At 36.3% G+C, this 281,751-nt stretch overlaps 1 protein-coding gene across 2 annotated transcripts; it reads right to left on the bottom strand.

The window, feature by feature from the left end:
* Positions 1-84,181: 84,181 nt before the first annotated feature.
* On the bottom strand, positions 84,182-219,141 carry Cad86C (Cadherin 86C). 2 transcript variants are annotated; one of them, XM_089731857.1, is made up of 15 exons: positions 218,911-219,141; positions 173,140-173,233; positions 107,541-107,728; positions 105,790-106,034; positions 103,976-104,059; positions 101,681-101,806; positions 100,372-100,636; positions 92,156-92,348; positions 91,107-91,350; positions 89,792-90,377; positions 89,363-89,711; positions 88,465-88,645; positions 88,137-88,267; positions 87,227-87,550; positions 84,182-87,088 (listed from the first exon to the last, which is right to left on the bottom strand). In XM_089731857.1, exons 2-15 carry the CDS (start codon positions 173,178-173,180, stop codon positions 84,622-84,624), a joined length of 5,424 nt encoding a protein of 1,807 aa, XP_089587983.1. In that variant the 5' UTR covers positions 173,181-173,233; positions 218,911-219,141; the 3' UTR covers positions 84,182-84,621. The 2 variants fall into 2 exon arrangements, with proteins under 2 accessions (XP_089587983.1, XP_089587984.1); XM_089731858.1 differs by having other exon boundaries at positions 218,873-219,005.
* Positions 219,142-281,751: the final 62,610 nt, after the last annotated feature.

Here is a 281,751-nt window from a genome sequence, read left to right as displayed (position 1 = left end):
CCGATGCATCAGAAGAAAGATATGGAAGCTATGTGTCTTCTTTCGTCCCGTGTTATACCGATATGGCGATCGAGTCTATCGATCGTTCCAACTTTCTAGACGATTGATTAAATACTGAGGGGGATCTGCATATGTGTGAGTTGAATGTAATGAAAGCTTTTTTCGTCTGTTGGCGGTTCAACTATGAATGTATTATATCTAGGTATATCTACATTTCAGAGATACTACCTACAAAAGACATTCATTGGAATCGTATCTACTGAAAATTAATTGCATGTTAAATCCATATCCATTCAGTATCTTCACAATTTACATATATTTCAATGATACTAGTGGTCCCTGTATAGTCGAAATCCTACTATAATTATTGAAATTATAAGTTTGGACATTGTAACGGTTCTATTGTCAAAGACTATTTATTATACTTCTACAACCACAGATTTCGCCCAGAGTACACTACAGAAAAATAGTATTAAAGACAAATAATATTAATCTATTCTCAATTTGACCATAGACTTTCAAAAATGACAAAAGTTTGACAATAAACGAATAGTATTTAAGTGAGTGTCAAGAGCGCGGAGGGCCCAATCTCGGCGGTCCGTGCTGGAGTCATGGTCCAGACGGCTGGCCGATCCTTCGACTGGTCGTAGGACCGTCGAGGCGATTCGCTCGGTTCTTGTGAATTGAGTGAATCGTGACAGAGGACGCCTCACTTTCCGGCTCACGCAGGTGCTCACTGGGCATGGTTGCTTCGGTGAGTTCCTGCACCGGATCGGAGCTGAGCCGACGGCAGAGTGCCACCATTGTGGTTGCGACTTGGACACGGCGGAGCACACGCTCGTCGCCTGCCCCGCATGGGAGGGGTGGCGCCGTGTCCTCGTCGCAAAAATAGGAAACGACTTGTCGTTGCCGAGTGTTGTGGCATCGATGCTCGGCGACGACGAGTCGTGGAAGGCGATGCTCGACTTCTGCGAGTGCACCATCTCGCAGAAGGAGGCGGCGGGGCGCGTGAGAGACACGCAAGCCCGCCGCCGTCGAGCGGGGGCCAGGGAGGCGGATCTCGCCCAAGCCCTGGCCCTCTAAATGTTTCGGGTCCCCTTCATATGTCGGTCTGGGGACAGGCGAAGGGGGCCTAAGAAGACGACGTGCAAGCTGCTCTGCACGCGTTTTACGCAAGAGCATCCGGGTGATGGAAGGCCGGCTATCCTCGACCCACGCTGGTTCTGACCCAGCGGGGTATTCCGTAGGATAGACCATTCTAACCGGCGCCATCTAGGCGGGCTCCGGATAGCCTGCCGACCGAGAGGGCTGGTGGTCGTGGCGCCGACGACCACTGGTCCAGCGTCCCGAGGGGGAGGATGATGGGAGAGATGTGCTCCGCACTAAACGCTTCACTTTCCCCCCTTTGCCTTTTCATGGGTTCTGTCTCATGCGAGGTTCGGACGCGGGTTGTTGAGCGACAGGAGGTTTTAGTCAGTTCGACTCCGACATGCCCCGCCTTCCATCCCCAGGGGAGGGCGGAAGTCCAGCGATTTCCTCCTGACCAAAAAAAAAAAAATGTGAGTGTCAAATACATGGTAGTTTGTGTTGTTTCTTTTATTTATTTAATGTATTTTTTAGGCATAATTAAAAAAAATATTAGCATTCTGCGCTCTTTCTCTACATTCTCTATAAGTGTGGGAAATTTCATACTCCTCCGTCCGCGCAATTTATTAATAAATATAAAATTAAAAAAGGGTACAAAGTTTCTGCTTCACGTATTAATATATAGATAATCAAAGTTTAATAATATAGTTTTTAATTTCAACAAGTCTTTAAAAATATTTGGACGCTTGTTCTGATTAACTATCTACACAAAAACAAGGTAAACCTTTTTGTAAGTCGAAATTTTATTATCATGCTGTTTCTGTCATTTTGTGCATCAATAAAACTTCAAAACCAAAACCATCGTTTGGGAACAACATTATCATAGTCATTTCAATTTACGTTCACCAGTCTTTAAAAATAGAACAAAATCGCTTTCTGTTCTTACAGACCCGTGGCATGTGTTCACGGGAAGTCACAAGCAGACCGTTAGGATTATGCATCAATCGTTAAGTCAAAAAAATAAAAAGATTTTATTTATTTCCCATAGAATTCAACAACTTTTTCTCAGTAAGGATGTAAAGAATAACCATTGTGGACGTATTATTGAATGATACCAGAGCGCTCCCCGCAACGCAATGATCTCTGTTTTAAATTGAGTCACAAGTTCAAAGTTTATGTGTTAGCATTTAAAAATCATTTATCGATACGGGACATGTGATTCGCGGCTATAAGTAGAAAGAATGATTTCACTAAACTGCGTTCATAATAAACCCTTGTCCATCAAATATGTTTTGATTTTATTTTACACGTGTTTTTTTGCATAAAAATGTAATCCCGAGGTGACTGAAAAATCATTAATCAGCCAATAATTCGGGCTCCTTTTAAAAACATCCAGGGAATCAAAATATTGTGATATAGAGCTTATTGTGGATACGCCCCTCAATTTGTTTTTAAATATAAATCGTGAGTGTAAACTTTAGATTATAAAATAATTTTTAATGAAGTAAGATAAATCAAACGTTTTTTAAAATTATGGAATAACATGTAGCTTTACGCCATGATCACAACAGGAGAATTTGTGAAATAATGTTGTGATTTATTACATGAAATTACAATAATTCATTATTTTTCTTGAATTCATAAACATATTATTTCAGTAACCGCGATCTTAAATCTCAGAATTTCATTATTTTGACATTGTTGTTAGTTTGAGCATCATGTTAACTCTATTATTATTAAAATACAATCTAATGTTAGTCATCATTAAGGGCGTAAATTGAAAACGATTTAGGGGTTTCCTTAATTGCTGAGGTATTGAAAAGTAACATATTTTTAAAACGTATCGGGAAAATTGATAATTTTAGTAAAAGTATTGAAATTTGGACAAGACAGTAACTTTCAAAAACTTAGAATACATTCCATTTATATATATATATTCCTTACTATAGTGATGGAACCTCAGATTTAACTTAAAGATAGGCAAATAATCAAACCCGCAAAAACTTATAATTTGCGTCATAACATGGTCTTGTGCCGCCGTGCGGATAGGTGCTGACACCCTGCGTATTTCTATGCCATATATTACGTCATGTTGTCTTTAAGCTTAACATATAGCACTTAGTGGATTATAAATTCGATCAATCTTCTATGGAGTAAATTCAGAATACAAGCTATAATGCAGCATATCCATCCTAAGGTCCTTCACTAGGCATTGCATAAAATGTATAGCATTAATTTCTGCAAAATAACAAACTAAAATGAATCCACGTTAACATTTCTCAAACGTTTTTTGACATAATGATGATAAAAATATGATGTTGAGCTCCCCTCCGGATATCCGGTGGATATTGTGTTATCCGGGCGTCACAATAAGAACCTCGTGATGAATTTGTACCGGGAAATACCACTTGATTGATAATGTAAAGTGTTTGGTCGGAAAAATAGTAGAGAAGAGACTCCAGTTTAAGAACATCTTATGTGCAGATTATCAAAATTGATGTGGTATATTCAGAGATAAACATCCGTTGCTACTTGGAATTTCAGATTGTTGAAAATTCGAAAAGTTTCGACATATGATGTTTTAAATGGGTAGACATCTATCATTCACAGCCACTAGAATAGTTCACGTTGCGATTGTTCTTTTGAGAAATGAGTTTATTGATACAATTGTTTTTTTTCCTACTTAAGCTGATGGTTTTGAGGGGCCATATCAGCGTTACCGGGCGAGTAGGTGAGATGACGGGGCTCAAACCCGACGTTGTTGCTAACACGAACCCTAGCAAGAGCCGTGCTTCGCAGAATCTACCACCGGATCGGAAACGCGACCTACTGAGAAGATCCGGCGAGAAACTCAGGGGGCTGATGCTTAGGTTAGGTTGCACGTCGAACTCTTTGCCGAGTTCGACGAGTTCGGTTACCGGGGTCCCTACTCCCTCTGATGAAACCGAAAGGACGTGTCTAGGGCGTCGACGGCGACCGGTTCCTGCTTCATCAAGATTCGGGGAGTTGTCAGTGGCGGCAACGATAAGCAATTATCATGACCCCCTTAACTACTGCACCACCGAGACAGTAATAAGTTTACTAAATTATTTATTTTGTTAGATGAAGTGGACAAGAGCTACTCTTAACTTGTTAGGTCTCCTTTGGAGGCGCTCGGGCAGCTGTTATCAAATCCCACCCATCCTGGCTGAGCTTCTGCTCGCCCACCTGTCCTGGTGAAAATGGAGAGGCCTCCGGGCCACTAGTAATCCCTCATTTATAAAAAAAAAAGTTAAGTGCCTTAACTGCAATGTGAAATGTGTAATGAACAGGCTTGTTTGCTCTTTGCCTGGGTGATTATTAACTATATCTATATTAATATATAAATCTAAAGTGATTTTTACGGATGTTCCGTTGTAACTACTGAACCATGCATCCGATTGACTTGAAACTTGGTATCCATGTAGAAAGTACATCTACTTAATGGATAGGCTAATATTTATATGAGTGTTGGACTCCCTAACAATAATGACAATAAATAAGAATGTTAATTTTAAAAGCCCATCGAAGCGGGCGAGTTGTATATTATATATTTAATCATACATAATATACTCGTTTAAGTATGTTTACCAGTCTTTGTTACGCATAACACAGGGAATAATAAATTGGCATCGGAAGACCGTGCGTGATTTGTTACCAGCTATTATTATTCTACTATATTTATTAATTATTATTATTTCTTTTGGTACGAGGAATGTCTTTTTCAGTTTATACTTTTGTGATTCGAGTGAAATAAAATGCTGTTACTGCATGCATTTAGGTATACTGCATCGATTCTGTCTGAGCCTCATAATAAGGATGAAAAAACGCGTTATCGTTCGTTGAAATATTGTGAATATTCACGAAACTTTGATTTATTGTTTTACTAATTACATAATATCACTAATCAATAACACAAGAACAACGGTCTAATAATCAATTAATTTATAAGTGGTTCAGCGAATACATCACCCAATCTGAGTTTACAATTAATTCTATTTACCAATTAGACTTGGTATTTACATAATTAATTTTCTTTATTCCTCTATAAAACGTTAATTTTTTTACGAATAGTATAACGTCCACAGATTTGATAGACAGCCAGTGCCGGTCAAAGAAATAAAACCAAAACAAACACGAAATTTTTCGTAAAATCTAGAGGCAATTTATGCAGCGTAAATCATAGGGCGGCTTGCATAATGATATAATAAAATAGGGCCCGATACTTTGTTTATTGTTTTGATGAATCAGCCTTTTCGACCCCTCGGCGTGCAGGCAACGGAAGGGAATGCACCCGCATGTGCCTCTCAAGAAAAATACGGAAAAAATCTTAGAGATTTCTTTCTCGTGGAGGGCAAGATCGATTTGGTGTACCGTTAAATACCAGGTGATTCGTCACTAGAGCTATGTATCGGGAAGTTAGAAAAATACTCTGTTTGATGTTATTTTGAAGTCTTCGAAATTAAGTTAGGAATTTGATTTTAATAAGAACTAGTGGTCCTCCGGTAGTTGGAATTCGACTATAATTAATTGAAATTATATGTTTGTACACTAATATTATATAATTCTATTGTCAAAGACTATTATACTTCTATAGTCACAGATTTCGCCAAGACTACACTCTAAACAAATATTAATAAAGACAAACAATATTTAATCTATTCTCAATTTGGACACAGACTATAAACAATAAGAAAAATTTGACAATAAACAAATAGTATGCACGCGTGCGTGTGTCAAATACATGGTAGTGTGTGTAATGTTTTTTTAATGATTTTTTATGCATAATTTAAAAGAATATTAACATTCTGCACTCCTTCTCTATATTTTTTATAAGTGTGGGAAATTTCATACTTCTTAGTCCGCGCAATTTTCGTAAAAAGGGATACAAAGTTTTTCTTTCACGTATTAATTTAAAGATGTCGAATGAAAGAAAGGGCTATTATGATAATCAGAAATCATACGTATTTTTTGGAGAATGGGAAAAATATTAGTCAGTGCAATTAAGCTTCGATTTAAACTAAAGTGAGTTGCGATGAATGGTATATATGGCTACGCAGGGCTATGCGCAGCAGCTTTCTTTGAGTATTTTACCAGGATAATACGTATGCCTATCAGCGTTTACTGGTAGGGCGTATTGTGAACCCAACCTGGCAGTTACCATTGTGAAAAACGATTATGTATTTTAATGTAAAGGGTATACGTTTCAGTATGGATGTTACGCAATAAAATTGAAACTTCGAACTCATGAGCGGGATATGGGGTCGAAACAATCACCGTTCCCGCTAAGCATCAGTCATGAATCCACACCTTCTAAACTATAGTACGGGACTCGTAACCTCAAAAGCATTAAAATAATATGTAGTTACCCTATTCTTCAGACCGGAACAAACTCTGCTTTGTGGCTGAATTAACCAGAACTGCGATATCGACCCGTGCAGACTCCCGTCAAGCCCTATTACTAGTGAATTGAAGATCTATTATCCCACTACTTTATAATGAAATAGGATGCAACAGCCCTTTACTAGTTTGTTATTTACTTATGGTAGGACATCTTGTGAGTCTGCACGGGTTGATACCTCCACCCCGCCTATTGCTGCCGTGAAGCAGTAATGCGTTTCGGTTTGAAGGGTGGGGCAGCCGTTGTAACTATACTGAGATCTTAGAACTTATATCTCAAGGTGGGTGGCGCGTTTACGTTGTAGATGTCTATGGGCTCCAGTAACCACTTAACATCAGGTGGGCTACGAGCTCGTCCACCCATATAAGCAATAAAAAAAATGTTTTTATTAGCTAAGTAACGTTTATTTAAAGAATTACAGCAAATGTAACAGGCCGAATAAAATGGGTCAGTTACCAAAATAAAGATTTACATGGCTCTTGGTTGAATATAATACCAAATTAAAAAGTAAGCCATATTTTTTGCAGTAACACTAAACAGCGTGCGATAAAAGAAAAACAAAAGGAAATCTGAAACACGAATGAACATATCCAAACCGCGTTCAAAGAATTTCTTTTCAGCACTATCAAGTCGACAATTGTCATTGTCGGCAAAAGTCGGCATTTCGTAAACATTTCTTTGAAGTTAAAGGTAATTAGCAGAACTTTGAACTTGACACAAGTGTATGAAGCAAATCACACGTATACTTCGACTTCTAGTTCTAGAATGTACTTCGTGCTTCAATGTTCTCGGTGTTCACTCTTTAATTTTTTTTCAAGGAACGTGTCAAACGAGCGTTTCACTGTAGTTATAGGTTTAGTTGTGTCTATAGCATTGTCGAATTCTATGAGCAATCTCCAATCTCTATATATAAAAATGAATTGCTGTTCGTTAATCTCGCTAAAACTCGAGAACGGCCGCACCGATTTGGCTAATTTTGGTCTTGAATTATTTGTGGAAGTCCAGGGAAGGTTTAAAAGGTGAAGAAAATATAAAAAAGCTCGGAATTGTATAAAAACAAACAATTTTGTTTTTCCTTTGATGTGTCCCCTTGATGTGTCTTTTATTTATCGATTGAGGCACTACGAAGTCTGCCGGGTCAGCTAGTATTTAATATAATTTAAGTACGTCATGGGGTCATTTGCTATTCATGCGAAGAAAACGAGCAATCGAGAAATCTTCACATTGTTATTATTAATCTATCCAAACATATAAATATATGCAGTTGAATTTATCTATTTACCCAATTGCACGTTTGAAGTGCGACCCTTAATTAATTTTAAAACAGCATTGTGTTATAGTTAATATATTTTAAAATTCATCCATTATAGTGCGAATAATGTTTGAGTAAAATAGACTTAAAGACTAGGTAGAAAGGAAAGTAGCCTATTGTTAGCGGCTACTTAAAAATTCACGTAAACAAATCGATCTCGCTGAAATATTAACAAAACGATCGTTCTCGCAAACGAACCGTACAAATTGCCAACTATTTGCAGATCGTTTACTTTAGCAGTTGATCGAATTCGCGTTTGTTTGGTCACAGCGCGATTAAGTCTCTGAATTTTTTATATTGCGTCGTCGTCGAATGTTTTCGGATCGTTTTCGGAATTTCACCTGATTGTCATCTGAATAATGTATGGAAACGGTGAGCTGGTAGTTGGCGGGAACGATTTTTCAATTACATCACAATACGCGTTGCTTTGTTTACGTTTGTATGACAAAAACGTTTTCACTAAAAACTGATTTGATTCGGTTTTTGTTTTTGTGTTATTTTCATAGTGTCATGTCCTATGGCATTTTGCTATGGGGCAACGCTGCCGATGTCGAAACGATTTTCATCCTGCAGAAGAGGGCTATTCGTGCTATTTATAATATGCACCCGAGGGAATCCTTGAGGGACAAGTTTAAGGAAATCATAATTCTAACTTTAGCGTCCCAATACATTTTTGAAAATTTATTGTACGTGCGTAAAACCATTGTAGAATTCCCCAGTCTGCGATTTGCACAATATGAACACTAGGAACAAACATAGGCTTGCGTTGCCGGCGGCTCGAATTAAGAAAATAAGCAACTCTTTCAGGGGACTGGGTGTACAACTTTTCAACAAGATCGCACAAAACGTTCAACTACTACCAGTTCATAGATTTAAGAAAATTGTCAAGGAACGTTTGTGCAACAAGGCATATTATAAAGTTAAGGATTTTTTACTAGATGGCACTACGTGGGAATGAGGCGTTCGCTCCTGGCCTTTTCATTTTTCATTATTATTATTTATTTGAATTGTATTTTTTTGACTTGTTTTTTCGTATAATTTAAAAATGTTTTCTTATTAAAAAAAAAAAGAAAATATTTGAGAAAATCCAAATCAAATCAAATCAAAAATTTTTTATTCAACATAAATGAAAGTACATACTTGTTGAACGTCAAAAGAACTACCGCCAATTCACAAGAACTAGCCTCCGTCCTGAGAAGAATTGGCAAGAAACTCAGCGGGCATGTCTTTTTTTTTTTTTTAAATAAGAAGTTATTTTTTATTAGTTTTTTAATATTAGATTTTTTTTTAAATATGAATTTTTTACAATGAGTATTATAACGTAACAATTACTACAATATTGAAATGCCCGGAGCGAGGAACTCATTCCCACTTTGTGCAATCTTCTAGATAATCATTGACTTTATAGTAAGCTTTATTGCACAGATGTTCTTTAATAGTTTTCTTAAACCTATGTATATGTAGGTTCTGAACATCTTGTGGGATTTTGTTGTACAGACGCACAGACAAACACCCGAATGAATTTCGTATCTTATGTAACCTACTCGTCGGCACAACAAGCTTGTGTTTGTTCCTAGTATTTCTATTATGTATGTCCGACTTTTTAGGAAACTCCTCAATATGTTTACGAACATACATCAAATTTTCAAAAATGTACTGGGATGGCATAGTGAGAACTTTAATTTCTTTAAATTTCTCCCTCAGGGATTCCCTTGAGTGCATGTTATAAATAGCACGTATAGCTCTTTTCTGCAGAATAAATATCATTTCTACATCGGCCGCATTGCCCCATAGCAAAATGCCATAGGACATGACACTGTGGAAGTAACTAAAGTAAACTAAACGAGCCGTGTCCGCGTTTGTTAACATTCTTATTTTTTTTACTGCGTATGCTGCAGACCTGAGCTTACTCGCCCATTTATGAATATGAGGTCCCCACCGCAGTTTGGAGTCCACTGTTATACCAAGAAATACGGTTGACTCAACAAGCTCCAATGATTCGTCAGAAACAATTACATCACTATCCACTTGTCTCACATTTAAAGATGGTTTAATACATTTTAAAGTAAATTTAATACATTTAGTTTTCTTACTATTCAATAATAGGTTATTGATACGGAACCAATGAACCAAAAAAAAAAAGCCCACTGAGTTTGTTTCGCCGGTTCTTCTCAGGACTGTGGCTTTTTTTGGAACCGGTGGTAGAGTTAACATTTTCTTTTACATTTTGACATTCAACAAGTGTGTTTTTGATGACATCCAAGTTGAAATAAATGATTTTGAATTTGAATTTGAATTTGAATTTGTTAACTTTTTTAGTTCGTGTCATTGAAATTTAAATAAAGCTGCTTTCAGACTACGTCGTAATATAATAGCATATATTATGTAGCTCATAGCACAACAATATCGCGCACCATACATTGTTAAGGACACGTTCACAATGTACTGTACTATACTATATATTATTGGCTTAGTATACGACTTACTTACTATTTTATACTATATGGCACTATAGTATAGCAAATCTGAAAACATTTTGAACAAATTATGTGATCGATGAAGAAAAGTCATGATTTAAACACTTAGTGATATCCAACCTAACACTTTATTCACCTAAACTATAATTACGAGAATATAATTATATTACTACAGTTTTCCACAATAAATCTCATAGGATGTTTCGTATAGCTTATATACTATCTCTTACAATAAGCAGGCAATCTAATAAAATTCAGGACCTAACGAAAAATCGTAAAAAAAAATCGTCAGAGATAATTAACAGTCCCACCCCGCAATGTCCGTCCGACCGATCTATTTCAGGGGGTCGCCTCAAACGAAACTGTCGCCACAAAGTGTTGACTGCCGATAAATGAGAGCTCGTTTTTTGCCGTCGAACTAAAGGTTTTTACCTCGAGAGCGGCGATAATATCGGGAACGCCACGCCGCCGTCCGTAATGTCCGCGTGGATTATTGCAATATAAATTGTCCACAGTTGCCCATTCGATTGGGTAGGGCTGCGTGAATCGGTTTCATTTTTTGAGTAAATATAATGGATACATAAAAATACATTTTTTTAATGCTTAGATGGGTGGACGAGCTCACAGCTCACCTGGTGTTAAGTGGTTACTGGAGCCCATAGACATCTACAATGTAAATGCGCCACCCACCTTAAAAATGTCAATGCCATTGATTACGCAAGTGTTGGGACCTTCTTTAGTTGTTCTATTGATTATAAGTCAAAGTAACCTAATAAAAATTAATTTACAACTTTGAAGTATTAACTGCCGGATAAGTTTACTGTAGTTTTAGCAGAAGAAACGCTTTGAATATAGTATTGATGATTTTATTAGTGAACATTAAATCTCTATCCTAAAACATAAAAAGAACAGACTTAGATCATAACAGTTCACATCCCTAACGATCTGGAATTTTCCGCATTTGGCCAGTCACTCCCCAAAGGACCATTTAACGATATTAGGGCTTTATTTTTTATAGTTCGGAACAAAAAGAGCTCAAACGATATATTTTACGAAGTGGCCGCTTCACCATTTCTGTTTGTCATATTCACTTTAACGGACCAGTGGTTTGTTTCGGAAAATTGTGAAAATACCCCACGCTCTTGGAATATTTAGTGTTCATTATTTGAATTCTGTTTTTTCTTTCACAGTATTTTAGGTTTAAGAACATAACTGTATTGTTACATTATTAATATGTATAAAGATAGACTGGTGGAAATGGCTACCATCCGTACTCGAAGTGTGGTTTTGCAGTGGGCTGGAAACGTTTTAAATGAAAATATCTATAAATATATATTTTAGTGTCTATAAAAGTGATTTAATAGTTTTCATAAACATTCAAATTTCGTCACCAATTGATCATCGTTTTACACGAATACAATTTATATTGAGGCAATGCAATCGTAGTAAAAGTAAAAACCACAAGATTGCAGATATATCTGCGATCTGAATTTAGTAATGAAGCATTCTCTAAAATCAAACCCGCAAAATTATAATTTGCGTAATTACTGGTGGTAGAACCTCTTGTGAGTCCGCACGAATAAGTATCACCATCCCGCCTATTTCAGCCATGAAGCAGTAATGCGTTCGGTTTGAAGGGTGGGGTAGCCGTTGTGACTATACTGAGACCTTCGAACTTATATCTCAAGATGGGTGGCGCATTTACGTTGTAGATGTCTATGGGCTCCGGTAACCATTTAACACCAGGTGAGATGTGAGCTCGTCTAGCCATCTAAGCAATAAAAAAATATGGAGCTGGTCAGAAAACCAGCTCTTGAATAATGCAGAGCACTGATGATTATCTATCTATGTATTATCAGCCAGCACTGATGGACATAGGCTTCCTCCAAGGTTCATTTTTTTTTTTATATAATATTTACTAACAAACACGCCACGTTAACTGGTCCCGTGATAAGTTCGTAAAGAACTTGTGTTACAGGTACCAGGTAACGGAAATAAATGTAAGATTTTTTATTATACACATACATATATTTAATATACATCCATAACCCTGGAAAAGACATTTATATTTACCATACAAATATCTTCCCTTGGCGGGATTCGAACCCGCGACCCCCTTGTGTAGTGACCATGTCACTTACCACTACACCAGAAGGCCGTTGAATTTAGCAATCCAGGGCAGCCCGCATCCAGCAGAAGAGAGCTTTAGCAGGTCCGTCTATGAATAGCAGTGGCGTAAGCTGGGGCGAGTATGTTGACCTTAGAAGCTATATGTGTATTCCAAAAAAATCTCAGTTTTATTTTGTTTAATTGTACCGATCTCGTCACCTAAATTCCACTGAAACACCTGTCATCAGAATAGAGCTCATTTCTATTATCCGGAATTGCTATAGACACCTATAGTTTTAGCGCCATGACAAAACCTTCTCAAAATGTGGTTTGAAAAATGACCTTAGCGGTAGATATGGTGAGGTTCCGGCTATTTCCGCTAACGATTAACTATCATGACTACCATACATCACATGGGCTTAGAGTTCACGTGCCTTCGATGGTCAAGCCGCGTAGAAAATTTATTCAAACGAACAAAAGTAAACTGAAAAATGAAAAGCAGAATTTTTCCACAGAATGCTTCCAAGGCAGATACTCAGTCAGGTGATACCAAAAGTTGCAACAAAGGGCACCGCGTAAAAAATCCCATTGTTATCGAGGGTATAATTTATTAGGGGTCCCGGCTCAGCGTAGCCTTTTTTTATATATCATCGCATTATCCCCACTACGAGAGTTACAACTTCTTAAAGGAAATCAGGGGAAATTAATATAGGCGCTTAAAACTGTCCGGTGCAGCCTGACTTTGTGCTGTGATAAATGTGATCTTTTTTTTTACCTTTACTATGTAATAACACCTTTATTGAAAGTTTTACTTTTGATTGTCGGAAAGTTGAGGTAAAAAGGTTTTTTTTTTACTAAATGTGGTAGTGTTAAGTGGCGGTCACAATACTATTTTTAGGAATACAGCAATTTGCATCGTTTATTCTATGGGGTGTGCTCTGAGGAGATGACTTCGTGATCTCCAACAGCACAATGCGTTTTCAGGAATCGTATTTGTCACTTACCGTTCTGTTCTGTAGTGAAGTTTTCCTTAGTTTCTCATGAGCGCTATGATGTTTTTCTTCAAACGAAGTCTGAGATGAGTCCCCAGCAGTAGATTGGCTGTGCCCCTGACTTTGCTATACACGAGCGATTGTAACCATTCACAGATAGGCCATAATAATATGCTCGTATGTCTACAGAGACAATAAAAAATAAAAACAAATTTAGCCTTCTTATGTTAGTGTGTGATTAGCCCTCTGCATGTATTCTCGTTTATTTTATAATAAAGTAAAATAAATCTTTGAATATAGACGAAAATAAGTAAAAAATAATGAAAAATAAATTCGTATTATATAAAAAAATCCCAACACCTTAAATTACAAACGACGAACAAATACTCAAAATGAACAAATTGAAAAAAAAAGCAAACAAAAGCCCCGTGTTGAGGACATCCCACGTTGTTCATCCGTTTACGATTAAAATGTGTCCCTAATATTTTTATCTCTCCACATAAATACCCGGTAATGAGAGACCCGAAATTCTCGGGACGTTTTAGAAAATTTATTCAAGTCTCCATTCGTTCGAGTGTGCACAATTTTGATACAAAAATAATCTGCGTTTAATATTAAAATCCATATTAAATCATGCGAATATTTGTATTAAAGCAGTTTGTTTTTTGATACACGGCTTCGAGATCTTGGTTTTTCTGTAGTATTTCGATATTCGTTGTAGAATATCGTTGATTTGACGTTGCTTAATAGAATTTTATAGAGGTGTAAAATTAAGTTGAGTTTAATTTAAATAAACGAACCGTGAATTTCTTTGGTAGAACGAGTAGTATGTTTATTTACTACTACTGACTACTAACTTAAATAAATTTTTGCTTACTATTCTCCTGTCACACATTTTTTTTTTTTTTTTTTTTTTCCTACCTATGCTGATAGCCTTGAGAGGCTATTTCAGCTTCGCCCTAACGTTAGTAGGTGAGCTCGCGGGGCTCAACCGGAGAGTTGCTAACACTGACCCTAGCAAGAGCAGTGCTTCGCAGAATCTACCACCGGATCGGAAACGCGACCCACTGAGAAGATCCGGCGAGAAACTCAGTGGGCTGTGTCTATGGGTTAGTTCGCTCGTCGAACCCTTCGTCGCAAGCGACGGGTTCGACGAGGACGGTGACCGGTGCTTGTGGTGCCTAAAAGCACCATTAATGGATCAGGAGGATCCGTAATGACGTGCTTTGGGCGACGTCGACGGTTTACCATTCGGTCTACTGGGTCGGGTATGTAATTTCCAGCGGCTACGATGAGAGGGTTCTCATGTCGTGCCGCCTTCTCAAAATGGCGCAGCGATGCCGACTGTAGATACTTACTAAGGGAGTCGAGCTCCAGGTCGTCGTGGAGATCCACATTCCTAAGGAACCAAGGCGCTCCGACGGCTATCCTGCAGAATCGTGATTGAATAACCTGAAGGGATTTCAAGTTGGTGCGGGCTGCGTGAGCGAACACTACGCTTGCATACGTCATGACGGGGCGTATACAAGTTTTGTAGAGAGTTACCTTATTACGGAGGGACAGTTTGCTTCGACTACAAAGCATTGGATAGAGTCGTCCTAGAATAAACGCGGCGCGGTCGCGTACCGTTTTTATATGGGGACGGAATGTCATCCCTCTGTCGAGGGTGACGCCTAGATATTTGACCTTCGAGACCCACGGAATGGGCTGGCCAAAGAGAGTGATGGGACTAACGGCGGAGGTGTTTGCGCGCCTACTACGGAGTGGGATGCTCGAAGTGATGTTCGGAGGGCGACCCCTTTTGAAGAGCACCGCTGCGCTTTTCGTGGGGTTGATGTCTATTCGCCACTTCCGGAACCACTGTCCCAGGGTGGCTACTGCGATCTGGAGTCGCCGATGAAGCAGCGACATCTTCCTACACGAGTAGTAGATAGCCGTGTCATCGGCGAAGAGCGCTAGATGGGTCTCCGGAGACCGGGGTATATCATTGATATACAAACTAAATAATAACGGGGAGAGCGCGGAGCCTTGCGGGACTCCGGCGGTCAGTTGACGGGGACGAGAACGAGTTCCCTCTACTCGATATCGAAACGAACGGTTCGACAAGAAGTCTCGTATGATGAGCACGAGTCTGTCTGGCACTCCCATGTTGTACAGTTTATAAATTAAACCGTTGTGCCAGACTTTGTCGAACGCCTTCGCGATGTCGAAGAAGAGGGCGCCGGTCGGGATTTGTTTACGCCTATTTAGTCCTATCAGAATGTGCTCCGTGAGGCGGTGCACTTGTTGTACGCACGAGTGTTTAGAGCGGAATCCGAACTGTTCGTCAATGAGAATTTTGTTCGCGGTAACAAAATCCCAGAGGCGTTTCCTAAGGAGCCGTTCGTAAATTTTTCCTATCGTCGAGAGGAGACTAATCGGACGGTAACTAGAAGTTTCGTTTGTCGGTTTGCCCGGCTTATGTATACCGATAACGTCCGCTTCTTTCCACACCGCGGGAAAGATGCAGTGCGTCATAGCGGCATTTAAAATTGTAGCCAACATTGCTATCAGTTGGACTGGCAAAAATTTTAGCGCGCGGTTGTGGATGCCGTCGGAGCCGGGTGCCTTCCTAGGTTGTAGGTTGTGGATCGCGTCTCTAACTTCGTCAGTGGTAATGGGGGGTAACGCGTCCGAGGGCGGCAGGGAAGCTCTGCGCTCGACCTCCCTGTCGACTAACTCGGTGTGTTCGGGGTCCGCGTGTTGAGTGCTGGTGGTGCACTGCTCTTGCAGTGCATCGGCCAGCAGCTCAGCCTTGTCATCGTCATCGAATGCCGGTGGTTGGCCTGAAGGGCGTACGAGGGGAGGCATAGTAGCGGTAGTTTCGGATTTGAGAGTCCTAGCTAGTCGCCAGTATGCTTGGTGGGAGGGCGCGAGTTGTTCTAAATAACTATGCCAATTATCGTTACGCGCGTCGCTTAAGCGGGAGTGGACTTCGCGTTGTAGACGACGCATCCGAATCCGGTTTGAATGCGTGGGAAGACGATCGTAGGCCCGGATTGCCGCGTTCCTAACTCTTAAGAGATTCCTAAGATCGGGGGACAGTCTGATGCGGTGGAAGCTGTCCTCCACATCGACTTCTTTAGAAGATCTAATAATCGCGGAAGATATGTGATCGGTGATGATGTTTATGGATTCGACGGTGTCCTCGGGGGATAGATTCGAATCCGGGCCGTAAGGGAGGATTGGCGGAGCGGTGTCGGCTAGGCACGTGCCCAGCTTATTCCAATCCACCATGGTCCTCGTAACAGTGACTGGGTTGTGGGGGCGACCGAGCTGCATAACGACAGGTCGGTGGTCTGAGTCGAGCTCTGACATTGCTTCGATGGAACGCAAGCGCAGAGTTACGTTCCTAAGCAATGCCAGGTCTATAGTGCTCGGACGGAGCGCGATGTTATACGGATAACATGTTGGAGTTGGGGGACCGACTATTTCAAAGGTGAGGTCGTCTATAAACGCGTCGAGACGCCTACCGTTAACGTTAGTACGATGGCAGTTCCACCTAGTGTGGTGGCAATTTAAATCGCCTGCCAGGATGACGGTGTCTCCCATGCCGAACAGTGACTCGATGTCACTGCTCAGAAGGGGCTTGTCCGGGGGGAGATAGACGGATGCGATGACGATCGGCTGGTGTCCCGTCAGCGAGATATGGCACACTGACGCCTCGATATGTGAGAGCGAGGGAGTATCGAGAGGGACAACGTGCAGGGCCCGCCTATAGTAAATGGCAGTCCCGCCTTTGGAGGCGGTGAGTCTGTCATTCCTAACCATGACGTAATTCGCGACTTTCGGGTCGCGACGCGAGGGCTTCAGACAGGTTTCCTGCACTAATAGAATATCTACAAGATTATCGCGGAGGAATTCGAAAATTTGATCGCGTTGCCGCGCGAGTCCGTTAGCATTGTAGAATGCTAACGTAAGGGAATACGGTTTTTCTCTACCTTTTTGCGCCATTGGTTACCGGTAAAGATTTTATAACGTACGCGACACGGACTCGTAAACGTCCATGTGATCGAAAGCGGCCGCGAGCCGCTGTTCGGGGGTTACCGACCTACGGATAGCGTCAGCGAACGATCGCAGGCGGTCGAAGTTGACCGCGGTGACGAAGTCACGCACGAGCGCGAAGTCGTTGGCGGCAGAGGGTTGCGGGGGACGGAACGCGGGCGCGGGGCGAGGTGCGAGCAGGGGCTGGGGCGCGGGGCGTGTCACGAGCGGGGGCGGGGGTGCGGTTTCCGTTCCCGCCTTCGTATACGGCAGCGGTTTTTTCCACGCCGACACCGTGGGAACTGCAGCCGGCACGAAGGCGGGTTTCGGCACTGAAGGCGCCGAAGTCTTTGGGCCGACGGTTCGGGGGGCTGGTTGGGTCGGACGTTTTCGCGGAGCCCTAGGACATCCACGGTAGTTCGCGGGGTGCCCTTGCTTAAGGCATAGGACACAGCTTGGAGGTTCGGTCGCGGTTTCCCTATCTCTAGCGCAATCTAACGTAGCGTGATCGCCGAGGCATTTCACGCAGCGGGGGCGCGCGTGGCAATTACGCGCCGAGTGGCCATAGAGTTGGCACCTGTAGCACTGCCCGGGAGTGCCACGCTTGTGGGGGGCTTCGATCGAGATCCCGGATAGGCCGCAAATTGTCGTGAGACATGCGATCTTCTTTTTGGCCTCCGGGGTGGGTTCTAACGCCACGAGTATCATATTATAGGGCTGTTTGCCCCGCCCGCTGTGCATCCGGTGCACACTAACTATCGGGAGGGCCTGAGCGGTCAGATCCTCCTTGATGTAGTCTATTTCTAGCTCCTTAGGGACTCCGCGTATTACTACGCGGAGCTCGCGGTCCTCCTGAAGAGCATAGGTGTGGAAACCTATGTTCTCCTTTCGGAGGTATGCTGAGAGGGCCCTATGGTCGCCCGGCGTTGCGACCTTGATCTGAATCCCATGCGCGACGTTACGCGCATGGGTGTAGTTAATTTTATTTGCCTGAAGGGCCTGGGACACGCGATTCCACGCTGTCTTCTCTTGAAGTATCAGCGGGGGCGGGGCAGCTACTTTGGGAGCGGGCGCGGGCTTGGGACGCGGCGGTGGGGTTACGCGGCGCGCGGAGTCCGACTCCGGTGTAACTACTACTTTCGGTCGAGAGGCGGACGCGGATTTCGTCTGTTTTGTCGTGGAGTTCCGGGACTCCACGGCGCGAGTACGCTTCTTTCCACGTGTCACTGTTTGGAAACCATCCGAGGTTCCGGGCTGAGGGCTGGATGCGGATTCAAAGTCCATCTCCGATTCCGTATCGGAGCCTGAACTTGAGACTACGGAGGTCGCGACGGACGATACGAGCGATGACGTAATCGACGCGGGCGCGGGGGTGGGGGTAGCTTTAGGCGCTACGTGAGCCGCATCGTGGGAACGTGCGCTCGAACTTGACGCGGCGGCGGGGGGCGCGCGGCGTGCCTCCGAGGCACGGTTGAGAAACGCGGCGACGGACGCGGGGGGAGAGGGATTGCCACGAGAGGCCCTATAGCTGAGATACTCGGCCCTAATTGACGGGTACCTATCCCGGAGGAACCCGACAATGTCCCTAGCACTATCACTGTCGCACACAAAATCTTCGCTCATCTTCGGTCTTCTTGCCCGGGGGGGGCGGCCCCGGGACTTTTGTTGAACTCGCCGAAAGGCGAGGCCCCGGATAGGATTTGTAACCCCCCTGTGCTGCAGGACAGCAAGGAGCAGGGGGGGGGAATGCCTATGCCGTGAAAACGGCAATCGGCGGGGAAAAGGAAAGGAACCCGCTCGGGCTGTATAGTGCTACAGCAGGCAGAATCGCGAGCGGGGGTCTAGTCTTGAAAAAGACTGTTGTTTTTGGGAAGGGTTAGGAAATCGCTAGCCTGTGAGTGCCACAGGAAGCTGAACGTAGCGATTGGTTTTGCCTTGAAAAAGGCAGTTGGTAAGGGTGGGTTCGCGGTTACAAAACTTTAGCGCACAAAAATGGACCTCGATACGCAGATCGCAAGCGACCAACGGATCGGCACGTCCGCACTACTGAATTGTACGCACGATGTATTCACGGTCACTACACTGTCGAGCACAACTGTGAGTTCAGAGACGCAGCTCGCAAGCGGGCCACGGATCGGAAAGCACGTCCGCGCACGACCGAGTCGTGAGCGAGAATGGGGGTGTCACACAAAAGTGTCGTTTGCTATTTCTATGACCATGCGGCAAATTCCAACCGCATAGCAATTTGGTTTTACGTGGTTGCTACCAATGCTATTGGGATTAATTTTGAACTAATTAAATCTGTGATCTTTTTAATGTTTCCCATCACTTCTGGCTATGATTCAGAATTATTAAACAAAGAATTGAACCAAAAATAAACTATTAAAAAGCAATTTATTTATCCTTATTGTTTAAACCTTTACAATGCATATCTACTTTATCAAAATATCCATTTTGGCCTTGCTTCTCGAACTCAGCAGATATTCTTACCCAGGAAATGGGCCCTTTTTCTTGCAGCAATTTCCGATTGCATGCCAAAGGGAAATTACTTGTTGGGTTACCTTATATTGGTTTTAACTATAGAGCCACGTAACTCTGAGTGTTTTACTTTGGACTTTTCGTATAAATGAAGTTTTCTGATGTGTCTTTTAATGTTTCTGATGTGTCTAATTATAAATTTACAGACAATTTTAGTTATATATTTTTTAATACAAATAAAATAATAATAAATTAAAAGGCAACTATTCAAGGGAATTCCAATATAAATGTGCTGGAAATAAACAAGCCTTAAATTTATGAAATTAACTAATACAAATCTTCGATTATCGATCAATATTTTATCAAACATTGATACTTAGGTAATCCGATTAAAACCGGTTTACCTAAGTAAGGCGTTTCTTCTCTAGAATTACATTTTCCCATTTAAATGTTCATTGTCTGTTTCTAAAATTTCGGTCATGGTTTTTCGCGCGAAAACTGCGTGAGGTCGCTAATGGAGGTGCTACTTGATAGCGGCTGAAGAGTCTTGATTTACGACACCCTGGTTACACGCCGTGAATAATATAATGTACAATTTATGGGCTCCAGAACTTAGTAGGGACTTTATCTTGCTCCGGACCTAGGAAGGTTTATTTTATTTAAACAAAGAGAAAATAAGGTATTCCAGTCTTACTCAAAATTGTATTAACCTTACAGGGCAATTAATTAATAAGAGATGTGATTGAATATTAGGCCGATTCTAAACTGGAAGAATTTTTGAACCAATCAATGACAAAAATCGAATAAAGTTTCGAACAAATTCAATCGAACAAGAACAAAGGATTTAGTTTTAAACTTTGCGTCAATCAAGCCTGCACACAAACAAAAGCAATCAATACGTCTCGTCACTATTTGCTTAAAAGAAGTCTCAATCAAACTTAAACATAGCTGCCGTATTGTTTACGACCCTGCCAATCAACAGGCTCGCTAACAAAACCAATCAACTTGGTCTCGCTTCTATTTGCTTAAAAGAGTTTCGGTTTTCCTTTTAGTTTTTCATTGTCCGACCCTATCGCCCGTCACCCGCTCCACGGATATATTTGATTAAAAAATAACGTCGTCAGAAAGCGGCCGTGTGCGCCGAACACAGCGGACATAAAAGGAGTAAAACGCTCCTTGCGTGGGCCGGCTTAGCCACCATTGTCGTCATGTTCACGCCATTCGTCTATTGATATTACAAAACACAACTATTGATATTCAGGACTTATTTTAATCTATAATTTAGTAGTTTGTTACTGGTGGTAGGACCTCTTGTGAGTCCGCGCGGGTCGGTACCACCACCCTGCCTATTTCGGCCGTGAAGCAGTAATGCGTTTCGGTTTGAAGGGTGGGTCAGCCGTTGTAACTATACTTGAGATCTTAGAACTTATATCTCAAGGTGGGTGACGCATTTACGTTGTAGATGTCTATGGGGTCCAGTAACCACTTAATACCAGGTGGGCTGTGAGCAATAAAAAATAAAAAACTACTACATGACATTTTTTGTTTGTTATCAAAAAGAATGTATTGAGTTAAAGACTGCATTGAGTAGGAGATACAATAATTTATTTTCAACCTCTCATTGTTGCGAAATTTAACCTATAATATTTCCACCATATGCCCACCCATCTAAGCAACAAAAAAAAGAGAGCAGTATTATAAGTTCCATTCATTTGTTCAAAACGAAATTGCATTATAATGCTTAATTAAATATGCGCTAATGCCAAAGGCGACGGCTGATCTAAATATCTGTATCATTATCAATCGTCGTATCAGTTTTGTATTATAGTTTAGCTATTTTTGTGGACGGAAAGTATCGTTTTAAATGAACTGTGAAATTTTCGTGATTGTTCTTCCTTGATTTGGGCTGGAAGTTTTTTTTAATTCCTAGAATTTCAAATACGCCTCGATCATTGGCCCCTCTCGTGGATCCGTCTGTGTTTGGCTTCCCAGTGTATTATTAATTGCCCACTTTTTAGTGCGCTGGGTAGATTTTGACAAAGCTTCGCACTCAAATAGTGGTCTATAGAACAATAGAAACCGATTAAGGTCTTCGTTTATCGCCGTTTAGTCTGTTCCAAATTGAAATGGATGACTGCTAATGATTTTATAGAGAAAAATCTTCTATTTTTATTCTTTATCCATTTTAATAGAGTATTTATTTATTTTGTTTTTGTATTTGTTTAGGAACATCAGTTATGTATGTACTCTAATATATAGTTATTTTCATTACACTGTTTACGTAATATGTACAGTTCCATGAAAGATCAATACAATATTCCCAAGTCATAAAATAGTGCTGACTTTTTCTGTCAATGTAAGAGATAGCAATCTACCAATTTATTTATCTATTTCCTTAGAAGAAAACAGATAAATAACAAGTAATTGTTTGGCGAGGTATCAGGAGCGAGTTAGTAGACAATTAAAAGGAGTTCCGCTACAATTTATGTGTTTACGATCCATGAACATCTAGTAAGAGGGTTCGGAATCTGTGTTAGAAGATTTGTGCTTTCTTTCCTGAGTCTGTAGAAAACTTCAAGTTTGTTTAAACAAGTTTGTTTAACATAGTGAGAGACATTTTTAATTTTTTTAACTTAGATTAGAACACTTTTAGAGGTAGTAGGACGAGAGTAGACATATTCTAAATAAAAAATAAATAAAAAAATACTAAGTGTAAATATTATTATGTCACTAAATATATCTGTACTTACCGACGGCTGTTAAGTTAGGAAAAACGCCTTAAATATTACTACATATATTAATTTTTTTAAGCGCGTTGTAAATGCTTTAGACATAATGCTTTAAATATAATATAGCTGTGTCTAATTAATTACCTCACATTGTGACGCAACGCATGCATTGTGACAAATCGTCTTAGGCTTCATTTTGCTGTCTCACTTCCACATGTCCCGAAATCTTTAAACATAAGCAAGACAGAATACTTTTTAAATCAACTGTTTGCGGATCTCACATTTAAACGGTGAACTCTCCAGGACGGCTTTATGATAACGATCACAATAAAATACGAAAGTTTGTTCTTACACGTTTGTACTAAACGTTTTATATGTGTTGTGAATACGGCGCCGGTTTTCTTCTGACTTAGTTTACTGATGTAATTTTAATGTAAAAAAATAACCTTGTGATTGATTTTTATGTTTAAAGTTATATGCGGATTGGTTTTGAGTAGTTTCGTGTTTGATTTTAGCATCTGCCACTCAAATATTTTTTTATTGTTACAATAATCAGCCGCTTAGCAGATATGCGGAGGAAAAATGGCTATTCAATATTGTTTGTACGGTAGAAAATGGGAAGAGCGAGTTAGCATTTAAATGCATTTTCCCAAAAATATATTTAGCATTACATTCACGAAGAAAACTCTGTTATCTGCGAAGCAAAATAGGCGACTGGCGAGATTTCTTAAACTGTAATAGAGAAAGTTTAGATACCGGAGTTTTATCGGCCTTTCGCCCTCGGGGTTCAATTAAAAGTCCAATGAGGAGACTGCACTTGACAATTATCGTAATAAGACAACAATTTCGGCTCCTTCCAAGTTTGTTCTGCTTTTAACATTATTTTCGCGAATTTGTTTTGTTTGTTCAATTGCTCTGAACAGTTTCTGGGTTTTTTATAGTAATTTTGGTTACGGTTACTGGCCACAAAAAAAAAAGAGTTAAGTGAGAAAAATAAAAAGACCCAAAATCATAGGAAAAGAATTCCTACAAATTCGAATTAATCTGCATAATAATACTATTCATTTTCTAAAACACGACACATACAATTGAGTCACGCTACGTCACGTTACGATCGTATGCCAAAAATACGGACTGAAATATGGAAAACTCTTGGATGTTTGTCTCTAGCGGTCAATAACCTATAAGATGCTAGTTTTTCTTCTCCTACAAACATTACAGGCTCTGTAAAAAAAATATTCTTAATACTTAAACTAAGTATACTTCAGATGAACAACAATGTACAATTAGGTATGTCATCTTAATCGTTAACACTGAGAACATCTGTGTCACAAAAGTAAGCAGATGAAGTACACAATGGGCTTACTAGTTTTTTATCTTGTTTAATCGAATATCACAACACGAATACAGCTGGGTGATTACATTGAAACATGTGGTTAAAGCACCAATAGCACTGACGCCGCATCTGAAGCACAGATAAACAAATTGCAGACAACAAATCCGCAGCACAGATAAACAAATTGCAGCACAGATAAACAAATCCACAGCACAGATTAACAAATCCCACAGCACAGATAAACAAATGATGGTATGTGCACGTGCTGTATCTATCATCATCATCGTTATCGGCTCTTTAGTATCTACTGCTGAGCGTGGGCGTCCCCTTTTATGCCATAATTCTCGATCGCCCCCACTCTCATCCATGTCTGTCCTACCCTCCTCACTATGTCATCCATCCATCATGCCATAGGTCTTCCAGCACCTCTACGACCTAACCTCGGTCACCATACTCAGTCCTACTGGATTTATTGTCATTTCACCTTGATTCCTTTTCTCCGTCTTATCCCACTAGGTGGGGTCCGCACAGCAAATTTTTCTATTCCATTCTCTTCTATCAGCCGTCATGTACTCATTTACTTCTCTCTCTCTCACACTCATATGGTCATTCACACACACCATCCATGTCTTCTTCGGTCGACCACTTCCCCCTCTACCTTGCACTACCCTTTTGCATACTTCTCTTAGTCACATGCATCTTCTCTCTACAAACCACATGTCCCTACCGCGCTAACCGTCCGCTCTTTAATTCACACTTCCTCTAATATACTTATTCCTTATCTTGTCCTTCTTCACCTTGCTTATTATCTAGCCCAGTTTCATTACAGATCTGCTACTCTCTTACCAATATTTGTAATCTATGTTTAGCATCTAATCTCGGTATTACGGACAATCTATCAGATGGATGCCTACAGCTACCTGAACTACTACATATAGGTATATAACTTGCAAAATTACAACGAATTTACCAAATTAACTCATCATAAAATACACGATCTTCATTATGGAACACGTGTATAAGCACCTCTTCCAGATTCGCAATTTAACATTATGTTGCCAATATTCACAGGTTTTTTTTTTTTTTTTTATCAGGAGGAAATCGCCTGACTCCCACCCTCCACTGGGGATGGAGGGTGGGGCATGTCGGAGTCGAACCGACTAAAACCTCCTGTCGCTCAACAACCAACGTCCAACCCTCGCATGAGACAGAACTCATGAAAAGGCAAGGGGAGGAGAGTGAAGCGTTTAGTGCGGAGCACATCTCTCCCATCACCCTCCCCCTCGGGACGCCGGGCCAGCGATCGTCGGCGCCACGACCACCAGCTCTCTCGGTCGGCAGGCTGTCCGAAGCCCGCCTAGAATGTTCACAGTTAGCAGCTTTCTAGCCTTACTAATTAAAACCTTATTTTTTAAAATGGGCAACAGTTGCCCCTAACTAAAACACTGCTCAATAATAAAATGAAAACAGTACAAAACATTATTTTATAAGTGTTTCGAATAGATTATTGCATCGTATCGCTGCACTAACGTCTCCTTGGAGAATGTATTAATGGCATTTGTAATGACACTTTTAATTATTTTAATCGTTGTTTCTGAACTAAAGTCGTTAATTCATTAAAAAGAACTAACTGCGGTTTGTTTGTCGCCTTTAGGGTTCCGTAGATAAGTGACGAAAACGTAACCCTTGTAATTTCGTTTCCCTATCACTGTTTTTTTAATTGCCTTATAGACGACAAGCATACCGCCCATCCGATGGTGAGTAGTCACTGTAGCTCATGGACATCAGCAATGCCAGGGGCACAGTCAGGTCGCTCCTTACTGCGTCATGCGGAGACGAAATACACGAAATTTCTATATTTTAAGAATGTCTCTTTGTCCTCGTCACTACATCTTTTTCATTATTATCGGTATAATTTTGTTTACACGCAATAAGTAGTTCAATTTTAATCGTGTGTCTCCGATACTATTTTGAGGCGCTGTTTATAAGCCTTTTAATCAGCATGCAGCATTTTGAGAACATAGAACTGACTTCCTTTTGTCGTTAAATTTCCCAAAGCAACTTTTGAAATATTAAATTTTAGACACCGACAAATCAAATCTCATGCATACTCACATATTGCTTGTAATAGTCCTTAATCACCGCACTCTTTTTGTTTTAAGCTAAATTAAATTGAGTAAATATAGGGAAAACTAAACTAATTAGTTGCTGAGTTCAACACTCAAAGTAATAGACAAGATTTACTTTAATTGATTACGTAAATCTTTTTTTTCGTAGAGTATATATTTTTATCCGCTGACAGTTGGAGGTAATATAATACGGCTGCAGGAGTTTTAAAAAATATGTATTTATAAAATTTTATTTCGTTCGTTCGTAATCTTAAAATAAAACGGGCGTTACTAACGTAACGGATAACGCGCAACGGTCTCGGAATAGCAAACGACCGACGTTGTAACGAAAAAATATTATTTTTAGCTTTCCGCGGAGGCGATGGCCTGGAACAGAGCCAGACGTTGCCAGAAGTTTAACACCTAAATCTTATTATTTTCGGTAATGTAATACGATGTGAAGACGAAAATACACGAGAAAGTTCTAGAAATATATTGTATAAGCAATTGTTTTGCTATGAATGTTGAAAACTTTACATGATTCGTCTGATTTACGAAAATAAGGTATTTTTAGGCTTAATATATTATTTTATAGCGATAAGCCAGAGCATTGATAAATGTGTGTATTTCATTGGGCACGACACGAAAATCCTCTCATCGTGGCCACCGGTAACTACCGATCCGACCGGTAATACCGATCCTGCGGACAGAATGGAAAGCAGTCGACGTCGCCTAAAACACGTCATCTCGGATCCCCCCGATCCACTAACAGTGCTTTTAGGTACCTCACCTATTCTGTGAAGCACGACTCTTCGTTCTCAGGGTTCGTGTTAGCAACGTCGTCAGGTTTGAGCCCCGTGAGCTCACTTACTAGTAAAGGTTACGCTGAAATAGCCTTTCGAGGCTATCAGCATAAGTAGGAAATAAAATTTAAAATGCTTTTTTTTCATTTCACACCACATTTGGCAAATCTTCCGATCGAACTCAATACTTTAAAAAATATTATATAACAACTTTATATGTGCAGCTACTTTTTAATGCACTAGTATTAAATTGTTAGCGGAGCTCATAGACATTATGAATATGGCAACCCACCTTCAGACACGAGATTGAAGTCACATTTGTGTCATTTAACATCTGTCCTTACTTTCAATGTTACGATTTATTTAATTAAAACTACTTTTACTAAACCGCAAGTTTACTGTTTTCATTTTATTATTTCCGACGTTATCATGGTCACGGATGATTACGATGTTATTCATCGGCATTTGATTATTATTATGATAACTAACGTTTATTTTTCTATATTTCTTACCTTTTTTTTACACAGAAAGAGCTAATAGTATTATGAAGTCTGGCAGCTATAACCATAGAATATTAAGCAGTAAAAGTAGTTTTAATAACATAGATCAAAGCACCTCCATATTAGAATCTTTTCTGTTTTTTTTTTATTATTATTTTTCCATTGCATAGCTGGGTGGACGAACTTACAGCCCACCTGGTGTTAAGTGGTCGCCGGAGCTCATAGACATCTACAACGTTAATGCTGCCACCCACCTTGAGATATGAGTTCTAACGTCTCAGTATAGTTACAACGGCTGCCCCACCCTCGGATCTAAACGTACGTTACCAACTGACAATTTTGGAACATCTATTTCATGAGATCGTTATGTTTCAGCAAACGTGTCCCGCCGTTACATCGTACGTGCTAAGTGGCTGAGCTTTTTCTCGGAACCTCTCCCAGTTACTTTGTTATCCTCGTACTTTTACATGTTTAATCGTTCCCGAGGGACGGTAGGAGACGAGACTGCGTAATTGGCATCTGGCATACTGAGGTATGCCGGGTGAAAATGTTTGATATTTTCGGACCTGATAAGTACGTGGCTACGATAAAGCGCAAAATTATTGGTTTTTTTTTAAGTTAAGTTTATTTTTGGGCGTTACCTTGAAAGTGTCATCTGTATACCGTCTGTATATTCATAGTTGTACAGGAGCAGATAATATTTATTTTTCCTTATCTGCTAAGTCCTTCATGAAGGTGTCGCCTTGATATCGCATGGAGTGTAAGATCTAAATGAACACCTGTTCGATAAATATTACTTCACAAAAGACTATTTCTTGTAAAATGATGATTTCGCTGATTTCGCTTTTTCTAACACCTTGAATTGATTTATCGAGAATACGAAAATGCAGTGAAACAAGATGCCAATATGATGAAGACTATAGACGTCAAGACTCTTTTTTTTTTTTTTCTGAGTCCAAAGAAACGTAAATATCATTAAATAATTTTACAAAATTTAACACTGGTTAGAAACTTATTAGAGTGTTGACGAACAAGATCTTATAAGAGTAATAAACTAACTAAGCTGCGAAAATTATTATTACAATCGCACACGATTAGGAAAACATAAGGGACATCATACAAACAAACGTTAATTTTACGTATTGAACGCTTTGAATTGATTAAACATTGAATGCATAAAATAGTGCTACGATAAAGTATTGAATTTATGTGCTTGTCTCTGCGATGAAGTAGCGCTTTGCATTTAATATTTTGCATTGAAGGATATTTTTCTGTTACAGAAATTTTTAAAACGAAATCTTCCCTAAATTTTTCGCGCTACATTTAACAGAAAAATAATTAGTCGAAATTAAGAGTCGCTACCTGCCAAATGCATCCCCAAATCTTAATAAACGACAGTCTTAAAATGTTTATTTTCTTTTTGTAGTTTGTCTTTCGAAGTTTGTCGTGTATGAAAGCTGCGTTTTCATTACAAATAACAGAAATTTTGTATATATCCATAAAATCTGATTAAACTTCCATTACTTTAGTCACCTATTTTGTATTTTAAATATTTTTCTTCTATTTATACATACACCTTTATTTACTAAGCGTATTGATTTTATCAATATAATATGTTATTCTTTGAGTTCTGAAGCTAATATAAATTCACTATCCAAGCATGTTATAGCTTCATTTCAAAATTTTCTAATATTGTTTTATTTCTTGCCTTTATGTATATATGTATGTAGTGTTTGCGAACAAAAATGAAATGTCAATGATAGTAACATTCTTGCTCTTTTATGTTCCAGACAATTCTGACGCCGTAAAAATTAAAATCCTCACTTCGCGACACCCCCAGCTAATTCGCAATTGTGTGACTGACTGAATAAAAGAGTGACTACGCAAGCGAGAATCAAAATGTATTTATTCTTGAGCCGTATAAAAAGTCAATATGAGAGGCAATAAAAGAGGATGTCGAGAGAAATAATAAAAGATAACCTCTGTACGAGTGAATAGAACGAGCCCTCCTGAAGTGTTTGCGTAGTGGATAAGAAGCGATCTTGGAACACCTCCCTCGGATTCGATCTTGATGAATTCATGTTCAATTTTAATACAATGCAAGTGTTAATAACGCCCTTAAGTTGTATGTCAAATTAATGCATTGTGAAAAAAATGTTGTCATGTTTGTTTTGTTAAGTTACATTACTGTAATAGGCAGTAGTTTCTGTTTAGAAATGTTGTTCCACTTCTTCACCAGGTCGAACATATATAAATATAAATCATTAAAAAATACAGAGTTTTAACCTACAATTTCTGATAAACACATCTTAAATCTTCATGCTGCATTAAAGAAAGAAAAATCTATACACATATGGATATTCCTGTCTAAGAACTGTGGCGATTATTACAATTCTAATAAACAGCTCAGGGTTGACCAGCTCTGTTGCGGCATCATGAGCGTCTTCCCAATTACTTTTTGATATTAAAAGTGAATCTATTAGACGTATACCGTAACTTTGCCTTCGTTGACGATGAGACGTTGTGTTTTCCCATCATAAAAAGTTCTGGTCTATAAGCTCCCAATCGAATTTTTGGCGCGTTACATCACGAATAAGCAAATACTGTTATATTTATTATAGCATGTATACAAGGTATTGTTGGGGTAATGTTGTTTACTATCACAAGTATCCTGCGTTATCCAGGCTATAAGCCTTCGATCAATAATAGTATTGATCGAAGCTATAAGCTATCTTTGTGCGAAATTTCAACTCAGTTGAGTCGTTTTTGCTTTATGGTTGAGTAGCAAACATCCAAAGACACATATCTTTAGATTTATAATGTTAGTATGGATAAGAACAGGGATTACTGTGCGACAAAATCGGTGAACATTTGCCAATTAATCTTAAAGGATTGTCACCTCAGTTCATTTCGTAATCACTGTCTGCGAAAACAATGTCTCGAGACAAATGACAACAAAGTAGCGTTTCGTAGACGCGACATGTGTCCCTTATTAACCTTCTACTTTACGGAGGTTCATTTCTAATTCAGGCTTGTTCTCTTGCGACATTAAGTCGTTATGGAACCCTTAAGCCCACGGTATCAGGGTTGCTCTATGTATATATTTTTTTTAATGAATTTGTTTTTTCATCCTTTCACTAAATTTTAAGTTTTAGCGCGAAGGACAAAGCAATATTTAATGTGTTATTATTTCAATTGATTCAAAATATGAACAAGAATTTAGAGCTGGTTAGAACTTTTTAGAAATTTTTATTTGTATTCATAAAAAATTTTACAAATAAATGTGTGCTTCAATGAATTTTAGATTTTAGAAAATACGAAAACCAACAAATTATTATATTGAAAATCTTAGTCTATACAAAAATGAATTGCTGTTCGTTAGTCTCGCTAAAACTCGAGAACGGCTGGACGGATTTGGCTAATTTTGGTCTTGAATTATAATTATTTGTGGAAGTCCAGAGAAGGTTTAAAAAGTAGATAAATATGAAAATACTCGGAATTAAATAAAAATAACAATTTTATTTTTCCTTTAATGTGTCCCCCGTAGGGCGGATTCCTTTTGTATGTTTTAAGTTTATGTTTTATAGATTGAGGCACTACGAAGTCTGCCGGGTCAGCTAGTGTAAATTAAAAATCTTGTTAAATTTGACAACAGTATTAACTACTTTTGAATGTTGATATCTGTTAAGTGGCAACCCTATATAGTATCGCTGTTGTAACTTCATTTCTGTAAGTCCCGTTTCATGAGTAGATTACAAGTAATTAATTTATAAGAATATGGCTGCAAGGTACGCCTGCGGAATTAAAGGTGTTATGATCTGAGGGGCTTAGATTGGTTTTGTTTCCAGTTAAGTTTCTTTGTTGTTTTGTCTGCAATTTTAAAGAGTTAATGAATGACAATGATGAAAAATTTAATTCAAAGATGTGGTAATCATAATTATAATTTCAACTCAAAATTTAGTCTAATTGTTATTGTAAATTGTAATGCTTTTTTCTTCTAGAAGTGCTGAGGAGTTAACGCCTCAATTGGTATTACTGTAGTCTTTTCTTCTTCTTGCTTCGGTTTCCTTAATACTGAGGGTCGTGACCACCTCCTCGCAACAAGAGTTTATTCCGGATCATTCCACGCCATTTGCCTCTATCTGCCGCCGAGGGTAGAGCATCGTGAACTGTGGTGTTGAGGGTAGTGCGGATCTGGTCAGTCAGTGTGGTCTGGCTGCCAAATTGGAATGAATGCTTCGCGACTGAAATAGGCAGACTGGCGGCTACCTAGCCGACCACTGCTTTCACATGATTCTACTTAATTAGCTAATTATTTTAGTACGTTTTACATTTTCAGACGTAAAATATAACATAAGATAATGAGATAATATATACATATAGATCGTCAAATTTACAAATATACAATTTTACGACTTATACACATGACATCTTATTTGCTTTCATTTACATATAAAGTTATTAAATTTAAATACTGTTCTACTCAAAACCCCCTTATAATATTATATTATTTACTTCTCATTATAATAATTATATTCAAATATTTAAATATGCATCTTGTTAAATTTCGATGTAGTCTATAGTGTCGAAATTTAATAAAAGTAATTATTAGATTTTACTTTAAAAATAAAATTCGAAGGGTTAATGACCTTAACCACCCACTACTAAGTTCGTATTAGGATCATGGTCATGTCAATATGCTTATGAAGGATATATTATTATGTAATTGATGAGTGCGCATAATAAATATCACAAAAGAAAGTCCTAGCTTAGGAAATTCGAAATTCGAAATCATTATTTATTTTAAAGAAATTTAGAAAAAAAAAACAATTAATAGAGAAAAACAAACAAAGTCTTGTCATCTAGAGACAACCCGTTTCACGATACCCAAACACAACCGCGGGTACGCAAGCTGTTACTTTTAATGCGTTATTCAGTTTAGAATTAATGATTTTATTCCCGACAATTACCACTGATTGCGGGAGTTAACAATTCTTGGAAAGTATAACTTTTAATCAAAATTGTTTAGGGCTGTTTTAGATTTTATTGTTGTCTTATCTCGTAATTTGCATAAGGGTCTCCGAGTCTGAAATTGTTTCATACAATTTTGTTATGCTCTTTATCTTATTAAGCTTTTTGAAAATATATCTAAATGTCGTTGCATGATGCATTACTTCTATTGATTACTTTTGAATTGAAAAAATGTGGACACTACATCAATTGTAATTCTATTTAAAATTTTCTAAATGTATGAGACAGTGTTAAAAACCAGAATTCAGTCCTTTCATGATTCCCAATGATATCGTAGATGCAATGTTTTTGAAATCGAAATTATTTCCCAGATTGTTAAATAATATACTTTTTATTTATTTATTCCATAGATGGGTGAACGAGCTCACTGCCCACCATGGGTCACTGGAGCCCATAAACATCTACAACATAAATGCAACCACCCACTTTGAGATATGAGTTGTAAGGTCTCAGTATAGGTACAACGCAACGGCTGCCCCACCCTTCAAACCGATACGCATTGCTGCTTCACAGCAGAACTAAGAAGGTTGGTGGTACCTACCCTTGCGGACTCACAAGAGGTCCTGCCACCAGTAAAGTAATACTATCAACTCGTGGAAGCTTCAAAGATTTGTATGGCATAACAGATATTGCGATAACTTCATTTGGATCAACAATCATCACGTTGCGATTGAATTATATACATTTTATAAATACATACCAAACAGCTTTTTTATTGTAAGCGCGGTCACCGACTGAAATTCAAAGGGGTCTTCTGCAATTGCGTATGTGGATATTGTAAGGTATAACTGTAAACTAATTTGTTCACGGGCTTCCTTGGTTGGACGTGTGCCCCAATTCTCTGGACGACCGCTCTTCTTTATCACTCAATAACTCTTTGGAGACGAAGGTGATCGTGGAACACACTGAGGATGTAGGATATGTAAATAGAATTTGTGGATGCGGGGTCATTAAACTTCCAAATTAATTCTTTTATTTTATACAGCAATTTTTTATGTAGTTATTATTTTCACATTATCACACTAATGTTCACATAATTCTAAATGAAATGATCCTAAATAGGATTTATAGGTTTGTAGTTTTTGAGAGAGTTCTCATTTAGATTAATCAAAATAATAATTGCAAATACAACTTCTTACCTCATGGCGGAAGCCAAGGTTCATATTGTTATGTTTATGTTATTTTTTAGTTAACATTTTATTTATTAACAAAAAGTCAAATCAAAATAATTTAACATAACTCAACCCACACAGTAGAACAGATCTTCCAACGCGCTTGAAGGAGGCACAGTCCCCAAGATACTGGCTACGTTGCCTCGTTGGACAGCCAGACTCACTCTCTGTGCAAAGTACCAGCCAGCCTTAGCATCATGTGTAACCTCCTTCAAGCGTTTGGAGATTTCTATTTGTTATGTTCTTGTTTATGTTATATGTGTGGAAATTCCGGTGTCCGTATTGAGACAAAATTGGACTATGAGCTCTTTAACCCATAAATGCAGTAATAAAGATAATATAAAAATCAAAAAAACTGTGAATTTTCAAAAATTTCTGTAATAAAGATCTTTTTCATATGTATTACGGACAAGTTTAGTGTAGATACTTAAATCAATCAGTACAGTTTTGACATGTTTGCGAGAAATGTCAGGTATCGAGCAAGATCACCCTCAGCGGCAATACAAAGTAGTTATGCAAACACACGATATTGGTACGTCGAATTCGTGATACGTAAGAAAAACAAAAGTCACATTTATATAAATACACGTTCGAACACAACGTGTTTTGACGTGAGCTGTGATGAGAAATATCAATGAGCATACTTTGTTACGATATTGTTTTCGATTTCTTTGTTTTCATTGTTACGCTGGCGTGTTTTAAGTAGTTTTTTTCGAACTAGAGATATTAGTTATTCATTAAGCCTTTTTGAACGAATTGTATAATAAAACTAACAATAACAGTAATAAAACTAACAATTGTCAGTTATGTACATCTATGAATAGGAAACAGTTTTAGCTCCCCTAAACATTATCGATGTTATTGGATGTCCGAAGATGGACGGTAATATCCGCGAAGAAAAGGTCTGCGTTATAAAACGCACTTGCGCGCATAATATACGTTTTATTAATAAAAAAAGCTTCCGAAAATCACCCATAAATAGCGCTAACGGCTACTAGTGAGCTGGCGATTTTTTTCCCGATACATTTGTTTGACAAATCCCCCAGGAATATGCGACACTATCCCCTGTATTATCTGCTCGAGCTTGAGGGATGGCAGGTCATTGTCGAGGTGATGAAGGCGGTATCGTGAGCTGTCTAAAGGTACCTCTAAATCATGACCAGGTACTGTTGACTGAAGAGGGGCTAAAACAAATAGTGCGGATTTGTATTATTTATACGCGAGGATTTCAAATGCGGAATTAGAATAGTTTCATGCGTGACTTTCAGAGTTTATTTACATAATACTTCGTTTGTTTAGTTCCGTGAGATTTCACGAACATTAATGATTCTCATTTCAAACAACAATGAAAAAGGCACTTATCTTAAACACAATTGAGCGATCAGTATGCAAAGCTAGCGTTGTGTATTAAGCCGATTTCGAGGAGGAAGCGTTAAAAGAAAATTTATTGCATTGAAAAGTCGTACGCAATTAATAAGACATTTGAAGTTGCGTGAAAATGTAATTTAGATTGTTTTCCGTCGGCGAGGGGTCTGCCGGTTTCCTGTCTTTACGAAATCGAGGAATACTCACAAAGGAGGATTATTTATATATGGGTGCTTTATATTAGCGTCTTAAAGGAAACCAGGGGAGCATAATAAAAAAAGAATCAGCATCAATGTCTTAAAGAGCCTTCGTACGCGCGATAGCGAAGAGCGCCCGCCGCAAAATGGCAGTCCACACTCGAATAAATTATACCACCCCAACGGAATACTTCGATTCTTCGATTCTTTTGATACGAGTTCCATTTTAAAGCCGCGTCGCCTTTATTAGTGTAAGCCAGAGACGATTATCTTAAGCCGTCGTTACATATTCAAATTGGAGTCATTTCGTTTTGTTGAAATTGACGCGAAATAAAACGAAGCCTTTCATTGCATTTTCCGTTTTAGAGTGGTGGTAACTAGTAATGACACTTATAAGTGACATTAAAGTTGTTGTCGATGTGTGAAAAAAAAATTGTGTTCAAAAATCATTACATTAGGATAGACCTTTAGTAGCAATCGGATTGGTGTTTTAGTATTTTTATTTTCGTATTGTCCTTCGAGTGGGAGTTGCAAGTTATCTTGTTATTTAAAAATAAATTCACGCAGCTGAAGGAATTAGTTAGTAGGCCGTTTAGGACCTTACGGCGAGTAATCACATACAGGGGTTTTGAAACGGCGCGAAAACGTATCATTTGTTATAAACAAATATTAAATTGAAACAAACAGAAGTATTAGCCTAGATGAATTGCTTAAAAGTGTCTACTAAAATAATATTCCTTTTTTTTTAGTACCAACAACAACTGTACAAAATTCATTACCGACGGATTAATGGTAAAAAATGCAAATGCACAGCCGAAGAATATTTGTTTTTAAAAAAACCAGACTAAAATATAAATAAAATGAAAATGTTTTACCAACAGTTACTCCATTACCCAATAATGTCTTTTGTGTATTAAATAGATAGCAGTTGAGCAAATTAAATGAAGCTTATATGGTTTTTTCCATTTGACTGCCTTTTGGTCGAGTCCGAAAAACATAATTTTTGCGTGTCCAACCAAAGATTAACATTTAGATACCGCAGCGGTCTCTTTGTTCGCTACGGATACGTCTTTCCTCCCTTATCCCAAAATTGAATTATATCTGGGGATGAATTTTGCACAAAAATTATCAACAGTCAGAATTCTAAGCAGGGTTTTTTTTTGTTCATTACCTTAGTTGATGTCACTAATGTATAAATAAATAATAAATAAATATTTGCTAACAATCACGCCACGTTAACTGGTCCCGTGATAAGTTCGTAAAGAACTTATATTACAGGTACCAGATAACGGATATAAATGTAAGATTTTTATTATACACACACATATATTTAATATACATCCATAACTCTGGAAAAGACATTTATATTAAAATTTATCATACAAATATCTTCCCTTGGCGGGATTCGAACCCGCGACCCCCTTGTGTAGTGACCATGTCACTTACCACTACACCAGACGTGTGTATAAATGAAACTTAAAGTGATCTGTTCTGTGTGAGTCGTAGACACAATTACAACTGCTTTTACGGTTTAATCTCACTTTTATTATTGTCTTTATATTATTATTTTTAGACCTTTCGAATACTATATAGTTTTTGTGGTCACAAAAAAAAAAAGTTTTTAATTTATTACCGAATTCACATAATAATAAATTGATTATTCATATGAAATTTAGGACGGTATTTTATGAGAATTTGAAAAGGACATTCATATTTATGAGTTGCTTTTTTAAGTTTAATAAGGGTAATTTTGCCCGAGCAAATGACGAGATTAAAAGTGAGCGCCAACTAAACCGCCGCTTGGAAGGAGAATTGTTCAAATAGATATTTTGAATAATAAAATGAGAGCGTTTCCCAACAAATTATTATGAGTAGCACAAGCATGAGTCAATAGCCTGCCGGGATGGTCAATATTGGATTAGCAACCAAAAGGAGCTGAAAAGCAACGTATACAAAAACCTTTTACAGCGGCTACAGTACTGGAAAAATATTTATAAAATGTTAGGTAAGCGTGGAGTGAGCTTCTTTAATGTTTGCGTTACGCAACATTTTTTTCTTTTTCGTTACTAGTGATATTAATAAACATATCAGTCGAATTACATTGATCCTTCGTATTGTATCACGAACATATGGCAATGATTGTTATGTTTATTTTTGTACAATCACAATTTCAGATCACATCTAGCTTTGTTTACCTGTTGCCAATACATTAATTGAAATTTCAATTTTAACTATAATTTACGTTTTGGCAGGAATGCAAAAGCAAAGTCTAAGAAATTTGTTAAGAATTAAATCAGGAACTGATTACATATAAAAAACTAGCGTCATAATTGATTTTTCCGGTTTTTCGTAAGTTTTGACTACATACTGATACTGATTATTTAATTTTTTTCGTCAGGTAACGCCAAAAATAGGTCATCGTTGATTATTTTTAAATCTATAAAAATAGATATTTTTCGATCAACAGAATACACAAATTGTCTAAAATTTAGTGGCATTCGATAGTCGTTAAGAAACAATAATTTTGTAAGAGAAAAGGTAATTCTCCATACAATCTAACATCAGACGAAGCGAAACGGCAATAGTGCGGAAGGGTTGAGGATACCGGACCATTGTTTATACAAAGTATAGAATAATATAATCAGAAGTGAAGAAATAGGAATCCGACGAAAAATCAACAGAGCCAGCCGAAAATTTGCTTAGGCCAGCGGAATAAGTGGTCTGATAAACCGAGACTGGGGTTGGTCCGAGCATTGTCTGCTTCGGAGAGGAGATTATGCCGAGACGAGACTGCATTAATATGTGGGCTCAAATAATTAATTCAATGCGGTAATTGAATAATTCTTATTAATTTCATGGTGAAATGAAAAAATTAATATACGATTTTTTATTGCTTGGATGGGTGGACGAGCTCACAGCCCACCTGGTGTTATGTGGTTACTGGAGCCCATAGACATCTACAACGTAAATGCGCCACCCATCTTGAGTTATAAGTTCTAAGGTCTCAGTATAGTTACAACGGCTGCCCCACCCTTCAAACCGAAACGCATTACTGCTTCACGGCAGAAATAAGCAAGGCGGTGGTACCTACCCGTCCGGACTCACAAGAGGTCCTACCACCAGTAATAAATTGTTTTAATAGAAATTTTAACAGCGTATCATTGACATAAAAAAGATATATTTTCTTCGTTTTCCGTCGTTAATGAATTGAAGCCTTCTATCACCAGTGGTAAGCCAAGTGGCGAGTGTAAGTTTTTTAACCCACCTGCTTATTTCGCAAATGCGTCGTACCAGAAATATGCATATTTATGCATTTGCTGGTTTGAAATGTAAGACGACCATAATATCAATAGAATCTTACATACATTTCGCATGCAGTGGCGGCATCCGTGTTGTTGTTTACCTTGTTACTTGTTCCATTGGCCCATCTAATATCTATATGAATTTTAATAATAATGATAGACTAGAAAAATAATGAAAGACGTGTGTAACTCAGAACGTATTTACTGTTAGATTAATAAAAAATAATGTTACGTAATAAATATTTTACCCAAGTCATTTGGTTGATTTCATAAAATCAGCAATTTACCTTTTCTCATTTCAAAGAGCAGCTGCCGCCGGCCTTATTAAGACGCACCTGTCAATCTTCTACAAAGAACAATTTTTATTCCTACCCTCCTCATCTCAAGTGTTGGTATTGCGCCGTCATTCCGATTCGTATTTCGCTAAAATATTTATTTAGGATCCGACCTATAGAACAATTCGAATTTTTATCAATTGAAAAAGTTGATTGGTTTGAAAACAAAAATCTCATTACTCGTAGAAATTTGAACCTTAATGACATAAAGTTTGTGTTCATGCGTTTATTTTGGAAATCAACAGTACAAATAGTATTGTATTAATTATTAGGTAGGACAAGAACAAAGCAAGCGGATACTTGTTTGTCGTGATAAAAGTTCAATTCCAAATTAATGAATATTGATTCAGAGATTTTTCTTCTTAGATACCAAAGGAATACGTTTGAAAATAAATTGCATTGGCTACAAATCTTAGCTGTATACATCAAGACACCACTCCGCATAGATAATAGGCGTCCAATCCTAAGCAAACAAATTCAGAATTGCGTGCTCTCTCTCCACCGGGGACCACACTTCGATTGTCGATTTCGCCCACTACATTAATTCGGGGTGTTCATTAAAAATGCCATCAAGTCGGCCGTTAACGAAGTGGTGCGCAATTAAAGTCGCCGCTGACGTCACACCCTCCTCAAGTGCTCTCCGACGACCTCTTTGAACTAAAAGGACACCTTGAGACGAATTGAAAAATTGACGCCCGATCGATGAATTTATGAATATGCTTATTGGTATTTACATTTACGAAATAATTCAGTTGTCATTATGATTTATTTGAATTTTTGTGTGTCATGTAGGTCATATGGCTTCTATAAATTGGCTCTTCCTTGAGCTTTTACTAATGTTTTTCTAAACATTAAAAATGCTGTTATTCATCGGGCTTATACCACGGTAAGCTGTTTGGCTTAGTCTAGTCATTATAATAGTCGTTATAATGTAGATAGCCGCTAAAATTAAAAATAAAATTATAGGATCAGCTTTCCTTTGCCTGTTTCTGTTCTTAACCATTTGTGGGTCAGGAGTTCGCTAGTCCCATATACGCTAGAAAAAAAAAAATTAAATTACACCAGAAATTATTGGTATTTAAAATTTATCCGAAAATTTTATCTTCTATTTTGTATTTCTGTTTCTCCAAAATTGATCCCATTAGAGGCTTAGCTTCATCATTAACGTGTCAAAATCTTATTATTGTCACCCGCATAAGAACATTAAGGGGCTCGAGATAAAACAGGCCCCCATTAGCGAATTCTCGACCGAAAAAATCCTTCGATAGTATCGGGCCTGTCGAGGTGGCAACGGCAATCTAATTTTTTTAACACGCACTCAATCACAAGAGAAATGAGCTTAGAAAACGTCAGACATTAAAGATCACTTCACACTATCGTAATAAACTTTGCCACAATGTATTTCCTTTTCAAGGCAAAATATATAGCCTATATGTATAGGTATATACGAGTATTCTGCTTTGCAAATTTTATTTTTGTTTTTCAACCTAGACGTGTTATAAAAACATGAACAAAAGTATCAGTTTTGATAATTTTTAGGACATAGCTGTGAACTTTTTAAATGATTGAAAACAATACACTGTGACCACGATACTTTTAAACTTCGATTTCGAACTTCGATTTATATTAAGCCAAAAAATATTGCTAACAGACTAAAATCTTCTGAAAACATTTTTAGCGTTTTGCTTTTGTATGTAAGAGCCTTATGTTCCTCTTCTGCGTGCACGGCTAATTTTCGATAACAAACCTTATGCTCTGTGCCGTAAGGTTCTTTTAAGCGGGTTTTTCCTACTAATCGCTTTGATCGAACTTTGACACCGGTCGGATTTGTATCGAATGAATAAGATTTATGTGTTTCATAACTTATCGACTCAGTCGTTGGAGTATCAGTGTCAGTCAAGAATAGTGGCAATGGCGTAAAAGTATTCGTAGAGATATTGTTCTTATATAATATGCAAGGATATGTTTGAAAAAGTAGTTCAAATATATGTAAGATAAATAGTTTCTAATAGTTTCTTAATTTAGTTAGAGCTTAGTTTCCATAATATATTTCATACTATTTTGTTTCGAATAATTAAGATGTTAAATAAAATATTTAACAATCACAGAAGATGTGGAAAACTGGAGTCGTTTCGAATGAATAAACTTCCTGATGTTTGCCAAATTACTTGATACATAGTTCAGCGGTAGGCAGCGGCTTGGCTCTGCCCCTGGCATTGCTGAAGTCCATGGGCGACGGTAACCACTCACCATCAGGTGGGCCGTATGCTCGTCTGCCTACAAGGGCAATAAAAAAAAATCATTTACACACCGTCCAGAATTATACTTCCTACTAGCTTTTGTCCGCGACTTCGTTCGCTAGGAATAATTACTTTGGCGCATATCTACAAATAGCGTGAGCTCTCAAAAGGGAAAAAATACCCCGATTTTGAAACATGTTTTATTGGAGCTCCACTTGGTTCTATTGGTCTTAGCGTGATGTTATATAGCCTATAGCCTTCCTCAATAAATGAGCTATCTAATACTGAAATAATTTTTCAAATCGGTCCAGTAGTTCCTGAGAGTAGCGCGTTCAAACAAACAAATTCTTCAGCTTTATAATATTAAGTATAGATTGAGTCTTTATCTAGCGTTAATTTCTTTAAAGTTCCTCTCAACTGTATGCAAATAGAAAAGCGTTTACAAAAGCAGTTAATAACATTCATACTGCAAATTTTTTTCTCAATCCGTTTGAGTATAAAGTGTTTCGTGAGGCGTGTAGCTGGGGTGGCGGCACCGCGGATTCCGAAGGTGTCTCAATCAGCATAAAACAAAAGAAATCAATAGTGTCCCCTCGCGAACGTGGCTGACAAAGAGCAAAGATTTCTTTTCACAATTAACCACCCAACGGGTGTCGGGAGATGATAAACCGTACCAGTTTTGGGGATAACTGACGATTCGTATTGATTTTTTTTTGCATCGCATTTTTTGGCCTACATTTATTTCAATGGCACTTTGACTGGTCAAATATATATTTTTATCTACATATTCGTTTATAAATGAATCTCAAAATAAGTAAATAAATCTAAGGTTATTTTAGAGAACTCATCTCATATATGTATAGTATTTAATTTTCCAATTTTTTATGAAATTCAGAAGTGTTGGTCACTGGCCATTAAATACCTAATGGAAATGTAATTGCTTATTCGCTGGTAGTCTAAGTGGCTATTCTAGCTATTTTTCCAATGCCCATGTATACGTATATGTAGAGCCCATTACCACCTCACGTTCATACATCCCTTGCTAATAATAGCTTTATGGTCTAATAATAAAAAACCAAATCGTGTGATTTTACATAAATATCCACCGTCATCGGTTCTTTCTTTTAATTCAACAGCCAGAAAGAGTAAACTTAAACTCCGTATTTCATAGAGACGCAATGGACAGTACGTGTCGATGAATATTTAGTCGGATTTCAAAACAAAACCATACGATGCCTCCCATCTCGTTGTTTGCACGGATCAAACGTCGTAATTGAAATGAAATCGGCTAAGCAAATTGTATTCAACTGCAGGATTTATTCGCCGGTTGTCTAGGAGTCTGCTTTCATCTCTTAATACTGTTTTAATATTTAATAATCCGGCGGTAACGAGATCGGCCCGTGCTCAGTTGTTAGAAAAGTTTAAATTGGCGGACCGCGCCGCTTGTACGTGTATAAATGGACTGTGGATGTCCAGACTAAAAAATGTACAAAAGATTGTACTGATAGTTTTGAAAGCTAATACGCACTCAGCCCAGACTGTTAAAATATGTATCTATTTTCAAAACTAGAGAATATTTTATTGCTAAATTTCTTTTTCTACATAGCGATATTATGTTATCGAATTAAACTAATTGGTACAAAGCTATGTATTCCAATTTATTTCGGAGTTTAGAGATTATCGTACCCCGCGTTCTAAAGTTGACCGTTTTGGGTCAAACAAATTTGACGACAGATTATTATAACTGTGCGTTAGTCCCTCGTGTTTGTCTTTTCTCTAATGGAGCGATATGTCCTGCATACATTGCGTTAATTAATTATAATATTAAGGATAAACGTTGGTGGTTAATCTCATTTACCGTGTCGCTTTGTTATTTGTTCCGCTCAATTGATATTCTCCACGAAATAACCCATTTATTTTAGGAAAGTGAAATCTGTAAAATGATTGAAATAAGTAAATAATCCTGTATGGGTATGGTTTGTTATTTTATGATTACCGACTACTGAGATAGACGTTACCTTTCGAAACTCAGCTCGTATATTTTTGATAATAGTGGGACAGATAGAAAGATTGCGTTCATAAAGGCCGATTTGGAAACATAGAGAAACGTTTAAAAAACAATCAACCGAAAACATCGACGTTTTTGATTAGGAACCCAGAAGCAGACAGAGGTCAGCAATAAAGCGACCTTCGTCAACGCTGCGTCACGTCCGACCACGAACCGCGACGATGGCCTGCGTGCCCTCGTTTTGCTCACGCCGCGATTTTATTGACTCCTGCGGTTTATGTGCGCCTGGTGACATTTCGTTTAATCGAAAGTAAAAACGAGCTTGTCTTGGTTAGAATCTAGAATCATCATAATGAAATATCAATCTAATTTGCTATTTTTAAAAATAGTGTTGAATTGAAGTTGAATTACGAAAGTATGCCAAACGAGAAAATGAGCAACTCACCCGTTTTTAATGGTCTTGTATAGGAAGCAACTGGTGTCAATAATGGAGAACTCAACTCGCGAATCTCCGGCCAGCCTTAGTTAAACGCTCGTCTCTGCTTCCACTATACGAGAACCCTCAACCTCATATGGTACAACAGTCGGTCTCTTAGCTACAATCCAGCCAATCTGGTCAGTATGATATCCATGGTACTGACCAGACCAGACTTGGGGTAAGGTCTGGACCTTACCCCGAGCGACTCCTGCTTTTTCCACAGTAAAAAGTCATTAGAAGAGTTTGTTGGCTCCCCCCTTACAGCTCATTTCTTCAAGAAGGGCCTTGGAACAGAACCACTGCGCTGGCAGAACTGCATTGATACCATGGGTGCATATTTTAATTGATAGTAATATTTTATTCACAACTAGCTGACCCGGTAGACTTTGTAGTGCCTCAATCGATAAATACAAAAAAAAAGAATCCGTCCGACGGGGGACACATCAAAGGATTTTTTTTTAAATGTAATTCCGAGCATTTTCATATTTATCTATCTTTTAAACCTTCTCTGGACTTCCACAAATAATCCAAGACCAAAATTAGCCAAATCGGTGCAGCCGTTCTCGAGTTTTAGCGAGACTAACGAACAGCAATTCATTTTTATATTTATAGATCGACAAAATAACATAAAATTTGTGTTTATTAAACGGCAAATTCATAGGTAATAATGAACGATAAAAAATATATAGTATATATGGGTAATAAGGTCAAACGAACTCTAGGGTCCCTCTCTATTTCATCAAAAATTTATCTAATATGTGAATACGAACTCGGCACGCAGGGACACCCTAATAAAAACAAGAGATTGAAGACAAATTGACCATTTCTAAAACGTCGGAGACTAGGTGTTATAAATACCTTTCATATGTCAAAGTCATTTGCATCTGGACTCTGGCTATTGAGACGCGAGGGGAGTTGCTCAGAAATACTAATTGTTTAATGTTTATCAATTGCAAGTTCAGCGGGAAAAATGTAAAAGAAATTTAGATTTATATAGTATTTTGCTCGATTTTAACGTGTTGTTATTATTATAACCGTTACACCTTAATCTCGTGTTTTGTTTATATTACTCGAACGAAGGTCTTTCTTCGAAAAAGTGTAACAATGAAAAACGTCGACAAATAACAAATAATAAAATAGTAATAAATTATGTTAAAGTATAAATAGTATAGCAAACAATATATCAAGTAGTGGATATTTGTAAATTTTCCAAATAAAAAATAATAAATAGACCACCATCTTAAATCCTATAGCAAGATTGACGAAAAGTGCGAAATTTTTCGATCAGTAACAATTGGTGTTGCTAGGAATTATTCATACGGATGTTATGTTAAGGATTATTCTTAGTAAATTTTCGACAAATACTAATCCTCCTTAAGACACTTTTTTGGGAAAACGATCTAAATAAAACAATTAGGACCTAACATGATTAAAAATAGCAGACACAACAAGGGTGTAGAGTTGTCACATTCCCTCAACGCTCCCTTTGTGACAGCCCATAAAACGCAAATTTGGCAATAAAAAGGACACCCCGACAAAACACACTTCCTGGACACTGACTAAACACAATACGCTATTCACACTGGATTATTGTATATTTGAACCACTCGAAATATTTAAGAAACGCATTAATGAATCTTACTGATTTGCTTTTGGAATTCTGACTCTATTCCGGGTATTCTTTAGATTATTTTTTAAACGGTGCACGGTAAGATTCGTTTAACAATGAGGCTCTAATTAGCTGTCAAGGCTGTAGACTCCAGGCCGACGACGTGAGTCCGATTGTCTGTCCTAGAAATACGAATTATTCAGATGTCTCCCCTGATTTCTTTCGTTTTATTTCGGAAACGTCTGCATTGGATATCATATAGATTGTTTTGTTCTATTGTTTGACACATCTCTTCTTCCATTATTTTCAGTTGATGTGAAAAATACTTGTATTTGTATTTACAGTCAATTACTGTGTTTTTTCGTATGTTGATATATTATTAATTTCACCAAATCCAAGTGTTATAATCATAGATTGATGTCATCATCACAGAATGGTGTATTGAAGATAATATTGATGCATTCGTCATTATGGTGTAATCAAAGTGTGTGTAGTACAGTATAGCATATAGTGTTTTATTTGTGTTTGCCATTTAAACCATTGAATTAACATAAGAATAAGTTTTTTAGTAAAGTAATTTTGGAAACCAGTATTCTATTTTCCTGGATGCACTTTTCATATTCAATTATGTTGTCCCAAAGCATTAAGATAACATCTGCATCTTCAAAATGAACTATGGAACTCATTCTTATATGTTCATCATCCCTTTTGTTGCTTACCTTGGAATATGAAATCTCAGACATATTGATGTATAGGGTAACAGTACAATAAAATTCATGTATAGCTATAATACCTTTAAGAGCAAATTATTGGTTCGCGGCAGACTTGGTCAAGGTAGCATTTGCCTCTGCGATCAAAGAAAAAGTCCTACCTACCTTTTTACTGGTGGTAAAACGTCTTGTGAGTTCGCACGGGTAGGTACCACCACCCTGCCTATTTCTTTCCGTGAAGCAGTAATGCGTTTCAGATTAAAGGGTGGGCCAGCCGTTGTACTGTTAAAAGTGAGACCTTACAACTCATTTCTCTAGATTGGTGGCGGCATTTACGCTGTAGATGTCTATGGGCTACGGCAACTACTTAACATAAGGTGGGCTCTGAGCTAGTCTACTAAAAAAAAGAGTGTAATTCTTCTTTTTCTCACTCGTTTGCAGTCTTGGCAGAGTGGTCGAGGTCATCATTTCATCAGGCATCTGCCAAAGTGTACAAATATAATTGAAACAAAAATATTTGACGAGACTTCTCATGTTCCTCAGAAAATCCATTGAAATCTCAGTGAATTCCCATCATTTCATTAAGACATTATTTCACTTCATTTCATCCAATACAACTTAATTTCACTTTCCATATAACAGACATGACTTAAGCTTTATACAATAAAATATGTATGTATGTGTATTTATTTACCAAATGAAGATTTCGCTTAGGATCTAATCTAATAAATAAAATATTACAGTACCGTTGTTGCAAAGTTGATTTATTTAAGCATCGTATTTACAGGAAATAAATCACTAACAGCACAAATTACGTTAACGCATTCAAAAACAATTACGAGGGTGCTATTTGGGCCGCTGCCTAATTGATATGAGATTTGCAAGTGTTTCTAATTGTGTTGAAATTTCCCAAATCCAAAACGATCAGTCACAGAACTATAATTTTAATTAAATCATAAATCTGCCAAAAGGCTATAATCGTTCAGAAATTAGTTATAAAATTGCAGGTGATTATTAATCAATGTAACACTTACTTGATGCATTACGTGTCCATTAAGTTTTCTGATATTTAGCGCCGAGTGCGCAAGGCTGGTTGTCTTCAAGCTATATAGTACTATTGTTATAGGCACGACATTTACTTTGCTCATGCTAGTATTTTTTTATGCTTACTAATGTCCGTGATATAGTAGAATAGTCAGGACGAGGACACAGACTGACCGGGGCATATCGTAATAGTTAACTTGATGGAATGAGGTAGATAATACGATCTCTGGAAACGTATAATGCACTATATATTAACATCTTGTAAGAAGTAACATAAAGGCGTGTAATTATATTTAAATTTATTAAAGAGAAAAAAAATATATTCAAAATTTAAATTACGTATATAACTTACGAAAATCAGTTTTCCTGATCCCTTTAATGGTATTTCTTCTAAAACAATATACACAATTGGAAAGTACTTATGTTACAGATATACATATCTTCATAACGATTTAATTTTCGGTTTTGATTTATCCAGTAAGGCGTACTCCATGTGAATTTCGTTCCTTTACAAAAAGGTACGTTTTCATTAGCGACATCGGCTGACATATTTGTCATAACCTGCTCGAGTCCCCTGTATCTCGAGTGTCCTTTTTCACACATTTTTAATTTGGGTTGTTCTAATATTTTTTTATTTCGTTTTGTGAAAAGCGCACGTAATTGCCCAAAGTGTCGTTGAAAGAATGTCTGAACCTTGAAAAGGGTTCAGTTTTACACAAACTCTGCGGTTATATTTTTTGTATTGCGTATTGAAATTGATATATAAGCAATGAATTTATTGTAGTTGCTTTTATAAGATATACCACAATAGTAGTAAACCTTTAGTGGAACTAGTGCTGATCAAAAGAAGACTATATAGATCTCAATCTATCCACAATTTGATGCCAATTACTGTTTTTCTTCTCGATCAACATGTAGCTAAACGATTTATCTAATCTATCTATCTAATATTCGCTGTTCTGTATTATCCATTTACTACATATAATGACGTATGTATATATGTATATATAAATGAATTGCTGTTCGTTAGTCTCGCTAAAACTCGAGAACGGCTGGACCGATTTGGCTAATTTTGGTCTTAAATTATTTGTGGAAGTCCAGATAAGGTTTAAAAGGTAGATAAATATGAAAATGCTCGGAATTAAATAAAAATATTAATTTTGTTTTTCCTTTGATGTGTCCCCCATCGGACGGATTCCTTTTTTTTGTTTTATCGATTGAGGCACTATGAAGTCTGCCGGGTCAGCTAGTACTATAATAAAATCTTATTTGTCTTAAAGAAGATTAGTAGACTCTGTTTCTCGTATTATTAAACTTCATTAAGCTTGATGAAGTTTTTTTGAGAATAATTGAAGTGTAAAATTGTACAAGCAGTAAACATCTCATTAACTTAACGATGCACGTATAAAATATATCCCGTAGACTGCGAGCCTTCAACGAGATTGCTTCCAACGATGCATAAATATCTATTAAGCGGTACATAGATTAATATTTTTATACAAAAGTCTGAGAACAAATGGGGATGTTAACAAACAAGGGTTGTGACGAGGTGGATACTAAATTGATGTTATGTATTTTTCTTTTATGAAATAAAGTGTTTTATGAGCGAATGTTCAATAAACAGTTTGTGTTATTTTGTTTTCGGGTTTTAAATAAATATCTGTATAGATTTATTATTTATATGGAGACTGTACAGATGAAATAAAAAGGAATGGTAAAAACAAGGTCAGCTATAAACAAGCTTGGGTAATATTTGACAGAATAAATAAGAAAAAAAGAAGATATCAAGACTAGATTGTACATAAATTTGGTTCTGCTTGTATTCCAATATGCCATAGAAGCCTGGACTCTGTGCGATAATGATAAAAACGCACAGACGTACTTGAGGTGTGGCTCTGGAAGTAAATGTTTAAAATATCACAGGTTAAATTTCGCACAATTTTAATGAGAAGCTGAAAATAAATTATTATATCTCCTATTCAATGCACTCTTTAACTCAATACATTCTTTGGATTTACATTACGGAGTGGGCATCTTTCTTTTTGATAACAAACAAAAAATGTCATGTAATACGTAAAAAAAGGAGTCTAGAACTAGCAATGTCAGCAATTTTGATCGAATTTCAATTATTTGGAAAACACCAATAAATCTTTGTACACACATATTATTATCTACTTCTCTTGATTGAATGATTCATGGATGCAGAGTCTTAGCCGTTGGGGTTACAAGCTTGAAATTTTCGAAGGTAAAATTTTGATGGCTTTTATGTTGTGCGTATTCACACAGATACCCTGTTACCGTACGACTGATTACCGTTACGATGGACCGACCAAATAAAGGCAGCTCTAAGCGGTCCCGTCGAGTGCACAAGAGAGGCCGCGGTATACGAGGAATGGCGACATCTTGTGAAACCTCCGCTCGAACTGATGACCACGACTACTCTGCCAAGACTGCAAACGACTAAGAAGAATTCACACAGGTAGAACTGATGGCGATTTCATAATTAACAAACTAAAATAGGAGATGAGCTGTAGTATTAAAGCTCGTAATTGTTTTTAGTAAATAAGAAGAACAAATTTTCATATTGCGATTTCTGCTTAGAAATAAAAGAATATGCAAATCAGCGAATGAAACAAAACTCTAAGAGAGTTAAAGAGTTAAATTGAACATCAAAGCTTCATACATAAAGCTTACTGAAATTATTTAAAACAATTGACATCAAATTACGTTATTGTATTTTCAGCAAAATATTCTGATTCAAGCGTAAGAGGCCCACCCTGGGTTGCTAGAGGTTGTTTGTAGTTAATTTTAGTTATATTCTATTCAAACTAGTAAAAATAGTAGTGCAAAACTAAAACTAATTCTAAAAAGGGAAATAAAATAGACTTATGGACAATTTTAAATTCACATTTTATGACCACCCTCAAGGGTGAGGGTAGGTGTTAAATGATATAGATCCGAAGGTCCAATGTCAGACAATAGGTAGAATTCATACGAGGTAGGTAAACAGTTGTGAATGCAAACAGCCTAATTATAAGCTCGGCAAGATGGCGGAGCTTCCGCCTTACGAATGTACTTTTAACTCAGCTTTTCACGGTTCTTTGAATTTAATAAATTGACTTCGTAAATTTTCCATTTAAAATATTTTTAAACAACTTGAGATGGTTAGAAGCAAGCGAGTTTATTAATGTGTAGGTGTTTTTTTTTTGGGAACTTTTCAAAGTGGTTGTGTTCAAATGAAGGTTTCGATTTAATTTTAGCAATGTAACATATGATTACCAATAATTAAGGCTTAGAAATTGACGTAAAAACTTTTGAAACTAAATTTTATAATTTCCTTTTCTCAGAAACCGTTACAATTTTTAAAGCAACTGAATTGTTCACGTGTTTCTACATTCACTGAGATTGCTTAAGAAATACGTTTTAATTCTCAAAGTTGTATAAGTAAAAGAAACTGCAATTACCAGACAATTTAATTGCCGGTGCGTATTCTAATCTCCTTTATATCGATAAAATTAAACTTTCCGTTCGTAGCGTGTCAAGATCGATAAATCGAAAACGTGGTACATCTTTATCGTTAAGAAGGTAAATACGAGCTGCCTCTCCAAACTTAAGCTGCGCTCCTAACTTAATGGCGTTTCATTATATCGTTAGATAGGCTTAGGTGGTCGGTTTGGTGAGTTATGGTTATTTGAATTGTACGAAACAAAATAAATTTAGCGAACGTGCTCTATACCGTTCTGCTCTTTGCATTTTTGAGTGCTTATTTCGAGGCCGGATAAAAGTTTTCGTTATTTATGGGCCGCGTCTAAGATTTAATGTGAAGTCAAACGGCGATAATGCGTATCCAGACTGAATATTTTTCCGAGTTCCGTGTTTGTTGTTTAAGATTTCAAATTTAAATGAAGTCTTTTATTTGGGGTGCGTTGAGGCATGCGTGTTTTATTCGTTGCTCAAATCTTTTGTTGCTTTTGCTTTTGTAAAATGAAAAAAAGTTTTAATAAAATTTCAATAGGATAAAATATGCGATAAATATTAAATACTGTTATGAATATGATTATTCAAATTTAAGACTTCAGTAAGCTTTTCAGATCCGGCCTTTTACCTTAACTAAACCTTAATCTCTATACTTATATATAAAAATGAATTGCTGTTCGTTAATCTCGCTAAAACTTGAGAACGGCTTGACCGATTTGGATAATTTTGGTCTTGAATTATTCGTGGAAGTCCAGGGAAGGTTTAAAAGATGAGAAAATATAAAAAAGCTCGCAATTATATAAAAAACAAACAATTTTGTTTTTCCTTTGATGAGTCCCCTTTATGTGTCTTTTATTTATCGATTGAAGCACTACGAAGTCTGCTGGGTCAGCTAGTCTATATCTATACTAATATTATAAAGAGGAAAGATTTGTTTGTTTGTTTGTTTCGAATAGGCTCCGAAACTACTGGACCGATTTGAAAAATTCTTTCTCCATTAGAAGCCGACATTGTCCCTGATGAACATAGGCTACTTTTTTAAAAAAAAAAATTTTTTTTTTATTTTGGTTTCATGTGTGTTTTAATGTTTCCGAAGCGAAGCGAGGGCGGGTCGCTAGTAAACTAATAAAATTAACTAATAAAACTAACTTTACCTTCCATTCATTGGTGGTTAAGAATATTACAAACCTGCCAGAATGGGTGTCACCATTTTTTCTATTGATAGTGTTCATGATATCAAGTCAAAGTTTTCCGTTTGAAGGATAGGAGAGCCACTATTACAATGCAATAGATAACTCATGTCTTCATATCTTTAGTCTGCGAATTTGTCTGCCTATATTTATAAAGCAATAAAGAAAGTCGTCGTGGCCTAAAGGATAAGACGTCCTGTGTAGCGATGCGCCGGTGTTCGAATCCTGTCCACGGTGAAGGAATTACATCGTGTAATATAAATGAAACCCGTAATATTATAATTTGCGTAATTACTGGTGGTAGGACCTCTTGGGAGTCCGCACGGGTGAGTACCACCATCCTGCGGTTTGAAGGGTAAGCCGGTGTACTATACTGAGATCTTAGAACTCATATCTCAAGATGGACGGCGGCATTTACGCTGTAGATGTCTATGGGCTCCGGTAACCACCTAACACCAGGTGGGCCGTGAGCTCGACCACCCATCTATGCAAAAAAAAAGAGAAAAAAAAAGGAAACATCTGGTTATTCTAATTTCACTAAAACATTTAAATGCTCATGACAATAACAAGGCCCATTTCCCGAGTCCGGTCGTGATGTAACATTGCTTTATTGTCCATAAACGTTCCACATCCTTTCGTATGTATATTCGCGTAACTATCACTATTTCCCCTAGTCGGATATTCTATCCGGTTACGCGACTCATTTGCCTTAATGCGCGGTTAGCACGGATTGACAGCTGTGCCTTATTTGTGTTCGAATTGTAAATCGAATGCATTACGTAAATTGTCAGTTACGTTAAATATTTTGAAATTACCATCATCTCGTTTTTACCATCGCACCACCCGCTACCGGAGTACATCCATACTATCTTTAGCCATTGCGTTCATCCACATTGCGCTTCCAGAGATATTTTTTTGCCACGTACCATCCGGCTTTGAAATGAGCTCCCCTCTACGGTGTTTCCCAAGCGCTATTATATATTATCCTTCTTTAAACGAGGCTCGTGGAGAATACTTAACGGTAGGCAGTGGCCTGGCTCTGCCCCAGGCATTGCTGAAGTCCATGGGCGAAGGTAATCACTCACCATCAGGTGGGCCGTATGCTCGCAGCCTACACGAGCAAAAAAAATTTTTTTACATTCCTAAAATAGGCTATTCGAAAATTTTCCTCTTTTCGCTTCCCATCGTGTTTTGAGAGTTTAGGCATTTTTTTTGTTTGAATATCCGTCATTAGCTTAGAGAGAGAGAGAGAATACACTTTATTGCACACCAAAACACAATTTGCATTCAAAATACAATCAAAAAAAGCAGATACATTTGTACAATAGGTTAATATTTAATATTATTATATAGTTTAATATTATTAATAATTTTCCTTCAATCAGGCTCTTTAGTTTATTAAAAAACTGTTTAAAAAAGATCGTATTTGTGAAGATCGTGATTTCTGTTAGACTCAGGCTACATTCAACTCAACCTGAATTAAAAAATGTTTTACTATAGATTTTGATAATATTTAACGGTAGTCCGTAGACTCATTTATAAACTAATATCTCCACATTAATATAGCTACGAAACCGAGTTAAGCCGGTCCGTGTAACCTAGATTTATTAAAGGATAATAACGTCATAACCGGCAACAGTCGAGAACAAGACATGTTAGGGTGGGGTCCGCCATGTACGGAAGAGGCCGGATTAGTACGCAGTAAAATTTGTTAAAGAGAATTTCAGATGCGGGTGCCTCGCGGGTAGCTACCCGTGCCAGATTACTCGGAGCTGTAAGTAATATCGTAATCACCCCGAAAGTGTTTTATTCAAATGTTAAAACGCGGGGCGCGGTAGTCCAAAGTTATTTGGTGGATAAGAACATGTATTTGGAACATCGGACGGGCCAGCGCGGGACCTCAACTATCTTCCACTCGCAGACACGAGCACTATAATCCCCGATAAAGCCCGCACATTTACATTCAATTCTAATTTCGGGACCACTCCTACTCAGTTCTGATTGCATAGTTGTATATGTTGATTAAAATGCCTTTTACATGTTTAGCTGCCGCAGTCAGTCATGTTGGATAAACGTTGGAAACCTTGATGTTTTTAATGTCTCAAACTGTAATGGACTTTTGCTCTTCTTTAAAAACAAAGTAAATTTGATTTTAGGCAATAAATTGAATTATGCTGAATTTACAGTGCTGCTACTGACCTTTTTATTAATATATCCCAGATATTACTTGCTATATTTATAAAGCTATAATAGTGGTTATTATTAAAGGATTATATATTAAAGGTGAATAAGATCGAATTTACAAATATTTTAAGTTTGTTCGTTGTTTCTTAGAAGATTTCCTTCGAACAACAAATAAAGAATACAAAACGAATTTATATGAAAAGTTTTGTGTTTTAAATGTAATTGGACTTTGAAAGCTGTCTGTATCACCTAACGTAGACGGTAGTAGGAAATAATTTAAGTAAAATTTAATAAAAAAAAACCTTATAGTTCGGGTCTACTTTGATTTCTTAAGTGAATCACTCTATCTGTGAAAATGCTTAAATGTATGTAAATAAAACAAACTCGTTTGATTTAGCTTCAGGGACTCTTCAAAAAAGTACACTGAAAAAGTCCCAAAATACCCACTATTTTACTGAGACTGTAATATATCTATCTCATTTTGTTTCATTGAATTCCATCCCATTTGATTAAAGTTTCAAATTAATCAACTTCACATCATTTTTTTATGTTATAACAGAATATAAGACTTGGCTTAAAGGTCTTTTTACCGGGCGTAAAATTTTCAAAAAAATGCTTAATTCTCAATTTCTAGAAAACAGTCCCTAAAACAACCCAAGGAGGTACGTGTACATAAAATTAAATAATTCAAAGACCAAAGGAACTTAATCGAGTTTGTTCAGGATAAAACAAAGAGAGAAAAACTTTTTAAATTGAGTGTCCGCGAAGTGTTGGCGACATGTTGATCTTTTCAACTCGTGCATTGGGTACCTGCGTCCCAAGTTAATATTTTCTTTGCAGAATATCTACTTTACGTGAACTTTGGAATAGAGTGGTACGGTTTTATTTACATTACACGTCGGAATATTTACCTTGAGTTATATATGTATATATACATTTTTTCCTTGTTGTGTGTGTGTGTGTGTTTTTAAGTTTTTCTTTTCTTCTAGGAGAGGAGCCCATTCCATAGCCGGATGGTACATGGCAAAAAAGACCTCTGGAAACGCACTGTGGATGACTGCAGTGGCTCCAGGTAGTATGTATAATATTAATTACATTAGTTTTTTATGTTTTCCCTAGATTTTACTCTCATTTTCAAATTACAGGTAATTTATATCTAAAGTAATATTGAACTGGCCAAGAAAGTAACAAAATTTATGCAAAGACAAGGAAAGAAAACAAACGGAAGCTGAGGAGATAAAGTGCATAGTTTTCCATGGCTGATGGAATTAGGCAGAACGCAAAAGGATCCGGGAATTATGGACGTCTACACCACAAGTTGTGTCTTAAATTATATGTATAATAAACAGTTTACCTACCACATGACTCTCTACTCTACCTTGGTTGAGTGGTAGAGAATGCCTTAGGCATGAAGTTCGCATCTGTAATTTTGTGCAAAAAGTTGATTAAATAAATAAATACTCGATTGAAATCTAGTGATTTAAATAGCTTGTCCTTTTTACAATAAATGAGTTTGGTATTTCAATAACATCAATCATAAATAAAAAAAAGAAAACTCGGAATGACAACAGTATCGAAACTTTTTTACTATCGTCTGATATTTCCATTACACCTATGATAAAATGTTACGACTCCGCACGGGGAAGCGTTTCGATATTTTGTATGTATTTTATTTGGAAACTTCTCCTATATCGATACTACATTACTACCAGAAAGGCAATCTCAAACCCTATTCGATTTGTCGATAAAAATATTTCGTGCTCCGCAAAAAAAAAAAACGAACCAACTTTCTAAAATATCAACAATTAAATTAATTGATTAGCTTAAGATTTTGCCCAGAAACAAGCCTCGGGAAAAGCAAAGTAGCAAAGATTTATTTTACTTTTCAGTGCAATTAACGAAGAAAGTGAAAAATCTTTGGAAACTTCGCGAGCGCTGGGGCTATAGAGTTTTATTCCCTTTCTTTAAATTGAGCAAATTTTTCTTAGGACAACTTTTGATTTCGACCCCTTTTTTTGGGCGCTCAAGTATTTGTGATGATACGTTGGATGCTATCGCTTTGATCAGTTACAAAAGTCTGAACTAGTGCTGATTTCAAGATAGTTTATGATTGATTGATTAATTAATTATTTTATCACTGAAATTGTAATAAAAATAACACAAAGGTCACTCTTCTATCATCACTATTCTATGTATATCTAACTATAAATAATCTATCGCTAAGCGCAGCCACTAGCAGTCTCTGTGATCTGTTGGGTATAACCTATAGGAGTAGCTATCATTGAATAGGAAAATTCCAGTAAAACTCTCAATCGCGTTAACAACATTTACAAAACAAGCTTCTATTAATTAAAACTTCCGTACACCAACATTCTGACAGTCGAGCAATAATACTAGTGTGATGGAAGATCTTCATTGTTGTCCCTAAATATCTAATAATGACATCTTTTTGAGTAATATATTATTATAATCGATACAATTTGATAATTATAATTTCAAAATATCCATATGTAGAATAAAGAAATCACAAAAATCCAATGAACTTGGCCCAATACTACGAAATACTATAATTTGTATGTAAAATATGTTCGTATGAAAGTTAGAAAGCTCAGTGTAAATTTCACTTTTAGTTAAAAAACTTTGGTAGCCCTTTACAATGAAATCACAATATAACGGGAGCCGTGGTAAATACAATTAGGTTAATTAATGAATTAAGACCCACCGAGTTTCTTTATCTTGTTATTAATTTGTCTAAGGCGAGCGTAGACGTCTTACAAATGAGACTAAAGCAAATATTTGCAAGCCTCCAAACGAAAGGATTTACTTAGCTTAATGGAATAATGAAACTTTTCGAGTGGTATTGTCATGAATATGAATTCAGAGGTATGTTGCTATTACTTATGTGTGCACTGTACATACATAATAAATGTATGGAAATGTCAAGTCAATGACAGATTAATATTGCTTTATTTTTTAAAGGGATTTTATGACCTGGTAACTAAGACCTTTAGGTCATGTCTTATTTCAATTTATATTCTCATTTTTATGAAATTGTAATGTATGTATGTAATGAAATGAAATGAGATGAGATGATATGGGATGAAATATAATCTCAGTAAAATGGAGATCATTTACTGAGATTTTTTCAATGGACTTTTTGGAGTTTCATTTTCCCACATTTGTGCACTTTTACAGATATTGAACAGTTAAAAAACCACCGTTATTACACATTTAAACCTGAAGATACACTAAATAGAAAAAATAAAACAAATCACACAACTTCACTCTTCGCGTTCCCGCCAAAAAGTCCGATAAATATTGCACTTGAAGCCGAACCGCGTTATAATAGAACAACAATCAGGATGTCTCATACTGATCACAGATTTTTTTAGAATTTACATAACATAGCATGTGTTTGTTAATCGTTACGACATATTTTATGATACTACTGATCCCGCAGTAGTCGAAATTCGACTATAATTAATTGAAATTGTAAATTTCAACATTATTATGGTCCTATTGTTACAGATTTCGCCAAGACTACACTATAAACAAATACTCGTAATATTAAAGATAAAAAATACTAACCTATACTCATTTTGACTACAGACTTCAAGCAATAACAAAAGTTTGACAATAAACAAAGAGTATATGTGTGTGTGTGTCAAATACATGGTAGTGTGTGTAATGTTTTCTTTATTGATTTAATGTATTTTTTATGCATTATTTAAAAAAAATATTAGCATTGTGCACTTCTTCTCTATATTCTGTATAAGTGTGGAAAATTTCATACTCCTCTGTCCGCGCAATTTTCGTAAAAAGGGATACAAAGTTTTTGCTTCACGTATTGATTTTATGATATGAAGTCGTTTAATGAATATTCGAATAGCCTGACGAATGTTAATGTTCAAACATAGTCGGTGTAAAAATAATGTAAGCTGACTGTTTTATTTACAGGTGTATTTGGAATATTGAAAATTTATGGTACAAGTTTTTTTTTAAAGTCTTCGTATTATTTCAGATGCGGGGGTTATTTATAAAAGGGGGTACGGGCTTGGGACTTCTTCGAGCTACATCACTAATTCCTCGTCATCATAATATTAAAAGGTAGTAAGAGTAGAACATACATTATTACTCTATTTTCGATATAGCAATCTCACGTTCCAAGGAGCAGTGTTGTTGACGCCATAATGTTCAGAGAAGAAGAAGCAGTCTCCAGATATATTAAAACTCACTAAATACAGGTAAACTTCCTACAGCACGGTAGATAGGTTCCTACAAAGTTCCGTGTTGTGTGAAACCGTGTTATATGACACTAGAAACCAGTAGGTACAAAAAGGAGAGTAATTTTTCTGAAAGTAACATCTCAACTATGCGTGTATGTATTTTTTTACCTGTTACACTTAGCATACATAAATAAGGAGTAAATTTTGAGTTATTCCATATATTTTATTAGTTATTATTTTATTAGAGCTATTTGTTAGGACTTCTTGTGAGACCGCACCACCGCTCTGCCTATTTCTGCCGTAAAGCAGTAATGCGTTTGGGTTTGAAGTTTGAAGCCGTTGTACTGTCAAAAGTGAAACCTACGTTACGACCCTACGTCATGTCTCAAGGTGGGTGGTGGCATTTATATTGTAGATGTCTATGGGCTCCGGTAACCACTTAACATCAGGTTGGCCGTGGACTCGTCCACCCATCAAAGCCTTAAAAAAAGTGTGTCTTCATGATGCATAATGTAATTTTCTAAATAATTTTAAATAAAAATCTCGTTATCATGTTGAAAAAGTATCGTGTTATGAAAGGGTTTTTGTGAAATTTTCTTTTCGTATTAGAGTGGAACCGTGTTATAAAATAGTGTGTTATAGGAGGGTTACCTGTACATATTTGAGACAAGAATAACTTTATTCTATACAAGGAAACTTCTATCAATCATGATCTCTTATGAGAACATTATACATACGACATCTTAGGAGACGTTTACAAATGCTCATAAAGAAAACAGCATTAATCAGGGTCAGGAAACAGTATGATTTGAATATAAAGCGAGTATGAGGTGTGAGGCGAGGCGTGTGAGCCCGTCATTATTCATAAACGAAAGAGACCCACTTGGAGCGAAGACGTGATCTGGAGACTCAATGGCATCTCTTATCGGGGTACAGGCATTTATACTTAGACTTATGTGGATCGTTTTTCAGCTTAAGGTGGAGTTTACTCATTGTTAGTTTTCATAGATAACTAACGTAATATGTCAGATGTCAATAGTGAAATGTCACGCAAGCATACGTCCAGAGAAATATGTTTTCAATAATTTTTTGTCCTAAAAATTATTGTCACGTGAATTTTATCTTTCTAATATGAATTTTGGGACTCATTTTACATCCATTACTTTTTTATTTTTTTTTCCATTTCATTACTTTATTACTTTTTTGTACAATGAAATAAAGTTATTTCTGCTTAGTAAAAACATTATTTCGGTCTCTGGCTGTGAAAGATTACATCACAGACATTACATGATTTTGTTAGTCAAACACCTATTCAGTGTTCCAATTAAAACTCAAACTTTTTGATTGAATATTCAACTCAAATAAAAAAAAAAAAAAAACGAAATTGGATTTGAACAATAAATTCGTAAAAAGGGTAACCCTAACAACCGGATTAGGAAGGAGGAGTAGGTGACAATTGAAACGTAAAACTGGACCGTACTGAATTTAAATATACGATGTTCCACTACACTGGGCACTGACAAACTTATTTATACGACAGTAAAAATCATTGATATACTGAGCATATCGTACTGATATTGTACATGTGTAGCTTTTGAAGCAATTTATTAAGACTTTTATAATATACTAGACTTTCAAATGCTTACATTCTCCATTCCATTGGAGCTTACGATTTCAGTCTTCCGTGACCACAAAAACTTTAAAAGCATTCGAAGCATCGGAAATAATAAATGACAATAAAAAAACCCGTCAATGTAGTTTTAAGGATTTCTTAATTATTAATTTAATTGAAACTGAAATTTAATGAGTTAAACAAATATTAAGGAAATGTGAATTAGTAGATAAAATTTTCACGATCGTAGAGCAGGAATCTAATGTACGTACATCAAATATGAACTCATTGAAATTCCGCGCGTGTTTAGTGTATCCCGGAATCAGTGCGGTGGTAAAAATCAAATTGAGTGGCCGATAAACACCCGGCGTTCGGGGCTCCGCCAAATTTTTGATTACACCGAAAAAGTGTTACTTATTCTCAAATAAAATATACCGCGAGGAAAAAATTCGCTGATGTCGATATTGTTATGGCGGGTTTATGTCGAAAATTGGGGGTACGGTTATTGCATGTCATTAGGAATTATGGGCTTCCGTGGTACGGCGGAGAAAAATTTGTCGGAGGTGAGGTGACGCTCACAGTTTTCCCCGATAATGTAATTATTGGAAATTTATTCTGTATCTTTTAAGTGGTCGACAATTTTTTTGATCGTTCTATATTGCTTGTGATGTTTGGGTATATTATCCATTTATATAATAATAAACAAATCATTTTATGATTTAAATCCGGATACGGTTTTTTTTTCTCAAAATTATCGTTAAGTTTGGTTACTTCTTCACTTTAACTATGCACGTTTACTTATGGTTTTTTATTCGTTATGTAATTTTAATTAATAATGTATTTTTCTTATCGTTTAAAACTTTCGTTGTCTATATAGATACATGGGTAGCATTAGTGAAATAAGTAACTATCAATACTTCATACATTATTTCTGTGAATCACAGGTAAGACCCAACTAACGGTAATTGATTATTGACGCCTGGCTACAACCAAGACGCAAAATCAGGCCACGTTCTACGTTAAAACATTCTGCGTTAAAACGTTAAAATCACCCCTAAGTAATGATTTCATTTCCTCTGTCGTATCACTCTTGTCAGTGCGGTCGTGGTCGTCATTCAGTATCATTGCTGTGGGCAGACGTTATGCGCCTCACGAGCAATCGCCACTTCTCTAGGTTTGTGGTGAATTTGGTACACTCGAGCAAACAACCGCCAAGTGCCATGCCGGCTTGACTTGGTCGGTCCAATGTATGGGAAACCTTCCACGCAGTATGGCGCCTTCTACTTTGCCCTGAACGACAAGCCGCTTTATGGAGTCATTTTTAGTAATGATACTATTCTATAATATAGTACCTACAGACTATTTATTTTATTGCATAGGTGAATGGACGAGCTCACAGCCCACCTGGTGTTAAGTGGTTACTGGAGCCCATAGACATCTACGACGTAAATGCGCCACCCACCTTGAGATATAAGTTCTAAGGTCTTAGTATAGTTACAACGGCTGCCCCATCCTTCAAACCGAAACGCATTACTGCTTCACGGCAGAAACAGGCGGAGTGGTGGTACCTACCCGCGCGGATTCACAAGAGGTCCTACCACCAGTAAAAGTTTCCTCTTATTTATTTTAAACTTGCTTTAATACGCTAACTCGCATTATTACAAAAATAAATTCTGTCCCTCGGAAATAGTCAGTACAATTTTGAATATCTGCAAACTAGCCTGCGACTATGGTCATATTAAATAAGGCAGACGGGAATAATAAGGCACTCGAACATAGAAATCTAATTGATATGAAAATTTCGAATCTATATATTATTTTATAGTACTCATTATATCAGGCTAGCATATATTTCATTTTAAAGTAGATTAATGTTTATTCAAAACTTTTGTAATACTCTACTTATAACGACTACGGAAACTTAAAATACATTCGAAGTATTCGCAACAAACAACTCAAAAATTATGCCGCGTACGTGCTCTCATGTCCCATAAACCTTCTTCCGTACTTATTTCATATAGTTACGGGCCCATAAAGCATAAAAGGCATTCAAATGTGATGTTATTTTGCCGCCAACACGGGGTAATTTATTTTCGTGCGATTCATAATTTTCTTTTATTCACTTTATGTTGATTTTCGTACGAGTAAGTGCGTACTCGGTAACGATAATATTATTTCAACAGCCCCATGCATCACCGCTCTCCTGCGCTCACTGTTTTATTTCTTTGTTAAGTTTTGTTGTTATTACGCACGTGTAGTGTTTTGCCTCGGCATTCCGTCGTCTATAATTAAATAACTGAGCAATAATAAGGGTTTGTGTTCAGTCGAGTCTTACTTAGAAGGTACTTAGAATATATAATTTAATTTCAAACTCAGCTAACTTTAGAATAGTTGAAATATAATTTTATTAAAATAAATACGCTCTACAAAATTTGTAGTTCATTATTTTTTTAAGTATAATAATAACGCTTTTGAAGATCTTAGAATTACTCCCAGATTTTTTTTTAGCGCATATAAACATGTCAATTCAGATTTGCGTTGCAATTACGATTTACGATTTGCTTGCACATAAGCGCACGTTCTCGCTAATTAAAATCTCTGATTGTCTGTCTTTATATATGTTACTATGACTAAAAATATATTATTTTTGTTTCGGTGTAAAATAAAACACATTATACGGTATTTAACAAGTTTATTTGTAGACAAATTTAAAACCTGGCAACTTAATTACAAACTCGGAATTCGAACACGATCTTCTATTTTCGAAAACATTCGACCCAGTATATTATTAACTGAGCGGGTTTCTTCGAAACACGAAGCAGGTGATGTGTGTAATGGCACGCGATTTTCACGTGCGCTTTCCTCGCTTCCAGCCGGTCGGGACTCGGGATATTTTATGCACCACTGAACGCATTCCGCTGACCGAATTAGTACGGTCAACTGATTCCAGTGTTACGGGCAATCAGATCCACAAACATCCCCTTGATTTGTCTTTGTTTAACGCTATCACAACGGTGTTATCGTCTTTTGTTCTATTTACGCTTATTCCGGTCAAGGTAAGATAACGGATTGAATATCTTGACAAGCGTAAACCGTATCAAGCTGTTTTGTAGTAATGCCGGTTAATATGGAAATTCTTATTAGTTATCGATTAGTTGCTTGATGTAACCGTGATCCAACTGAAATCAAACTTTAACCTCATCTCTTGATAGGCGGCCTTCGCCTCCAGGTTCTAGGGTTCGGGTAATCTCTTAACGCTAAGTGGATCCTGAGCTTGTTTAACTATAATTGCAATGACACACACACACACACACACGCGCGCGCGCACGCGCGCACACACACGCGCACACACACACTCACACGTACGTACTATATTCTTACAGATCGCTCTTCCTGGTTAATTTACTTTACCTGGTGACCTTTTTTTTTTAGCGCTGGGGACTACATTTACGGATACCCGGTCGAGGGGGGTAAGAGACCGGATTATGTCGGACTCCGGCGCCCGGCGATACAAGCCACCAGTGGTTAGGACTCCAGAGTGAGAAACCTTCTCACAATGCGTGCAGTATCGAGGATAACTGCTTTCTGTATTAGGCCCTTAACCCAGCTGGATAACGAAAGTTTCTTAAAATGTTGATCGAAACTTTTCGCTATCAAGCCGTGTACCGATACAACTATTGGAACAATGATGGTTGAATCAACATGCCACATGGCGGTAGTCTCGTGGGCCAGGTCTAAATATTTTATTAATTTGTCCTTTTCTGCCTTCACGAGGTTCTCGTCATGAGGAATGGTGACATCAACCAACACTGCTCGACGCGCAGATCGATCTATTATCACAATATCAGGTTTATTGGCAACAATATACCTATCCGTGATAATAGATCGGTCCCAGTCGAGCGTAACATGACCATTATCAAGAACTGGTTGAGGTTGGTATTGGTAATAAGGTACAGCAGAATCAAGAAAACCATATTTCAGAGCAAGTTGTTGATGGATAATCCTAGCCACTTGGTTATGTCTATGCAAGTACTCGCCGTTAGCAAACCGAGAACAGCCAGAAACAATATGTCTAATAGACTCTCCCGGACGGTGGCATGCCCGACAAATGTCGACCGTCCCATCCTTTAGTATATATTTCCGGTAGTTGTTCGTCATTTCATTTATTATTATTATTAATGAAAAATACAAATTCTCATGTACAATAAAATTTAATAGAATTGAAAACGTTAGGGCATTAACAAAACGATTGTTTTCATATTTCCGTGGTCAAACATTAGAAGAAAGAATATATTCTAAAAAAATTTTTTATTTCTAATTGTACTCCGTGATTAAAAAAGCAAATACCTTTTTTTCCGTTCGAGGAATTTGAAAGCTTGCCAATTTCAGAATAGTCTAAATAAAAATATTGTCGTAGCTAAAACTAAAACTTCTTAAGAATTCCTATGAGTTCCGTTTCTTTAAGTGTGTAGTATCAAAGTTGCGTGTACGTGACTGATGTGGCGGCACGTGTAATGACGTCAAATTTGCAAGTTCGCCGTTTACCCGCACCTGTGTCCACCATCTGCTTATAATATTCGGCTTAGCATGTTCGAATCCATTTGAGCGAGTTCGAGATGTGTGTTTTTTAAAACATGTTGCCATATATAAAAAATGTTGTCCATATCCATAATCTATGTATTTGAAAAAATCGTTTTCTTTGCTTTTGCACGAGTCGGAGATATTTTTAAAACTACTATTACGGTTTAATCTCACGTTTTTTTTCTTGTTTTTATTTTATTTTCGTCGAAGACGACTGCGTCATCTTTGGGACAATGAAAACTGCGAGGTAAAACGCTAGATTAAGTAAGAGTAATATTCATTATATTTGAATTCGTTTTTGACGTGCGAATGTCTTATAAATCGATGAAAACCCGGCTGCACGCACGAAAAAGTGTCAAGCGACAGGGAGGCACGATCAGCCCAAGAGTTGGCTTGTGACACATTTATTTCTCTTCCTGCTACCGGAGCCCATAGAGTTCAACAACGTAAATGCCGCCAATCTCAAACTTAGCACAACGGTTGCTTCAGTCTTCAAACCGAAAAGCATTTTTTTATTGCTTAGATGCGTGGACGAGCTCACAGCCCACCTGGTGTTAAGTGGTTATTGGAACCCATAGACATCTACAACGTAAATGCGCCACCCACCTTGAGATATAAGTTCTAAGGTCTCGAGTATAGTTACAACAGCTGCCCCACCATTCAAACCGAAACGCATTACTGCTTCACGGCAGAAATATGGTGGTACCTGCCCGTGCGGACTCACAACACCATCAGTTCTTGATATGCGGTGTCTTAAAAGCTTTTTATTAATTAATAGATTCTGTCATATTCAGTTCAGTTTACCAGTAAATAAAATTCATTCCAAAAATGTTCATTAAAGTGTTTTCCATTATAGTAATGTACTTGCTTTTAAAGTCCTTTATTGAATAATCAATAAAAAGAAATATATAAAAAAAATGCACTAACACCCGAACTAGATACTCACCTAGGCTCGAAATTTACTAATTCATTTCAACGTTTTGGTCAACTTTTCTAAAACAGAATTGGATCGAGATAAATATTTTTAATATGTATGTTTTTTATATGAGTACTTTTCAAAGTAACATAGTTTTTAAAATTGAATTTAACACATTCTGATCGTACGCGAAATTTATTTGTTTATTGAAAAACTTCAACTTCATGTATTTGACGCACACACGCATGCCTACTACTCGTATTTATTGTCAAACTTTTGTTCTTGACGTCTGTTTTCAAATTGAGAATAGATTAAATATTGTTTGTCTTTGTTAATATTTTTTATAGTGTAGTCTTGGCGAAATTTGTGATTATAGAAGTATAAAATACAATCTTAATAGTGCACAAACTTACAATTCCAATTAATTATAGTCGAATTTCGACTACTGCGGGATCTCTAGTAATGATTAATTTGTATTTCTTCATCGGCTTTTCGCCACGACCACGAAAAAGACGTTTCATTCGCTTATCGCTTGCCCAAACGTGTCGTTTCAATACATCAAATGTCACACACATCAATTTCTCGCCTCTGGAATGGAAACAAAGAAATGCGCGGTCATCAGTCCTGCTGACCGTTTCGTTGATAGTTTTCCCATAAATGACCACCTAGGGGTGGCAATAAAACCGCCCACTATCAGACTTTTCCGATACACTGGCTATTCGGTCGCTGCCGACACAGCTTACAATTATCTAAATGGCTATCTACATTCTTACCCCCTTACATTTTATTATTACCGGTCAATTTATCGGATATCCCGTACGTTGTTCGAAAATCTCTGTGTATCCTGCGAATCATGTTTGCCTGGTAGATTTGCCGATAATACTCGAAACTGCCCAAGAAATAAAACAGGGGATTTTCGGTGTTACAAGTTCCGCACAGTTTTCTGGTGATCGTATCTGAGAAAACGTGTATTTACCGCAAGGAAAAGTTTTATTGTTGATGTTTGACTTTGAAATTAGCAAAATAATTTACAGTGCTGACTGAAGAGATAATAATTATCAATGATGAACATGACATAGTTTCTAGGATTAGAGCTCATATATTGGCCAATTTTAAACCATATGTTTAATTATCCAGGGTTATTGCGTGATTTCATTTGCAGCACAATAATAAGGAACATTTAATTCTTTTAATCAAATTTTAATCCACCATGATACTAATAAATTTAGCTGTATCAGTAATAGATAGTAGCTCTATAGTGAGGGTTCCATTCTAAGACACAATGGGTGGTGATTTTAAATAAAGCCACCCCCGATTGACAAACGGACCCTCTCGCCTTGTGGTCTGTAGTTAATGTGCCGGACATTCAGAATTCAGACGTTTGTGAGATTTTCATAGAATAAACGATATTGAGACAGGTCAATTTAATTTATTTTTACAAGGTGCCTTAAAATAAATTGATAGATCAGTCTCTCTCACTCTTTTTGGCTACTGACATACGATGTTTTAATGATGAAAATTTTTATTCATTTATTATATTTATATTTTAAGATAGATGAGGTATTTCTGGTTTAATAGGTTTGCCCGAATAATTAAATTAGTAGAACGGTGCATAGATTCTATCACTTTGCAGCTGGGATGGGCAGAATAGATACCCAAACGTGGGCAGCAAGAACTTATAAGCTCATTTATGTATAGCTTTTAATTTTATTAGTAAACCATTTCAGTAATCATTATAACGGTTTTGCAACTACGAAAAATTATTTTAACAGAATCTCGCTAATGCTTCATTCTTTAATACCTAAATATAATTAAAAAACCAATTCAATGTTGTTTTTTATTAGATAGAATAATTTGGACCTATCTTGTAGCAAGATATTGAATATTATTTAATTTATTATAAAATTGGGAATAGTTCACTTCTATAAGTTCGTATTCTCAGGCAATAAATATTCGAAGACCTCTGCGGATTGCTGACGCACTAACCTTCTCTTCCTTACATTGTCTCCGATGCTGACCGGAACGAGACAAAAGAATCTATATCGTCGCTACCCTGAACAATGACCAGCTATTTGTATTGAGAATTATCTTGATTCTCATTCTGATTTTATTGGAAACTTCATTTCAAAATTAGAGTACTTGAGTTTGGTATTTAAAAAGTTTGATAGCGTATCAATACCCAGAGGCATTAGACTTTTTTCTTACCTAGTCACTGGTAGCCTCGATGGGATATTCCTTTTTCACCGGTTTGTTATGTGAGAATTTGCTAATACTTGCCTTACCTGAGCAGTGATTAGTTGAATCTACCACTGGGTAGGAATTGCGACAGTAAGATGATCCAATAAGAAACTCCTTAGAACTGTATCAAATAATAACATTATAAAATTGAATCAATATTGCATTATACATAGTAGATGGAAAAAAAACCCTTATTTTACCAAATACCGACCTCTGACATAAGAAAGACCATAACCATACAAGAATAATACGGAAATTAAAAACTATTTTCCTTAAAAACAATGCACCCCATTAAACTGGCCACAATCAAGAGGCTAAATAAGCAGATGACAGTGCCCGGGAGGGTGCACTAATGTCCCTCTTAGCACTTTAATAGTGTAAGTCCCGACGGTCAGTGTGGACGGGCCAGAGGCGTTCCGGGAGCATTAACGACGTCCCGACACCTCCCCTTGTTTGTAACCGCAAATTAGTCCACCGAGCAATAAGAAAACGTAATCGTGCATTGTACGTTTTACTTTCTTTGACACCTATACAAATAAAAACTTAGTGACTCAAGCAACGTATTGCTGTGTTGACGAAGACACTAAAGTTTCTTTATAAGCTGGTTTTATCAGTACTTTTGTATGTATTACATTTACGACATATACATTTAGATAAATGCTTGAGAAACGTACTCATTGCCAGTGCTATGGTACAGATGTAAGATTAAAGAGGGAACCAAACTTGTTGATAATGTTATCTGCATGTTACTTATTCATATAGGTGGGCCTAGAAATACGGTTATTATAGAGAATAAAATACTTAATACTAAATTTCTATCTAATCAGGTGCACTTACTGATTTTGTTAATTTATATTTAGACTAGACTAGTTGATCGTGGTTAGCCACCGCCTTATCTATTAACTCCGATAACCATGTAACATTGGGTGAGCTATGAGCTTGAATGTCCATTTCAGCTAATTAAAAAGGTTCATATATGTACAAATTCAATTGTTGAATAAACAAATCCTTTCGTTTTTGTCTTGATATAGTAAACGTAAGCTGAGGGTACGTGAAACACACAATTAACATTAGCTACCTTCGCCAAACATCAAGACACTGGCTGTAATACAATGTTTGCCTTTGCCTCCCGATGAATCTTAATCTTCCTGACTCAGGTTACCCTTTGCCCGTATGTGTATAACTTAATCGGCATCCCTTTGCCTCCCTTCAACTCGCCTTTAATTGTTTGCTCTCGATATTGTTGGTCGTGTATTATATTCGCTCTCAATGCCTCTATTATGTTGTTATTAATCTATTTGCAGTGTAGAATTTTATCTGATGTGTTACTTATCATATAAAGTTAATAAATAATTAAAATATTGACTAGATTTACTCGCAAAAAATACGAAAACTAATTTAGGAATATACCTACTCGTCCTTTTGATCAAAACCTCATACTTATATTAACGCAATAACGAAAAAAAATATTTTACGTTCCAATCTTATGTTTATGAGTAATTTTTACCAAAAAAAAAACAGTAAAAAATTATTTTGTAATGAACTAAATATTGATGTATTATTATGTCAGTATGATATTAAGCTATTTGAAAATTTTAAATGGTAAATAAAATTTTCATTGGATTGTGTGTTTGGTGAGCGAACGCGAAAAACAAAACAACGATTCTCAAGACGCCCGTCTTTTTATTGCTTATCAAGGGTTGCTGATGGCACGAGGAGGTGTTCTCATTACCGGAGACCCTCCCACGTGTTCAATTGTCGTGACAAATCGCACTCATAAACTCACATGTACTTCCTTAATATCTGGAGAGCGAGTTTCCTCTTACTTTTTGCTGTAATTAAACGAACAACTCAACATTCTTCTTGTAAAATTAACTCGCTTTAACGGTTATTTATGCCATGAATGATTGCGTATAGACAAAAAGCAGATATTGTAACATCGCTTCGTTGTCCAATTTAGAACATTCACAGGTTTTTCTAGTCATCGAAATTTCCAGAAACCGTTTAAAATACAATTAAAAAAAGCAAACCGTACTGTCTCAGTTTCGTCGTCGACCGAAAACAAACAGGCCACTCGTTCCGTATGTTTTCCTTTAATTAGCATTTCACTGTTGTCTTATTCGCTCGGTTCGTTACATTACCATATGTAAAAATGATACGAAACTCCGGTACCATCTAATGTAAGCGCGCAATGTGTCGATTTGCAGGAAACACCCTCCCATATGCGAAAATTATACGGTAGCAGAACGCATTAATTTGCCATATTAATTTGGCCGTAAAACTCTGCTCGCGACAAGGCAACGGGGAATTCTGGAAGTTTCCCGTCCCAAGCGGCCGCTTGTTCACACAATTGCTTGTTCAACATTGGCTTTATGAGTCTACAACCATTCAAGGAAATACCTCTGAGATGCGGCGTGTTGTGTTATTGCTAATAACGGTGTAGTAAAACCCTTTCGGTGGAACGCTGTTACGATATTAATTTTTAATTTAACGTTTGAAATGTTTCCGAAATCCGATGCCACCGTTTATGTTTAAGAAATAAGTAGGTACTCACGGTCCTTACCTTCAAATAATTATTGAGGTAAAGTCTTCGATCAATTATTGATCGAAGGCTAAAAGTACGTTTATTAGTTAGGTAGGTTTTTTAAAACTAAATTGAACTTTTTGAATTGAATTGAGATTGTTAGTCGAGATCTTCGTTAGACATTCAGAAAATGTTTTAAATCAGTCTAATATAGCGAGAAACGTTTCAAATTCTGGAGATTGATTGAAAATAAAAATGTGCAAATAACCGCTACTTATCCGATCCTTCTTCCGAATCCGGTGAAGCGATTCATCATTGCCGACAGCTGGTGGTCGAGATCATTTTTAACTACATTGTCGATGTGTCCATCAGGATTCAGAGCGAGGGTCGCTCCTTAGGGAGGGACTGGTCAATCCAAACTTAATTTATTATAGCATTAAGTTTTGGTTTGAAGCTGTTTCGACGTCTGTTGGAGATTGTAGATTTATTTAAAATAACATAACATTATGCTTTTGTTATAGTGACCGTTTCTTATCTGATACTCGCTGACTGTGTCTGAATGGTTGGTTTGTTGTTTGCGGTCTATTTAGTTTCTTTTTAACAAGGGCATTGAAAAAAATCAATGCCAGTCGGAAGTAACTAGTAACCAACTGGAAGGCAAAGGTGTTCCATGGGTAGTGCTCTGAGGAATTGTTTGAGATGATCCCCTCATCTCCGTTTTATCATCGCACCTCCTGCCATCGGAACAGAGCTTATCCATATTATCTGAAACCACTGCGTTCATCGACAGTGCGTTTCGAGAGGTATTTTTTGCCACGTACCATCCGGCTATAGAATGAGCTTCCCTCCACGGTGTTTCCCGAGCGCTATGACATGTCCTTCTTCAAACGAGGCTTGTGGAGAGTATTAAGCGGTAGGCAGCGGCTTGGCTCTGCCCCTGGCATTGCTGAAGTCCATGGGTGACGGCAACCACTCACCATCAGGTGGGCCGTATGCTCGTCTGCCTAGAAGGGCAATAAAAAAAAAATGTGTTACACCATACGGCCCAATCTTTTACAAAGATTTTTTTTTATATGAAAAATGGTAATAAGAAGTGAAATGAAATGAGATGAGATGAGATAATATGGAATGAAATATAATTTCAGTAAAACGGTGGTCATCTACTGAGATTTTTTCAGTGGACTTTTTGGAGGATCCCGAGAAGTTATGTCCAACGGCTTTGTTTTATTTTCCCACATTTGTGTACTTTCACAGATACTAAACAGTTAATAAGCCACCGTTATTACACATTTAAACCTGAAGAAACACTAAATAGACAAAATAAAACAAATCACACAACTTCACTCCAAGCGTTCCCGCCAAAAAGTCTCACTGCCAATCAACGGTCGTCTTCGTTCCTTTGTTTTTTTTAGTCTAGAAAAGTCACACTCTGTCAAGTCTCTGTCTGTCTTAGTCTATGTCTAGTCATTGTAGGTTATATATACTGTCAAAGAGGTGGCATGTCACGACAGTATCGTCCAAACAAAAACAGTACCTACATATAAATTAAGTAATGCATTTCAGCATTCCTTTGATGTGACAGGATCGATAAATGAAACAATATCAAATATTACAGTAATAATGGTATAAGGTCATTAGACCTAGTTTTATAAAAAATGCGGTTATAGGAATTCCTATGTAGGTAAGTAGGTTCTTTGTATTTTTCTGCGTATTTCTAATTAATAATTGCAATTTGAAATATTGATTTCGAGATAAAACATACCTCATTTAAATCACTAGGCGAATTAAACAAATTGGTTCTTAAATGTATTTATAGATTTTGCAATATGTTACATCATAACTCATCTCTGGTACCTATCGAAGCGATACCTAAGCCTCGCGATAAGCGTATTCTCATGACTTGCATATCGAATCTACGCGAACTATAACATCGCTAGGGTTGACTAAATTAAAATTGTTTAAAGTTTGATTTTTAAGCTATAATTATTATTTTTTTGCTTAGATGGGTGTACGAGCTCACAGTCCACCTGGTGTTAAGTGGTTACTGGAGCCCATAGACATCCACAACGTAAATGCGCCACCCACCTTGAAATATAAGTTCTAAGGTCTCAGTATAGTTACAACATAATAAAACGTCCGGTGCATTCGGGTTGAGCGATGCACCGATGTTCGAATGTCAGGCGGGTACCAATTTTTCAAATGAAATACGTACCTACTCAACAAATGTTCACGATTGACTTCCACGGTGAAGGAATAACATCGTGTAATAAAAATGAAACCCGCAAAATTATAATTTGTGTAATTACTAGTGGTAAGACGGCTTGTGAGTTCGCTCAGGTAGGTACCACCAGCCTGCCTATTTCTGCCGTGAAGCAGTAATGCGTTTCGGTTTGAAGGGCGGGGCAGCTGTTGTACTGTTAAAGGTGAGACCTTAGAACACATTTCAGGATGGGTGGCGGCATTTACGTTTTAGATGTTTATGGGCTCCGGTAACCACTTAACACCAGGTGGGCCGGGTGTTCGTCCACCCATATAAGCAATAAAAAATAAATAAATAAATAATCTTTCAAACTTAAAAGTAAAAATATGTTTGTGGGATAAAAAAAAATTACTAAAATGTCATCCCTAAGTGTGAGGGAGCGCGACCACGCGTGATTCTTCCATCGACATGTTTATCGCTTTAATATAAAATAAAGGGTATCTACACGAGAATAGATGAAAAAGTTTCAAATGTGATTTGGTGACGGGAAATTGAGATTTTGGTGCTAAAACCTTTTTAAGTTTGTCCTATTGACTTTTTTTATTGCCTTTGTAGGCAGACGAGCGTACGGCCCACCTGATAGTAAGTGGTTACCGTCGCCCATGGACTTCAGCAATGCCAGGAGCAGAGCCAAGCCGCTGCCTACCGCTTAATACTCTCCACAAGCCTCGTTTGAAGAAAGACATATTGTAGCGCTCGGGAAACACCGTGGAGGAAAGCTCATTCCATAGCCGGATGGTACGTGGCAAAAAAGACCTCTGGAAACGCACTGTGGATGACCGCAATGGCTCTAGATAGTATGGATGAACTCTATTCCGGTAGCGGGCGGTGCGATGGTAAAAACGAGACGTTGGTATCATCTCGAACAATTCCTCAGAGCACTCCCCATGGAACATGCGGTACAAAACTTGACTTCCCTGATTTTGTAGTTACATAAATGCAAATATCTCGATAGCAAAAACTTTGTGCTACTAACCTGTAATTTTTGTGTACACTTTAGTAGGTATGAAATAATAGCAAACTTTTGTGTTATACATACAAATATCGAACAATACGTAACGCAAATAATACGTACGAAATATTCAGGCCACGACAACACACATAAGGGGTGAATTCTGAATAATTTTATTTGTTTATAATTTTAATAACTCCCTACGCTCACCGTATATTACGCTATGGCCGTTGTCGAGAGTGGGGCGTGCATACATTTTTCACTTCGCGGGACACAATAAGGAATATTGTCACTTTAGAATTCGGCGTGCCATGAGTATAAGGGGCGATATTTTATAAATTATCATGGATTTTCTCCAGTATGCCATGTAAGGTTACAAAATATGCTGTATCTACACGATTTGCTTCGCTCGGAAATTGTACTAAATGTTTTCGGCTGCTTCTAGCATCTTATTTTAATCATAGTGAGAATGCCAACGGGAAAAAACAATCCGTGTTGCAAGTCTTGATCATACATGCGTATATGTTTATTGAATGAGGATCTTATGACTTCTATTATTGATCAAGAAATTTAATTGTAACCCACTAACGTAAAATTAAGGTTTGATTTAAAAAAAAGTCGATACAAAAATCGATATTGTTTCATGTTATTTTTGCTAATCATTTCAGCATGGTTACAATCGGTACAAAAATTTTAAAAATTATTCTGACACACCGAATATTCTCGATTGCCACCTCTCGCAGCGAGACTCCGTGTGGCGCGTCGCAAGTCAACGTTCGAGATTTGAATTCCAAATTCGAACTCGCGGTTATTTCGATTCACCTTTGTTTTTCTTGACATTGTTTATCTTCGTTCTTTTTATTTTGTTATCGAAGGCAGCCAGAAAGTCTTTAAGTTTTGTTTATTCTACCCATTTCTTTTTTGAAAACATTTTTATCTGTTACCTACACATTTGAAAATAATAGAAAACGAAAAGAGTATTACAAACAAACGCAACATAAAAAATAAATATAATAATATAAACTAGAGGTCCCGCAGTAGTCGAAATTCGACTATAATTAATTGGAATTTTAAGTTTGTACACTATTATGATTGCATTTTATACTTCTCTAATCACAAATTTCGCCAAGGCTACACTATAAAAAAATATTAATAAAGGCAAACAATATTTAATCTATTCTCAATTTGACTACTGACGTCAAGAACAAATTTTGACAATAAATAGTATGCATGCGTGTGTGCGTCAAATACATGGTATGTAGTGTGTGTAATGTTTTCTTTATTTATTTAATGTCTTTCTTCATGTTCTATCTTTTATGCATTATTTAAAAAAAATATTAGCATTGTGCACTTCCTGTCTATATTTTCTATAACTGTGGAAAATTTCATACTCCTTCGTCCGCGCAATTTTCGTAAAAAGGGATACAAAGTTTTTGCTTCACGTATTAATATATAGATTTACCAAACTTTTTCTTAATTTAAAGTTCAGACACAATTCCTTTTAAGAATTTCAATGAACTAACACTCACATTGACTTTCAAAACAATAAACACTTTTCAACAAAATCCCACAGGAAAACCTTTACCACTTGATCCCTTAGTACTAGGAGCGCAGAAGTAGTAAGCGGTCACCCCTGTTGTCTTAGTAAGCACTAAGCGCAGGTCAGGTAAACACCCATAATGGATTCCGCCCAACGCGGTAAATTATCATTTTCCCGGATATTGAATATATTAAGGCAATATTGCCTCAACATGCAAAATAGGTAATGTATTTGTGTAATTGTCTATCCGATAAATCTAAGGATCAACGAACAGTTACGGTATAACGAACTTAGTCGAGCAGTGTGAGAGATATTTAAACTGGTAAACACAAATTTGTAATATTTATAATTAATAACTTAAAGAAAATTTTTGAAGACATGCGCTCAGATTAAAATGACTAGTTAGCTGCTGATAATTAAAGTATCATCAAGACATTAGTTACGAAGATAATTTTAATTTTGAAATAAACTAGTGGTCCCCGGTAGTCGAAATTCGACTATAATTAATTGAAATTATAAGTTTGTACACTATTATGATTCTATTGTCAAATACTTCTTTAATCACATATCTCGCCAAGACCACACTATAGACAAATATTAATAAAGACAAAACAATATTTAATCTATTCTCAATTCGACCACAGCTGACAGACTGCAATTAATTAAGAAAAGTTTCACAATAAACAAGTAGTATGCATGCGTGTGTGTGTCAAATGCATGGTAGTGTGTGTAATGTTTCTTTTAAATTGATTTAATGTATTTTTTATGCATAATTAAAAAAAAAAAATTAGCATTCTGGACTCGTTCTCTATATCCTGTATAAGTGTGGAAAATTCAATACTCCTCCGTCCGCGCAATTTTCGTAAAAAGGGGTACAAAGTTTTTTATTATTCTTATTATTAATACTTTATTTCAGATTTTTTTTAACCATATCATTTGCTTCACGTAATATTATATCGATAAGGAATGCGATATAAAAATTTCGAAACTTATAACTTTTTTGTTTAATTTCTTACTGAGTTCTACATTGGAAAACAATATAAATTTCATTCAGGTAGGTTCGCACCTCAAGGTAATTAACCACAAAAGGAACGTAATTAGTTTGGAAATCAAAGCGAAAGTAAGCCGGAGACGTCCAAGCAATAATGGAGGAGGAGATGAACCAGACCGGCCGGGCCTTGAATATTAATCGACTGAGGGAAATGGATTAAAAATTCCATGTCCCCGAGACGTTGCCGGCACGATCTCTTGTGTAAAAACAACTTTTTTAAACATTCCGATTCTGATTTACATTCTTTTTTACCGTTCCCCTGTGAATAATTTAATGAAACTCAAGAAACATGGCTTCGTTTGCGTAAGGAAATTTTCTTTGTTAACAAAACATAAGATGCAAATAAGTTTCGCTTGAAACACAACATACAATATCAATACAACATAGGAAGAAAAAAAACTTCGGATTCCTTCGCCCGAATGAGTTGAAAGGGCATCACGCTCAACGTAACGAAATTTAACGGATATTAAAAAGTTTAACTCGTTCCGGAGTTAATATTGACGGGCGTAGCAGATGGGCACAAAAGGGTTTCTTCAAAAGAATTCAAAACGGTGACAAAAAGGCGTTAAGAATCGCGGCAGAAGGGGTGAAGTAACTTATGCGGCGAGGAAAGAGCCCCAAGAATTAACAAAAATAAAAGGTGACGGCCTCGAAGATGTTTACGGTCCGAGGAGGGGGGGGGGGAACCTTAATTAAAGGCTTTTGGGCTTTCCGCGATGCAATTTGCCTAAAAGACAAGAATTATTTTTATTGAAGTCATCACTAATTTCGGAGAAGGGACCGTGAATCGTTCCATTGTTGTGGACAAATGGCGGTCTAATTGCGTGGTTTTAGATCCATTATCAATGGTAAATCATTATAATATATACTTAACGGTCATTTTTATCTACTGAAGTAAAAATAAATAAATATTTACTAACGATCACGCCACGTTAACTGGTCCCGTGATAAGTTCGTAAAGAACTTGTGTTACAGGTACCAGATAACGGGAATAAATGTAAGATTTTTATTATACACATACATATATTTAATATACATCCATAACCCTGGAAAAGACATTTATATTTATCATACAAATATCTTCCCTTGGCGGGATTCGAACCCGCGACCCCCTTATGTAGTAACCATGTCACTTACCACTACACCAGACGGCCGTTTAATGGAAAAAAAAGTGGAATCGATTGCGTACCTTTCGATTACGTAGTGCTGTATCAAGTATTCATGACATCCTTAAAATGCGGTCCAAATAAAGTTTGTAATGAAATTAAAAAAACTCTCTTCTAAATTAAATCTAAACAGTATACACAGATGGACACTATATTTAATCTCTGCAAAGTACTACAATTATATTTTTGTATTAATCTATACCTAGTCTTGCCATAAATACTGAGACAAAGGAAAAAAAAAATCGATTGCAAATAACATTTATTTAACAGTGTGTTAGTTTAATACATAAATATAAAACAATTTAAAGTATAAAAAGCTAATTCGAAGTGGTTTCCATTGGCTGCAATACAGTCCTTTAAACGTTGAGGCCAGTTATCAATAGAAGCACGCACTCTTTCCATGGGAAGATTTTTCACTGCCAATCGTACGGATTGTTTTAGGGACTCCAAATTATCATGGCATTTAGAGCAAGCCGTACTCTCTAAAGCTGACCATAAATCATAATCCAGCAGATTATGATCGGGACTAGACGACGGCCAGTCTTCAGCTCTGATGAAGTCCGAAACGTTCGTTTCCAACCAAGACTGCGTAGACCGAGCTTTATGACCTGGCGCCGAGTCTTGCTGGAAGGACCATTCCTGATTATTGAACATGGTGTTGTTAAGGGGCTTCACTACCTTCTCAAGAATGGTATCTTGATACACTTGTGCTATCTTCATCTCCCGGGATAAAATCTTTTGCTTTCGGACAGGATTTCTTCGAATTCCTTCCCTTATTGCTTTGACCACCTTTTTCGTACGAACACTACGTGGACGGACAGATCTTTTTCTGTCACAAACAGAGGAGGTCTCATTGCACCTATTAATAGTCCGGTACACAAAGATTTTACTAATACCAAGCGTATGGAGAGTTTTAAAAATTGCATTTGGCTCCATACCTACTTTGTGTAATGCAATCACAGCGATTCGGTTCTCTTTATCACCCCACTCCATTTTAATATCGCAAAATATTGTACAATGTATTGGCGCCAAAATGAGAACTCAATGAGCAATCATATAAAAATGACAGATTCCACATTCAAATGTAATATTTTGTTTATTTTTAATTGTAACAGTATTTATGGCCAGACTAAGTATATTTGGCAGTGTTATAGAAAGTGCTACTACACAAACTACACGTATTTTATTTCAAACATCAAGCTATTCAATCCACAGTCCTAATTAACAATTTTACAACAATTTAAATTCAATATACTCTATGACGTTAAAAATCGCAGGTAAATCAACCTAAAAATAATTAAATCCTGGTGGTAGTGCCTCTTATGAGTCCGCGCGGGAAGGTACCACCACCCTGCCTATTTCTGCCGTGAAGTAGTAATGCGATTCGGTTTGAAGGATGGGGCAGCCCTTGTAACTAACTATACTTGAGACCTTAGAAATTATATCTCAAGGTGGATGGCGCATTTACTTTGTAGATGTCTATAGGCTCCAGTAACCACTTAACACCAGGTGGGCTGTGAGCTCGTCCACCCATCTAAGCAATAAAAAAAAAACCTCTTTAGTGTGAAGGTGATTGGACGGTACGAGCTTTAGTTATGTATACGAAGCAAGGAGAGCTGGTGGAAGGAAGGAGTTACATATTTATACCATTTCATTAATATCTGCATAGAATATTCAGATGAGGTCACTTCAAAATGTATGTATAATCTGAATTTAAAAAAAAAAAGAAACAAAAAAAAAAAGAAAAAACATCAGCACCGTCTGTTTGGTTTTCACGAATCTAATAGATTCCCTAATTAAGTTTCACGATTTTCTTAAACAAAATTTAAGTAGTATTAATTATCTTTGTTCTTAATAAAAGTCTCAAACTCGGCTTGAAAAAATCAGAGTGGAGACAGTTGTTCAATCCGAGACACGAACCGGGGTGGCGAGACTAAAAATTAAAATCATAAGAAAATAATTAAAGCCCGTAAGGGGATTTATTGGACAGAGGCGATGTGATTAATTGGTTTCTTTCTAGCGAAAATTTTCGGAAAAAGCAATAAGTGTCAATTTTAGTCGCAGCGTAATTCATTGGAGAAATTAATGAATTACGATTTCTTCTAATGAATGTTTTTTTTTTTTGGCTTTAAAAATACATTATCGCAATTCCATCATCAAGTCGGAAATCCACACAGTATTTAATTTAAAAAGGTTGCTTTGCTTAGGTTCGTAGGGAACGCTTTGGTGTCATCAGTATACGCCATATACGCGCGTGTAATTTCAGCATTATCTATTAATTATTATATGTTTTATTTTTCCCCGGTAATCGAAATTTGACTATAATTAATTGAAATTATAAGTTGGTTCACTGTGATTATAAAAGTAGTCTATAATCACATGTGAGTGGGGCAGCCGTTTTAACTATACTGAGACTTTAGAACTTATATCTCAAGGTGGGCGGCGCAGTTGCGTTGTAAATGTCTATGGGCTCCAGTAATCCCTTAACACCAGGTGGACTGTGAGCTCGTCCACCCATCTAAGCAAAAAAAAAGATGTTACAGAATGACTTTTCAGCACTTTCGTCCGACACACGATCATCGCCCAAGGTAAAACCCGAGAAAGGTTTTTTTTTTTATTGCCCTTGTAGGCAGACGAGCATACGGCTCGCCTGATGGTGAGTGGTTACCGTCGCCCATGGACTTCAGCAATGCCAGGGGCAGAGCCAAGCCGCTGCCTACCGCTTAATACTCTCCACAAGCCTCGTTTGAAGAAGGACATGTTATAGCGCTCGGGAAACACCGTGGAGGGGAGCTCATTCCATAGCCGGATGGTATGTGGCAAAAAAGACCTCTGGAAACGCACTGTGGATGACCGCAGTGGCTCCAGGTAGTATGGATGAACTCTACTCCGGTGGCGCGCGGTGCGATGGTAAAAACTAGATGTCGGTATCATCTCGAACAATTCCTCAGAGCACTCCCCATGGAACATACGGTAAAAATACAGAGGGAACCGAAGTCCCTCCGCAGACCCAGAGGTTCCAAACGATCCGTGAGAATGGTAGGATGAGTTCCACGGTATATACCACAAGCAGACACGTAGCTCTCCTCGAGAACGCCTTGCCGACGCAGTCGTTAATTCGATCAGCGATGACTCTCCGTCAGCCGTCACGGCAGCTCATCAGGTCGCTCCAGTAGGTGCTGTTTGTGTCCCGGAATATCCCGTTGTTGGCTATGACCCTGACGTTGCTAATCTTCACAGCGGACGGTGATCACTTACCGTCAAGGGAGTCGTATCGTAAACAAATAATGTGAATACTCCCTCTCTGTACGAGAAAATTTTAGACAAAAAAAAAACCCTGTATACAATCATTGGCATTGGCATTGCTGAAGTCTATGGGTGACGGTAACCACTCACCATCAGGTAGGCCGTGTGCTCGTGTCTGCCTAAAAGCACCATAGAAATTAAAAAAAATCATAAAATACACAATCTCTAAACATTTATCTTGAAATAAAACAGATCAGAAATAACATAATTGAATTCGCCTCAAAATAAATCTTCAAGATATTAAAACATTTCAGAACAAATGGCGCCAATTTAATAATTCAGTAACAGCAATCAGTCCTAATTTGGACGGCACCACGGGCTGTAGTGGGGTTAAACTTGACCATTAATAAATCGCAATGATACTTCAGAGTTAACCCTCTCCGGCGGGGAATAATAAGAGATATTAGACGCCATTCTATTTCACATCGGTGAAATCAAATCTGAGGAAGCAACGATAAGCTTGCCAGAAAATTTGTTTCCTTTTCAATTAACATCAGAGCGTTTGTATATATTACCTTACAAGTATATAATTGTTTTCCTCCCGCAGATTGGTATAGGTCAATAATAACCAGCTGATATTAGCAGAAAGCAATGTTTGCTTTTTTTGGGATGAAAGGATATCTGGTGGTCTTTCCAGATTTTCCAAGAAGAGTGGGTGAGCTCCAGCCTTCAGCTAGGACGGTAAGGGCTGCTAAAAACTGCCTGAACGTCCTTAGAAGAAGCTCAAGGGCAGCTGCTTGGCGAGTACAGCTACTACCCGATCAGAATCGTGATCTGAAAAGATCCGGAGAGAAACTCAACGGATTGAACCTATGATCAATGTTTCACGAAGATCCCTTCGGAGTTCAATGAGTAAGATATATAAATATAAAATGTGAATAGAGTCATAGACCAGCACGGAAATATGGACTATTTTATATATTATTATTTTTATCTTTAAAAAGGGAATGTATGATTACTTTACGACAGAAACTAACATGAAACTATAATCTGACAACACTAGTACGACCTGAAGTTGAAATACCTGAAGACTTAAAGGTCATAGTTACCAGGTCATAAAATCCCTTAAAAAAATAAATAATGAAATACCTGAAAGAATTGGGATCTTATTGTCTATGTATTATATTATGCTGTGGTGGAGATTGTGCCCTCATAATTCAACGTACAATAAAATGGACATTAGAACCGTTACACACTTAAAAACGCATAAAATATCGCTCGCCCTAACCTTTTTAATGGCTACAGCTCGCCCCCGGGAAAACAAGGAAAGAGAAAAAACTTTGAAAAAAAAGTAGTGTTATACTTGGTGATATTTATTATTATAAAACAGATCTTAGGGAGAATTTCGCCGTCGGCGAGCGTCGCACGATTACTGGGACCGACCACGGAATTTATGGTCAAACTTTGGCGCGAAGGCGACGGCGCGAGTTTTTATTATGATCAGTTCAGTGGACCGTGAAAGCAAGTTGCCACGGGGAACCGTAATTTCCATACCTCATGTCTGTTTCTGTCTCCCTGGTACTTTCTTAATAAAAGTTGCAGTAGTTCATTCAGATAATTTATAAAAGAAAATTCATTTCAAAGTTAGCTTGGCTTGAGTTCACTCACTCAGCTTGTATACGATTTCATATTTGATTTTATTTTTGTAAAAGTAGTTCTTTTCATTAATTATTACCAAAAACGAGTCGTCGAGTGAACATACCGAATCTAGGTAATTTAGCGCAGAAATAACAAGAGAAAAAATACTCCTATGAACTGAGAAAACTTAAAGTAAGACATGAAAAATGAGAATGTGAAAAGAAATAATTTTCCGCGCGACTCGCGTTTGCAAATGGGTGGAATGAAAAACTGTTCATGCGAATGATTAAGCGAACGAAATGAAACAATGTTTAAAATTATTATTTGCATAACAATGTCAATAATGTTGATGTTATTTCTAAAAGATTACGAACTCTGCAATTTAATGTCAAAGTTGTTCAAATGTGTGACAATTAACCTCAACCTTACCAAAAACAATTCACATAGTATAATTTCTAACACCTAATGAATAAAATCATAGATACAGTTTTAAGTAGCACCGGTCGCCGTCCTCGTCGAAAAGTTCGAAGTGCGAACTAACCCATAGACACAACCCAATGAGTTTCTCGCCGAATCTTCTCAGAATCTTCTTACTGGTGGTAGGACCTCTTGTGAGTCCGCGCGGGTACGTACCCCCACCCTGCCTATTTCTGCCGTGCAGCAGTAATGCGTTTCGTTTTGAAGTAGCCGTCGTAACTATGCTTGAGACCTTAGAACTCATATCTCTGGGTGGCGTATTTACGTTGTAGATGTCTATGTGTATGTTATCAAATTCGATCAGATCAAGCCCGTGAGATCTCCTACCCGTCCGCGCGTAACTTCAATAGCCCTTACCAGCGAATAGGTAGGAAGAAAAAGTTTTGACGGAAAAGATATAAAGGATAAGACGCCCAGTACATTCGTATCGAGGAATGCGACTGTGCCGGTGATCAAATCCCGCAGGCGGGTACCAATTTTCCTAATGAAATAAATGTGCTAAATGTTCAGTAACAACTTCCACGATGAGAAAATAATACCACGTAATAGAAATTAATTCCGAAAAATTAAAAATTTACGTAATCACTTTCCATAGGGCGTATTGTGAGTCCGCACAGGTAGATACCACCACCCTGCCTATTTCTGCCGTGATTTCTGCAGTAGTATTTCGGTTTGAAGGCTAAGACAACCGTTGGTCCATAAAAATGAGAATCAGAATTTATGTATCAAGGTAGATGGCAGCATTTATTTTGTTACCACAATTGGGCCGTGGGCACGTCCGCCCATTTAAGGAAGAAGAAAAATGTTTTGAGTTGCCGTTTTTTACCATGTGATAGATATGATTTAACTTTCAAGATAATTATTCCCATTGTAACAAGACAAATAAAAAATGTACCAACTACAAAAAAAGAACAAACGGACTCAATCTCAGGTGTATTTATTAAAAGATGAAAGTAAACTTTTTTATTAAATTGTGTTCTTTTCTAAATTTTACCATTGGTGGTCTAGTGGTCTATATATAGAAATATATAGAAATAAGCAGAAATGTAAAACAACTGTGCATTAATTTCATTTCAAAACAAGAAATACTTCTTTTGATCATGCCTTAAATTCATGAAGATATAACTAAAACGTTCCAAACAAGCACACATACACTTTGCAAACTAAAAATAAATTAATTTATTTTTGGTCTGAAAAGTTTCAAGGTGTTTAACGCCACCTATTGAACGCTTAAAAAGGCTTTATACTGACATCTAGCGATGAGTAGATGAAGCAACATTGACACAGACAAATTATTTACGATCTCCTTTTGCTTATGCGATCTTAGTACCTGTAAAAGTATTAGGAAGGAACCGCGAGATTTTCCACTCGGAAACCGCACGCACACACGCTGCCTCGTCGCCACTTCACTGCCCAAACACAAAACACGTCGCGAAAGTGTATTTTATTTTATTTGTTTGAAATATTACTTCATAAATGAGGTTATTTAATCTTATCTATATTTTTGCACTTGCGCGCTCCTCGGTGACCTCGTATGATTGTTGGAAGATTATAAAGGTTTTTTTTTTTTTAAAACAAATGGTTTTTATCAAGAAGGTCACTTCATTTGAATCACAATTTTTATGAGACCCACTCAACCCTTGTTCCTTTTAAATTATCTTTTATTAAGTAAAAATTAACTAGCTGCAATTGTCGGTTTTATTTCGTATTTTTTTTAAAATTCGTAATGGTGTTATTGAATTCAACAAGCTTGGTTAACATTTTTTATTCTTTGTCTTGCGGTCTTATTCTTAACGACATATTGCCGGTTATAATGACCATTATAAGAATATTGTCAAAAAGTGGTATTGACACTTTCAGGGTTATAATAACATTCATTTTGGATTTCAATCAACATATCCTTTACTATCAGTTTATTATGAATAAGAGCGTAACTAAACTTAAAATGCTGTAGTACAAATATTCATAACGCTTTGTTTTTTTAGTAAACCAAGTCGAATGAAAATTCTATCGCATTATGTACTAAATACCAATAAAACATTTTGCCATTTTAAATAAGTATATATAATTTCATGTTTTGTAACAAATAATCAAACGACTGTGTCAGTGTTCACTAGGAGAGATAAAAAAATATTTACAAAAATTATGTTGTTGTTACAAATATATTAAAACGACAATATCTTTAACATATAAATATTACTATGGTAATCTTATTACAATAACAATCATATTTACACAAAGAAACGATTATTACTTATATGGACAGTCAGGTTAAACAGAATTCACAAAAATATTACCCTAATTAAAAATATTTATGTAATAATACTATTTACATTTTAAGAGTTTGTTATCATTATTTAGCTAAAAATACTGGACGGAATGGAATGTATTCGTTTCTCTCAGTTTTAGATAAGCTTAGTAACAATAAGGCACTAATCACATTTGGTAGGATCATATATAAAATATAAATCAATTATTCTTCAGTAAGACGTGGAGCTGCTATCTGGTCGTAGTTGTTTATTGTTGGTTTGAACATCGTCATAGGCTATAGTAAAAACGCTTTTTTTCTCAGTGATGGGTAGTCTTTTGAAATTACCAGCGTGTTGAACTAATGTGTTCATTGCGATCCCGGAGTCATTGTCGTCCAAGGCAGTAATATTTCTTGGCTGGAGATCCAAATCTCCTCCAATGTTAACTTTAGATACATGTACTTCGGAAGAAATTTTTCGATCTTCGTCATAGTTCGTAGATATTGAAATACTGTGAGTTAACGCACTTTCTGCAATGTCTTGGTTAATCACCTTCGTTTTGACGTCGTCTTGATTCACGTATATCGGCTGTTCTATAGATTGTCTTGGAGGTAATATTGGAACGTTGTGTTGTCCGAAGTATTTTGGAATGTGTGTTTGTTGAACATGACACAGTGGATTCTGGTTTTCGTATTGACGTTCATATCTGTGTTCGGAATGTTGTAAGAGTGGGTGCGCATCTGGAAGCGGACCTTCAGGCACAGGAGTCACCTTACCTTCTTTTAAGATTCGCGGATGAATGAATTCACTTTCTTTTCCTTTGGAGTTTTTTTTTAGCTCTGCGTTGTCACTGTGGGTTTCTTTGCTTAAAATTTTTCCGTACCTACCAGAACGATCTTTTTCATCTTGGTCAGTCTTAATTTTAGATATTCTTTTTGGTTTGTTCGGTATTACTTTTTCAGGGGCAGTGGCTTTGGATGTGGCGCTGGACTTTTTTCCGTACCATTGCATATAGCGAGGTAAACTTTTTTGTGAAGTTTTGCTGTCGGATGTTTTACTTGTTTCTTCCACTGCTTTCTTTTTGTCATTTATAGCAGACTCATTGCTATTTGTAGTTTTTCTCTGTGACGACGATTCACGAAGTTCTGGTGTTTTAATTCTTGCCGAGAGCTCTGCTTCTTCGCGAGCTTCGGTCGATGAACCTTGTCTTGAAAAAACTTTGTTTCTTTCATCTTTAGAGGCAGAACTGCTTCTACTTTTATTGTTTTCCTCGGGACTGAGTGAAAGTTTGAGCTTTGAACTACCAGTATCATCTTCATGCTGCGCTGCCTGTCTTTGCAATCGCAGACGTTTTTCGCTTAAATCCGAATCGATTTTCTCATCCAACGAGTCTGAAATTTCCATCAAAACTTCTTTTCGTAAATTCGGTTTTTTATCAATATCAGAGATTTTGATTTGTGTAGAACAAACTGTTTCATTTTTCGAGGTTGTTATAAAGCTTTTGGTAACGTCACCGTAATTTTTAATGTGTTCTTCTCTTTCATTAGTTTTACTTATTTTAACGAATTTCTCACTTTCTAATGACGGAGATATTTCACTTTCTTCGTAAATCGGCGTTTTAATTTTTCTCCTTAAATCATAGATTCGTATACTTCGCCTCGGGTCTTTATGTCGTAGCTTTTTTTTAGGTTTTTTTCTTTTAACCCAAGCTATACTTTTAGGATCATCTTGTAATGCTATCTGTGACTCATCTTCACTGTAGGAATCGTTGTCACTTCTAGCTTTTCGCCTGGTTGATTGTAGGAGTTGTGGTTCAGTTTGCGTTCCAATATGACATTCAGTTTGGGTTGCCATTACGGAGTGGCCCGGTAAGCTCTGAGTTTCTAATTTATTTTCAACTTGCGAAGCAGTTTCATGATTTTGTAAAATTCTTTCGCGTTCGATTAAAATTTGATGTAACAGTTCATTTTGCTTTCGAAGCGATGACTCTAGGAGCTCTTGATGAATTGTTGATTTGTTTTGCATTTGAAGTAGAGCTGACTGGAAATAATTATCTTTTGGGACCGCGCCAGGGACATCAGGAGGTATGTTTGAATAGTCATGAAAGTGATGAGTAACCTCAGCTGCTCCCGAAACATGACCGATACTTTTGGCATCTCTTCCCATAGACACATTATCTAAATCCGTTACCTTTTCCATTCTTTCTCTCATGTTTTTTGCTTCCTCGCCTTGTTCTCTAATGAATCTTTCTAATAGTAAATTTTTACCACTATCTACCACAACATATTGAGTGTGAGGTATTAACGTAACGGGTCTTTGTTGATGACCTGGTAAATTAACATATGTTTCTTCTTCATTTTTGCCTCTAGTCACTAAACGAAGAATTTCAGTGTTACCTTTTTTGATAAAATATTGATCTCGACCCATGGAGGATTGAGCATGTGCTTTGTCTTGGAAACTTTGCTTTTGTTTTTCATTTTTTTCTCTTTCTTCACCATCTTTAAGATAAACGTCGACTTCAGAACCTCTATCTATTTCATGCCTACGCATTGAATCGTTATCTTGATCCCTTCTGTTGTGATGTAAAGTAGCAATTCTATCGTAGCCATTTTCTAGATCATCTATATACTCTTTGTGTTTATTTGTAAAAGCTTGTTCGATCTGCATCTCTTTTGTGTAGATAATGTTTGGTCCCTCTCTGAAATATCAATAAAACTTATTTTAACATGTTGTCACATTGTCGTTATAAAAATATTTAAAAAAATAATAATAGAAAGATGCTCGCGGGATTAGTTAGCCTAAAATTGGCTTTGTTTTCATGAATTATTTTAATTACCTCATACGAAACGATTGCTGTCCGTCGTATTTGTAATCATTGTCAGCTGCAGCGTGAACAAATTCTTGACGTATATCACCACCAGGAGTCGAAGACGGCTTAGACGGTCCTTTTGCACGATAATTTCTTTTATTGAATTTCCATTGTGTTGGTTTAGTCCTCAAGTCTGCTTGTTCTGCACTCCACGCTTCCCTCTTTCTCCATTCTGTTGCTTGAATTGATTTATTCTCTATGTTTTGGTTCTTGTTTTCCCTCCCAAGTCCCTTGTCCCGGACCACTAAACGCACGTCGTCTTCTGTGGAGTTGACACGTATCACTCTTTTCCTAGAATTTATTAATGGATATCTATGTACCTATCTTTGTTATGATACGTATATATATTGATTGTATTTTTTTTGGTGTACCAAAAGCAATCAAAGTGCAATTTAATATTATTACTACGCTACTGTTAGTATTCAGTTATTCTTATTTAATAACTAATTTTCATGAAAAGTAACATCACTACGGAATTCAAAATCTACTTTTTTGTGATATATCTAATGTTATTGATGATCATATCATGATGATGATATCATTGATGATCACATTAGGCCAAGATAAAATGATAATATTTAACTGATTACCTAATAAACTGTGACAAAGCTGTGCTGTGGTATTAGTTGGTGCTTAGTCTGTTAATAAAAATAAATTGTGTTAGTTGAAAATAGTCAGCAAAACGTTCAAACGAAATTGCAGGTAGAGCCAGAACACCTACACCAATAATTTTCCGCGCTTTAAAAATTTAGAAAGTTTCATAAATTCTTTACAATATTTTAATTCCAAAGGACCTAATGTTGAAAATATGCAGCTACAAAGTGCGATAATTTATAAGCTTGCATACTTTGAAATAGTTAATCAATAGTATATTTACCTAGGAGGCATATAAAGTGGGCATCCTTCACAAATGCAGCAGCATATTAATAGTAATAGTACCAGAGCTACTAGTATAGCTAAAAGTATCAAGAGCCAGAAAAGTAGGCGGCTCTCTGCTTTGTATATACTCTGAAAGAAAAAATAACATTAACAATGACACAGGAAACAGATATTTAAGAAACAAAACTAGGAAAATCACCTAACTTCTAACATATTTGGAAACGTGGTGATACTGATTACAGGACATAGTGTAGCCTGAAGTACCACGACTCCGTTATTTCCAATTAGCCCAAAAGATAAAATAAAAAAATATATTTTTTTCTTACCGAATCTGCACTATCATCGGATGCTTGGCTATTTTCATTATTACTTCCTGTATTGGTAATACCGTTACTAGAACCAGTGCCAGTTGTGTATATTGTCATATTTTTCGCTAACTGCTCTTGGAGTTTTGCTACATTGATTGCAGTACTTCCGGTTGTATGTACTATGGCCACCACTTCACTTCTGGAATTTTTTAACGTATCGTTAGCAATAGCAATTAATAGTTGTATAATGAGGTCAGAGGATTCTAAATTAATAACATACTGTTTGCCTATAAAATCAGAATAAGCGGATACGCGACCCTGGCCACATCTACTTATAGATGCTACCGCATACCCTTATCACATACATAGGTCGTAGCAGTACACTCTATTTTGGTTTTAAAGGTAAAATGGCCGGATTATAATACTGTTAATTAAGTAAATATAAGTTAAATTGTAAGCATTTTTCACAACTAAGTTGCATTTTCATTAAAAGAAAAAGGACTCGGTTGCGGACCCAAACCTCGCCTCTCGAAGGAGACGATGTCATTTACTTTATGTTGTTAACGTGAATGAACCATAAACAAGTTGATCAAGACTTAATATTTTCATAATAATAAAATTAATTTTTCTTAAGATACAATATTTGTACTGGTGGTAGGACATCTTGTGAGTCCGCGCGGGTAGGTACAACCACTCTGCCTATTTCTGCCGTGTAGCAGTAATGCGTTTCGGTTTGAAGGGTGGGGCAGCCGTTGTAACTATACTTGAGACCTTTGAACTTATATCTTAAGGTGGGTGGCGCATTTACGTCGTAGATGTCTATGGGCTCCAGTAACCACTTAAAACCAGGCGAGCTGTGAGCTCATCCACCCATCTAAGCAATAAAAAAAAATATTAAAAAAGAAACTGTACGTACTTCTCTTGAGATTCTCGGCCGCTTAAATCTGTAGCAGCACCATCGCCTCCTGTATATGGTTTGATATCGATGATCGTGACTTTTCCTCCGGACAGCGTACTTAGAACCTCTTCTAATTTTTTTCTATCCGGATCAGCCCCGGGTACTATAAATGACATTGTCCTTGTTTTGCTTTCCGGAGGATAGATTTTCACCAAAGTCGAAGAGAATAATCTCGGAACTCCGAGGTCGTAAGCTCGCACATTCAGAACGTAAACGTCGCTCTCCTGTTGAGAGTCTGCTTGACGTCTTCTTCTATTTACATTTTGTTTCTTTGTTCTTTTTAGTTTTTGCAGTAAGTACAGTTCACCTGTTTAATAAATTAAAATTTGAATTTATAGTAATTTAAAAAGCATTCAACACTTAATACAATAATAACTAATTGTTTACCTGTTTCTTCATTGAGAGCAAACTGACCGTTGAGGTTTCCATTAATGATTTCGTATCTTACTACATTATTTGGTGGCTCAGCGTCTTTATCTATAGCCTTGACGAACGCTTGAGACGTAAAGTTGTTCAAAGTCGGTGATAAGACAAACTCGTACAGCGATCTTTCGAATTCTGGTGGGTTATCGTTTACATCTAATAACTTAATAATTAATGGCACAGTAACTCTTAAACCTACTCCGTCATTGTCTCTAGCCTCTACTAAAAAATGCAAATCTGGCATTGCTTCTCTATCGAAGCCATGATTGTTCGTCGCAACGGTGATCAACCCAGACAAAGGGTCCAAATGTAGCGACGTGTTCAAGTACCCTAATATGGCAGTGAATTGGATCTTTCCAAAAACTCCCGTGTCCACATCGTCCGCCGCTACTTGGACAACCCTAGTTCCCGCAGTAACATTCTCAGGCAGTTCCACGTCGTAAGACTGTGCCAAGAATACGGGCGGATTATCGTTTACGTCATTTAAGTAAACCGTTACATTGGCTGTCGCCGATAAATTTGTGGCTGGACCCAATTCTTGAGCCGTGATCTGAAACGATAATATTGACCAGTGATGAATATTACATCTATACTAATATATAAATCTACAGTGGTTTTTAGGGATGTTCCGTTATAACTACAGTGAACCATGCATCCGATTGACTTGAAACTTGGCATCTTTGATCTTAATGGATAGGCTAATATTTATATGAGTGTTGGACTCCTTAATAATAATGACAATAAATAATTTATATATTAATACACGAAGCAAAAACTTTGTACCCCTTTTTACGCAAATTGCGCGGACGGAGGAGTATAAAATTTCGCACACCTATAGAGGATATAGAGAAGGACTGCAGAATCCTAATATTTTTTTAAAATTATGTACTAATAATACATTAATCCAATAAAAAAAACATTACACACACTACCATGTATTTGACACACACATATATATATACCCTTTATTTACTGTCAAACTTTTGTCACTGCATTTGCTGCACAGACTTTGCTGTGGTCAAATTGAGAATAGATTAATATTGTTTATCTTTATTAATATTTGTGTAGTCTTGGCGAAATCTGTGATTATAGAAGTATGATAGTCTTTGACAATAGAACATTAATAATGTTCAAACTTATAATTTAAATTAATTATAGTCAAATTTCGACTACAGAGGGACCACTAGTAATGTTAATTTTAAATGTCCAGCGAAGCGGGCGAGTACGGCCAGTAGTTTAAAAATTTTGATGTAACGTTGTAAAAACAACCTTAGCCTACCTGAAATATGACAGATTTTCGTGCTTCATAGTCCAGCATTGTATTGTCTCGTACTTTGATGAGGAATTGCGCGTGTCTCTCTGCAACGGTCGGTGATATTTCGAAGGTCCCATTATTGCCGACGAGAGATAGTGCGAAGACACCATTCTTACCGGCATCGTTGTCGTTAACTTGCGGAATGTAGGGGTCGTTGAATACAAGTGCCGTTCCCTGGGGTGCGTTCTCATCCAGGTAAGTTATATAACTGGAATTTAAAAAAAAAAAATCATTTTGAAACAACCAAGAAATAACAATGGTGGTAGGATATCTTGTGAGTCCACGCGGGTAGGTACCACCGCCCTGCGTATTTCTGCCGTGAAGCAGTAATGCGTTTCGGTTTGAAGGGTGGGGCAGCCGTTGTAACTATACTGAGACCTTTTTTTTTTTTTTTTTTAACGCTGGGGAATCCATTTACGGATACTCGGTCGAGGGGGGTAACGGACCGGGTTATGTCGGACTCCGGCGCCTCCGACCTAGAGATATATCAAGGTGGGTGGCGGCATTTGCGTTGTAGATGGGCTCCGGTAACCACTTAACATCAGGTGGGCCGTGAGCTCGAGCAACCATCAAGGCAATAAACAAAATAAAAAAACCGAGTAGTAGCCTAACAGATAAACCGCGCAATGTCTATGCACGATATATACGATCGTATGTGGTTTGATTATAAAGCAAGTATGAAGTTTCTCTGCGATTGGTACTTAATTCGTCATGTACAAACTTAAAACATGCTTTGGTTTATTGCGAATCTCCAAGTATTGATCCTGTTCAGTATTGTCGTGAATCCATTGTATTGCATTAGGTATAGTCATTATTTCAATGGTTATGTGACTTTATTCCTATTTGTCAAGGTTTTGAACAGCATTCACATAGTTGATTCAAAGAGCTATTGTTACCATTTACCATTAGGACAACAATAAGCACGTCGTAATATAAGCACAGCAACAAAAAAATTAACTCAATTTCAATTACAAATTAATAAGATAGCAATGGAATCAAATGAAGTGACTTACAATTGATTTTCAAAGTACGGAGGAGAATTATCTCGTTCAGGTAGAATGAAGGCAAGCTGTACAGTGGAAGACATCGCTTCGGGCTCCTCTCGAGACAGCCTTACTTCTTCGGCGACCACTGTTAATAAGATTGGTGCACCGGCATGAGAAATCGCCGCTATCTCCTCAATTGGGCGTTCAAGAGTCACTTCGCCTGGAAAGGAAAAATATAAATACATTTTTATATCGGTGTCTGATAAAAATTCCTTATTTATTTCTACATTGAGTTTAAAGGATAGGATAGCTATTATGCTATATATACAATTGAGACTTAGAATTCATGTCTTGAGGCTGGTGATGGCATTCACCAGGACCACGAAATAAATCCGAAATTGATTTATTCTTCTTTCAAGGAGCAACAAGAAAACGTGTCGCCGCGATTTATTTTTCGAAGAGAGAACCTTTATATGCTTTTTAAAATAATAATATATTTCTTACGAAATGAAACTTTGTTTTAGAAATAGGTGTACATTTTAGCGACATCTGTGGTCGAAATTCGATAGCTGCTAATAAATTTTAGTATTTAGCTTAATTCACATATTATGGTACGGACAGTCAGTTATACAAAAAAGCGCAAGATGGCGCTGAAATAAAGTATCAAACGCTTCGTGTGATTTCATAATTTTTATTATTACTAAACCCTGCTACCAAATATTTTTAATGTGGTCGTAAAGCTACACAAAACTCACGTATGATTAAAAGTTTTAATAATCCGTTTAGACTTCCGAAAGAAACCTTTTGAAGCGTTAATTTTTTAAAATAGAACTGAGCATACCTACTCCTTTTATTATTAAATTTATTTTTTTATTTTTTATTATTGGATATATATTTTATTATCAGATTAGAGTTAGAGAGTAGATTAGATACCTAATACTATTAATATATTTTCAAACAGATCCTGAAGAGAATAAGACGATGAAATTAAAATATATTAACATTCTATACCTAATTCATCTCTACATACCTACATACATACATAGATCGCAATTTATAAAATTTGAAAGAAAATCGATATGACAGTTTTTTTATTATATTTAACAAATAGTTTTATTCTTTGACCACCATTGCAATTTTAAAGTTTCAGCGTCGTTGCCGGCGCCATGATCATGGGTAGACTGAAGAGTGATATTTTTAAGTGTATTGATCTATGGTGAAGACTGTAGGTAGGATATTTGGAGCAGAAAAATGTCCCTACGCCCTTTCTAATCCGCTTTCCAGACCTCGAATTATATCCTCACGATACCGTCAGTTTTTTTTTTAGAACAATTTGTAGGCATATTTTATTTAGTAAGCATCCAAACATCAATCAATAACATCAAAAATACTTTATACAACCCGTCTAATAAAAGTATGTATGAACTTTTGAATTTAACATTTTAGTTTATCTCCTAGTTGATGACTAGGACCACATAAGTTGATGACTTTTTAATTCACATCACTATTTTTATCTTTCCATTTTATTGTGATATATTTTATTGCGAGTAGGGATAAAAATATCTAGCAACCCGTTCCACGTTTGTTTTTGAATGTTATAAGTTTTTTGTTACTCATGTTTGAAAATTAGCAAAAGTTAGTCAACACAACACCAACATTTTTAAACAATGTTCAAATCGGAAACAAACCAAATCTCCGTTCATGTCTCGGTGTTATAGAATGGTTTATTATGCATAATTTCAGAGGAAATATTCGTCTCGACACACGAGTAATTAGCATACAAAAGTATTGTTCCGATTAACATATTGTGAATGAATAAAGATCTCAACTGTCATCTATGAACATTATATAAGCTGCGTTCTCATAAATAATACATTTCTTTATGACTAGTGAGTAGAGGGGCCGATGAAGTAACCATAGAAAAATTGATATGCCTGTCGTCATCTGCCTTGGTACATTCACGACTACCTTTTGAAGTGAAAACTTATTTAGTACCATTTGTGTTAATTACTGGTGGTGGGGTATCCTGTGAGCTCGCACGGGTAGGTACCACCAGCCTGCCCATTTATGCCGTGAAGCAGTAATGCGTTTTGATTTTTAGAGTGGTACTGTAAAAACTGGGACTTCGAACTTATGTCTCAAGGTGGGTGGCGGCATTTACGTTAAAACTTAAAACTATAATTTAATTGTTTTGTGAAAACACTGGTGATTTCACATTTTTTGCTATCTCGTACGCTGGGAGTAACCACTAATATTAATAAATAAGTAGTAGTTGTATTGACTCGTCTGCCCATACAATCTCAGTGATTATAAGCTTTAAAATAGAAAAACAAATCGATCTGCTTTCAATATTTCTGTTAAATTACATAAATTAAATTAAATCTAAATTAAATTTCACACATTTTTCTGTATTAAGTAGTTATTTATGTCCTTTGCTAAGATCTTAATAGATCCACCATGTAAATATGTAACGTGGAGTATTTTCTATATTAGTACAAGTCTAGAATATTATTTTAAGGTTAGTTTTATTTTTTTATTTTTTTATTGCTTAGATGGATGGACGAGCTCACAGCCCACCTGATGTTAAGTGGTTACTGGAACCCATAGACATCTACAACGTAAATGCGCCACTCATCTCGAGATATAAGTTCTAAGGTCTCAATATAGTTACAACGACTACCCCACCCTTCGAACCGAAACGCATTACTGCTTCACGGCGGAAATAGGCGGGGTTGGTACCTACCCGTGCGGACTCCCAAGAGGTCCTACCACCAGTGATTAGTTGTCTAATTAGACAGCCCATTACTTGACGAGTTAAATAATGTTCACTAAGTATTTTAATTTAAACACGCACTAGAGTAAATTAAAAAAAAAAGTAATTTAAAACATGAAGTAAGTAGTGACGATGCTCAAAAGTCGTATTTAAATGTTTGCAAATAATATAATTTGTCTTTTCTTACAAGCAAATAAAATTGAATTTTTTGCAATAAAATTAGTTAAGGCTTGAAATTATGATAAATACATACACATGTATGTATATGAAACGAACTGGAATACACGTGTAGTCTTGATTTAGATTTCTTTGTTCCCCTAGTACATGTCTGAATATTCTTAGTATTAGTTTAAATAGCTAAGAAAGTTCTGGAATAGGCAAGAGGCTAAAGTAAGATAACAATCTAGGGAACGACCTTTTTCTTTGTTTCACATCAATCTTAATTCATTTGTTTTTAAAATACTGTTGTTATGAGGCAAAGCTACTAAAATTTGACAAAGGTATTATAGAATTGGATTACGGCAATTTTATGAGTTAAGAAATGATTATGATTGAAGACTTATTGACGATATGAATTTCACGACACCCCGACAACTATATAAATTGGCAGGAATAGCTTTTTAATGTATTTTACGGAGTTTTACGGCCTTTAACTAAGAAATTAATGGGATAACACGCCCCCGTAAGACCCACGCTTCGATATAATGGGCATTTCTCTGAGGTCTTTATTTGCGTTATCTTAGATAATCTAATTATTGTAGTATCGCGTGGGAGGTATACGTAGGAATATTTTCCAAATCTGTATGGAGTTTAGATAAGTTTAAGTTCACCATTAAATTGTTTTATTATGAATGTGTTTCTAATTGTTAATGTTTTAGGAGACCTTCTCACAAGATTTTCAAATCTCAATTTAGATTATGAAGCTATATATTGAATGAGTATTGACCTATACTAACACACTAGAAAATATTATCAATTAATCGAATAAGAGTATTCGTGTATTGACTTTATAAGGAGAATTCTACTTAATTTTTTAAATCTACGCCAATGATTACTCCGATAATGTTAAATACTATGAGAGCTTCGTTTGTTTAATATGTGAACATGGCTACTAGAGTAGGTATCTATGTTAAATATACTTGGAAATCTGTTCGTTCGGGATATACGTATTTACTCTTGACTTGTATGTATAAATTTCTGACACTCATAAGTCAGTAGGTATCAGCTTGGTACTGAACATGAAAAGCTTGAATAATACTATGATTGAATATTTTGTGCATGATACTTTGTTATTAAAAAAAATCAATCAAATACCATTACCGTAAAAGATTAACAATGCAGAAAATTAACATTTCAAAGAAAAGTTTAAAAATTCCGAAACAGAGGGAAACTAGTTTCCAATATCAAAGGAAGTCCCTTTGTTGAACACGAGTTCACAAACAAAGACGCCGCAGCGCCCGGTAAGGCCTAATGAGCTATTATAGCTCTGGTCAGGAGAACGCTAGCTTGTATTAAAGCTGTTAGTGTCTGTACCGCTGTTTGTAGCTTTGTTAGAATATCGTTAGAGCATTCCTATAGCTCCATAAATGTTTAATTTGAACTCGTAACAAGGGACGCGTCAGAGATCGTGCTTAGATTTTAAACTAAGTACATCTGAGACAATAAAGTATATTTTAGCTTTAGGAGTCTAATCTGTGAAACTATAGCAATAGAAAGCAAAGTCAAGCTTCATGACCTGGTTATACTATTAAATGTGATCTGAAGTTTTTTTTATTTATTGCATAGATGGGTGGACGTGCTCACAGCCCACCTGATGTTAAGTCTTTACTGGAGCCCATAGACATCTACGACGTAAATGCGCCACCCAGCTTGAGATATAAGTTCTAAGGTCTCAAGTAAAGTTACAACGGCTGCCCTACCCTTCAAACCGAAACTCATTACTGCTTCACGGCAGAAATAGGCTAGGCGGTGGTACCTATCCGCGCGGACTCACAAGAGGTCCTACCACCAGTAATTACGCAAATTATGATTTTCCGAGTTTCACCTTTATTACACGATGTTATTCCTTCACCGTGGAAGTCAATCGTGAACATTTGCTGAGTACGTATTTCATTAGAAAAATTGGTACCCGCCTGAGATTCGAACACCGGTGCATCGCTCAACACGAATGCACCGAACGTCTTATCTTTTAGGCCACGACGACTATTTAACTCAAATTAATTGTAAAAAATATCTAAACACCATTTTGTATTTCTGCGGTGGTCCTATTCTAGGATATGACGTATTGTACTTACATTAATCGGATAAAGTGCTAAGAGGTGAGAAAATGCAAATTTAAAAATCATACATATATATTTGAACAATATCAATTTAATTCAATTGTGTTTCGATATTCAAATACACAATTTCTGTTTCCAATATACAGAATGTTTAAAAATTACATAATTTAATTTATTAATACAAATTCGTTACCTACGATGTAGATTTAATAAATAAATTTACGGGCCAGTTTTCTCGGGTTATCACAATCGAGACCAGCCGCTAAGTGTTCAACGAAATTAATACTACAGCGGACATGTTAATTGTCTAGCGAAATGACAAAAGTTTCACCGCTAAAGTTGTAGCTGTTAAATTCAAAGTTCAATCGAAAATTGCTACCAACAAAATCTGATAGTGTTTTGTTGTACGTGGCGCACGCAAGCTATAAACCTTTAAATAGGGCTGTCAATGATTAGCAGTCGAGACTACTACAAGTTTGTCAACGATACTACAAGAAAGGGTTAACTTGTAAAAATACCATAGGAGAAACAAATATTATAGTGCAGGGGCTTCTAAACTTTGGGAATGCCCACTTTGAGAATAAATTATTTTTAGCCCCAGCATTTTTTCACGTACTTAAAAACTAATATACGAGAACTCAGTCGATGTCTAAGAGTCCCCTTAGATGAAATTCCAAATCGTCTTCCAAGTTTCTACACAATGGCTCTTTTTTTCTGGGTCTCTTACCGCTCCCCTTTAGGCTTGCAGTACCCACAAGGGGGCGTTATCGCTTACTTTGGGAAAGGCTGCTATAGTGTATTGTGTACAAACCAAAATCTTAGCTGTCTCACATGATGTTAGATCCAAATAAATTATATATTAGCTTGAAGTGTGGATAAACTTGAAAAGTTTCAATTCAACATATCTAAAGGTGGGTTTAATTTAATTTAGGACACAAACCAGTAATTTTTTTATTCACAAAAAATAGCGTCCTTATACTCTGGTGCTTAGTCAACGAAGAGTAGGGCGAGTGTGCGGGTGAGCGATAAGTAAGTAGGATATACCACGGAAGCGAGACGTCGGAACTACGTAGCGATGGTATCAAACAAAAAATATATAGCTCTGACCTACTGTTGACCACGAGTATTCCGTGGAGTGGAAAAAGCAATTAAACACAAAATGTAGGGTAGGTATAAATCAGGAAAGGAAATTGGCTCGGTTTTTTTTGTGTGTACGTAGTTTTAATTTACAAAACTGGTGATAAGGTTCGTATGTTAATCATAAGTGTCACCAGCGAGACTGATGAATTGATTTGAATGTTTTCCAGAGAGTAATAGAAATAAGGTCTCATTCTAACCAAAACATGGTGTTTATTTTGAAATTAAACGAAATCATTACTAGAGACTGGCTCGGCGATGCAGTAGTTAGTAGCAGTTTATTTATTATGATTTTTCTTTTTGAGCTTCGTAAATTTGGCAAAGTTTATTAAGAAACTAGGGATTATGCTAGGGTCTCACTTGGAGCTGGAACTCTAAGTTTGTTACCGTAAAGCACACAACAGACTTTATGTGACCCAAAAGTTTTCGCAACGTTGTCTGTTTTAGGATAGTTAACACATTAATTATCCCTTGGAGAACTTGATGCGGTATTTATATAAATTTTGATACTTTACCAGCTCTCTGGTTTGAAATAGTTTGATGTAAAAACAGCTCAAATAATTTCCTGAAGATTTTCGTTCAATCGTAGTCCTCGGTATATTGACGCAAGCTATACAAAATGTATTAGTAGAAGACTCAGAACCATTTACGTGCTTTTTGGTTAAATGCTCACTGCATTTATAATATGGAGTAAAGTGAATATTCCAGATTTTTTACTGGTAGGTAGGACCTCTTGTGAGTCCGCACGGGTAGGTACCACCGCCCCGCCTATTTCTGCCGTGAAGCAGTAATGCGTTTCGGTTTGAAGGGTGGGGCAGCCGTTGTGACTATACTGAGACCTTAGAACTATATCTCAAGGTGTGTGGCGCATTTACATTGTAGATGTCTATGGGCTCCAGTAACCACTTAACACCAGGTGGGCTGTGAGCTCGTTCACACATCTAATCAATAAAAAATAAAAATCAAATTTTACGGCTGGCACCAACGTTTCTTTGTTTGTACGTGCCCAAAATGATTTTCACAATGTAGGAATCGTAAAGTAAAAACGTAATTAGCTAGGTAAGGTTTAATAATGCTATTATATTCCGTTACGCCTATGAAATGGTGATTTTGACTTAATTAAGGTCGCCGGTATTATTTATGTTTTGAGATTATTTCAGGATATATTAATATATATCATATAAGACCTGGCTTCGGCTTTTTTGAAAAATTATTTCAGAGAATATATAGAGTAGACAAGGCTGTATGGGCTTAGATCCCCTTGCCTTTCCTAACAAGGAAAAATTGTACCAAAAAAAAAAAAAAACTATGGGTTTCAATGGCCGTTGAAAACCAAGTGAATCAAGAGATCTTTCAGTGTTATTGAATTTAGAATCCAAGTTAAACAGTTTATATCAAATGAATACTATTCCGAAGTACACGATAAAATTGAACAAGATTAATTATTGTTTGCAATCCCTTTAACCCCAGCGGGAAGGTGTTTCTTATAAATTATAAAAGCAATTCCTGGAACTTGACCAATCGTAAATAACGAATGTCAAGGTATGGAACAAGAGTCATTATAAAGTCGCTGACCCTGCGATTTGCACCTAAATGTAGTTTTACGGAGAAATTCTGCTAGAACTGAAAATACTCTTTGCTATCTAGTCAGTAGTTTTATGTCTTCTTTAAAAGATAGTCATTTCTCTTTGACTATTCACCGCAAGGTCATCATTGAAATTTACTATACGCACCAGCATTAATGTAATAATTACGCAGTCGTAAATATAATAGTTTAATGCATAATTAAGGTAGCAGCTCTTTAAAAACCGAGAAAGCTAGGACTATTAATATCATTTAAATTATAAAATGTAACAAATAATTACTGTGCTATTTAGTTTAATTTAAAAACGTTAATAATATAGTGATACGAGATGTGTCTGAATCCAAATTAAATTTTTAATTATTTTTTTAGTCGATCTACTTCATCACGAGAATTTATGAGATCACCACGAGAAAAGTCTAGAACAAATTTAACTGTTTTTTTCATTCGTAAAATGTCTTTAATTAAATACCTGAAGTTTCATTGATGTTAAAGAATGGAGTAAATGGGTTCCCTTCAGACACTAAGCCGTATCTGATCTGCCTAGGCGCACCCTTGTCTCCATCTTCAGCTCGAACTTTGACTATCATATCACCCGGACCAACTTGTTTGGGTAAATGTGTTATTGGAGGTGCTGAAGTAAATACTGGCGGCATATCTTGTACATCTTGAACTACGACGACTACTTCTAGGCCGGCAATATTCCGCGTGTCCTTCCCCACTTCGATGTATGGGTCCTGATGGAAGAGACATGGTTGAATTAAAAATGTTCGAATCATGTTTATAATACGTGAAATGCCACTTATAAGGTAGTCAATCGAAATGAGTTATGAAAAACTTTGCGTTTTTTAGGCTTTTTTATTGCTTAGATGGATGGACGATTTCACGGCCCACCTGATGTTAAGTGGTTATCGGACATCTACAACGTAAATGCCACCACCCACCTTGAGACGTGAGTTCTTAGGTCTCACTTTTAACAGTACAACGGCTGCGCCGCCCTTCAAACCGAAACGCATTACTGCATCAAGGCAGAAATAGGCAGGGTGGTGGTACGTACCGTGCGGACTGATAAGACGCCTTACCACCAGTAAATATATACGAAAATGTCGAAAATATGGCCTAGCGATGGTAAGTATATACCATCACTCATGATCATCCGCAATGCCAGGGGTATAGCCAAGCCGCTAAATTGTTATTATAAAAGCATTTCTTTTGTAGGTAAGATTGATTTAAATTTTTCGAATTCTTTAGTTAGAAAGAAAACAAAGTAATATATTAAAAGAAAACTTAAAATCCACCAATCTTGGATAATTGAAATTGCTAGTATTGAGTAACTAACAACAAGGGAATCATATTTTGGTTCAAACAGTGTTTGACATGGGCTTGGCAAACTGCCCTTCAGGAAATTAATAGATTCAACATGCTGTTGATGTTAATAAATAGATATATTATTATGATTATTTTTATTCATATTGTTATTTTCTTTAAATTTTGTGTTCGAAGTTTCCGTAACAAAATTGAAATTGCCTTAACGAATAAATTAAAACATTGAATGTTATTTTTATAATCTTAGTTTGAGATTTCGTGAAAAACAGTTCAGTTAGCTACAAAGACAAAATTAAATGTCGTTCGATAAAATCCAATTAAGATCGTTTTGAGTGTATTTTGCAAGCACGATCGCAGTTCATTCCGATACATGTTAAACTAGGGTGTTTCGACTCTGGCATAATTAGTCCTAATTATGCAAATAAGTTCAATTAATTTGAATAAACACAGCGTACCACGGCCAGTAGTGTCAAATGGTACATCGATTGCGCTTCGAAGTCGAGCGGTCCAATCAGAAATATCGTTCCCTCGGTGTTTTCTGTTGAAACTCTGCGTTGGCGTATGGCGAATAAAGGCGAACCCTGCGAAAAAAATAAAACTCGACGCTTAGTTTAAATTTGTTGAATTGTTCTTGTTGTTTTAAAGAGCACACTAAATCAAATGAGGGAAAGCTTTATTTTTAATTTAGTTTAAATGACCTTTATGATACGTACCGTTTTTTTTTTTTATCCTACCTATGCTGATAGCCTTGGGAGGCTATTTCAGCTTCTCCTTGATGTGTAGGTGAGCTCACGGGCCTCAAGCCGGGATTGTTGCTAACACTGGCCCTAGCAAGAGCAGTGCTTCGCAGAATCTACCACCGGATCGGAAACGCGACCCACTGAGAAGATCCGGCGAGAAACTCAGTGCTCTGTGTCTATGGGTTAATTTACTCCTCGAGCCCTTCGTCGCAAGCGACGGTTTCGACGAGGACGATGACCGGTGCTTGAGGTACCTAAAAGCGCCGTTAATGGATCGGGACGATCCGTAATGACGTGTTTAGGGCGACGTCGACTGTTTACCATTCTCTTCACAGGATCGGGTATGCGTACCGTCATAGCGACTGTATTGCTATTTATTCTTATTTGCTTGAGTAAAATATTGTATCTTATTAAAATTGTCACGATTCGATAAACCCGCAATCTCGGCGATACAGATTAAACGAATTTATATGTAATTGCTAAGAAAATAAAATCTAGTTAAATCCAAAAATATCATGTTAAATTATGAGAATAAAATAAATGATGTGCTAAAAAGACATGAATATTTGTATAAAAAAGTGAAACATGAACTCCATTAGCGTGTTAGTCCATGGCCTTGGGACGCAATCAGCCTACTCTCCGGTTACTACAGGACTTTTAACGCCTCAAGTCTAATGTACAATAATGGCGTATTTAAAACTCGAAGCCTTTTTGGATTTGTTTCGCTTTTAATCGCTATAGTTCCGACGGAAAAATCAGGAATTCTCTATTGCTTAGCGGCTACCATAGACAGCTGTCATAGATCTTTAATTCTGGCTACTTTATCTGAAGGATAAATACTATAAAGATAAGGAGTAAATTCTGCTTTGTACGAATTTCAATATTTTTTGAGTTTGTTTTCTCTTAAATAATGTCGACGGTGGAAATATTTCGTAAACTCATATCAGTTTGATATATATTTTTTTTAAATTAAACTCTGACATAGTCGTCTTTGGGTCCCGTGATCTGCACTTTAGAAAGAAGATAGAAATTGACATTTGTAGTATTAATTACCAAAATCTTAATAATTGGACACAGCGCAGACGATTCATTTATATATATATATTACATACAATTTATGTATAGGCCTGCGTGTTAAAATTTTCATTATAGCAGATATTAAAGTAAATATATTTTAATTTTTGTATTTTCAAATATGTTAACTCATTAAGTGGTAAGTAATAAAAACCAGTTATTTTCATTTCACTAGACTGACACAAGAACTCAATAATTAACATGCATTGGAAAGCAAAATTCGCTTTAACTCAATACTATACTTGATTATTGTAATTTACAGTTCATTACGCATCCCGCCTTCCCTTAACAGCCTATTTTCTCTATAATACACAACTTCCTTTATCCGCGAGAAGCCATGTAAAATTACTTTTCCCGTGTTAGGGTTGCATCGCCGTGAAAATGATAAGCCATTAACGCACAGACAAAACTTCATTATGTGGTTGCGATGAAACTCGCGCCAAACAAGCGGCGGCGTTTGAAAATATCATTAGGTGACCCTAAGCGTGGTTCATACTTCACGCATCTCATCTAAAACCACTTTATGAAGTTAATTTAATTATCTCACTTGGTTTCTTAAATGTATTTTATTAAATTTAGTGGAATGTTTAAGGATTCAGTTGTGGTCACATATAATACTGATAATTATACGTTTACAGCTGTTAATTAAATTTCAATGGATCGTGACAATATAACGTAATATCAATTATAATGAGTTTAATAACAAAAATCTCCCTTTTCAGATTCTGCATTATATTTTATAAATTAAATTTATGATAAAAAACGGTTCAGCATAAATTGAGAGCCTGTTCTAAAATATTTGACACTTAATGATTTTATTTTTGCGTTTCTTGACATAATGTAGGTGAAATATGAATTGATTTTTAATATTAATTGATACCATGCAGGTATGTAGTCTAAGGTAACACGCGATTAAAATGCAAATTAATTGCTCACCCAGAGCTCCAATTCCAAAGGTTTTGGTGACAGGGGGTTCTTCCTGGCAATAACAATCTCGAGTTCTGTACCACGTTTCGCATCCTGCAAACAAAAATGGTTTTTAAAGGGAAATGCTATATGGGGTAAATTATGAACTTTGAAGTTTTATAGATTAGACGACTAGTGACGCGATATGTGTAGTCTTTGGAAATAGCGTGTTCTAGAATGTTAAAAACAGGACGATTAATCTTCTTCTTCTATATAAAAATGAATTGCTGTTCGTTAGTCTCGCTAAAACTCGAGAACGGCTGGACCGATTTGGCTAATTTTGGTCTTGAATTATTTGTCGGAGTCCAGAGAAGGTTCAAAAGGTAGGTAAATATGAAAATGCTCGGAATTAAATAAAGTTAAGGTATTTTATTTATCGATTGAGGCACTAGTCTAACGGGTCAGCTAGTGCTTAATAAAATCGCATAATGTGCTTTAATAGACGTAATTTAACTGCAAAATTGAAATTATTTTTAATCATGTCTACAACTCGCCTAAATGCTTATACTATTTAGCACGACTTAGAAGTAGTGACGAATATTAACTGGTCTAGAAAAAAAAACGCGCTATCTCCAGCAAAGACGAAAAGCTTTTAAAATATTCGCGATAATATCAAGCTAGTAACGTTAAAAGTCATAATTAAAATGAAGAAAAAAAAACAGTAAACATAACAGTTCTTTCACAACACTAATCATAAATAACAACAAATTTTTCTGATCCCATTTTTGGATAACGATCACATGCAGATGTCATTTGAGTGCCCCATGAAATGCATAAGTTGTCCGACGATGACTGTCATCAAGAAAATATGAATCGAATTATAGTTTTAACGATGCCGGATGCAATTTATCTGTTCAAGTGTGAGTTAAACTGGTTTTTTCCATGTAGCTCTAGTTGCATAATGTAAATGCTACGGTTTATTTAGTATAAGCGTGTTTTTTTTTTATGTGCCCACATAGTTGAAAGAGCTTACAGTTCTGCTGCTGTTAAAAGTTATCAGAGCCCATGGACAATCACAACACGAATCACATCACCGACCTTATTACATGAGTTCGAAGACTCATTTCTATAAAATCGTGTATTAAAATCAAATCCGCAAAAATTATAACTACCATATTACTGGTGATAGGACGTATTGTAAGTTCCCACGGGTAGACACCAGCATCCTGCCTATTTCGGCAACGAAGCAGTCATTCATTCCAGCTTAGAGTATTTAGGGTATAATTATTGGAGTCCATTAAACAATTCATAGCGAATGTCGGCACCCACTTGACACACTAGCTGGATGTTTGACTTGTATTTACTAACAGCTTTTCAAACCAGAGGTTATTTTGCTGTTCTAATACTGGTTCGGACTCATCAGAAATAACGTAATACATTTTGCAGATTTCATTTTAATTAACGATGTTATTCCTTGATCGTAGCAGACGTATACGTGTATTCTGATAATAAAGTGATATAGGTGATAAAGTGTCAACTGTCTATTTTAACAGCAGGCAGCGGCTTGGATCTGCCCCTGGCATTGCTAAAGTCCATGGGCGACGGTAACCACTCACTATCAGATGGGCCGTATGCTCGTCTGCCTAAAAGGACAATAAAAAAAAAAAAACAAGATATCCGGAATAGTCACTTTTCCGAATATGGAATGAATGAGATGAATTTTGCCAGTAAAAACTTTTACCGTTTCGTTTTTAATTAGCTAGAAAATATAGTTGTTACCGTTACGCACTATTAGATACTATAGTGTATAAATTTTAAAAGAATAATTTGTTTTCAAATTTCACCTCAGGTACTAGCACTATGCTGGGTTGATGAGGGAAAATCGTGTCCCTTGGTGTTGTCGCATTAGTGCCGGTTATGGAACAGGCGATGCGATTGCTTCGTCCTCTGGTATTTCTGACCGACAACCTGAAGTCCACGTAGCGTCCTGGCTCCAATCTCCGGAGGAGGATCACGTTGGCTTGGCACACGGAGTTGTAACGAGTGCAAGGGAGCGTCTCGACGCCGATGTCTAAACGACCCATTTGACCTAGACATAAATGTTTACCATTAAAATATTTTACGTTTAAATATCAATCAATGTTCGGACGACTTCAATCACACCTTTCTATTACTGATGGTAGGACGTCTTGTCAGTCCGCACGGGTAGGCACCACCGCCCTGCCTATTTCTGCCGTGAAGCAGTAATGCGTTTCGGTTTGAAGGGTGGGGCAGCCGTTGTAAATATACTGAGACCTTAAAACTTATATCTCAAGGTTGGTGGCGGCATTTACGTTGTAGATGTCTATGGGCTCCGGTAATGTTTTTTTTTAATTGCCCATTTTAGGCAGACGAGCATACGGCCCACCTGATGGTGAGTAGTTACCGTCGCCCATGGACTTGAGCAATGCCAGGGGCAGAGCCAAGCCGCTGCCTACCGATCACTTAACACCAGGTGCGGCGCAGTAAGCTCGTCCATCCATCTATGCAATAAAAAAATATTCTTATTCGTTTTTCCTCATTTATCTAGTCGGCCTTGTTCTTTACTAATTCATTCTGAATATAAAGGATTTCGGAAAATAATTCGCAACATAGAACAAAATTGATTTTCAAATAATTGAGTTATTTAATATTTCACGCGATCGACAGTAGCTTATAAAATTGAATGATGTCTGAGAAAATCATGCGTTAAATTGCGTAATAATAAAGCAATTGGCGTTCAATATTATCGGGTTGGATTATAATGTTTATGTTTAGAGATGCTGTTAATTTTCTCACCGGATAAACCTGCTGCGGAATTAAATGAGCAGCGCAGCACACTGTGATTTGTTTCTGATGCACCGCAACGTGCATTTACGACTTTAGTGCACATCAAACATTAGATTCATTTCGGAAATAAGGAATCTGAGCTCAAGTACAATGAGAAAGTTTACTCATAGATTTAATGTTTGTTTTCTAATTTGCGGGAAAATAAGAACTATTTCAAATATGTTTTTAAAATTTGAGAAATTTTTGATTTTTTTTTTTTTTTTTTCTCAATCTGGTATTTGCATGATATTAGAACTAAAGCGAACAAATGGCATATTTTATGTAAATCGATTAGAAAATGAAATAGTTAATAAATTTGCCATCTCTAGGTCATAAACAGAATTAATTTAGTAATGCGTTTCGGTTTGAAGGGTGGGGCAGCCGTTGTAACTTTACTGAGGCCTTAGAACTTATATCTCAATGTGGGTGGCGCATTTACGTGGTATTTGTCTATAGGCTCCAGTAACCACTTAACACTAGGTGGGCTGTGAGCTCGTCCACCCATCTACGCAGTAAAAACAAAAATGTTATTACCGCGATAGGCTTTTCAAATTTGCCACACTCATTACTCCACCGAGAAGAATCGGTGAGGAGCACAGGGCTAGCCCCTTTTCAATTACCAATAGCTTTTCTTCAACAAGTATTGATTGACTATAATATTACAATAATAAAAACGATTAACATATTTATATTGCGCATAAAAAAAATTCAAAATCTTTTCTCTGTCGAATGCTCCTTTGAAACTTACCAATGAGCTCGAAATGCAACGGATAATCAAAATCAGGATCGGAGGCCCTGACGCGGTAAATGACTGAGCCGACGGCCGCGTCTGCTGGTACCAGCACTAGCCGCATGAGAGTGCTTGGATCGAACACAGGCTCGCCAGCATGGACACTCCAAGCGAACACCACTACCAGTGCTAAAGCGAACGTCATCCTGGAACAACGAAATTAACATATAGATTGTATTATTTTTATTAGTTTACTAGCTGACCCGGCAGACTTCTTAGTGCCTCAATCGATAAATAAAAGACCTAAATTTTTGTATAAAATAAACTTAAAATAAACAAAAGGAATCCGTCCGACGGGGGACACATCAAAGGAAAAACAAAATTGTTTTAATTTCGTGCATTTTCATATTTATCTACCTTTTGAACCTTCTCTGGACTTCCACAAATAATTCAAAGCCAAAATTAGTAGAATCGGTCCAGCCGTTATCGAGTTTTAGCGAGACTAACGAACAGCAATTCATTTATATATATATATATATATATATAGGTTTTGTAAACAATTTTTTTTATTGCATAGTTGGGTAGACGAGCTTACAGGCCACTTGGACTTAAGTGGTTACTGGAGCTCATAGACATCTACGACGTAAATGCGCCACCCACCTTGAGATATAAGTTCTAAGGTCTCTAACTACTTGATTACTTGAATTACTTGATATTAAAAGTATATTCTGTGTATTTTGAATATATATGTACAACCAGCTAGCGCAATTTTTTTGCCTGTTAATAGAATAAATGTAAAAATTCCCAACGTACGATATAAATTAAACTCTAGACGAAGCGTATTGTTTTTGTTTTCCCTTGATTCGAAAGTATATATACCTATTATAAGAATATATTACTGATGTATTTATTTCTAATGTGAAAATAATCGACAAAACGTTTGGTATCTAAACCACTATTTGACTATCAAGCTTTCTATGATTTTAAAGTTATTGTAATATATTTTTGACCCTTAAAAAAATCGAAATCTTTACAAGCAGGCAAACGAATTAATCGATATAAAGTTACTGTTAAAACATTATTCAAATAAATGTATTCGAATTTCGTGTAATGCCTCTGCATTGTTTTCGAAATCAACGGTTTTTGGAGCCATTGTGCCTATTCGAAAGAAATCCTGTAATTAAGTTTAACGATTCAAATTGGTCTGAATGTTTCAAAGAAACAAAAGATACGTTTGCCAGGAAGAATATTCTGTAGCGAAATTGTTTCGATGGAGCTTATTTCATTAATTTAAGAGAACCATTCTTGCCAGAGAAAATAATTCGCGTATTTTTCGGTTTGTTTGTCCTCACTCGTAACGTGTTTGAGTGACATATAATTTGGTTAAGGTCGAGGTAAACCTTGAAATACAGGTGCTCATCAAGGTAAGTGAATTTCTCCAATAATGCAAAAATGGAATTAAGGGTTAATATACAAATGTGGTTAATTAATTACTCAATGCAAAATACGTATGAAATTTGAAATTTATAACGAAACAAATTATATTATCAAATTAATATAGAATAGGATCATAGAATCAAATTAATTTATCATGTTATTTCTTTGTAACATGAGAGAGAGGCAATGACCACGGAATCTGGGTTCGATTTCTGGTCGATGTATCTTTGTAATAGATGCTTACTATTTGCTTGAGACTTGCTATTTTGTGTTATGTAGATTTCCAGTTGGGTTTCCAGTTACCCTGGAGAAAATCCTAAATACTAACAGTTGAATGCGTAGTGTTATAAAAAACTGATCTTTACCGTAACAGTTAAATAATGAAGATTACTTGGTGCGTGCGGTAAGCGTCAAACCGCAAAAGGGAAAACTGTTATGAAATCTATGAAACTCACTGTCGCTTCTGCGTAACGACCGGGAAACGACTATTTATGGTTTTAGTGGTAAAACAGAAATGTAATCAATTGGGGTTTCACATCACGAAAATTCAAATAAATATATACATATATATACAGGTTGTCCCAGAAGAAATGGATAATCCTAAAACACCTCATAGTAGAGCTATTGGGAAATGAAAAAATAAAATAAAAAACATATTTCTTTGGTTGTACCCAAATTAAAAATAAAGAAAAGATACCAAATTTCATGATTAAACTTTAAGTTCAGATTAACTTTTACAAAAAAATACACTAGCTACTCATACGATTTCCAGCATATTTCTTATACAGTCCGTGTAGAATTTTATTTTGTGTCCCCAATAGCTCTGCTATGAGGTGTTTCAGGATTATCCGTTCTTTCTGGGACACCCTGTATACTGTATATAAATATATATATTAATATACTTAAAAAATCTAAATGTAGTTTTATAGCGCGGGTTAACTTAGTATTCATTACTTCGACTTAGTAACTTTTATTTTTTATTGCTTAGATGTGTGGACGAGCTCACAGCCCACCTGGTGTTAAGTGGTTACTGGAGCCCATAGAAATCTACAACGTAAATGCGCCACCCACCTTGAGATATAAGTTCTAAGGTCTCAGTATAGTTACAACGGCTGCCCCACCCTTCAAACCGAAACGCATTACTGCTTCACGGCAGAAATAGGCCGGGCGGTGGTACCTATCCGCGCGGACTCACAAGAGGTCCTACCACCAGTAAACTACTGCTTGCTTGCTTGCTTTAAATGAGTAGATAGACACCTGGTATTAAATAGTCAACTATGGGTATAGACACTTGAATACCGTCACTCATTTTGACACACATAACATGAGGTAGGTCGTATGCGTAGACAAGGACAGTAAATAAAAAGATTGTCTTTACATAGGGTTGATTTTTGTTCCAAAATGTTTTCACTTCGTCGATGGCGTTCATCAAATAACAATATTATATATTTGTATACAAATTCAAATAACATCAGGCGCTATCCGCGAAACTTTTCCAACATCTAATTATCGCGACTGATTATTTTCTAGCCTGCTGTGTTAAATATAAACACAGGGTTAGTTGAAATGCGCGCTGTAACAAGACTCGAATTGCAAACTAGACTAAATCCGTTCTCGGCGTGTCCTGTGTACAGCCTTATCTACTTCGGTGCAGTTGTATCAAACAAGTTCACTAGTGCTTTAGTGCTTTAGAACTTTCGTATTAACACGACCTTTGTTTTTAAGTGATCGTCATTATTTAATATAATAATTTGAATCCATGCTAGTGACAATCTTCAAAAATTAATTCTTAACTCTATAAAAAAAAATGTATCTTATGATTACAACCTAATTGAAAATTATTTGAATATTTTTTTTAAAATACAAGATGCTCAATTAATGAAATTAAAAAAAAAGACAGTTCACTTAAAAACAGTGGACAAGGCAAAACAAATTAACATCAATTACATAAACACGAACAAATAGACTGAACTTAAACAATTAATATTGTTGGAAAGGCACTTAGTTTGACCTATACTTATTGCTTGTCATTAAGACACTGTTTAAGTAATAACCCTTGAAATTGAAGACAGAGTTGAGAAACGAATTTGTTAGAATTCTGTGTAGTTTAGTACCAAGATACTGTGACCTCGTGTATGCACCAAAAGTAATGGTAAATTATTTGTCCACGGCCAACACTCGACGCTGCAGACTCTAAATCTTGTTGCGTGCGAATCTATAAACTACATGATAATTCCAGCCATCGACAGAACTAAACACAACATTATTTTCACAGCACATTTCTGCTCACGTCTCTATGTATTCCGTTAAGAACGCAATTTTATGAGCAGCATTGAACTAATTTATTGGAGCTTAATAAATTATAATAATCCTCAGTAATACGATAATCTAGATCCGTTCATCGCAATTTTACCATATTATTGTTTGCCGCGTCAGTTACGTGAGAGTACTTTTTCTTCGACAGAAAAGCAATTACTGCCATTCGATAATACAGAAAAGCGCAAGAACTTAATTAAGGGACTATTATCTCTTGGTTCGAGGATTTGGGCACTTAAATCATTCGAGGCCTGTACGTTTATTCGCGTGAGTTTTATGTCCATTTTGTTATATGCAAATATTATTGAATAGCGTTAGTTCGTGAAGATATACATTATTATTCGTCTCCGCCAACCACGAAATGTTATTAAATCTATACTAATATATAAATCTACAGTGGTTTTTACGGATGTTCCGTTATAACTACTGAGCCGTGCATCCGATTGACTTGAAACCTGGTATCCATGTAGAAAATACATGTACTTAATGGATAGGCTAATATTTATATGAGTGTTAGATTCCTTAATAATAATAATAATGACCATAAATAGTAATGTTTATTTTAAATGCCCAGTAAAGCGGGCGAGTACGGCTAGCTCATAATATATCTCGTGACATTAAAAGTCGAAACAAATGTCACGAATGCGACGATAGTGTAACATTTGTCATTATTATTTATGAGTTTGGCTTAAGGAAGCGAGCTCGATCTCGGAGTGTAGAACAGTCTGGGGCAGGCTTAGATAAGCGGCAAAAATGGCGAGCGCACGATGTCACCGCTGGCGACCCCGACCGCACGTAATAAACTCTGGTCGGCTTTGGTCACGGTTACCATTATCATAACTAAGCATATGTGTTCAACAGACGTGAGCGTGAGACGTGAGCATATGTGTTCGACCGACGTGAGCTACGTCTCTTCAACTGAATTCTAAAGGATCCATTTTTTTTTATATGTGTTATTTATTTATCTCACATAATGTTCATAATATGTTATATCAGTGTGATGTTCATTTAATCACAAAATAAATGCAACTAAATTCTATAATTTAATTTCATTAATTTTAATTGGGAATATCTAATGGTCAATGCATATACAGTCAGTACATATACATACAGAAGAGATAAAGTCAATTTATATATATTTATAATTTTTTATTGCCCTTGTAGGCAGTCGAGCATATGGCCCATCTGATGGTGAGTGGATACATTCGCTCATGGACGTCAGCATTGCAGCAGGGGCAGACCCAGGCCGCTGACTACCGAATACATATTATAATTGTCTCTCTTATACAAAAATAATATTGTTAGCTTTTTAATCAAGGAGGAATATACTTGGTTTTCTAAATTTTTAATTTATTGATAGCACCAATACGGGCTGCAAAAAATCTTTTGAAATAGAAACTAGAAAAATGTACTGAAACTGTTTTGTCTTATAGTATTATAGATATAGATATTTTTAATATAGCCAATACTTGCGCGAAAAATATATTATATATAATATATAAAACAAATTTAAGAAATATTATTATTATTAGAGAAACAGAAATGATAATATAAACTGAGACTACTTTCAAAAATAAATATTAATTTTAATTGAAAATTAAAATTGTAAAAACTTCACACGTAACAACGCGCTGACATCAAAGTACCTGCTCGAAAATTGTAGCTACTACAATAAATAACAATAAATAAATAAGTAAATAGTTACCAACAATCACGCCACGTTAACTGGTCCCGTGCTAAGTTCGTAAGAACTTGTGTTACAGGTACCAGATAACGGAAATAAATGTAGGATTTTTATTATACACATATATATATGTCGGCGCAAATATGACTATTTACCTACTGATCATCAACTAATTACTCTGTGATAAGAAATTGATGTTAAACAGTCCCTTTTATTGTAATTTCAATACTTTAAAATCTTGTAAACACGGTCACGTGTTTAATACTTGTCAACACGCTGACGTGTAAAGTCCTATAAATACGGCCGTGCTGTCTAGCGTTTATTCATTCGTGTCCGAGCCGTAGTACAGTACGGATCTCTCTGAACGTTGTCACGCTTCTCGTGAAATATACGCAGTTATTGTGAAGTTCTGGTGAAGTTTTGTTTTGGAAGCCCAAACATGAGTCATCGTCGAGAACTTAATGACCGTGACGTCAGCAATGGTGACGTCACACTTTTTAAAAACATTCCTTCGGCGTTTCTCCTCCGACATCAGAAGCGGGATCACACGCCGCCTCCGCTCAGCAACAACCTGGTGACCAGATAACCGTATCGGCGGAAGAAGACTACCCCCCAGCAACAGCCGATGAGCCTATACATCTACTTCACAAATCAGCATGGTCGAGCAACAAAATCAACACTCAAAGATAAGTTTTTATTTTTGATTACTAAAGTTCCACCACATAAGTACCACAGTGTACGCCTCGGCAAAAGTACCACAGTGTACGCCCACTACATAAGTACCACAGTGTACGCCCACTACATAAGTACCACAGTGTACGCCCACTACATAAGTACCACAGTGTACGCCCACTACATAAGTACCACAGTGTACGCCCACCACATAAGTACCACAGTGTACGCCCACTACATAAGTACCACAGTGTACGCCACAACATCACACTACACAACATCCTTATCCGAACACCTTAAATAAATCTACGAGAACCGCCGAGAACTCTACGAGAACCGCCGAGAACTCTACGAGAACCGCCGAGAACTCTACGAGAACCGCCGAGAATTCTACGAGAACCGCCGAGAATTCTACGAGAACCGCCGAGAATTCTACGAGAACCCTACTATACCCTCCGAGAACCCTACGATACCCTCCGAGAACCCTACGATACCCTCCGAGAACCCTACGATACCCTCCGAGAACCCTACAATCAAATCGCATTAATAAGTCTCAAACCTACATAGTTACAAGTAACGCAAGTATAACAGATGCGCTACTCAGAGAAACTTTTTATTCCTGCAGGTCAATGAGAATCAAAGAAAAAACCTACGAGAATCAACGAGGCCGGTGCAGAGCGCGCACCGCCTGTCAGTATGGCCGTGTCGGCGCAAATATGACTATTTACCTACTGATCATCAACTAATTACTCTGTGATAAGAAATTGATGTTAAACAGTCCCTTTTATTGTAATTTCAATACTTTAAAATCTTGTAAACACGGTCACGTGTTTAATACTTGTCAACACGCTGACGTGTAAAGTCCTATAAATACGGCCGTGCTGTCTAGGGTTTATTCATTCGTGTCCGAGCCGTAGTACAGTACGGATCTCTCTGAACGTTGTCACGCTTCTCGTGAAATATACGCAGTTATTGTGAAGTTCTGGTGAAGTTTTGTTTTGGAAGCCCAAACATGAGTCATCGTCGAGAACTTAATGACCGTGACGTCAGCAATGGTGACGTCACACTTTTTAAAAACATTCCTTCGGCGTTTCTCCTCCGACATATATAATATACATCCATAACCCTGGAAAAGACATTTTATATTTATCATACAAATATCTTCCCTTGGCGGGATTCGAACCCGCGACCCCCTTATGTAGTGACCATGCCACTTACCACTACACCAGACGGCCGTTAATATATTTTCACTGTTTGTTATAAGATAAAAAAATATTATTATTTTTATTAAATTTTAGATTTGGATTTATTTAATATAACCCATGAAAACTTTTCCAGAGCTGCAATTCACCTCAGATACAGCTGTGTATATATGAAATGTGATTATTAACTAAGGGAGGCGAGCGAATGTTGAACTCAATTCAAATCGCGATTGGACAGCACCAGTATAATTTTATTGTTCCTGACTGATCGATTCCTAAAATACGATTCTAACATTCCATTTCATAGTAATAAACGATCCGATCGTAAAAATTACCATCCACCAATTGAGTTATTTATGGAAAAGCTTAATATAAATTCCCTCCACATCAGAATCGATACGACATATTTTATTGCGTGAATAATACGGCTTTAGAATCACTTTCTTAAACCGATGGGAAGTCTGTTAAGTTCTTAAACGGGATTAAGCTAATCCTATATTGGAAAGTTAATATTGACTGCGGATTAGAACTACAAAGGTGATAGAAATAATTGGTATTGTTGAAACTCATCTTTTTTTGGCTTGAGCTTATGCACACATTCTCAGGACCTAACTTAATGATACAGTCGTCTACTTTGCTACATTATATCGAAATCTCATTTTGACCAAATAAAGAGTGTGTACCCTTTAAACCAGAAATAGATGGGATGATGGTACAAGTAAATACCACCATTCGCCCTGTGACATGAAACCTGAGTTGAATTCTATTATGGTACAGCTGCCCCACCCATCAAACCTGAACGCATGTCTGCACCGTGGCAGAAATAGACAAGATACATTTATCATCAGTAAATGCCATCAGCCCCAGTACGATGGCATAATATTCAGCTATTGCTGCGGCCCGTACTCTACTAAATTCAATCCTTAGAAATGGTGTGGTACTAATATATACAGAAACCCCGCAGTCCTAACTACTACAGTATTATTATTCCTAATGTATAAAGGAGGAGAGAGGAGCGGCAAGGGTGAAGATGTAGCTATAACCTAGCTCAAAGTATTGTTATTCTACGTTATACAAACAAAATACAATGAGAATAAAAAATCGCATTTGGTAAAAACATAACACCCCCCCTCCCCCCGTCTGGGCGGCCCGAGGGGCTGCCATACCGAGACGGCCGACGTTTCAGAACCTTCCATTCGTCGAAGGCTGCGTCAGCCGGGCGTCGTTGGAGTGAGCTGCGCTGTCTGGTTGTAGTGCTTACCGTGGTAACCCCCTTACCTCACTGGGTAGAATCCTGAAAACATCGTTGGGTTCACGGATCCTTCCTTTCGCAGTCACGGACCAGTCCCACATACCCCGCGCGCCCCCTAGGCGCGGGGACCTCGTAGGAGGATCGGAACCCGGCCAGAAAAATGCTAAATATACATGTATTTAACAATCAGTTTTTGGTGATATGAATTGCTTATATGAAACATTCAAATATTTATTCTAAAAAGTAATAATATTCTGAATTTGTTACTGCTTGATTTACAATCGTTGGATAGGAATACTAAGAATATCTCTTCTAGATAAATAGACAATTCCGGGGTTCAATCTATACTAAATTATGTATATGATACATGAAGTATATTATAGAAGATGTGTGTTCGCAGTAAAGTCAACTTTATATGTATTTGTTATTTTGTAAAACTTGCTATTTCATAGAAACGTTCATATAATATCAGGAAATTTATTCTCGGATCCTCCCTCTGCCAATTAGATTCCGTTTCGTTATCAGTGCTCCGTCACAATTTCAAGTTCATTTTCATTCATTTAAAGATCTTTTTTCTTCATTTCAAATTCTTCACTGTATATTTAAAGACAAACCGTTTGTACAGCTTTTAAGATTTTTACATAGGAGACCTGAATATTTCCGGTACAAAATTGAGAAATTCATTAGGAAATTTTTGTCAGAATCAATTCAGATTTTCATTTTTTTTTTTTTTTTATGATTGAAGGATTACTGGTGGCCCGGAGGCCTTTCCAGTTTCACCAGGACAGGTGGGCGAGCCAAGGCTCAGCCAGGAGGGGTGGGATTTGCTAACAGCTACCCGAGCGCCTCCGAAGGAGACCTAACAACTCAAGAGTAGCTGCTTCGCGAATGAATCTACTACCGGATCGGAATCGCGACCTGCTGAGAAGATCCGGCGAGAAACTCAGCGAGCTGATTCATGGGTTAGGTTGTACGGCGAACTCTTTGTCGAGTTCGAGTACGGTTACCGAGGTCCCTAAGCCTGCTCCTAGAGCTGAAGGCGTCTAGTGCAAACGTTATTGGATCTGAGGGATCCGTAAGGACGTGTCTAGGGCGTCGACGGTGACTGGCTCCTGCATGATCAGGATTCGGGGAGTAGTCAGCGGCGGCTACGATAAGGCGATTATCATGACGCATAGCCTTATCGAAGTACCGTTCCGACGCTGACTTCATGTATTTCTGGATAGATTCGAGGCCCAGGTCGTCGTGTAGGTCAACGTTCCTCACGAACCACGGAGCTCCGACGGCTAACCTGCAAAAGCGGGATTGTAGAGATTGAAGGGTGTCTATGTGTGTGCGGGCCGCGTGAGCGAACACCACACTCGCGTAAGTCATGACGGGCCTTATGCAAGTTTTGTAAAGTGTCACCTTGTTCCGAAGGGACATTTTACTTCGCTTACAGATCATGGGGTAGAGTCTACCGAGAATAAACGCGGCACGGTCACGGACTGATTTTATATGCGGGCGGAATGTCATCGATGCATCCAGGGTAACGCCCAGGTACTTGACCTTCCTGGCCCAGGGTATGGATTGACTAAAGAGAGTAATCGGGGGTGTGAGATTCCTCCTCCTAATACGGGAGGAAATCCGTGTGGAGCTTCCCCTCTGAAATAGCACCGCAGTACTTTTCGCTGGGTTGATGTCTATGCGCCATTTTCGGAACCACTGTCCTAGGGCTAGGGCTGCGCTCTGAAGCTTCTTCGCGATTAGGGACTTGTTTCTACTGGAATAGTAAACAGTCTTGTCGTCGGCGAACAAAGCTAAATGGGTCGGCGGCGACCGGGGAATATCGTTAACGAATAAGCTAAATAGGAGGGGTGAGAGGACAGAGCCTTGCGGGACTCCAGCTGTGAGAGGTCGCGGGGAGGAGCGGGTTCCCTCGACTCGATATCGAAAAGAGCGGTTCGACAAGAAGTCCCGTATGATGAGCACGAGACTATCCGGCACGCCCATGTTGAATAGTTTGAAAATCAAACCGTTGTGCCAGACTTTGTCGAACGCTTTTGCGACGTCGAAGAAGAGAGCTCCCGTGTATAACGGTTTTGGTCGATTAAGCCCCACAAGAATGTGCTCCGTGAGGCGGTGCACCTGTTGAACGCATGAGTGATTTGTACGGAATCCGAATTGTTCATCGATGAGAATGCCCTTGGATGAGACGAAGTCTCTGAGGCGTTTGTAGAGCAGACGCTCATACAGTTTGCCTAAAGACATGAGGAGGCTAATCGAGCGGTAGCTCGTCGGAAGATTTTTTGGTTTACCGGGTTTATGTATGCCGATAACGTCCGCTTCTTTCCACACAGCGGGAAAGATACAGTTCGCCATAGCGGCATTGAAAATAGATGCCAACATCACGATGAGTTGGACGGGTAGAAGTTTAATAACGCGGTTGGATATACCGTCGGAACCGGGAGCCTTGCGAGGACGTAGGTCTTTGATAAAGTCTTTAACTTCCATCGGGGTGACGGGTGGTAACGCGTCCGAGGGTGGCAAGGAGACTCTGCGTTCTACCTCACTGTCTACTAATTCTACATGAACAGGGTCCACGGATTGAGTGCTGGGCGTGCACTGGGTTTGCAATGTATCGGCCAGCAGCTCTGCTTTTTCATCATCATCGAACGCCGCGAGTCGGCCTGAGGGGCCTACGAGGGGGGGCATAGTTACTACCGTATCCGATTTGAGAGTACGAGCTAAGCGGTAGTAAGACCTTTGAGAGGGCGCGAGTCTTTCTAAGAAATCAGACCATCTGGCATCTCGGACTTCGGCGATGCGAGACTTTACGTCACGTTGTAGGGCACGCATTCGAATTCGATTTTCCGCGGTAGGATACCTGTCGTAGGCGCGTATCGAGGCGTTCTTAGCTCTAAGGAGTTCCGTAATATCGTCGGACAATTTGAAGCGGTGAAGGAAGTCCTCCGCTACAACTTGTTTCGATGACCTATCTAATGTCGAGGTGATGTGTGACGTTAAGATGTCTATGGCTTCAGCGGTATCCTGAGGAGACGGAGTAGAGTCCGGGCTAAACGGGAGCGATGGTGGATCAGATTCAGCCAGGCTGATGCCCAGCGTGTGCCAATCCACCACAGTCCTCGTGACGGGAACGGAATCGGGAGCGCGACCGAGCTTCATAACGACGGGACGGTGGTCTGAATCTAACTCTGAAACTACTTCGATCGAGTGTAAGCGCAGAGTTACGTTTTTTAATAACGCTATGTCGAGTATATCCGGGCGATGCGCGATATTTAGCGGGTAGTGAGTCGGGGTTAGCGGAGCGACGATATCGAAGGCGAGATCATCGACTAACGCGTCAAGCCGCCTGCCATTCGGGGTTGTAGTGTGTGAGTTCCACCTGATGTGTTTACAATTTAGGTCGCCCGCCAGAATGACAGAGCTCCCCATGCCGAGCAGTGCCTCGATATCACTGCTTAGAACGATCTTATCCGGTGGGAGATAAACGGACGCGATAACGATCGGCGCGTGTCCCGTCAGTGAGATTCGGCACACTGATGCTTCGATATTAGCGAGCGCGGGAGGATCGAGCGGAACGCAATGCAGGGCTCTTCTATAGTAAATGACGGTACCACCACCACGAGCAGAGAGACTGTCGTTCCTGACCATGTTATAGTTCGCGATTTTAGGGTCACGGCGCGCGGGCTTAAGTAGGGTCTCCTGCACTAAAAAGATATCAATTTGATGGTCACGCAAAAAGTCAGAAACCTGATCACGTTGATTTGCGAGACCGTAAGCGTTAAAAATCCTATCGTTACGGATAGGGGCTTTATTCTACTTATATACGCCATTGATTACCGGCGGAGTGAGGGGAGGACGTACGTATTTAATGACGCGTATACGTCGGCGTATTCTTGCACAACGGCGATAAAGTGTTGTGCAGTGGAGGCAGCGCGAATGGCGTCGCCCAAAGCGTTAACGCGCTCAAAGTTGATCGACTGAAAGAAGTCGATCGCTAAAGCGAGATTGTCGGACGCGGTCGGAGGGCAAGTCGCGGGAGAGGGACGAGTCGCGGGGGCGGGACGAATTGCGGAGGAGGGAGTTGTAGCCGTGTTCGTGTACGGCAGCGGTTTCGCCCAGGCCGAGACACTGGGCACCGGCGCCGGAACGAACGCTGGCTTAGCCTGCGACACAGAGGGTGCCGAGGCTTTGATGTCTGGGCCGGAAGCTCGGAGGCGGTTTTGGCGGGCGACGCGGCGATTTATTTTAGGGGCTCGGGGGCATCCGCGGTAATTTGCGGGGTGACCCTGTGTTCGACACAGGACGCAGCTAGGCGGTTCCGTCGTGGTTTTTTGATCGCGAGTGCATAGGGCCGTGGCGTGATCGCCTAAGCACTTGACGCATCGGGGGCGCGCGTGACAGTTACGGGAAGAATGCCCGTATAATTGGCAGTTATGGCACTGGCTAGGTGTGCCTTTCTTGTGTGGGGTTTCGACTGCGATTCCGGAAAGGCTACAGACCGTTCGGATGTTGAATATTTGCTTACCCTCGGGGGTAGGCTGGAGGGCGACGAGAACCATATTATATGGCTCCCTTCCGCGGCCTGTATGCATGCGGTGTACGGAGTTAACCGGTAGGCCTTGTTCGAGAAGGTCGGCCTTAACGAGCTCGGCATCCAACTCTTTAGGGATGCCACGTATAACGGCACGGAGTTCGCGCTCCTTCTGGAGCGTATACGTGTGGAAACTTATACGCTTCTTACGGAGGTAAGAAGAGAGGGCCCTATGGTCGTCGGGTGTTCGAACTTTAATTTGAATGCCGTTCGCGAGGTTACGGGCATTCGTGAAATTGATATTTTTGGCCTTAAGGGCCAGGGAAACTCGTTCCCAAGCTGCCTTCTCTTGAAGGATTACCGGGGGAGGGGTCTGGGTTTTATTTTGTGCCACCGGACGCGGCGACGGAGTGGCACGGGCTGGAGGCGCAACGGGAGTCTGAGGGCGGGGACGCGACCCGTTCGCGGCTTTGCTAATTATAGCGGCCGCGGGAGCTCGAGACTCCGCGGCACGCTTCTTACCCTTTTGCACCAGGGTGAATCCATCCGTCGATGAGGCGGGGGCGAGGTCGACCTCCATCTCCGAGTCAGAGTCGAAGGACGAGGAGGCGGGCGCAGGTGACCTATGAGTAGGTGTTTTGGAGGGTGCGACGGAGGCCGCGGATGATCGCGCTGCTGGAACGGTGACCACGGCGGACGACGCAGCAGTTTTACTCGCCAGTATAGGCGACGCGGGAACGGCAGGCACGACGGAGGCTGCGGTGCTCGATGCAGAAGCTTTGCACGCAGGTACAGGCGACGCAGGAGCAGCGAGCTCGGCGGAGTCCACGAGAGGGCTCGCGGTGTGATCGGCCTTGAAGGCCTGAAACTCGGAAGTGAGCTTTGGGTAGCGAAGCCGGAGAAATTCCGCAAATACAGCGTCCATGATGGCTACGTGCCCAGGTGGGGCTACCCTGGGTCTTAGAAAACACTCGCCTTGCGGCGAGGCCCCAACTTCTCGGACCTGAGCGGTTCTATTGAACACAGATGGCGATGCGGCACGATTACTACAGGATAAAGAAAAAAACACAACAAAACGGAAATAACAAAAAGAAACAAAACAATTAAACACTTCCAGGAAGACAGTTTGTCGGCAGATGTACCACGAACACAGAAATAACAAAAGGAAACAAAACAAATAAAAACTTCCAGAAAAAACACTTGGTCGGCAGATGTACCACGAACACAGGCCGCGCGAACAATGGCCGGGCTAACAAAAGCCGGGCGAACAAAGGCCGGGCAATCGAGTGGTCGATGAGCAAGTCCGCACGTGACGGGTGCCTCTATCGGAATGTCAGATTTTCTGGAGACGAGGCCAACCCAAGCCCATAGACGCGGATGTTGACTTCCAAATTAGAGACATGTACTTCTATTTAATTAGGAGTAATAGCAGGTCAACATTCGAAACCTGCAAAGGATACTATAGATCAGGACTACATAAGATATGTTATAGATGTAATATAGAAATTACAAAATGTAATAGAGTATATACATAGGTACGTAATTGAAACAGACGAGACGTTAATCGACAAATCAAATTTGAACACAAAACTAAATTCAGTTCGGTCATCGTACTATTACTGGAAGTATGAGATTGCACCAGGAACTCCAGTAGCCAGTTTCGCATAATTCTCAGTCAGTTAATGGAGATATTGGATAAGATAACTACACAAATGGAGTAACAGTAATTGGAAATGGTACGGAACCTTATTAATGGTACTGAAGTTAATCATGGCTATTTATATAAGGAGCGAGGGCGTGAATCGTGCACAACTAAGCTAAGGATTAAGTAAAAGATCCAAACAAGTAGGTTTATTGAGTAATGTGTTGCATTCGGTCGACGGTTGGTAGGTGATATCGCTCGTGACCTAGCTCGCGATAATTCAAGCGTACTCCTCATGCAAGAGGTCGCAGATTTAAGATCGAACTCCAACTAATAAATCATTTTGTTTTTCTGAATATCAATAGCTTTGCTGTTACTTCGAGTTGCTAGGAACAGAATTCCGAATGATAACGATCGTGAGAGATTAAAAAATAAGGTCTTATTTTGTAAACAAACAAAACTTTGGTCTATATTTGCCGCATTTTATTATAAAAAAAAAACTATCATTTTTCAAAATTTATATCTGAGAGCAGTTTTCGGTTATAAAGTATTATGAGTAATAATTGACATAGGTTGTAATTAAAATAAACTTTATGGTTTAATCTCGCGTTTTTTATTTTCAATTCATTAAATTTTATTTAAGTCTATGACGAAATTGCTACAGTTAATTAGATTTATCTACAAGAATCGCTGTAAGAGTATCGTCCTCAACCAAATATATTCTTGTGTTTTTCGCTTGTGCTACAATTGTTCCGTTTCTCATCCTCACAGTCAGTTCTGGCTTTCCCTTGGTCATTTAATTTTAACTCTAACAAAATATATTCGATCTCTAAGTTTTGCAATATTATCTTTGCCCATTTTCTTATCTATGTTGACATAAGAAGCATTTATCTATGTTGACATAAGAAGCATTTACCTATGTTAGACAAATATCAATTCACGCCATTGTATCGGACGTAACATGTCCACTTCTTAGGGCACACTATACTAATCCAAGTTTTCTAATGCAAATATTAATTAGCCTAAGCAACCGAATAAATTATCAATATTCATTTAGCACGTGTTGTCTGTACGGGCAGGTATTGCCTTGCCCATATCTGCCGCGAATCAATCACACGGTCCGATATGAAGGTTGGGACACACCATCCACAGTACAGTCGGGATTAGATCTCATATCCCAAAATGGGAAGCGGCATTCACGTTGTGTTGTATGTACTCTACTATGTCCAATAATTACTTCACATAAAGTGTAGTTTAACTTTAAGCTCGTTCCATCTATGCAATAAAAGAAATAAATAAACCATAAAACAATTTATTTTTTGTTTTACATTATTAGTAAACGAAAAAAATTCATATTCTATCTGATATTCGGGCAAAAACGTAACTTTATGGCGAGGACCACGCGAGCTGACCTCTGACCTCATTAGAAGTTATGGTGGCTGAGCTAGTACTGTGAGGTCGAGCGTTTCCAGCCACTGATTGCCCATTAAATTAATCATTTCGGGGTCAGTACAAACGTTATTAATTTATTAACGTGCTACCTATTTGTGACATGACTTTGAAAATACGATTTAAAAGATTCAATAAAATATTCTTAAACAAAAAAACAGCGTAAGCTGCAATAACTGTTTTTAACTTGAAAGTACCTGCAGCTCGATCAGGTCTACAATATGAAACTTCTTGTCAATCGCCAATTGATTTCCACTTCGATAAAGCGGCACGACACGAGAACCCCCTCATCGTTGCCGCCGGTAACTACATTCCCGATCCTGCGGACAGAATGGAAAGCAGTCGATGTCGCCCCAAAGACGTCATTTCGGACCCTCCCGATCCACTAACGGTGCTTTTAGGTACCTCAAGCACCGGTGATGATGGTTCTCGTCGAACCCGTGGCTGGGCTCGACGAGTAAATTAACACAGCCCACTGAGTTTCTCGCCGGATCTTCTCAGTGGGTCGCGTTTTCGATCCGGTGGTAGATTCTGCGAAGCACGGCTCTTGCTAGGGTTCGTGTTAGCAACGTCGTCAGGTTTGAGCCCTGTGAGCTCACCTACTAGTTAAGGTTACGCTTATATAACCTCTCAAGGCTCTCACTTAAGGTAGGAAAAAAAACAATTGATTTAATAGTATTAGAACACAAGTAGAATAGATAAACAAAAGTAGATCAACAATTCGCCTGAGTACGAAGAAGCTTAGACCAAATTCATCACTCACACTAAGCTTATATGACAGAGCTTCCGCACCCGATCGAGCTACCACGTATAAATAACTAAATAATCGGGGTCAAATCATTCACCGTTAATTGTCCCAAACTAGAAATCCTTCTAATATAAAATAATAAATAATGAGACTGATTCGAGCTATCTTCTTGTCAAATTTTCATTTAAATGTAGTCGTATTACCGCGCGTTCTAAACAGACCTTCCACATGTCCACGGTTCGAACGAAATATGCTTCTAACTCTTTTTTTGTCCGTAGATCTTGTAGATTATATGATACTAAGTTATCTAATGCTGACATCTTTTGCTTGTCACTTGTAGCATATAGACATGCTATTATGGAATATTTATAAGGTGATTAAGTCCGGTGAGTATTACTTAGTTTTATAATGTAAGTTGATGTACATAATAATATGTGCGTATTGTGTTGCTTTTGTTTTTTTGTGTAAACTTAAATTTCTAAATTTCTCATTCTTTTTCAGAATTTAGGAACGTATGGTATATGCGAATTAAAAAAAGGGTGCGTGTACGTATGTAGGTGCGTAAGAAGTTATACTTTATTTTTATTAAATTTATTTCTTTTTTTTTATTTCAATTTTAATCAATTTGAAAAAAAAATCGATTAAACAACATCCTCAAACACGCATATTGGACATCCCTTTTCTTGACATCGTATAAATTCGGTAATTCTCGGTACAGTTCGGAAAGTTCACCTGCGGCTATATTCAGACTCGCCAAATTACGTCGATCGTACTGTAATGAGCGATTTAGTTGGCAACTTCATTCTGTTAATTTTGTGTCACGGTGCGCGCGCATCGTAAAATTTCACTCTCATCAGTTTTTCATAACGCGCCTAAAGAAGTATAACTTCAAAACAAATAAACAAACATTTCAAGAAAATGTCCAAGACAATGCTTCTTATGTTTAGGTGTAAGTTTATAACAAAATTTATTCCATTTTGACGTTAGAGTATAAGCTATTAATCTCGCTAACAGCTTCTCGGAGTTAATGATGTCTATTGCACAACTCAATCTAAACGAAACTGAACTCAATATCCAGTTTCATATAATAGTGCATTCAATGAAGTGTTTGTGTTTGAATCGAGAGAGCTTGAAGTTTTTTTTTTATTATATTGCGTAACACGGGGCGGTGTAGGTAACGATGCACGTATAAAATGCTCCATTTTAATGTTGATTAATGCCCCATTCGATTTATGCCGGTTTTATTTTAACGACGCCTGTAATCTGCGCTGATACGATCTTTATAATCTATTATTGCTTTGTGATCATGACTTAGTTCGGTTTTTATTTCGTTAGAATTGCTTTGAGTTGTTTTTTGAATGTAAAGCGATGTCTTCAGTACCGCCTCCCAGAACACGCGTCACCGCCATTTGAACTAATTAATCGATAGTTTCTTGAACAACTTTAAAAAGGAGTATGTATTAAATTTAATAAAATTTACTTTTGCTGTCGCTTCATACTTGTAAACAAGTGTTACAAAGAATGGTTTTTTACTCCTGGTAGGACCTTTTGTGAGTCCGCGCGGGTAGTTACCACCGCCCTGCCTATTTCTGCCGTAAAGCAGTAATGCGTTTCGGTTTGAAGGTTTGGGCAGCCGTAGTAACTATACTGAGATCTTAGAACTTATATCTCAAGGTGGGTGGAGTATTTACGTTGTAGATGTCCATGGGTTCCAGTAACCACTTAACACCAGGTGGGCTGTGAGCTCGTCTACCCATCTAAGCAATAAAAAAAAAAGAATGCTAGTTTTGGGTCACTAACCCTTATGATTTATTCACGATAAATTTATTTATTAAAAATTACACATAATTAAAATTTCTTTTAAGATTTAATGTCACCGTTAATATTGTCCTTTTATTATTTTTCTAACGCCTAGGATCGTCTTATAATGAAGATTAAAAGCAAAGTTAAATAAACTGTAAGATCTTAATATATCGTTCATTTCTGAGTGAAAAGTAACGTATTCAAGAAATCTTTTTTTAATAGAAAATTAGGTGGTAGTTAAGACAACAATATAAAAATGTCGACGATTAACAATTTAGTCGCCTAAAGCTGTTAAGTATACAAAATCTCAGAAATAATGTAATTAATAAACTTGAAATGTAATCGTAACAGCAGTTGAAATTATGTTTTCGACTCGCGAACTATATAAATAAAATAACTAATGTAGTATGTACAAAATATAAATATACTTTTTAATATTACATTTGTATTAAACACGAAGCACTGATTTTTACTCGGATAATAGTTAAATAATTACCGCGAATACGGTTAAGTGGAGCGACAGTTCTATATAAAATAGCTATGAGAAATTACGTAACGCGGTGGTAGGTCACAGTATACTTCGAAATATTCGCACTTTAAGCCGCTTTCTCCGGTCACGTTTCTGGATTACTCGAGTGTGTGCAAGAGAATTTCCTGCTGCGAAGATCAATTATGTTACTGAACTATTAGCATACTGCATAATTTTACGATATAGGAGCGCTTTCTACTTTTTGTCTCGAACTAATGCAAACTAGTTCAGGGACAATTTTTCAGTAGCTAGCCAGGCCCGTCGAGATCTCTGCGCAAACACAATAACCCTTCGAGACAATATACTGAATTACTTTACAAAAAAATAATAGTATAAAAAAAACTAACAAAATATTATTTTATAGAAAATCCAACTAAAAAGTAGAAAATATATTTTAATAAATTTGAATTAAAAATAGTGTAAGAAAAAGTTTTTTTTTTTTAATATTGAATTGTCATCGGTTCTTAATAAGTATACCAAATTTCGAGTTAATCCGACGTTTTGAAGGGGTCAAAATCATGTTCAAAGATTCCGTTACATACTAACATATATACGTCTGAAGCTAATAAAAGCGTATTAATAGAATGCTTAGGTTGCTTTGCGACAGGCAGAATGATGATATCTATCGATAGGCCACGACTTCAAGATTGGATTACATTTATATTATATATAACAAGGACATAATACGCCTTATTTTGAACGTAACGTTCAAACTTCGATTTAACTGGCACTAATTCGGCAAGTTTAAATTTATTGTTCATGATCTAAATTAATTTCTTAATAACGTCTCACTTTCAACTCTCTGTCAATAGCTTTGAGAGTAATATCCAGTTTATAATGAGCCACGCACAAAAGGGATTAAGAAAGTTCGAGACTGTTTGCAGAGGTCTTGTTGTTCTGGTACACTATGTAAGTCATATTGCACAATCGGCTAGTCCATCTCGTTACACAATGTTAGCATTTTTGCTGGGTACTGCCCACTTGAGGTTGAGCTTTATTCAAGGTAGCAAACAATGAGTGCTCTTCGAGTGTTTGTGTTTCTTTTTATCGATTGAATGCCGGGTTCCTGCGCATCGTTCTAATAGATGTAAGAATGTATTACAAGCAAGCACCGTTGTTCGATTTTATGGGATGTTTGTAATGATGCAACTCATCGTCATGGACGTTCTTTTTCCTTTACGTTTTTTTGCTCCAACCGTGATAAATCATCGCACTGAAAGTCGTTATAAATAAACCGATATTGCCCCACGTTTAGAGAGCGGTAGCAAAAAACGAAATCATTGTCTAACGTCTTTATTTTCATACACGAACTATCTTAACTGGCGTTACAATGGAAATCAACATTACAGTATCATAATTTGCGGCACAATTAACTGATTCGTTAAGCCTATTACAGAGTTTTTGCCTTAACGTACCGAATAATGGTCTCATTTGTTAGTTGGTCTTGTACGGCACTAGGTGTCGGGAAAACTAGGGACAGTTAGGTCATTATAAGTGCGGTGTGTTGCACATCTTTGATTTGTTCAATTACTGGACGCTAACGAGGCAAGTCTTATTGTATCTTATTGTACGTTTGGACCTGATTTGTAGTTACCGTTAGACTCGAATCACGTAGCCGGCAAAAAATGTGACCGATTTAAAAATTTCAATTTAGTTCTACGTTCAATAAATACGTGTTTAGTTAAAGATGTTTTCAAAGTCCATTAAGACCTCCAGTTTTTCTGACCTAATAATGTAAATGTTTTCAAACGTTGATTTCCCTAAATTTGTTTTTGCAATTATTGGCGGAAAGAGCAGTCTATAGTCCACAACGTGTATATGTATAATGAAAGGTCCACGCGTTGCTGACTGAAGATGAATATTTCATGGAAGAAAGCAACGCCTGGGGCAAAACTGCCTATTTACACTATATGTCGTACAAATGTATATCGACGGTTGAAAGGCAAACGTGACTATTTGTACTTAAATGATAGGCAATAACCATATTCGATGCGCAAAAAAAATATATTTCTCGGTCTATTAAAATCATTTAAATCCTACAGCTAGATACGTTAAAATAGATTGTTTTTTAAGTATTTCTCATGTATATTTTAAATTAATTTCAACTTTAAATTAGTCTACTGTAAAGTTCACGCATTGTCGCTTAGTCACTTTTGCCTTTCAAGCGTTATCCACGCTATAGCTATGTTAAATACGCTATGCTACAAAACAAAACAATAAAAAACCAGTGTACGATTCAAAATCGACACTATCACACAATAGAATGAAATATGTGGCTCAATTAAGATTAAGTGTGTGTTAAAGAGAAAACCATAAACAATACTATCGACTTCGTCCCCACAGTTAATCAAACATTCCATTTGTAATTTATCACCGCGGCAACGCTAGTTAAAATTTAAAAAACTTTTAACACTTAGCTTAGTTATATGTATATCCGAGCAGTATCGAATAACTATTATACCACGATAAGATTGAAGAGTAAATTTATTCATTGGCTTTACTTACGCTGTAGTTCAGTATATTTCGTAAAGGTAAATAGTAAAATGTAAGACATCTACAACATAAAGTGACTTGATTTCGATGAAGTTGTTAAATTATATCAGTAAGCAGTGACAGATGATATTTAGAACGATGTATTTTTTATATTTATTTATTTGACGTTCCTAACTAGAGGTTATTGATTTTTACTGACGTTTGAAGAGTGATCGATAAACAGAAGATCCACCATCAAGCAGTTTTTTTTGGTTCGGTAGACCGACAGTCTAAGCATTTATGTTCAAAGCTTGAATTTATATGTAACTATACTTGAGACCTTAGAACTTATATCTCAAGGTGGGTGGCGCATTTACGTTGTAGATGTCTATGGGCTCCAGTAACCACTTAAAACCAGATGGGCTGTGAGCTCGTCCACCCATCTAAGCATTAAAAAATAAAAATAAAATCAAATTATTCTTGAAAATTTCTTTAATGCAATTCGGGCTTTTTTCTTCTATGTAATAACTAATAACACCTAGACTTAAGTTGGCATATGAGTTCACAACACAAAGTTAAGCAGTTACTAAGGTTCATAGAAATCATGTTTCTACCCATATCTGCCATAACAGCGCAGTTTCATCTTTATCGGCACAATGAATATCGACAATTGCTTTGGGGCAATAAAGAGACGCACTAGCCCAAATAAATTTATTTGAAACGTTACGAATACTTTAATTTTCTTTTGGCCACTGACACCTTAGATGCTGTTCGTTAAAATTATAATAGAGTGCTAATTGAATAAAGCAGGCAGCGTACAAGATATAAACATTTTCCTCATTCGATTTTTTTAATTTATTACAACATACTTGTTATCTTTATTTTGGTCTATTTCACGGTTAATATAGTTGACAAATTAACTTTTTGCTTCAAATGAATCAATTAAATAAAGCGAAACGATACAATATATAGCTCTTGAAACCAGTATTGTTTTATTGCATCGGTAGCAGACGCATATTTTTGGTTTTTTGTTGAGATTATTACACAGTTATACCTCTAATGGGGCTTCGTAAAATAAATATGTTGCAAATTATGAGGAAGTGGAATCATAATTTGGTTTACTTTTGAATTACCTATTTTATTAAATGAATCTTCAGTTCTGACAGTTTGTTTCTTTGGGTATTATATTATGTATATTACACAGTAAAAAGATCCCATAAGACCCTAGATAACCGTCAACTATAATCTTCTAATTAGAATATTCCATAACAATTGTATTTGAAATAATGAACTATGAACATTACCCTAGCATCGGAAAAAAAAAGCATTTAGATCTTTAATTAAAGTTCCATTTCTCCCTCCCACGCTTTCAAATTACTCTTGACCATGCTCGGAATGGAACTATAAATAATTTTAATAACCCAATTTAGTTGGTACCGTTGTCAACGATGTATCACAATGGGACACTGCACCGGATATACTGTGATCAGATTAACATATAATTCTTTAGAATTTTTTCTTATGTACTTTCCAGAGGAGATTCGACATTTTAATCGGTTTAAGAATTTTTATATACGTATCGTATAAATCACATATACGAACGTAATATTTATTCAGAAACGATTGTTGGACAGGATTTTGAAATTGATTTAGTTGGGGCAATAGAAAAAGAGCAAGACAGTTGTTAAACATGTCGTTTCAAAGCCGCCTTTAAGCTTTTCCATCAGATAGTCGTTACAAAATAGTATTTACAATAAAATACTTCGCTCTCACTAGGTGGGCGGTGGTGATGTATTTGGATATCAATGATCACTTGAGAAAAGAGGGGGGTTGAGTTGGACCTCGACCTTTCCACCGTAAAACAGTCAACGCGGAATGTCTAGCGGCGGTTAATTAACCGGACCCAAATAAGGCTTTAGCGCCTCGAAGAACTAAATCTCTTCCAAAAGAAATGTCGTGGAAGGACGCGGGAACCCACCATTTGTATTTTCCCAAGAAAGCCTCATGAGGCCACGACCACTAAGCATTGAGGATTATCGACGCAAGGAGAAGACCACCTACCACCGGTATTAAAGTATCGGTGAGCCCCATCAGTCATCGAATTTGTTGCCGTAAATGGATAAACACTTTTAAGGTCCACACAGTGTCAAACACTGACCCGAGTCGATACATAATTTCCTTTTAAGTTACACATTCATAACAACAAATTAAAGTACTGATTGAAAATTTCAATGCACTTCCAAGACTCGATTCTATAGGTCGTTATATCAAATATAAATTCTTTTTTTACCATAGCATCGCTATTAATCGAATCACGGAATGGGCAGGTAGTTATCGATACGAATCTCTGACCTTTGGCCCGGTAATATCTCGTGTCTTACAACCCTATTTGGTGAGATTATTGTTGCTCTGTTGTACACTCAAATGATGCTGCAGATTTCTTTGTTTCATCCGAGATACATGTTGTAATTCGACGCAACATGTTGTAATGAGCCTGATGAGTTGTATCACAGTCAGCGTCAGCGTCAGCGTCAGCAGTAGTTACAAGCGAACTCGAACTACTAGTTTCGCTATTGGAATTTGTTAGATATATATCAATGTAAAATTCTCTTGATACCACAATATTTAAGTAGTAGTTAGTACCTTGTAAAATTATCGTAATTGATGATACTATTACGTAAGAATCAGCTTTGGGGACGCACGACTTTACAGTTTACGCTTAGTATTATTATTACCTTATCTTTTTATGGCTAAGATAGGTGAATGAGCTCACGGTTTACCTGGTATTAAGCGGTCATCGGAGCCCACAAATATCAAAAACATAAATACGACCATCTATCTTGAGACATGAGTTCTAAGTCTCAGTTTTTACAGTACAACGGTTGGCCCTTTAAACCGAAATATATTATTGCTTCACGGCAGAAATAGTGGACCTTCCTATGCGGTCTCAAAGACGCCCTACCACCAGTAATAAAAGATGTGGTGTCGTGGGACACCAGGTAGGAACGAAGTTCCTTTGGCAAATGTAGAATCGACACAATTTGCAAAAAAAAATCGTGCTCAATTTTATGTAGGTTTTCTTGATTTTTCTCTTAAATTTTGCTGATTAGTTTTTATTTAAGTACAGGAAAGTATTTAGGACATTCAGTATTTTAGGAAATAATAAATTACGTAAAAAAAAAAAACGTAATTCAAATTATCAATTAAAATAACAAAATATGTCTCTTTATTTTTGTTTGACAACATAAAATTACATAGAAATAGAAATAATTACAAAATAGAGAGAGTAGGGATGAGAGAACGAAAAGAAAGAAGGAGAAAGATTGTGTATACGACTGTCGCGCCTGCGCACGTCTCATTTATCGGTTTTATTCCACGGACTTTTTCTTACGGTTTTACTATCACATTTTTTTCAGTTCGGTCGCGCAGCAAAATCCCTATCTCCTCCAAGCCTGCCGTAAGGAACTTCGTTCCAATAACTAATAAAAGAGATAGTAAGACACCGAATAGATAGATATAGCGCGATGTAAGATTGTTTGTCCGTATAAATCTTCTGAAAACACAAATCTAACTGAAACGAAATGTAACCGTTGATTCTTATCAATAAAAATAGCAGCGCTCGTTCGATTCTGACCGCGTTAACAGCACATAATTATAAGAGATGTTCAATTCGTATTCTTATCGTATGTTAAATTGATAGTTTCAATCATAAACAAATAACGTAGGATCGCTGCAGTGAGAACAATGCTCGAGGCGGACACCGGTCCATAATCGTTGATTGTGTGTTACGATGACAGCTCGTGATAATGCGAATTATATTTATTAGACACTCGCTGCTCTATTTTCCTCTTAACCGACCCGCGATAAAGTTCATTATGCAATACCGAAATCTGAGTAAGTCATTGATATTCGATTTGGAAATTCAACATCTATTTATTAATACGTGAAGCAAAAACTTTGTAACCCTTTTTACGAAAATTGCGCGGACGGAGGAGAGTATGAAATTTCCCATATTTATAGAGAATATAGTGAAGGAGTAGAATGTTAATATTTTTTTAAATGATACATAAAAAATATATTAATCCATCAAAAAAAAACATTACACACACTATGCATACTATTTATTGTCAAACTTTTCTTATTGCTTATCTGTGCTCAAATTGAGAATATATTAAATATTGTGTGTCTTTATTAATATTTGTCTAAAGTACACTTTACTTCTAGTCTTGGCGAAATCTGTGATTCTAGAAATATAATTAGTCTTTGACAATAGAATCATGATCGTGTACAAAATTTATAATTTCAATTAATTACAGTCGAATTTCGACTATCGGGGGTCCCCACCACTAGTTTTAATAGTGAGCCAGGACGATGCGTATTTCTTTTATGTGACGAAAATCACAGGCTCCGATTTAAAACGATGTGACAGTCGTTATACGCTGTTCAAATCATTCTCACCATTATTATCATATAATCTCCACCACAATCAACAACATCATTCCGTCATACCACTATTTTTACCAGCAAAACCATGCATCACCCCTGACATGCATGACCCCTTTTTACTGGTGGTAGGACCTCTTGTGAGTCCGTGCGGGTGGGTACCACCACCCTGCCTATTTCTGCCGTGAAGCAGTAATGCGTTTCGGCTTGAAGGGTGGGGCAGCCGTTGTAACTATACTTGAGACCTTAGAACTTGTATCTCAAGGTGGGTGGCGCATTTACGTTGCGGATGTCTATCGGCTCCAGTAACCACTTAACACCAGGTGGGCTGTGAGCTCGTCCACCTATCTAAGCAATAAACAAAAAAACATGCAGGGAAACGTGCCCAGGCAGATGGGATCACTCTGAGACCCGAATCAAGCCGCGTGAGGGGAAACGAGGATCCAGCAAGTCAGAATTTGAGAACATCTGAAACCGGGTAATCTGTGTCAATCGATTTTAAGCATTAATCAGTTAGTTCATATTCATTAAGCTTCAATTAAAACAGTATCGATTATTAGTAATTATTATAAGATTAGTAAAGTATATTGTAGTATATTAGCATATATTTATATTATTATAGTATACTATAGTAGTTAATAGAATATGAAAGTTACGAATTAATTTACCCCTTTTACATGAAACTGTTTCGCATAAGTAATTAGACGTTATTCTAACAAGCTTGAACATTTCACTGCAAAGGTCAGATAGTTGGTAGCTTTGATTGATGAGTATGAGCCGTTTATCGGTGGCATAATTACGGCTAAGCATTATCGTAATTGATATCGTGTGTAATAAACATATGGTCGAATATTAGATTTATACGAAAATAGAGTCTGTTGTATTATTATGTTAATTTTGTTTCATTAATAGCAGAAATATCTTGGATCCATTTATCGTGAACATCAACACCTAAATCAAACAAAGTGCCACATTTCAAGATAGTATTAGTTAGTTTTGTGTTAAATGAAACGGAAACGTCTAGAAATGTATTTTATAGTAAACTAAAAACTCTTTTAGAACATTAAGTAATGTCGACGTACATCTCATTAGTCTGTGATCACGAAATGTTCGAAAAAGGAGTTTTAAATATGGTTCAATTGCAAATTAAAATTTCTTTCATTGTTAGCTTCAAATAAAATACAATCGCAGTCAAAAATATCTTGATTTGAAACTTACGAGCCGACGTAACTCATAGATAGGGTCACAACAAACCCGTTTATTACGCGCATGTAAGAAACAGGCGAACGTTTAATATTATTATTTATGAGTTGTTCGAATGTCGAAAGCGAACGTGTGGGCAGAACTGGTACATCGCTTGGATAGCTGACGGTGTGAATGGCGACATGCATTGTTTGTATCACTGTTAATACTTAATGATACAGTCGAATTACAATGTGCTGAATTAGTCAGAAATGAATAATGGGTGTCTGCGATTCTGTGTTTTGGTTGTTGGCTACAAAACATTACAAACTTGAAATGTGAATTGAAATTGTTAATATTTAAATCGTTTTTTGTGTTTAACAGAATGTTAAGAAAATGGTTCTGAAATCAAAAGGAAGCAATGGTAAACAAATTTACTAAGAACATAAAACCTGTCGTGGGCCTTTAGCCGTCAGGAAGGTAGTTGGAAGGTTCCAAAGTTGCACGCGGTTGTTTCCTGCGTTCCTACCGATCATTACATTGCGTGCAGCGCAAAAGTAAATGATCCTAATTCGATTTCATAAATTTCCTCTCTGCTTGCAACATCGGTATATGATAACCGATACTAACTATTTATCAGAGCATCACATATTCACCTCCCTGAGTCGCATTCGTCATGTCTGAGAGTCGTGACCATATTCTCCCATTATCTTTCTCTGGATGATGTTTCGCCATCTTCCTCTTTTCTTGGCGGTCTGTATGGCATTGTATAGGGTGGCGAGTGGTCCTGATTTGGTCGGACCAGCGCTTTGGATTGCGGCCACAATCACATATAGTGTGTCTCAAAAAATCATTATAAGGTAAGTTCGGTTTTTTGTGGCTGCTGAAAACCGAATAAAGACTCGCGTGGTACTGTCAGGCAAGTCACGTAATCGTATCAAGTATTACTAGCATTACCAGCAGTCTGCGACACCTATAACAGTTGCATTGACGCTTAATAAGTCAACCAGTGTATTGTAAAATTAATTAAAAATAATCACGCTCACGGTACAGTCAAAGCAAAATGTAAAATATCGCTGAACCCAAAATTACAATTTGAAAAATTCCATCCACCGCTATGGGAGCATTGAACTCGCCGTTTCTTATCTAAGCTTTAGTCAAAACCAAACCTTACGTCCCGAAAGGTACATCAGATGACCGATATGATCCTTTTTAGTATAGCCGACGTCGTGCATGTATTTTTTTGATCTAGGTATAATATATTCAGTACCGGGGCTAAAGGAAAAAGCGGAAACATCCAAAAATTAATATGAACTAGTGCAAGATGGTTTTCGAATAATAAAAGTATTTTTTATTTTATTTTGCTAGTCTACGTAATCATGTGTTCACACCATCGCCCTATTTAGGCCGGTCATTTATACGGAAATAAGACTTATCAAACTTATATCTTGAGCTCCATCTCTTTCTTTACTTAAAACATTTCGATGTCTGGTTACCTCTTATATCAGATGTCTCGTGATTTTATAATTCAAATATACAGCTTTTAGTTACATAAAAAATAGCACGCAAAATTGCAAAAAAATAGGAGTATATATCTCGAACCTATGACCGTCGCGTGCATACAACTACCATTGATTTAAGAATACAATGAATTTGTACATACAAGTAAAGGATCGCTGTAATATAAAAACTTAAGAAAACTCTATTTAAAATAATTGAGTCGTATTATCATTGCGAGCACACGAATATGTGTAAGAAAATTGAGTTAAACGCGACTTTAAGTTGATGAAGTATTGCTTATCATTTTCTTGTCCGGCTTTTATGAAAATTTCACAATGATAGAATTTTTCCACCATTTAGATCTTAAAAGAGCGCATTTCGATTGTGATAAAAAATATTATAGTTAACGTGATGGTTTCGAATTTAATGAATAAAGATAATGTTTTGATAATAACACATTATTACATAAATATTAGGAAAAAATAATAGGGTTAGTGCGGGACATGTAATAGTGAAGGAATCCGTAATTACGATGAGCGATTGGAGTTAAAATACGACGTAAATAATATATTCAATTGCATTTTTTTATTGTAATAAAACTAACCAGTGCATACCTAAAACGGTTTCAATTCTTTGGCTACGGAACCTTAATTTCTTTAACAACATAACATCAGTATCTAATAATTCAATTACATGAAAAAATAACCTTTTCAATGTATAATGTATCTGTAATTGTCTCCATCAATCACTATTAACTACTTAAATTTTACAACAGGCACAAAGTGATAGTATAATTGAATTTAAATAACAAGCCTACAAGGAAGTAAATAAATCAAATATGTAGAGTTTTTATGAATAATCTTGAAGGTCGGTGTAATGATTTATTTTCAAATTGTATTATTGTACTCGTAGTATTTGACAAACGGTAAGAACAATATATTTATCAGTAAATACGAAGAACTGACGAAACATAACACGATAGTATAAAGAGAAATTATTGACGCGACATCATTAATGAAAAAACACGACAATAGTAACGACATTCGTAGGCAAACTTTTTTTTAAATAAAAACTACGCAGCGAAATCTCACAAAATTTTAGATTTAATATTAGTATAAGTTACAAAATGAATATCAGTAGTATTTGTATTTTCCATTTATTTGTATTTTTATAGTGGCTACTGGAACATCTACAACGCAAATGCCACCAACAACCTTGAGATATGAGTTCTTAGGTTTCAGTATAGTTACAACGGCTGCCCTACCCTTCAAACCCTAACGCATTACTGCTTGACAGCAGAAATAGACGGGGTGGTGGTACCTACCCGTGCGGACTCACTAGAAGTCCTACCACCAGTAATTACGCAAATTATAATTTTGCGGGTTTTGATCTTTATTACACGATGTCATTCCTTCACCGTGGAAGGCAATCGTGGACATTTGTTAAGTACGTATCGGGATTCGAACATCGCTAGATACGAATGCACCAGACGTCTTAACCTTTAGGCCACCATGGCTTCGACTTCGACCACAAGTAAAATATATACTGAACTTAATCATCCAAAAATCTTGAAAACCCTGCAAATTATTTCTCTATATTTGAATATCGGCTGTGTAATGTTGGTTACAAAGAGTGATTAGTTAAGTAAGACTTTAGTAGGGTTGCGCATTGAACTTTGACATTGACCGCATATTTTTAAAGTAGTCTTTTAGTTCTATCTGCAGCCGCTTTTTGGCTATTGTGAGGAATGCGATGCTCGTTTTGCCATTGAACTATATCTATTTTGCGAAAGGTCAAGCGCGGTTACGTATAGGCAAAACGTCGAAACAAAATCTTATATATTAACCTTTGCGCCGTTCAAGCCTTGAATATTTTAGTGTCTGGGGTATTTTTAGTACAGTAAAGAAGAAAATTTTAGTCTGTCCGTGACCTCATCCTATTGCACAGATTTGTTTTGATTAATTTCCAACTCGTTACGTGAGTAGAAAACAATTATTGGCAAGTCAACAACAGCTAATTGTGTCTAGCTTTAATTTCAACTACTAAGCAAGTTAAATGAAATTATAATCAGGAAAGTTTCAAAATGGTGGATTTCGGAGAATATTAATTACGTACTTTCGTAAATTGATTTTATATAATATCTTAATCAATTTGATTCAATTAAAACTTATAACTTTAGATCCTTAAGATGTTAAGTGAAAATGTGTACTTAATTCAAAATAGGAACATTCGTTAGTTAGATACTTTTGATAGTCAGTTGTGACTTATTACCACCATAACTCCGTTACAAAGAAAATGCTAGCGTAATTTAAAAAACGCACCCTTTTATGGACTATCGTGGCATCAGATATTATCAGCGCACCTGCCAATAAGACGCGAACGGTACTAAACAACAAAAAGAGTTAACTGTTAGTTATTGTGATCGATTTCGGCAAGTGGTCGGGAAACTCCGATCACGCTTACTCGTGGAATTCGATAGTCACTCGATCAGATAAACGACCACAAAAATATCGATACATCGCAGCGATCTTAGTCGTGATCGATAGAAAATCGTAGTGTCACGCCCGAGGTCGACGAACTAAGGTCGGGGTCGGAGATTGCATTTATGCAACGCGTAAATAGATGTTTCCTTCAACGGATACGTTACGTGGAATATTGCATGTAAACACTTCATTGTTATTCTATATTGAATGTTTTTACTCGTGAGACGACGCGACGGGAAGACGCGACAAGGTTAATATTTTGTTTAAATTCGCTTGTGACTTCGTCTTTTCGATACGAGACGTTACGTGCTCAAACTAGCACCTATTTTTTTTATGTGTTTTGTAATCTGTATTAAAAATTACAAATGAATATAACTGATTTGTTGCATCTTAAGACTTTTGAGCATACTCTAAGAATTCACGAGTTATTTGTTTGGACACAAACATAAATAAAGGATCTAATTATGTGTACAAAGGAGAGAAGGCATTCCTCAATTTATTGAAAACTAGCTGATGCGGCAGACTTTGTAGTGACTCAATCGATAAATAAAAGACCTAAGCTTTTGTATAAAATAAACTTAAAACAAACAAAAGAATCCTTCCGACGGGGGACACTACAAAGGAAAAACAAAATCGTTATTTTTATTTAATTCAGAGCATTTTCATATTTAGCTACCTTTTAAACCTTCTTTGGACTTCTACAAATAATTCAAGATCAAAATGAGCTAAATCGGTTCAGCCGTTCTCGAGTTTTAGTGAGACTAACAAACAGCAATTCATTTTTATATATAGAGACTAGTGGACCCGGTAGACTTCGTAATGCATAATACATCAAAGGAAAAACAATTTTGTTATTTTTATTTAATTCCGAGCATTTTCATATTTATTTACCTTTTAAACCTTCTCTGGACTTCCACAAATAATTCAAGACCAAAATTATCCAAATCGGTCCAGCTGTTCTCGAGTTTTAGCGAGACTAAGGAACAGCAATTCATTTTTATATATATAAATAATCATTGCCAACAAATATTATAATATTAACATTGACTGGAAATAGTACCTAAACCTCATGAAAAGTAATCGGGCCTATAGTAATGAGGAGTTATAAAAAAAGGAAGTATATGTATACTTACTATAAAATCTATTCACAGCTAGTATCGCATCTAGAATAATTATGTTTACTTATAATATATTTTATTGCTAAGATCGGTGGACGAGCCAACGACCCACCTGGAGCTAAGTGGTTACCAGACCCCATACACATAAATCACGCTAGTGAAGCCAGATATGAGAGACGTGACTTATAAGTCTCTGTTTTTATAGTACAACGGCTGCTCCATTCATATATTATACAATATTTAACAAAGAACGGTGTTTAATTAATTTTCGACAATTACTCTAATATATTGAATGAAACCTCAAAATTTACTCAGTAATACACAATACTAGGTGTAACTAAGTATATCGATCGATAATATCGATGCAGGTTGAGTTAAGTGATTCATCCCATACCTACGCAGAAATGCCTAAAGCTACGTTCACAGTTAGGACATATTATATATTATAGCTTAGCATTATCGTATTAGGTAAATATACAATCAAATCAGATTATTCCATATATTATATACATATGTTAATTATTACTTTAACAAAGTCTGTGTAGTAGTGTATTGTGTATGTATTTATTTACGTTGACAATGAAATTCTACAATCTAAAATCTAAAAACAATGAAATTCTACTGGTGGTAGGACCTCTTGTAAGTTCGCGCGGGTGAGTACCACCACCCTGCCTATTTCTGCCCTGAAGCAGTAATGCGTTTCGGTTTGAAGGGTGGGGCAGCCGTTGTAACTATACTTGAGACCTTAGAACTTATATCTCAAGGTGGGTGGCGCATTTACGTCGTAAATGTCTATGAGCTCCAGTAACCACTTAACACCAGGTGGGCTGTGAGCTCGTCCATCCAACTAACAATAAAAAAAAATGGTTTTATTAATACGGTTTAGGCTAGGTCAGTCTTTAAGTTAGGTCGAAAGAGATAAAGCACGATGTTAGCTAAAAGAGTTTCACTCGTGCTTATTGCTTACAGGTTGTATTGTGTTTTATATGCGAACAAGCTTACAGCCGGTGTTGCGTAGTTATCGGAACCCATAGACTTCATCAAAGCCGCACTTAAGGTCGAAATCTCAATTTTATTGTATGACGGCTGTCCCAAGCCCGTGCATACTCATCATACGAACTCCTTCCCCCGTCAAAGTAACGGTAAGACTTCTTGTGAGTCCGCATATGTAGGTACCACCACCTCGTCTATTTTTGCTGTCAAGCAGTAATGCGTTTCGGTTTGAAGGGTAGGGGAGCCGTTGTAACTATACTGAGACCTAAGAACTCTTATCTCAAGGTTGGTGGTGACATTTACGTTGTAGATGTCTATGGGCTCCAGTAACCATTTAACACCAGGTGGGCTGTGAGCTCGTCCACGCATTTAAGAATAAAAAAAGTCGGTTACATGCATTGTTCATTGTGCTGTATTTGTTGTTTTGATCCGATACTATATACTTACTATAAAATAGCTGCCACGATGAACGAGCCCTAATACCCTCACTTGCGAATGTTAAAGAGCAATATCGCAGAGAATGGTATCAAATCACCATAAAGCTATCTGCTAAACTCAATATGGAGCGCACGAAGTAACGGTCAACTGTTACCTTCTCGGAACAATATGACCACACTTTGACCTTATGACGTAAAGTCACGGGATGAATTCGAAACTCTGTAAATGTTCAACTTATACATTTTGCAGTGTCCGTACCCTAACAATTGTAGTCATTTACTTATGTAAGTGAGATGTGTGGTGTCGTGGGACACCGGATAAGAATGAAGTTCCTTATTATAAAAATATCAGAAAATATTAGGTATAATAATAAATATGTATCATTACATTTTACCAAAAATATTTTCTACTACTAAACCTAATAAATGAATAAAAATAAAATATTAATTTTAAATTCTACTCGAGGTATAAATAAAATAATTATTCGGGTATACATTTTTTATTATGATTTTTTATTGATAAAAAAAAACTACTTCACAAAGTTATCAACTTTATTTTATTCACAATGATTTATAAAAAATATATATTAAAAAAATATGTTATTTTTTGTACGTTATTACAAAGTTAAGTCGTACACCGTGTGCGTTACTAATAAAAATCTTACGTTACGGACGTTTTTCCCGGTTAGGGTACCCCTCCGCATCGTCCCATAAGGAACTTCGTTCCAATAAATATTTTGAACGTAAATAAATATCTTGGTAAGCCTTATCTTATCACACTCGTAGTATTTTGTAATGAATAATTTTAATGCATACTTAGCCTTGTAAGGCATGTCATTTTTAATTTGATATTTTTTTGTAACAGATCGACTGCGGTACTAGATATTTTTGTGGCAATTTCAACTAGTGCGTATGAGGTCTCTTCCAGGCGCTTCTTTACGATGCGTATGAGACTTGATAGGCCTCACAAAAGTCCGTTTTTTGAATTTACTAACTTACTTATGTAGATCGATTGTACTTATGTAGATTGACTTTACGCACCGGTAGCAAGTTATGTGATTAATTATTAACCAACCATGTGTTTATTAATAACTAGTGGTCCCGCAGTAGTCGAAATCCGCCTATAATTAATTGAAATTAATTTGAACATTATTATGGTTCTATTGTCAAAGACTATAATAATATACTTCTATAATAACAGATTTTGCCAAAATTACACTATAGACAAATACTATTAAAGATAACATTAAGAAATAACAAATGTTTGACAATAAACAAAGAGTTATATATGTGTGTGTGTCTGTCAAATACATGGTAGTGTGTGTAATGTTTTTTTATTGATTTAATGTATTATTAATGCATACTTTAAAAAAATATTAGCATTCTGCACTCCTTCTCTATATTCTCTATATTCAGGCTTTGGAATGAGCTCCCCTCCACGGTGTTTCCCGAGCGCAATGACATATTATCCTTTTTCAAACGAGGCTTGTGGAGAGTACTTAATGGTAGGCAGCGGCTTGGCTCTGCTCCTGGCATTGCTGCAGTCCATGGGCGACGGTAACCACTTACCATCAGGTGGGCCGTACGCTCGTCTGCCTACAAAGGCAATTAAAAAAAAATCTCTATAAGTGTGTGAAATTTCATACTCCTTCGTCTGCGTAATTTTCGTAAAAAGGTGTACAAAGTTTTTGCTTCACGTATTAATATATAGATTGTCATGTATAAAGAATAAGCAATATTATTAAAAAGTCTGCTCGCCTATTTCTGCCACGAAGCATTACAGCGTTCTATTTTTAAGCTGGGGTAGCCGTTGTAATATAGAACTAAATGTTAGAACTCATGTCTCAAGGTAGTTGGCTGTACTTACGCCGATGCCTATGGCCTCTGGTAATCACTTAACATCAGGTGGGTCGTAAGCTACAAGTAATTACTTTACGTAATTGGCTGTAGTTTTTTAATTATTTTTTTTGTCTTATTACGTTAACACACCACACACGTTAACAAGCATACGGCTACCACACCAATAACGCCAAGAGCAGAGAAAGAACAGCAGCTGCCCATAGGCTCTTGTAGTTCAAAGCTAGGGAGACCGTGTAAGATCAGTTAAAAATCTATTGAAATTAAAAAGAAAAAAAAAACATACTACCATCCTTACACGATATATTATTATTATTATTATTATCACTTGAATTACGATAAATAATATTTTTGTGATCTACAAGAATTTCTGTACAGTATTTATATTTCGCAGATGAAGAGTACACCTTATTATCTTTATTGATTCGACGGGTAAACAAGCTCACGGCCCGTCTGGTGTTAGTCGGTCACCGCAGCCCATAAAACTGGACTAATAAGCAATTTTAATAGGAGGATGCAAAAAATTACAACACCGTATTATGGTACGCATAATTTCTTTGGTATAGCCTAAAAAACAATACTATTCTCCACTAATGTTTCTTTATAAGAGGGCAAATGAAGCGTAGTAGTAATCAATGTGAAAAAACTATGCTTAACGTTTTCTTCTTCTTCATTAAATAACATAATTGTTATTTAATGATCCGGAACGCACTAAACTACGTCTATGAAGTCATACTAGTTAGTTTACGATTTAAACATTGAAACAAAAAAAAATATTATCATAATTCCGGACAAGATAATAATATGAAGATATTAAAACGACGTGTCGAAAAGAGGATTCTAGTTCTAAAATAAAAATAAAATTTCATTCCTAACAATTGGGATGGAATGTATATTGTATTATAGCTAGTACTACGAAGTCTTTAAGGATCAATCAATATGTCCGTTGAGTAAAAAGTAGAATGTAATCGAGTAGGGTCAGGTGGAGCGATGCTCCGATCGGCGCGGGAGCAGAGGTTAATCGAGTGTGCGCCCGCCGAGACCATGATCATACAAAACAAGTGATAGCGTGATGAAATTTAGTACTTGAGACTGGCTTTAAATAATTATATTATTGTTTTTCTGTCATTTTCTGCGAGCTCAATTGTTTCCACGTCTTTATAGTTCTACGCATACACTAAAAAACTAAAACACTTAAGAGCTATCCTAGTAATTAAAAATTACTGCCTGAAAATGTATGCTTGATATTTACTATGCCTGAAAAATTACGTCATCCACCATATTTTATATATTCTTTTTAAAAAGCGACCAAATAAAGTGACTAATTGTGAAGTGATTAAAATGAAAAACTGTAATATTAGATTATACTAGCTGTACCCGACCGCTTCGCTGGGCATTTAAAATTAACATTATTATTTCTCACCCCCACAAACATCCTCATCATTGACGCCCCCGCAACTGGTGTAGGGAGTCCAACACTCATAGAAATATTAGCCTATCCATTAAGTACATGTATTTTCTACATGGATACCAAGCTTCAAGTCAATCGGATGCATGGTTCAGTAGTTATAACGGAACATCTGTAACAACCACTGTAGATTTATATATTAGTATAGATTCTTACATTTTGTTTTGATAATCATAAATCGCTATCTCTACAATAATATGGACGCAGTGTGATTGACGCGGAAGCGTTTTGCAGTACACCGCTTTTGATAACTATGCAGCACCATAAAAACAATGCTCGGTTTGTTGATCGCAAGCTTGTGGTGCATGCCTTTTTCATTGAAATTTAAGAGCATCGTAACGACCTATGATATATTGCTACGAGGTTCGCCCTGAATGGGTCTTGTTAGTAATAACAAATAGTTTAAGAATGCACTTACAAGTTGAACGATCGCCCGACATCGCACAACGCATCGGGCATTGTTTGAAGACGCGCTACTAAGGGGTTTATGCTGATTTTTAAACTGCTGTAAATGATCGATCGATCGATACACTAAGTAAAAATATAAAAAAAAAACACCAATCGAACATTGTGTGTTCGATTTCAATTTGTTAACAAACACCTACTCTCATAAATTCAAATCGTGTATATTGAATTGAGTTTTAAAAAAACAACTGACCAACGTGACGGTAAGAAATAGCTGTGCTTAATATTTTAACAGTCGCTACGTCATTAACCAAATCATGCATAAAGTAAGCTTTAAAGTTTCCTAAGCTTAGTGTAAAAATATAAAAAAAAAACACCAACCGAATATTGTGTGTTCGATTTTCATTTGTAGACAAACACCTACTCCCATAAATTCAAATTGTGTATGTTGAACTGAGTTTTAAAAAAACAACTGACCAACGTGACGGTAAGAAATAGCTGTGCTTAATCTATTAACAGTCGCTACGTCATTCGGTATTAACCAAATCATGCATAAACTTTAAACTTTCCTAATTATTTAAATAGGCGTTAGATTTGTACCAATCTAACGAGCGTAATAAAATTTAATGTCGTTCTTACGGAATAAAAATGATTCTCATTTTAAAAACATCCTACGCTACGGATTAAACGAACTACAACTAATTTCGATGCAGTGTAGATTCGAAAAATGAAATACGTTACTATGCATAAAAAAAAATCATGATTATATATATTTTAATGAGCCCATAAATAACTCTTGGGCTCGGATTGTTCCAATAACGGACAAATTGGAGATGCACCCTCCGGCCTTAACAATACATAGCGGATAGTGGGGTCGTTCTTTTTTCTCTCTCGCCCAAATAAACCGCTTTGAATGGATGCTTGATTTTATGATTTATAGGGCCCTTTATCCGGTCTCTGCTTCTAAGTTTTCTGTTTTGATTGAGGCTTCTTTCAGAGTGTACGAAGATTGATTGTTCTCGATGCCCGAGAGTTTTTGTTGACTGCTCTGAAGTGTAAATATTTTAGTTTTATTTTTATCGTTTCAAATTACAATGTCTGGCGTTGGTGGCGATGGGTTGTTGTGTTTATTTTTATTTTTTATGTCAAGTTAAAAAGAACTCGGTTATAGCCAAGCGATGATATCATTTATTTATTTATCAAATGATGTGATAATATAATTTTGTTACGCTTTCGATTCGTCAAATATTATAAATAACCCGAATCAGGTAACAGAGCCAAAATATATGACCTACTTAAAACGCACGGTGAGTTTTAAATAAATAAATATTTTAATCAAAACGTGATGCCTGGGATCGAGTTCAGTCACGCACGTTTCCCAATGATGGTACTTCTCATTAGTAGGATCGTAAACAAGGACACGTGGACGATTACTAATGTCCACACGTCACAGTTTTATGACTATAGGGTTTTTAAAACGTGTTCTCTGGGAATTTATCACCTACAGACGTGTGATTTATGTGACTATTTATGATGAAGTAGGGCTTTTGCGCTGATCAGTGAATAAATCAAGGCGAACGTGTCTTAATCTATATTTTCATTTACTTTGGTACAAGGTAAGGTAAAGGTACTATAAAACTTAATAATTTAATGCTAAAACATTAGGTTTTCAAAAAATACTCAAATATATTCTAAAAAAATTTGAAAGTGATCATCAATAGCTCCTATAAAAATAAGAAAAGCGTTTGAAAAACAAAGAATAAAAAGTTACTTAACTTTTAAGCGTCTATATTTGTTGACGAAAACATGATAATTTAATTTACGAATACATAATTCTATTGCCGCTCTATTAATCCTCACTAATAAAATAAAATAAAAAGTTAATTCTGACAAATCTAAAACTGTACCTGTTTAAGATTCCAATGATGTTTACAAATCAATTTTGTAACTTCCAAAAAAGATTTTACAACTGTTTAGCTTGCATTTGTTTGTTGCAAGGACGCTTCGCGATCCCGAGAATATATGTATTTGCCCAACAGGCTAGCAATTGAAACGTCCCGAGCGAAGTGGGTGCGAGCTGTGTCTATTTCCGCAATTTCCAGACGTACACGAGGCGATCGTGTTCCGACAATAGGTACTATCGTGTGGCGTCTAATCACAGGTCGTTGTACTGTTAGCCAGTTGTGGGACAGGGTTGACCACTAAACTATTATTGTCGTATTGAAATAATTTAGTTACGATTTGCATTCAAAAGGTATCATCGTGATTTTTTTGTGAAAAAATAATGCTTTTTTATAAGAGACTAGCCGTACTCGCCCGCTTAGCTGGGTATTTAAAATTATAACATTATTATTTATTGTCATTATTATTATTAGGGAGTCCAACATTCACATAAATATTAGCCTATCCATTAAGTACATGTATTTTCTATGTGGATACCAAGTTTCAAGTGAATCGGATGCATGGTTCAGTAGTTATAACGGAACATCCGTAAAAATCACTGTAGATTTATATATAAGTATAGATTGTACGTTTTACGTGTGACATAGCATTATAAGTTATGATTACTTTAACTTACCGTATCTATTAACGTCATAATTAAAAAAAAAATGTTCTATTTTCTACACTAGACGCTTCTCCTGTATTATATATAGATTTAAGAATCGGACACATGAAAGTACCACAAATACACGTTTTGTATAACTAAATGACTTTAGCAAGTTCCTCGAATCCGAACCAAGTCTTAATATAGTCAGGCTCACAAAGCACTCTAGTTCGAAAGATGCAGCGGCCCTGAACTTAGACCGCCTAAGGCCGAAAATGCCTTACTGCAGTAATGCGCGTGCGAACACTGCGAATGCGATTCGATCGTCGCCAACCTTCTCCGAGCTACGCTGGAAGCACAAACCCGACTAGTGCACTAACAACCGTAGCGTAACTAAGCGCTTCGATTAGCAATGCATGCGTGCAAACCAGAAGGTCACGCTTTACTATCGATTACTATCCACCTAATTGTGCTGAAATTCGAGATACTATACGAATGGCAATAACATCGAATTACTTGACAGTTAATTAGGGCCTGCCATTCAGGCGGGCGCAGCCTTGTTCCGAGCATTGTAGCAAACTTGTAGTTTCGTAATGTTCTGTCGTTTGTCCGCCCATAACACAACTGCGGCGATGATTTATGGTTGTCCAGCCCTTGCCGCAGATTGAACTCTTTGTAATCAATGACAAATTATGCGGCTACCATTTACTTTTGCGTGGCGCTAGTTTTGTACCTTAAATGAATTACAATAGTTGTGATAACGTGCAACTTTTCAGTTAATTTCAAAATAGTAATGTTCGTTTTGAAATTTCTCCACAAAGACTTATGAAGTCGTCGTGGTCTAAAGGATAAGACGTCCGGTGCATTCGTATGTTGCGATACACCAGTGTTCGATTCCCGCCGGCAGGTTTCAGTTTTTCACGTTGACTTCCACGGTGAAGGAATAACTTCGTGTAATAAAAATCAAACCCGCAAAATTATAATTTGCGTAATTACTGGTTCTAGGATGTCTTCCGAGTTCTCAAGGGTAGGTATCACCGCCCTGCTTATTTCTGCCGTGAAGCAGTAAAGCGTTTGGGTTTGAAGGGCAGGACAGCCGTAATTAAAAGTGAGACCTAAGAACTCAAGGTCTCTCTGTCTCAAGGTGGGTGGCGGTATTTAGGTTGTAGATGTCTTTAGGTTCCGATAAGCACTTAACATCAGGTGGGCCGTGAGCTTATCCACCCACTTAAGCAATAAAAAAAGACGCAATTCACTTTATCAAACATACGTACATAATGTAATTCCAAAGTCAGGTGCCGTAAGTCGTAAGGTAAACCAATAAAATGACATAACAGCAAATAATCAGGAGAATCCGATTGAAAATAAAGAAACTCTTCATCGTATTATTGCGTTCCTTCCATTCTGTATTTATTACAACAACAATATGACGTCCTCCCCTTTCATGCGCACCTATTTGTAAGTCGAGTAATGCGATTATTCTATCTGGACGATGGCTATAAATTTTTCATACAAGGCATTCACATCTCACGTAACAATACATTCAGTTACAAACAACATTTATTAAGGTTGAACACAAAGGAGATGCTGCACGGAGACGCTTCACATCCTAGGCTTAAGCACTTATAAATCTCTAAAGGCTTATATTTAATCACCAGCACCCTCACAGAACGCACGTTTGCTTAATAAATCCAGGATTACTTGGGATTCAAAAAGTTTCTTGCACATGCATGATTTTAAATTTAAAGTAGTGATCTTCTCTTTTTTTCTGCTAAGCTTTATTACTAGATAACCTATCATTGCGGCTCATTCTCCAGCTAACACCAGGATGAAATAGGGTGACGTCATTCATTTATTGTTTTTTTTTTTCAATGTCGCCGTTATGTTCTGTTTATTCTAAAAGACTTGTAGTGCATCTGGATTCCAGTGAAAAATCGTGAAAATCAATCAGTTAATTAAAAAAGTTAAATATTTAAAACAGAATACTTGCATATTAATTTTTTCTGGAATCGTAACAGTATTGGATTTATTGCCGGTTCTAGAATCATAGTACGTTCGGGTCATTTTCGTATGGTCATAGTACAGGTAAAGAATTATATAAATCCAATGCGGTTGGATCTTTTATTGTTAGCAAACGCTTTGTCGGACGTCGGTAAATCAGCTTAACCGACGGATGGCGACCCGTCTATCTGTTCGACAAGAGTTATACACAAACATATTGTTACTTTTTATTTTCACCGAGTTAACTTCGCTTCGTAACACGACTCTTGTAAATTTGTACGAATTTGTTATTGCCGAGAATTTTTATTATTTAGTAACAGTGATAACGATTGAGATATTTAATTAACGATTCATTTTTTGTATTTCATCTTGCATATGGTAAACGTAACATAATTTGCTTCTATATTCACTCAATAAATGGTTAAAAAAGGAAAAATCTACTGACCTAATTTGTAACACGTGCATTTTTCGACAGGATTATGATGAAATTATTGTTATTCATTAAAATGTATTTATTTGAACGTCGCGTTAGGCGAGGACAACTTCGTAGATACGTATTTTTTATTCTAATATATTTTGTACCTCAAATAATAAGAAAAAGGGTTAATATTAAAAAAAAAAAAAATATATATATAAGTATTATATTAAAATATTTTTTTAAAAGTGAACATTGAGAACTAGAAAGATTTTGTCTAGAAAGATGTCTAGAAATATTTTTTTAGTATATTATATTATTAAATGCGAAAAGTATTCGAAAAGTCAGAAATAATATAACAATAATACAAAACTCCAAAAAAATACACCGACGAAAATACTAAAGTAAATATTCCTGTCTTTATAGAGTGAAACTAAATTGAACCGATTTTATAAATAGCATATTAAAATAATAATATCAATTTGTTCATTAAAATCACATACGATAATTGATTTAAACTCAATCGTTTCTTTTGAACTGAGGCAGTAATCCACACTTATGGCTACAAATACTTCATTACGGAAAATAATCCACATTGAGAAGCTTAAATGAATCAAAACATACCTAAGCGGATTAGAAGCCATTGTAGAAAAATCCCTTTAAACCCTTTTAGAAACCGCGTGTCTTCCGCTTTCGTGTGTATCGGGTTTTTGTTCAAAATAAAATTCGAATAATTATTATAATCTTAACGATATTATGAAATATGAAGAGATTTTGTGTGGTCTAATATTTGAATGAGGTCCCAGAGTCAGTTGCGTTTTAAAGTAGAGTCGAGCTTTGACAGTAAGTAAAGATTAAAATTTATGAATGATTATAGATTTTTTTGGGTTTCTAAAATCGTTTCGTAAATACAATTAAAATTACTTTTACGACTTGTGTTCAATTTTTTTATTATTATTGTCATTATATTACGTGTAACTTGTGTATGTTTCTAGTAACTTACAGCTTTTTTGCCATTACTGCGAACAGCTAGATCAGGCAACCCAGACTGATCAAAATAATTACATTAAAATAGTTTTATATCTTTGGACAGCTTGAAGAACTTCAATTGGAATTCTAATGCCCAAAAAAATCAACCTGGAGTCTCTAATAGTCTTTGGAAGCCATCCGGTCATCGTTCTCGTCGAACCCGTCGTTTGCCACGAAGGGCTCGGCGAGTAAATTAACCCACAGACACAACCCACTGAGTTTCTCGCCGGATCTGAGGAATTGTTCGAGATGATACCGGCATCTCGTTTTTACCATCGCACCGCCCGCCACCGGAGTAGAGCTCATCCATACTACCTGGAGCCACTGCGGTCATCCACAGTGCGTTTCCAGAGATCTTTTTTGCCACGTACCATCCGGCTATGGAATGAGCTCCCCTCCACGGTGTTTCCCGAGCGCCATGACATGTCCTTCTTCAAACGAGGCTTGTGGAGAGTATTAAGCGGTAGGCAGCGGCTTGGTTCTGCCCCTGGCATTGCTGAAGTCCATGGGCAACGGTAACCACTCACCATCAGGTGGGCCGTATGCTCGTCTGCCTACAAGGGCAATAAAAAACAATAAAATAAAAATTCTTCTCAGTGGGTCGCGTTTCCGATCCGGTGGTAGATTCTGAGAAGCACGGCTCTTGCTAGGGTTCGTGTTAGCAACAACGTCAGGTTTGAGCCCCGTGAGCTCACCCATTCGCCCGGTTACGCTGATATGGTCTCTCAAGACCATCAGCTTAGGTAAGAAAAAGATTAAAAAGGAAGTCAGTCGGCTAGCACATAAAGAGATCAGAACAATGCAACAACGAGGTAGTAAATAGTATATTATGCTAATGAATTGTGACGGTATTTTTAGTGGTTTTATAATTGATACTCATCAAAATATTGTGCTAAGTAAATAACGGGCGTGATAGAAATAACCTTGAAGCTTGTTTCAAAATGCAAAGACAAACACTGAACGACACTTAAATTAATCTATTAGATTACATTTCCAACCACACTAGAATGTTGTTTATTTTTTAAACTAAACTACATCAAACCATTCACTATGGTCGTTTCAAAAGATTCTGCGGTAAAATAGTCAGCATAATGATTGCAATCTGTTCAAAGAACCTTGGAAGTAGTGGTAAAGTTTATAAATATTAGCTAAGATCCATAAATAAATTGACCACAGTAACGATTACAAGCGAAACCGCGGTAGCAACTCATACATCTATAGTTCTTAAGTCTAACACAATTGCGGTCAAGTGCCACACTATAAGTAAGGAGCTTACCCGCCCTCTGAACGTTCCTAATCTGATAATTTTCCCGACCACTTTACATACATACGACCTCGTAAACCAATTTGCAAAAGGTCATGAACTTATTTTCTTTGAGCTCCGTTTGACATTTTAAATAGGATTTGTTCACATTGTAGGTACATAATTGAAAATGGACATGATGAAATGTGAGAGAATTTTCACGGGTTGAAGAAAATTTATATCTTAATCGCTTCGTGGAAACTAAGTTATTTTCTGATTTCAATGTCTGTTAAAAAGTAGAAAGTCGTCGTGGCCTAACAGATAAGACGTCTGGTACATTCGTGTTGAGCCATGCACCGGTGTTCGAATCTCAGGCAGGTACCAATTTTTCTAATGAAATACGTACTCCACAAATGTTCACGATTGATTTCCATGGGGAAGGAAGGTGATCGTGTAATAAAAATGAAACCCGCAAAATTATAATTTGCGTAATTACTGGTGGTAAAACCTCTTGTGAGTTCGCGTGGGTAGGTACCACCGCCCTGCCTATTTCTGCCGTGAAGCAGTAATGCGTTTCGGCTTGAAAGGTGGGGCAGCCGTTGTAACTATACTTGAGACCTTAGAACTTATATCTCAAGGTGGGTGGCGCATTTACGTTGTGAATGTCTATGGGCTCCAGTAACCCCTTAACACCAGGTGGTGTGCGAGCTCGTCCACCCATCTATGCAATAAAAAAAAAGTCATTTAGCATTAAGAGTCTTGTATATCTGTTATGTCTATGAATTTTGATTTATACCAGAAAAGTCTTCAAAAGCTCACTAGCATTTTACTTTTAAGCATGTAAGAAGCGACAAACTGTCTATGCATGGAAAAATACCAAAACGAATATACTGAATAACATTTTTTTTTCTTTATCCCAATAAATTTCAATTACAGAATACGCTATAGCCCAGTTTTGATATATCAAATCAATTAAACTCGTTTAAGTGACCGCAATTGAAGACTCCAGCACCATTTGTGGGCCAGTTTGATGGAACATTCATTTTTAATTGAGTACAGTCGTGACCAAATGTTACATCAAGGTGGTTAAGTGCGTTGCTTAATATTGAAACTAATCTTCTGGCAGGTACAGTCAAAAACAATGGGAAGGGTTTTATCAAAAGTGTGCAACTATTGACTTAGAAAAAATCTGTTTAGTAGCGTTTAATTTTTTTGTTTACATTCAAATATATAGGTAGATATAATCAGATATTAATTTTAGAGAACTGGTCTCAATTCAATACATCATTGTTTAAATAGCATACATACATAAAAAAATGGTTCTTTTTTTCAAATTGAAAAATTTTGTATTAATTTTATTTTATTTAAAAATTCACTACTGATTTTCCCGAATTTATATTATACAGAAACAAACGTTGTGACAAACCTCAAAAGGTGTCGAATGAGCACGGTGGCATGTCCTCTCGATTAAAGATACTATACCCGCTTGACCACACTCATTGTTCATCTCTGGTAGCTAACAAGGCACTCTGTGACCGATTTACGTCACTAGCTAATCATTTACCGCAACGGTTAATGGTGGGCAGTATTGTTCCCCAGTGAACCGTGGAGTTACGTAAGATCAACGCTACTGAACTCCTAACTTTTGGGTTATTAATTATAAGTTGTGCTGTACAGCGCCTCGGTTTGCCAGTTTTGTTTACGTGCATCTTGGACAACAATTTACGGGTACAATTTATTTTAATAACTCAATCTTTATGATTAATTCATTTTGATATATTTTAAATCTAAATGCTTGGTATTAGAAAATGCTATTGCTTTTCTATCTTTTTATTTATAAATTGTTTAGATGAGTGGACGAGCTCAGAGCTCACCTGGTGTTAAGTGGTTACTGGAGCCCATAGACTACTACAACGTAAATGCGCCACCCACCTTGAGATATAAGTTCTAAAGTCTCAGTAGTTACAAGGCTGCTCCACCCTTCAAACCGAAACGCATTACTGCTTCACGGCGGAAATAGGCAGGCCGGTGGTACCTACCAGTGCGAAGTCACAAGAGGTCCTACCACCAGTAATTACGCAAGTTATAATTTTGCGAGTTTGATTTTTATTACATGATGTTATTCCTTCACCGTGGAAGTCAATCATGAACATTTCTTAAGTACGTATTTCATTAGAAAAATTGGTACCCGCCTGCGGGATCCGAACACCGTTGTATCGCTAGATACGAATGCACCGGACGTCTTATACTTTAGGCCACGACGACTTCTAAAATTTCTATCTTGACCTGTGATTAGTCTTGAATTTAAATAATAATACAGTTAATGAAATCTAAAAAGATAAAATATAGCAGTTTTTTTAAATTCATCAAATATTGTCATTATTTTCCACAAAACCAACATACAGCCCGATTTGCATTCATAGTTGTCGAAAACTAACAATCTTATAATCCGCCTGATGAGCCTATGTCTAATAGGCAGATTGATGCTCGCCGAATTGAGAACCTCCATCATTTTTATTAGAAGTTAAAAAGCACCGACTTCTATTTGCCTACCATTAATGCGTGTATGTTAAATGTTTACAAGGTTGAGTGCAACGGTATTCATTCAAACATCAATATGAACAGTTTACAATAGACCGTGGGAGTTGAATGTTGATAACCGGAAAAGTGATGCCAAAATGATTGTATTTATTAATAGCATTTGTTGAAAAGAAAAGACGCTCGGTGCTATCGTATTAAGCGACACGACAAATCCGCAAAAAAAATGCCATTACGCATTTTTTGCAATGAAGTTCCATATGGGACCCTAACGGGGAAAAAACGTCCGTAACGTAAGATTTTTATTAGTAATGCACACAGTGTACGACTTAACTTTGTAATAACGTACAAAAAATAACATATTTTTTTGTCAATCATTGACCACGATCTCAGAGCGTTCGTTTGCGCAATACACTAACTCTTATGCAAACAACCGTGAATGAAGTGCACCACAATAAGTTTGCACGTTACTGAATGACCGTGGGTTGTTGCGAAACCTCCAGTTTTATTTTCTTTATATCTCGAATAGAACATTAAATTAATATTTTTATAATAAGAAACTTCGTTCCTATGCGGTCCCACGACACCACACATCTTTTTCTATATAAAAACATTGTTCCGGCTGTACAATGTCAGATCGATCGTATATCACAACGAAATTTAATACCTATTTGTTAAGGTCGTTTTGCATTCAATCCATCTAGCTAACTAGATGTATTGATTTAAAGCCATCGCATCGAACAGTATGTCATGTTTCCCATATGTTATTTTCATGATCGAATGCTACAAACAAGACAACGGTTCTACTCCAGAGCATAAAATTGCAGATATGTGGCGGAACAGTGCGGCGTCACGTTCGCCTCGAGCCACTCACTCACAAATACGAAGTAATATGTTCCAAAGAGTCGTAGGCGATCACTCGCGGTACGGTGTAAAATTCGCATTCGCCATTTACCACACCGATGCACGCAATCGTTCCATCCGAGTAGCCGACGATCGTATTTCTCACGCGACCGATACAAAAAAACAGACGTATGCAACTAATGAGACATCACACAACGTTCGCTACGTACTAACGTTACTAGAATGCTTCGGTATGCTTCAAACGTAAAATCTCCCTTCTATGGAACTATGAGATTAACGGCATTTATCTGCGGATAAATTGCATTTGACCAAATTCGGTTTGGTTCGAATGTAAACGGAATGTACTGTTTTTTTTTTAAATCTCATAAATACCCGATCACTGGAGGTCTCATATTTACTATAGGTTTTTATGATGTTTCTATGCGGATCACGTAACTAACAATGCGCGGGCGCTGCGGCAGATAGCCGGCAGGTATCAGCCCGGGACACACCACGCATGCCCAACGACAGCTAACTGTAAGACGAGATGCCGTAAACTCTTCCCATACACCATAATCTTTCGATAAATTGTCGCATTACGTTGAGCGTTTCGTAACATGAACGAACACGGTTAAATAAACTTCCGACAACCTTGCCGCGTGTGTTTACTTATCAATTTCCCACAAATCGCCGGTCACGAGTGCATGCACAGTTATATCGGTATCTTAGTTACATCGCAGCAAAGAAACCCAACAAAAAAATTGGTATTGTCGTGCTCCACAAAACGGCTCTTGCCCCGTTAAGATGATAAGTACAGGTATTCGATGCCTATTAGAAGACCCGAACTCGTAACTCATGTTCGATATCGAAATAATGTAGTCAAAGAGACTGAAGGAATGGGCGTAGTCAGCTGTTTGGAGTAAATCTTAATTTGTGTGTTCCTTCTGAAAATTGTGGCATCTTGGAGACGCGAAGAAACTGAGTGCGCGGTCATTACTCAGAAATTTATTGCGTTGGGTTGTTCCGCAAAAGCTCCTGTGAGTCGTCGTCGCAACGTTTATGATAATTTATTCGCATTTCAATGAGACGCCTGTAAAATGGCGTTATGCATTATCATAAGCCATTTTTGCAGTTGCGTTACTGGATCGTAACAACGTTCAATGTTTATTTTTACTTCGCTAATCAATATTTTCTGAATGATTTAAATAAATATTATAATATATAATTTTAACATATAACATATAATTTTGTCGTCGTCGTGGCCTAAGGGTTAAGACGTCCAGTGCATTCGTGTTGAGCGATGCACCGGTGTTCGAATCCCAGGCGAGTACCAATTTTTCTAATGAAATAGGTACTCAACAAATGTTCACGATTGACTTCCACGGTGAAGGAATAACATCGTGTAATAAAAATCAAACCCGCAAAATTATAATTTGCGTAATTACTGGTGGTAGGACCTCTTGTGAGTCCGCGCGGGTAGGTACCACCGCCCTGCCTATTTCTGCCGTGAAGCAGTAATGCGTTTCGGTTTGAAGGGGGGGACAGCCGTTGTAACTATACTTGAGATCTTAGAACTTATATCTCAAGGGGGGTGGGGCATTTACGTCGTAGATGTCTTTGGGCTCCAGTAACCATTTAACATCAGGTGGGCTGTGAGCTCGTCCACCCATCTAAGAAAAAAAAAAAAAATACAACAGTTATATTAAATTTAAAAACACAGTGTATGTACATCATACACGTTTACCAAAATGAAAACATCAAGGAAATGTTGTCGCATACCTGCACCTCATTTTGCGTAATGCCTCAGATTTAGCCAACTATGTCTGCGAGCCAAACGAAATTACACATGATACCTCGGTCATAAAGTCTCCCATAACAACGGTAGGTCCGCGTTGTTTCCATTCCCACACATATGACCAAAAGGCGCGTGCCCGTATTGTGTAATATTACATTTGAGAGCCACGTTTCATGAACGTGGAAGTGGAATACAAATTACCGTTTATTAGCTTCCTATTTTGACTCATATTCCTGGAGATCTGATTGTAGAATTTAAGTCGAACTTGTACTTAGTTTTTGGAATGAATTCACTCAATTCAACCATATTTGTTCAGCTATAGGTATATATTAATTAAATTCTGGAGAGATCTGTGTGGTACTGTAACTGGTTATGTGCATTTAAATATTTTTATTTATTGCCCTAGACAAAGAAGAACGCCTAATTAATATTATTACGAAACTGTTATTGGACCCCTTATAGACCGCAACGGGAATCCGCGGTCTACCTTGAGTCATTAGGTGGAAGTCTCAATTATTTTGTGATATGCCTTTCTTATATACAAAACTGCAAGCACAAATGCTTGGTAACAGACAGAGTTGCAATAGCACTACCCAATTACGTGGTAGGATCTAGAGACCTGGGATTCGTAGAGTAATTTTCGGCAAAAAACAGTAAATAGCTAGTAAAATTCTATTAAGATATCGAATAGGGTTACGTCACATTCTCATTCATCCAATTCAAAGCCGAAAACACTATTTAAATTCAAATAGTTTATTGAAAGATACTCTAACCTAAACGCGCCTTTACATTTTACTGTTTTAATTATAAGGCAGTCTTCCCGAATTTTGTATCTAAATCTTAGCGAACAATGCATTTTGTTTCAAATCGATTGCATGTCCGTCACAATTGAATTTCGTAGTACTTGTATTATGGATTCAATCAAAGGTAATTTTCATAACTGTTTCGTTCGATTCTCAATTGTTTACTTTCCTAACTGTTTGTATATTTACTGACGAAGTTTATGGATTTCTATTGGATTGAAACTGAATTGAGATTAGATTGTTGCTGACTATGTAATTTATTGAGTTAAACAATTACGATTGAATATTAACTTGATATTTTAGTTCATTTTCTTTTACTATTACATTGACGAAAAATACGCGAAGGGATTTGTGATACCTAATAATGAGTGAATGACTACAAATATAATATTTATGCTGTTTTTTTAAATGATAAATGAATAAGGATTATCGTATAATATTTTTTTACTAACATATAAAATAGCGATCAAATCAAAGTAAAATATAATAGTTATTCTGTTGTATTTGTATCGGTCTTTGATACGTGTGTAAGTTTGTGATTTTGTGTGCTCAATATTGAAGTCATTCAGTCTCAAAGTCAGTCAGTCTCAAAGTCGGTGAAAATTATATTAAACTATTTTGTTACATATACACATACAGTTCAGGCGATAGGCGTCAGGACAGGATAAAATGATCGTGAGACAAGAATAGACGTAAATATTTAAAATCAAATGCTATAAATGGTATTTGATTAAGTTAAGAAATACCAACTTCATTAAAGAAGCAAAAAAATCAAACAAAGCAGTTCTTTCAGGCTATAATTCTTACTTTCTCATTAGCTTACTTTTTTACTTGTCTACAATATCCATGTGTCTATGTCTATTTTTATCATTGTTAATCTGTTTATATGAGTAGAACACTGCAACAACACGTTCTACCGGTCGTCGAGACAATGTCGGCTCGACTAAACCTTATATAAGCCACTGCTTTTGTAATACGTAATTTTCGTGATGTAACCAAAATCATTGAAGTTAATCTATTGTATTAATATGGTAGACAAAAGTTATTGTTCAATATTTCAATATGAAGCTGTTTTGGCTAGAGATATTAATTGCTCGGCTTTGTATGTGTAGGAGGAAGGTAGCGGGGGACGGAATTTAATGAGAGCAATCCTTTTCGCTTGATGCTGCTGGTAAAATGCGGTCAGGCTGTCTTCACCTCTATTAACAACCCCATTCGTCTTTCTTCGCACAACATGGCTTCTCTATTAACCGGATGTAAGGTGTTTGAATTCGCTTCCCGTCATTTCTATCCGAACCTGTCCTTGGACCTGTAGTTCAGTAACGGGAATTACGATTTTGCATTAGAATATGGCAAGAAGTTTACAACTGCTAACTGGTTTTGTGCTTAAAGACTGTATGATTAAACCAGTGATTGTGGGTGAATTAATTAATGAAATAAATAATATTGATTCCCGAGAATATCGGTTTATTAAATACTATTTAACATATCACACTATTTTCTATCTTGCGTCATAATTAATTTACCGTGCTTAAATACAAATATTCTTATTTCAAATTTATCTTCAGTGTATCGTCTGACTTAGTACTTCCTTGAAAAACTTAATGCATATTTTCTGCAGGGAATTATTCTTCATGCGGCTTAGTTTGAAGGCTTGAAGAGCAGTTACTATAACATTAAAATTTAGACTGCCAAACCATGTCTCAAGTTAGGCTGTTTTGGGACATGTGTGATGTTTCTGAGCTTCACTACTCAATTATCACCGACTGTGCCGAGAGCAATACTAGTAATCTAAGCGACAAAAACATTCATTTAAGAAAATACAATATTATTTCTACAGTTTTCAAAAGTCGTAGATATAATTAAAACTACTTATGCGATTTGATATCACGTTCATTATTGTTTATATTATATAGTTTTTATAAAGTTCAAACTATTTGAAAGGTCGGTAATATTATAATGATAATTAAAGAAAACCGAAGATAAAAAATAAAAACAATTTGAGTTATGAAAATATATCCCATTCAAGTACAGAGTTTCTATACGCTAACCAATTTCAATTCGTAGTTAAAGTCAATTCCGAAGTAGCGTTGCGAACGATAGTTTCAATGTTTTATGATATCTAAATCTAACTCACATAATTTTGCGGATCCATTCACCGGATTTAGGTATTGTTACGAAATGTTCATGCGCAAATGTTTAAACCAATTAAATGTTGTGCCACAAATATTGTATCAAGATACGAATGTGTGCTGCATGCAATAATTTTTAATGACTATAAAGTATCCACGATATTATTAAGTCGCTTTAGTTTTGCATTCCTGAACGAACTTCTTGGAAAAATATTTCGTTGGATATAACTTTAATGAAGGTTCAACTAATAAAAAATATTTAATTAAAATTGAATGTCGTAAAAGCATATAGAAATTAAGAAGGAGAATAAAATCAAAAGGCCACATTGTAGATTATTCAAAAACCTTGGCGAGGCGTTATTTGCTGCTCTTGAAATGAATCTAGAGCTATTACTATTGCTTAAACATCGTCAAATAACCGAATACCGGTAGTACTGGTATTAACTGGAGTTTAGTTTAGAGCAGGGGTGAGCAACCGTTTTGATGAATGGGCCAATTTCAAATAAAAAATTTGGTTGTCCGCACATAGATTATCTTTTATTAATAATTCGCGAAACTTTACTTATAATAAATATTAGAATAAAAAATTATAAAAAAGTAAAGAAGTCGATAAAAAATTTTCAATATTAAAAATGCTTGGCGGGCCGCGTGTTGCTCATCCTGGTTTAAAGTATTGTAAGTCCTCGCGGGTAGGTGCCACCACCCATTTATTTTGGCTTCAAAGCAGGTTGTGAGGGTTTAAAAGCTAATGAGCTACACAATTGGGATTTAGGTACATTATCTTATTATCTCTTTTTATGCACACGGAAATACATTAAGCTAGTGATAATTTATACAGAAAGCAGCTAACTAGCTTTTAAAGTACAAATTAATAATAAACTACATTAATGAACAATTGTTTTGAAGTGTCCAATTAAACATGGGAAACAACCTTCAAAGTTCAATGAACAAACAAACTACAAAAATCAGCGAACGGAATGTGTAACGAATGAGCCGTAAAAATTGTGACACGTTATCTTGTAAATATCTATGTATGTACATTTACAGCCTTATAAAGAGTTGCAAATAAAAACTTTATTAAATTCGTTGTTAATATTTTAATTGGTTATTTGAAAAAAAAGGCTTTAGTGTATTATTACAAAAAACATTAAATATAGTGCGATGATAACGTCTAGATAGAATTCACTATTATTACGTTCACTAATTAAAGCTTTTTCTAAGCCTCTGACTGCATTTTTACTGAGGCGTTTAAAGGTTAAAAAGAGAACAATGAGGGTAGTATAACGTCGGCGTCTTTCATCGAAATTCTTCAGTAAACGTAGGTGGCACATTAAAATTCGTAGAAACGATTCGTTGGACGTTTACTATATGTCATTAATAGAATTCAGAGAAGGAATTTTTAATGTGGTTCCATAGTTCAGTGAACCGGCGTTGTGGAAGAGCATGATGGTAGATTCCGTGTTTTTTTGTCTCATTTCGTTGTGCATCTGGTTTTTTTTAATTCAACAATTGTTCCTACTCTCTGCCCAGCGATGTTGCGGTTAGCGGTGTGTTCATAGTGTTAAAAAGCATCAGTTGGTATTGGTTACATCACGTACCAACTCTAAGGTTTGGTATGCGCGTAAATTCAAAATACGCAAGGCGAATATAATGAAGTAGTTTTATAATGAACTAAATTTCTAAAATACAAAATTTATTTCATAGTTACTTTAGCTATAGTTTGGCGCGTTGATTTACTATAACATGGAGTTGTTGAGTTTTAAAGCGTGCCCATAAGAAATTTAATTTGGATGCTTAACGAAAATGCCAGTATCAGCTATATTTTTTTACAATTGCTTTTTTTCACAGACGGTGGGTGGTCAAACTCGCTCTTGGATGTTAGCAATAGAAAAGACAATAAAAACCTCTATCTACCGCTGTTCTAATCCAGTCATATCATTAATTTGTTTTTAATATATTTATGTATAATTGTGTCAACTGTCAAATCATAAAAAATACAAATCACAACACTACGGATGGAAATTTAATCGGTATAAAAAGGTACAATATCTCCCTTTCATACATTAACCTTTGGATTAATAAAAAAATGATTACATAATTTGGATGTTCTGAACGGACTATACATATATATACACGTAATATGTGTTAGTTTAAAAAAAATACAGTCTTATTAATTACAATAAAAAGAGAGAAGCATTAACATGAGTAGCACGACGCGGCATGATGTACGGATGTTAGTAATTAAATCGGAAGTGTTTGTAAGCAACTAGCATAAAGGATCCTTGTGTAAAGGGCGCGAGAACGGATGGGAACGAATCAATAATCCTTAAGGGCTATCCAGTTCCTGGATGCTTAGCAACGCTGGTTGCATTACAAATACCCTAAGAAGATGAACTGAGAATTCTTACAAAAACCGAATGCAGAAATCACATCTCATGACTCGAAGGACCATAAATACGTCATACATTAAGCACTTTGTTAACTCAAACTTCATTTCAAATCAAACCCGCAAAATTCAATCTCGAAAGAGTAATTAAAACTAAAAAATATTGAACGCAAAAGCTCGGTTACCAAATTCCGTAAAAAGTTAAATAAATAAAAAACTTCGTAACAGAAAAGTTTGAGTGCATTGAAAACAATTTCCGTTTTGGTGTCCTCTAAGTTAATCCAAGATATAATACCAACGTACAAAACTTATTATAATTCCATGGGCGTTTTAGTTTGCAGGACGTGCCCCGTTGTCGAACCGTTCTCTGACAGCTGCACTGTCGTAGACATTTCAAATGCTCCACAGCATACTGTTATGAACAATCAATATTCGCAGTGAGCCCTTTAACCAATAATTGAATTTGACATGTAATAATTTTATTATGTATATACTCTGTGGTATGTTGAACTGAAATAACTAAGCCTTTTTCTTTTATAATACGCATACATAATAGATTTAATTTTTCAATTGCCAAGCCCCAAATTGGACATTTCATCCAAACCTCTATTGTTTTGTAATAACAGCTCTCCTGGTGTTAAACTTAAACGCATTATTATTTTGTAACAGAAATGTGCAACACGAATTCCATTACAAATAATACATTTTCTTATATTCAATTTATGCTTCCATACATTAAGTATCATAACATTACTAGAAATGTTATGATAAATGCTCTATTTACCTTTCAGAAAACTGGTGATCAAGTTAAAAAGAAAGGTTTGTTATTTGTTTGAGTTTTCACTGTGACAGGATTGCCTACCAATTATAAAATGCAGAATAGATTGAATATTTTATTAATTTTATGGATTGATTATATTATTAGTATAAATCTTATTATGTGCGTTTATATAATCGAAGCTGGATCGTTTTCTTATAAGTTCTTCTAACTAAATGGATTTATGCGAAACTCAAACTTATTTATCTATATATTAATACGTGAAGCAAAAACTTTGTATCCCATTTTACGAAAATTGCGCGGACGGAGGAGTATCAAATTTCCCACACTTATAGAGAATATAGTGAAGGAGTGCAGAATGCTATTTTTTTTGCGTTAAATGATGCGTTAATAATACATTAAATCAACAAAAAAAACATTACACACACACATATGTATACTCTATGTTTATTATCAAACTTTTCTTGCTTAAAGTCTGTGGTCAAATTGAGAATATAAGTATAGTATAATAGTCTTTGACAATAGAACCATAATAATTTTCAAATTTATAATTACAATTAATTATACTCGAATTTCAACTACTGCGGAACCACTATTTAAAACAAATACTTGATTATGTTATATGATTTGGCGTAACCATATACTAGTAATGATGTTAAGAAGTATGTATTCACATTTTTGGACGTGTGAAACATTATACATATTTATTTGAATTCATGAACATTTGACATTAAAACAACTTGACGGATACCCAGCAAATGTATATAATGTACATAATAACGCAATAACTATAGCCTTAATATTAATGAGGTTAACCTACAAAAACTTATCAATATTGAACGTAATGATGTATTCATAACGTTGTTAAAACGTGTTCGAAGCCATTAACCTTTCAGTTCTTTAGGAACAAGAGCTATGTATAGAGACGCTAGCAAAGTACATACCTATATAAATAGTATTTTATTACTTATTCACGAGAATAATAATAATAATAAAGCTTTCTTTATTCCACACAAAAATACTTAATTACAAACAATTTGAAGATACATTAATGGTTTTTATTTTTATTTTTATTAAACAGTTAAAAAGTAAATATTATAAATACATATAAATATTACTTGTACTGTTTACTTTTTATGTCAACGAGCGACCAATAAAATAATTTTTGGTGAGCATATCTATACTAATATTATAAAGAGGAAAGATTTGTTTGTTTGTTTGTTTCGAATAGGCTCCGAAACTACTGGACCGATTTGAAAAATTCTTTTTCCATTAGAAGCCGACATTGTCCCTGATGAACATAGGCTACTTTTTTTTTTTTTTTTTTTTTTTTTTTTTTTGTTTCATGTGTGTTTTAATGTTTCCGAAGCGAAGCGAGGGCGGGTCGCTAGTAACAAATAAAAAGCTGTTACAGATGACTACCAACGTACGATGCCAAACTAAAATTGCCTATAATTTCGTATACATCGCAAAAAAGCGTCGCCAATTCGAATTTTATAATCGTTAAAACGCTTTAGAAAAACAGCAGTAGCGTGCTATTTTGAAAATCTGCGTAATTTCAAAACCATTAGACAAACGCCATAAAATCTTGACAAGCATGTTGAAATTGAACGTATGTTGTGTAACACAGGTTTATTATGTGAAAAAGCGAGCGAAAGGGAACGATGCGCCGAAGTATTGTATGATCACAGTTTAATAATGTGTAGGGTTCAGTTTTAGCATATAATATTAAATAGAGCTACGGCAAAAGTGAAAGCATGCTCATTGTTCGATTGATTAATTTCTATAATGTGAGCCATTGATTGCGGCTTGGATTATATCACCAATCGGCTCTTAATATTAACGACTAATATTAACGACTAAGAATATTTGGTTACAGCTAAACATAGCAGGATTGAAATAGTACATTATGCTCCAAGGGAGAAAAGTCATAAAAAAAACAATTTTACTGTTTTTTAAATTTTTAAATAAACTACTACTAATTGAATAAAAACTGTCTGATGAACTCATCGTTGTTTAATACTTCACTATTAAATTTTATTGCCTTTTGTTTATTTCACTTTTACACTAAACACAATATTGCAAATTACCCGAGCACAACAATAGCGGAGAATTTTAGGTGCGTGAGATCAGACGTAGACACTAACGCGCATGCGCACTTGTCAGTACCCAGGGAGAAAAAGTTAGACTTTCTTCCCTGTACAGCGGGACGAAAACCGAACTTTCGGCGTCGGTAGGAGAAAAAATTCAATTATAACATGTAGTTTTTATGATGATTTGCAGGAAAAATGGGTTTATTTTATGCTGTAATATGCGGTACGTACAATTTTCAATTAATAGGTATAGCATAGAGAATCGCAAAGTTCAACTTAAAGGACATCGGAACACGAGATAAGATTCGCAGCATATCAATAGAATCCAACCGTTATCTGACCGAGGCAGCCCTAACGAGCGCAACCAGTTTACACGGAAGGACTTTTTAGGCAGCGCATGGCGAGCTTTATGCGGCAAATCGATGTGACAAGCGAGCCTTTGCATGCGTTCCGCTTCGCCTTCAGATACCGTGGTCAATTAGGCCTGTCACGACCATGACTGCACATGGAAAATGTTGGGATTACGCAAAAACTGTAATTGGTCACCGATATGTTGATTTTTTTTCGATGATGGTGGGCTATGGTTCATTGCTTTGGCTTCAAAAGAGGTCTCAGCAAAACATCACTCAATATGACTAAATTTTAATTAAGCTGCTGGATAATTCTACATATATGTATAGTAGTATTTAAATTAATAAAGATTGAAACTTACTGAAATATTTCTGATTTTTTTAATTCACGATACACTCCGAATTGTAACAATGGAAATAAAAAAAAAGTACCAAATGAGTCCTCGCGCATATTTTGGCTTATTTATTATAAATCTTGAAACGGAGAACATATTTTTGGTTAGCCACAGATAGCATTGATTATGCACTAGCTGACCCGGCAGACTTCGTAGTGCCTCAATAGATAAATAAAAGACCTAAACTTTTGTATAAAATAAACTTAAAACAAACAAAAGGGATCCGTCCGACGGGGGACACATCAAAGAAAAAACAAAATTGTTATTTTTATTTAATTCCGAGCATTTTCATATTTATCTACCTTTTAAACCTTCTCTGGACTTCCAAAAATAATTCAAGACCAAAATTAGCCAAATCGGTCCAGCCGTTCTCGAGTTTTAGCGAGACTAACGAACAGCAATTCATTTTTATATAATATACAGAATATTCTTTAAGGAAAACAAAACAAACAGAAACTGCAAACTGTGAAATTCCGACTCTTAATTCATTTTGGTTATGCAAACGTTACGTCCGAAACAGTCTCAACAAAAACATAAACCTTGTGCGAACCAAAACTTCTAAATAAATTGTTTGTGAATTTTCTACAATGAAGCAGATTTGCGTTTTTGCTTTTATTTATTTCGCTGTCTAAAATCGAATCCATTATAAGCGTTGCTAAAACATTTAATTAAACTTTTAAAGACATGATTTACGTAAGCCTGCAATTAGGTTTTTGTCATCAATATAAGGTCCATTTTTGTTCTTAAGTTTTTTTCTTTGTTAAACGTGCGTAAAAATAGCTCTGAATGTCTTCAAAGGTTCCGTGGAGGATGTCAGCGATTATGCTACATTATACTGAGCGGGTGAACTATGTGATCCCTAGCGCATTGGCGATGTATAACAATTTGATTTCCCATGATTCTTGAAATCGATCAATTTCTAGAAAATTTATTTTTGAAATAAAACCATAAGTTGAATGAGAAAGTTTCGTATGTAACAAAATACCTCTCGTATGCTAAAAGTAATGTGACAATATGGCAGTGCTAGAAATATGGTAGAAAAATATAAAATAAAATAATAATGATACCAGCATCATTGTCTGTGAAGAAAACAAGAGAATAAGATTTAAAAAACAAATCATTTTCTTTTAGTATTTATTATTAGTAACACTTCAAAACGATAGTCAAAGGTAAATTGTCATGGTGTAAAATAAAATATTTTTTATACACCATCAATACACACTTTGTATTGCGAAACAACCCTATTGCAGCTATGTATATAAGTTTTTAGAATAAAAGAAGAGGCTTGTATACTGGTTTGGGTTCAGAAGCGGTTAAGCAGATCGGGGATTTGAGATTGTGAAGAAGAGAGTAGACAAAAGAAAGAATGTGGGTCTCTTGATGTCGGTGATCTGAAGTGGTCATACGTCCGGATGTAGTACGAGCTTATCCAAAGATGATTAATTGCATCTAAGAAAAAAAAATCGTAATCAAATAGAGCGCAAGTAGAAGAAAAGGGTAACAAAAAATATTGTGATGAAAACAGAAATTAGATTGAAATTGACTCAGTAGGATATTATTGGAAGAGAGGTAAAAAGACAATTAACTCTGTGCCAAATGCTTTAGATAAGACAGCAAGAATGGAAATAGAACGGTAATGGGACAGACAAGAATAATCGATCATTGGACACCGTCTTCAGCTTTGGTTGAAAAGAATTATAAGTACTAGTATTATTTTTTAATATCCCACTCACTAATCAATGTGAAGGAAAAATTACTATATAGATATAATGCCTGAGAAGAATTTCTAAGGGCTACCAAATCCTAGTATCAATATCAAAGGAGTCTGATCAATTGATAGGTTGGCGATTTAATAAATGCGCATTGAATTCAACAATGTTCGCTGTTAGTATATTTTCTTCGTCACCCTTATCTAAGATCAAAGAAATTAGCATATTGTTGTAGTATCAAGATTTGTAACAGAATGTAAAAACATCTAAGTAATTGTTAAAACTATTACCCGTTGCCATTTTTGTTCTATATAGGCAGACGTGCCTCACCGCCCAATGCAATACGTGTAATATTCAAACTACGTTAGGAACCATCCTTGAAGTTCCAATAGCAATAATTATTTATTTCTGAGACTGTTCAAAAAACGATTCAAAAACCCACATTAGATTCTTCCATATATTCTCGTCAATAACTTTGACAGTATTTATGATCTATTAATCTCTTTTAGAATTTCATCTCAACGCTTTTAAAGGCAACTCCGCTTAATTTCGATCCGAACGCTCTACTCAGACGTAAATTTATTAGCTAATTTTGTTCAACGTTAATTGCCGTGCCCTCAGGTAGTATTTTTATTTCTATTTGCCTTTTTAATAGTCTATCAGAAATAGCAATCCGTTGCAGTCTCGGTAATTACATAGTGGACGTTAAGAATAGATATTAATTTGTTTCTGAACACTTTATGTAGCTCATTCCTCTTGAATTAAGTATACATTCTTATATTTTAGAACAACCTTTTAGATGATCAAGGATGCAACGTGATTCAGTACGTTCTGAAATGAGAGCGATAGAAAACCATAATGGGATCTTTCGAAATTGGAAAGCTATTCCTTTTGTAGCATTTAACATTTTAAACTTGAATCCGTATTTCGATTCCAAAAGGAATAAAATACAATATTTATTTATTGAATTCTGAAAACTTATCATGGATTAGCAAAACCAAGACAAATTCAAACGTTTATCTTTTTGCAGACCATTCTTAAGTTACATCGTCGATCATTGCTTATCAATATGAAATTGTAACTTTCAATAACATTTAAATCAATTACCGCAAAGTCATTCTTGTGCAAGTAGTAATTTGAATATGATTAAAATCAACAAACTAAGTAATAAATTACATCACTATCGAACCGTTACTGACATTTTATGACGAGGTATTGAAAAGGCTACATATTTTAAGCTTCTTATGATAAACAGGCAGTAAACTAGCTTGTTTAACGTTAATCCGTGTCATAAATGTAATAATCGGGTTAGATTCTTACGAAACATGATGGTAAATTGTTTTTAAAACGCCCACATATTAATGCAAACGTTTCTGTTTTGCTTTGGATGTTTTACTTTTACTTATTTCTTCTCGGTAAGTATTCTAATTCTTGCTATATTGTATTTAATATAGATTACATGTTTTGAGGTTTTCATAGTCAAAATAGATTTTAAATTTCATCTAAATTTGATGATTAATATCGCACCAAATTTTTTAGCTTCAATACCAGAATATAACCCACCTGATGGTGAGTCTTTACCTATTGTCATTCCCATCAGCGATGGCAAGCTTATAACTGAGACGCTGACTGCCACATGCGATATAATTCAAAATAAATTCCAAAATCATTTTGGAGTTTCGTTGAAAATGTCTAATAATGGTGCATTTATTAAGTGATGACTTGCAAGCATTTCAGTGCAAAGAATTATGTTCAATAAGTATTCACGATAATTATCGTAGTCCATTTTGTCCATATTTCTCGAAATAACATGGACTGGGATAAACAGACTTCTATAGTTAAGTCGTTATTTTACCTTAAGCTCCTTTCAAAGAGGAGTTATCAGTAATGAGTCCGCGTTCGTTACACCAATTTAAACATCACCACGTCGTATTGTTTACTTGAGTCACAACTGTAATTAGTTTAATATATACTCTGCGTCACTAAGTAGGCACGTTGATTAAACAATTGCTTACAAAACCATTATTACGCAATTTAAATTACTAGACGTTAACATTAAGTAATTATCAATTAACTTTTGTTTTTCGGTAAACATTACGAGTAAAATTTTAAATAAATTTACATTAACACGTTGAACTCCATGAGTAATATATATCATTTGGGCCAAGCTAAAATCAGGTAATCGGTAATATTTATAAACTTGAGATTTACATTCTAAAATTTTTGAATTGCGATACTTTGCACGGAAGATGAAAATTAACGACTTTTAATGTCTAGTTTTTAAGATATTTTAAAAGGCTTTGTGTATCAAATCAAAAGAATACTTCACAGTAAAATCTCTTCATTTAAATTCATTAAAAATAATATACAAAATAGGTACGACAGTGAAGGCCAACGATATTTAGGTAAATTTTGTGTTAATTAAAATAATTAACTGCCTTTTGCGTCAGGCTGCTGATGCGATAAATATTAGGATATTTGTAATTGCCATAGACGTTTATTCATTGTAAACACAAGAACATTAAAAACAAAGAATTATAAAAAAACAATTTTCGAATTAAATAAATAATAGACTAGTCTATATTTGTAAAAGAGAAGTAGCATCATTAAAAAGTATAACATTTGTTCGACTTCAAGAAACTTCAAAATATTAGTCAACACATGCATACTTCAGGTGACGTAGATACTATTTTTAAAAGATTACTAATACATTGTTACTTAAGTACTTGTACTCCACGTTACGTCTTGATAATAAGGATTCTAGAGAAACTAAAAATAAGGTACTTAATAAATGTATAAATCGTTTCCCCTGAGTGTCGGGTCATCCACTTTACCGTTAAACCACAACAGAGCGCACAAAAAACATAGCTATTATCACTTGTCTAAAACCACACAACACGAGTTGGAAACTAAACGTAATTACTAACAGTACAATTGAAATTTTTGCGGCCGATTCCTTTTTCGAGTTGGAGCTCAAACGAGACGCTCTGAGAAAGCTATTTGCTAACGAAATGTTTCGCGTTTCATTCCGATTCACGAAGCACAGCCAGTTGAAATTACTAGTTATAATTCAATAGTCGGCGAGTTGCTGGGCTCGTTCGAAGGCGTTCGAAACAATTTAGAAGATTAAAAGTACATTTTCAAGGGATTTAATATAACAAGTTTACGTGCTTCAGCTGCTCGTAATGAAGTTTGTGTAGTGAATTAATTTAGTTGTTTCACGCTTGTTATTTAAATTATGAGAAACGCACAGTTTTACATTTTTTTATATCTTAATATAATCACAAAAGTTATTGAGTACTCACGTTCGAAGTTAAGTTCTTAATCTCATAAACGTAAACAAAATTATGTTATCAATTTAGTAATCAGCGCTTTGTATGTATGTAACAATGTATAGATACTAGATAATTTATAATAAAGTATCTATTGTCGTTGCTTAATAAGGAGCAGCGTTAATAAGAACAATAAAAATGTGTCTATAAAACAAGACAGCATAAATCTATTATCTATTCTCTCGTGCTTTTAATCCTACATTATGACGGTATTATGGTTGAAGATCTGCTACACAATATCATCATCATCATCATTCTTTCCTATTACCCTCTGCTGGGGTGTAGCACTCGAATCAAATCCTTCCATTTACATCGGTCTTGGGCAGTCTGTTGTAGCTTCTCCCACGTCAGACCCAAGACACCTAGCTTCCGCTCCACCGAGCGACGCCAAGTTGTTCTGGGGCGGCCTCTCTTCCTTTTGCCAGTCACTTTATAGGTCAGTGCTCTTTTTGATAGGTGGGTTGTCGGGCTTTCTCAATATGCGACCAATCCAATGCCACTTCCGCGTAAGAATCTCCTTCTCCATCTGGTACACGGTAAACGTAAAAAAACACGTGTGGTACTCGGGGACTGCCGCGGTAAAGCGATTGCATGGCATTTTTCATAATTTAATATTAAAACAATAATAAAATAAGACCACGCTATATTTATAAACATTAAGTGTCCCCTTCGCATTCATAAACTAGATCGCGCGAGAGAGAGAGATGGGCAGACTTTTCATGATGCGCATGTAGTGTGACGTCACGCCACGGCCTTATTCACAAACATTAGCACAAGCGCAACGTGTGAATGTGTTGAACGCGAGCTACATAGTAGGCGTAGTGGGGGTGTCAGGTTATATTCGTAACGGAATTTCTTGATTCAGTCGCCGCGCTCAAAGCCCGCGATAAAATCTATGCAATAGCTTAAAATCTTTGAATTTAATAGCATCGAAACGTATAACGTGCTGCCCAAAATTTTTCTTCACGTGAGTTACAGTCGTAATTCAGTGCGATCGAGTCGTACGCACCGCAGATCCGACAAGCTGTAAACATTTCTCAGGCATGCAAATGTCACAGCGCACGTGTAGTGTGTTTCGGATCGAGAAACGAGTAATTTGTTGTTTATTTATCGCCTTAGTACCTCGTGTGTCTCTTGAAGGGCGGTAGAGTTAAATCGTGAAATTATACACGCGCCCACGTCCGCGTGATTTGACAATGCGTGAATAATAAATGGATTGTATTAATGCAGGGCTAGCAGGCCGACAATTTCTCTTCGTAAATAATATATAGCTTATACTTAAATAATTCAGTTAACAAGTTCGTTATATTTATCATTGTTCTCTTGATTATACATTATGGGCATCAGTTGGGATCTGACGGAAACAGGTTTAGAAATATATTTTTTATGCACTGTTAAAATGCACAGAATACAATACACAGAGTACAGCTTTTAGACATTTTCATCATGAGAAAATTGTAGAAGAGTTAATTCCATAATTTTTTCGGAAGGAACTATTTCACCACGGTCTCTTAAGCTAAACTTAGGAGTCACAACGTACATATAAATAATTATGATTATTCCTGTGAAAAGACAGATAAAATAAATTTGTCAGCACTCACCTGTTGATTTGAGTAAGTCCGGGCCAAAGCGTGATTCCCATCTTTGTTTACTCCTCATCCTTTAGTAGCACGGTAACCGCTGTATAATGTTTACCTGTAACAATGAAACACTCTGTAGTTCACATTCTAAACAAATGTAAACAGAATTTCAATTAAGAATAATTAGCGCAGGCGAAATTTCTCCAAGAGACTTCCCGTTTTTGAAATAGGGTTGACAGTTGTTTGATTAATGTTGTTCAATTATTGTTTGGCTTTGCATACTACAAAGCTTATAATTTACACCATCTTTTATAATAAATAAAAAAACATAGCTTTTAATTAGAAAATTAAGCCTTAATTTTTTGTATAGATTCGAGATCATAAAAAGTAAGTGACACGATATAAATCAATTGACCAACCCTAGCCATCTACCTTTTTCAATTATGTCGAATTTGTGAAATAGGATGTGGAATTTACAGAAATGTAATTAAAAGTGGAAGTTTCGCTTACATTATTGGCAATAACTTTTATTGTTTTAAATTGACCAACCCTAGTATCGACTTCAGTTCGTCTTCAATTAGCACATAGGCCGGGATGTAGAACAGAGCTCCTCATTAGGAGAGCGCAGTGTGGCAAGAGGTAGATGTCAGATAACGCATTACGCATGCGCGGTCCATTGTTTTCGCGCCAGATGCTAAGATAATGCGGCGAAAGCTAAACACCGCTGAGAGCTTTAGCTGCGTTTTATGGCTTTGGTCTTACGAATGAGGGATTGATGCTTGGACTTCATAATTTGGAATGGAATTTCTTCACTTTTGAATAGTTTCAAACATAAACAACAAAAATATGATATTATTTTATTTATCGTTTCGAAGCTTTCGAACTTATTTGGAAGCGTCTAATCCAATTTAAAAACACTTGGCGCCAAAATGAGCATGCTGAATTTAAATAATTTAAATGAGAGATATATACCTACATATAATCATTTTTCAATTTAAAAATAATTCGAACGTAAGCACATATTTTTTTTTTATAAATTCATTTTATGTATAGCACTTTCTATTTTATTTTACTATTGCCATTTTAAAAGAAAATAAACTGTCTCTTAATTAATTTTATATATTATCTACTACACTAAAGTTCGTCAATAATTATTAAACAAACCAAAAAAAAATTGTTATCAGAAAAAAAAGTAGAAATCACGAATTTTTTGCTTTATAATAGGCAAATTGGCGTACTTTTTCAAATACGTTTTTGGTGTTTTACGGTTTTATTTATAAAATATTCTGATCTATTCTTTTTGATCATATTATTATATTATATTGTTAATATTTTACTCGGGGCATTTGTATTACAGGTTCTTGACATAGGTAGCTTGATAACAATCAGGTGTGTCTTCTCCTAGGATTTGTTTATTGTTCGATAGTATCAGTCTCAAAGTTTATGGATCTTTAACATTATGGTATTTTTGCATTTAAAATGAGAATTTTCAGTTGCATTATTCATGTTTTTTCACACGACTGAACAAAAAAGAGTGGAAGGTTTTGGGTTCATATTTGTATCTAATAATATAATGTATGAGCTTCTTTATTCCATCAAAACTTTTAATTATTTGAACAGATTTATCGCACCGTTCGAATACATATTTAAATCAGCCTGAGTGAAACTCGGAATTTTTCTTTTTTTTTATTGGCAGGTTACTAATTTTTTTTTTTTCATTTTTGAATTCACAGACGAGCGTATACCTAACTTGTATTTATTGCTCGCCGAAATCTACTAAATAACCTACTTTGCGACACGTTGAAGTTTGGATTAACAAATGACTGACTGCTTATATATGTATATCTAACATATAACGTCGAAGTTTTTTGGTATAACAACAATTACGTAAATTTAAGCACGTGTTTGCTTTGCGATACAAATAGGTAGGATTAGTTCAGCAGTACACGTGCCGCTTCGTATTTTGTTTCATTGTTTTTTTTAAAAAGCACTTTATGCAGTCGTGCATACTGCCCACCTAATGACGAATCGGTGCCACCCAATTGTGCACGGTGCAATAGTCCAATTGTCTTAATTCCAGGGGCTATGCTGTGCCCTTATCAGCATAATAATTACGGTAGATATTTTTACGTGATTTTATTTATTTTTTTATTACACTTCATGTAAAATTTACATTTTTGGTCTTAATGCCTATGGCATTCTCTACCAGTCAACAAAGGTAGTGCAGAGTAATTAGTGGTCGGTGCAATGAATTTTATTATGTTACTAATACATATATATATATAATAGTTTATACAGCATTAAAAGGAATAAATTAATAAATTTTAAAATTTTAAAGTGCCTGACGGCATTAAATCTCACTTAACCACCAACCTAAATAAAGGGTATACGGACCGTTGTTTTCCGAATGAACTTTTAAATTAGCATATACAATTTTATGCTAATAGTTAGCATAATGTTTCTTATTGTGAGGTGGCAAGCAAGCGCACGTGCCGCGTTAGCCGGGTGCATGCAACTGTTGTTATCAAAGAATAACGATAATTTGTAGACTCGTATTTCCCAGTGGTAATGTTACATTGTAACAAATTTATCAGTAGCATAGTTTAAGTAAAAGGGTTCTCTAAATAGTTGGGCATTATTATAGCACGTTGGGCATTTTTTCTATTGCATAATGTTACAAAATAAGATATGGTTTTACGTTTTCCGATTAGATAATTGCATTTTTTTCGTGTATGTAGATAAATATCTGAAGTAATTTGTCCGATTTAGTAAAAATAGTTGTGGTAATTAGTAAAACAAATGTTTGAACATAATATATATAATGTTAAAACGTATAGAAAATTTGTAAAACATCAATCTAAAATGTATATGTGTAAACAACAATTTGTGTCATTGATTTTAGATTCAAATAGAAAATTTGTTTTTTTTAAATGATAATAAAAATTTTAGTGCATTTTCATTCAAAAATATTTTTAACATTTTAAACATGCTTTATTTTTTTATGTACATATGTAAAATTATTTCGATCAAATAGACTTCTTTAATCCAACGAATACAAACAACTAAACTTTAGTTTTAAGTTACATGAAACGTCTATTTGTTTTGTTGGTCTATGGTTATCAGCTGTGGTCGCATACCTAGCTAAGTCTAGTTTAGCACTAGAAACAGGTACTAATATAGAAAGGGTAATTGGGGAGTGACCAAACCGAGAATTCGGAGTATTTTAATAGTTAATGATACGATAAGTGCTTGCAATAATTATTTTAATGATTAATGTAAGGGTTGTTTTGAGAAGTGATAATTAGTATTGGGCTATTTGAGGGTTCTCTATTTGTTTATTTGTTTGCTTTTGTTTTTATAAGAAGATTTTTTCTTAGGTACCTACTTTGAGAAAATTTGTTTTTTAGTGGAGAGTTTCGTAAATTACGAAGTCAAATATATGACTTCATTTCGACAATTTGGCAAACGAACTGTCTACCTTACTGCATGGCGGCCGGGCTATTCCCCAGAATCCACTGAAGCTACACCGTGTATTAAAATTATGTGTACTCATTATTTAAACATAGTAAATAATCATCTTAACTCAACAAGTCACTTAAGCGGTAATTTCATTAATTGCTTTAAACCACCTACTCGAAGAATTAATACATACTAAATAATACGTGAAATTATCTAGAATCTAGACTGAAGCATTTGTGAAACAAATCACGCCTTAATTCACATTACCAATTTCGATAGATTCGAATTGACATGATTTTCTAAACACTAGAGGTCCCGCAGTAGTCGAAATTCGACTATAATTAATTGAAATTGTAAGTTTGTACACTATTATGATTGTTTTTTATACTTCTATTCTCAATTTGTCGTCACACAGCTACACAATTTGTGCCACAACGTCAAGATAAAAGTTTGACAATAAATAGTATGCATGCGTGTGTGCGTCAAATACATGGTAAGTAGTGTGTGTAATGCTTTCTTTATTGATTTAATGTATCTTTTATAATTTAAAAAAAATATTAGCATTGTGCACTTCTTCTCTATATTCTCTATAAGTGTGGAAAATTTATTACTTCTCCGTCCGCGCAATTTTCGTAAAAAGGGATACAAAGTTTTTGCTTCACGTATTAATTTAAAGATGCCTAATTTTACTTCATTTTTTCCTTTACTAAATTGTTGTAGGTTTGAGTACCTACAAAAATAAATCCCTGTAATAGATAGTCTATTAGTATAGATGTGTAATGTTTTTTTAAAATTGTTTGGTGTATGTATCTTTTTACTACCAAAGCGCGAAGGTGCTTCAAAACTTAATTATCACCGAAATTTGGTTTCCGTCCGCTTTTTTATTAAAATAAATAAACCAGTTACTAAGAATTGCGGATAAACACACACCAGCTTAATATAACGTTAATTAATTGGGCAAATTTTAAACTGCCATATTGAGTGTTGGACAATTTACCTGAGTGAGCTTAGAAGTCATCCTTAGATCGTAGCTAAAAATTTTAACGGACGCTGTGGAATAAGTTAAATGCTGATGTGTATCTAATATTATAAAGAGGAAAGATTTGTTTGTTTGTTTGTTTCGAATAGGCTCCGAAACTACTGGACCGATTTGAAAAATTCTTTTTCCATTAGAAGCCAACATTGTCCCTGATGAACATAGGCTACTTTTTTTAATTTTTTTTTTTTTTGGTTTCATGTGTGTTTTAATGTTTCCGAAGCGAAGCGAGGGCGGGTCGCTAGTCTAAGATATTTGGCTGATAGAATTTTTATTGCTTAGATGGAACGAGCTTACTTCCCACCTTGTGTTAAGTGGTTACCGGAGCCCATAGACAACTACAACGTAAATACCGCTACTCCCCTTGAGACCACAGTTCTAGGGGTCTCAGTTGTAACAGTACAACGGCTGCCCCGCCCTTCAAGCCGAAACGCATTACTGCTTCACGGCAGAAATAGGCAGGGTGGTGGTACCCTACCCGTGCGGACTCACAAGAGGTTCTTACCACCAGTAATTACGCAAATTATAATTTTGCGGGTTTTGATTTTTATTACACTATGTTATTCCTTCACCGCGGAAGTCAGTCGTGAGCATTTGTCGAGCACGTATTTCATTAGAAACTTGGTACCCCGCCTGCGGGATTCGAACACCGGTTGTATCGCTAGATACGAATGCACCGGACGTCTTATCCTTTAGGCCACGACGACTTCAAAAAACATAGTGAAAAAAGATTACGTTATAGTATCAATGACATGAAGAAAGTCAGTTTTGTTGTTAGTTGCGAAACCGAATAATGGTTGCACTATCTAAACAGAAATAAGTCAAGCATTAGCGGTAAATTAAGATGGGCGTCCACTGGAAACGAACTGTATCGCGCTATAAATAATATATAGCTTTTATTTTTTTATACATAGCTAATTAATAGCTCCTCCTCCTCCTCGAATCGTGTTCCTCATGTCTGAGGGTCGTGACCACCATCACCCATGAGCTTCAATCTTAAGATGTTTTTCCACTTTCCCCTGTCCACGGCGTCATGCAGCGCGCTGTACACTGTACTGTCCAAAGCGGTGCGGACCTGATCGGACCAACGAGTTGGGCCGCGGCCTCTAGATCTGTTGCCTTCAACTTTCCCTGTGATCATAAGTTTTTCCAGGTTATCGCCGTCTTTCCTCGCAATGTGACCTAATTATTGATTTATTATGATATATGATATAGATATTATAATGTGAATTAATAGCTAATGCTGTTTAAAAAAATACTTTTACGGATTTCCACATATAGTACTTACTTATAAATGCTTACAAATTCACTTAACAGTAAAACCATTTCTTTTACATTAAAGTGGTACCAATAAGAGCTGTGGTCTCATGTCAAATAAATATATGCGCTAGCGTCATTTATACATATTTACGGTACATGGTATAGTATTATACTCTTAGATATAACTAAAACTGAACGGGTTTTCAGTTATTAGCGGAAGCCATAGGCCACCATCCAACCGGTGGCAACATTGGCACCACTATAAGAAATGACTGCTTAGTCTATGACCAAACCACACACGCATTCAAGGCAGATAGAGTGACATAATGACAGATATAGAACTTTGATGTCATTTTTCTGCAGTTGATATGATTCAGAATTATAAAACCAATCCTGTGTAATTACTTAACCCAGTGATAATTGTGTTTTATCAATATAGAATGAAAAAGACTTGCAGTGTCTCTATTATCTCAAAACGTTCAGTGAATCCCTAAAAACCTTAGACATGCGATAGAATTCTCGTTGATATTGAATAATGTAGCCTATTTATAGGTAATAGTATACGTTATAGTAGCTACTTTAACATTGAAACAGGCGAACAACAATTTCACATATTATGTAGATGTAGATATCTAAATATATCGTTGCTTTAAGTGGGCAACATACTTATTTAGACGAAAGTCTATTGTTGCAACACGAGGCGTAAACCAAGAATGTAATTAACTGACTGATTCGTCGAAGCTGTGTCAAATCGATTTGAAAGATTTCATTTTAGCGTGTGAAGTGTGTTGGCGATTCAAGGAAACAAATTTTCATTAACAAAGCGAGAGTAACAGTCCTTGATTTAGTGCCTATGTTATCTTCTAGTTTTGCAAAAGACATAAATATCTTAGAAAGCTTAAAACATCTTTTTCATTTTTTGAAGTTATATTGAAGTTATCTTCTTTAGGCGCGTTATGAAAAATTGATGAGAGTGAAATTTTAAGATGCGCGCGCACCGTGACACAAAATTAACAGAATGAAGTTGCCCACTAAATCGCTCATTACAATACGACCGACGTAACTTGGCGAGTCTGAATATAGCCGCAGGTGAACTTTCCGAACCGTACCGAGAATTACCGAATTTATACGATGTCAAGAAAAGGGATGTCCAATATGCGTGTTTGAGGATATTGTTTAATCGATTTTTTTTCAAATTGATTAATATTTAAATAAAAAAATAATAGTAATAATAATAAAAATAAAGTATAATGCACCCTTTTTTGTTATTTCTTTGATATGGAGATCGCTTGTGAATAAATGTTATGAAAATTAGTAAAATAACACGTTTTTATTACTTAAAATTTAGATGAGCTCACGGCCGGGTCATATAGACAACAAGAATGTAAATACCGCCGCCCGCCTTGACATATGAGTTCTAAGCCTCCATTTTATAGGATGACGACTGTCCCATCCTTCAAACCGAAAAGCATTTCTGCTTCATCACAGAAGCAGGTAGAGTGGCGATGCCTGCCCGAGCAAGTTCACAAGACCTCCTACCTTTTGCGGTTCGTTCACCGAGGTAGTCATTTGTGAGCATTCATTAAAGATGTATCTCGTTAAAAAAAAATGGTACCTGCCTGCGGGATTCAAACTCTGGCACAGACGCATCGGCCGATACAAATGCACCGGGCGTCTTATCATTTAGGCCACGACGACTTGAATATGAATTACTAACTCGTCCCATAATACCTATAATGGCAAACTAATGAACTGAATGAACTAAAAGGCCAATAACCCTTTAAGACAACCGCGTTAGTAACTTTGAATCATTTCATCGATCAAAGAACTACAATTTGAAAGTCCATTGTCACCGACTTCGTATTTAAGCCCGCTCTCTAATCTTGTTACGTCAAGTCAAAATTTTCTGACTGCTTCATCGTAAACTTACTCTCTTTAGATACAAGCAGGATATTTGACTTACTGTATGTGATCCAGTTCTAAAAGAATGAACATTGACACTCCTTGTTTTAATGTTCACGTACAGATTGCGCGATCTCACTCACGTTTGTGTTAAGCACTTATTTAACTATTTAGTTAAAACTTAAGATAAGATTTCTTTGTTTCTGTACGTACCGTTATGTTTACTTTCGTTTGGGCGCGAGCAAAGCAAATACACAATTCACGGAACAATAAACAGAATTATGAGCCCACGTCGGATTGCGTTTAAATTTCTCCTTGATTGTAGTTTACTAAGCTACGATCAATGGGTTTGTCAATCAGGATAAGTTCTGTATGCTCTTTTGATATTATACCTATAAAGATTCAATTTTATTCCGGAGTATTTTTATGATCATATATTCTTCGATATTTAAAAGATTATTTTTTTGTTATAATATTTAACTGAAGTATGTGCATTCTTTTTATTCCGGAGTATTTTTAGGATAATATTTTCTTCGATATTTTAAAGATTATTTTTTGTTATAATATTTATCTAAGGTATGTTCATTCTTACTGTCCAACTTCCAATGTGTTTCCAATATACGGACTCCGCCTCTACACTTCCAATCAATATAACAAAACTTTCCTTGACTCTGGTCCGATTGAGAAATGGATTTGAGTCATACGCATCATTAAATCTAGTTTGTTCGTCGGTTTACACAGGTCGTAATTTAAAAAAAATTATTTTCGATTTACTATCGCGTATATTATTTTCATTTTATTATTTCAGATGTTTTGAATTCTTTACAGTTTTCGTGCTCTCGCGAACGATCGTTATCCATTGACATTAGAATATTATGCATTACAATGACAGGCAAGACACGAGAAGTTTTAACTCATGTGTGTTTTTCGAATATTTAGCGGTATTCTAGTGTCAGCGGAACGTGATCACTGTTCATCACTATTTTGTGATATCATTGTTTATGATTGTATCCAATGCATGTGCCTTGTTCGATTATCGTATAGTCGATTTTAGCACTCCGACATTGTACCATTAACAAGTAACAGGCGTCGTATGATTAGTTTCAATAAATTCATGTTGAAAATTGGGCTTAGTGCCAACTCACAGCAGATTGTGGTCGGGTATCACAACAAATTAAAAAATATATATATTTATGTATGAAACTTTAAGGTACTACTATTTTAATATTGATAGATTATAAGCAAAGTAACGTGAAGTATGTATTCCGTTAAGAAACATTGCTCCAAATATTTTTGGAGTTTTCGTCAAATCACTACATAGTATAAAACAATTCGCTTTCTCTGTCCCTATATCCCTATGTATGCTTAAATCTTTAAAACTACGCAACGGATTTTGATGCAGTTTTTTTTAATAGATAGAGTGATTGAAGAGGAAGGTTCGTATGTATAATAACATCCATTAAATAGTGAAGAAATCAATAATAAATTACAGTTTCCGAAGCGAAGCGACGGGGATCGCTAGTAAATACATAAAAAAGTGAATCTGACCAAAGCTACCTATCATTCACACATTGCTCACAGAAAGGCGCTTAAGGCATGTAATAAAAACACAAAAATGGTTTCGTAAAATCTTCTACAATAAAAATCTATCGAAACGCGTTAGGAACTTGATATTTTCATCCAATCGAATTGGTTTTCGTAAACATATTATCGTATATTTAACGTTATTGTGTGAATTTGAGGTTTTATTTGAAAACATGTTTAGCCCGAGATTTAAAATTGTGGGAAACATTTAGTGGCAGACGTTTCGAGCCAGTTATTATGTAATACACTGTAATCACAGGTTGCATAATTATCGTAAAACGTGCTATTTCTTTCAAACATTTAGTTTGCGGAATAGGCTGTTATGACCAAGTTTTTCATTGAAATTCGAACCTAATTGGTTGTTTAATTCAAGTCAAGATCCTTTGAATTTAAAATACAATACTTACTATCTATTAGATTTAAAGCTGCAGAAACAGTTTTTGTTATCTATCGCGCTTGTACTAACAGGTTTTTCGGACTAACGTATAGTTCAATCCAATATTCGGTAGCTGGAGTTTCACTTTTTTTTATTGCTTAGATGCGTGGACGAGCTCACAGCCCACCTGATTGTTAAGTGGTTACTGGAGCCCATAGACATCCACCACGTAAATGCGCCACCCACCTTGAGATATAAGTTCTAAGGTCTCAATAAAGCTACAACTCAGCTGTCCCATCCTTCAAATCGAAACGCATTACTGCTCCACGGTACAAATAGGCAGGGCGGTGGTACCTACCCGTGCGGACTCACAACAGGTCCTACCACCAGCTAGTATATTGTTTATGGATAACCAAAAACAAAATCCTACCTTCGAACCATTGCTTATGGAACACATTTAACTGTTTTCTACACAAATATTCGGACCAATTAAAAAAATATAACATTCGAATAGACAACATTAACATATCCGTAGCTTACTTATCGTTTCAATGAATTATTATGACCTCAATAGATGTGAGATGATATGAAGCCTTGAAGTGTAAGATGATATACCTGCCTAAGTGTTATAAGATTCACGGCTGATGATAAAAAACTCCGCAAAAACTTTAGGAGTATGGGCAACTAATTTAAAACGAATTAAAAAAGCAAGTAATCGTTGAAGCAAATAAGAATCTGCTATGGCCTCGGTTCAGAAATCCAATGACGAGACGGCGCAACCATCATGCTGATGAGTCATTGAAAATCACCAAAAATGTTCTAGTATTTTCTTTTTTTCGATTTTGATTGCTTAGATGGGTGGACGAGCTCACAGCCCACCTGGTGTTAAGTGGTTACTGGAGCACATAGACATCCACAACGTAAATGCGCCACCCACCTTGAGGTATAAGTTCTAAGGTCTCAGTATAGTTACAACGACTGCCCCACCCTCAAACCGAAACGCATTGTTGCTTCACTGCAGAAATAGGCGTGGTGGTGGTACCTACCCGTGCGGACTCACAAGAGGTCCTACCACCAGTACTAATATCTTTTATACAATTATATGTACATACTATCTCTGCTTATCATTTTTGACATTTGGCACACACATATTACCGAAGCCTATATTACATTTATACTAAATTATTACTTAAATGACTGAACGAACTCACGACCCTTCGTGTTTGCAGTGGATTCCGGAACCCATAAGTGTAAACGCTGCTACCTTGAAACGTGAAGACGAAGTCTGAATTAAATATAACGGCTGACTTTGAACCGGAACGCATAAATAATCGCTATGGGGTAAAAATCAGCTTACATCCTAACACAACAATAATACAAAAATGAAAACAATCTGCACCTGCCAAGATTGATTAGATATCTTTCTAGAAACATCTTATTATTAAGACCCGAGCACTTAATCTTAGAGCGACTGAATAATCTATACTAATATTATAAAGAGGAAAGATTTGTTTGTTTGTTCGTATTGAATAGGCTCCGAAACTACTGAACCGATTTGAAAAATTATTTCACTGTCGAAGCTACACTATTCCCGAGTGACATAGGCTACAATTTTTTTTGAAAAAAAATAGGGATCCTTAGTAAAATTCCAACAATATAACCCAAGGTGTAAAAAAAAATACCTAAAATATTCTTTACATCGCGTGCCCTGCGAAAAACTATTAATGATAGAATACATATATGTACTACGACTTTGTGTAGAACACATTATTATTTACAAAAAGTGTCTCGACAGCATATGTCTAACTATTATAGTTATGCCGCAATAAGTGTTATTTTATTTAAAACCATGTGTGGTGTCGTGGGACACTGGATAGGAAAGAAGTTCCTTATTATAAAAATTGATAAAAATAAATAAATAAACTACTTTACAAAGCTATCAACTTTATTTTATTCACAATGATTTATAAAAAATATATAATAATATACAAAGAAACAGCCGTTTATATGAATAATAATAATAATAATAACCATCATCACGTAGACTATACATTAGACACTGTACAACCATCATACTAAGACTATACATAAATAATAAAAATCTTACGTTACGGACGTTTTTCCCGGTTAGGGTACCCCTCCGCATGGTCCCATAAGTAACTTCGTTCCAAAAAATAAAACATCGTCGTTGAATTTTTTGTTAAAGACCCGAGCGGAGCCGGAGCGGGCCGCTAGTCAATTAATAAAGGCAAAAACTCAGGAATGCTATACGATGAACTCGGACGGATTCCAGACGGCCTTGGCGAGTCGCAAAAAGAAAAGAGTAAGTACATAATTGAGTTCGGTATTTACGTTCGGCATCGCAGCCGGCTCGTGAAGGTAATCCGCTTTCCGTGGCAATATGTATTTACGTGTAAAACGTGTGTTCGAATGGCCATTAACCGTTTTAATTGATTATTTAATGTGAATTCATGTTTCGTGTGTGCGTGTGTTTATTGTATAGTACCAGATACTGTAGACCGAATGGTAAATAGTCGACTTCACCCAAAACACGTCATTTGGATCCTTCCGACCCATTAACGGTGCTTTTAGGTACCACAAGCACCGGTCACCGTCCTCGTCGAACCCATCGCTTGCGACGAAGGGCTCGACGAGCGAATTAACCCATAGACACAGCCCACTGAGTTTCTCACCGGATTTCTCAGTTGGTCGCGTTTACGATGCGGTGGTAGATTCTGTGAAGCACTGCTCTTACTAGGGCCAGTGTTAGCAACACTCCGATTTGAGCCCCGTGAGCTCACCTATACTTTAGGGTGAAGCTGAAATAGTCCCTCCAGGCTATCAGCATAGGTAGGAAAAAAAAGTATGTGTCATGAAGTAAAGACCGATACCTATGCCATCTACCCGTATTGAAGCTTGAAGTTTCAAGTTTATTGACATCATATTGAAATAGCGTAGAATGGCACCATACCTTCGTATTGTCCACGTTTATATCCTGTCTATTTCTGCCGCGAAGACACCTGATTCTAGTCTGAAGAGCACATCGGTTATACAATACGATTGGAATTTCGACCTCAGATATTAGGTTAATTTTTTTGGGCTCCAGTTATCACACATCAGGTGGATTGCTAGCTTATTCACCTATTATACCCATACCGATATTAAGTGATTTCGTCAGAACTCGCATATTTTTTTGTTAGTGTACATTCAAATAATAAGAGCTCTTTTTATGATGTCAGAATGCACAGTGACTTTCATTTTGGTAGTGTTACCACATCAATATTCGTTGTTTTCGTACACGCTTCATTCAGTATTGTGTAATGATGCCAACATTCAGCTTAATGCGATTCTTAATATCTATGCGGACTTGGGATATAATTAGGAAAGTTATTATACAAATGCAATTAATATTCGACTTCATTTTTCAAGGTAGGTTGCATTTACGTGACGAGGCATAACCGGATCGTCAGCTTATTTTCCCAGTTGTTACAATACAACTAACCCTTCGACCTCACGTTTATATATACAACATTTTGTACATTGCGGTGTCTACATAATAATACTTGGTCTATATAACAATATTTGGTGTCTATATAATATTGTGGTGTCTATATTCGACGCACAGTTGCTACAATCGGCCGGTCAAGTCTTTTATCCATCTACAGCCGTAAATAAAAGATAAAACAAAAGCAATAAATGGAAATCGGATAAAATAGATACGTTAAGTAGATATGTTTTAGCTAGAATAAAATTGTCAATCAAGTAATCTTGTACGTGACAAATTTGGCTGTCATTATTGAAATTATAATAGAAAAAGCAGTTTGAAACTTGTTACGTACATAAATGAAATGAATAATAACGTTCCTATTTACACAAGTCTATTCAGAGAGCGAAATTCTCTACTGCAATACGTAATAGCAATAAAAATGGTCCTTTTAAGGGAAAGCAAGTTAATTTCGAATGCAATTCTTAAGGTTGTTATGATATTTCATAGCGATGCGGTAGCCGGAGCGGTGTCATGTGAATATGATTTTATTTATAGTTTTTTTAACAAAATCCTAATTTGATATGTTTGTTCGTCAGGATTGATTTATGAACAATTGCATTTAAAAACAAAACATTATTTTTTTTATTACCTACCGGTCTAGATCTCTATAAAAACTTGCATCGTTTTTATTTTAAATTATTGAATTATTTAAAGATCTTTTTTTTTTAATAGTTCATTTTAGGTTACGTGCCTCTTAAGATTTGTTTGTTTCATCGAATCGTGCTTGTGTTGTACGATATAAAGATCAAGTTTGTTATTTGCCGAAAAATCGTACAGTTCGCTTAAGTAAATTTATTTCTAAAGTGAACATTTCAAATGTATTTTTTACTGTTCATATATAAGTCGTCGTGGCCTAAAGGATAAGACGTCCGGTGTATTCGTGTTGAGCGATGCACCGGTGTTCGAATCTCAAGCGGGTACCAATTTTTCTAATGAAATATGTACTCTACAAATGTTCACGATTGACTTCCACGGTGAAGGAATAATATCGTGTAATAAAAATCAAACCCGCAAAATTATAATTTGTGTAATTACTGGTGGTAGAACCACTTGTGAGTCCGCGTGGGTAGGTACCGCCACCCTGCCTATTTCTGCCATAAAGCAGTAATGCGTTTCGGTTTGAAGGGTGGCGCGTTTACGTTCTTGCGCTCCAGTAACCACTTAACACCAGGTAGGCTGTGAGCTCGTCCACCCATCTAAGCAATAAAAAAAAAAACTGTTTATATAAAAATATATTGTTTCATCGAATCGCGTTACAATTGTTACTCCGGCCCTATTTGCTTATGAAATATAGATACGGGGAACTCAAGACTTCTCATCGGACAAAACAGCGTAAATACAGCGGAGGTTCTCAGCCGACTAATACATTTTTATAACACATTTATCACTTTGTTAGAACTAATATGGATGTTGATTGATACAAAAACTGACAGTAATTAGTTGTAGGAATGGCTGGACTGTATAAAGCAGTTAAGTTTAGTAATCTATTTTATTATTACTGTCTCTCATCCAGGTTTATTAAATTGTAGTTTTTATTCATTCAACTATAATAAGAAGTTAGTTTTAATGTGAAATTTTAGTGTGAAAAAAGATTAAATATTGTTTGTCTTTATTAATATTTTTATTAATATATTTTTATAGTGTAGCCTTGGCGAAATTTGTGATTATAGTATGTGTACAAACTAACGATTCCAATTAATTATAGTAGAATTTCGACTACTGTGGGACCTTTAGTAATTTAAGAAACATGATCGGAAACTTTTTCATCCAAATTCTCGTTTCCTGCAAAGTTTCATTAATATCTTTTCATTTTCTATATTTTAAATTTAAATGTACAAACGAATACAAAAGATAAAAGAAAGCGAATTCTGTTATTTGATATAACTAAATTATGGACGTTACGGCATCTCTGCATCAATGACACTTCCCATATTTATTAGCGGCAATGACCTCTCGGGCTGACGACAGTAATAAAAACCGGCGTGTCGTTTGTAAGGTCATAAAGAAAATGTATTTTTTTCTTCCGAAAATTAATTACTACACTCGCACTAACAAAGTGGCAACAAAACTGGCCGATTAAGTCCATGTAGATTTGGTTTTATCTCGCGGCGTATGTAAATACGACGACCATTAAATTATTACACGATCGTAATAAATCTGTTTAATGGTTTCATATTATTCACGGATTAGTTAGCGTTTTGGTTAGTCGTTACGACATTCTCAACTGGTTAATTCATTGACGTCGCGAGTCGTTGAAGCAGACTCCATGCGTGTTTTTCAACTCAAGATCTCTCCCGCGGTTCGATGAAAAAAAAACAATTTTGGATCTAAAACGAATTACCTCCTGAGCGTTTCTGTAGCTGTCTTTTTCTAACCAAATTACTCATTTCCAGCTTTTAGACAATTTTTTTGCTCTGTTTATCAGGTTCGAGAAAAATGTATACTATTCAAAATACTAACTTACATAACACTAGTATGCAAAAACTATAAAATAGTTGACGCATTTAATACTAAATGCGATAGCCCACTGAGTATTCTCAGTGGGCTATCGCATTTAGTATTCCGTTCTGATCCGGTGGTAGATTCAGCGAAGCACTGGTCTTGCTAGGACTGGTGTTAGCAAAGTCGCTAGGTTGAGCCTCGTGAGCTCAGCTACACGTCTGGTGAAGCTAGGATAACCTTTCGATGTTAACAGCATAGGTGGAAAAAAGGTTAATAAATTAAATTGCATAAAGAAGATATATTTCTCGATTGAACTTTAAGCTATGTTGTTCGTATTCTGCTGTCCCTCTACATGTTACTTCTACTGTAAATAGGGCTTAATATTTATATTTATATACATAAGAACCCTTTAAAAAATCAATGTACTTTATTTTACACATACATGATCTTAATACATTGGGAAATTCGTGTAGATTGTTTCACAATTTAGATTTTTAATGAGCTCTTATTTTTTAACTAAGTCAGCATATTTAAAATACACCTTTTAGGTTCAGTTTCGGTATAATCGTTTGGTATAAATTTGAATAGATTTAAGTTGACTACACACGTACATAATATCTTTTTTGTTCAATATTTACTCATACAAAAGACAGAATTTCTTCGTGATAAAGTTTCGTGGATAATCTCAGTGTAAGCGTAGGCGTGAGCATCGGTCACGTATCGACCTGAGTTATAACCTAGGAACCATATAAATCTAGTTTAGTACTAGGCCGTTTCACAGTCTTGAGTAAACAGACCGCCCACCACACGTTTTATACGTTCATGTTTTTTAGAATTTTGCATTTCGTGTTTATAGTAATACTATATACTAGTAATCCCGCAGTGGTCGAAATTCGACTATAATTAATTGAAATTATAGACGTTATTAGGGTTCTATTGTCAAATACTATTTATTATACTTCTACAATCACAGATTTCGCCAAGACTACAATATAGACATATATTAATAAACACTAACAACATTTAATTTTAATCTATTCTCAGTTTGACCACAGACTATAAGCAATAAGAAAAGTTTGACAATAAACAAATAGTATGCATGCGTGTTGTATCAAATGCATGGTAGTGTCTGTAATGTTTTTTTTATTGATTTAATGTACTTTTAATGCATAATTTAAAAAAATATTAACATATTGCACTCCTTCTCTATATTCTATATAAGTGTGGAAAATTTCATACTCCTCCGTCCGCGCAATTTCCATTAAAATGGGTAAAAAGTTTTTGCTTTACATGTTAATTACATATTAATTAATCTATTATTGCGCGGATGGAGGAGTATGAAATTTCCCACACTTATAGACAATACAGAAGGAATGCAGAATGTTAATATTTTTTTTTAATTATGCTTAAAAAAACCATAACGATATAAAAAAAAACATAATAAATATTCAAACTTATATTATAATTTCAACGAATTATAGTCGAATAAGTAACTTAGGCTTAATAAGTAACTTAGGATACTTTTTTTTCACTAGCTTCGCCCCGCGGTGTCACTCGTGGTACTCAGCTATCAATAATAAAATTTAATGTCTCCGAAGCGACGCGAGGGCGGGTCATCATTGTTCGACGTACTATGTTTATTTGAAATATAATTGTGCGTTTATTTTACACCTATTCAGACCTAGAGCCCGATGCGTACTTTCTCTATAACACAAATGACATCAACTACTAACTAGTAATTCGTTATGATTTTTGAAGGAATTGCACACATTGCGAGTGAATTTAGCACAACTAAGCTTTTACCTAAATGTATTCAAGAGCAGTCATTGGTGGCTGCTATATTAGTTACTACTTTATCTAACATGCTCCATGACATCAGTCCAGTTCGGTATTTTTAAAGTGGTCATGATGTTTATAACACATTCGAAAACCGAAATATTGTAAAACGAACTTTATATTGCCTTTTTAAGGGTCTAACATTTTTTCCGTAGATGTAGACAACGGGTAAATTATTCAAAATAAGAAAATGTTCCTTATATTTTGGTATCACAAAATGAGCGTCTGTTTTCTCTGTAATTGTGAACGAAAAATACGTGTAGGTAGAAAAGCTCCGTGATGAAATGCGTTAGCATCATTCATTACGGTAAAATGTTTCAACGTAGATTGTAAGAAACTGAGCTATACTTCGGGCACTTTACTCAGTTATAGTATATATAACTCAGTTATAGTATATATAATATGATGACGATAATTTACGAAAATTCAACAATTTTTCTTTGTCTACACTAAAAGCACTTACAAATACCGCGTACAAATAGCATGCGATTAGCACTACTAATTTTCGAGAATAGTAACTGATTTTAATTGAAAAACAAGTAAATTTAAGATATTTGACAAATAGACGAATTGTTTTTGGTAAATTTTTCAAATATTTTATGAGTGTGCAAAATTTCAAAGCACGAAGCACCTTTGAACCTGCTAGTGTCCAATAGCATCAGTGATAGCTGACCATGAGATACGCGATTCATTTTGTTTTTTCCAAGTTCAATGAATTGCAGCTTCGTAACTATCAGAGCTCATAGCGGTTATTAGTAAACTATTTTTCCGAAAAACCCTGTCTATTAAAAAATTTCAAATTTTATTAAATTTGTCGACATACACGTGACGCATTTTTAAATTAACTTTCCTGTAAGCTAATACATAGCTATGTTGATTGTGATATGTCATTGTAATAGGGATGACCTACTATGTGTTTTTTTTAACAATTTCCAAATTGTACTAAATTTATCTTGATGTAAGGTATAAATTGCTCGTAAAGGGTGTTATGTGAATTATTGTGTGTATGGTTTTCCTGCCTCTTCCTGCCGCGAAGTCGTCATGCATTCTGGTAAAAAGGATAGGACATTCTCAGTTACAACTTCTAGTTTCAAGGTGGGGACTACCACCACGCTGTGCTTCTGATGATGGCAACGACACCAATTTTTCTAACAAAATAATTTTTAAAACAGTTTTACAAACGACTTCCACGATATAAGAATATAACATCGGGTAATAAAAATAAAACTCGCCTATCTGTTCTTGAGAGGTTGTAAAAGCCCATCGATGCCACCACACCAATACCATCGATCACATGTTTTTTTTAATGGTTGAAGGATTACTGGTGGCTTGGAGGCCTTTACAGTTTTACTAGGACAGGTGGGCGAGCAAAGGCTCAGCCAGGAGGGGTGTGATTTGCTAACAGCTACCCGAGCGCCTCCGAAGGAGACCTAACAGCTCAAGAGCAGCTGCTTCGCGAATGAATCTACTACCGGACCGGAATCGCGATCCGGTGAGAAGCTCAGCGGACTGATGTTTAGGTTAAGTTGCACGTCGAACTCTTTGCCGAGTTCGTCGAGTACGGTTACCGGAGTCTCTACTCTTAGTCTTAGAGCTAAAGTCTTATGAAAATGTTAATGGATCTAATGGATCGGTAAGGACGTGTTCGTGGACGACTTCTATGATGAAGGAAAACCGTAAAAAAATCCCTAAGCTCTGTAGTGTAAAGTACATACTTGAATAGTAAACAAAAAAGTATATAAAAAAATCTAGGCATAAATCTTAAGCATAAGTCCTCTTATACGTAGGAAGTATCACACAGCATCGAGATTATGCCATGACTTTACTGTATTTGCTTTTGGTGTTTCATTTACTAAATCCGTTCTTGGTTCTATGATTTGCATTTTATTGTTATAAATGGGTATATTAAAATTTAGTTTTTCAAATATTTAAAGGATAAAAAAATCACATTTAATTCGTTTTCCTGTATCCTACATTACTCATCATCTTTAATTATACTAAATAATACCAGTGCTAAATTATTGTAAAGGTCATTCAACATCAATGTCATGAACATTGAATTTCAAAGTCAACGTCTAACATATTAAACACAGAGGAATCGTGAATTTTATAAGACATCCCAGTACACGTCTAAATCATGCACAATTAATGGAGTACCATTAACAATAACTTAAACTAATGGTACAGTCCATAATAGTTCTGTGTCAGCGCCCACATGTTTCCCTGTCTATTGTTCCGACAATTTACTTATTCATGTCACAATTCACGTCATATTCACATAATTTCGTACTTTGTATGACTAAATCGCGGCACAAGAGCAGATAAGATTGTCGAAAGTCTGACAACAGCATTACGTATTGACATACAATGTAAGTAAGTTAATTCAAGATTAATTTATAAATGACCGTAAAGTTCACGGTTTCTATTTACCGAATGCAATATCACTGAAATATAGACACAGAAATATTGTGGCTGTTGAATTATTCGACCCTGCCAAATATAAATCGTGATTTGTTTAATACAGAAATAGGCTTTTATGCGGAAAATGCATAAGTTTGTTTACATTGCGAAGTACCTATACGTTTGGTTTTTTGACATGTGGTCACTTGAACGAATTATCAGATTAAACCGTCATAAATTAGAAATAAACTTCTTCTTTTTTTATTGCTTAGATGGGTGTAGGAGCTCACAGCCCACCTGGTGTTAAGTGGTTTCTGGAGCCCATAGACATCTACGATGTAAATGCCTCACACATCTTGAGATCATTTCTAAGGTCTCAGTATAGTTACAACGGCTGCCCCGCCCTTCAAGCCGAAACGCATTACTGCTTCACGGCAGAAATAGGCAGGGTGGTGGTACCTACCTGCGCGGACTCACAATAGGTCCTACCACCAGTAATTATGCAAATTATAATTTGGCGGATTTGATTTTTATTACACGATGTTATTCCTTCACCGTGGAAGTCAATCGTGAACATTTGTCGAGTACGTATTTTATTAGAAAAATTGGTACCCACCTGGAATTCGAAGACCTGTGTATCGCTTCATACGAATGCACCGGACGTCTTTATCCTTTAGGCCACGACGACTTCAAAAACTATCTATAAGGCGTTCAACGTAACAGAGCGATCTTGTTTTGATAGATGTCTTTTGCCATCAAATAGTGTGGCAACTATTAAATGTGTGATAAGATAGCCTCCTACCGCGAGGTCACTACTAGTAAGCTTATATTTACTATTATGATCATAAACTTACCCGATATTAAAATATAGCTTTATTTTTATTACCGACGAAGGCAGAGTTGGGCTAGTTAATGGAACGCTATTACGGGATTTTTCTGGCCGTCGAGTGTATGGTGTATGCAGTGATTAGTTAGTGGTAGTCCCAAGTAGCTCTGTTACGGTGATGGGTGGTGAAATATTGCAATGAAGTTCAGAGCCTTTTCTAATAAACAGAGTTCTAAATACAATGGAAATAAATCCAGTAAACTTTAAGAGCCTGCAATTTTAATTTATTGAAGTTATACTTCTTTAGGCGCGTTATGAAAAATTGATGAGAGTGAAATTTTACGATGCGCGCACCGTGACACAAAATTAACAGAATGAAGTTGCCAACTAAATCGCTCATTACAATACGACCGACGTAACTTGGCGAGTCTGAATATAGCCGCAGGTGAACTTTTCGAACCGTACCGAGAATTACTGAATTTATATTATGATGTCAAGAAAAGGGATGTCCAATATGCGTGTTTGAGGATGTTGTTTAATCAATTTTTGTTCAAATTGATTAAAATTTAAATAAATAAAAAAAGGCATAACAATTTACCTTAAAAGGATATAAGTAACAAAATTTGCATAGTATAATATTATTATGTTTCAATCGATGTTTTACAAAATGATGCAATATCGCTTAAAATAGACATTAATTGGGTTCTAAATTGTTAAGACAGTAATCTAGATACTTTACACAGCTTTCGTATCGCTGTATCTGTAAACCAAGTAATCTGTCTAATTAAAATTCAATCACAGTATACGTTGTACAGTCTCAATGTTTCAAGTCGTAACGGTAATTAAGAATGAAAGATAAGGTACTACAAAATCGAGTTCTTTGCAATTCTGTAATTCCAATGACTTATCTTAACGCGTTAAATACATAGAAGTGTTACTTTAAAGAAATTTAAGGCACGATGCGAGCTTGTTTCGTTTAGAGCTATATTATGTAATATTTTTCTATCATAGGCACACGAGCGACTTGGTGTTCAATGGTTCTACGAGCTTATGGAAATTTGCAACGTGATTTTTTATTCCCTTTTTTTTCTACCTATTCTAATAACTTCGAGGGATTATTCTAGATTTTCCAAATTAGTAGATGAGCTCACGGGGCTCAAACCTGATAACGTTTTATTCTCACCCTTGTTTCATAACGTTCGGATTGTCGATAATCCCATTCTCACGGATTGTTTGGAACCTCTGGGTCTGCGGAGTGACTTCGCTTCCATCTGTATTTTGTACCGTATGTTCCATGGGGAATGCTCTGAGGAATTGCTTGATATGATTCCATCATCTCGTTTTTACCATTGCACCGCCCGCCACCGGAGTAAAGTTCATCCACACTATCATCCATACTATCATACATACTATACATACGGAAATTTTGTAACGGCTTATTATACACCTAATTACCTAAACCCGCAATCTTTTTCTATTTAATAAGATCTAAATCAAAAATGCACCCGATTATTTGTTTCTGCTTCTCCCTTCCAGGATCTGTAAGTTGGGTAATCAACCAAAACAATTAGGAGAGATGCTATCTTCTATATATATTCTTGATCATCCCTACGGATCTTCTTCTGTATTTGATCTAGAACCCGGCAACCTGCCGGCTAAAAAGCCGCAACATTTTTTCAGGTTACCTCAGGTTGGGTTACCGGACGTATAATTCTACTTGTGGCAAATAAGACAGTACAATCATTCTTACTTTTAAACGAATGATATCTAGATGAGAACACTAACGGGTGAATGTGGCGTGTAATTGTAAAAGTATGCAAATCGAAATGCTCTTTCTTCGGAACGTGCGAAGTCTGTCTTCGTTCTAATACAGCTTTATAGTTTACCCTATTCATACCTGTAAAGTTAAATAGCATGAAAGTGGTCCGTACAGCTTCGAATTGTGATTACTTACTAAATTACTATTAATCTTATCTAAAAATTTGTCACTAAAACTTCCATTAATACGATAAACCTGATATAGTAATTTAATTGATTTATAAAATTATGTGTACATATTTTTATTTGATCATAAAAAATGGATACAATTTTCAATTGAACAATTTTATTATAAGTAATCACATACTTGTTAATTAGTAAATACATAATTGTTAATGTATGATAAAAATGAAATTAATAAATATTTATAGTAGTTTTGCAGAGTTCATTCTTTGGATACAAATGGGCAGGTGTACTAAGTTTCATCTGAAGTTAAGAGGTTACTAAAGATAAACACCGCCACTCATTTCCAACTTTAATGTCAAACTCTCAATTGTCTTGAATGAATAAACAGTGGCGGCCATGCATATCATATTACTATCAAAATGGAAGAAGCAGCGCGTTATATATTGAAAGTTATAATAAATAAAACACAATGCTCCTTGACTTATTCTAGACAAAATTGAAAAGTCAAATATACAAGACACATCTGATGTTAATAATTTGTTACTGTCTTATTCACGGTCGACAACTACACAAACAGATACGACGCTTGCGAGATTAATAAAAAATAACAATATGCCGTTCATCCAATATAAATTATAAATATTTATGAATTTTATATGAATGTTATATATGTTTATGAATTTCTCTAAATCAGTGTGCCTACCTACTTAAATTAAATTGAAAAGAGTACAAATAATGAATGTTCATAGAAAGACCATACTTTAGGCTAAGACAAGTTATTTAATAGTATTAATATATTTGTGATAGTGTTTATCTGAAGTTGTCGACTTTCTTATGGTTAACAATACGATACGAAATAAGAGGAAGGAGGACCTTCAGACGTGAATTATGAAAACGAAATTGGACAGTAAATTAATTCAAGATATATTGTGCAAAGAAATTTTAGGTGTTAAGAATTCCTAATGGCTCGTGTTAGTCAAGGCTACAAAAAGAGTTAATGTAAAAACAAAATCTTTAGTATAGAAGTGGATGTATTAAGTTCAAGTTTTGTTACTTCTACTTAAAGCGGTTGAATACATTCAAAGCCGCCACTTACAACTAATTTGCATATAATTTGCTTTAATAAGAAGAAAATAAGCTATTATTTACACGATCATGGTAGCCACAGCTGCGATTGTTGTAAGGGGGAAATTAATAACACCCACGCTTTCGTACTGACTCATAAATACTACGTATAGATTCCAATATGCGATGAATGTGATAATTATTTAGGATAAAATAAATAACTATTGCTCTTATAGGCATAGTGCTCTGAGGAATTGTTCGAGATGATACCGTCATCTCATACTACCTGGAGCCACTGCGGTCATCCACAGTCCGTTTCCAGAGATCTTTTTTTGCCCCGTACTATCCGGCTATGGAATGAGCTCCACTCCACGGTGTTTCCCGAGCGCTATGACATGTCCTTCTTCAAACGAGGCTTGTGGAGAGTATTAAGCGGTAGGCAGCGGCTTGGTTCTGCCCCTGGCATTGCTGAAGTCCATGGGCGACGGTAACCACTCACCATCAGGTGGGCCGTATGCTCGTCTGCCTAACAGGGCAATAAAAATAATAAAAAAGGCAATCAGAAGATACGATGAGTTTTTGTATTTCGATTACCAAAATATGTCACTTATTCCAGAAGGCTTCATGAAACGGATTAGTTAGGAATCTTCACGATTCAGGCCACAGGGCCCGGAATGTAAATTATTTGGAAGAATAGAAACAAAAGCAGTATATTTTATTTTTTTAATTAATTAATATCATAACCTCAACTCTTTGGTAAGATATTTTAACACAATAAGAGATATAAATGCGTGAGTGCGTGAATTTTCGTTGATTTTTCCGTCGCTTAAGTAAACAAAGCAATGGACGACATTGATTTTTCTTACAAGTAGATTGTGTATCTAAAGCTGAGAATGAGACCGCCTACATTTTAATCCATAAAACTAGTGTACATGTAATAACACATACTATTATTTAAAGGGTTCTTAAATGAGATCATCATATCCACAGCTCTCGGTCTACATGTGATCATAGCGTTTACAACATCGCTGAAATATCGGAAATTCATTAAAAATGCACATCGTGGTAAGAACCCGTTAAATAATAAGTGTATATAATGTAGAAGGTCGCGAAGTTTACAGAGTTTGTGCATGTATTTGATTATTTCTAAATTCAGCATTTGCGCTTATGAAAATACGAAGTATATATACATATTTTGTTTGTAATTTACTTGAAAAAGGAGTCGTTTTGCGAATTTTATGGTATGGAAGTTACTAAGCTATTTAACGTTCGTATTAAAAAAAGTTATTGCATAGATGGGTCGACCACCACCCCGCCTATGTCCGCCGTGAAGCAGTAATGCGTTTCGGTTCGAAGGGTGGGGTAGCCGTTGTAACTATACTGAGATCTTAGAACCTATATCCCGAGGTGGGTGGCGCATTTACGTTGTGGATGTCTATGGGCTCCAGAAACCACTTAACATCAGGTGGGCTGTGAGCTCGTCCACCCATCTAAGCAATAATAAAAAAAAACACCCACCTTGAAATACGAGTTCTAAGATCTCAGTATAGTTTACGGATTTTATTGTATGGAGTTGAAAAAAATACTTCCTGTTTATCCTATTATATTTTTTCGCTCCTTTAAAACTAATTATTTATCGGGTTTTCTTAAAAAACAAAACGTTTCGGATTTCGAGAATCATCATTTGTTTTTTTAAACTATTAAACTTTTTGTAAACAAATTTGTTTTTTTTACCTCTATTTTTTATAGAACTTTGGCATTTGTCTATAACAAATCGATTGCTATTGTTACAGCTATTTTAATGGCTATGGCCTTCACTTGACATGACAGTATACAATTAATATAAAACACGTACGTAACGTCAGGGCTGGCAAACTAGATGATTAAAGCAATTTTACATAATTAATTATCAGAGGACAACTCGTAAAGTGAATTTAAAAGCGGATTTAAATTGATTTTGTTGATCGAAAAACCGGTATTTAATAACTTGTTAAAAATATTTTAGTTAATTTATAAAACAAGGACCCATTTAAGACGTCTATCTGTAAATTAGTGACCAGTTTTCAATGTCGTATTAAATAATTCGACTTTTCTTTATTCTTTATTTTGTACACACAGTTAATATAATACAGTAATTGCGATAAGATATAAAAAATGGCGAGCTTAACTCAACAATTGAGTTATCTACCAGCTAACCGTTCTTAAAGAAGGAAAGCTTTACATAAGTGGGGTACATGAGTACAATCTAATTGATTTAAATTTTTTTTAAAACACTAACCTATTAAGGCTTCGTTGAATTGAATGAACACAAGATTATCAACAATATCAAAATATCGTAAATTTTCATTAGTGATGGCGTGGCTAAATTTCAATGTTTATTATAACTATAAATAAATAAAAGATTAGATAAAAATGGATGTTGTTTTGTATACACACTAACCTAATATAACTACAAATCGAAAACCTTGTGGCCTCAAGGATAAGACACTCCATATACGTGTATCGAGTGAGGCCGTGAAGCAGTAATGCTTTTCAGTTTGAAGGGTGAGGCAGCCGTTAGAACTATATTAAAAACTTAAAACTTATATCTCAGGGTGGGTGGCGGCATTAACGTTGTAGATGTCTATGGGCTCCGGTAACCACTTAACACCAGGTGGGCTGTGAGCTCGTCCACCCATCTAGGCAACAAAAAAAACTAGCTTATAACTTTTCATGCATTAAAAAATTGAGTTCGAGTGTCTGTTAGCTGGCATATATCCTTATGTCATTTTTTATGTGAAACCATCACGTGTTTCACTAGAAGTCGTTAGAAAAATAGTTGACACAGACAAAACTCAAGAGATTGAAAGCAGATTACGTCGAAGGTATCAAGAGCATAGAGTAGAACATTTTTTATTAAAAATGATCTTATCTACAATTAATTTTGCCACCTCTTTTAAATCACAGGACACACTGAACGAAACAGAAAACAAAATACAAAGCAAAACGATAATTTTGTTTAGTGAAACACATAAAATACCGTACCAACCTGACCGATATAGGAGGCCCACTTATTTTGCGTGTGAAACAAAAGTTTTAATTAGTCACACTGACCTAAATAGATAAAGTAGAGCTTTTATAAGCGGTTCGATGTTCGCATGTTTCGTTAAAATTTCAACTGATCGTAATTCGGTAATGAAGGTCACTAATAGTATTAGATTAATGAAATTCAACGAGATTCATCAAGAAATGCTGAAAATGAGAATAATTTTCAAATTGTACCTTACAAGTTAATCTTAAAACTCAGAAACGAAGCGCGCTTTTCATGTATTCCAATGGCACACAAAACTTAGTTTATTGAGTTTAGTATCGGGAAAATTTATAAAAACCTTAATTTTCTTTCAATACGACAGTTTTTCTTGGATAGTTCCTAAAGAAATTTAAATGACGAATTTAGCTAAAATGTCGACTATTCTACTATTGGATTTACAAGAAAACTATATGGCGTAGGAACTAGGGACCTACGCTTTAACGAAAACGAAACTAAATATGTAAAGTATTAGAAATGTCGGTAGTAATTATCAAGATTAGCATTTTTCAATCTTTTTAATTATATGTAGTTTTGATTAACTTTCCGATTGGCGAAACCAAAAAAAATGCAATTAGAAACAAGTATTGGAGATAAGAAAGGAAATTTTTTTAAAAGTACAATCTAGACGTTGGGCCTATCTTTTCATCCTTTCTAAGCTCTTGAGTTTGCCCACATGCTGAGGCGAAGCTCAGAAAGCCTGCAACACAGCTGGGCAGTAACCGAAGCCCACAATCCTTTTATTGCTATAGTTGGTCGCGATCCGATGTTAGGTATAATGACTCGCATTAATTTAGCCTGCTTCAAGACTGAACTGTGGCTTAGTCTCAAGACAGCGACCCCAGCGTGTGGTTTATCTATTAGGACAAAAACAGTGGATGTTTGCTAAATTCTTTCATCCCCTTTAAATTCCTAAATATACAGTTTAATAATTTTTTTTATTGCTTCAATGGGTGGACGAGCTCACAGCCCACATGGTGTTAAGTGGTAACTGAAGCCCATAGACATCTACAACGTAAATGCGCCACCCACCCTGAGATATAAGTTTTAAGTTCTCAAGTATAGTTATAACGGCTGCCTCACCCTTCCAGCCGAAACGCATTAAAATTACTGTTTCACGACAGATATAGGCGGGGTGGTGGTGCCTGCCCGTGTGGACTGATAAGATGTCCTACCACCATTAAATAAAAATAAAATCAGTATGTAAAATAAAAGAAGCCAAAATAGTAATTACTCAGTGTTATGTAAAACAAATAGCCCAGGCAGATACCTCCGCTCTCGGCACGCAACTGATGACTCACGCGTCAGCTGATTCATAATTTCGAGTTCCATTGCGTGTAGTGTAAGTAAAAGTGAAATACTATTTTTCAGTTCTGATTTTTATGTCTTAAAATATCATGCGCAATTACGTCCACTCCACTTCTTATGTTGATTAACTTTTAGACGATTTGATATCATAAGCCTTTTAAAAACATTACAAAAAGTTAACAGCCGGTAGTGCGGGTACTTTTAATAAATAAATTTTTCAGTAAATTTTAAAAATCTGACATTAAGAGCGAAAAGCAGTTTTTCATTGTTAAGTTATACAATTCTTTAGAAAACTTTTAAAATAAATTCAAAATTCATTCATTTCAAATAGAAACGGTGAGTTATATCGACTAGACGTTTTATGATTCGCAGATTATTATCTGATACTATTCGTTACGAGATTTTCTCTAACACAATTATGTTTTGTAATATTTTACACTTTCATTGAGCGTCTACATTTTAATTTTGATGTAAACATTACGATACTAATAATAGCAAAATAATTTATTGATGTGCGTAATGTTATTATTTAAACATGCCAATAATTATCTCAGTAATGGTTATAGTTGAACATTACGGTCGCTAAGCAATATAAAAGCATAATTTAAAACGAGCGAATCCGGCCTTCACTCGATTCTTAGTATTAGAATACGTTACTCGGTTTTAATTGGTCGGAAAATCAGATAAACAATCAAAGTAACGGCTTCTTGGTGACATTTAGAAGCGTATGGTGGGTGACACAGGCGCCGTCTTAGTTCTAACAATTAGCGGTGGCCATCAGTTAAGGTGTGTGCCTTCGTTACCGTGGCAACCAGGGACCACACACGACAGCGTTATAAAGCCGCGTGCACTTTATAGCTAGTACGTTTTCATTGCTTACCTTCGAGTACACATAGTGAATAAGTTCAGATGTTTTATTTCAACCCTGACGACGGTTTATTAGTTCATGGAAATTAAATAAAAACTACTTACAGAATAAATTAAATGTACCATAACTTAGTATTACTGACTAACGCGCTCTTGTATTGAACGAGAGACTACACCGATATTTTCAGACTTATTTATTGGTCGCCATTGCTGCTAAATAACTAGATTATTTTTTATTCTTTAGATGGGTGAACGAGCTCACAGCTCACCTGGTGTTAAGTGGTTACTGGAGCTCATAGACATCTACAACGTAAATGCGCCACCCAACTTAAGGTGTATGTTCTAAGGTCTCAGTATAGTTACAACGGCTGCCCCACCCTTCAAACCGAAACGCATTACTGCTTCACGGCAGAAATAGGCAGGGTGGTGGTACCTACCCGTGCGGACTCACAAGAGGTCCTACCACCAGTAAAACGTAATCAAAAAATAGATTTAGTAATTCTGGACCCTTGTGAATTCATTTCCAAAATGGTTACCATGAATTCCTTCGAGGTACCGCATGTAATATGTATTACCTGTTAATATAGAGCATTTACACTAAATAAATAAATGAGGATAGAACACGCACCCAATAGCCTGGCCCCAAATTAGGATTTCCTGATAAGTGACGAATTTCGTATAATTATCACCAATTTTACTATGATAAAGAGGTCAAAAGACCCTACGTACAATCACGATCTATTACTGCGACCTCCTAGATTGTGTTTGATATATCGCATGTCTCAACACTGACCCTTACTGTAATACAGAGCATACCAAATTTGAACCCATATGATATTTAATGAATCGATTAGGTAAGTCTAAGCTCAATCGAATCCATGAAACAAACATGGAAACTTAACTCCTAAAATACATTAAATTATAATCGGCCGGCGAGTCGGCGAATATTCCGCAAGCATATATGAAGACAACACCATTACTGTATTTATCTGATTTTGCGAGTAACTGCTTCGGATGGTTCTGACATGTTTACAATAGCGTGGTCACAATTCAGTTGTTGTATAGCCGGCGCTATCGAGTGTCGCCTCCAGGACCCCACGACTGATTCACGATTAACGCAAACACGAATGTTTCGCCGTAAACTCGATACTCGCCTCAATCAATCGGAATTGTTCGTGAGAATTATTTACCATAAATTTTTAATAAAAAATGTACTTTAAAATCATTTATTATTCAACGGTGAGGGGTCAAGAATTATGTATTTTAAGTTAAACAAAAAGAGCCGTAGTTGAAATATACTTACGTTTTTTTTTAACTCTATCTGTACTGTGTAGTTTGGAGAATATTATATACTAGCGACCCGCCCTCGCTTCGCTTCGGAATCTGTAATTTATTATTGATTTCTCCACTATTTAATGGATGTTATTATACATATAAAGCTTCCTCTTCAATCACTCTATCTATTAAAAAAACCGCATCAAAATCCGTTGCGTAGTTTTAAAGATTTAAGCATACATAGGGATATAGGGACCGAGAAAGCGACTTTGTTTTATACTATGTAGTATTGTCGATTCATGAGTTTATTTATTCAACGACACATAAGCGTTGTAGACGTATACGGAATTTAATTAAGGTAGAATAAAAGAAATGTGACAAATAGACAGCGCTCTGCCCCTATTACTGAGTTGTTCGTAATTAGTCTGAAGACTGTATTCTACGTCGTGATCATTTATAAAACTTCAAATATCACCAACATTGCTTTCTCGCCAGAATTCCTGCGTTGAGCCCCTTAAGCAATTGAGGCTGAGAGCATGATAATATAGTCACTTCGACATATACATGTGTAAGGTTTATGATTATTTATATTAATATGATTATATAGAGTGTAAGGTTTATGATTATTTATATGATTATATAGAGTCCTGTACATATTAAGAATTATTATTAAATATGAGGTTTATATTGCAAACCATTAAAATATTGTTAAGTTACAAATCCAACAGTTGACAAATGTCGTCAATAGATGTCACAGGCCAACAAAATTACATCGCGGTAAAAATTAGTATAAGAAGTCCAAAGCAATTTTGAATAAATCAAGAACAAAACGCATCAATGTACAATTGGCAGAATAAAGCAGAGTGTGAACAAAATTAGCCTGTTTAATTTATGTCTGACACTCAAAACAAGTATTATAAATGTACGCTTAATCAAATTGTTATTGCTCATTATGTTTGAAATAAATAACATTCGTAAAGTAATATGTCTTCTAAAAGCAAAACGAATTTGTCTGAACATTATGTTAAATATAACATGTAAAATAAAAACAAAATTTATATAATAATCGACAACAATCGCATTTCCATAAAACGAACAAGAGCCTACAGCGTCTCCGCAATCAATCGTATTTTATTTTATAAAGTTCTTTAGTACAGAGAGAGAGAGAGAGAGAGAGAGAGAGAGAGAGAGAGAGAGACAGAGAATATTCTTTACTGTACACCAAAAAAAAGTACAATACAAATACAAAACAAACAATACAAACAATACAAAAGCGGTCTTATTGCTAAGAGCAAACTCTTCCAGACAACCATCAGGTGGAAAAGAAATGGTTTGGAAACTGATTCCTCGCGGTGTATCAATCAATTGAATTATATATATAAATACACATACACATACATACATATGCATACACAAATTCTTTACATATTACCTAAACGCTACTCCCGTCAATATTCGCTGAGATTTCCCGGGCTTTGAACGCTACTCACGTACGATATACGTAATATAAAACCGGCGTTTGATTTTTTTATCGAACACAAAAATATGAAATGCATCCGCATACTCTTGGGCTTGTTCGCAATCTCTACCCGACCATTTATGGTCGCCCGAGTGAAATATGTTCAGACTGTCTGCTGTATTATTTATACCGCTATTAATTTATACGTTAATGCTTATGAAATTGTCGAGAAAAATGATTTTGTACGTACTTATTTGGTGGGATTTAATGTTTTGGTTAGACATACTTCAAGAATTTTGTTTTAATTAACACAATATTATATTGATGCCTGTGTATAACTAGATTGAATGTGTGTTCTAAATCAAAGATCTAAAGATCACCATTTAAAATATTAGGCCAAGCATGGTAGACAAGCGTCCAGCCTCTGATAGTGAGTTGTCACCGTCGTCTATAGAAACGAGCAATGTCAATGTGTAATCATAAAGATTAACTTTTTTTTTATCCCTACCTATTCACTGGTAGCCTAAGGGGCTATTCTAGCTTCACGCGGATGGGTAGGTTAAGTTACGGGTTCAACCTGAAAGAAAGAGCAACGCTTAACAGATTCTCCGTTGCTCTATACAGTGCAGAGACGGTAAAATCAAGGGAAAAAGGCCTAGGGGTAGAGGTCCCAAACGATGGTCGGACTAAATAGCGGAGGAACTAAAAATACCTGTCAGCGAGGCACTCCACCAAGCTACAGAACGGGATCGATGGTGACAGCTGGTTGACGGAATCAATCGGAGTCACGATCCACAGCAATGAGGGACCGATTAAAGGGACATAGAGAGAGCAGATTCTACCACAGATTTGTCATTACAGATTCTGTAAACATCTAAAAAAGTAATAAATAAATAAATGAAAAATTCGTGGTGTCGTGGGACACCGGATAGGAATGTTCCTTATTATAAAAACATTAATTTTAAGTTCTATTCGAGGTATAAAGAAAATAATTACTCGGGTATCCATTTTTTATCATGATTTATTTATTGATAAAAATAAATAAAAAACGACTTTACAACTTTATTTTATTCACAATGATTTATTATGATTTATAATTATAATAACCGTCATCACGTAGACACTGTATAGCCATCATACTAAGACTATACATAAATTAAAAAAATCTTACGTTACGGACGTTTTTGCCCGTTAGGGTACCCCTCCGCATCGTCCCATAAGGAACTTCGTTCCAAAAAAAACGTTTTCGATTTAAATGAAACGACATTTCACTTTATCAATACGTAAGTAAAACCACAAGATTTCAAAAGTCACGCCTAGCCAAACGTACACACATGCGCTGCGCATTTTGATGAAGATATCTGAGGACGCCGATCGATTCATCGGAATTTTTTCGATCGAATTCAATGTGCTCGAACTTTTAATGGATCCTTTTTTCTCACGATTCTTGGATTTTTATGGTGATCTTTGTTTGATATCATCGAACTGTTTAAGAACGTTTATTTATTATGTTTACCAGCTATGCCCCGTGTGCCTAGTGAAATAAAATGTGTCATATTTTGGAGATTAAAACGATAATTAGAAATTTCCGGACCGCGCTTTTTATTTACAGAGTAATTGCTAGTTTGGCTATTCATTGTACTGTTTTAAAAACATAGAATAGAAAACAAGAAACATTAAATTAGGTTACGTTTTCCAGGAGTATTTATTTGAAAAAAAAACACGACCACTTAAAAAGTTCTAGATTACAGCACCGATAACCCCATTTTCTACTGAACTACTGCGTGTAGACGAGAATACGATGAAAACAATAACAAACAACATAGGTAAATTAGGAATTTGTCATCAATTCTTTTGAATTAACTAAAATCACCCCGATGAATAATTCAAATAATGACGTCATACATAAATATCGCGTTGACGAATAATGGACATTGTATAATTCGAATATTAATAAGAAGCATTGCTTCTTTACATTTAAATTAAATTAAATTGTCATATCTTTCTTAAGGGGTAGTATTGTAGATATATTTTTAAGTACTTGAAACTGTGTCTTTTCATTGATAGATTGGACCCTAAATTTCATAATGAAATTTTTCTCACTCACCTTGAGCTATAAGGTCGAACACTTAATCTTAAAATGTCTTCCAGAATGAATAAGGAATCGTAATGAATTATTTAAAAAATTCAAGACTAGGACCACATAAGCACCAAAAATTAACTAATTAGCCATCACATCTAATAAAAATTTGTCATTGCGCTTATTTAAATCGATGAAATATACATATTCAAGTTGACCAATTTAATTCAAGTTTCGCGTTCGTGATTTCAGACGTGACGACTTTACGATAAAGTTCAAGATCGCGTGACACATCCCATTGACAATTTACTCATAGTAGTTTCGGGTGAAAACCCTGCTGAAAACCACCGTCGATGTGACATAACATTCGCAAATTGAAACTTTAACAGCTCTTACATTCTGTTTATTTATTGTTCACCTTTTTTTGCGTATTTTTCATTTCAGATTTGAAATTGGTTCTAGATTTGGTTTCCGTGAACAAATAATACTTTAAATACATTCAGGCTGTAAAGCCTTGTTCGGACTAGGCGAGTATTTTAGTCGAGTACCGAGTAATTTAGTAGCTAAATGTGTCTGAGCACCAAAAATTTAGTCGAGTAGGTTAGTAAATAATTTAGTAAAGTCAATCCATTTTGTTCTATTTTCTCGGGCGAGTAGCGAGTAGTTTAACCACTAAATTACTCGATACTCGACTAAAATACTCGCCTAATCCGAACAAGGCTTAAGGGAACAATTCTTGAAGCCGAAAGTGTAATTGATTCTACCAAAAACCCAAAATGAATATTTGTTTTCTGGATTGCACTGAATTCTGAGCTACCTCGAATAGGTAACGTCATTCTGCATATTATGGCCGCGAAGCTGTCGTGCGTTCTCGTTTGAATCATAGAAGAAAGGGGGTGTCGTGCGGACCTTAGGGCGAACTCCTCTTTCCGGGCGTGGGCTCCCTACGATTATTGGGCAGGGTTGATATCGTACGCTGGATAAGTATGCGAGAATCGGTGGGTGATGAATTTTAAAATTGAGGATTCGTAGACATTCCTCAAGAGGGATGTCACGTTTGTAAAGTCTGTGAGCTCCAATGACTAATAACAATACGTGAGCTCATGCGTCCATCGTACTTATGGCTTAGTACTGGTCGTTTTAGCAGATTCACCTTTGTTTGATTGCGTTGCATTTTTTCATGTTGTTATAATATTTTAAGAGAAAATGTTACAGTGGTCACATGAACAACAAAAACTATTGTATAAGAAACACCATGACACGAACACCATTTGCAGCGTTTTCATTCGCAGTATTTCAACAAACACTTAAATGGTCGCACGTAATCGATATGTTAATATACAAATGCAACAATCCATTTCAAAAGCATAGTAACCCAAGGACAACCTTATTGACACGTGACCCGCTAACATTGGACATTTCAATGGAAAAGTCAATAATTCAATGACCGAGGTGTTTCAATGGTATTGTTTTTTTTTATATAATGATAGAAAAACTGAACTGATTTCACTTTGTCGATAAATAATAGGTCGTTTTATTTCGTATAGAATAGTGAATCTTACAATAGCAATTATGATGACCTTGTATAAGGGTCTAGCTGCTTGGCGTTCCGACTAGAAGGGATCATTGTTAAAATGACATTATTATTTCAATAAATTTAATTATAACATAATAAATAATAATTGAATAAAATAAAATAAAACTTAATTCGGAATAAGAAATGGACACTAATAAAAAATGTGCTCAACGAAATAACGAATCCGACAAATTTCCTCCTTGAAAATAATTGTTCTCTTATTACTTAGGTACTGCTGATAAAACTTGTTATCGGTGAGCGAAATCTCGAAATCGGTGGTATTAAAAGCCACTCGAATTTCTTTAATGAGTCACCGGGGACTAACGATTTTCCGTCACCGAAACAATTGGACATGAATAATGGAAAGCATGTAGACTAGCAACGGCCGACCTAAATCTGGATTGCTTTGACCGCAGGTAAATTTTGCTATTTAATTATTTTTTTACTATTACAAAATCCTTTATTTCACATAAGCCCTTCCTTTTATCAAGCTTACCTTACTATGCGAACTCCAATTAAACCCAAATTCTTAAATGTTTTTTTGTCCCTACCTAAATATTGATTGCCTTCGGGGTTATCTAATAACACGCGGACGGGGTAAATGATGATTTAATCAATTCATGGCACAAGCTAAAGTAAAAAAAATCAACAATAATGTTTCCTGCTTTTAGAGTATCATAATTAAAACTATTTTAGGGCCAAATCTCCCTTTCATTAATTATTAAAACTTTGATAATGTATAAATAATTTTACTGTGTATACCACTCGCGAGGAAGGAAATATGTACTATTTTTATTATAACACTTAGACATGACAAATAAATAATAACAAATGTATGAAAATATTCTCTTGAAAATTAAACTACCTCGGCATCCCTAAAACGCCACGTCTTAATGGCTAATAATAATAACACTAAAAAAATTGGAGCAAAAGAACTGACCACAATCGAAGTATTAATCTTTATTATGTCAAACCACGTTGTTCGTACTTTAAAAAAAACTGGAGCAAGAAAAACGTGTTATGCTAATATTAACTTTAGGTACTGTACACAAGTATTTATTTACATATCTATTTTAAGAATGATTTGAATATCCACGGAAAGCTGTTCAATGCTTTAAATTAAGCTATGGAATTTAGTATTTTGACGTTTGAATTTAATTATTTGGTTTTTTTACCAAGAAATTAAAAAAATCACCTTCTTTCTTTATTCTAACTGTAAGGTTATTTTTCCTCGAGTTATAAGTTTGTATGTCTGAAGCGGATCCTCGAATATTTTGGTCACATTGCGAGGAAAGACGGCGATAACCTGGAAAAACTTATGATCACAGGAAAAGTTGAAGGCAACAGATCTAGAGGCCGCAGCCATACTCGTTGGTCCGATCAGATCCGCACCGCTTTGGACAGTACAGTGTACAGCGCGCTGCATGACGCCGTGGACAGGGGAAAGTGGAAAAAGATCCTAAGATTGAAGCTCATGGGTGATGGTGGTCACGACCCTCAGACATGAGGAGCACGACTCGAGGAGGAGGATAAGTTTGCTAGCGACACGTCAATACTTATCGTTCCTTTTTCGGAACTGAGAGTTATTTACTGTCGAGCTTGATATAGATCGATTGATTTATTAAAATTATTTCTTACAATGTTTCAATAAAGTTAACTTTAATCGATATTGCTATAACTCATATTGAAAAACATTAGCTGTCAAAACGCATAAATATTTTTAGTGATCCCAATATCTTACGAGCACGTTACAGTGCCAGGACAATTTCCTTGCCTTTTTTATGAACACAATGTCTTAACTGCGAATTTATTACTAATATCTATACTAATATATAAATCTACAGTGGTTTTTAGGGATGTTCCGCTATAACTACTGAACCATGCATCCGATTGACTTGAAAATACATGTACTTAATGGATAGGCTAATATTTATGTGTGTTGGACTCCCTAATAATAATGACAATGCATAATAATGTTAATTTTAAATGCCCAGCGAAGCTGGCGAGTAATGGCGAGTACTATATATAATACGACTTTTTATTTTATAACACCTAAATAGATTAAGTATTTTTATTGTGATCGTTCTTCTTCGCAGTATCATCTATTAAGCGTCATCGTTGATTTCGGCTCGAATCTCAGGTATACCAACGGCGCGTTGGCACTAACTAATCTACGCGACCGCCTCGAAAGATAGATGAGGTGAATGCCACCCGGCGTTATCGTTTCAACAATTTATGTGAATCTGCTACGTTACCAATCGAATATGAAGTGCTCTGATTGAGCCAATCGCTTAATAGATCTTTGGTTGGATTTACGGAGCGTGGGACTGGACTCTTGATGATAAAATATGTCTGATCCAATCACTGGTAAGCGAGCGAGTATGAACTGATGGCCCTCCTGTATTGCCTACAATATTTAAACATTCTTTTTTTAATGTATATAAAAACGTCCGTAACGTAAGATTTTTATTAGTAATGCACACAGTGTACGACTTAGCTTTGTAATAACGTACAAATTAGTAATGCGCACAGTGTACGACTTAACTTTGTAATTACGTACAAAAAATAACATATTTTTTTATCATTCATTGACCACGATCTCAGTGCGTTCGTTTGCGCAATACACTAACCCTTATGCAAACAGCCATGAATGAAGTGTACCACAATAAGCCCGCACGTTACCGAATGACCGTGAGTTGTTGCGAAACCTCCAGTTTTACATTATTTATACCTCGAATAGAACTTAAAATTTTCGTTCCTATCCGGTGTCCCACGACTAGACACATCTTTTTTAAAAATCTTATTAATATTATACACTATTTTTTTAGAGATATTAAACATACTATTTTTTAAAAACACTATATTATATAAATAGATTACCTCTGATGGCGATGTTTACGACACAAACCACCAGTGGTTAGGACTCCAGGATGAGAAACCTCCTCACAATATGTGCAGTATCGAGGATAGCTGCGTTCTAAAGCAGGCCCCTAACCCAATAACGAAAGTTTCTTAAGGTGTTGATCGAAACTTTTCGATATCAAACCGTGTACCGTCACAACTATTGAACAATGATGGTTGAATCAACATGCCACATTATTAAGACAATTAAATTGAAATTAAAATGTTGCACTGCCACATTAATAATTTTAGTATTTTTTTTAACCAATTGTGTAAACATTGTATTAACCGAATTTCATAACAATTGCATTGTAATTTCCCAAGGTCGGCGTTCAAAGGAAGGTCGTGTCAATAATAGTCAAAACTCATTTCGACAAAACTCTTTTAATAATCAAAACTAATTTGAACTTAAATTTTAAAGTCAAAAGTTAATTACTCCTCATACGGGTGCGTGTAAACATTCTACCTATTTCTACCTAGTAGCAAACAGCTTGGATTTTCTTATTATTATTATTCTTCCGTAGATAGCTAAATGAGTTCCCGGTCAATTTAATCCAAAATGGCTACACCAAAGCCATTTTTAGTGTACAAACAAACATAAACCAATACTTTGTTTAGATGTTAATTAAAATTCCTTAAGGCTAAACAAAGTTGATCCTCGGGTCCTCTTTAGTTTATATTATTTAACCTTAACCTTAAATACATATTAGATAAGCCTTACCTTAGCTAATAAGATACATGCTTTCATAGATGTTTTAAGTATTCCATAACTTGCAGCCTAAGGGTTTTGTTGCATTGTTTATGCCAGTAGTTCGAAGTCGGTCCGTGTAAGTTACGACACAATTAAACCTTATACACGGTTCCCTGATGTAAATTTTCTAATTTAGAAAATTGCTTTTGTACGTTCCTTAGTGCAATTAGTATTTATGAAGTAAATTTAAAAGCACATAGCTAAATATATACCAATATATTTCATTGTTTCTCATAATAATATTTAATAAGTAATAAATGAATTAAATAATTCTTTAATATTTTTTTGTTATATTGTATCGTTTTTACCCTAACAAACCACTGTAAATCACATGAAACAATTAAATAAACGCATAGTGAGACCGCTGTATAGGTATTTATGATGTGATTATTTAACCCTGCGCTATTTCTTGCAAAATCACACCGACTTTTTGTCTACAGTTGCTGTAAAAAATTTTTTTTTTTGTGTAACTAATAAAATTCTCTTGTAAAACGCATTTCTCATTTCATTCAATGGTTTGTTTGATTTTTTCATGTTTGAACAACTGACTATTAACAGTTCGTGGATATTTTTTATTCATTGCTTTGTATGTAAACAATAACATTATCTGCGACCATGCATTAGCAGCCAACAAGTCTAAATTCTATAATAGTGAAAGGATCAAATAGAAAAGACGAGAAAAATATTGATAAACAATATTATTGAACGAACGTCAATGTTTATGTAGTTTGTATTATGTAGTTTGGAGATGGTTTAGTTAAGATCATTAAAAAGAAGCTTAGTACTATGAAAAATAATTTCAAGCACCTGTTTTCCCTATGCGTTCCGTAGCTTCCATATAAATTTGCAAACACTAAATCAAAAACCTCAAATTAATGTAATTCTGTCATATGTTTCTTTTCAACTCGCGTGTGTTGACAAAATCATTCTGCCCTATGCCGTCGCGAATCAGTCATGCGTTTTAAGATTTTGGTTTAAGATAGACGACAGCATTGTCATGACGATGCCTATTAACTCCTATCACCACTTACCTAAAATTATTCAACATAAATGAAAGTACACAATTGTTGAACGTCAAAAAGAACTACCGCCAATTCACAAAAACTAGCCGCCGTCCTGAGAAGAACTGGCAAGAAACTCAGCGGACATGTCTTTTTTTTTTAAACATTACATTTTTTTAAATATTTATTTTTACAACATGTATTATGACGTAACAATTAATGCAATATCGAAATGCCCGGAGCGAGCAACTCATTACGTGGGACGTAAGCTCTTTTGCTTATCGACACGAATATCGAAACTAAACACTTTGAAAACATAAAATTCCGAAGCATTTTCACTTACCACCACCAAATATAAGAAATGAAATTCGAAAAAAATAAAGCAATACAGCCCAAGCGTCGTTCACAAACAAACAAAATGTCGTTTACATTTACGAATGCACATAGATGCGTCCGAAGCGGATACGCTTTGATAGGGTTTAGGCTTTCAAATTGGCAGCACGACACACCATTAGTGCCGCGACTGCTCTAGAGACCCGTTGCGTTTCCTTAACGAGTTACAGTTGTCGCTTACTGAAATAATGCTACGTATTGTTTAGAATTTAGTTATTAGTATCGTTTTATATTCGTTTGTACGACGCTTAAATATCACGTTTCATTTAATTGATTCTAAATCTGAATAATGTATCAATTTCTATTTAAGTTAAATACTAATGCGTGTAGATTTTATCTAGTTGTGTGAACCTAGTTAACAAATAAAAAAAGATGTGTGGTGTCATGGGACACCGGATAGGAACGAAGCTCCTTATTATTAGAATATTAATTTTAAGTTCTCGTCGAGGTATAAAGAAAATAAAACTGGAGGTTTCGCAACAACCCACGGTCATTCGGTAACGTGCGAGCTTATTGTGGTACACTTCATTCACAATTGTATTGCGCAAACGAACGCTCTGAGATCGTGGTCAATGAATGATAAAAAAATATGTTATTTTTTGTACGTTATTACAAAGTTAAGTCGTACACTGTGTGCATTACTAATTTGTACGTTATTACAAAATTAAGTCGTATACTGTGTGCATTGTTAATCTTACGTTACGGACGTTTTTTCCCGGATAGGGTACCCCTCTGCATCGTCCCATAAGGAACTTCGTTCCAAAAATAATTACACAAATTTTTAATGAAATAATACCAACTTCGTCAAATCGAAGTGAGAACGTCTTCAATTTAGTCGAAGTCAATTATATATATTTTGTTAAGATTAATTCATAAACTACTGGTCGAATGTTGATAAAATTAGAATGGGCCCACCACATGAGAAGCACCAGCTTTCAAACAAAAATATTCATCAAAATCGGTTGACCTAGAAAAAAGTTCTGAGGTGTTTCCAGAAACTTGAAAAACCACACGTGAAAAATACGGTTGAATTGAGAGCCACCTTCTTGCTTGAACTCAGTTAATAATATAGAAAGATTTTGTAACAAAGTGGTTTTTAACTTAAGTAAAACCGATAGGGCTTAATTATTTAGGGCTTCAATTATTTGAAGACTCATCTTTAAGCTTAAAAAACAGCTTAACATCAAAGACAGATTTGTGGTGGACTGTCTACAGATAACATACATTGACATTAGCGAATAAAATTCACGAAAATTATACAATAAATATGAGAATAAACTACAAAATATTTGTTTAGTTAATATTAATGTTTCAGACATTGAATTGGTACACGAGTAAATTCAATATTTGTAACGTCTGATTAAACTACATACCTACTTACGAAATGTTTACATCAATTACAAATGAGCCATTAGAATTGTAATTTTAGTTTTTAAAACTAATTTTACGACTTAATCGGGCGATTACAGTTTTTAAACTTTTTATATGCTATGTATAATAATGTATATTAGAAACGCCTTTATTACTTTACAGCTGTCGTTGGTCACAAACGACTAAGTTGGTATTCGTCGACGTAAGAAAATTGTGCCAACTATTGTCTACTTCTGTATGAGCCATTATAGGAGTTTTAATTGTGTCTAAAATTCGGGTAAACCGAAAAAATACATTACTCAAATACATTATCTATATATTCTTCTTCTTTATGGTTTATAATCAAATTATTTTGTATTTTTTTCATAGTACGTAATTTCTTTCTTTTTGCACCGTCAAGCTATCCGCAAAACTGCTATGCGAAAAGTATAGCTCTAGACGTTTTTCAGCCGAAGGTGATGCCTGCTTGTTATATTCATTATTTTATCAAGAGTAAAAAAAAGAAGACAAACTGTTTAAATATAATTTACAATATTAAAGCTGCTTTCAAACTACGCTATACTATAGTGCCATATAGTATAGCATAGTAAGTAAGCCGTATATTAAGCCAATAATATAGAGTACAGTACAGTGTGAACGTGTCCTTAACAATGTATGTTGCGCGATATTGTTGTGCTATGAGCTGTATACTATATCGTCGCTGTCAAACCAAAATCTGCTATGTGCAAAAACTCTATTTTTTAATTAACAAGTAAAAAGATTTTCGTATAAAATTTTATATGAAGGTTTAATTTTTAAGAAATATATCAAATGAAAGCTATCGATAAATATATAGACACATAACAGCTTTTTTTATACGTTAAATAGGGCTGTGAACTATACGAAAAGGTCAAAAAGTAAAAATCTCAAAAAGTGCACATAATGAACGAATGAATGAAATTTTTTTTATTGCACAAAATAGTGTACAAAGGCGAACTTAACGCCATGCAGGCATTCTCCAGTTAACCCCCATTGATGAAGTGAAAGATTCAAGAAGTGCGTAGCTGTGATGAAAATAATATACATGGCGATAATTTAAAGAATTACAGTAGATATGAGTAAATGAACACTATGTTATAAATTACATTGCCTACACAAATACATAGATACATACAAAGATACATAGATAAGAAATAATTTTTTTTTATTTTTATTGCTTAGATGGGTGGACGAGCTCACAGCCCACCTGGTGTTAAGCGGTTACTGGAGCCCATAGACATCCACAACGTAAATCCGCCACCCACCTTGAGATACAAGTTCTAAGGTCTCAAGTATAGTTACAACGGCTGCCCCACCCTTCAAACCGAAACGCATTACTGCTTCACGGCAGAAATAGGCAGGGTGGTGGTACTCACCCGCGCGGGCTCACAAGAGGTCCTACCACCAGTAAAAAAATAAATTTATCAAATAAAATAAATTATACCAGATACATTATAACAGCACATAGCAGATTTGTTTGGTTTGAAAACGACGATATGCTGTTATATTATAGCGTAGTCTGAAAGCAGCTTAAATGGCCAAAGCTAAACTTTAACTATTTTGGTAAAGCCCGTATAAACGATCGATAACAAGGACCGAGGTGAACAGATTACAATCAAGATGAAACGGGAACTGGGAACAAACTAGTATCTTCACAAGGCCGGCTTAATCTTATGCAGAATGCTTTAACAGGAAGGGTGTATTATTAGCTATTAAATCTTATTACGGAAAATTTTTATTATTTTCTATGTCGTACCACTTCATCTCTGTATTAAAACACTAGCGGCCCGCTCCGGCTCCGCTCGGGTATTTAACAAAAATTTTAACGATGTTTGACGTTGGTTTATTTTTTTAAATAAAATAACACTTGTTGCGCGACACTTTTTGTAAATATAATAATGACGTGTTCTACAAATTCGTACTACATTATTTTATTCTATCATCAATAGTTTTCGCAGGGCACGCGATGTAAAGAATATTTTATGTAATTTTTTTACACCTTGGGTTACATTATTGAAGTTTTAGTAAGAATCCCTATTTTTTTTTCAAAATAATATTATAACTCGGGAATAGTGTAGCTTCCAAACAGTGAAAGAATTTTTCAAATCGGTTCAGTGGCTTCGGAGCCTATTCAATACAAACAAACCAACAAATATTTCCTCTTTATAATATTAATATAGATTAATGCATATAATACGGGCTTAAAATTTACAAGTTAAATGACGAAAGAAAGATGTCAGCTACAGTTTTAGATGTCGGATAAACTATAAGCTATTCGACAAAATTAAATGATTAAAATAAAGTTAGGATCGATCTGATTAAAAAAATATGCTTAATCTTGGGATAGAAGCATTTGAGCTACAAAAATTTATCTTTAAAAATAGAAATACGAATCCGATTAGAAATGTTAATTTTTGACTTGTTCTTTTGTAAAGGAAAATTTCAGGCAACAGAATTTGCGAAAAAGCAAAAATTACATTCGATTAAATTAGATGTTATATATGTAAATATATGTACATATAAGTTAGATTATAAATTACATATTAGAATGCCAATGAAATCGTGAGTCATGCCCAGTTTAGTATATTTCTTTTCGCAATGTACAGTAATTTTCAGTTTATGGCAGAAGAATTGAATATGAAAATGTAGTTGTTTTATTCCAATTCTACTTGTATTTTTGATGACCTCGTTGGTATTGTGGTGAGTAATGTCGTCTATACCTCTGGGTCTGACTTAAATATGTCATTAGGGTTTGATATTTGTTCGTAACATAACATAGGATAATATCTTAGCTTGAAACCGTTGATTATAAAATATCTGAATTACTTTTTCTTTCAAAGTTCTAGCTACTGATACGCAAATCAAAATATTCTAATTAAAGAAGATGGTAACAAAATTAAGATTGTTTGTAAAACGATGCTAACGCGGTTGCGGACGTTAACTCTAAAGCAAGAACTCTGTTCAGTACAGTTAAATCGTGTTAAGAAATTTACGATATTTTATACGTAGATCGGTGAATGAGCTAATGTTTTATCTAGTATTAGGGTTAATGGAACCTAAACAGAACACAAAATCAAAGCCAACACTTTGAGACATGAAGAAAAATTAATTGTATTGTAAGACGGATGTCATGCGCTTATTCACGGACCACATGACTGCTTTGCAACAGTAATAGGCAAGACGATACATATACATGCAGGCTAATAATACGGCCTGTCAATAGCTGCAGAAGAAATTAATTAATTAAAAAAAAAACGAGGATATTTTAGGTCACATTAACCACCCGCCGAAACTCGAGCAAATACTAAATGTACTAAGTACTTCTCTGTGTCCGATAGTTGGAAGTAAGCAGAGATTATAGCTAAGATAAGGAGAGTGTCCGGCACGATCTCGACTACTCTTGGCAATTGACTTGGTTGAATATCTTGCGCGTCATTCTGTATTTGATCCCATTTTATTGTAGAATTTCAAACAGAAAGTCTGATAAAAGCTTCAAGATCATTTTAGAAAATAACTAATTATGCCCATATTTAATAAAAATGATATAGCATTTATAGTGAGGGACGTGAAGTTCTTATTAAAATTACGTTAGCAATGTACAAGGAAAAAAACATAAAAGTACAACGAATTAAAAACACGATACACGGACTTAAAAAAATAAGAAATTCTCTAAGCATTCTTTGTAAGAATTCCTTTATCGGTATTTCATCATCTACAAAGCTTTTGTTTACATGATAAGGATATAGTAATAGATAAGGCATGCGCAATGCGACCTTCAGATATAACTTTAGATAACTTAATGACACAATACACTTGGACGAAAGAAAAATACGCCGTAAGCTAACTGGAATGATAATGAGAAGATTAAATTTGAATGAAATTAAATTTGAAAAAAAGAAATGTATATTTTTACAAAATAAATAAATCGATAAAATGAGTTAAAAAAATGTTTAATGTAAAATAGAGCAGATTTTACTTCAGCAAAAATAAACTAATTGAAAAGCTCTTACATGAAAAAGTTCGATAAATAACAAAAGCTCGTACTCACTGTTATCACGCAACAAAAACGATAGATCCAGTTATCAAATGTTATGTAATAGAGGGCGCTCGCCTCGCACTTTCTCCAGACTCCCCCTCACCCCTTCCGAGTGAACCCCAAAGTACACTGCACGAAGTCTACAGACACTCAAAATGTTTTATTGGAAGTGAACGCGCGGGACCGCGGCATGCGTCCGCCGTGTGACTACGCCCGTGCGGTACTACAGAACTACAGCAGACTAAAGCCACCACGGACTCGGGCAGAGAACCGGCCGCGGCTATCGGCCACCAGCCACCCGCCGGCCAGTCCCAGCGTCTCCCTTACCGCTCGAAAAATATACCTGTATAATACGGCCCTTACCGCACGTTTTATCGCATACATCGACTTTTTGTACCGACTAGACTATTCTCGAAACCTTTAGAGTAGACTTAAATTTAATATAGCTGATTTTTACAGTTCAATTTTGAAAGTGAATGACATAAAGTATGCTAAAAATTAACCTCAGAGATGTTTTCCCTACCTATGCTGATAGCCTTGAGAGTCTATTTCAACTTCTCCTTGACGTGTAGGTGAGCTCTTGGGGCTCAAACCGGGAGTGTTGCTAACACTGGTCCTAACAAGAGCAGTGTTTCGCAAAATGTACCACCGGATCGGAAACGCGACCCACTGAGAAGATCCGGCGAGAAACTCAGTGGGCTGAGTTTTTGTACACACTAGAAGACGATACTTGAAACCTTTAGAGTAGACTTAAATTGAATAAAATCGATTTTTACAGTTCAATTGTGAAAGTCAGCGACATAAAGTATGCAAAAAATTAACCTCAGAGATGAAACTGACGTTAATGTTCATCAATTTGTTCGAACTCAAAGAAGACAGTCGCAATAGGTGTTCGGAGACTTTAAATAAAGTTAAATGTGTATATCGATTGGTGCTAGCTAAGTTGCTTTTACGCGTTTTCTACAACGAAGTTATAAATTGCGTGATGTAAGGGGGTGAACCCTTCGTGGCCACAGCTTACATAATTACCTTAAGAAAGAAGGAAGGAAGGTTGCTAGTTTTTGGGGTCATAGCGAGGCTTATAGGCCTAAAATTTCATTACAGAGACCTTAAAAGGGATATAACATTATAACCCTGGAATAATCATCATCATCATCATCAAAATTGAATCAAATCCACTCCAAAGATATAGGCATAAGAGAAAATAACTGACGGAACATTAACATATTAATAATCATTACACGAAATTGTATAGCAATAAAATAATATTACCGTGAAAATTATGCAAATTTATGCAAACTACCTGTCAGTTTATAATAGCATTCTTAATAGTTGTATTTTTTTTTTACGACGGAATCTTTGTTTTATAAATTCGTAGCTTTAGAAATGCCGACTCCATGAGCCGGTCCCGACAATGGTTAATCAAAAGGCCGTATCTCATTCGGTGAGGCCATGCCCGCTCTGGACCTTATGTTATTTCGATTTCATTTGCGTGTTCGTGCGCGAAGTTTTTTACATTTTGTTTGCTGCAGCTCGTCCACAGGTCATGCCTTTATTCCGCGAGGCCTTTGTTATTCTAAAGAAATATGACTAGAAGTCAATTCGGTATACGTGCAAACGAGATAGATTATGCTGAGGTGATTCGTGAAATAAGGAAACTTAATCTTATTTCTTTAGTTTTAAATTCGATTTTCGCGAGTCGTAAACACATTTAAAATTACTTTTCCGATTTAATCTCGCGCTTTTATTATTACTAATGGTCCCCTGGTAGTCGAAATGCGACTATAATTAATTGAAATTATAGGTTTGTGCACTATTATGATTGTATTCTCAAAGACCTTCTACAATCACAGATTTCGCCAAAACTACATTAAAGACAAATAGGTATTAATAAAGACAAACAATATTCAATATATTCTCAATTTGCCCACAGACTATAAACAATAAAAAAAGTTTGACATTAAACAAATAGTACGCCTGCGTGTGTGTGGGTCAAATACATGGAGTGTGTGTAATGTTTTTTTTATCGATTTAATGTATTTTTTATGCATAATTAAAAAAAATATTAATATTCTGCACTCCTTCTCTATGTTCTCTATAAATTTCATACTCTTCCGTCCGCGCAATTTTCGTAAAAAGGGGTACAAAGTTTTTGCTTCACGTATTAATATATAAATTTGTCATTATATTATTTCCAACGTTTTAAATACTTTACTATTTTCATCGTCACGGATGGCAGAAGTCTTTTTTTAATCATAGCTCGATAAAAAGATTAGGTCGAAGCCTTAATTGTATTGTATAATGGCTGTCTCATCCTCTCAAGCCGGAATGTGTGATTGTTTGGCTGTAGAAATGGACAGGATGCTAGAATATCGAATTGCGGACGTATATCTCGTGCGTTTTTTACTATTAATTATCACCCTCGTTCACATTTGATTACCAAACCGAGAGTGTACGTTTAAAGCCCTTTTTATCTGGGACGTGTCGGTCGGGAAAATGTAATGCATCATCGCTCATTGTGAATAGCCCGTTAGATGGAATTTTTATGTTATTTTTTTTTTTCGTTAGCACGCTTGCTTGCTGAGGGCTAAGGATCTATTTTCTTTTTGTTGAAAAAAAAAAAGTAATTACCAGTCACGAATCCGGTGGGTAGTGATGCGGTTGCGCGATGAGATTAATTGAATTCTTAGGTGTGAAGAGATAGAACGGCGTGAAGGGACGCGAGTACGTTTCAGATTAATATGCTTTTAAGTCACGAAAGACGAGAATTTTTTAAAACATAAAAACGCACAGTAAATGAGGCCGTCAGCGCAAAAGTGGCCTAGCTCAAAAATTTTCATAATCAATAATAATAATCAAACATATTATGTATATTGCAATTTATTTAAAATTTAATAAATTATGATGCAAAACCGGCCTATCCATAGTTTCATCCATTCATAACAGATGGCTTTGTAATCAATATTTTTGCGCGTATTGTTTTTTTACCTACTCAAATTCAAACTCATGAAAACTTAAACCTCATTGCTCCATAATAACTATGGTAAGCTTAGGCCAATTTTGCGTTGACGGCCTCAAATAATGCATTGAATTCATTTAAATGACAAAAACATATTCTGAATTCAATTGTTCAAATTTAAAGAACTTTAATAAAACATCATTTAATATTTTATTTCACCGATAGCCGGTCTGAAGAGTTCATTAAGTGTAGATATTATCCAGTTATGTGAACCTAATAAATATAAAATAAAAGCATCAGAATACAACCTGGGGCACGTGTGAAATTAAAGTTGAACTCTGGTACCCGTAATTAAACTTGTTTTGTATGCTGCTACTGTGGATGGATTATAGTAGTATAATTAGGCCGCATACCCTTTTTTCAATTTAAAAAATTAGAATATCAACGAGCATACGGCTAGTCTCGTCGTGAGTGATTACAGTGTGCTCAGTGTGAGTTTTTTAACGTTCTCGATAGCGTAAAAGTTAACTCAAATTTGTATGCAGTTTGAACGTATGCTTACGTTTGCCGCTGTTCGAATTCCATACAAATCGGAGTTAACTTTTACGCTATCGAGAAAATTAAAAAACTCGCACTAATGGCACAGTGATCGAGGGTAATAACTGAGCTGTTGCTTACTGTTTAAGAATTTAATAGTTCATTTGAAGAAGAGCATATTATAATAGAGCTCGGGATAAATATCTGAATACTTCAAATCTCCCCTGCTTTAGGCCACGCATTGATCGAAGGCACTAAAATGCTAGTCACCTCCACACCAACGCGTTCTTACTACGTCATAAAACACGAATTTTATTACACAATATACATTATGTGTAGACATAATTATAGAGCAATAATATTATATGAACTCTCATAATTAAGACGTTTACAATCATCGTAACACAATTTAATGTGACGTAATTAAGATAGTAATCGAAAAGTTGCGCTCAATGAAAAATGAATCGCGGCCTGCCAAGATATTCGCCTGAAAAGGTTTAAGATGAAAAATCAATAAAGCTTCTTTTCTTTTAGATGTGAAAGAGTCACATATAAATATATGCAAAACTTGATAAGTCTCACTTTAACTTTTTGAAAAGTTAACATACCTCATTGACAATTTTCTTCGGATGATTTTATAACAGATTTAATACCAGATTTCTCGCTGTAACCGCGAAGTCCCGCTGAGCAATTTTAATGCAAAAACGGTAGAATGGCTCTTTAAATCCGTGAAGAATTTAACACTATGGCCATTTTATAGGGCTTGCATAGGTATGCCGGAACATTGTTTTATTTTATTGTAAGCATTCGACTTTGAAGACCTTGCGGTCGTCAGAAATGATTATTTATAAACAATCAAAGTATTATTTCTTGAGCGAATAAGGTCATATCACGACCAAACGTAAACAAATACAATAATTTAGATACCTTCTTGATTATAAGAAATTAATTAAACTAGTGGTCCTGCAGTAGTCGAAATTCGAGTATAATTAATTAAAATTAGAAATTTGAACATTATTATGTTTCTATTGTCAAATACTTCTATAATCCCAGATTTGGTCAAGACTACTCTATAGATAAATAATTTTAAAGATAAACAATATTAATCTATTCTCAATTTGACCACAGACTTTAAGCAATAACAAAAGTTTGACAATAAAGATAGAGTATATAATATATATTTGTGTGTGTGTCAAATACATGGTAGTGTGTGTGTAAAGTTTTTTTTATTGATTTAATGTATTATTAATGCCTAATTTTATAAGAAAATATATACATTCTGTACTCCTCCTCTATATTCTCTATAAGTGTGGGAAATTTCATACTGCTCCGTCCGCGCAATTTTCGTAAAAAGGGGTACAAAGATTTTGCTTCGCGTTTTAAAATATAGATATTGCATTAGTTCTAGTTACAGTCGTCATCGTGATCTCTTATACTTTATGTATTAAATCAGTGGCAGGAGAGTTTCACACTTCGTTACCGGGAACGAAATGCAAGCCAAATGTCAGCAGTATCGAGATAGCAAAGCGTGAAGTAACCGGGATGTCATTCGTGGAATTGCTTCTCGTGTATATAACGCAGAAAAACTTTTATGAAGCAATCATATGACTTCTGTAGATGTCATGGGATTCTTTCTCGACGACGGAACGTATTGTAAATCGGAATGTGACTTTAGTGTTCGAGGAAGTAGCACTTAGTGTGATATCGTATTTAATAATAAAAAGAAGAATTTTACATGAAATTCGTCTTCAAAATTTTATGTATATAAAAATGAATTGCTGTTCGTTAGTCTCGCTAAAACTCGAGAAGGGCTGGACCGATTTGGCTAATTTTGGTCTTGAATTATTTGTGGAAGTCCAGAGAAGTTTTAAAATGTAGATAAATATGAAAATGGTCGGAGTTAAATAAAAATAACAATTTTGTTTTTTCTTTGATATGTCCCCCGTCGGACGGATTGCTTTTGTTTGTTTTAAGTTTATTTTATACAAAAGTTTAGGTCTTTTATTATCGATTGAGGCACTACAAAGTCTGCCGGGTCAGCTAGTTTTCTTATAAAAAATTCTTTTCATACATGTTTTTAGTAAACTCAACATTGTATTCTAACTATTTTTGATCGGTCTCGAAAGAGTTTGAAATGAGAACTTAGATGGTTTAGCTCGCTTGATTTATTGGCCGAAAATTATACTACCCTCTGAGAATTGAAACATTAGTCAGGGACATTACAGAAGAGAACAGATAGAGAATCCTTCGTTTGACACTCGATAAACTAATCCGTGAAGTCTGAGTGCTACAAATAAAGTTTCCCACGCGAATCCATAAACGGCTGTGCCACAGCTCAGCGCTTTTATTATACTGGTACGATTGGCTATCGGTGAACTCACGATACTGAGGATTTATCGAGGGCCCACATAGATACGACCGTAAAACGATATGTTCGATGCCATTGGTCCATTTGGGTTCGAATTCTCTGATTGATTTCATGAGAAATGTGAATGTGTTTAGCCCAGCCCTTGTCTAATAAAACCGGACGGGATCTGGGTTCTATTCCCGTGATATCCTTGTTAATGTTTTTTGGGGATAATTTCGAGATATACTTTATTTTGTCACGTATTTCAAAACACACGCGTTTCCATCATTGACAAAACAGGCAAAATTAGGTATGCGACAAAAATGACTCCGAAGCGCAGTGTACACATTTTTTATTTTTATTGCTTAGATGGGTGGACGAGCTCACGGCCCACTTGGTGTTAAGTGGTTACTGGAGCCTATAGACATCTACAACGTAAATGCGCCACGTACCTTGTGATATGTTCTAAGGTCTCCAGTATAGTTACAACGGCTGCCCCACCCTTCAAGCCGAAACGCATTACTGCTCCACGGCAGAAATAGGCAGGGTGGTGATACCTACCCGCGCGGGCTCACAAGAGGTCCTACCACCAGCAATTACGCAAATTATAATTTTGTGGGTTTGATTTTTATTACACGATGTTATTCCTTCACTGTGGAAGTCAATCGTGACCATTTGCTGAGTACGTATTGCATTAGAAAAATTGGTACCCATCTGGGATTCGAACACCGGTGCATCGATCAACACGAATGCACCGGACGTCTTATCGCTTAGGTCACGACGACTTCAAATTCGACGACATATTCGATAACAAAGCATAAATTACTATTATTATGCATTTCAAACAGAGACATGAATATCAACATCGTTAATATGGATGACCTTATTCTTGCATCTGATCTCTTCCAGAGAATGTACGATTATTTTTTTAAACGATGAAAATTTTTGCAATAAATTCCGGTTATAAAGAAGACCATTCCTAAATACGTTGGCAAGTTTGCTGATAATTTACAATATGAGAAACTTAAGTCTATTGCGATTTTAGCTTAAAATTTTTTTTATTGCTTTTGTTTGCAGACAAGTATACCGGTCACTTAAAGTGGTTCATGGACGTCAACAGTGCCAGGAATACAGCCAAGCCGCAGCCTACAGCTCAGTACTCTCCGCAAACTTCGTACGAAGGAAGACATATTGTTATCCTCCTTGCGTCGTATTCCTCACTGCTGAGGGTCGTGATCTTTTGTATCACCTTCGCACGCACGATCTTTCTCCATCTATTCTTGTATCTGGCGGTCTGGAGGGCGTTGCAAAATGTGGAATCAAGAGCGATGCGAATCTGGTCGGACCAACGTATTGGGATGCACCTCCGAGGTATTTTCCCATCTACCTTACCGGTCACGATGAGCCTCTCGAGATTGCTACCATCCTTAAGTGCAATGTGACCGAAGTATTCATATTGTTATAGCTTTCAAGAAATACTGAGGAGGGAAATACATTCCAAAGTCAGATGTTTCGTGACAAAAAGGATCTCTGGAAACGCACTGTGGACGAACTCTGCTTGCATGCTCACGAACTACGTATTTATTTGCATATGAGATATGAATAGCTTTACTACGGACGCTTGTTATAAAAGCCAATACAGTGTAAGGCGAGTCACTGAATGCAGCGAACAAAAAATAACTTACAGAACAATATCTAAAAAGAAACGAAAACATTTAGATCCTTCGTTCTGATTTGACACTATCAAAAAATGTTATCAAAGAGTGAGCTTATTAAAATGAAGTGTAGTTTTATGCATACGTTTGTGAGTGCATATCGTTTTGGCATGTCACGATTCAGTAGATTCTTTGAAGTTTTCTATTCTTCTATGGAAATAGTTACATACTTATCCCATATGTAACGTCTTGTAACTTATTTGGTTATGTAAAATTTCAACAAAGCGACATATCAAAATTACAAAAATTCAATACGCTTCTATGATTCGTAAATTTAATAACATCTCGTTAAATATAAATTTCGTTTATTATATGTAGATTTAAGCATTGAAAGATTCGAGAATTTGTTTTTTTATTATAACATGTTCCGTTCTCGATGTCTATGGAGATTTTGTGGGATCGAATAATAAACGTTATGTGCCCTTTCTGGCGAGTTCCAACGATATTTTATGGGTCGGGTGTGAATGCTATGACTTTTATCTCAGCTAAACGTTTTAGATTTAAATTTTACGAGTTTCTAATAGTGAGCATCCTTCTATTGTATTGGAAATAAAACCAGGTAGAAAGTTGGAATTGAACATTACAGTGCTGAGCGCTTCAATATTTTTTATCACCTTTGTAGGCAGACGACCATATAGTCCACTTGATGTTGAGTGATCACCGCCAGTCATAGAAGATAGCAATGTCAGAGGCACAATCAAGCCCCCCCCCCCCGGGATTGCTCTCGTTTGAAGAAGAGCAGGTCATGGGGCTCAGGAAACACGGTGAAGTTCCAAACCAGTATGGTAAGTAGGTAGGGGTTGTTGCTAGGGTAAAAAGGATATTTCAAAATTATTTTTGTCACAAATACGCTTAGATAACAAAATTTCCTATCACGTCAAAAAGTTAAATAAGCAATGTGTTAGTTAAGAAAATTGTATTAGAATCAAAACTAAGTGAACATCATGATTTTGTGGTACAAACCCTACATTTGAGGTTATATTGAACAGCTATTGAGGTAAAGGTGAAGTAAAAAGCCCAAATCGAGCGATAAATGGCTGCACATTTTTTTGTACATTATTCCAACTTTCCGATGTCTATAACGAAGTAGAATCCATTAAGATAAGTTAAACGATACGGCTTCGGAATTCTACTCTGCGAGCCATACCTAAACAGTCACATATTGTTAAGCAAAAGGGAAGTGAGATTAGGAGCTAAGTTTTTGTTCTTGTAAAATTTAGGTGTTGCTAATAGAAAACTCGAAATGTTAACTCTTAATAGAAAAAAATAAGTCGGACTTGTCTTACGATTTCAAGCCAGCGTCAATGTAAATGATATTACCCGCTGAATTCTCTCAGTGGGTTGCGATTCCGATCCGGTGCTAGTTCTACGAAGCACTGCTCTATCTAAGCTCAGTAGCAAACTCATTCAAGTTGAGTCCGTGAGCTCACCTATCAGCCAAAGCATAACTGGAATAGCCCCTCAAGCTACCAGTGTAATCACTGGTAGGGGGATAAAAACCTAAGTGCCGCCACCCGTTTTGAGGTATGACGTCTCAGTTTTTGCAATACAACGGCCCTACCCTTCCAACCGAAACCCATTACTACTTCACGGCAGAAATAGGCAGTGTGGTGGTACCGTAACGACATTTCACTAGTTTGGATATCTCTAAAAATGTTGAAAGTTAGTAGTAGTGTGTTTTTTCTTTATAAACCTGTCTATTTAATTTCTTTAAAATTCTTGCGTTAGCATTCGCTTTAAATTTACTTTAAAAGTATTCGATTAAATATAATTAGCACAGTTAATACGGGATTATAAACCGAGACTGAATTCTAACATATTGTTGTTATCCGACCGCAGCAGGGCAACGCAAAACCGGCGTCGCCCGAAACATATCTTGTCGGATCCCCCGGAATCACTCTCAGTGTTTTAAGGATCCTCAAGCACCGGTCACCGTCCTCCTTAGCCAACTAACCCATAGACACAGCCTTCTGAGTTTCTCGGCGGATCTTCTCAGTGGGACGCGATTCCGATCCGCTGGTAGATTCTGCGAAGCACTGCTCTTGCTAGGGCTAGTGTTAGCATCACTCCGGCTTGAGCCCGTGACCTACCCGTCCGGGAATAGCCTCTTAGGCCACCAACGAATAAGTATGGAAAAAAACACATTTTGGAAAATGTAAAAACCATTCTATTTATTTATTTTGATGCTTGCTAAACTTTTGTCAAACTTAATTTTTATATTGCAGTACATTGATGAACGTTTTTAGTGTCGAATTACAGCTTTTTATTGTCTATCAGAAATGCCCATAGATGCCCATAGACATCACAACGAGAATGCCTATTTAAAAAAATATAATTATTTCCTGCCTATTTCTGCGTTATGCAGTAATGCGTTTCGGCTTGAAGGATGGGGCAGCCGTTATAACTATACTGAGACCTTAGAACTTATATCTGAAGGTGGGTGGCGCATTTTCGTTGTAGATGTCTATGGGCTCCAGTAACCACTTAACACCAGGTGGGCTGTGAGCTCCCATCTAAGCAATAAAAAAAAATTTTGTAATTACAACAATGCGTGCCATGTTACTTTTTGATTGAAGATTCTCAGAAATGGCTCTATTTATATGTGTAACAATTTTGCTCATACATATTTTTCTAATTGCACTCTTGACCTGTGACTTCAAAATGTTACGACTGTCGGTACCTTTTAGTGCAGGTTTGACAAAACACGCGTTTTTTCCCGCACGATCTCTTATCAGAATATCGTACCAGCGGCCTGCATCAAAGACGGTACTGAGACTCAACAAAAATTGACATAAGGAAGACATTCGTCGTAACGTTGTAAATATTTACTTTACTGGTTTAGCCGTAAATTTTATCTTTGGATATAAAAATTTGAATAAATTTAATAAAAGCGAGTGGAAGTTACGATACCACACGTGTAGTGGATGAAATTAAGGTGCACGTAATAAGTTTTTGGGATAAGAAAAAAAAAAAAACATCACGAAATGAATTAGTTAAAATGTATTTTAACGTTACTCGGGTAAACGTTGTCAACGATCGTAAAACTAAGCTGCTCTATTAATTCAATTACACACAAATTAATCCTTATTGAGTACATTTTAAAGTTCACAATGTTGATGCCAATGAGTTTGTGCTTTGAAAGATTAACATGTTGTTCTATAAAATAACCGTTGGAGTTTTGATAAAATAAATAACAAAAAAACAATATAACACACCTCTACATATATACACGTTAATGCTTAATTTTAATAGCATTGTATCAACTAACACTAAATATACACGCACGTATACAAACCATGATTGATTTAATTGTAAGAGACTGAATAAATTAAAACAAAGAGGTATTTTTCAAATATAAACAAAACTAACCTATGTTAGTATTAAACTAACTGTTAGTAAAAAACAATACAGTATATTTAAATTCGTGCTTAAAACACTTTGAAGCAACGACACACATTGTTTTCCCATATCAAATTTCTTTGTCCTCTAACATTTCACACTTATCGCTGCATTAAAATCTTAATAACACCAAAACTTTGTCAATAACCATTATTCGAGAGGAGGTGTACCGTTTCAACCGCTTAGTAATTTTGAAGCCTCGTTTGCAAGTCGTAATTTTAATTATTATGTTACATTCAGTGAAAAAACTACAAAATTTATTAAATAACTAGCTGACCCGGCAGACTTCGTAGTGCCTCAATTGACAAATAAAAGACCTAAGCTTTTGTATAAAATAAACTAAAACAAACAAAAGGAATCCGTCCGACGGGGGACACATCAAAGGAAAAACAAAATTGTTATTTTTATTTAATTCCGAGCATTTTCATATGTTTTAAACCTACAATGGACTTCCACTAATAATTCAAGACCAAAATTAGTCAAATCGGTCCAGCCGTTCTCGAGTTTTAGCGAGACTAACGAACAGCAATTCATTTTTATAATCTTGATGTAATAAGACTTATGAATTGGCGATAAGAATTAAATTAAGAGACTTAAGATTTTATACGGCGTACATGCCTTAAGTAACGAAGATTTTGTTAAATTACAGAATTTAATTGACTGTTTATTAATTTTTATTCTTTCTCATTTAGGGTACAAATGCTTTTAGATTTGAATGCTGAGACAGCCGCTATACAACAAAATTGGAACTTCTAAGCCTTATGTCTCAAGGGGGTTAACGGCTTAAAGTTGTACATTACAACATGATTTCAATTCTTAACAACAGATGGGACGTGAATTCGTTAATCTAGATATTAAAAAAAGAGCGAATATCAAATATCCTAAACTAAGACAATGACTCCAATTAGAATCAAAAGACTTTTTAACTAGGAAGGAGACCTTTAATACGATAAACTCATGAAATACAGACAAAACCACGTGGATTTTCTTACAATAATATTATTAAGAAATTCAAATTCACGATTACTACAGCTACTAGTGCTACGATGACAACGACGACTATTACTACTATCGCATACAAATTACTGATTATTCAGGAAAATAATAAAAAAGTAAATTAAACATGTGTAAATATATGGCTCAATGGTTCAATAGTTGGAAGTTCAATTTGCAGACTATCAGCTTAACTTGAAACCAAACTAAACAGTGTTGATCCAAAATGTAAACGCAGCATTTCTGTCGAAGTGTTATTACTATCGTCGATTTTATTCAGAAAGGTAAATCACCACTTTTCAGAAACTTTAAGTGGTATACATTACTTGTCTTTAAAATTTATGATACATATTATCGGGTCATTAAGACTTCAACTACTCTTTTATAGACATGCATAAGACAGTTTTAGTTACAATGGATTTTTAATTTTATTTATTTATTATAATGTATTGGACAGAGTTTAGATTCATTCATGTATTAAATTAATTTGCATATTAAACGAATTACACACTGAAACAAAATCAAATGTAACCTAGATGAAATTATCACAACATCAGTACGCTTAGTATAATATTCTAAATGGATTTAAGAGCTTATACATGATATAGAAACATTCATAAACGTAATCAGAGTTTATTTATAATAGTGTCTGATAATATATAATATTAACAAAGACAAAATATATTTAATCTATTCTCAATTTGACAACAGACGTTAAGAACAAAACTTTGACAATAAATAGTATGCATGCGTGTGTGCGACAAATACATGGTATGTAGTGTGTGTAATGTTTTCTTTATTGATTTAATGTATCTTTTATGCATTATTTTAAAAAAATATTACCATTGTGCACTTCTTCTCTATATTCTCTATAAGTGTGGAAAATTTCATACTCCTCCGTCCGCGCAATTTTCGTAATAAGGGATACAAAGTTTTTGCTTCACGTATTAATATACAGATATCATAAAATTGGATATTGGGTCACCGAACATCTGACAACCACAACATGCATGAAGCGAGCACAGAACATACTAATTGTGTATTACTTTTTTTTTCCTACGTAGCTGAGAGCCTTGAGAGGCTATTTCAGCGTACCCTAACTAGTAGGTGAGCTCACGGGGCTCAAACCTGACGACGTTGCTAACACGAACCCTAGCAAGAACCGTGCTTCGCAGAATCTACCACCGGATCAGAAACGCGACACACTGAGAAGATCTGGCGAGAAGCTCAGTGGGGTGTGTCTGAGGGTTAATTTACTCGTCGAGCCCTTCGTCGCAAGCGACGGGTTCGACGAGAACGATGACCGGTGCTTGAGGTACTTAAAAGCACTGTTAGTGGACCGGGAGAAACCGAAATGACGTGAGCCTTTTTTTTGTATAAACGAAAGAGTACTACTACACATTTTTGATTGATTATTCAAATCAGCAAATCCATTCCCGGGGCTCTAAGCGCACACATTTCATATAAAAGGTTGCACACGTGCATTAGATAAATCCCAATAACCTTTTTCGGACAGAAATATACCGTATGCATATTTACTGAACAATTGAGACATAGACCTCAAGATGGGTGCCGCATTCAACTTGTCAAGTCTGTAGGCCGTGAGCTGTCTCATTCGTTTATAAAGATGGCAACATGACCTTCCAACTTTACGTAAAGTGAATTCGTGATCATGCCGCGTTCATCCTCGGCAAGCTACACCAAATGACAAGCAAGCAAAGAAAGCTGCACCGTTCCTAGATGTTTCGTGTCTCAATCGGGAAGGGATATTATAATATTAACACCGTTACCACATATCTGTTTAATAGAGATATTTACATATTATTGAGATTAGTTCTAAAAAAACAAGGAACACGCTTATATAAGTAGCCGAACTAAAAGTAGTCTATTTTTAAGCACGGATATATTCGTATTTATTTTAATAATAATTGTTTTTTTATATATACGAATATGGTCATCAACAAATTAATTGTAAAAAAGTGAATGTTATACTACTGAACGAACTAATTTTTTTTTATCCATTATGATTGTTTCTTGATAATTCTGCTAAATTTCAATTTAATCTAACGTTTTTTAGTATTTTGTTACATACAGGCGAAGCAAAAAAAGCATGTTATAGACAAGCTCAATCTAACATTAATAAATGAAATAAAGGCATGAGCCACAGTGAAAAGAACCTACATCATTTTAGTAACTAATTCATATCTTTGAAAACTATTGAATGTTTGTCGGTCCAATTTCATTTGATCCATTTTTATACCAATATTATGAATGCAAAAGCTTGTTTTTTTTTGCTTATTTCACGTTTTAAAGAACCTAGTATAATTCATCCTAAACAAAATACTGTTACAAAGGGATATATGTATTTGTATTTCTGGTTTAACGCGAGTGAAGACGTTAAGGGATTAAAGCTGTTCATCCAAGAATTTGAATAAAGCTTTGCCGCGTTGTGGCCTCAAGAAGCGTAAATCTTAAACAATTTTTAAATACTGTTACATATTATAATGTAATATTTATATACCTTGTAATTTGACTGGATGTTTTATTTCTTTTCCAAAACCAAAATACCGTAAATTGTTTATAACAAACACGAAAATCCACTAGTTCACTCGCCTTATACGAGCACTACCTAACTAAGGTATTCCGTTCCAAGCATCCCGTGGCGTTGATTATAAATTACCATTGCAAACCGCCAAAGCTGGCTATCCCGCGGGATATATTTTAGAACACCGCTACTGCCGTTTTGTCTTAAAACTAGCTTATGTTTTGTTGCGTGACTCCTCACATTTGTAAACTAGCTATCCGTTCTGAGATAGCATGGACAACGGACCAAGCTCCGTATACATAGCTTACCATAAAGAAACACTTAGGTGCTTAGTCTTTGTAAATAAGTAAAATGTAATTGAATGCAACTACTGGATGTTGTGGAATTCATCGAAACATACAATTGAAAAGTCTGATTTAGACACGTAGCTCTAATTGAATAACTGAAATGTTTAGGGCGTGTAATTATTTCATCCATATTGATTGAAATAAAATGACGAAAAAACAAAAAAAAAAACACAGAGTAACACATGAATGGTGTCACGATATTAACGCAAAAAGTTAATAGAATTTTAACCTCCGCGTCATTTTGATGAATGTTCGTGAGAATAAATAACAAGAGTACCACAAGTCCATTAGTTTCCTTTTGTTCCACAAAAGCTAGAAGAAAATTACAAGCACTCACTACTTATCCCATTGTCTCTCGGAAGACAGAAGAGGTCATCTACTCAAGGAAAGTCGTGGTATACCCATCCGCTTGATGTTTATGCAATTGTTCCATATTTTTGTACTAAGCCCTATGACAGCTATTTATGAAATGCTTTAAGACCGTATTCAATTTTACCGGAAAAACAGCCTAACGCCAGTGACCCCAGAGCTGTATTTGGAACGCCTGTAGTTACGATATAGGTTTTTATAACCACTTATTCGGCTTCATGTTGAATCTGGCCCGCCGTGGGCGGTGACTGGACACGCAATATGAAATGTACTTAGAGTACTTGAGTTAGTGCTCTCTCGAGTTCCATAGGTGACGTGGAGCGTAACGGTACTCTACCCTGTGTCATAATTCAATTTGTGTACAAATACAACTACATAACAATTTATCTCCCGTGGGAACACTGCCACTGATAATGTTGTGTTGTCACTGCAGTGTCACTGCTTGGGTACAGAGACATTCTCATTTCGATAAACTGTTGTTATTAATGTACATGTTTCGTGTATATTACCAAACGGCTATTCAAAGATCATTTTGCATTTCATTTGAATCAGAAAGCGAGGACGGAGTCTATTTGATTGATTGTTCGTTCCAGGATCTTGAATTACTTATTGAGGACGAAGTGAAGTAAACTCCACCTAGGCCTGTCTTTTTATTACGCTGTAAATTGTCAAGAACATAGGCTTCAAATTGAGATCCATCTTCTTTATGTCTTACTTGATGCGATTGAGCAAAATTCACATGAAATTATTTAGTGAAATATACTAAAATAGATAGGACTGGCGCAGGATAATCCAGGACAAAGTTATTACAAGAAGCCAAGACCCTCAGCATCGAGGATTATTGACGCAAGGAAGAGTAGTAGGTAGACATAAATAGTAGGTAGATTAGTCGGTCCTTCTGGGTGTTAAATAGAAAATATTCTATTAATAATTGTAAATATCAGTAGTAGCCTCGGGAATATGTGCTACAATTAATAGGACAGAGTGTTCGCTAGTTCGACTCGTAGTTCATAGACTAGAGAAGGTCACAATTACCTCTTTACACTCAAGAAATTGGGACGTGTTTAATGTTTTCTAAATAATAAAATACACTCGTAAAACTACACACGAATCCTTATTTTAGCGATTTATGATAAGTATTGGCGTTGTGCTTATTGTATCCGACTATAAAACCACTAATCAATTGTCGTAGAAATATTATAGAATAGACAAGAAGTTACAAGAGAATTTTAAAAATAAGTAGCCTTACAAGTATTAAAGGTAGCTTTCCAAGTAAATCCGTGCTCGCCCACCTGTCCCGGTCAAAGTGGAAAGGTCTCCCGGCCACCAGTAGTACTTCAAAAATAAAATAAAATAACGGCTGATACCTGAGCAAGTGATGAGCTGCACGAATGGATATACTCCCCATTATTGCCACGAAACAGTGTGACGTTTCAGTTTGAAGAATGGAACATGAGCTATACAATACATTTGAGGCTTGGATTTCATGTCATGAGCCAAGTGTTGGCATTCAAGATAAATATTGTATGCATTCTGTTATACCAAGCTACATCATGTTTATGAGAAAATTTCATCCAAATCCATTTTAATATTATACTTGATGTTAAATTTGTTCTACTTTTCAAATTTGCTTTAACAAAACTTGTTTTGAAACAGGAGTTTATTGAGGAAAACCTTTGAATATTTACTCCATGGCCCATGCTGTGCATTCGTATCAGAGTTCACAAACTTAAATGTTAACTTATACACAGTTAAATATTAAACGAAAAAGAAAAAGTTTTCTAAGTATAACGCACAAAATCATATCTCATTACCAACGGTACAATTACGCGGTTAAAATTGAAAAAATAAAGAGACAGTTTTATTTCTCTCTTTAACGGGATCTATTCTAAGATCAGATTAGCACCAAGAGCGACATTAATAAATTTTCACTCTGTTTCTTTTCAATGAGACAATGGTCCGTTAAAATGAGTTTGTAGGGCCATTAGCCCGTTTTGTCATCAGATACGCAATTATCAACAAATCAACTACTATACGATCTTTACGGAGAATGCTCAACAGAACTGTGATAGAAAACTAAATTGAGAGCGTGAGATTAGATTTACTGGTGGTAGGACCTCTTGTGAGTTCGCACGGGTAGGTACCACCACCTTGCCTATTTCTGCCGGAAGCAGTAATGCGTTTCAGTTTGAAGGGTGGGGCAGCCGTTGTAGCTATACTTGAGACTTTAGAACTTATATCTCAAGGTGGGTGGCGCATTTACGTTGTAGATGTCTATGGGCTCCAGTAACCACTTAACACCAGGTGGGCTGTGAGCTCGTCCACACACATAAGCAATAAAAAAAAAAAAGGCAATAATATAATCAAGTACGTATAATAAAATGTAGTTCTAATTACAAGAACTACCATTCGCTTAATGATAGGCAATTAGTTTTACGTATTATCAGATACGTTAAAAATTCCATAGAATCAAAAATTCATTATCTGTCTAGTTAATCGAATTTTGAACAAAACCATAAACTTTAATTTATGTAAAATGTCAAATTAATACAATAAAGAAATCGTAACTGAAAACTGTACAACACAAAAATACAAAAAAAATATTGAACCTAATTTAAAATTTAATATCGCTGCAGTAATAAAGGCTTGCATGAGCAAACGACAATGTAGAGTGGTCCCGTCAGTGGATAGGTCAGATTTATGCCCTAAGGTGACAAGCCGATTGCTGGCAAAAAGCTCACAACGAATGTAAACATGATAGGCAAACAAGCCGGCTGATATTGAAATCTGGGGGACTATTATGGAATCAGATTTATAATGAACATTACACTGAAGAAAAAAGCTTTTAAATGAGATTTCTGAGTGTTTTCTATGATAAAGATGCCGTATTCGTTTGTTACAGTCGGTAACAAAATAAAATGTTCTTTCAAACGCTGAGAAAAACAGTATCAAACTCGTTTTATTTGTCAAGTTTTTGTATAAAGTAAAAAGTTTATCACAATCATGTTGGTGGAGTGTAATTGGTTCTATAATAATTTTAGTCGTCGCATTTTTTTAATAAATACTTTTTATTTCCATTAATCAAAATATACACCCATATCGATGCATCTCTGCCAGCGCAACGGTAGTCTTTCAAAGCCCTTCTTGAAGGAGTCAAGTGGAGATCTTAGAAACTCTTCAAGGGAATTTGTACTGCCTCTTGGGTTTGTAATTTTTTCTCAGCCAAGAAATTGTCCAAACTTTGGAAAATGTAGAAAGAAGTCTGTCGCTGCAAGGTCCGGTCAATTAGGTGGATGATCCAAAATTTCCAACCCTAGTTCTTGTAGCCTAGATATCGTCTACTGTGCCTTATATGAAGCCTTTCCAGTTTCACCAGGAAAGGTGGGCGAGCAAAGGCTCAGCCAGGAGGGGTAATCTAACCGCTGCCCGAGCGCCTCCGAAGGAAACCTAACAAATCAAGAGCAGCTGCTTCGCGAATGATAAGCAGAAACCATTTTTCATGGCAAGTGACATTCGATTCAACATCCATCCCTTCATTTCTGTGTCTGTTAAGCAAGGAAAGGGCATTTTTTTTTCGGACTTGGGGCCGAACTTCCTACGAGGTCCCCGCGCCTGGGGGGCGCGCGGTGTATGTGGGACTCGACGATCTGCAAGGTGTTGGGAGCAGACAGCGGGCCCAAGGAATTTTAGGGTCCTACCCACTAAGCGACTCCCCTGCACTCTTACACCCGACGTCCGATCTCCGTCCGGGGTCAAAACCCGTTCAGGGGGGTTCCCGCGGTCAACACTACAACCAGACACGCGGCGCCACCCCGAGGACGCCCGACCGACGGGTCGTCGAGGCGATAGTCGACGACCAACGACGTCAGTCTCCGCGGTACGGCGGCCCTACCAGGCCGCCCGGGCGGTGCCGCTGGTGTTCCGGGATACCCCGCTGGGCCAGAACCAGCCTGCCGGGTCGGAACGCGATACACCGCCGACCGGGTTGCTCTTCAACAGTATGTTCGGCGACGACAGCGACGACGAAAATGCGGACCGCATCGCAGTCCGCAGGCGCCGACGCGCCGTCCCGTCCTCCTGGTGCCAGCGCGCTAGAGTGACGGTAGCGTGCGGCGCAGCCTCAACCCCCTTAGGTCGCCCCGTGACCATCACCGGGAGGAGACTGCCTCCTCATAGGGGCTGGAGCTGGACAAACGCCCTCCTCCGACCCCCGGCCCGACGGCGGCGGCACGGCGCCGAGAGGGAAGAAGAGCTCTCCCTCTCCCGTTCCGCCGCCTCCTTCTGCGAGATGGTGGACTCGCAGAAGTCGAGCATCGCCTGCCAGGACTCGTCGCTGCCGAGCATCGTAGCCACGACGGTCGGAAGCGACAAGTCCGGTCCTATTTTTGCAACGAGGACGCGGCGCTGCTCCGCGAAAGCGGGGCAGTACGCGAGCGTGTGCTCCGCCGTGTCCTCGTTGCAGCCACTGCAGTGGTGGCACTTCGGCGTCGGCTCCCTCCGGGCGACGAGGTGCAGGTAGCGACCGAAACAGCCGTGTCCCGTGAGCACCTGCGTCGCTCGGAAGGTGAGACGTCCTCGGTCGCGATTCACCCAGTCCGAGAGGACCGGGTGGATCGCCTCGACGGTCCGTCGCCCATAGGCGGGGTCCGCCAGGCGGCGAGACCACGCCTCGAGCACGGCACGCCGAGATTGAAGCTTCCGCGCTCGAACTTCCACCGCGCCAGGACGCGGCTCCCCCCTGGAGCGGAGATCGCATCGCCACGCGTAATCCGCAGCGAGCGCCTCCGCTTCCAGGTCGCAGGGAGGCGTCCCAGCTAGCACGCACGCCGCCTCGAACGAGACGGTGCGGTATCCACGAACCGCCCTGACCGCAATCGCGCGCTGCGGACGTCGCAACGCCGCAACATTGTCGCGGGTCAGGGCGTGGCACCACACGGGAGCCCCGTACAGTGCCATCGACCGCACCACCCCCGTGTAGAGGCGGCGCACCACCACGTCAGGCCCCCCGACGTTCGGCAACAGCCGACTCAGCGAGCCGGCGGCCGCCATCAATCGGGGACCTAATCTCTCAAAGTGAGTGCGGAAGCTCCAACGACCGTCCAGTACGAGACCGAGGTACCGTAATCCGGTCGCCTCGATCTCGACGCGAACGCCTCCGATCACAAGGTGGGCCCCCTGAGGCGGCGCTCTCCGGGCCCCGTGAAACAACAGGGCCTGGGATTTATCGAGCGCCACCTCCAGACCCAGCCTTCGGATCCTGCCGATGACGAAGGCCACCCCCGCGCAGGAAAGACGGGCAGACTCTCGCAAGTCCCTCCCCCGGGCCACGACCAAAGTGTCGTCCGCGTAACAAACTACGCTCAGACCCGGAAGAGGAGCACTTAGGGCGCTACGCAGGACCCAGTCGTAGCCGATGTTCCACAAGAGAGGGCCAAGGACCGACCCCTGTGGAACACCGCGCTGGACGGGGAAGCGGAGCACCGCCCCACCGTGCCCGGTGCACACGACCGACCTGTCCTCGAGGTAGGACCCGATCAGCCGACGGAGATACGCAGGGACGCCGTGATACTCCAGCGCCCCTGCGATCACCGACCAGGGCAAGGTGTTGAACGCGTTGGCGATGTCAAGGGACACCGCCAGTGCAACCCCGCCCCGGCCGACAGCCTCATCAGAGAGGGCACGCACGCGCATCACCGCGTCGATGGTCGAGCGGCCCTCCCTGAATCCGAACTGCTCCGCTGAAAAAAGCCAACATCACGTGGTGTTCCCAGGCGGTCACCCATCCAAAAGGCAAGGACATACCTTAACGCATTCGTCGTGATCGTCTTTTTTTTATCTTGCCTATTTAACGCAAATGGACCAATATAGATTTGATGCTAACGATGAAAGCTAGTGCTGACTTAGTGGTAAATTGAGTACCGTCAGTTTCCACTATCGTTGTAGACTATAGTTTTCGAGCGACCACGGGGTTCTCTTTCTAAATCAAAATTTCCATGTCGGAAGCGTTCACACCAATAACGAGTCGTGCGTTCGTTAATAGTGTTCACTCTGTACACGTCATTAATGTTGTGAGTTGTTTGTGCGACATTGCTACCACCACGGAACTTGTGTTCCATATTTACTCGTATTTTTATCTTCATATTACTGAATAGATGCAAATGTAATGAAAAAAAACACTAATCAATAAACTAGTGACTAAATTTTTAAATACAATTCCATATTTTTTAAATAAAATTCATTTGAAATTGTAATATGTACCGGGCAGCCACAGATAAGTTGCGATTTAAATGACAATTCATTTGAAATTAGAATCTATGGCGGGTAACCACAAATAGATTGCGATTGACTTTTTGGCGGGAACGCGAGAAGTGAAGTTGTGTGATTTGTTTTATTTTGTCTATTTAGTGTTTCTTCAGGTTTCAATGTGTAATAGCGGTGGTTTATTAACTGTTTAATATCTGTGAAAGTGCACAAATGTGGTAAAATGAAACAAAGCCGCTGGACGTAACTTCTCGGGATCCTCCAAAAAGTCCACTGAAAAAATCTCAGTAAATGACCACCATTTTACTGATATTATTTTAGTTTCATCCCAGTTGATTAATGTCTCAAATTAATCATCTTCATTTCATTTCATTTCTCTCCATATTATCATTTTTCATAAAAATAAGTATAAAATTAAAATAAGACATGACTTAAAGGTCTTAGATACCAGGTCATAAAAACCCTTACAAAAAAAAAATAGATTGCGATTCAAATGATGACCAGTATTGTAAAACGGCAACTTCATATGTAAAGACTTATTATGTCGATTCTCGAAACCTCAGAAAATACGTATTAAGATTCATTCCTTCACGTTTAGTTCGGCAATCAAAGAAAACACGTACTCGAAAATAAACAAATAAACGAATGCTTTTAAAACGAACCAACCAAGTCGTGTCCAATTCAAATACAACCGATTGCACAGTAGACAGTTTTACAGATAAAATTGTAGTAAGTGTTGGTGGTTGACCGAACGCAATTACAAACATAATGCATAAAAAATATGATGAATAAGTTTTAGTAAATACGGCTTTATCCTTTAAAACATACAAGAAACAATTTTTCTCCGTTGATGTGCCACTTCACGAAATTACTTAAAACTGTTTTAAAAAGGTTGAAAGTTGAAATTTGAATTATTATATTTTTATTTTATTTCGAAAAGTAGACTGGCACACATTATCCACATTGCGACTCTTGTTGATATCAAAAATGCTATGGTGACAGATATATTATAATATTTTCAAATCTCTTTTTACATATTATAGCGCAATTGGATTATTATGTGGCGGAGTTTATACGAGTATTTGATGGTACAATATAAAAATGATACAATTACATAATGAAGGTATTATTTTTCATAACTTGTTATCAAGTTACGTCATATGGAATGAACGTAAAACAGAACAAGAATTATAGAATTATATTTTTTACTGTTGGTAGGAGCACTTGTGAGTTCGCACGGTTAGGTACCACCGCCCTACCTATTTCTGCCGTAAAGCAGTAATGCGTTTCGGTTTGAAGGGAGGGGCAGCCGCTGTAACTATACTGAGACCTTAGAACTTATATCTCAAGGTGGGTGGCGTATTTACGTTGTAGATGTCTGTGGGCTTCGATAACCACTTAACACCAAGTGGGCTGTGAGCTCGTCCACCCATCTAAGCAATAAAAAAAAACGTGTGGCACTCGGGAACTGCCGCGGTAAAGCTATTGCATAGCATTTTTTATCAACTTATGCAATTATAATTAGACAATGATAATTTAATCATAAAACAATAATAAAACAAAACCACGCTCTATTAAACATTAATAAAAGCAAAACATTAACTGTCCCCTTCATATTCATAAGCTAGACCGCGCGAGAGAGAGATGGGCAGACTTTTCATGATGCGCATGCAGTGTGACGTCACGCCACGCGCTTATTCACAAACACTACACAAGCGCAACGTGTGAATGTGTTGCACGCGAGCTACATGGTGGGCGGGGTGAGGGTTGTAAGGTGTTTTTCGTTACGGAATTTCATGATTCGGTCGCCGCGCTCAAATCCCGCAATAAAAGCTATGCAATAGCTTAAAAAAATCAATCGAACTAAGAAAGTATTTTTAATTTGTTAATTTATCGAAAGAATGAAGATACGGTACCACATTTTGCCACAAGCTCACGCTTGGCGTCCGTCAGTCAGAATCGGCGCGCCGTGCTCAGCGACAACAAACAAACATAATGCTATTGAAACGACATCGCACAACGCCGTATTCGGAGTTGACTGTTTTAGTTAGAATCTGTTCCGTAATGTACAGATTTTGCTGGATTTCTACTTACGACAACTTACGGTTTCTTCCTGCTGTGCGATCGGTTCAATCGATAGTTTATCGAACCTAATAAACAACGGTTGGATAACATTACGTGTTTAAAACGCAATGTACTTCAATTATAGAACGTGTTGTCCCCGTCCTGTTTTTTTTTTTTTTTTTTATAGCTTTGATGAGTGGACGAGCTCGCAGCCCACCTGGTGTTAAGTGGTTACTGGAGCCCATAGACATTCACAACGTAAATGCGCCACCCACCTTGAGATATAAGTTCTAAGGTCTCAAGTATAGTTACAACGGCTGCCCCACGCTTCGAACCGAAACGCATTACTGCTTCACGGCGGAAATAGGCGGGGTGGTGGTACCTACCCGTGCGGACTCCCAAGAGGTCCTACCACCAGTGATTACGCAAATTATAATTTTGCGGGTTTGATTTTTACTACACAATGTTATTCCTTCACCGTGGAAGTCAATCGTGAACATTTGTTGAGTACGTATTTCATTAGAAAAATTGGCTGCGGGATTCGAATACCCGTGCATCGTTTGATACGAAAGCACCGGACGTCTTATCCTTTAGGCCACGACAACTTCAAAAGCGTAACTTCGTACTAGCCGTACATTTAAAAGTAACATTATTATTTATTGTCATTATTATTAGGGAGTCCAACCATCATATAAATATTAGCCTATCCATTAAGTACATGTATTTTCTACATGGATACCAAGTTTCAAGTCAATCGGATGCATGGTTCAGTAGCTATAACGGAACATCCGTAAAAACCACTGTAGATTTATATATTAGTATAGACTTGTACATTTTTTTAATTCAATTATTTAGTAATTTAGCATTTTAAGAAATAGTTGCTAGTTACATAAAAACATTAAAAGTAAAAACATAGTTTGGGATCTAGTTTAGTAATGTAATGTATAGTTGGTATTAATTTTTAAGTAAAACGATATCTTTGTAGTTAATGAGCTCGTGTCAGTAATTTCAAGTCCCTGTACTTTGTCTTCTTCGATCCAATTTGAAACTAATTATCCGTGCAAAAGGTACTATATCGCGATATAGAAATGCGTCTTGTAAATAGTGCCTTAAAGTCACTATAATGTTAAGCACCCACCTTAGTACTACAAATATTTTAAAGTAAAAAGTATTATGAGCTAGAGGTTATTATCGAATCCCTTTATTTACTGACCATCTATTTCGAGGTTCTCACGGACAAAAGGTCTTGTTAATCCAAGAAAAGGACGTCATCAAAACGAGTTCTTAAGTAATGGATTCTCCGCATCATCGTCACTTTACCTGTCAAGCTTTGAAATAATCTCCTGTTCGTTGGATTATAGTATTTATTGCTTATAGCAAAGAGAAGCTTTTTGGTCACCATCGAATTTGATCTGAGAACTCTGATGCGAATGTCGCTTTTGCACTGCATATCAACCATTCATTTATGGACGGTGTGCCGTCATTTTGTCTGTGCAAAATTTACAGTCGTAGTAAAGGCAGGAATTTAGACTTTTCTGCAAAAAATTATAATTCTTTTTTACATTCCTATAAAAATATCAATGATATAATATTCATTCTTGCTTACTATCCAATAGTGCTCTCTTTTCTTTTACTCATATTAGTTTTTATATGAGCATCGATACTGGTCAGAATACCGTGAATAAACACCGGAGGAAAGTTCCCAGCTAAGCTTACGAGAGCGTGAGAAATATTATCTCTGGAAGAGAACTTGCCTGTTTCAGATGCTTCTAGGTACCGTGAGTGGATGAGTATGATTTGTAATCGAGAAAAACATTACGCACTCTGAAATTTAATTTGACAAAGATGTAGGTAGTATTTTCGCTGCTTTTTTTTAATATACAAATGAATGACCAGCCTTATTCTAAGCAATACAATACAAATAGTAGATTTTTGTTTAAATATTTACCATCCAATCCTTCTACGCTTCGTGTCAGAAATCAGAAATGAGCAGGATGCTATCACCTTCACTTCTAGTCAGTCTATACAATTTACCATTGGTTATGAATTTATACAAATAAATTTATTGTAACTTTTACACATATCATTACGGATAAGTTTAAAAAAAAAATATTACTTGCTCCCAGGTTTTGTTTTTGATACATCACTCACGCGGCTATCTGGCGCCAAGCTGTTGAACTGGCATAGATGAATCGCTTGAGTACAAAGTACTATAGTTATATTTGAAACACAAAATTGTAACCATAAACGCTTTATTCCAGTAATATATCATATCTAACTTGGCATTGTCGAACGCGAAAAGTTAAAAGGTATCTCTTCAAGTGAGTTCAATTGTATATTTGATTTTGTGATATAATTCCTGATTCGGATCGATCATAAACTATATTCAAAGATTTAATTACAAAAAAAAACCTGGTTCAATTCCATTTTTAATTAATGATTTAGTAAAATTTATATGCGGCCGTTTTAAAAATCGATTATGTCACAGTTTTCCTCACTGTAAATATTATCATCGATTAATCATAACACTTTTAGTACCTTGAGTTGCCAGGGTAACACAAGTTGATTTTAATTATTAATACAATAAAACGATTTAATTTAATTTATCAACTTCGAAAGGCTTCTTCGTACCGTGACGATGTGTAATAGTATTTTCTTTGTAGTAGTGGACATAATTAAAACTACTTTTTCGTATTAATCTGAATAATTACTGGTTGTAGGACCTCTTGTGAGTCCGCACGGGTAGGTACCACCACCCTGTCTATTTCTGCTGTGAAGCAGTAATGCGTTTCGGTTTGTAGGGTGGGGCAGCCGTAGTAACTATACTGAGACTTAGAACTCGTATCTCAAAGGCGGCATTTGTGTTGTGTATGTCTGTGGGCTCCAGTAACCACTTAACACCAGGTGGGCTGTAAGCTTGTCCACCTATCTAGGCAATAACAAAAAAAATATAATAATTTAATTCATTGAATTCCTGGAAATTTGAATACTGCGACGACTACCCTTAAATTTGAAATGAAAACGGAATACGCAGGCAACGACGTAATATAAGTTAGTATAAGTTATATAACACTTTTATTGTCCCCGACCACGAAAACTGTAAATTATTCAAAACATCGGAAACAATCAGAGCGAGATCAAACCGTAAAGTGTCTAGAAATTTATTTTCCCTAAAGATACTCAGCATGAAATTACCCAACTATTTTTATGTTAAAACGGCACGTAATATCCCTTTAATGTTCATCTTGCACGTGTCTGAGGGATAATTTTAACGTCAAATTAACTTTACGTAGTAACACACGCTCACACGTAGGCGAAATTATCTCTGAAGTAATATCTGTTGAGCGAAGGCACCTAAAGATAATTGTTCGAAGTTAATACTTAAACCAGTTGTAACAAAGATGTTTAACACTTGAAAATTTCGTGATACAGTCAAAAATACACGTATATTTTGCGTAATATTCTCATACGGTTTAGCTGCGAAACTTTCCTTAGTCAACTATCGACTCAATCCATAAGAGAATCGAAATTTTCAGAATCAGAGAGATTTTTACACAAAAAACTAAACACGCATAATATATTGATTGACTCGATGGTGCGGTAGTTAGCGGCCCTGACTGTTGCGCCGAGGGTCGTGGGTTCGATTTCCGCATCGGGCAAACATTCGTGTGATGAACAGGTTTGTTTGCCCTTCGTCTGGGTGTTTATTATCTATATATGTATATATTTAAACGTATTTAAGTATGTATATACCCATAACACAGGGAATCCTAAATTGGGGCCGGATGACCGTGCGTGATTCGTTCCCAGATAAAAAATTAAATTAAAAAAAATTCTAACTATAGACACTCCAATATTACGTCAAAGCGATTTTGTGGTGATCTGGATCAATTTCCTTATTGCGATAGGTTTCCAGAGGTCGTCAAGCAAGTACGCTAAGTGCTTCACGGAAAATATAGTGTAAATTAAATACGAGATTTTATTTCAATATCATATATGTGATTTCATTCGAGTATTTGAACGGGAAATAATACTAAAATTTTTCGGTCCCTTTGAACAATACCGATAAGTAATTTCAATAAGCACACCATGTTTTTATCAAATATCAAAACCTCGCCACAGCTTAGACGATATGTTTGTTTTTAAATTAAGTTGAAAACATCAAAACGCTCTCAAAGAAAATTAAGTAGCGTGTGTATCGTTTCGTTTCATTTCAAATTCGAAATTTAACGCATTTCCGTTTCATTTCCGTCACTTCCTCTTAATGGTCTGACTAAAACAGGAATATTGGTCGCGTACTTGCAATGGGTGGCAACGCGCTATCGTGAATTTAAATGACGATGGCGATTAAATGGCGAAAATAATATTTATACTATACTAGCTGACCCGGCCGACTTCGTAGTGCCTCAATCAATAAATAAAAGACTTAAACTTTTGTATAAAATAAACATAAAACAAACAAAAGGAATCCGTCCGACGGGGGACACATCAAAGGAAAAACAAAATTGTTATTTTTATTTAATTCCGAGCATTTTCATATTTATCTTTACCTTTTAAACCTTCTCTGGACTTCCACAAATAATTCAAGACCAAAATTAGCTAAATCGGTCGAGCCGTTCTCGAGTTTTAGCGAGACTAACGAACAGCAATTCATTTTATAGTTATATAGAAGATTACAATTTAGGAAAAAATAAAATTGTTTTACTCACGAATTAAATACTACAGTGTTTTTTTTAAATAAAATCACGTGATTTCTAACGCATACATATTTAAAAGTGTTATTACAGGGCTTGTAGGCGTTTGACATGGCCTATTACGTTCCTGATATGCAACCAGTGTCCAATAATGATCTGAGAGTCCCTAGACAATTAAATATATATAAATATTAAATATGTATTTAGGTACTAAACGTCCAGACAAAGAACAAACAAACCTGTTTGTCACACAAATGTTTGCCCGATGCGAGAATCGAAAATAAGATAAAGTAAATATATGTCATATCCCTACAGTAGATTTTTGTAACTCACATTTATTCCCGGGTAGTGAAAAATGAATTGTTTATTAATACTAAGGTCATCGTCCTGAATTCAATCATTTTATCAACATCTAAACGAGCTACGAAAATATTGAATACACGTAATGATCTAAGTACTTCAAGTGTTCAAGTACAGTAGCAAAGTGCGGATGTAAATCGATTGCCTCTATTCATAGGCATTCGTTAATTACCAGGTTAATTACCCGGTCGGGCCGGACTCTCGCTTTCGCACAGCTCCTCTGTAGACCATCGACAAATGAATGTTGTCAGAATGCAACTACAGTTAGGGCTGCGCACGATATTTTTAATCCATAGACACAGCCCAATGAGTTTCTCGCCGGATCTTCTCAGCGAGTCGCGTTTCCGATCCGGTGATAGATTCTGCGAAGCACTGCTCACCTACATGTCAAGGCGAAGCTGAAAATTAAATAGCCTCTCAAGGCTATAAGCATAGGTAGAGAAAAAAACGTTATTTTTCAATGGCTAGTATTATTAATCAACATAAAAGCAACTATTATTATTTATTATAATATATTAATATTATTTTCAATCAAATCACGGGATCACGGACGAGTTCGTCGACCGTCCAATTGGCTATATCGCTTGCTTTCTTGGCTGAACGAGCTGGCGCCCCATCTGGCGATAAGTAGTAATCGGAGACCATAAATATGAATAACGTATATAAATACCGCCACCCATCTTGAGACATGAGTACTAAGTCTTAGATTTGCAGTTCAAGGGCTGCCCCACCCTCCAAATCGAAATACATTACTGTTTCACGACAGAATTAGGCAGGGCGGTAGCAAACTAGCAATCCCTTCATACCAGAAAAAAATCTAGTAGGTATATTAGGTCTACTACGTTTTATGGTATGGAGTTAATCTGCGGTTATGGATGTCACCACGAACCAACCTATTTCTACCGCAAAACATTTGTGTCACTGACTAAAGAGCAGTATAATCCAATTAAAATAATATTAAGCGTTAAGCTTAATACAGCTAATGATAGTGTTCGCTTTTTAACGTGTAAGTCAAGTAAGCACAAAACCTTTCTGTAAGTTTCCTTGTTGTCAACTTATTTCTTTATCTGTGTCTCTTCTTTTTCTCCACCTTATCCCACTAAGAGGGGTCGGCACAGCAAATTTTTCTCTTCCATTCTCTTCTATCAGCCGTCATCTCAACACTCACTCCTCTCTCTCTCATATCGTCATTCACACACTCCATCCATGTCTTCTTCGGTCGCCCTCTTCCCCCTCTACCTTGCACCACCATTGCATGATGCAAGCTTCAATAAGTGGAGTCACTCTGCGTCAGAAATCGCTACCATTTTGTTTTCCGATGATAAAAAAAAAATCACATTGCACAACCCTAAGTCACTGGTATTGCTGACTACATCACTCACCGCTCCATCGTAATAGGCGTAAAACTGTTGCAACTATTTCTCTACAAGGTGTTTGCTTACAGGAAAGGTATCGTCACCATGAATTACTTCCGCATCGGTTTTTATACTAACCTAGTAAAGAGTCTATCTTAGTATAGATATAGAACGATAATTAAGGCACTAAGCTAAATTGATGAATGAACCATACGCTAGATTAAACTTTTGTGAAATATCACTTAAGTATACGCTCGCGCACATATTCAGTTTTAGATATGTTATAATGTTATTAATTCGAGGGGCAAAAATATAGCTGGTGAAAATTAAACGCAAGTTTTTATTTTTAGTATTCGAATTTGGAAGTAAACCTTCTTCACGCTTTCTCAAACAAGAAACCTCCAGAATCAATTCGGTAAATTATTTCGAAGTGGCACAAAATCTTTGCCTCACTCTATTATCCAAGAATACGTGATCAAAACCACAATTAAATCAAGGTGAGCAGGAAATTCACGAAAACAGTCTTGCCTAACTTCTCTTTAATTAGCTTACCCTATTTCATCGTTCACGCGGAATAATATTATTAGTCGCACACATTGAGCCAGTGAATTAAATTAGGCAGCCAAACTACGACTAATTTGACAAATAAGTCTTCTTACCACATTACGAAAATTTTAGAAATTAAAAGTTTTAAAATTTTATTGCAAAATTGCTACTTATGAAACAAGTGTTTTTTAAATTTAAAAAGAATTTTGACGACTATAAATTTTTTTTGGATAGTTGATCAAAAGGGTATGGCGTATTATAAGTGTACATACAGCCACTGGCAGCATTTTCTACATACATTGATATAGTCTGTGGCAGAAAACCGGAAAGCCCGCTAAAACTAAAATATTTAAAATTATCCTAATAATCTAATTGTAAATGTTGTATGGTAAATTGTGATTTTGCGTTGAATACAACTTGAATAATAATTGCGTTGATTAAATAAACACCGATATGTATGTGGTGGTACGTCGATGAAACGTAATACTAAAGTTTAACAATGTTTAACAAAGAGGCAATTTCCTGCCGTACGATAGGTTAAATTGTACACTACTTGACGGAGTTCAGTATGGATTTCATCAGTAATAAAAAATTGGATACAGAGGATGAAGATTATCTTGTTACCTTTTTTTGCTTATATCTACGGGTAAATGAGATCACACGGTGTTAAATGGTTATCGAAACCCATAGACATAACAACAAGAATACCGCCAACCATTTTGAGAGTTAAGGTATGTCTCAATTGTATAGTCATTACGCAAATTATATTTTTTGCCAGTTCAATTTTATTCTTCTTCACCTTGATCAGTCTCTTCATTGCTGAAGGTAGCGTCTAGCTTAATGTGTTGATCAGACATGCTTCTCCACGTCTTCCTGTCCTCGGCGGTCTTTGTAGCCTCGGTTATTGATTATTTTATTACACGATACTTAATTGTGGAATTATTTCGTGAACATAAGTTAAGGACATATTTCATTAGAAAAATTGATGGCGGGTTAGCTTGTAGAGTTTGAATATATGACATAGTCATATCACTCGATACAAACACACCAGACGTCTTAGTTTTCAAAATTATACAAATATGTAAATATATAGTAAACAATATAGCAATGTAGATTAAGAATAATAATTGTACATATTTGTATAATTATTATCTGCATTTACCTAATACTTTTATTGTGGCTTCTTAAACTATATAGCTTTTGTTTACTTTCCAAATTGAAAATATCGACGACAAAGGTGCATTACAAAACTTGTGTGATTACTGCGGCTAATCACCCGACACAAAGTTTCTAATGGTTCTGCAATTAGAACCGCGTAAGGTGCACACACATATTAATGTTGACGTTTTCTTTTGTTCCTATTAATCTTATCATGATATATGCCCTGTATTTTTTATTACGTTCAGTGAACGACCTAATTAATGGTGCATGTAATGTTTTGTAGCTTTTGGTTCATAGACTTAATACATTGGGTGCGTGGAGACAGCCTAGAATCTCTTTCCCGCGCCTAAGGAATTCACCGGAGAATAAGCTTCGAGTTAAAATATCCAGAAAGTGGCAGAAACGTGCAGTGCGTGTGATGGCAATGTTCCCAGAGGCCTACAACTCAGATCTCTCTTTGTCCCTACTAGCTACAAAAATTCGAATTTTGCAACTTTGATTTTAATACACTATTTTGTTTCACATGACCACTAATCATATGCTGCGTACATGCTAAATTCATATTTGGAATGAGAGGAGAGTATCAAATCTGTTGAAAAAAATTTAAAGAACTGAAGTTTCTTATGTAACTTTTCTGTACCTTGCGTACATCCGGAAGTCTTATAGTTTTTTTTTTCTTTTTTGTTATTGCTTAGATGTGTGGACGAGCTCACAGCCCACCTGGTGCTAAGTGGTTACTGGAGCCCATAGACATCTACGACGTAAATGTGCCACCCACCTTGAGATATAAGTTCTAAGGTCTCAGTATAGGTACAACGGCTGCCCCACCCTTCAAACCGAAACGCATTGCTGCTTCACGGCAGAAATAGGTAGGATGGTGGTACTACCCGTGCGGACTTACAAGCGATCCTACCACCAGTATGACATTATCTACCGTAGTAATATGTTATGACATAAACGATAGTTTTTATTCAAAATCTTACAATATAAACTAATCACAGAAATAACAACATTCGAACACCCATCTGTCGAACAATTCGTAACAAGGCCGCTAAATAGTGTCACCCAAACAGTGAAGCCTGAACGAGTCTCACAGTTTTTATCGGGTTTTTTCAACACGATCCTCGAATGAATCCGATTCGAGTTGCGTTCGGAATACAATAGTCATCGTTCACGGACGTCAAGCACGAGTGGTGTGGACAATCCGATACTGATTTCGGTATGAAATAGTGAGGAGATTTTGTCAAGCTGTTTTACTGTTTATCGTGTTGATCTGTTTATTTTTTGATAACTTTAGTAAAAAAATTATGACACAGTTTCTATAAGTGGTGGTAGGGTGTCTTGTAAGCCTGTACGGGTGGGTACCACCACGTTGCTTATTTCCACCATGAGGCAGTGTTTCCGCTTGAGAGGTGGTGGCTTACGTTATTGATGTCTATGAGCTCCGATAACCACTTATTACCAGGTGGACCGTGAGATCGTCCACCTATCCAAACAAAAAAAAATAATAGAAAAAAGTTCCAGCTCTCAGAATTACACTGAATTTTATTAGTATAATCAAATATTTCATTAAATATATTTTACAAATGATAGTCTGGATGAACTACTCATTAAATAGTCTACGTTTCTACGGATTTGGATTCGATTACAGCGCGTTGTTTTTCTTAGGAGTTAAAGCGTTCTCATTTTTGTCACGTATCTGTTAATATTTTATTTTCAGTACCTATGAAACACGAGAAATTTATAATGTGGGACTCTGCGTTGTTGGATATTCATTTACTTGCTAAATTACCCCAATTAATATCCCACCTTTATACATTTTATACAATGGACAATTTCATTCGTGTCTCTGGTGTTTATTATTTCAAATAAATAGTAATTTATTGAGTCTTCCACGTCACTAGCTATTCAGCCCTCCCATGTAAATTAACAAGCCATCCTGCAACAAAAAACTGCTTCCCGCATTGAACCTACCTCGCTCGGATACCAACCTAATCTATTTTAGTCGGCGGGCTTACGATGTTTCGATTTCAATCGATTTTTAGCACTTTAATACGATAAGAGATCTTGAAACGTGTTGGCCCTTTTGTTTAAAATTAGACTTAAAAAAAATATCGTTGATCTAAAACTATTTCCAAGTGTTGTTGAAGGCACCGTAATCACGGAATTCGGTGTGTGGTCCGACCTTTCAAACCGTTTTCATTGATTGGCAATAAATTAGTTTGAAATGTTATAAATATTCACATTGAGCGCGGAACAGCACAAAAATAAGTTTTAATTAATTGTCTCATATAAAATATAAGCAAGAAGAATATTTAAAAAACAAGAAAATATGTCGCACACTAAATTAAATTTTCTGGGAATCGTGATACAGCGTAACTATATGCTCTGTAATTCTCATGGGAGAGGTCATACTTTGGAAATTCGATATTAAGCTACCCAAGATTTGTAGTTTATTTCTGTTTTCTATGTGAAAATTATAATTTGTGTTATTACTGGTGGTAGGGCCTCTTGTGTGTCCGCGCGTGTAGGTACCACCACGCTGCCTCTTTCTGCCGTGAAGCAGTAATGCGTTTCGGTTTGTAGGGCGGGGCAGCCGTTGTAACTATACTGAGACCTTAGAACTTATATTAGGTATCTCAAGGCGGGTGACGCATTTACGTTGTAGATGTCTATGGGCTATAGTAACCACTTAACACCAGGTGGGTTGTGAGCTGGTCCACACATCTAAGCTATAAAAAAAATAAAAAAAAATCTATGTGTACTTTATTATCTAGTAATCTCTTAACACTATGTCGTTAAGCATTAATAGGTCGCATAGGTTAGCAAAAATAGGTCGACATACCTTATGTCCTATTTTTGCTAATTAAAAATATGTATGTTTTGTCCACCGCGCCTCAAGTAATTACCTAGCCCAAAAATTAATACCGTTATCTACCTTGAGAGATTATATCGAAGTTCCAAGTCCCTTAACGAGTGCTATCTACTCTACAAATCGAATGGATTTGCCGAAAAAATTAACAGACTTCCAATATTTTGTTATTTGTATTTACCCAACAAGGAAGTCACCGGTGAGAGACACATATTTGCTTAGTAACAATGTTAGAGGCCAAAAAATGTGTTGAATCCCAAGCACAGTCGTATAACCCGATAGAAATGCACCGGCCTTTTACCCATTAGATCGCGAACACCACGAAATATCAATCTATCTATTAACGTGTAATTCTAAAGTATTTAAGCTTTACCTATACTAATAAATAAATAAAATGTAGTAGATTAAACCGCTAACTTGTCTTAGTTACATAATCATTTTTAAGTTACATTAATAGACAGCAATTAGGGATCAGTCGGAGATGATCGGTTTCCACTATATTTTCACTCTCACTTGAAGCACGCGACCTCTTTGGTAATTAAACAACGGACACAATAAATTAGAAAACGCAATTAAATTATTTTTTTAATGAACACGGCAATTGAAGTTTTTTTTTTATTGCTTAGAAGGTTGGACGAGCTCACAGCCCACCTGGTGTTAAGTGGTTACTTGAGCCCATAGACATCTACAACGTAAATGCGCCACCCACCTTGAGATTAAGTTTTAAGGTCGGTCTCAAGTATAGTTACAACGGCTGCCTCACCCTTCAAACCGAAACGCATTACTGCTTCACTGCAGAAATAGGCCCCACCCGCACGGACTCACAAGAGGTCCTACCACCAGTAAATTCGGGACGATTTAATTTTTTTTAAACATTGAGATTAGAATGTGGTTTCCTTGATTTTTCGGAGGGTACTCAACTTATACCTGAATACTACAAACAGGCTATTAACAAATTTAATAGTAAAAAATTTCAATTCCGGTAATGTTATTAAAATTATTATTAATTATTATATCAAAGAACTAAGACTATTTAACATTTACTTATACAATCTAAAAACCTCGTATATCACTAGTATTTATTTGCTGTAGTGTACGTTTTGACAACATAACCGCGATCTTACAAACGATGTCACAATGTTTTGACATAATAATATATGGTATGTTTATATGAGAGTTGTCGTGGCCTAAAGGATAAGACGTCCGGTGCATTCATATGTAGCGATGCACCGGTGTTCGAATCCCGCAGGCGGGTACCAATTTTTCTAATGAAATACGTACCTACTCAAGAAATGTTCACGATTGACTTCCACGGTGAAGGAATAACATCGTGTAATAAAAACCAAACCCGCAAAATTATAATTTGCGTAATCACTGGTGGTAGGACCTCTTGGGAGTCCGTACGGGTAGGTACCACCACCCCGCCTATTCCCGCCTATTTCCGCCGTGAAGCAGTAATGCGTTTCGGTTCGAAGGGTGGGGTAGCCGTTGTAACTATACTGAGATCTTAGAACTTATATCTCGCGGTGGGTGGCGCATTTACGTTGTAGATGTCTATGGGCTCCAGTAACCACTTAACACCAGGTGGGCTGTAAGCTCGTCTATCCATCTAAGCAATAAATAAAAAAAAGTCTTCTCAATTTTAAATGTACAGAACCATAGCATCTAATATCTATGCGCGTGACCGATATTAAACAATGGACAGTACTGATTTAATCGATTGTCGACTTTCATTTGTCATTTCATTTATTAATGGTCCAGAAGTGACGTGGACTTGTTTTAGTATGGGTTTCAAAATCCTCACGTTACGTAAGTTTGATCACAAAACCATGGAATTTGGTCTTCTTTTATTTTGCACTATGAAGTTTATTAAACAAATATTTGCTGTAATTAGCAGATAAAACCTCTTTTCTTTCATCACTTCATCTACTTTCCCAGATATTTGTAAGCTTGACATAGATCTATGATTGCTGTAAATTTTTTTTATCTCGTAAACTTAATTCAACAAATCATCATAAACGCTTTAATATTCCTAATCTTATTAATCTACTATAAAAACAGTTACCCGTCTGAATACGGTATTTCCATTTAGAAAACGAATTCTTAAGTTAACAGCTACTTGCTGAGTATCACAAAGTATTGAAACACTGCCTTCAAAATCTATCGAAGGCGTTAACGAGACGTAACGAGAGTGAGATGTCTACAAAGCTTTTTTCCCTACCCATTGACTGGTAGCCTAAGGGGCTATTCCAACTTCGCACATACCGGTAGATGAGCTCACGAGGCTCAACCTGAGAGTTCGCTAACACTGGCCCTAGCAAGAGCAATGCTTCGCAGATCTACCACTGGGTCAGAATCGCAACCCACTGAGAAGATCCGTCGAGAAACTCTATAGGTTGTGTCCATGGGCTAATTCGCTCGTCGTCGTGAAGTGTCATACAAGGACGATGATCTCACAAAGATTTATTGAAACTAGGACTCATCTTTGATAACATATAGCTTTTCAACATCTTTTACAAAATACTTTTTTTATTCATCAAATTGTTAATGATAATTTTTTCGGATAAAGTCGGAAATGCTAACGAAACTCCTTAATATTCTTACTTCTTAAGAGCCTCATCAAGCACGACATTTATTAGCAGTGAACAGAACACGATCACACCGAGAGATTAGTATGAAACGAGCCTGTTGCACTGAGTAGTGAGAAATGCGACTACCGGCTGACCATTAAAGTAACAAATTGGATACTGGATTTTTTAATTAAAGCCATGTCATGTTATGTAAGTAGCGTTAGGTTTGATGGTACATATTCTAAGTGATAGTTATGTAGAATATCAAAATAGACGGTAATGCGGACTCTATGGTAAGTTTTTTTTTCCTACATATTCTGATAGCCTTATGAGGCTATATCAGCGTTACCCTAGCGAGTAAGCGAGCTCACGGGGCTCAAACCTGAGGAGTTACTAACACTGGCCCTAGTAAGAGCCGTGCTTCGCAGAATCTACCACCGAATCGGAAACGCAACCCACTGAGAAGATCCGGCGAGAAACTCAGTGCCTTAAATTGTATGAATAATAAATTGACACAAATAATAAATCGAATACTGACTTTAGTATCACAATGAATGTCGATCGACTTAAATATTTCACACGTCCTGTCAAGAAAATCCTAAGCCAAATTGATAGCCCCAAGAGTGTTTCATAGTTCTTAAAGCGTGGGCTTATGAGAAAAACGTGACGCGAAAGTTTTTGTGCGTCTAATATTTTCCTCATATAAGTAATGGAATTGAGTATAGTCCTCATATTATACTGGAACACTTTCTTAAATAGTTTTGAGCCGCAACCAAAAATCGTTCATACTCTGTTATTGTGTCGCACATGCTAACATGTTTATGTGATTCATGAAATTAGCAATCTACACTACATAACTCAAATATATAATACCTACATTCTTCTATTCAATCATCATTATCATACATAAACGGTGATACAATACTTAAGGCGTCTATATATTAATACGTGAAGCAAAAACTTTGTATCCCTTTTTACGAAAATTGCGCGGACTGAGGAGTATGAAATTTTCCACATTTATAGAGAATATAGAGAAGAAGTGCACAATGCTAATATTTTTTAAAAATAATGCATAAAAGATACATTAAATCAATAAAGAAAGCATTACACACACTACATACCATATATTTGACGCACACACGCATGCATACTATTTATTGTCAAACTTTTGTTCTTGACGTCTGTGGTCAAATTGAGAATAGATTAAATATTGTTTGTCTTTATTAATACTTTTTTTATAGTGTATCCTTGGCGAAATTTGTGATTAAAGAAGTATAAAATACAATCATAATAATGTACAAACTTACAATTCCAATTAATTATAGTCGAATTTCGACTACTGCGGGACCTCTAGTTTTCTTAAATCGATCTAATTATCAGATACTAGCGGCACGCTCCGGCTCCGCTCGGGTCTTTAACAAAAATTTCAATGATATTTGATGTTGTTTTATTTTTTTAAATAAAAAAACACTTATTGCGGCATAACTATAATAGTTAGACATATGCTATCATCAATAGTTTTCACAGAGCACGCGATGTAAAGAACATTTTAGGTATTTTTTTTACAACTTGGGTTACATTATTGGAGTTTTAGTAAGGAAACCTATTTTTTTCCAAAAAAGATTATAGCATATGTCACTTGGGAATAGTGAAGCTTCCAAACAGTGAAAGAAATTTTCAAATCGGTTCAGTAGTTTCGGAGCCTATTCAATACAAACAAACAAACAAATCTTTCCTCTTTATAATATTAGTATAGATTCTAGCAAAATATGGGTTTTAGCTAATAAAACCACTCACTTTTCTGGTTCAATTACCAACAGCTCAAGTCGAGCTTAGTTTGTTTTCACGAAGTACGAGAATTCAAACAATAGTTAGGTAGACAAACATCTCGGATATAATTGAGAAGCAAACAAAGGTACGCAAATCTTGATAATAATTCGAATTTGAGTTCAAACAGTTCAGTGTTTGTCTGTTTGATTAGTTGGTTTAGTTTATGAGATATCGGAATTTTTTCGGTATATGGAGCTGGCAGACGAGAATATAATATACCTTCTTCTTTTTCTCAGTCGTACACTCCTGGCGGAGTGGTCCTGGTTATGTATGCCTTATTGCTTGGTTGCGGCTTTTGAGAGACTTCTCCATCTCTCTCTATTTGTGGCGATACGTGTACATTCAGTAAGGGAACACTTAGTAGATGACTTAATCAGGTCTGTCCACCATATGGGTGATCGGCCGCGAGAGCGTTAACCGTCTACTCTTCCTTGAACCATTAATCGTTCCAATGAGCTTTCATTACGGATCATAATAATATGTCCAAACATATTAAGGCTTCGCCATTGCACAATTGACGAAAGCCTTTGTTTGATTTTGAGCTCTTTCAGAATTGGTACATCGGTGCGGTGAGCAGTCCATTTTATCCTCAGCAAGCGTCTCCAGCACCACGTCGCAAGAGCGTCAATCTTTTTATCAATCAATCAATCAATTTACCAATCACTTTTGATGGATAATATATTTAGTGAAAAGCAATTACTGAAGCCCCAGATGAATGATGATAATGGTGGAACCAGGTGGCGTCAAAAAATCGGTACTTTTGATTGCTAAACACCTTAAATTGATAAGACGATCGTTTCCAGGAAGTACTCAAGATTTTTTCACTTGTTTATGCAGTGAATATTAAAAAATATACTTGGACCTCAATGTGTTAAGAGGAAAGGCGGAAATTTCGTTGATAATTTATCGCTACGGGAGGCAGCAGTTCATTGTGCCCCTGGCATCAGTTACGTCTATGAGCAAAAGTAGCTACTGCGCGGGCTGTGAGTTATTCTACCTACAAAGTTAAAAAAAATGAAAAAGAAATAATAGTTTAAGAAAACTAAAAAACACGCTTTATATAAAATTCAACTAAATAAATAGAAAATAAATTTTAATAAATTTAAATTGAAATAAGTGTAAAATATATTTTATTGTAAAAAAGTGTGGGGTGCAGGGTGTTATTAGTTATAAATATTTTTCTGAAATAGATATGCGTAGAAGAATTATTATTTCAATAATAGCTTAAAAAGCACCCCTCGCTTTTTTTTTTAATAATATATATTTTACACTATTTTCAATTTAAATTTATGAAATTTATTTTTATTGAATTTTATATAAAGCTTTTTTAAACTATTATCTATTTTTCATTTTTTAGTTAAATTTTCTATAAAAGCGTATTTTTAAAACTATTAAGTACTTTAACATGAATTCCTGCCTTATCGGCTATAGATAAAAATTATATAAATTGGCAAAAATCTTATTTTGCAAATTGAATAATGGAATAGTCTTATAAAATTAGTGTATTGTCATCGGTCCTCGACAAATCTACAAAGTTTGAATGAAATCTGGCCGTTTAAAGTGGGTCAAAATCGCGTCTAAAGTAGTCAGTTACAAACATACATACTAGTGAAGCTAATATAAAGCGTGTAAAAAAAAACAAAAAAGCACCATTAAATGTGCTTTACGATCGTCTAGCTTCATTTCAAAGCAAATCAACGTCATAAGAGTCGTCGGCATAATTAAAACAACTTTAACGGCTTAAGATCATTTTATTATTTCACTAGCTTTCCATCTGCGGCTTCGTCTGCGAGGACTATACTTTATGTAGCTTGGGCGCAATCCCGAGCTCAGTAGTAGAATGATTGCCTTTTTCTGCCGTGAAGGAATAATGCGTTTCAGTTTGAAGGGTGGGGCAGCCGTTGTAAATATACTGAGACCTTAGAACTTATATCTCAAGATGGGTGGCGCATTTACGTTGTAGATGTCTATGGGCTCCAGTAACCATTTAACACCAGGTTGGCTGTGAGATCGTCCACCCATCTTAGAAATAAAAAAGAATAAAAAATTAGTTTATCGATAGCTAGAGGATGACATTGACAGGAAGACAACGACTAGTTGGACTATAAATGGATTCATCTACATTCTAAGTTTATAAAAATATTAAATTGAAACCGGAACGCTTAAACGCTCTCAACCCAAGCAGACATTATACCGAATAGGTAGGTACCACCGCCCTGCCTATTTCGGCCGTGAAGCAGTAATGTGTTTCGGTCTGAAGGGTAGGGCAGTCGTTGTAACTATACTGAGATCTTAGAACTTATATCTCAGGGTGGGTGGCGCATTGACGTTGTAGATGTCTATGGGCTCCGGTAACCACTTAACACCAGGTGGGCCGTGAGCTCGTCTACCAACCTAAGCAATAACACTAAACTAAACTATTACTATAAAAAATCGGTTCAGTGGCTTAGGTGTGAAAATGAACAGATTATCTTTCTTAATAATTGTTATGTACCTTCTTTCATCGAGCAGTATAAAGGTAGATTCCAAAAATTTTAAATACCGTTAAATTTTGTATTTCAGTATTTGCAACCGATTGTAATAAAACAAAAATATATTCTACTCCAAATTAACAGAAAATACACTTCTGGAAATGTGAACGAACACACAGACGGACAGAAGTGAATTTTAAAAATTGCCAACTTAACTTTAAGCTCTTAGGTTTTCCCTTTTTTTTCCTCAGTATACAAGCAGGTCTGATTCCACACTTTTATTTTAGGTTTTGATTTAAGTTTTTCGAATACTCGACACTTTTCTCTATATATAAATGCTAAAGAAAAATAAATTGAAAAGTTTTATTCACATCACCCAGTAATTTAACAAAATGTATATTTTAGAACGGATATAGCTTGAGTGATCCTTCGATTAATAATTTTGTGATAAGCAATTTTCTGAACATTTACATCTCATTTGTACGATGGATGCTGAGTAATCAATTACTTATACAAAACGTTTTGATGGACGGGTTTGGAGCTCGGGGGGCGGGTTACATCCCTATAATGTATTTCTGACAGGCTCGTGCTACTCTAGAGCTTTTTCGGTTTGCTTTCTTTCAATTTATGGTAAATAAAACATTAATAAAGCAGCTTTTAGTACGCTCAGTGAACAGTGACCACGAAACTTGTAGAGTATTCGAAGCGATGGATATTTTTTTATTTTTTTATTGCTTAGTTGGGTGGACGAGCTCACAGCCCACCTGGTGTTAAGTGGTTACTGGAGTCCATAGACATTTACGACGTAAATGCGCCACCCACCTTGAGATATAAGTTCGAAGGTCTTAAGTATAGTTACAACGGCTGCCCCACCCTTCAAACCGAAACGCATTACTGCTTCACGGCAGAAATAGGCAGGGTGGTGGTACCTTCCCGTGCGGACTTACAAGAGGTCCTACCACCAGTAAAAAAGAGGTCCTACCACCCGTAAAATTAGGAAATAATGACAAATAATTAAACACGAGATTAAGCTTTACAAGTCATATTAATTATGCCTACGATTCGTTAATATCAACAAATTAAAATACATATTTACGCAGATTAGACGGTCCCGCGGTTTCACGCAATCAGTTTGTGGTTCAAAAATAATAAGGTATGTTAGCTACATTTTAGCGTTATATAACGCGAGATATTTTCTGCCACGTATCACCACTTTAGAATGAACTCCCCTCCACGGTGTTTCCCGAGTGCTATGAGATGTCCTTCTTCAAACGAGACTTGTGGAGAGTATTAAACGGTAGGCAGCGGCTTGGCTCTGCCTCTGGCATTGCTGACGTCCATGAGCGACGGTAACCACTCACCATCAGGTGGGCTGTCTGCCTATACGGCAATAAAAAAGAAAATTGCCTTGAACGATAGAACAGGGAATAAGAAACACTGAAGTGAAGTTGAAGGTCGAGGGATTCCACTGGATGTGGGCAGTAGCCCCGCCTTAGGCGAGATGTCTGTCCAGCAGTGGATGCTTATAAGCTGATCATAATGATCATAATGATAATGACATCGCAAAGTGACGTGGGCTCTTTAACAACCTAAGCCTTTAAAAAAAAGACGTGTGGTGTCGTGAGACACCGGATAGGAACGAAGTTCCTTATTATAAAAATATTAATTTTAAGTTCTATTCGAGGTATAAAGAAAATAAAACTGGAGGTTTCGCAACAACCCACGGTCATTCGGTAACGTGCGAACTTATTGTGGTACACTTCATTCACGGTTGTTTGCATAAGAGTTAATGTATTGCGCAAACGAACGCTCTGAGATCGTGGTCAATGAATGATAAAAAAATATGTTATTTTTTGTAAGTTATTACGTAGTTAAGTCGTACACTGTGTGCATTACTAATAAAAATCTTACGTTACGGACGTTTTTTCCCGGTTAGGGTACCCCTCCGCAACGTCCCATAAGGAATTTCGTTCCAAAATACTTGACAGTCCTCAAAATCTACATACAGAAAACCAAACAAGTGGACCTGGCTAATAAATCTTAAATCTACCTACACAAATTCATAAGGCTATTCGTCTTACAATCCGGAAATGCAGAAACATATTCCAATCATCCTATAATTGAATAAATAACAGTCCGAGATAACAGGAACGTGTATGCGATTAGAACTAGTTCGCAATCTGGAGATGTCTATCCTTGTAAGGTTTGCGCCTTAGGGCTTACTCCTGTGAACCATTAACGAGGTACGAACTATTAACAAGAAACGGGACTTTCAACACTTTGACATTTTAAATGTGAGTTTTTGGAATGAAGTTCCTTATGGGACGATGAGGAAGGGTACCCTAACAGGGAAAAAACGTCCGTAACGTAAGATTTTTATTATTTATTTATAGTCTTAGTATGATGGCTATACAGTGTCTAATGTATAGTCTACGCGATGACGGTTATTATTATTATTCATATAAATAGCTGTTTCTTTGTATATTATTATTATATATATTTTTATAAATCATTGTAAATAAAATAAAGTTGATAGCTTTGTAATGTAGTTTTTTTTATCAATAAAAAAATCTTAATAAAAAATGTATACCCGAATAATTATTTTCTTTATACCTCGAATAGAACTTAAAATTAATATTTTTATAACAAGGAACTTCGTTCCTATGCGGTGCCCCACGACACCACACCTCTTTTTTTTCTCTCATTCTAAGTAAGTTAGGTAAACAGTTTTAGTAATGACTCTCTCTATCGTGCGAAGCCCTTCAAAGTGTCCGTGTCGGTCGACGTTGATGCCGCATTGCTAGTTTTAGTGTGAAGTTAATCCGTCGCAAGTCACCGGCTTATAGGAAACGAGACATAAAAGATCTTCGACAAAGAAGTCGACGTTGATGCCGTATTGCTAGTTTTAGTGTGAAGTTGATCTGTCGCAAGTGACTGGCTTATAAGAAATGACACAAGAAAGATCTTCGACAAAGAAGTCGACGTTGATGCCGTATTGCTAGTTTTAGTGTGAAGTTGATCTGTCGCAAGTGACTGGCTTATAAGAAATGACACAAGAAAGATCTTCGACAAAGAAGTCGACGTTGATGCCGTATTGCTAGTTTTAGTGTGAAGTTGATCTGTCGCAAGTGACTGGCTTATAAGAAATGACACAAGAAAGATCTTCGACAAAGAAGTCGACGTTGATGCCGTATTGCTAGTTTTAGTGTGAAGTTGATCTGTCGCAAGTGACTGGCTTATAAGAAATGACACAAGAAAGATCTTCGACAAAGAAGTCGACGTTCATGCTGTATTGCTAGTTTTAGTGTGAAGTTAATCTGTCGCAAATGACTGGCTTATAGGAAACGACACATAAAAAATCTTCGACAAAGATGGCGATATCGCTTGATAGTTCAACGTTCCGAATGCCGTTGCTCAGAATATGTAAGCATGTGCAATCTTACCTTGAAAATGTAGGTAGCCCGACTCATCTCTTTTCAGGATTTCTGCTGTTTTTTATTGCTTAGATGGATGGACGAGCTCACAGCCTACCTGGGGTTAAGTGGTTACCTGAACCCATAGACATCTACAACGTAAACGCGCCACCCACCATGAGATATAAGTTCTAAGATCTCAGTATAATGGCTGCCCTACCCTTCAGACCGAAACACATTACTGCTTCACGGCAGAAATAGGCAGGGCGGTGGTACCTACCCGCGCGGACTCACAAGAGGTCCTACCACCATTCTATAATAGCTAAAAGTACTTATCTATCGCTATACATTACACCATGTGAACTAAAACTGATAGTAATAGTTGCTTCGCGAATGAAATGGGTAAGGAGATGCCACTCCGTTCACAACACAATGGTTATTTTGATAACATTTAAAATAAACTTGTATATCTATTCAACTTTAATAATTAATTATTTCGTTTTATTAAATACTAGCTGACCCGGCAGACTTCGTAGTGCCTCAATCGATAAATAAAAGACCTAAACTTTTGTATAAAATAAACATAAAACAAACAAAAGGAATCCGTCCGACGGGGGACACATCAAAGGAAAAACAAAATTGTTATCTTTATTTAATTCCGAGCAATTTCATATTTATCTACCTTTCAAACCTTCTCTGGACTTCCACATATAATTCAAGACCAAAATTAGCCAAATCGGTCCAGCCGTTCTCGAGTTTTAGCGAGACTAACGAACAGCAATTCATTTTTATATATATAGATAAAGGGCAAACAAACGCTAAAAAAATCGGCTGTCGAAAATCTCTTATCTTGCGAATCGCAATAAAAACGTTATAACATAAAAATTGAAGGAACGGCTACGCTTAATTTACCCTAATACTCTTTCGTCCCTGACCTTTAAATATTTCCGAGATTGCGGTCTAAAAATATGACTATACCTCGAACCACAATATAATGAACGAAGGATTCGTAACAAAAAATGCCTAGTGTTATAGGTGACATGCTTGTAAATTAACAGAGGTCAAATTTAAGTTCCGTTACGTTATTGTTAAGTTATTATCAAAGATTTTAGGTTCTAGACCGCGCGGGTGGGTACCGCCACCCTGCCTATTTCTGCCGTGAAGCAGTAATGCGTTTCGGTTTGAAAGGCGGGGTAGCCGTTCTAACTATACTTGAGACCTTAGAACTTATATCTCGAGGTGGGTGGCTCATTTACGTTGTAGATGTCTATGGGCTCCAGTAACCACTTAACACCAGGTGGGCTGTGAGCTCGTCCACCCATCTAAGCAATAAATAAAAAAAAGAGTTTGAATGTCGAAGAGTTCGTCGCTCAGTTGTTATTACGTCAAGTTTATGTATCTCTACGAAGTATACTTGTCTTTTCGGTATTAGTTCTTCTATTCGAAACATTCACAAGAGATCTGTGGAAACAGTGGTGTTAGAGCGTATAGTCAGTTCATAGGGTACTCTGTACCTACTCCATATTTGCTCTTATTTTTTATTGCTTAGAATGGTAGACGAGCTCACAGTCCACATGGTGATAAGTGGTTACAGGAGCCCATAGACATCAACAACGTAAATCCCACCATCCACCTTGAGACATCAAAAATTATAATTTACAGCTTTTTTTTCTAAACATCATATTTTTAGTACGCAACGTGAAAGTTGCTAATGGAGTATATACAGTATTGCTAATGGAGTTAATAGTGGTTTCTTTTAAAGAAGATGTTATCTCTTGTGAGCATATAAAAGAAAACTTAAAAAAATATCAAATTCAAAAAAGGCAAACATTTTTTTTTTCTTGAGAATCAAGCCTTCATTTTTTTTATCAGTCTACATTATAATGAACGTTAGGCGTTTTGTTCTTTTCGTCTGAAGGCCAGACGTAAAACGCAAATAATAGGGCCGCGGGTCTCACAGGTAGATTTTAGATACCAGGTCAGTATTGTCAAGGACAACCAAAGGGCGGTTTGGCCATTTCTCAGAGTTACGTCAAACTCTAAATATGTTTCTTAATATAGAAAACCTTGATTTTTCGACGTTAAACTAAAATAAATATTTTTTTGTTATTGCTATCTATAGCGAGTCAGCATACGTGATGATGGGTTGTCGCTTCATATCAGCTTGGCTTTGTGAAACACAATGACCAAATTATAGACAGATTTTGATGAATATTCCACCATTTAATAAAAAAATATTGGTGGATCCGTATGAGTTTTACTGGTGGTAGGACCTCTTGATTCCACACGGGTAAGTACCACCACACTGCCTATTTCTGCCGTGAAGCAGTAATGCGTTTCGGTTTGAAGAGTGGGGCAGCCGTTGTAACTATACTGAGTTCTTAGAACTTGAATCTCAAAGTGTGTGGCGTATTTACGGCGTAAAAAATTTTTTTTATTGCTTAGATGTGTGGACGAGCTCACAGCCCACCTTTGTGTTAAGTGGTTACTGGAGCCCATAGACGTCCACAACGTAAATGCGCCACCCACCTTGAAATATAAGTTCTAAGGTCTCAAGTATAGTTACCACGGCTGCCCCATCCTTCAAACCGAAACGCATTACTGCTTCACGGCAGAAATAGGCAGAACTAAAATAAAAATGTTAACCGCTCTACTTACTACAGACTTCATTTATTAGTGTTTATTACAATTCGCCATGCCTTACCAAGCGCGTAATCATTAAAATTAATTATGTGGTGTCGTGGGACACCAGGTAGGAACGAAGTTCCTTCGGCTAATGTAGAATCGACACAATTTGCAAAAAAAGAAAAGGTGCTCAATTTTATGTAGGTTTTCTTGGTTTTTCTCTTAAATTTTGCTGATTAGTTTTTATTTAAGTACGGGAAAGTATTTAGGAAATTCAGTATTTTAGGAAATAATGAACTACGTAAAATAAAAAAAATAGTAATTCAAATTATCAATTAAAATAACAAAATATATCTCTTTATTTTTGGTTGACAACATAAAATTACATAGAAATAGAAATAATTACCAAATAGAGAGAGAAGGGATTAGAGAACGAAAAGAAAGAAGGAGAAAGAGAAAGGTATTATACTCTACTCGCTTGTGTATGCGACTGTCGCGCCTGCGCACGTCTCATTTAACGGTTTTATTCCACGCACTTTTTTCCACGGATTTTTTCTTACGGTTTTACTATCACATTTTTTTCAGTTCGGTCGCGCAGCAAAATCCCTATCCCCTCCAAGCCTGCCGTAAGGAACTTCGTTCCAAAAATAAATAAATAAAACACAACGTAAAACTATATGTCCCGTTATACAGTACGGTAACACAACAACGAAGCTTCCAGGGTCACTCCGTCATTATTGCTAAGCACGAAAATTATTTAATCTCGCACGGTAACGTACGGGCCTCCATCAAAACCGACACGCTGCGACGATAGATTGGCCTCTATTCCACATAGAAGGGGACGGCAGCATTATTATCCCGTCAAAGTGATTAAATAAATAGTACCGGTGTTGTAGTGCGGAGTTATTCCGTAATTACCGCCTTTATTGCTCGCACAGGGCGCAGGAATGCCTAGTATTGGCGAGCGCAGAACAAAGTTGAGTCGGGGTTAAGCATTCTGTTGTGTGAGCTTCGATTCGTGTGGGATATTGTAAAGTTTTGATTGATTTAAGTGGTTAAAATAATAGATCTCTTTACCTATGACGTTACCATTCCACAATGTTGGCCATTGGAATCGTAATTTATGTATGACTGCTAATAAATTCTAAATTAAAACAAATTTTATTTTAAAACTACCTGACCCGGCAGACTTCGTAGTGCCTCAATCGATAAATAAAAGACACATCAAGGGGACACATCAAAGGAAAAACAAAATTGTTTGTTTTTATATTATTCCAAGTTTTTTTTAATTTTCTCACCTTTTAAACCTTCCCTGGACTTCCAAGAATAATTCAAGACCAATATTAGCCAAATCGGTCCAGCCGTTCTCGAGTTTTAGCGAGACTAACGAACAGCAATTCATTTTTATATATAGAGATTATGGAATTATCAAAATATGCAGTTATTTGTTTGTTGATTAGTGTTTTGTTTTCACTATATTTGAAAACGCTAAAAATACGAGTAATTATAAAACATGAGCTTCGTCGCGGTAGCAATGTACTCAAACGACTCACAACATTAATGACGTGTACAGGGTCAACACTACAAACGAACACACGACACGTTATTGGTTTGAACGCTTACGACGCTGTGGTCGCCCGAAAACTTAGTCAACGACGACGAATTAAAGGCTATAGTAGAAGTTGATAATACTTAACCAATCTTTGAGCTAGAGGCAGCTAACAATAATCAAAAAACAAATGGTGCATTTGCGTCAAATTGACAAGGTAAAAAAACCTTGGTGAGTGCCGCACGAACTGGATATATTAAATCTATGCATATTGTGATTTATAGAAATAAAAATACCAAAAAAAAACTAATTATTATTTAACATCCCCAATGGAGGACGGAAGTCCGGTGATTTCCTCCTGACGAAAACAAAAAAAAGCCTATGCTGATAGCCTTGAGAGGCTACATCAACTTTACACTAGCGTGTTGGTGAGCTCTCGGAGCTCAAAATGGAGGTGTTGCTAACACGAACCCTATCAACAACCGTGCTTCACAGAATCTACCACCGGATCGGAAACGCGACCCACTGAGAAGATCCGGCGAGAAACTCAGTGGGCTGTGTCTGTGGGTTAATTTACTCGTCGAGCCCTTCGTCGCAAGCGACGGGTTCGACGAGAACCATGACCGGTGCTTGAGGTAGCTAAAAGCACCGTTAGTGGATCGGGAGGATCCGAAATGACGTGTTTTGGGCGACGTCGACTGGTTTCCATTCGGTCCGCAGGATTGGGAATGTAGTTACCGGCGACCACGATGAGAGGGGTTCTCGTGTAGCGCCGCTTTTTCGAAATGCTTTTATATCAAAAACATGTATCAAATCAAATTGATACATGTTTTTGAAACGCTCAAAATATTTCTAGAAAAAACACAATATCCGATAATCGGTTCCGTGTGAAAGAAATCGGCATTGTTTCGATGAGCCTGCTTTTTCTTGAGCTTGAATGAATGGACAATCTTTTATATAGGTGAGATTTCGTTTTTTTTTTATAGTCACCTAAAATGGAAGCTATTTCACGCACCTCTCTAGTACGCATAAACTAAGCAATAGAGGTCGACATTGCAGCTAAGCGGTCGACGGTCATTCGACTCGCCGCCATGTTTGATCTGTATCTTTGGCGCCATAATTCCCAGCCATTCGCTGATTTGCACTGATTGAATTCGTAATTGTTACCGCTTGTTGGTCGTTTAATTAATCAAGACTATGTGCTACCTTAGAATGCTTCTCTAATGATTCTTTTATTTGTCTAAGTATAGATAATATGTATTTTGAAAAAAAAAAAACATAAAATGACAAATATTGTATCCTATTAAGTGAGTGAATAGATTTGACAATTAGTCACGTACCTATTTAATACAAGGTACAAATTAGGGGAAAAATAATTATGTATTGTCCATTGAGTTTTCGATGTCATCGGACATCAATACAATTCGTGTCCAATTATGTGCTTTAAGTTGCAATTAAACGTGCTTTTAATGAAAGGTTTTCCAGTAAATTTTGATTCTCCTGTAATAATTACTGTGCAAGGTTGCAGAGAGGCATAAATTAACATACCTATAGATACATGTAGTTTTTTTTCCAACATTATTATAGTTGTAGTTTACATCATTGTATATTGATGCATGATTCATTTTATATCATTTATAATAATTTTATAAAAGACCTAGGATGTTATAATTAGATTAAATAAATAAAAAATGTAATGAATTCATCGATTTTATAATACTAGAGGTCCCGCAGTACTCGAAATTCGACTATAATTAATTGGAATCGTAAGTTTGTACACTATTATGATTGTATTTTAAACTTCTATAATCACAAATTTCGCCAAGACTACACTATAAAAAATATTAACAAAGACAAACAATATTTAATCTATTCTCAATTTGACAACGATGTCAAGAACAAAAGTTTGACAATATATACCTAAAGTATGCATGCGTGTGTGCGTCAAATACATGGTATGTAGTGTGTGTAATGTTTTCTTTATTGATTTAATGTATATTTTATGCATTATTTTTTAAAAATATTAGCGTTGTGCACTTCTTCTCTATATTCTCTATAAGTGTGAGAAATTTCATACTCCTCCGTACGCGCAATTTTCGTAAAATGGGATACAAAGTTTTTGCTTCACGTATTAATATATAGATGTAAGTACCGTGCACAATACACGCACACGTAAAAATTATTGGTAAAATAAAACATACCCATTTAAAATTACCCAAAAGCTGAAAACATTACATTGAAATGCCTAAATCATTTATATTTACGCGAGACTCGTCGGAACGTGAAATAAAGCAGTAAAATGTAAATTTGTTACCATCTGTTGCTACATTTAATGTAAGCCACCTTTATTGTAATGCCACTAAAACGAGCGCCTACGTCAATATTAAAGCAAATATACTTCACAATGTCTTGCTTACATTCAATGTAAGGCGCTTTATGTTTCCAAATTATCAATGTCGAATGCTTGGAATGTCGATAAGTCGAGGCTTTGAATTCCATATGATGGCTTGACGCGCTTAAAATAATAGTTTAATTAATAAACCTCGTTGGATCTTTATGTTTTTTCCGGATCTAATTATTCCTTCTTGTCCATTCAAAGTTATCAGCAATTGCTTAACGACGCAACTGTTGTAGATACTTTCTTTCACGTGTTTCATATTGGTAGAAACCTCTTTTTTTGGAGCCTTTAGCTCTACGAAGGGAGAAAACACTAGTTCTAAAGTCGTTGTGGCCTAGAGGATAAGACGCCCGATAAATTCGCTTCGAGCAATGCGATTGTGCCGGTGTTCGAATCCCGCAGACAGGTACCAATTTTCCTAATGGAATACTTACTTAACAAATGTTTGCGTATGACTTCCACGGTGAAGGCATAGTGACATCGTGTAGTTAAAATCAAACTCGCATAATTATAATTTTCGTAATTTTTGTTGGTTGAGCATCTCGTAAGACCCTACGGGTATCAGCACTCTGCTTATTTCCGCCGCGAAGCATTAATGCATTCCTATAGATATTCGCTATAGATCTGAGACTTAGACTCATGCCTCAAAGTGTGCTCAAGGCTCTGGTAACCACTTGGCATCAGGTTGGGCGTGAGGTCGTTCACCCGTCTAAGCAAAAAATACAAAGAAATTTAGGTTTTCTTGTGATTTTCAATGGCTCTCAAGTATTGCTGCTTATTTAATATAAATGAACGTAAATAGACATAGCAATTAAAATCAATAATCAAGGACACTTTTCCGAATATAAAAAAAATATGTGCAATTCACACGTGGTGCAAAACCTTCAGCAATTTGGGCTTCAAGATAATAAGACGAATGTAAAATTTCGGGAAGAGAATAATTGCAGGTTTTAGTAATGATCATAGTGATACAGAGCTAGATAATTATTTTACATTTTATTTGTATTTATTATATTACATAGATTTATTCAGAATGTATTAAGTACGAATATTAGGTACGAGGCAGAGTCCAATGGGAACCCCGATTATAAGAAACACTGTATCATGCTTCCTATCTCATTTTCTCCCACGTTAAATCTTATGAATTTATACGTCTGTCTCTTTTTACTGTCGTTTTTTCGTTTCATCGGCTTTCGAATCATAACGATGCTAAAGAAGTTTTTCAAAGAAATAAGGTTTTTATTCGTTCGGAAAATTATCCACAAGTTTTGAAAAACACAAAATTACTAGAATTAAAAAGTATTAGGTCGTGCACCTAACAATCCCGGCAATGGTCTCATTACGCGAATAGGTACGGGGTACGCGTTTCGTGAGGCTGTCATTACTGTGCAATTTCTCCCTACTCCTAATGAGTGTTGCCAGGATTTTTCATGAAATTCAAAAAGCATATTTAATATAGTGTTTCATTAAGTGACAAAAACTCGTTAACGTTCTAAAAAGACATTACGTATATAATATAGATAGCATTTAGTATGTAAAATAAATAATAGTTTAAAAAACTAACAAAATACGCTTTTATAGAAAACTCAACTAAATAATATATTTATTTTTTTAGTTTTTACTATAAAATCATTTTTCTTACAGTATTTTTAATTCAAATTTATTAAAATATATTTTCTATGTTATAGTGGGAATTTAAATTTTTTTTAAAATATTGAGTTTAATCGGTCCTTAATAAGTATCCAAGTACCAAATTTCGAGTTAATCCGGCGTTTTGAAGGGGGTCAAAATCATGTTCAAATATTCCGTTACATACGTACGTCTGAAGCTAATAAAAGCGTATTAAGAGCGCCTTTTCCTTGAGTGAAGTTTTCCGGGATGCTTCTAAAGAACGCAAATTCAGGGATTAACTATACTAACGCTCTTAATACTTAATACGATTTTGTATCTATTCTCTTTATTTTTCCTATATTTCTTGAGTTTACTCATCAACAAACGATTTACCAATGATTGACATGATTTCAATACCCCGTTATGAAAATTGGATTGAAAACGCATAATAACTATTGTTTGGTTGGCTTCGATCAGCTAAAACTTTAGGCGTTACAAATTATTTATTATTACCTTAAATATGATTTATCGGATTAAAAGCAAAAGCTTCTTCTTTCTTGATTCATCAATAGAATAATCTTTAGAAAATATATTCAACAGATATCGTTTAGAATAAGATTTCTTTTTTTCATTACATTGCAACCCTATCACAAGCTTCATCCTGGAATGACTTCTAATAATGCTCTCGCTGAGCGAAAAGCAAAAGATTCAACGACATAATCACACTAAAAGCATTTCTTGTTATCATTCGAAATATACAAATAGTACTTACTTGATTTTAATTCATTTTATTTATTTATTTATTAGGCTCCCAATACACATTACAAGCTAAAAAGATACATAAAAAACATAAGTAAAAAGAAACAAAATCTGGCTTGCAAACTTAAGTTAGGTGCGCACGACAAAACAAGACATAGTGCTGAATTTGTATAACAACATTCCTTACTTATACGACTAAACAACACGACCACGAAAACTAATCTAACTTATAATGTAAGGAAATAATTTTATTCACAATATAAAATTAAACAATTACACTACTAACCTATTACTAACGTGGAGGATGCCCTTGATCATTTTTATAAACGTAACTAACCTACAAGTACAATTCGTTATTTGTAGTATAAAAAATCCTACCAATAAACATAAATTAGCCTGGGTCTCGGTAATTGTAACCGAATAAACCTTTGGCTTTGATTTCATTTTGATTTTAATGCGATTGGTAATTTTGAAAACAAATATTTTAACCCACTGGCTTTCCTAGCGGATCTTCTCAACTAGTCGCGATTCCGATCCGGTGGTAGATTCCGCGAAGCACTGCTCTTTCTAGGATTTCTAGGATTAATATTAGCAATTCTCTCAGATTGAACCCATGAACTCATCTACATGTCCAAACGTAACTGGAATAACCTATTAGGCTACCAGCGATTAAGTTGGCAAAAAAAACCTTTATATTGCCTACAGAAGCAGCTAGACCGGAATAGCATTGTCTAAGCCATTGTTTTAAGGTCGACATACATACATACAAGGTAACAAACATTTCAACTCAAAGAATTTTGAAATTAATGGACGTGTCTGCCTAGTAGTAATGCTGGAATGGAAACTGTTGGAAGCTCACGCAAAGTACCATCGTTTTGTCTATTTCTGCCGCGAGATACTCATTCGGTTCGCTTCTAATGGTAACACTGGTGGTAGGACCTCTTGGGAGTGTCCACACGGGTAGGTACCACCACCCCGCCTATTTCCGCCGTGAAGCAGTAATGCGTTTCGGTTCGAAGGGTGGGGTAGCCGTTGTAACATACTGAGACCTTAGAACTTATATCTCGAGGTGGGTGGCGCATTTACGTTATAGATATCTATGGGCTCCAGTAACCACTTAACACCAGGTGGGCTGTGAGCTCGTCCATACAACTAAGCAATAAAAAAAAAACAGCGGTTATAGTTACAATGGATAATATTAATTTAACCCCATTAACCGTATTACCCCTAAGGTTTCGGAATTCTCTTTGTAATGCCTATTAGATGTGGTATCCGTTTAACGTTCAGTGAGGCGTTAATTTTTGTAATTTAAATTTAGAATATTACGTTTCAATATTAATCAGTTTTAAACTTGACCTTCATAAAGAAGACTCCTGTTCTGAAACGTGACACACTCTTTTGTCCCGACTCGTAGCCCCGTTGGTGTTGGTGCAGGTATAGGAATTCCTTTCATTAAACTGGAATACTTGCACAACCTGCCCGGTCATAAAGGCCCGCTAATTTTCAATTAAAATATTTGCGGAAATTTATGAAGACGTTGATTAAGAGAATCGTGCCCGAACTCTTCAAGGGAATATATCTTCAGACTTTAACCTTGTGAAATTAGCCTTTATTATCAGGTAAGTTGGACAGACAAACTCACTTGCCTCCTGTACATCGAAGTGAATGGGTCCCGTGGAATAACAACGGTGGTCCATTTATGAAACCTATAGAAAACCCTAAAATGGCCTTTTTTTAAACTGAATCTATCAAAAGTCTAGACCAACAACATAGTTGGTATATTTCGATGCACAGCTCTCGCAGATCAATTTAGAATATGTGAAATGTTTTTATTTGATGAATAGGAGGCTCAATGTGAACCCATGGTCTTGGCGAAGTAGTAATGTGTACTGATATGAAGAGTAAAACACTTATAAAAGCTTGTTTTATGATTGAAGTATTACTGGTGGCCCGGAGGCCTTTCCAGTTTCACCAGAACAGGTGGGCGAGCACAGGCTCAGCCAGGATGGGTGGGATTTGCTAACAGCTGCCCGAGCGTCTTCGAAGGAGACCTAACAACTCAAGGGCAGCTGCTTCGCGAATGAAAAACAAAATGAAGCTTTCTATCCAACAAATTGGAATTCATGGGTACTTCGCGGCAGATATCGACATCTAGATACAAACAAAGGTGCTAGGATTAGAGAGTTGGGCACATTAAAAATACCAAGGGCCGATGTAAAATCTGCTGCTCAAAACCTAGCAGCGCTATACGATACGACACTCGGGGGAAGAGAGCGTTATTATGAGATTATTATATTCAAAATCTTTCATAACTAGAGGTCCCGCAGTAGTCGAAATTCGACTATAATTAATTGGAATTGTAAGTTTGTACACTATTATGATTGTATTTTAGACTTCTATAATCACAAATTTCGCCAAGACTACACTATAAAAAATATTAACAAAGACAAACAATATTTAATCTATTCTCAATTAGACAATAGACGTCGAGATCAAAAGTTTGACAATAAATAGTATGCATGCGTGTGTGCGTCAAATACATGGTATGTAGTGTGTGTAATGTTTTCTTTATTGATTTAATGTATCTTTTAAGCATTATTTAAAAAAATATTAGCATTGTGCACTTCTTCTCTATATTCTCTATAAGTGTGGAAAATTTCGTATTCCTCCGTCCGCGCAATTTTCGTAAAAAGGGATACAAAGTTTTTGCTTCGCGTATTAATATATAGATTTCAATTAGTATTCTAAACGTCAACGATATTAAACGCGAAATTCAAAGGTATTTTTTTTTCCTTAATTTACCTCCTTATTACACTAGCTTCACTTTTTAGCAAGAGTAGTACTTCGCTGAATCTATCACCGGATCGGAATCGCGACCCACTGACAGATGCGGCGTGAAACTAAATGGACTGGGTAAAGAAAGGTACTGTTAATCAAGTCTGCGACCCGCGAATACTGAGGATAATATTAAATAATAATAATACTTGATTAATTTTGTAACTAATTAAAGTTCCGAGAAAACAAGATCAAAAATGTTGAATTTTATAAACTTAATTTAAATTCCCATTGATCGATTCATTAAACTATGAGATGTAAAAAATTTCCACATATATCATTATAGCTGTTACAGTTTGCCGTTTATTTGTTTTTTTGTTGTCCATGAGCTGAATCTCTTCAATTCTAAAACAAAACAAACCTTCAGAAGTCCGGGAATCGAACGAAAAATTAAGACCCTTTATCCTCAAAAAAATTGCTTTAAGACTTTGTTACAAAACAGACAGACGATTCTATTGATCAAAGAAAAGGTTTTTCGTTTGATATCTTAAAGGTTAATTGTTCGAAAAACAATAATATTCTGTTTTCTAAAATACATCAATGGCATCTGTTTATGAATTGAAATGATACAGACCCAATTTAATCTATGCTACGCAATATACAAAATATTTATAAGAATCTCAAATTTTTTATAATTTGCGGACACGTCCATTAAAACGAAATAAGATTGGAAGGCAGTACGAAAGCATATGACGTATATCACTAGGCCTAACTTTAGGGCTGAGCTATTGTAAATAAATTAATAAGGATTTCACAAATCAAGAAAAAATTATTAAATGCACTAAATGTCATTCTTTTTTTAGTTGCCTGGATGTGTGGACCCAGCTGGTGTTAAGTGGTTACTGGAGCCCATAGACATCTACAACGTAAATGCGCCACACACCTTGAGATATAAGTTCTAAGGTCTAAGTATAGTTACAACGGCTGCCCCACCCTTCAAACCGAAACGCATTACTGCTTCACGGCAGAAATAGGCGGGGCGATGGTACCTCCCATGCAATAATTCAATCATAATACCACATTCACTCAATTTCATTTCATAAATCAGGGATTTACAGGATGACAAAAACTCCATATCGATTCATCTGTAAGCCCTTTTATAATGGCACCTACAGTCTATGGGGAGGGATGACCCAATTTCGGAACAGAACGAAAGGCACGTCCTAAGAGTACACTCAGCTTAATAATAAGCAAACGGCTTCAAAATTACGTGACGTGTACGCATGCTAATTTTTCCATCACAAATCTTGGTAAAAACCTACACAAATATAGACAAATAAAATGTTAAAAAAAACTTTACAGCCCTATTAAAAGAATGTGTATTCGAAATTATTCTAGGGAAGTTACATAAGCTGTAAATTTAAATACGTTAATTTTTTCGTTCTTATTTAATCCGAAAAATCATTCATACTAGTAGATGTACGCGAAATTGTAATCAAAACATTGAGTTCGTGTTTCATATCGGCCACAGCATTCACTCCGGGAATTAATCACAATTAGGTGACTTTTAGGCCCGTATTTCCGTATATCAGAGTCCGTATATTAGAAGTCGTCGTGCCCTAAAGGATAAGACGTCCGGTGCATTCGTGTTGAGCGATGCACCGGTGTTCGAATCCAAGGCGGGTACAAATTTTTCTGATGAAATACGTACTCAACAAATGTTCTCGATTGACTTCCACGGTGAAGGAATAACATCGTATAATAAAAAGAAATTATGTGGTGTCGTGGGACACCAGGTAGGAACGAAGTTCCTTCGGCTAATGTAGAATCGACACAAATTGCAAAAAAAAATCGTGCTCAATTTTATGTAGGTTTTCTTGATTTTTCTCTTAAATTTTGCTGATTAGTTTTTATTTAAGTACAAGAAAGTATTTAGGAAATTCAGTATTTTAGGAAATAATAAATTACTTAAAATAAAAAACAACGTAATTCAAATTATCAACTAAAATAACAAAATATGTCTCTTTATTTTTGTTTGACAACATAAAATTACATAGAAATAATAATAGAAAGAGAATGGATGAGAGAACGAAAAGAAAGAGGGAGAAAGAGAAAGGTATTATACACTACTCGCTTGTGTATGCGACTGTCGCGCCTGCGCACGTCTCATTTAACGGTTTTATTCCACGGCCTTTTTTCCACGGATTTTTTCTTACGGTTTTACTATCACATTTTTTTCAGTTCGGTCGCGCAGCAAAATCGATATCCCCTCCAAGCCTGCTGTAAGGAACTTCGTTCCAAAAATCAAGCCCGCAAATTTTAATTTGCGTAATTACTGGTGGTAGGATCTCTTGTGAGTCCGCACGGGTAGGTACCACCAACGCGCCTACTTCGGCCGTGAAGCAGTAATGCGTTTCAGATTGAAGGGTGGGGCAACCGTTGTAACTATACTTGAGACCTTAGAACTTATCTCAAGGTAGGTGGCGCATTTACGTCGTAGATGTCTATGGGCCCCAGTAACCACTTAACACTAGGTGGGCACTTCCGTAACAGAGACCTAGACGGGACGCGCTGTCTCTACATGTTGGTGGTGCGATTGATGGTCCTATACAGATCTCCTGTTAGGGTCCACCATCAGAATCGTTGTATCGACCGCGATCATGCTTCAAGCTATTCAACCTTTGAGGCAGCAAGAGTTGAAGTATGGCTGGCTGTCTTGGAGACGGATGCACTCACTACCAATCGTTACCGAAGTTTGGACGAGAAATGTCAAAACACAGGGAGCTTTAGCCAATTAAACCTCAACATGCCTCGCCAATCGCGTCCAACGCGTAGGCCGAAGCCCAAAGATTTCCTTTTAACCCAAAAAAACACCCAAAAGTAGTGAAACAAATCGAAAGACTCCATTGATCAAAGTCTCGAAAACATCGCAAATCTAATACCGTTTCCTAAGTAAAATAGAATTGACACAAATACTACGAAAAACCTATTCCCAATAAAAATAAACCCGAGGGAATTAAAAAGCAATACCCCTAGCTCAATTTGAATAAAACGTCTTATATCCCAGACATACAAAGTTCTTAACAAAAAAGACATGGGGTAAAAGCATAATATGTCGGGTCAGTTCCCATGAAGGACCCTCGTCACGCGAACTCAACTTTATTGTCTGTTTCTTTTTATCTGTCGGTACTGTGTCGGGACTTATTTGCTCACAGAATATAACAACGGAAATTGCATGGATTTTGATAGAGTTGAAACAAAAAATAGAAAAAGCAATGAAGTATTAAGACGGATTCTAAGTCCCTTTTTCAGTCGGTTTGAAAGTTGGAAGAGCCGTTATATATTATATAAGATATATGAACTTATAATTGTACTTATTGTTATAATTTAAAAAAATTACTTCATTATGCTGATTTATTTTTACTAAGAATCATACTGAAGTCTTTTTTTAAATCATATCATAAGTACCATTAGAAGTTCATAGATCTTATAAAATGACAAATAGACTTATTTTATAATAAACTAGCTGACCCGGCAGACTGTAGTTCCTCAATCGATAAATAAAAGACCTAAACTTCTGTATAAAATAAACTTAAAACAAACAAAAGGAATCCGTCCGACGGGAGACACATCAAAGGAAAAACTGATTTGACTGAACTGAAAAAAATTGTAATTTTTATTTAATTCCGAGTATTTTCATATTTATCTACTTTTTAAACCTTTTCTGGACTAATACAAATAATTCAAGACCAAAATTAGCCAAATCGGTCCAGCCGTTCTTGAGTTTTAGCGAGACTAACGAACAGCCATTCATTTTTAAATATATACTTATAGATAGACTCTCACGATTCTACACAGATTTTAATTTTGTAAATTCATATATCTTCATCTCTGTGACCGCTGTTTTATTGACATTCTACATTAATTCGAACTACTTTTCAAACAGCGCAAGCGCGAAAAAAGTAATTGTTCAAGGAAGTCTAATATCCTTATATATATTAGAGGCTTCGACCTCATGTCTCAAGAACACCGAAATCACCTAGTCGTTTATTCAAAACTTAATGCTATTAAAACTTTATTCTTTTCATAGAAAATATTTTTGTACAGTAAAAAATTTCGCGTGACCATGGAAAATCATTGTGGAAATGCTTCACTGTTTTGAATAAATTACATTTATGTTTTAACGTGTGCGTGAGCTGTGATAAATGACTAACAACTGGACATACATACATATTTTACGAGCTACATTTCCGAAAATATGTACACTTTATTCCATCGATTAATAAGTTTATCATTGCTAATATAATTACTTTTTCATACGTAAAAATCAAGTCAGGTTCTACTTGTCTTAATCTCTAAGAATATAGTAAAATTCAAAGTTGTTGTCTGCTTCTGCTAGTTTCTCTGCTGACTTGATACTTTTTTATTAATTAAAAAATCTTGGTTGGGTTACGTTAATTTGTTCATAATCATATGAATGAGATCTTGTGAGACTGAATTAAGAATATATGCAATTTAAAAAAGCGATGATTCAAAAATAAAAAGAATACGTTATATTTAAATATATCTAAATAGTGAAACGGACATATTCACATTCGGTTAGTAATCCCTCAAATAACAAAACTGTCGAAATAGAATTCGTGTAAGAGCGACCTCTTAATCCTAAATAAACGAGCAGCGTTAATTTTCAGGAAATTTAGTGAAATATTACGAGAAACCTTCACTGAATGAAATAAGAGGCTTAGGAGGTCGCATATGAATGTGAATGCCCCAACTCAGCGTGGCCTCAATCGAATACATTGTCAAAATGTTTATGAAATAACTTGGAATCAAAATGTAAGATTTTTACTAAAATGTCAAGAGCTGAGCACATCGCCTACTTAATACAAAATGGTTAGGCAATAACATAGACCATAGACAATGAGAGATCGAAGTCTGAAATCGTATTTTACAAATACATAGAAATGTCTGACTACTCCGCGGAATTAATAGCTATAGCTGAAGTCGTGGCCTAAACGATAAGACGTCCGGTGCATTCGTATCAAGCGATGCAACGGTGTTCGAATCCCGCAGGCGGGTACTAATTTTTTCTAATGAAATACGTACTTAACAAATGTTCTCGATTGTCTTCCAAGGTGAAGGAATAACATCGTGTAATAAAAATCAAAACCCGCAAAATTATAATTTGCGTAATTACTGGTGGTAGGACTTCTTGTGAGTCCACACGCATAGGTACCACCACTCTGCCTATTTCTGCCGTGAAGCAGTAATGCGTTTCGGTTTGAAGAATGGGGCAGACGTTGTAGTTGTAACTATACTGAGACATTAGAACTCACATGTCAAGTTGGGTGGCGGCATTTACGTTGTAAATATCTATAGGCTCCGGTAACCACTTAACACCAGGTGGGCTGTGAGCTCGTCCACCTATCTATGCAATAAATAAAAACATAGTATTACGTAATACGTTTTATGAACATTCTACAAAAGAGGATGTACGAAATATTAAGTTTTAAACTAATGTAAAATTCATTTAAACATATTAAAAATATAACTTGTGTGACACAAAACAAGAAAGGCCATCCTTGTCACTTTTAAAACAATACGAGACATATCTCGTGACTTTAATATGAGAGTAATTAATTAAACAAGAGGACTCTAAAGAATTTCACTGCGTTTTCTCTTTTGTTCTGCGCTAAAATATCATTCAGACATAAAGATATCCTCGTACTCATTTCATTTAATTAAATGCTCGCGGCACTTATTTACAAATTACAACAGGCTTTTTGACTTCCTTCAGAGAACGTGTTAAGCTCTATTTGTCTCTTAACAATTGTACGTAGTACAATGTATTGAGGTCTACGAAATTGTACAGATAATCACGAATATAGCCCAAATAATAACTCCGTGATTTATTAGTATTATTATATAAATGGTATCCAGGCAGTTGATAGATCTCTTAGCCGGCCTGCGAGCCGTAGAGGCGATTAAACCTAACTCTTTCGGATACCCTAGAGATATCAGTCCGGGGACCGGCGAAAGAGATGCAAAAAAGCAAGCTGCTCTAAACGCGTCCTCCAAACAAGTAAGCGGGCTACGGATGATTATCCTGACCTGAGTTGGCAATGGGCTTTGGACTCTTGGACTCTATGCGGACTTCGGACAGCGCGCCGACCTTAAGTGTATTTACTATGTATGGTTGTTGCACCGACCGTCCCATAGGCACAGCCCACTGAGTTTCTCGCCGATTCTTCTCCGTGGGTCGCGATACCTATCCGGTGGTAGATTCTGCGAAGCACTACCCTAGCTGAGGTTAGAGCTAGTCTTAGTA

The sequence above is a fragment of the Bombyx mandarina genome, chromosome 12 (assembly GCF_030267445.1).
Source record: "Bombyx mandarina strain Sakado chromosome 12, ASM3026744v2".
Classification (NCBI taxonomy): domain Eukaryota; kingdom Metazoa; phylum Arthropoda; class Insecta; order Lepidoptera; family Bombycidae; genus Bombyx; species Bombyx mandarina.
The sequence above is the reverse complement of the archived record's forward strand: the minus strand, read 5'-3'. Positions and strand labels throughout refer to the sequence as shown.

Coding starts and splice junctions, on each gene's coding strand:
- Cad86C (XM_089731857.1), bottom strand. CDS start 173,180: ATGGGAATCACGCTTTGGCCCGGACTTACTCAAATCAACAG. Junction 88,646..89,362: donor GGCCGAGAATCTCAAGAGAA/GTACGTACAGTT, acceptor AAAAAATTCCAG/AAGTGAAGTGGTGGCCATAG. Junction 87,089..87,226: donor CAGCAATCGTTTCGTATGAG/GTAATTAAAATA, acceptor TTGATATTTCAG/AGAGGGACCAAACATTATCT.